Genomic DNA, 257,160 nt, shown 5'->3' on the forward strand with positions numbered 1-257,160 from the left:
GCAGTTCTCTAATATACGCGTTTATTCCTGTTACTAGAAATGTAGCCTAAACTGTTGGCTTTAGTATTTATTTTAGTAGGCCTAATGTGTAAGGCCGTAGCCTACATGTAGGCCTAATGATTTAATTTTAACCGTTCACACTTTGTTGATCGTTATATTACTTTGTTCATGCTTAAGTACCCTAAATTAGGCCTACTGGCTGAAAAATGGATGATAATTTTGTCATATAGTCTGTTTTTTTTTTTTTTTTTTTTTTACGTCGCACGGACATAGATAGGTCTTATGGCGACGATGGGACAGGCAAGGGCTAGGAGTGAGAAGGAAGCGGTCGTGGCCTTAATTAAGGTACAGCCCCAGCATTTGCCCGGTGTGAAAATGGGAAACCACGGAAAACCATTTTCAAGGCTGCCGACAGTGGGGTTCGAACCTACTATCTCCCGAATACTGGATACTGGCCGCACTTAAGCGACTGCAGCTATCGAATCATATAGTCTGTTCTTAATGCCATTGCAACTGCTCACAATACATGAAAACTGAGTGCTTTTAGATGGCAAAATATATAAATTAGTATTATTTCACTATTATTGAATGCATTCGATTTGCAGATGACATGGCGGTTCTAGCAGAAACTGAGAAAATGATGAATGCTATGTTGGAAAAATTGAACAGATCCTGTAAAAAGTTAGGCATGAAAATTAATAGGAAAAGACCAAGGCAATGATCATGGGGTCAAAGAAGGACTCTCAACAGCTAAAATAATACTTTCGGGGCAGGAGATCGAACAAGTGTCTAAATTCAAATATTTGGGAAGCATAATCAGAAATGATCTTTATTGCTTGAACGAAGTGAAGACTAGAATTGCAATGGCCAAGGAAGCATTTATGAAACAAAGGACACTGTTGAGTGGGCCTCTAAATAAGGTCCATAAGAAGAAATTAGTGAAGTGCTTTGTGTGGAGTGTGGCGCTTTATGGGGCTGAGACTTGGACGTTGAGGAAAGAGGAAGAAAGAAGCCTAGAAGCATTTGAAATGTCGATCTGGCGGAAGATGGAGAAAATCAGCTGGCAGGAAAAAGTAAGGAATGAGGAAGTATTAAAAAGAGTGGGTGAAGGAAGGAGAACGATATCGGGATGCATTCAAAGACGGAAGAAAAATTGGTTAGGCCACTGTTTGCGACGAAATTGTTTAATAACCGAAGCATTGGAAGGGAACATACAAGGAAAACTGAAGAGAGGAAGGAGGAGGTATCAGTTAGTAGACAGTGTAAAGGTAAATAAAAGCTATTGGAAGACAAAGAGATTGGCTGAAGACAGAACAGCGTGGAGAATTCATGCGAAGACCTGCCGATAGGCAGACCACCAATGATGATGATGATTTCACAATTCTCAGGTTATGGTAAAACTATTAGGCACATGTAATCAAAGGCAAAAAAACTAATTTTAACAGCTTTTTTGTCCTTAAATCCATTTTTAAATCCGAAACTCGCTTGTATCCAACACGGAAATACTGTGGAGAACGCCCAGACTTAGTCCCAATATTGCGGCTACTTGTGCGTGTCCTGACCTGTGTATATAGACCTTGGTTTCAGCAGAGACGAGACTAAGGCCCCATTCACAATGCCAACGTAACCGTAAACTTAACGACGTAACGTAACCGTAAAATGAACGTAAAATTTGTGGTGTTCACAATGGAGGAGCGTAACATGGACGTAAAGAGTACACAGCAGCCAATCAAAACCCTGCCATGTTATTTAGCACGGAAGTCGGGTTTGAGGCTATCTCGCAGTTTTATATTTTAATATCTCGATGGGTCCGCCTCTGTGGTGTAGTGGTTAGCGTGATTAGCTGCCACCCCCGGAGGTCCGGGTTCGATTCCCGGCTCTGCCACGAAAATTTGAAAAGTGGTACGAGGGCTGGAACGGGGTCCACTCAGCCTCGGGAGGTCAACTGAGTAGAGGTGGGTTCGATTCCCACCTCAGCCATCCTCGAAGTGGTTTTCCGTGGTTTCCCACTTCTCCTCCAGGCGAATGCCGGGATGGTACCTGACTTAAGGCCACGGCCGCTTCCTTCCCTCTTCCTTGTCTATCCCTTCCAATCTTCCCATCCCTACACAAGGCCCCTGTTCAGCATAGCAGGTGAGGCCGCCTGGGCGAGGTACTGGTCATTCTCCCCAGTTGTATCCCCCGACCAAGAGTCTGAAGCTCCAGGACACTGCCCTTGAGGCGGTAGAGGTGGGATCCCTCGCAAAGTCCGAGGGAAAAGCCGTACCTGGAGGGTAAACAGATGATGATGATGATGATGATGAATATCTCGATGGAATCAAACAACATGGTAGCGGAATTCAGGTTACTTCAGACATCCCTTGCTTTACTCCTGGGAGCTATGTACATGAAAAGGCGAACTAAACAACGGTGCAGAAAATGAGTTCATCCCTTGAATCAAAGAAGGTTATTTCAGGGCGATTTCGGTAATCTACTGTAAGAAATGACCGTCATCAGCTCGTTTTGTACATGCGGATGAAATCTGAACTGTTTGACACTATCTTACGATTTGATTCCCCTTTCCTAATAAAAAGAAGTATAAGGTCTCATTTACCGACATCTATGTGCCTCAGTTACCTTGTATGCGCCTAGCTATCACACTCCGATGAGCTGTCTGGATGATATCGTTTTCGTAAACTAGTAGTAGTCTGTCATAATGTTAAGAAATATATATACAGGGATAATATTTTATCTATGACCGGAATTGTCTCTCGTCCGGTCGCCAGCGCTGCGAGCTTGTCTCCCGCCATTTACTGTCAGATTTCATTACTACAGCCACGGCCGACTGGATCCCTCGATGCGCTCCTTATACCGGCCTTGACAGTCGCTTGAGAAGCCCAGCATAAAGCTGTAATTGGAAAGTTTCACCGTAATGCTGCTGGAGCGCTGGCCTCCTACCGACTGACAGGAAGCTGTATACCGCATCTCCAGTTTTATTTATATGGTTTTGCTGTCGAAAATGTTGGCAATGTGTTCGCAATTAGATGCTTGTTGGCTTGATATTGAGAGCTGATAATTATGCGCTAGTGAGTTAATTTTTTTATTGTGTAGTGTAGTAATTTTATTTCTTTAAATTGTGTTTACAAATCTTGGAATTTGTGACATTCTTGTGCACCTTTTCGTACTTCGAGCAGAAAGTTTATGCAAACAAGAACAAAGTGATTTCTCGCTGTAACTTCGTCCCAAACAAGAATTTATCCGCTAATTCGGTTTTTTTTAATGGCGTGGTGATTTGTTTTTTAACTGTGTTTGGAAGTATTCGAATATACACTGACTGACAGAGCAAATGCAACACCAAGAAGGAGTGGTCAGAACTTTATGCCAATTGCAGGGTAGACTGACGTCACTGAGGTATGCTCATGATGTGAAATGCGCCGCTGTGCTTCGCACGTAGCGAACGATAAATGGGACACGGCGTTGGCGAATGGCCCACTTCGTACCGTGATTTCTCAGCCGACAGTCATTGTAGAACGTGTTGTCGTGTGCCACAGGACACGCGTATAGCTAAGAATGCCAGGCCACCGTCAACGGAGGCATTTCCAGCAGACAGACGACTTTACGAGGGGTATGGTGATCGGGCTGAGAAGGGCAGGTTGGTCGCTTCGTCAAATCGCAGCCGATACCCATAGGGATGTGTCCACGGTGCAGCGCCTGTGGCGAAGATGGTTGGCGCAGGGACATGTGGCACGTGCGAGGGGTCCAGGCGCAGCCCGAGTGACGTCAGCACGCGAGGCTCGGCGCATCTGCCGCCAGGCGGTGGCAGCCCCGCACGCCACGTCAACCGCCATTCTTCAGCATGTGCAAGACACCCTGGCTGTTCCAATATCGACCAGAACAATTTCCCGTCGATTGGTTGAAGGAGGCCTGCACTCCCGGCGTCCTCTCAGAAGACTACCATTGACTCCACAGCATAGACGTGCACGCCTGGCATGGTGCCGGGCTAGAGCGACTTGGATGAGGGAATGGCGGAACGTCGTGTTCTCCGATGAGTCACGCTTCTGTTCTGTCAGTGATAGTCACCGCAGACGAGTGTGGCGTCGGCGTGGAGAAAGGTCAAATCCGGCAGTAACTGTGGAGCGCCCTACCGCTAGACAACGCGGCATCATGGTTTGGGGCGCTATTGCGTATGATTCCACGTCACCTCTAGTGCGTATTCAAGGCACGTTAAATGCCCACCGCTACGTGCAGCATGTGCTGCGGCCGGTGGCACTCCCGTACCTTCAGGGGCTGCCCAATGCTCTGTTTCAGCAGGATAATGCCCGCCCACACACTGCTCGCATCTCCCAACAGGCTCTACGAGGTGTACAGATGCTTCCGTGGCCAGCGTACTCTCCGGATCTCTCACCAATCGAACACGTGTGGGATCTCATTGGACGCCGTTTGCAAACTCTGCCCCAGCCTCGTACGGACGACCAACTGTGGCAAATGGTTGACAGAGAATGGAGAACAATCCCTCAGGACACCATCCGCACTCTTATTGACTTTGTACCGCGACGTGTTTCTGCGTGCATCGCCGCTCGCGGTGGTCCTACATCCTACTGAGTCGATGCCGTGCGCATTGTGTAACCTGCATATCGGTTTGAAATAAACATAAATTATTCGTCCGTGCCGTCTCTGTTTTTTCCCCAACTTTCATCCCTTTCGAACCACTCCTTCTTGGTGTTGCATTTGCTCTGTCAGTCAGTGTATATTGCTGTGTGCCTTTTTTGTATTCCGAACAGGAATAAGAGAGCAAAGGGACACTATAATTTCACGAATTCTCTGTAGACCAGGACAAAACTACGGAGTGGCTAAAAGCAGTTAGCATTCTCATCTTAGTTTTCTGTTTCTATTTCGGGTATTTACCTTCTTTCTTTCTTCCTTTCTTTCTTTCTTTCTTACTCCTCCAGAGTTGGCTTTTCTCTCGGACTCAGTGAGGGATCCCACCTCTACCACCTCAAGGGTAGTGTCCTGGAGCGTCAGACTACGGGTCGGAGGATACAACTGGGAAGGATGACCAGTAACTCGCCCAGGAGGCCGCAACTGCTATGCTGAACAGTGGTCTTGTGTTGGGGATGGGAAGATTGGAAGGCATAGACAAGGAAGAGGGAAGGAAGCGGCCGTGGCCTTAAGTCAGTTACCATCCCGGCATTTTCTTGGAGGTGAAGTGGGAAACTATGGAAAACCACTTCGAGGATGTCTGAGGTGGGAAATGACCCCCCCTCTACTCAGTTGACCTCACAAGGCTGAGTTGACCTCGTTCCAGCCCTCGTACCACTTTTGAAATTTCGTGGCAGGGCCAGGAATCGAACCCGGGCCTCCGGGAGTGGCAGCTAATCACGCTAATCAGGTATTTTTACCCATGAATTTTCTTTCATAGAATAAACCTTTAGGCGGTGTCGTATTTGTCATATGACAGCAACACAACACAATTTTATTCAAGATAATCTGAACTTTAACATTTAAACATTGGCAAGTAAGAATCACTACTGCTATGACCGTAAGGCCAACGTATGAAATGTTGTTACCTGAGCAATGAACAGTTTCCAATGTTTTTACTCAAAATACTTTTCTCTCGCTGAATTTTGATTTAAAATTCTTCTTCTTCTTCTTTCGCTATTTGTTTTACGTCGCACCGACACAGATCGGTCTTATGACGCCGGTGGAATAGGAAAGGAATAACAGTGGGAAGGAACCGGCCGTGGCCTTAATTAAGGTACAGCCTGATGTGAAAATGGGAAACTACGGAAAACCTCCTTCAGGGCTGCCGACAGTGGGTTTCGAACCCACTATCTCCCGGATGCAAGCTCACAGCTCACAGCTGCACGCCGCGCGGACAACTTGTTCCGCCCTACTGCATTTCAAGTAAACATTATTGTCCGAATTTAGCACGGCCAACTTGCCCGGTATTTAATATTCTAGTGAAAGGTATGAATGAAATGTAATCTGAAACTATATACTGTACATTAAAATTAAAATTTAAACGTGTTTGAGTCAAAATATTTATGTTATGCATACAACGAATATGGAAAAAGTAAGACTTTTATGTTTTGTACAGCCCCCTTCCTGAGAGCAGCGCTTGAAGAATTTTAAAACTCTAATTGAATAATCACCCTTAATCTAAAGATTAACATCACAAGACAAAAATATTGTGGTAAGTTCCGCTATGTATCTAAATGCCATGATAATAAAAACGATTACTATTATTCCTCACAGTTAAGGAAAGTCAGTTGGACAACTCCACCGCAGTTTCATTTCACGACGTTATTTTGGCACATGTCAATGAAAGTAGCCTTTAGGATTAATCATTTTAACAATATTAGTCAATGTAGCATACTCCTTTATTCCCTAAATTAAGATACATCGGCAATCAGAGTCAATATCAGAACGTCAGCTGAACTACTCCATCTACCCGCAGTTTAATTTCACGACATCATTTTGGCAAATATCAACGAAAGTAACCTTTAGGATCAATCATTTTAACAGTATTAACCTATGTAACATTCTCCATAACTCTAAATTACGATAAATCGGCAATCAAAGTCAATATATTTTCCATAAAGAAGTATGCTTTTCTACCGCAAATAGGTAGGCCGACCGCGCCACGTGTCGAGCTGTGTAACTACTCCGATTACAGTGCGTGGTAGGGTTGGGCACTATGTCCCTGTTTCGGCACAAGGTGCCGGTACATAGTTATGTTCCGCTGTTCCAGAACACCGAGTGTCAATTGTTCCGAAACATTCTCAAGCGAGCCGGAGACACTGACTCGCTGTCCCATCAGAAGCGCCAATATGCACTGCCCTTCGCCTACTAGCTGAACTTTGCAGCGGGCGCACGGGACGCGGGACTGTAACATCGCAGTGTAGAGAGAACTTCGAGAGGCAACATTACATGCTCCGCGCCAGTGGGAACTGGGAGTGTGCCTGTACGGAACGTGCTGTGTGGTTTGTGCCTGTGTGTCGTTATGGCCATAAAGCATAAAGCTGCAGAGAACGTGAACGAACAGTCGGAACACTGAAATTCGCGCCCAATAATCACGTTAAAGGCTGCTATTAGGTTAAGATTTTTCCGGTCAATATAAAATACACATAACACGGTTACAATGGCAGTGCAGGTGTTTAAAAGTAACCAATTCAAGAATATTTTCACCAGTTGAATGTATTGGCCTGTATTGTGAGTAATTAATGAGTAATTAATATCTCGAAAATTTCCCTCAACACTTTCTCGGGGATTGACGTTAAACATTAATTTGGACTTTAAGGAAACTTTTAAGCCCAAGAAGAATATGGGTCGTCGCTTTGGAATTAAAAATATAACTGGATGAATACATTGTTGTACTTTCCTGCTGTTAGGCCGGGCCGGGCGCACATTGAGAAGCAGTTGGCCGCAGAGCAGGGAAGAGCAGAGCAGAACAGCGTGAAGCTTACGAAATTGCGAAGTGGACGTGAGCGCACATTGCCACGCAGGGTCTCGTCGGCTTTCAGAAATAACATGTTTTCTTTAGACTCTGTGATACTGGGGCATCCAGTATAAAGAGGTTCTTTTTTCTTTTTCTTCAAGCATTCGCGATTTTTCTCATTTTGTTTGTCATCTTCACAATTTCCCTTGTGCTGATGGCAACGCGGTTATTCAGCTTAAGACAATCGCAATAAAAACAAACACCTTCGCCAGTTTACAAGACTGAACAATATTTCTATGTTACCGATGTTCGGCGTTCATATGGACTAAGCAAAGAATTTAATTCATGATTATTTTTTATATTTTTTACGTCGCACCGACACAGATAGGTCTTATGGCAACGATGGAATAGGAAAGGGCTAGGAATGGGAAGGAAGCGACCGATGCCTTAATTAAGGTAAAGCCCCCCTCCAGCATTAGCCTGGTGTGAAATGGGAAACCACGGAAAACTATCTTCACGGTTGCCGACAGTGGGGTTCGAACCCCCTATCTCCCGAATGCAAGCTCATAGCAAGGCGATCCTAACCGCACGACCAACTTGCATGGTAAATTCATTAATAGGATCACAGTGGGGGAGAGGGAAAAATATGTATTTACAAATGTACTGCCAGATTTTCATCTAGTTGTCACAAGACACAAGATACTAAAATCAATCAACATTGACAATCTGTTGTGAACGCGTTTGTATTTATACTTGACAAGACATGATAAATGATTTTCCGTATTTATCTCTTCACATAAATGTGATGATGGATGACGGCAACGGAGTCGGCGATGATGCTCTCCATAATCGGCATTAGATCTTTGTCTTAAATTCTATATGTTGCGAGAACTTGGGTCATGGATTGTTTCATAGATATATGAGGATTACATTCTTTTGTTTTCAGTTTGTTTAACGTCGCACTAACATATGGAAGGTTTTCGGCGACGGAAGAAGGGTGGAAGATTGGGAAGGTAGCGGGCGTGGCCTTAATTAAGGTACAGCCCCAGCATTTGCCTAGTGTGAAAATAGGAAACCACGGAAAACCATCTTCAGGGCTGCCGACAGTGGGGTTCGAACCCACTATCTCCCGAATGCAAGCTCACAGATGCGCGACCCTAACCGCACGGCCACTTGCTCGGTGGATTACATTTTGGCCTTTCTCTAAATTACCTTGTTACGCAGCGTGAATAAAATGATTTATAGCCTAGACTGTAGTGCCTTATTCTCCGAATTTACATACCCATTTTCATTAAATTCTGTTCAGCCATTTTCTCACGAACATACATACATACATACATACGTACATACTGCATTGCAGTCCACGTAGTTCACATAGTACCTAGAAAAGAGGGTGAGACTGAATGGCTGTGGTAATTTTCTCCATTTCTTAACTAACTGCGTGACACGTGCGCAGGAAACTGTGTTTCGAAGACATCGCGTGGTAGGCTGAAGTACGTGCAGAACCGGCCTGCTCTGCTCTGTCCTGCCCTGTCTGTCAACTTGCGATGGTGCAATGATTTGTGTGGATTACAAAAATCTGCTCTGCGCTGCACTGCTTTAGCTGCTTCGCCTGCGTCCCAGTGTGCGCCCCGCCTTATGCTCTCTGCACTTCGAATTCCTTCCCACTCAACTTCCATTTACTTTCTTCAATATCTCGAAAATTCCCCTCAACACTTTCTCGGGGATTGACGTTAAAAATTAATTTGGACTTTAAGGAAACTTTTAAGCCCAAGAAAAATATGGGCCGTCGCTTCGGAATTAAAAATATAACTGGATGAAAACATTCATGTACTTTGGTGCTGTTATGCTCTCTGCACTTCGAATTCCTTCCCTCTCAACTTCCATTTACTTTCTTCAATATCTCGAAAATTTCCCTCAACACTTTCACGGGGATTGATGTTAAAAATTAATTTGGACTTTAAGGAAACTTTTAAGCCCAAGAAAAATACGGGTCATACGGGTCATCGCTTTGGAATTAAAGATATAACTGGATGAAAAAATGTTGACACTCCAACACAGGGCGGCACACAGCCGGTATCGACAGGCAGACATAGCCAAGGCCAACTAATCTATCTAGTGCGGCCTTGGCACAGCACGTTCGGTTCAAGCACATCCAACTGAAGCGGAGCATGTCCTGTTGCCTCTCGAAGTTCTCTCTAGGACTCAGTTACAGTCCTGTGTCCTGTGTCCCGTGTCTCAGCACTCTGTACCGAAACACTCCGCCTCAAGTTCCTAATGTTGCGGAACAAGTGAATGTTCCGGTCTGCCCAACCCTATTGCGCGCTGCTTTGTGTTCGCCGGAATACCGACAACCAGATGGAGTACAGCGCGCCTCACTGCGAACGGTTGCAGCAACGAAGTTAAAGGCGTACTCATTAGAAAAATGTAGTTGCAGCAACCGTTGCGTTGCATGTTGCAGCCTCCTAGTGGGTACCCGCCTTAAGAACATATCTGTGTAGGTGCAACGTAAAGCAACTTCGCAAATACATATTCCGAACAAGCGCGGAAGTATCCGGGGATCTAACTCGCATGGGATAACGAGGTACCGGTACTCGTCCTGATACCCAGTGTTATTGTGGAATGAAATAGGCTGCTACCCACGATGCCGAAACTCCTTGCAGCTTAGTGTGTAGTTTTGTGTTTTGTTTGATTCAAGGGCAAACCTGCCCAAACTTGACCAAAAACCTTGGCACGTATAAACCCGAAAGTGAAGAAAACCATTTACTAAATTTTATTTCGTCGATTATCATTTCTCTTTCCTATATGCATGTTTATTAAGTTGTCGTGTAGGTGAGAGACGTCATTAAAGTTTCGATTTATTCCGGCCACCTTCTTAGTAATTCAAAATGTTGCTTTTGTGAATACAACAACAGTATTAAGTGCGGCTTCACACTAGGCGACTGGAATCGGCGACCGGAGTCGCCTTCCAGCCGCCCGTGCTTGTGAAACATTGTTTTAAATGGAGCTCCTTATACCGGGCTACACCGGGCGAGTTGGCCGTGCGCGTAGAGGCGCGCGGCTGTGAGCTTGCATCCGGGAGATAGTAGGTTCGAATCCCACTATCGGCAGCCCTGAAGATGGTTTTCCGTGGTTTCCCATTTTCACACCAGGCAAATGCTGGAGCTGTACCTTAATTAAGGCCACGGCCGCTTCCTTCCAACTCCTAGGCCTTTCCTATCCCATCGTCGCCATAAGACCTATCTGTGTCGGTGCGACGTAAAGCCCCTAGCAAAAAAAAAAAAAAAAAATACCGGGCTACTCTGTATCCGAGCTACAGAAATAAGCCCGGCGACCGACCTTGCAGTAGTCTCACTCCCGCTGCCGGTCGCCGAGGAAATTCCGCAACCCCGGCCGGCGACAGCTGGTGAACCATTGTTTTGGAGTCCTCACACTAGTCGACTGTGTAGCCCAGCTACTCGCCGTCATTTGCGTTCCATTCATTGTCATTGTGCATTTAAAGCTCCTTTCCGTTACGTATTCCATTTCAGAATATTATAAACTGTACTAAATAAATATATTACGTTCAGTATGAATGATTTAATTATACAAACTGAGCAGCGTTCATCTGGAACTTAAACTGTGACGAATATAGTAATAAAGTTGAGAAGAGAAGTGCTGAAGTAATGACAGTTTTTCAACGACTTTAAAGAAAGAACATCCCAGAAAAGAAACGAGCTTTGTAATTAACAGTGGCAGCTGGTGGTATCTGAAGCTGGGTGTTGCACCAAAATTTTAAATGTTGCATTTGTAAATAAGAAGCTTACAGAAATAACAAGAAACTGTAGTATCCTGAAGTAATGAGCTGCATGCCTATTATAACTGAAATTTATCCAGCAATTAAAACACAGGAAATAAGAGGCTAATTATCAATACAACTACAGTTATTCTTACCTCACTTAAATTGAAAATTTGCCCTCCTGTTTTTCACTGATGAAAACTTGTCAGTCACCCGTTGATTAAAGTCTGCGATTTCCATCACCAGATCTCTTTCTATAGAAAGCATTGCCAAGCCCAACAATATTTCCATAGAGTTCTTTAAGAAAGTTTTTATTTTATTCAAAGTAGAAACACATCTTTCTGCTTCGACAGACGTCATAGGGACTGTAAAAATTAACTTCAACAGTTTCAAGCACTCAGTGAACGTTCTCTATAGGTTGTTGGTTATTATAAACTCTGCTAGACTAACAGCGCCCGTCAATGATCTGAATTCTTGTGCTAAAAATTTCTTTTGGCTATTTCTAGCCGGGTGCAGCCCTTGTAAGGCAGACCCTCCGATGAGGGTGGGCGGCATCTGCCATGTGTAGGTAACTGCGTGTTATTGTGGTGGAGGATAGTGTTATGTGTGGTGTGGGAGTTTCAGGGATGTTGGGGACAGCACAAATACCCAGCCCCCGGGCTATTGGAATTAACCAATTAAGGTTAAAATCCCCGACCCGGCCGGGAATCGAACCCGGGACCCTCTGAACCGAAGGCCAGTACGCTGACTATTCAGCCAACGAGTCGGACATTCTTGTGCTAAATAGAACAGTACAAGGGACAAACACCCAGCCCCCGGGCTATTGGAATTAACCAATTAAGGTTAAAATCCCCGATCCGGCCGGGAATCGAACCCGGGACCCTCTGAACCGAATCCAGTACGCTGACCATTCAGCCAACGAGTCGGACATTCTTGTGCTAAATAGAACAGTACAAGGGGAACTTCTCAGGAAGAAACAATGATGAAGCTACAAGATGACCTGAGAAGCTAAAACGATCTTTAGCCCGGGAAATGATCAAATCGCACAATTCCTTTGCTTCTCTTTTCTACACAGTCTTGTCCAATAACTTTTCCTTCAATGAGCAATCGGTGGGTTCGTTACCACTCGTGAGGTCAATTTCTTCTCAGATCTTGGAGATATTTACTTCAAATGCTGAAACGGCCTTATGTGGATAACCCGCATCATTGTCTCCACGTTGCAGCTGTCCGAAGAGAACTGCGTCTAGTGGCATAACTTTACGGAAAAATTCCAGCCAATAATTGAAACTATAACTGGAAAGAACTTTTCTTTATGACCAAGAGCCTGACAAATTGTTTACGCATCGTGATTGAAAATTCCACCTAGTAGGACAAGCCCGTGGCAAACGATTCTTCATCATCTCATCGAGTATCGCGGCCCGCTATGGGCTGATGGAGAAGAATGAACAAATTCGTGCAAACTTGAAAAAAAAATATTTGCACACTGCGGTTGATTGATGCCGCCTTGCTCATTACAAGTTTTAAATTGATGGGCTTAGCAATGCACATATTCTGCGTTGGGGTAGGAATTTAGGAACCAGCCATAACGGATGCCCCGTCAAAAATCCGTGCAAATAATTTTTTGGAGAGTTTCATTTACTTTGTGCTTCTTTAATTCTTCCAATAAAGTAAACTCGTGTCCTCATCCCGATGTAGTGCAGCTCTTTTCAGGCACGCCCCCAATGGAGGTGAGTTGCATGTACCATTTCGACGACATACCAACCCTCCTGCCATTCTTATATTTCGGGCAATGCCGGGAATCGAACCCGAGCCCCCGAGGACGACAGCTAATAACGCTAACCGTTACGCTACGAAGGCGTTCAATTCTTCCAATAAACCCGCAGCTAACGTCTGTGCGTCATGTTTTGCAGGAGACAGGAAACTCCAGAACCTTTCTCTTGGTTTGCCTCTTACTACGTAACGGTACACAACAGGCATCTGGAATATATTCGGAATGTCACACGTTTCATCTGCTATAATAGCTAAACATTCTGATTCCCTTATCTGTTTTAATATTATTTTCCTTTTGGCATACCACCAACATTCTTTCTTTCTTTCTTAATCTGCTTACCCTCCAGGGTTGGTTTTTCCCTCGGACTCAGCAAGGAATCTCACCTCTACCGTCTCAAGGACAGTGTCCTGGAGCGTGAGACATTCCGTATACAACTGGGGACAAGGGTGCCCATGCCCGGGGGCAAGGGGGAGCCGCGGCCCCCCTCTAGCTCTCAGTGAAAGACAAAAATCTAATGTAGTCAGGCGTTTTTCTTTCAAGAAAATGATTTAAAAGTCGGTATTACGTAGAAGTTGTAGTACCGCCCCCCCCCCCCACCAACAGGCAGGGGATACGGAATACAAGTCGCCATTCATCTTCCAAAATTTTAAAAATACTACATACCCCCATGACTGGGGAGAATGACCAGTACCTCGCCCAGGCGGCATCACCTGCTATGCTGAACAGGGGCCTTGGTAGGGCATGGGAAGATTGGAAAGGATAAGCAAGGAAGAGGGAAGGAAGCGGCCCTGGCCTTAAGTTAGGTGCTATCCCGGCATTTGCCTGAAGAAGTAGGAAAACACGGAAAACCACTTCGAACTCACCTCTACTCAGTTGACCTCCCGAGGCTGAATGGACCCTGTTCCAGCCCTCGTACCACTTTTCAAATTTCGTGGCAGAGCTGGGAATCGAACTCGGGCCTCGGGGGGTGGCAGCTAATCACACTAACCACTACACCACAGAGACGGACTCCAACATTCTTAATCTGCTTACCTTCCAGGGTTGGCTTTTCCCTCGGATTCAGCGGGGGATCCCACCTCTACCACCTCAAGGGCAGTGTCCTGGAGCTTCAGACTCTGGGTCGGGGGGAATACAACTGGGGAGGATGACCAGTACATCTCCCAGGCGGTCTCACCTGCTGTGCTGAACAGGGGCCTTGCGGGGGGATGGGAAGATTGGAAGGGATAGACAAGGAAGAGGGAAGGAAGCGGCCGTGGCCTTAAGTTAGGTACCATCCCGGTATTTGCCTGGAGGAGAAGTGGGAAACCACGGAAAACCACTTCCAGGATGGCTGAGGTGGGAATCGAACCCACCTCTACTCAGCTGACCTCACTGGAGCCCGTTCGAGCCCTCGTACCACTTTTCAAATTTCGTGGCAGAGCCGGGAATCGAACCCGGACCTCCGGGGATGGGAGCTAATCACACTAACCCCTATACCCCAGAGGCGGACATACCTCCAACATAATTTGCAAAAGTTCCTTTTGAATTGTTTTGGTTGTTCCTTTGAAAACAGTTGCCTTTTTCAAATGACCTTTCAGCACGGCATTCAATTCAGCGCTAAAATTAATTAGTCCTCTGAAAATACCTACGTTTGATGATGATACAGTTTATTAAAATATTTAACACATACCTGTTATGCCTAACTTCTTCGTTATACGCCGCAATTCTCCTTCTATACGCACTATCGAGTTGTGCAGCTACGCTGACAGTTCCAAAAAGTGTCAGGTCATCTACACACGGAGCTACTCATTAGTAATTGATTGGTAACTGAAGTTTCCGGCCGATTACTTGAGTGTCACTTCCTGTGTATTTCAATGGAAAGCCACACACGGCGCTACCAGTTAGTAATCGGTTAGTAACTAGTTTGTAATCAGTTCCAGGTGACTCGCGGAGCCAGTCACCAGCGAGTTTAGTTTCTCAGTTCCCAGTGATCAAGTGCCTTTTTACGATGGCGAGCGAACAAGTTTTCAACATAAAGTTAGTGGGAGAAATTGAAAAACACCCCGTACTGTACAATTGTACACTGATTACGCAAGAAAGGACATTGCGGAGAAAGCATGGAATTATTTTCTAAGCTTTTAAATTTTTTGTAAAAATAAAGTTCACAGTCGCACAAGCACCTTCATTGTGTTCTGTCATCATTTTGTAACTATAAGGCTCCTTTTATAGTTACATGCCACATGCTACACGCCACACGCCAAGCATGTGAATTAACATTGTTTAAATGGGACCATTTTATACTTACCTGCTCGCGTCTCGCGGTCGCTTCCTCCCGCCAGGCATGTGACTGAGGCGGGTCGGGACGAGCAGGTGGCCGCCACGCCTGACATGTCACGCCACGCGGGTGGGACCAAAACCTTACGGGAATGTTTATAGTTGACGCTTCATGCCGGGCGGTTCAGTACAGTTTGTGGTCTAGTCGAGTGCTAACCAGGACAATGGATGCTGGATTAGATACGGAACTGCTCATTAGCGAATGCAGTGTAGATCGGTATTATGGGATCCAGGTAACGAAGACTACAAAAAATCGAGATCTTCGGAATAAGACGTGGGAGTAAATCTGCAGCGTTATCACCCCTACGTATGAAAAAAGATTCATATAATGCACACTCTCGAAACCAAACCGATTCGGGTCAGTCCCAATTGAGTTATGTCCTCCCAAATCAACCTTCTACATCTTTGTCTGATCCAGGTCAATTCCAAATTTACTATAATGATCCATATCAACGCCGGCCATCATATATTTGCCTAGATGAATCTACACATTCTTGGAGATCAGCAAGTTCTGAATAGTTTTAAATGTGAAATGACTAGTCAGCAATATACAAAGGACTTGAACTTTACTCAAAGCTAAAATTACAAACATAGTGTTAGCAATAATTTACATTTCGTTTTTTACACGGTATTTTATATAATGTTCTTTGTATTTAATACATCTGTAGATTGTAGTTTCACAGAACCGCTCTATTGGACGAATGGGCAGGAAGTGTTTTCTTGTAATATGGAACTGACATTATATTTTTCCAAATAATTCATCAAATGATTTTGGAGTCATCCTAAAATAATTAAAAACATTGTTTCGTCCTCTCGTGGGTTAGTGTAAAGGATTTTGAAAGCTCCTATCATATACTGTATATTTGAATGTTCAGAGGATGAAAACTGAAATGCCTTTTCCTCTTTTTTTTTTTTTTTTTCCTGCCCTTATCTTGCAGAGGTATGCAGCTGCGAATACTTTAGATGTAAACTCTGCCATTGTACCTGCTTGACAGATACGAAACTATAAAAGGGTCCTTTCCAAGTGCGAATGCCACATGCCTGGCTTCAAGCATGTGGCATGTAAGTAAAAAAGGAGCCTTAAGGTCGGAAATGAGGTGAGATGAATTTATACTGTATGTTTTACGGCCCGATGCCCTTCTTGACGCAAACCTCAGTTGAGAAGCTAATGAAGATGGAATGAATGATGGTAAGGAGGTGCAAGGAGTCAGCTGCGGCCTGTGAATAGGAACTGTCCCGGCATTTGCCTGGAAGTGAAAATGGGAAACCACGGAAAACCATTCTCTGGAGAGCCGACGGTGGGGCTCGATCCCACTCATCTCCCGAATGCAGAGCTTGGCTCCATAGCCGTAGCTCGTTAGCAAGTCCCGCCACTCCGCTCGGTTCGTAAATAATAATAATAATAATAATAATAATAATAATAATAATAATAATAATAAGGAGAAGAAGATCATGAAGAAGAATGTTACCGTACTATTTTTGCGTCCGACTAACTACTTTTACGGTTATCGGAGACGCGGAGGTGACAGAATGTTGTCCCTCAGGAGTTATTTTACATGTCGGTAAATCTAGTGTACCGGTAGCCTACCGACACGACTTATTGATCATCTTCAAATACCACCAGGATCAAACTTATCAAGTTGGAGTCACAAGGTCAGCGCTCAACCGTCTGAGCTAATCAGCCCAGCGGAGGTCTTAAAAATCTCTAGCAAACTGGTCAGTTATATTTAATGAAAAGAACCAGCCTTCAAACTAGAACGAACTTCAGTTGAGTTGTACCAGTCTACTGCCACGCACAATTTATTATGAGCATGGGACGGTGTAAATTCTCTGTGACAAGTAGGAATGCTGCAGGGCATGAAGTCTGCCAGTCACCTGTTAAGGTGTACGCGGGGTGGACGGAGTGATGCCGTTGCCGCTGTGCTGTACGGAATGTGGTGAGAAATACGGACACACGTAAGCCCATGTGTTGAAAGTAGGCCTACAGTAATAAGAGACAACAAGAAATGGGAGTAGTTCGTTATCAAAAGCAGCTTAAATTCAGATTAGAATGTCGTATACGGAGAAGTTTCCCCCCCTTTAAATGCCACATGATTTATGTCTGAGGTTATGTGACACGCGTTCAAGGTCGAGTTGATAAACTGTTACAGTATTCACGGAGCAGCGTCCCAAGTCCTTGGTCTGTACTGTATATTGAGTCGTTCTCGGTCCGGAGGCCGAAGTTGTGGACATAGGCAGTATTTTATGGTATTATAAATGGAGCAATCGAATGGGCCGTTTTTTATCGGAATTGACGTTGGTACCGGGAGTGTCAGAGCAGCGCTCGTTTCAAAAGAAGGAAAAGTCTTAAAAGTTTCATCAAAAGAAATTAAAACTTGGACCCCTAAGGTTGATTTCTACGAACAGTCAACGGAAGATATATGGAAGGCTTGTTGTACTTCAGTGAAGGTGTGTACGAATATCTCTATCTCTCTACTTGAACTAATATGTGAAATTAAATGAATGACAGTTTATTGGTCAAGCTTTTATTTCCTCAACATTTAGGGTGGTTTAAAAAAATAGTTACATGAACTATGAGAAATTAGTGATAAATTGTTTATAAGATCATATTTACAGTATAAAATTGAGTGGGGAAAATATCTGATCTTATCCAACTGTCAATGAAAAGGGAAAGTGGTTGTTGAACATAATTCTGATTAGATATTCATGACATTTTAAGATTTGGAAACAGCATATTTTTCTAGATATATTGGAGCCCACTTGGTGGTCATTGGGGCAGTATTGTATCCTACGTAACAGAAACACACCAATATATTTGAAGTTTGTTCTGTCACATAGGGTAGAATTTTTCAGTACTGATAACATTTCTTTCTTCACATCCCTTTTATTGGTAGTTAAAATTGAATTAACCTAATTTAGTATCTGGTGCATGGGGGGTAAGTTCTACTGCTGATAACACAGGCTATGATGTCATGATCATATCTGAAGAACTGCTAGAACATTGGGAAAATTATATTTCGAATATGTTTTAACATGTAAGAGAAGCAGGTGACTCAGTTTTTAAAGATTTCAATGTAAGAGGTGTGTGTAGTTAGAAGAGACCACAGAGACGTGTGTGTAGTCTCATCTCATATTATCAAGTCATTGCTGTTTCGGACATCAGAGAAATGATGTAATGCTTCTTGTTCCCACAAGACGGGCTGAGTGTTCTGCAAAAGAATTTGGTGAACACATTATTGTTGCCTTTACATTACATCTGATCAAGCAAGGTACTAATTACATTTTATACTGAGCTCGATAGCTGTAGTCGCTTAAGTACGGCCAGTATCCAGTATTCGGGAGATAGTAGGTTCGAACCCCATTGTCGGCAACCCTGAAAATGGTTTTTCTTACCTTCCTGTACCTTAATTAAGGCCACGGCCGCTTCCTTCCCACTCCTAGCCCTTCCCTGTCCCATAATCGCCATAAGATCTATCTTTGTCGGTGCGACGTAAAGCAACTAGCAAAAAATAAAAAAAAATTACATTTTGTTTTGGAATTAGTCATTGTTTGACACTCGCCCACTGGACAGTGTTGTAAATGCCCTCGACAAAAGTGGATGGAATCTCACCAGTGGCCATCCTCTCAAAATGTTATATGATAGTGTTTCATTTCAGCATCAAGTAGGCCTATGTAGCCTGAAAGGTGGTTGGACCCCCTGTGGCTCCCTGAACACTGTTGTAGATAGACAAAATGTCACTGAAGAGACATACCAGTGGTGCCGATTTTGAGGGGCAAGGCATTTTAAGCTTCACCAGAAATGATCTTAGTGGGGCAGAATGCAATTCCCCCCCGCAAAAAAAATTCTCCTCCTAGATGTTAAGCCCCCTTAAAACGTGAACTTTGCTAGTCTTCGGAGGCTGCTAAGGCATTAAATCTGGAGATGTTGGTAGAGAGTTTAATATCAAAATATGAAAGTGGGCATTCCTTCAGAGAACTATGCTACATTTTCTACGGGAGACTGTTCAGGTGGTACATCCGATGGTAAAGCTTTTCACATTTCGTATCATGAAATGCATAATATGGTACAGTAATAGGACATTTATTAAGAAAATGTATTTGTGAAGCGAGTTCTCATCATTTTATTTGTGATTAGTTTTGATAGCTTCGTACCTTCAAAATATTTATGAATCAAGTTCTATTTTTCTGTTTACTTCTGAATATTATTGAAAACTCCATACATTAGACTCGTTCAAAGATGTACTTGAGAAACAAGCTCTATTATTGTTTTTTTGTTGTTGTGAATATTGTTATTGTATAGGAATGTTTGCATTGATAGTTGTTCGTCATTTCGCATGCTTGTGTTCATGTTAATCATGCCACCCCAATAATTAAAATTGAAAATATTTGTTTAAATGTGACAGATGAGTCACCTTGACTCTTCAACATTTTAATATATATCATTGTTTTTTAATATTAAGATTACATCAGTGTTTTACCATAATAGCTCTTGCTGAAGATGTCTCACAATAGAAGAGATGAAACATGTCCTTTTTCTTAAAATAAAATAAAACAGAATGTTGTATTGTAAAGGTGGAGTCACTCAGTCAGTTAGACCTTATTTCTTAGTAGGGTGCATGGAGCATGACACACAAATATTGTAATATTTGTAACTGTTAGATTCTTCAGTCAGTCAAAACAAATTTATTAATAAATTTAGGAACTACCTGTATTGTGTTTGTGTGTGTGCACTGTAACCATAAAATTTCCATATCCTGGAACAAAGGCTCCATAGTATTCTTTTTCCATGTTAGTTTACATATTTATTAAAAGTACATTTATATATATATATATATATATATATATATATACTTACCTTGAATAGAACCTTGTGCCCTGTATTGATTTTGTGATTATGATTTCATTTTGTTTTCTCCTGCCAATTATATTTTCAATTTTTATTTTTGCAGGCAGTCACAGAACATGTTTCACCTCAATCTGTCAAAGGAATAGGAATGGATGCAACTTGCTCTCTAGTTGCTGTAGATAAAGAGGGGAATCCTCTTACAGTTAGTCCAACAGGTGACTTACATTACTGTAGCATGTTGTTAATAGTCATATAGCCTACTGTAAGGTAACACCGTAAAAGGGAATGTGGCAGTCCTAGGTAAGACTCATCATTATTGCCAAGTTGGATGGATGGATAGATAGCTATAAAAATCATCAGACATTATTAAAGCAAACAGTACAATATCCCAGATGAGGAAGCCACTCACCAATTTCATTCAGACTTTGGGAGATTGATCTACATCAAATATAAATTGATACATATTGAAGGGTTTGTGCCATTGATCCTTATTTAAGAAGAAATTGGACCTGTAAATTTAACACTCTGTATACTTAGTGGGAATTTGTAGCACTGCTGTCCCTGACATCCACGCGGGGTTTCAGATTGGACGAGTGTCAGCCCCTCATTCCACTTTTTATCTGTTTTTCTTTCTTTGTCTAGTGGATTAGGAAATTTGTGGAGAAAGAGCCCTCATCCGGCCGTAAAACAGGTCCAAATCCACATGGGGAGAACTTGACTGTGGTTAAAACATACGCCATATATCAAAGAACACATACATTGACAAAGTATAAGCTGTATCGTAAACTCATGCCTGGACAAATCTTCACTTTTTCTGTTATTTTTATAACTACTGCTGCTGTTATGATAAGAGATAGAGAGAGAGTGGAACTGTTTATGTTTTACAACAGAAGATCAAATGTTCTGTTATTATACAGAATTTTCATCTGTGTATTTCCCAACAGTAAGTCCACATGGACAAAGACAAAAAACAGTTGTTAAATAAAGAAAAAGGAGTGAGGAAAAGAAAAATGCAAAAATGAGGAGGTAGTGTGCCTTGAACCTGCACCGCCCAAGTGGAAGTCCAAGGGTCGCTGATCACTAGACCGGCTGTGCTACTCACACTCATATTCCCAATAGGTATACAGTCTGTTACACTCTCATTAAATAAGTGACACAAACTCTTTGATAAGTATCTATTTAATTTTGAGGTAGATCAGAATTTGAACGAAATCAGTGCCCCATAGCTGTGGCCTCCCTTTCAATCAATCAATCAATCAATCAATCAATCTGCATTTAGGGCTGTCGCCCAGGTGAAAGATTCTGTATGAGTTGTTTACCTAGTCTTTTCTTAAATGATTTCAAAAATGTTGGAAATTTATCAAACATTTCCCTTGATACTTTATTCCAGTCCCTAATTCCTCTTCCCATAAATGAATATTTGCCCCAAATTGTCCTGTTGAATTCCAACCTTATCTTCATATTACATTCCTACCTTTAACAGCTCTACTTAAGCTTATTCATCTACTAATGTCATTCTGCACCATCTCTCCACTGACAGATAGAGCAGCTTGTCTTCTCACTCCCAAGTCATTCCACCCCAAAGTTTCCAACATTTTCAACATTTTTGTAACACTACTCTTTTGTCAGAAATCTCCCAGAACAAATCGTGCTGCTTTTCTTTGCATATTCTCCAGTTCTCGTATCAAGTGATCCTGGAGTGGGTCCCTTACATTGGAAGTATACTGTAATTGGAGTCTTACCAGAGACTTATACACCCTCTCCTTTACATCATTACTTGATTCCTGGTACAAGTTCGGCGATGAGGTGAGATGAAATTATATGACATGATTATAAGACAGGATGCCCTTCCTCACACCAGACTCAGTTGGGGAGTTAATGGAGATGAAATGAATGAAGGTGAATGAAATTGTGTATGGTGGTGGAAGGAATTGTCTGCAGTCTGTCCCAGCATTTGCCTGGATGTGAAAATGGGAAACCACAAAAAACCATTCTTAGAACAGTTGATAATGAGGTTCAAACCCACTTCTCCCCCAAATGCAGGACTGGGTTTCATAGACGTAGCATCTTAAAACGCACGACCACACTGCTTGGTCCTTTACATCCTTACTATAACCCCTAAATAACCTCATAACTGTGTGAAGATATTTGTAAATTTTATTTACAGCCTTGTTAATGTGATTACCCCAATTAAATCTTTCCTTAGGTGTACTATCACCCCATCATCTCAAGTAATCTCCAACTGAGAGGACGTAAACAGCATCCATAGTGACACAGTTTATCTCAGTGACCCCAAAAAACATTTATTATACATTAATTGACTTTTGCTCGTGGTAAAATTTACAACCCGACTTTTCATCCCATTTACCATCATACCATTGTCGAGGTCTTTTTGTAGTCACCTCATAATCTTGTAACTTATTTATTACTCCATACAGTATAACTTCATCTGCAAACAACTTCCTGTGATTCTAAGTATCAATAATGAGGTTCTTTCCAACACAGTCCCTGTACCAGTACATGGTCTCCTTGCGCATGCGCAATACGAAAAATCCTTTCCAACACAGTCAAAATTGCGTTCATGTATTCGTCCGTGTACTGCAGTCAGGCATTCCAGCTAACTCTTTGCATCGATCTCTGGCGGTCGGAACTAGTCCGCAGTCTAAAGCATGTACTGAGCCGTACATTTCTGTGACATGTGCAGAAACACCCACTGTATCGTTGCCTCCTGCTGTACGCTGATTTCTTTGGAGTTCCTTAATCAGCTGTGTTTTATACACATTGCACGCTCTTCTCCCATTAATAAATTAATCAGCTGTTTGGTTACTGAGGTTAGGATAGATAGTGATGACGAATTTTTACAATCTTCATCCAGTGATGAAGAGGAGGTTCTATTTTTCGCAAAAAGGAAAAGAAATGAAAATTATTTAGGTAACGGTAATTAAATATCTTTCTTTAGTTATTTATGTATTGTGTTACGTTAGGCCTATAGTTTATACGGGCACAAAAGCTACCACTTGAAACGAAATATAATTGAAATACGATGTATTTTTCAGAAGAAACTGTTCCTCAGTATAATGAAAATGAGTTTTTCGATCATTTCCGCATTAGCAGAGGAGTTGCTCAAGATATTACAAATCGGTATGAAAGAAGTGAGCATCATAAAATACATTATGGGCAGTATGGGAAAATTTCGGCATTCCACCAGGTTAGTACAGTAATCAGGTTTAATTCGCAAAAATTTGTAGAGACTTGTTTTAAAAGTTTCGTGAATATGGTTTTTCAAATTTTTTCAGATCCTCATTTACTTACGGTATATAGGCCATCAAAAGCCTCCGTGGCTCAGACAGCCTCTCACCGGTGGATACCGTGGTTCAAATCCTGGTCCTTCCATGTGAGATTTGTGCTGGACAAAGTGGAGGCAGGACAGGTTTTTCTCCGGGTACTCCGGTTTTCCCTGTCATCTTTCATTCCAGCAACACTCTCCATTCTCATTTCATAGCATCTATCAGTCATTAATAAATCACTTTGGGAGTGGCGACCCCATCGTACTAATAGGCTATATCTGCTTCATTCATTCCATTCCTGACCCGGTCAATGACTGGAAAACAGGTTGTAGGTTTTCATTTTCATATAGGCCATCAAACATCAGGTTTCATTGATGTTTCTGACAGATTTAACATCGCTCTAAGTTCGCTACATAGAATTGTTAGGAGAGTGGCTATATTTCTGAGTAATTTGTCACCCCAAATTATTACATGGCCCACTGAAAATGAAAAGGCAGTTAGTGCCCAATACTTCAGAGCTAATGGATTTCCTGGTGTCATTGGAGCCATAGATGGATGAATGAGCGCCCATATGACAGTTTGTAGGGGGGGTCTAGACCTGGGGGTACGTAGTATTTTTAATATTTTGGAAGATAAATGGCGACTTGTATTCTGCGATAGAATAACCCACGGTATACCCTGCCTGTTGGTGGGAGACGCAATACTGACTTTTAAATCATTTTCTTGAAAGGAAAACACCTGACTACATTAGACTGTTGCCTTTCTATGAGAGCTAGGGTAGGGCCGCAGCCCCACCTTGCCCCCGTGTATGGGCGCCCTTGGATGGATGTCATATTAAAATTGAAAAACCAGAAAACGATCCGGACTCCTATATAAACAGGAAAGGATATTATTCAATTCAGGTGCATTACTAATTTTTAAATTTGTAATTTATTATACTTGTGCAACCATTAAAATTGTAATATGGGAGTGGGTATGAACAATATTTCTCTTTTCAGATGCAACCTGTTGTGGATCACACAAAAAATTTATAGACGTAGGTATTGGCTATCCAGGCTCAGTCCACGATAGCAGGATTTTTAGAACTTCGCCTCTGGGGAATAATCTTGTGGAAAAGTGTGGCCGTTTATCATATAATTGGCGACAGCGATTATCCACTTCAACGGAACTTGCTGATTCCTTACAAAGATAGAGGCAACCTGACTCCACAACAAAACAACTACAGTGTGAAACTATCAAAAAATCGCTATGTTTTCGGACTTTTGAAACAGAAATTTAGACAGATGTACCATATCAAATTAAGAAGCATTTTCCTCATTACTAATGTCATAAGGGCAGTTTGTGTTTTTGCACAACATTGCGATAAATGATGAATTCCTTGTACACTTAGAAGAAAATGTTTTAGAAAATCCATTTCTTCCCTTATTGGAAGGTGAAGAGGAAGATGAGGATGATGCCAGACAGAACAGAGACAATGTAGCAAATAATCTGTATTAAGCACAACTCTTTCCTTTTTCAAAATTGGTTTCAAATATTACATTAAGCAAACATTTAAACTAATACATGTAATATTAAAAGTAATGTAAAAATGGTACTAAAAACAAAAATTTTCAATGATTTAAAATTAAATGAACATACATACATACATTATCATTATAGACTGTTATGCCTTTCAGTGATCAGTCTGCAAGCCTCTGAGAATAAACTAAACGTCGGCACAATCTTCGATTTGCAACTAGTGTTGTGGCCTCATTTAGTTCTATACCTCTTATCTTTAAATCGTTAGAAACCGAGTTTAACCATCGTCGTCTTGGTCTACCTCTACTTCTCTTACCCTCCATAAAAGAGTCCATTATTCTCCTAGGTAACCTATCCTCCTCCATTCGCCTCACATGACCCCACCACCGAAGCCGGTTTATGCGTACAGCTTCATTCATCTAGTTCATTCCTATATTAGCCTTTATCTCCTCATTCTGAGTACCATCCTGCCATTAAATGAAATTGAAATTAAATGTAATGCAAAAAATAATTAAAACAGCAACACAACTTCATGCCAGTCACTGGTTATGTTCATATTGTTTTTCTAAAATGAGAACTTTCCTCTCAAGCAAAGCAATCTTTCTTCTTGTTCTAAACGCTTCTTCTGAAATTCCAATCTATCCTGCCTTATCTGTTCCAAAACACTAATTTTTCTTTTCTTTTGCCTTATTGATTTTCGAGCACTGTCTTCTTTGGTGTTCACACTGGTCTCTGCTTCACTTGCGGTTGCCTGTACTTCCAAGCTTTCATGCATCGGAATGATTGTGTCTGACGCCAATAAAACTTCTGGATTCATATTTTTTTTTGGTACGATAAAGTTCCTCCAACTCATTCGCGTACTCGAAGTACCTTCTGCCACTCCCTGTTGAAGTTTTTGCATCTCTGTACTTCTTATAATTTCTGTCGAGAACACGCCATCTGTTCTCACAATTGCTTTCCGTGACTTTCCTTTTTAGCATCACAGTAAGATCTTCTGCTATTACCTTCCACATTTGTCTGATTGACCTTATATTAAAGGTCCCTACTTGTTGTCGATATTGTTTGTACAAGTCAATAAAGGCCTCGGTACCATTTATATCCCACACCATAACTTCGGGATTTGAATTGGATGTCCCTGCGCCTTCTTCATGGAATATGATGAATTAGGAGAAGTCTGAAATATACAAGTGTTCCCGTTCTCTTACTTTATTTCATATTTTGTGTTTACAGAAATAAAATGTAGGTTACCCGGTATGTCAACAGAAATCAACACTTGTTTATAGGTCTACCATCAAAATTTCTCGTAATACGGTCGAAATGACAAAACTGTAAATTGCATAATTATGGAAATATTACATCAGGTAATATTTAAATCAAATACCTTCCATGTTTCTGATACCTTTTTAACAGTTTTAAAACTTGTGCTAAGCTATTTGTTATTTGTTATTGCTGAGAGGTAATACCAAGGAAACTTTATATGTGACGTATATTTCAGCATTCATTGGATTGCGTAACTCGTATTCCTTGGAGTTCATGAATGAGAATCCATTCCAACACAACCCAATCGTGTATCAATCCCAGAACCAATACAAAGTCAGCGCGCATACGTATAGAGTGATATATGGATGCGTCCATGTACTGACAGCAAACTACGTGTTGGAAAGAACCTATGGAGATTCACTCACCTGACTAAGGTTCTAGTAGTCTCTTCATGCTCCCATGTGAAATAATGGTATTTGTTCTGGTGAACTTTCATGTTCACCCAAGTAATCTCTGGAGAGGGTCTTGAAGTTGTTAGGCCATTTACTAATGTTTACTGATGCAACTTACATCTCTCAGGCTTAGAAATCCAGTTACACTCAATGAATAACAGGTGGCAGTGCCATTGAATTTTGTGTACTTTGGGAGAAAGTTCTACGCTTCTATTAAACTTACTTTGTGATCCTAACATTTAGCAGTGACAGCCCAAATGCATGTGGAAGCAAAACTTTGCTAAGGCAGCCAGAACTGTCCTTGAAAGGAGACAGCTTCTTGCTACACCTTGCCCTCCATTGCCCTTCTGTCGTAAATTTCAGCCGGCTCCACTACACACGTGCCTACACGCATCTATGTAAATCACGTAGTTAGTTCAATTCTCCTGTAGAAGAGATGAGAGTTGTGATGTTTTCTAAAATTTGCTAGTGTACAATTTAGTTTGACATTCACTCAGATTGATCATTTTCAACAGAAAGAGAAAAGAACTCTTTCTCAGTAACATTTGAAACTTGGTTCTTGATAACATTTAGGAGTGTAAGCACAACTGCTACACTCCAGACTATTCCCACTTTGCCCTCACAGAGAGCCCAAGACAGCGTGACATCAGTAAACATCAAAGGTTTGACATGGCCTAACAACGTGTAAGCCCAGTTCAGAGATTAACATATGTAATCAAGACCACTTTCAAGCTAATTGTAACATGAATTAAGAATATACAGTATGCTGTGATTCATGCGGTAATGTATTTTATTGTTTTTGTTTCACATTTATGCTATCACAACTTTATTCTCGAAATGAGGATTTTGGAAAGGTCAGATATTTATTTAGAATTCAGGATGGGAACAGTAAATCAATTTTTATGCATATGTTCTGTCCATCCATAATGATACTTTTTACCAGAGAGAAGGAAAGGGCAGGGGGTGGTTTAAAGGATTCTCAAATGTTCTACAATAGCTAAACCCAGTAAATCCTACAGTACACAATAATGATAAATTCTAGAAAAGGAAGGAAACGCGCACTTTAGCCAGGATTTGAACCAAATTACATTAACGGTGCTACTCGGCTAACATGGCCTGGAGACATATGAAGTATGTTTTCTGAGTAAGGGCCTTTTTTTTTTTTAATAATCCCATAGTTAACGCGCATGCCGCAACAAGTGTATGCGCTACCTCCTAGCATCCTATGCGATCAAGCAGGCGTCAGTTGCATCTTTTAAATGTTCAAGATTATTGAATCGCTCGCTGTGTGTGAGATATCGTCTGTAATACATTTTTTTGAGTGCAAGAAACACGTCGGCTACAGACATTCATTGTCGGCTTTGTGAGGTGTATGGTGATAATGTAATGAGCGAAGGTAAAGTGCGAAAATGGGTAAGAGAGTTCAAACGTGGCTGTGAAATTGTTCATGAGGAGGAACGCTCAGTTCGACCATCTGTGATCACAGAAGATTTGATGACTGCAATTGACACAAAAATTCATTAGGCCAGAAGATTCACGGTAACCTCTTCTTCTTTCTTCTTTTCCTACCACTTTTTCCCACACCTGTGGGGTCGTGGGTGCGAACTGTGTCGCATATGTGGATTTGGCCATGTTTAACGGCCAGATGCCCTTCCTGACGTCAACCCTATATGGAGGGATATAAGCTGTATTGTGTGTTTCTGTGGTGGTTGGTAGTGTGGTATGTTGTCTGAATATGAGGAGGAGAGTGTTGGGGAGGACACATACACCCAGTCCCCGAGCCAGAAGAATTAATCAGAAGCGATTAAAATCACCGACCCGGCCGGGAATCGAACCCGGGACCCTCTGAACCGAAGGCCAATACGCTGACCATTCAGCCAATGAGTCATGATAACCTCTCTCTCAATGGACTTTCCTCAAGTATGTTGGTTTGTACTGTATAAAATTGTGTCTGGAACCTAAACTTTAGAAAATTGTGCTCTCGATGGGTACCCAAACTCCTCACAGAAGACCACAAACGAAAGAGATTGGCCAGTTCCATCACCTTTTTGACTTATGCCCAAGAAGAGGATGACGTGTTGAGTCATATTATCACAGGAGAGGAAACATGCGTATCCCATTTCACCCCCTGAATCCATGCACTGTCACTGGAATTGCAGCACTCAACCTCTCCTGTCAAGGTCAAGGCCAAACGCAAAGGAATGCTGTCAGAGCGCAAGATAATGACAACTGTGTTCTGGAACAGGTGTGGTGTTTTGCTGGCAGTCTTTATGCCAGGAGGAACGACGATCAACGCAGAAGCCTACTGTGCAACCTTGACCCAACTCCGACGTGCGGTTCAGAACAAAAGATGCAGCATGCTGACAAAGGGAATTTTGCTCCTTCACGATAACATAAGGCCTCACACTGCTGTCCAGACTCAGGAACTGATTGACTCTTTGAAAAACAGCCCTCATACTAGGTTAGAAGATAAATGATGTAGGGTGGTGGCCTTAATTAAGGTACAGCCCAAGCATTTGCCTGGTGTGAAAATGGTAAACCACGGAAAACCATCTTCAGGGCTGCCAACAGTGGAATTCGAACCCACAATCTCCTGGATGCAAGCTCATCCAGGAGATCCTGGGTTCGAATCCCACTGTCGGCAGCCTTGAAGATCATTACTTATATTAACACCTAGGTACTTACATTGTTCCCCATGAGATGCTATCATGCCATTAAGACAGTAATTAAAATTGAGAGGACTTTTCCTCATGGTGAAACTTACAATTTGTGCAATAATTTACTTAATTCTTGTCATTTCCAGCATTAATTTTCAAAATGCTAGACTTTTTAGCAAAAATATACTAAAATCTTATACTTCTTAGCAGTAATTTAATATACCAATCATCAGTCAGTCATCATTCTTATATTATGATCTTATGATATCTTTGGCACTAGCAGATTTACTCCTGCTTAGCTCTTTGGGAGGAGTGGATATGGTCAATACTTGTGTGTTTGGGTGAGTTTGCTAATAGGCCTTGTCTCTTCTTGTTGCCTGATCAGATTGATTTTGTGACTTTGACGGTTAATTTTGATGACCGATTTCTGCAATGGTTGTTACCTTATGGGTATATGTGGTGTATTAGATAGATAGATAGATAGATAGATAGATAGATAGATAACGCCTTTATTGGTGGCGAAGTTAGGGCTCAAGGCCCTCTCTTACACTTAACCACTAGACGAGTATACATGTACATAACTTATACAGTACTTACAAATACAAATAAAACAAATAATATTAATAGCAAAAACAATAGTAATAATATTAAAAATGACAACAAAAGAATCCTTAATTTTAAAATACACAAAGTAAAATCCACTGCAATAATCCGTTCATTCATCCCATTCATTCTTTCATTCACTCAACAATTATCCAGCAAGTCAGCAGGATCTACTCAACAAATACTCGCGGCACGCCACTTTAAACTTTCGATGAGAGGGATTGTCCCTAATGTTCGCAGGTAGCAAATTCCATGCCCTGGACGCAGAGATTATAAAGGAGCGGTTGTAAGCAGCAGTACGGTTTACAGGTATGGTAAGAGAGGAGCCAGATCTCGTATTGTGGTCATGATATGAAGAGAGGTAAGAAAAAGGCGAAGAAAGATAGTTGGGAGTATTAGTGGAAAGTATTTTGTGCAGAAGTGATAACATGTGAAATTCACGGCGCTGGTGCACTCAAAGCCACGACAATTCCTTATAATATGGTGATATGTGAGCATCATATCGCAGATTAAATATATATCTTACGCAGCTGTTGAGGCTCCGGTCGAGTTTCTTGTTACTGTCGCAGGTAATTTCAGTCAACACAGTGTCACAATAGTCAAGTATAGGTAGTATAAGAGAGTGAATTAGTTGTACTTTAAGACGAACCGAGAATGCATTGCAGAATCGCTTCAGAGGATATAAGCATTTGTGTACTTTATTACATGTGCTTATTACCTGTTGAGTCCAATTTAGGGTCTCAGTCATAATAATTCCTAAGTTAGTCACTGAAGTAGAGTAGGGTATGATTTCATTGTTTAAAATTATTGGAGAGATGTCCCGTTGCTTAAGGGAATATAGGTTTTTACTGGTACCAATAATAATAACTTGAGTTTTATTCGGGTTTATTAGTAAACTGTTTTCATTTGCATAGTCACTAAGATGTTTTAGGTCGGAATTTATTTTAGTAATTGCAGTATCTATATCGCTCGGTTTTGAATGACAGTAAATTTGTACATCATCTGCGTACACTTGCATTTTGCAGAATTTAAGAGCTTTCGATATATCATTAATTTGGATGATAAATAACAGTGGTCCCAGGACCGACCCCTGAGGGACACCGAGGGTCTTACTTTGCCACCCTGAAGTCATATTTCTCACTGTCACACGTTGCCGGCGATTTTCAAGGTAAGAGGAAAAGAACCGAAGCGACACACTATTAAAATTTAGTTCTCGAAGTTTGTGCAGTAGTAACTGAGGGTTGACAGTGTCAAAGGCACTACTGAGGTCTAATAATGTCAGTACAGTCACTTCCCGTTGGTCCATTGCACGTCTAATATCATCTGTCACTCGTAGTAAAGCTGTCGCAGTGCTATATCCTTTCCATTCCTTGTGGGAATGTTTGGTGTGATTTCTGCCAGTTTGTTAGTAGTGTTTATAAAAGTTTCTTGTGTCGTAGGCTCTACTTCCTTTGGTTCATCTAAATTAATACTTTTCCCTTCTGTCAATTTCATTAATTTAGTTATGCTTTTTTTTTTTAATGATGATGGAAGCCATTGGTTTTAGTGATACAGGGGCACTTGCTGGGTTGGAGGAAATCGTCACTTTTTCATAAAATATGATCTCTTTCCTAGCAAGGAACCTAAAAATTGTGCTCTTCACAAGGCAGCTCGGGCAGTAGTTGAGTAAAGAGAAGCAGCTCAGGTGTCGGTTACATTCTAGAATGCCGATTCTAGCCTTGCTAAGGACCACAGGACTCCCAAATCCAATAAGTATCACCGCTTGTTTGGCAGCCCTCACAGTGCACGGTGCCTGAGCGGAGGAGTGAGAACAGTCTGTGACGTCATTGTAGTTACGGCAATTACCAACTTTATATTCCTGCTTCATAATGTCCATAAAATATCGAGTAGAATTTCCATTGGTGGTTTGTGAACCTTAATTATACACATAAATTATTATTTGACTGGAGCAAGCAGACAGAAACAACTTCATTTTGGGAGGAATGTCTTAATATTTATAATTTTAAACTAGAGATATAATAAAATGCAATAAAATTTACAATATTAAGGGTCACATTACAAAATAACTCTGTTCAGCCAGGAATAGCAGCATATCATATATTTACAGTATGCATTTAAACTCTGTAGTCGGATGGTACACCGTAAAGTTAAAATATCCTTATCCTTGTGAAATGATCCTGATAGACTGCCAGTTAATTCTTCAGTCTCCAACTGCTTCAAGTTCTTAGTCACTGTATTCATGGTAAATGACAAATTCCCCCATATCAGGAACAATGAAATACACTAGCGACACGAGTGATACGATCTTGCCACATAAAACACAAGGAGACATTCTGACAACTTTATTTCCTCAATGGATATCATTCTTCCATCTTAAAGGCTGTTTTCGAGAGTCTCCCATTGAACCAACATCAGGACTGTGGTAGATAATATGTTTTGAGCACTTTGGAATTATCGTTGATCTAACTATCCTTAATATCTCATATTCTCCAAACCATTACAACGTGTAGATTAGGTTGCCAGACAACTATAGATCATTTTTAAATAAGCATGAACCAAGTGCTTGTCTACAGTATAATGCTTGTCTACAGTATAACTCTCAGTTGTTTCGATTTCACAATGTGTTAATGTGCCTTTTATAAAGAAGACTTGAACTTAGAAAAAATAGGACTACAATTTTAGAAACACAAGAGGTTTTTTCCTAATATCCTTTGAACACGATCAATAGATGTTATCAGACAACAAACATTGTAATTAACATCCAGATAACTTTTATCGTAATTCTCTTATCTTGTGACTGTACATAGTGTCCTAATGTAGTGTTTACTTTGTATAAAGTGTTAATGTATTTTTATTTGTTAAACATTGATTTATAAGACGGAGCGTACCTAACCACATGATAATATTTTACTTTAATAGGTGCCAACACTAGATATTCTAATGAATTAATTTTAAAGACTGCTTCAAGAACTCCATTCAATAATTTGTTCACCTGTTAGTAATAAGACAGACATATTGTATTTTAATTCATACTCTTAGCTATTAAGATGTTTCAACATGAGAATATCGGGGTCCCAATAACATTTGATTTTGAATATGAAAGTTAGGCTGAAGATGCCACAACTAGGGCGAAACATGTCCCAGTTTGAGTGTTAATTAATTTCGTGTGGCTATTTCTAGCCGAGTGCAGCCCTTGTAAGGCAGACCCTCCGATGAGGGTGGGCGGCATCTGCCATTTGTAGGTAACTGCGTGTTATTGTAGTGGAGGATAGTGTTATGTGTGAAGTGTGAGTTGCAGGGATGTTGGGGACAGCACAAACACCCAGTCCCCGGACCACTGGAATTAACCAATTAAGGTTAAAATCCCCGACCCGGCCGGGAATCGAACCCGGGACCCTCTGAACCGAAGCTTAGTACGCTGACCATTCGGCCAACGAGTCGGACAGTTTGAGTTTCATGTATTAGTTATAAACATTCTTTTGAATGTATTGTATTGAATAGGTTGATCATTTTAATAAACTTAATTGTTTTAAGATAATATATACAATTTTCAATACGGACCACCATGAAGCTCATTACATGTAACATACCACTTATTCGAGCAGCTCATCTTCTTTTTCCCAAGTCTTCCCAGCCCAAACTTTGCAACATTTGTGTAACGCTACTCTTTTGTCAGAAATCACCCAGAACAAATCAAGCTGCTTTTCTTTGGATTTTTTCCAGTTATTTAATCAAAAAGGTAATCTTGGTGAGGGTCCCATACACTGGAACCATACTCTGTTTGGGGTCTTACCAGAGACTTGTATGCCCTCTCTTTTACATCCTTACTACAGCCGCTAAACACCCTCTTAACCATGTGCAGAGATCTGTACCCTTTATTTTTAGTCCCATTTATGTAATTACCCCAATGAAGATCTTTCCTCATATTAACACCTAGGTACTTATAGTGATCCCCATAAAAGCTGATTTTCTTGTTTTGGTTGAACGTGTATGAACTTTATATCACCATTTCATCTTCTAACTACAATAGGCCTGCTTCATGAAATCACAGCAGTTACCCTTGAAAACTACCTTACTCCCATAGCTTTTTCTTATAAATATGTTTAGGACATGTATTCATGACAAGCTACCAGTTCCATATAAATTCTATGGCACAGAAAAATAAGTAGTCAAGAAGTAATCATAGGGTATTATGTCCCTCGCTCCATAGCATCTCATCAACTTCGTAGTTGATTTTTAAGAAAAGGAGGGCATGATTTTGTACATCATGTTAAGCAAATGAGCAATATCCACTAATAATTTAATTAATATATAGAAAGATACAAACATATAACAGGATAAACACAGTGATAAATCAACATGAAGTCCTGTGTTCCTATTCTTTTATGTATTGCTCATCAGAAATAATTATTTCACTGGAAATGTATTTAAGTATTTGATATCTTCCTCATTCCAACAAGAAATGGTTTTGAAATGTATCGTTGATATAGTCAGGCAAAAAAACCTAATGGTCTTGATTATATAACCATTCAGTTATTCCAAAGAACACTAATAGCATGTAAGTACCATTTTATTTACAAACATTCTCACTTGTGATACTCTTGTTACAATAATTATCTTCGAATGGTGACGTAACTTAAAATATGACATTCATGACAGTGAAGGAAAGTGCATTTAACAATTATGCTTCTCATAATGCACTTTTTTTTTTTTGTATATGTAATTCTCAGATAGACATGTTTGACTGCACTTACGGATGATCACAAATATTCTGAAAACAAACCAAAAAAATAATCATTTCCATCGAAGGAAAAAACAGAGTTCACCGACAATGATAAAAGTACCAGACCTAAGTAAATGAAGCACAAAAAGCATTACAAACTACAAAAATTCAAAAACTGAAAGGCAACTAACAAAACTAAAACTATGTAGGTAAAAATGGATAAAGAATCCTTCAAAACCATAAGAGACAGATGTTGTAGATCCTTGAGTGTGAATCCCAGCATCTTGAGGAAGGAGCTTGTGATCTTAAAGGAGGTTACTCTGGCTCCAAAGAGCTACTTCCCATATGTATGCTGGCATGTGGGTGGGTGGTAAGTAACTTTCTTCTCCTCATCCACCAGTGATGCCTGTTGTATATGCTTCTCAAAATGTAATCTGGAATCCAACAGAAAACACTTCTTTACTTTGTTGTTGATGGCAACAGTATCTACACACTTATTTAAACCATCTTCTACGATGCAGTGAACTTCCTTGTACACTTCCAATTGGGCTTTCCTTAGAGCAGTTTTAATGTATGAATGTACTTTGTGATGATAGTTATTTCTTTGTAACTCACCCTTTGGACAGCGACCCAACACATGTCCGAGAGTCTGCTTCTTCACAACTGGGATAGCGACATTTGGTGACCGTACCGGAACTGCTCTTACTTCTGATGTATTACAGGACACTTCAATTGCATTAGTCCGCTTGGAAGAAGGAAGGCCTCCCATGTCATCCATGAAGTAGCCTTGGGGCTGGGCTGAGTTGCTCAGATGGTTAAGCACTGGCTTTCTGAGCCCATTTGGCGGGTTCGATCTTGGCTCAGTCCGGTGGTATTTGGAGGTGCTCAAATATGTCAGCCCCATGTCGGTAGATTTACCAGAACGTAAAAGAAGTCTTAAGGGACAAAATTTCAGCATCTCGGCATCCCTTAATACTGTAGAAGTGGTTAGTAGTACATAAATCAATAACATTATTATTAATAACCTTCAGATCATCTTTGTACATTTCTTCTTGTCCTTTACCTTAATGTGGAAAATGACACCATCTCTCAAAACATCTCTGTTGATGCTCATTCCTCAAACATCAGTTTATAGGGGAAAACCTAGCTGTTGGAGAGCATCTTGAATGGTGAATTGAATGAAAATGGAACAGTGAATATATTGGCTTATATTTATCTACTGCATGTGTGCCAACAATCCTGTGTTGAGGTAGAGCGAAAGGTAAGGACAGTGGACTCACCCATTTGTGAACACAATATGTGTTGGCGGTCAGGTAGCAGTATCGTCCGAGAAGGTCCTCGGCAAATCTTTTGTGGCGTGAGAAACTCTGTTCTGCATTGCACAATGTGACAGGGGTATTCACAAATGCTGCTAACTGTTCTGTAGAAAAGGACTGTTCTGTTGGTGTTGTGGGTGCTTTACCTTCTAGAAAATCTACAATTTCAAACAGTACATTATACCCAGGACTTTTGGAGAGAATGTTTGTTACTTTCTGTTTCACTGTTTCTCCTAAAACCCCTGGAACTGTTTTTAGAGTGGACACAGTTTTGTTAAATTTTGCAAATGACTAGTGTAAAGGAATCCCAACTGCTTCCAATGATGTAACAGCTTTAAGAATACAAAGAAAATTAGCTGCTACAAATGAAAGGTTACTTTCTAATTCTTTGCTTGACAATGTTTGATAGGCATCTCAATAGATGGTGCTCCATTAGGACATTTGATGCCATACAATCCATGAGTTGGCCTGAGACACCGGATTAGCACATATGACTATGCTTCACATTCTGAGAAATACCTGGGCATCAGAAAAATTGTATCACGATAGGTTCCGCATGATTTGTCGGAAATGCAGAAATGATTACGATACGATGCTGTTCGTAACCACTTGGAGTGCTATGAGCGCGAAGGAGAGGCTTTCTTATGCCGTATCATTACGCTGGATTGTCCGACTCGTTGGCTGAATGGTCAGCGTACTGGCCTTTGGTTCAGAGGGTACTGGGTTTGATTCCTGGCCAGGTCGGGGATTTTAACCTTCATTGGTTAATTCCAATGGCCCGGGGGCTGGGTGTTTGTGCTGTCCCCAACATCCCTGCAACTCGCACACCACACATAACACTATCCTCCACCACAATAATACGCAGTTACCTACACATGGCAGATGCCGCCCACCCTCATCGGAGGGTCTGCCTTACAAGGGCTGCACTCGGCTAGAAATAGCCACACAAAATTATTATTATTATTATTATTATATTACACTGGATGAGACATGGCCCAAAATCATACGAGCTGCAACTGAAATGCCAATCAAACGAATGGTATCATTACAGGTCACCATGAAGGTCGAAAGTTCGTCAGAAACCCAGCAGTGTGAAAGTTATGGTTATTCTTCTGTACGACTGTGATGGTGTTATTCTAACGCATTACATTCCTCCACAGCAGACAATCAGTGTGCAGTATTACTGTTCACTTTTGGAACACAATCTGCGACCAGCTTTGAGAAAGAAGTGGTGACACTTTCTGCTGAACCCACCCATTTGGCATGAGAGCATTCGGCCGCATATAGCGCAGGCTGTGGCTGATTTGTTTGGTCAATGGGGCTGCGGATTGCTGTACCATCCACCATACTCCCTGGACTTCAGTCCCTTAAGACTGACATTGTGTGAAGCAATTGTAATTTTATTGATTACTTGTTGAAAAAGTAATTTGTAATTATAACTGAGTGCAGTATTTCTCAGGTACTGTAATTCAGCCCAATTCCTGTACTTTTCCTGTCACTGCTTATAACTCCTACATTGAATATGATTGAAATGGGCATATAGTGAATGATTAAAAGATACTTCAGCCAGTAGACGCAGAGTGGGTCTCGGCTGGTCCGTGGTCCGACGGCTCTGCACTCCGACCGGCCAACCAAGCAGAGGAGAGTGGCCACAGCTCTACCATGGCTCAGGAGAGAGAGTGGGGCTGGTCCCTACCGTCAGCTGTCCTTAGAATGGTTTTCTGTGGTTTTCTGTTTTCCTGCCCTAAGGCGAATGCCGGGACACTTCCTAATATAGGCCACGGTCGACAACTCTCTCATCTTCCCCGCACATCTTCTTCTCCGATACAAATCTCCTGGTCTGAGATATGGTATCACTGTTTAAGAGGCCCACTTCGTCCTTCAGGGGAGGAATGAAAACATTTAGTAGTAATAGATATTTGATATGAAACAGAAGCAACCTAGATCCAGCAAAGCTACACCGAGTTGCAGTGATTGTATTATTAAACTACATTATCATATGTAAATGTACAATTTGAATGACTGTATTTTTATTAAAATTTCATAAACACTTGTAAATAATTTTTAGCCAATTAATTTTATTTCTACTGATATGTATGTCGATTCCTATAAATAACCTTGCTGTGGCTAGTGAGTTGGCTGTGCGATTCAGATTGCATAGCTGTGAGTTTTGCATTCAAGAGATGGTGGTGTCATCCATTCAGTCAAATCCGACCATCGGCGATTCTATAAATTAGCGTTCTCCAAGTTGTCCTGTTCCACACTGCCTCCTTTGGTTGTTCCAGGGTGAGGGTTGTGTCTGTTTTAATGGTGTCTAACCAGAGTCCTCTGGCGACCTTGTCATCTTGCACCGCTGATCATTCCTAGCATAATTGTTTTTTTCCAATGCATCTGATCACATAAGGTGGCCAAAGTAAGCTAGTCTCAGATTCATAATCTTACCAACCAATGACATACGGGGCTTGATGCGCTCTAAAACTGCCTTATTGGTGATTTTTGCAGTCCATAGTATTCGTAAGATTCTCTGCCAACACCAGAGCTCAAAAGCATCAATCTTCCTTTTGTCTGCCTGTTTCAGCGTCCAGCTCTCACATCCATACATGAAAGGTGGAAATATAATCCGATTGACTAATCTGTACTTGGTAGCCAAACTGATATCTCTGTTCTTCCAGATCGGGGGCATAGTCATCATAGCGATACGTCCAAGCGAAATCCGTCTTTTGATATCAGGATGGCAATCGCCACTTTGACTGATTTTGGCTCCTAAGAAGATGAAATCCCGCACACTCTCTATCTCTTCCCCATTTAGCTTTAGACAAACTGTACCACGCTCATCCGTAGTCATAACTTTGGTCTTTTAAATATTGAGATAGAGGCCAATTTTTCACTTTCATCATTGAGGCGGGAAATTAAAAGCTTTAGATCTTCTTGTGTTTCTGCCAGCAAGGTTGTATCATCAGCATATCTCAAATTGTTTATAGTTCTTGCTCCAGTCTTCACACCGATGTCGAGTTCCTCTAAATTTAACTTCCGCATAATTATTTCTGCATACAGATTGAAAAGGAATGGTAAAAGAATGCAGCCTTGACAGACACCTTCTTCAATTTTAAACCATTCAGTGTCACCATATGGTGAGCAAACTGCTGCCTCTTGTTCTGTATAAAGCAAACGTATCAACTGAGTCAGTTGTAAGGGTACCCCCAACTCCAGCATGGCTTCCCATAGACTGTCATGTTCGACACAGTAAAGGGCTTTTCTGTAGTCAATAAAACACATGTAGATTGTTTTCTGGTATTCGCATGCTTTCTCCATGATCCACCGCAAATTAGCAATATGATTGCAGGTGCCACGACCTCGACGGAAACCAGCTTGAACATCAGGTAACTGAGCTTCAACAATAAGTGCAAGACGTTTCTGTATGATTTTTAGAAGAACTTTGCTAGCATGTGGAATCAAAGCTACAGTACGATAATTAAAGCAGTCACTGACATCTCCTTTCTTAGGCAATGGGTTAAAGATTGATCTTTTCCATCCCCTTGGCCAGGCGGTACTTTGCCATATCTTCTGGCACAAAGCAGTGGTAGCTACCAAAGGGACAGGCTTTAGCAGTTCAGCTGGGATACAGTCGAAACCAGGAGCTTTATTATCTGGTAACTGTTTCAGTGGCAGATTTAGAGGCATGTAAAAGATCCTGTGGGACTAAATTCCGGCACCTCGGCGTCTCTGAAAACCAAAAGTAGTTAGTGGGACGTAAAGCCAATAACATTATAATTACCACTTTTAAAAGTACATACCAGTTTTCACACTCCTCAACACTTGCTTTAAACCCATCCCCTAGGCTGTTTACATTTTTATTTGCCATTTTTTATTGATCATAATTGCTTTTTAAAAATTTCCCTATGGCTCTCTTATCAACCATATCAACTGTCATGTTCGACACAGTAAAGGGCTTTTCTGTAGTCAATAAAACACATGTAGACTGTTTTCTGGTATTCGCATGCTTTCTCCGTGATCCACTGCAGATCATAGTCCTACTTTTACAACATTCCTTTCTATCACATTTATTTTAACTACAACAAAGGCAGCTTCATGATCACTTATACCATCTGTCACTTCAGTTTCTCTATAGAGCTCTTCTGGTTTTATCAGCACCACATCTAGAATATTCTTCTCTCAAGTTGGTTCCATCACTTTCTGATTCAGCTGTCCTTCCCATATTAACTTACCATTTATTGATCATGCTATTTTGTCGTTCACATTTCCTTCCCAGTTTACATTTGATAAGTTCAGATTACCCACTACAATAACATTTCTTTCTGTGTTGTTCCCCACATAGATAATTATCATATCAAATAATTCCACGTCAGCGCCAGCCTTACCAGGTCTGTACCCCCCAAAAACATCAAGTTGCCTCTTATCTTTACGGATAACTCTTACACCTAAAATTTCATGTTCCTCATCCTTAACTTTTTCTTAGCTTACAAATTCTTCTTTCACCAGTATGAATACTCCCCCTCTTATCGCTTCTAACCTCTCTGTATGATAAACACTCCAGTTCCATGAGAAAATGTCTGCATCCATAATGTCATTTCTCAGCCATGATTCAAATTCCTATTACAATATTTAATAAATATCTATCAAATCACTTAATTCTATTCTTGACTGTTTCTGGTCATGAACAAAATGATCCTGGTACCACATCCTCCCTATTTGCCCCACATGGGATCCAGTGACTTCTTCCTTTTTCCAGGACTGAAAATGCCGCTGAAGATGTTATGATTTCAGTTGTTGAAGAAAATTCAAACAATCACAGTGCATTTTGAACAACACTCTGTGAGATACCAGTAATGACTTTCTAGAGTGCTTCTGATCATGGGAGTGCTGCTAGAATCAATGACTAGCCTCAAAATGGGACCACTTTGAATCTGAGAATGGCCAATAATGTCTAAGGTACACAATGAACTGTTTATGAGATCTGTCTTTGAATTTATCCACTTGATCTCTTATCAGAGCCAACAGAAATTGGAAATGTGTGAACCTCCTGCAGAGGGTATGAGATCTTCTATTTTTCCTCTTTACATGGCTGTACACTACACTCTAGTCTTAAATGAAAAGTGAACTATCAGTCTACCTATCTATTTTTCTATTTGCGTGATTATGAAAAATAATAAATATTTTTTGTGTTAGTTTCTATGCTAATTTATCACTAGTAATTATTTATAATTGTAATAGAATATTTAATTTATTGTTTGTATGAAATTAATTGCTTTCTTTTTGTATTCCAGGTGATAACAAACAAAATGTGATACTGTGGATGGATCATCGAGCAGTTGCAGAGGCTGAATTAATCAATGATTTGAAACATCCTGTGCTGGATTTTGTTGGAGGAAAGATCTCTTTGGAAATGGAGACGCCAAAGTTATTATGGCTAAAGAAGAATTTAAAGGAACAGTGTTGGGATAAAGCCGGTTTATTTTTTGATTTACCAGACTTTTTAACTTGGAAAGCCACTGGTGCAGAAAGCAGGTATAATAAGTTCTTATCATTTAGATAGGTCAGTGACAGAAATAATTAATTTGCAAAAGTAAAATAATTTTTAAAAAAGGTATATTCACTATCTGCTGTAAGGCATAATAGCAAAAACAAGAAAAGTATAATGAACCTAGGATAATCTCGTCCACCCACTTCTACATTTCCCTTCTATCTTGCCTTCTGGGATCAGTTTTCAAAATAGGCTGCTTTTCTCTGTTTTGTGAAGGCTAGCATTTTGCATGATTTTTTGGCACACTGAGGTGCCTCTTAATTGGTGACATGCTGTGATTCATCCACACTTCAGAAGCCTACAGTTGGTTCATTACATTCACCTCTGTGTTATTATGGCTATTTGTGTACCATTATTACCTGAAAAAACTTCACTACACTCTTGGTTTCCTCCATTCCCATCAAATTAGTCTCTTTGGATTTGTATACACCAGTTCTATACACCTCTGGAAATTTTCAAGTGCAAATGTGTGAGCACCTCCTGTGATTCTACCTGAATCTTCTCAGGTGGACATGGCAGACCAGTGGACAAGGTCAGGTCAGTACATGGTGTGTTCTTGGGAGCCAGGTACTGTTGAGCAGTGAGCAAGGTGTCATGGTACAGAATCCAGTCGTGATGAATGTTTGCCCTAGCTGCCTTATCATCACACAGTAAAAAGTAGCTCTAAATACTGGTGGAGGCTTCCAGGGCCAATGTTAACTGACAAGCGTTGGTGTTTTTCTCGATTATATTAGGCCATATAATGGTGTGTGGCCTCCGAAGAGAACTTGGTGCACATCTTTTGAGTTGATATCCTGGGTCGACCTGTGCATCCTTAAGGATGGTGCTCTGTGTAAGATGAAATCTAATGTTGAAGATGGCACAAACACCCAGTCCTGGAGCCAGAGGAAATACAGTGGAACCTTGATTCTCCATTTTTGGAGAGACCACGGAAAAAAAACGTACAACACGGGAAAACGGAAAATCCGGAAACGAATGAACCATCAACAATTTGGCTAAACATCACAAAAAGGAAATATGTATACGGTACTTATAATCTTACAAACACCCCTAAACCAAACCAAACTACAGCCCCAATGAGCCTTCCGCCTACGAGGCGACTGTTGCTCAGTTTGAAGGCCTGCAAATTACGAGGTGACACATGGTCAGTGTGACGAATCCACTCGGCCATTATTCCTGGCTCTCAAGACTGGAGTCGCCATCTCACCATTAAATAGCTCCTCAATTAAAGGTAATCATAGAATGAGTGAAGTTGGAACCAGCCCTCACATCCAGGTAAAAATGTCTGACCTGGCCGGGAATCGAACCCAGGCCCTTCGGGTGAGAGGCAGGCAAGTTAGACCGCGGGGCCGGCTTCAAAGATTAATTTCCGGTACGCGACTTAAAAATCTCGAAATTTTACATTCAGTTTTACTGGGGAAACTTGTTAGTTTCGTCTGAAAACTTCTTTCAGTTCAGCAACTTTGATCAGCCAAATTCTTCGAAAAATCTAATACCCGTAACGCCAAGCCATACAACAGTCGACCACAGGTAGTTTTTATTTAGTTTAATTTCCGGGTTGAACCGTGTTGTTGTCTGTACATCACGGTTCAACCCGGAAATTAAACTAAATAATTCATCACACCATGGAAGCTTCACCTCTAAGATACAGGTAGTTTTTAATTCTCTAATATAATAAAATAAAGCACATTAGATACAAATGCGTCCAACATGATGGCAAAATTCCTTTTTTTTTTTTTCCCTTATCTTCCATTGTAATTTGGTTATCGGTATACTGTTCGTAGTCAGTTTATGGAAATGTTGTACTGCATAAATTAGCCCTACGTCGACTTTTAAAGGTCATGTTGAACTCGAGAATATGGTTTTGAATGTAGGTATCGATTCTCAAGTTTTCAAATGCATTATATTCAATTCTGCCCGTCACTAATCACAATCAAATTGGAAAGAGAAAAAATATAATGTTGCATTCTGACAAGGTTGGTACTACTAGTTTCCCCCTCCACGTACCTTCCAATGATATTATATTGCATTATTTAATTGAAACAGAACCAGTTGTGGTAGCTGTTTGTCACTCAGGATGCGTTGAAAGTGGCTGGTGTAAATATTTACCCTGCACAACAATCATATAAACCGTTTGGTGAAAAATTTTATAAAGCTTTCCTTTTATTCTATACTACATATGAAGATACGGTATAAGATTTTATTAGGAAGGTGTTATGTATTCATAAACAAGTATATGGTTGGTGCTTTGGATTATTGAATCGTTTAGCAGTAAAGGCTTGCATTGTGGTAGTGGAACTGACAGTGAAAATGGACGGGAAAGTGACTTTGAGGAAGATTCTGATCATAATGGTGAGCCCGAGCAAGATATGGAAGACATGGGGGTAGAACCAGAACTGCCGGGTTACAACCAGAAGTGCCTGATTAAGGAAGGTCATTCATGTATTGCAAGGACAAGATAAGAAACTGGAATAAGTTATATCTCCATGGTACAAGTAGAATTGAAGCAATGTGTGCAAAAATGGCCTAACCCTCTTTTTTCTTGTAACTGAGAAAATTAAGGTTTTGTATTTGTCGCACAAAAAATAAAAATATTAGTACTGCACTACTTATGCAGTATCCGTTTTCTATTGGGATAAAAGTACACACCTCAAATATTTTACCCGCAAGATTCAAGAGCGCAGGAATAAAAATAATAATACTGTATTATCATCAATTAATCAGTTTTGCGATTGACAGTTCGTACAAGACACTGACAACAGCATATTACAGAGTCAATAAATAATGTACAAACGTTAATACAGGGATATTATTTGTAAGGTTCATCATCTTATGTAATCATAGGTATAATAAATGTAATGACAATTAGGAATTTCTGAGTTCAGTTCCCAGCTCTGCTACCAAATTTTGTCGACTGAAGGGGTCTGAAATATGGTTGCACCTACCTAATGATGTCAAATATTGAACAAAAGTAAGAGAGACACATACATCAGTGGCGTATACTGAGGGCTACCAAGGCTATCAGTGAAGCCCAAGCCTCAAATGAGAATGATGGAAATCTAAATCTTATTATAATGTAAGCATCTGACACATTCTTCCATTTACAAAACTCGAAAGCATTGAGAAAGAACGTCGCTCGTATTTCTGAAAGCAAGGCATCGGAGACTAACATCGCAGCCCAGGCCTTCGGCCCACTTCCCTCGACCCGCCGCTCAAGGCTTGCTGGCGAATGTCGGAATGGTGCCGGAAACGAAGGGATACTAACCTTGAGCTGTGCTAGGTTTCGGTCCATCAAATCGCCGCCGCTAATGAGAGAGACAGTGGTGGAAAGAGAAGGCCCAAAGACTCGTCCGGAAGTGTCCGAATTGATGGGATTCACCCATGTGGTGCAGTATCACGAGTTTGTTTTTGCATGTGCAGGAGATCTTATAGGTTGCTTATAGTTGGAAATTATTGGTATATTTCAGTTGATCTCAGAACAATTTTAGTTTATCTGAAGTTATAGTGTTTGACGTGACTGTGACCTTGTGATGTTACTTTTGTGAAATGGCTGAACCATGTGTAAGTTGCTGGATAAACCATTCTCGCAACTGAAATATGAAGATAAGTTGCTGATAATTAAAAATGGTAAGCCTACCCCACCTCTTACTAAGTTACAGTGTGAACAGGAAGAGAAAAACAAGAACAAAGGGTATTTCAACTTAAGTAAGTATGAAAAGTATTTGTGGTTATGTGGCTCATGCGAACCTCACAAACTTTATTGTTGGCCACGCTTATTGTTTGCAACTGAGATAATAATAATAATACCGGGCGAGTTGGCCGTGCGGTTAGGAGCGCGCAGCTGTGACCTCACATCCGGGAGATAGTGGGTTCGAACCCCACTGTCGGCAGCCCTGAAGACGGTTTTCCGTGGTTTCCCATTTTCACACCAGGCAAATGCTGGGCCTGTACCTTAATTAAGGCCACGGCCGCTTCCTTCCCATTCCTAGCCCTTTCCTGTCCCATCGTCGCCATAAGACCTATCTGTGTCGATGCGACGTTAAGCAACCAGCAAAATAATAATAATAATAATAATAATAATAATAATAATGTCCGCCTGTGTGGTGTAGTGGTTAGTGTGTTTAGCTGCCACCCCCGGAGACCCGGGTTCGAATCCCGACTCTGCAACGAAATTTGGAAAGTGGTACGAGGGCTGGAACGGGGTCCACTCAGCCTCGGGAGGTCAACTAAGTAGAGGAGGGTTCGATTCCTACCTCAGCCATCCTCAAAGTGGTTTTCCGTGGTTCCCATTTCTCCTCCAGGTAAACGCCGGGTTGGTAACTAACTTAAGGCCACAGCTGCTTCCTTCCCTCTTTCTTGTCTATCCCTTCCGATCTTCCCATCCCGCACAAGGTCCCTGTTCAGCATAGCAGGTAAGGCCGCGTAGACGAGGTACTGGTCCTCCTTCCCAGTTGTATCCCCGACCCAAAGTCTCACATTCCAGGACACTGGCCTTGAGTGTAGAGGTGGGATCTCTCGCTGAGTCTGAGGGAAAAACCAACCCTGGAGGACAAATGGATTAAGAAATAATAATAACAATAATAGTGCATAGCCACTGGAAAGGGAGGCTGATTCGTTGGCTACCATCTACATTGATCAGATGTTGAGTATTGCAGTAGCAGAGGCTAGGGCTTGTGAACCATCCTTAACACAACAGGCTACTCCGATGGCTATTAGCTGCAGCTCAAAACCCTTAAGGCTTGACGTTCACTAAACCAGCTATCGAAAATGGGTAGCCTAAGTCTAGTGATAGCCCATGTCTTGATTGTAGCATACGCCACTGACATACATACATACATACATACATACATACATACACACACACACACATACATACACACACACACACACACACACACACACAATGGTTTGCCAAGAAATTATTTTTCAGAAGGGGTATTCATCCTTCATTGGTTTTTGATCGAACATGATTTACTCTAAAAGAAAACTCGTTAACAAATATGGAGTTCAAATTAAAAGGAAATAATGAAACTCCTGAGCTTTATTGACATGTTTGCCACAATCAATCAAAATTACAAAATTTCTGAAGGGACATGGGGTTATGTTTTTCTGGCTGATGATGCTTACTATGTTTAAGTGAAACATCCCAATTTTTAATATCTGTATAATGTTTGTATCCTAAATATAAGGACTATGAAGTATTGGAAAGGTGGTATAATTTTCGTAAATTTTTATATTCTGATCTCTAGTACAATGGTGAGTTGGCCGTACAGGCAGGGGTGTGCGGCTGTGAGCTTGCATCTGGGAGATAGTGAATTCCAATCCCACTGTCGGCAGCCCTGAAGATGGTTTTCCGTGGTTTCCCATTTTCACACCAGGAAAATGCTGGGGCTGTACCTTAATTAATGCCACGGCTGCTTCCTTCCAACTCCTAGGCCTTTCCTATCCCATCATCACCGTAAGACCTATCTGTGTCAGTGCGACGTAAAAGAACTAGCAAGAAAAAACAAAGATCTCCAGTACGGTTTACAATGAGGTTTATAATTTGTAATGTAACAGCCAACCAGGCAAACGCAAAGAACAGATTTCTTAATCTCAAAGTTAAGGATAACAAAATATCTAGGGATATTACATTTTTAAAAGATTGTTTAAAGTATGGCCTGTTGCTCACGGTAAAAGTTTCTGTAAAATAAGTGACAAAACTTTTGTATAAAACGTTTTATAAAACATTTTACACAAACATATGTTGCACACGATAAAACTTTTGGAAAAATCTTTCTTAAAACTGCTTGTGCTCCCATCTGTAGGAGGAATATTTTTGTTTTTGTTTTTGATTTTAGCCTGTCTCCTGTATAATCCTGCCCCCTGTATAAGCCTACCCCTTGTGTAAGCCTGCCACCTGTGTTTTGTGAAAAGTACTTTATAAAATGTCATCTAATGAAGAAATTGCTGCTGCATTAGTGTCCATTATAGCATGTACAGTCGTAAAAAGGAAAGGGAGGAGAACTGCTAGAAATTATAAGGTTTGACCTTGGATCCAAAGGAGAAATGATGGGAAAGAATTGTTGTCATTACTCCAAAATGAATTGAGATTTGAGGATCTGGAATGTTATAAATATTCTTCGTATGAATGAAGAAACGTTTGAAAAACTACTACAGCTTGTTCGACCGAACATCAGAAAACAGGACACAAACATGAGACAAGCTATATCTCCAAGAACAAGGCTACAAATAACACTTAGGTTTCTTGTTACTGGGGAATCTTACACAAACCTGATGTATGCCACAAGAGTACCATTTGGAACGCTCTCAAGTATAATTTCTGAAACATGTAGGGAAATATACAATGCACTCATGAATGATTGCAGGTTAAAGTTCACTTTTTACTGTACATTATTTACATTCGTTCACAGTTATCTTTTATCTCAGCTTCCATTATAATTTTTAAAATTTCATATTTGGTTTGTAGTCGTAAAGTTTTATTTCTTATTTTCCACACTGAGCTGGAAATAAACCTGGCAAAATCATCATCATCATCATCCTTTTTGCACCTAAATGATTGCAACGCTGTAGCTGCAGAAGCTAAAACTGCATCCTCAGGGGATGTCTTCTTCCTCCTCTTTTTAGATGATTCCCCTGTAAAATAAAGATTTTTCCCTTTCAGTGTTTTATTGAGAATTTCAGAATTTGAACATTAAAATTAAATTAAGTATTGGTAGCTACTGCAGAAACAATACCTGATTCATTTGTAGTATCAAAATGTAGGCGTACATTCGATGATGTACTTGGTCCTGGTTTATTTGCCTCTTCTTCGCCCTCATAGACACATAACACATCATCTTTAAAAAGATCTGGTGTGCCTGCAGTCTCCTCTTTTGTTTCCTTTAAAAGAAAATAACATTAAATAAAATATCAATTGCAGGTTCCAAGAACTTCAGATGGATGGCTACAAATTGCAAGAGATTTCCATGAGAAGTGGAATTTTCCAAACTGTCTGGGTGCCTTGGATGGCAAACACATAACTTTTGCAGCTCCAAGGTCAAGTGGCTCACACTTCTATAATTATAAGGGCAGTACAGGCATTGTTTTGCTTGCACTAGTAGATGCACACTACAATTTCATATATGTTGACATTGGGACCAATGGACGAGTGAGTGATGGGTGTGTGTATCAGTCCAGTTCATTGTGTGCTGCAATGCAGAATACTACATACTACATTGAATGTTCCAAGCAATTTACCTCACCCAGAAAATGAAGTGCCTTATGTTATGGTGGCTGATGATGCTATCCCACTGTCCTGTAATATAATGAAGCCTTTTGGATACAGAGGACTGACTACGGAGCAGAAGGTTTTCAATTACAGGTTAAGCTGGACAAGATGTGTAGTTGAAAATGTGTTCGGAATAATGGCAAATGTTTTCAGGGTACTTTTAACCAAAATAGAGTTATCAGTGAACAAAGTAGAATCTATTACTCAGGCAACTTGTGCATTACACAACTTCTTAATTGAAGAAAACAGAGGGATATATTTACCACCTCATAGTTTAGATGAAGAAAACACAGAAGAGGGGACTATGAATTGTGGAATATGGAGAAGGGACCTGTCCCTAAGAAAAATTGACAGACAAGGTGGAAATAGAGTTGAACAGACACCTATAAACATTAGAAACCATTTTAAGGATTATTTCAGTGGTGTAGGAGCAGTTTCCTGGCAAGATCGGTGCGTACATAATTTTAGATATTAATCACAGTGCAAAATAAATAGGCCATGTGTGCTTGTAAGTATGTGTGTCTGAGTGTGTATACATGTAGGTCCTTTAAGGCCTATTGTAGTCTGCTGAAAACCCTGTGTGGTAGCAAATTTATGGCCTGTGTAGCCTGCTGAAACCCAATCTAATAGCAAATTTATCATTGTAAAATCTACCTGTAATTATTATGCTGGATAAATTATTAATTTGTTAAACGACTGTCATACTGTATTCTAAAAGAGTAGTAATAATATAATAAACTATGGGATAAAGCTTGATGGCAGAAATGTCAACTCACTCATCTCATTAATATAATGATCCCCTTGCATGTCTTCATTTAGATTGGAGTCAAGATTAGATTTGCTATTTCTTGCAGAAACATGATCTACAAGAAATAGCATCCTCTCATACCAGGCAAATGAAGGTTTGTAGGTGTCATCAAACCCCATTCCACTGTGGCGCATATATTTGTTCCTGCTATTAATATAGATATTTAGTCAGAGAAACATATTTAGTAATAAGTTTATAGTATAGTACAGTATCAAGTAATTAATCTGTGAAGTAGGCCATATGTATATAATAGCTTCGCAGTTCATATACACAATTGACGTATCGTAAAAAAAAAAATAATAATAATAAACATGGCCTATTTTAATAATACACCTGTAGAGATAGAACAGCAGTAGGAGTTTGGAGTGGATGAGAAATCTCTGGCCATAATTCGACAATCTCTTACAAACACCTTTCCTCAAGTCAAATTTATGGGCAAATTCTCAAATCCATTTGAGATAAAAATGGGTTTGAGACAAGGAGACAGCCTTTCTCCACTACTCTTTAATTGCATTTTAGAAAAAGTTATTAGGGAATGGAGGTTGAGAATGACTGAAAATGGAATGAAGAATGGGGTTAAGATAGGTTGTGGAAAAAATGCGATGATGTTGGACTGCCTTGCCTTGGCAGACGACGTCGTTCTTATTACAGACAACCGTCAAACAGCCAAGAAACAAGTTGAAGAACTACAAAATGTTGCAGTCAAAACAGGGTTAAGAATCTCTTTCGAAAAAACAGCCTTCATGGACTCTATAAAAAAAAAAGGTGACACGGACAGACTTGTTACACTGTATGGGGATATCCAGCGTGTGCAAAAATTTTAATACCTGGGAGAAATACTCACCCCCAATGGAGATGAAAAGGAGGGATTAAAGGAGAGGGTGAGAAGGATGGAGTTGGCATTCAGACTATGTCATGACACCTATAAGTCCAAGTCCCTCTCAATTCAGGCCAAGTTAAAACATTCCTGCACAGTGGTTAGAACAGATTGCCTTTATGGAGCAGAAACCTTGACGAGGATGGCTGACCCAGTCCTTGAAAAAGGAGAAAGAAGATTCGTACGAAAAATCTTAGGCCCAAGAAAGTTGACGAGTGACCCAAACACATTTGATTAAGATTGAATTTGGAGCTCTACAAGACAGTAGAAAGAATCATGACTGTGATGAGGAAAAGGAGATTTGACGTTTTATGGGCATATCAAAAGAATGAACCCTGAGAGATTGGCCAACAGGATACTTCTTCTGCAGGAAAAGTGGAAGCAGAAATAGGTATCAAGGAGGAGGATAAAAAGAAAGGACATCATTTAGGAAGGAGTTTGCGGGAATGAGGGATGCGTCTGAAGAGCAACGTACGAAGCCACGGAACATCTCGGTAGAAGAACGAGCAAGAAGAAGTCAAAGACTCAAGAATCTTTAGCGAGAGTGTAAAAAGAAGGGTGTCAGTCTGCGTGATAGAAGGAAGATTGTGTAAACGTGGCCCACAGGTGGCCGTATCGATAAATATATATACTAACCTCTCATTCGTGAATTGTGTTCGAAGCCCATTGATTGTAGCCTTCACTTCATTGGAATTTGTGTTTGGCCGTATCTCGCTAACAACGTCCGAAATTTTATTCTCAGCATCCCTTCTGGCATTCCTGTTATGATAAAGTGGTGATTTCACCGCGTACAAGCATGGATGCGTCTGGTATTCATCTGTAAGGACACTCACAGCTTCTTTCGACCACATAGAGCCAGCCATTTTTTATGTTTACATTGTGCTTCATGAATTGTGCACTAGATTGCAGAAAGCGTTAACATCGGCTTTCCTGATTGGTTCTTGCGTAAAAAAATTATTTTACGAAAATAGGACATACCCTATTTTATAAAACATTTTATAAAACTGGAAGTTTTATCAAAATTTACCAAATTTGACCATGAGCAATAGGCAGACAGTTTTATAAAACAAGTTGTTCAATAAATGTGACCAAAAATTTTACCGTGAGCAACAGGCATTAGTTTTTAAGACTTTTACAAAGGAAGAACATTTCATCTCCTTGTTTATACAACACCCAAAAGAAAATTAATGATATTTGGTTGAAAAATGAAATTAAAACACATTATAAGAATAAAATCACTTCTGAACTTGCAACTTTATAAAATTAATCTAGAAATTTCATTAAACATGTCCCCTTTAGAATGGGATTCTTTCTCTAAATTCGTTAATGACAAAGTGTTAGTTGTGATGAATAAGAAACAGGAAACTTTAGACAAAAAATTTGCGCTTCTTAAGGATACTCACACTAAAACAATCTAGTTTTTATGGAACTACTAGACCACACCTTTCTCAAATTAACATATTCCCAGTACTGTAAATTTGTCCAACATTAGTTTTTCAAACAGTGAAATGGATATTTTGAACAAGGCCATGAAGTTCAACTGGCCCAATTTCAACAAAACTGATGATCTTGTCAGCAGTATTGTTGAAATTGAATCCAATATCATGAAACTGCCTACTGAAAATCGAAACAATGTCAATTACGAAATAAAAAAAGAAGTTCCCCTTTTTGGCTAATGAACTGAAATCCAAGTCAATACCAGGTCTCAAAAAACAAATAATCGAGATAAGGAAGAAAATTAAAAACAATAATATAATCGTTACGAAAGCGGACAAAGGTTTGTGTTAACCTTGTGTTAATAAACAAAGATGAATATATCAAGAAAACTGAAGATTTCTTTTCTACCAGTACTTATAATATAGTTGACAAAGATCCTACACTTAAAATCCAACGAACTCTAAAGAACCTGTTGAAAAATTTGTCCATCCTCTTTCAGGAGCACGAATACCAAAAACTCACAATAATGAATCCCAGATTATCAATGGCAAAAATCCTACCTAAAATACATAAAAAAGAAGTACCAGTGCGCCCCATTATAAACAATAGAAATAGTCCCACGTATACAGTCCCAAAATTTTTACACCATTTTTTTAAGTAAACACTTTAAATTTAATAATGAAGCTTACATGCATGCATCTAAAATTAGGTTGCAAGATAATCATGTTATGGTTTCATATGATATTACCAACATGTATTTGAGTATACCCATGAATGTAACTATCAATATCATAAAATTCAATCTTTTGAAACAAAATATTTTAAGCAAATGTGAAATAGATGACTTAATCAATTTATTGAGATTTGTCCTAAATAATAATTATTTTACCTTTAATAACAAAATCTACCATCAGGAGGGACTAGCAATGGGAGACCCGATTTCTGGAATTCTCGCTAACATTTTCGTGGATAATCTAGAAATTAACAGGATAATCAACAAAATCAATGGTCTAAAATTTTGGATGAGATTTGTTGACAATACATTCGCCATTATTGACAAACATCAGAACAATAGCAATAACGTATTAAGGTTCCTCATTGACCTAGATAGTAATATCAAGTTCACCAAGGAGGACAAAATCAACAATTCATTGAACTTCTTGGATTTAAATTTAACCAGAGATAATGATAAATTTATTTTTCAAATTTACAGGAAACCTTCTGCCACTCCCTTGACAATAAAAAAATGATTCTTTACACCCTCAGTCACACAAACAGGCCACCTTTTACAGTCTAATTTATCCAGCATTAAATGTTCCACTCTCTTCTGTTAACCGAAAGAAAGAATTCAAATACTGTATATTAAAGAATCAGCTAAACTTAACGGGTTCAAACCTGATATGATTAATAAGATTATTGGTAGAATTTAATTAAAAACTGCTACAAAATTAGTTCCGGACAAGTCTAGAGAAACAAATTTTGCCAACTTTACCAATCCGGCTATTTATCGCATTACCAATCCGTTAAAGAAGCATGACATCAAAATCGCATACCGAACTCGTAACAATAATCAAAACTTATTTTTCAATTCCAACACCGTAAACACAACTCAGGATAAGATTTCGAATTCTGGAATCTATAGACTGAAGTGCGCCCAATGTAAATTTTCTTACATGGGTCAAACTGGTCGAAGTTTCAGAACTAGATACTTTGAGCATTACAATGCATCAAAACATAGAAAATACTCTGCCATGAGTGTTCACATGGAGGATACTGGGCACAACTTCACTACGATTGATCAAGACTTTCAAACTGTTAAATATGTAAACAGAAGTAATTTAATGACTGAGTTTGAAAACACTTATAATTTTTTTAGATCATCCTTTCAATAATGATAATTTAAACTATGCCTCGGAAGTCACTAGTCCAATAATCGAACAAGTTCCCAATCTGCTCACTTATTTTGATGTAAATGTCAATAATTTTATGAAAATTTTCAACTATAAACTTGCAGACAACCCTCTTACTGCAACAGTAGCTACTTCCGTGTCACCTCGTTACACTCTATCCCCGCCGCCAGCTACTAACGCTCTCAAGGTTATCCCTACCCCTCCCCTCCTGACTCGCTCTCCGCCTTTGCAAGCACACCCCTACAATGCACATAGCAGTAAGCTCACGACTGCCAAACCTTCATGAGCAGCCAAGGTGAACAGTCACTTCACTGTCAACATAAGGGGTAAGCATTCATAAGCTTTTGCTTTTAATTGAGTATTTTTCACTCTTCAGCTACTGACACACATCTTTTCTCCCTACATTTTTCAGACTTCAACACGCGACATTTGTGTTGGTTTTTTTTTTTTTTTTTTTTTTTTTTTTTTTTTTTTTTTTTTTTTTTTTTGCTAGTTGCTTTACGTCGCACCAACACAGATAGGTTTTATGGTGATGATGGGACAGGGAAGGGCCAGGAGTGGGAAGGAAGCGGCCATGGCCTTAATTAAGGTACAGCCCCAGCATTTGCCTGGTGTGAAAATGGGAAACCACGGAAAACCATTTTCAGGGCTGCCGACAGTGGGGTTCGAACCTACTATCTCCCGAATACTGGACACTGGCCGCACTTAAGTGACTGCAGCTATCGAGCTCGGTTATTTCTGATTTATTCTACATTTAAGGCTAAGGTGAACTCCCTATATGGAACTCAAGTACGACAGTTTATGGTTTTAGCTCACCACCCGGAAGTAAGTTGGACAAATTTCCACCTATTCTCAGCCTTTAACGGAATTCAACTCAATTTTACCAACTTTCGTTTTTCAACCAACTATTCTGTGAATTCCTTTTACCTGACTCTTGTTTTTCGACAATTTGAAATGGGATTTTAACCAGCGGTTTTATTTGTCTATATTTCATTTAATCTGAAGTTTTTAGAAGGATCGAAGAACACATATGAACTAATTATATTATTAGGATTGTAATAACTTTTATTACTTTACACATGGTCAGAGTATAATTCTGATGTCATATTTCATATTATTCTCCTTTTATATGACATAAGCAATTCTAATCATTCACTTATAATAATTTAACTTAGTGCATTTTGACTAGTTTTTAAGGTTAATTCAGATTTTACCATTGTGAACTATTAGACCTTAGTGAACAATTCTACTTTATGAAATCAGGTTAAGGGCCCTGACCTAACTTTGGGGTTATGTTTTTGTGGCTGATGATGCTTACTATGTTTAAGCAAAATTTGTCCCAATTTTTAACATCTGTATAATATTTGTATCCGAAATATAAGGATTGTGAAGTATTGGAAAGGTGGTATAATTCATTTGTTTGTAAACTTTGATAAACCGGTAACTTTCTTCGGAATAACGTCACCTTTATGCATGGTGTATTCCTTGCCACTATTTCTCTTCTTTTGCATTATTTCTCTGTGCCACTTTACCTCATTCCTTTTCCTTTTACAGTAATTTCCACAAGTATCTTCACTTTCTTCTCCATGACTTATGTGCTCCTCACTGTTTACAAAGCTCGTCATGTGCAGCAACATTGAGTGTGATGGAATGGTGCATTTTCAAGCAACATTTACTTACTTACTTGACTTACTGTATTTCCTGTTGTTCCCTGTGGAGCATAGGGCCTTGGCGAAATTTCTCCACACAGTACGGCTCCTGGCTATTTTCTTAACTTCACTCCAGGTCTTGTCAACCTTTGCGATTTCCTTTTCAATCTTGTCCTCTTCCAGGTCTTCTTGGGCCGACCTCGCTTTCTGGTGCCTTGAGGGTTCCAGTCCAGTGCCGCCCTCTCAACAGCTCTGTCCAGCTTCCTTAATGTGTGCCCAGTCCAGCGCCATTTCCTCTTCTTGATCTGGATGTCAATCTGCTGCTGATGGTCATGATCCAAAGATCTTCATTTGAGATTATGTCCAGCCACCTCACATTTGTTATGCGATGCAGACATCTATTGATGAACACCTGCAGCTGGTTATTGATCTGTTTTGTAACTTTTCATGTTTCACAACTGTATAGAAGAATTGACTTTACATTGCTGTTGAAGAGGCAAAGCTTAGTTTTTCTGGAGATGTTTCTATTCTTCCACATGGTGTAGAGCTAGACAAATGCACCATTTGCCTTTTGGATACAGCTCCGAACATCTTCCTCTGCTCCCACATCCATTGTAACTATACTTCCAAGGTAGAGGAAGGACTCAACTCGCTCAATACGAGGATTGGGGCAAAAGTCATGTAGATATGTGAACGGATCACAAACATATGTGTGTCATGTGGAAGTTCTGCTCTGTGATAGCTGCTAGTAGAGCAGTGAGGGCTGTGAAATCAGTCAGTTGGTGAGTGTTGTGTGAGATGGAAGTAACCCGTATTGAGCAGCACGCTTACATCAAAATAGCCATTCTCCGAGGGAGAAATTCGATGGAATGTCACAGTGAATTAATGGAAGACCTTGGGAATAATGCCCTACCATACCGTACAGTAGCACGGTGGGTAGGAAGGTTTCAGCAAGAACATGTGTCAACCAATGATGAGCAACGTTCGAGGCGATCTGTCAGTGTGCGGACCAATGCGGCACGTGCCGTCATCGAGCAGCTCCTGGATGAAGACAGACAGAGTTAGAGAGGGCAAATGGCATCGAGAAACGCACCATCCACAGGATATTGCGTTATGAGCTGCAAGTGTGTAAAATCGCATCATGGTGGGTACTTCATGCACTAACGGAAGTTCAAAGGTGGGTGCACTATGCAATATGCTCCGACCACCTTGCACGCTGGCAACAGGACGGCGATCAAGTCTTGTCACGTATAATCGCCATTGATGAATTTTGGGCCAGGGCGTACGAACCAGAACTGAAACGTCAGTCGGTGGAGTGGCGACATGCTGGATCACCAAGGAGGCAGAAGGTCCGTCAGAATCCTTTCCCAGTCAGATTGATGGTGATCGTCGCGTATGACGTCAGGGGTGTCATTGTTTGCTGCCTTGTTCCACATGGCAGAACAGTGACTGCACAGTACTACAGGGACTTCCTGGTGTGACAGGTACGACGTGGCGTTCGGGAGAAATGTCCGGATCTTGTGGACAGCGCAATAATCCTGCGCGACAATACGAAATCACATAAAGCAGAGTGTGTAGGACAGCTACTGCGACGTTGGGGATGGGAAGAATTGGAGCACACACCGTACTCTCCTGACATTTCGCCCTGCGACTATAATCTCATTCGAAAGATGAAAGAACCACTACGTGGTAGGCGGTTTGCAACACAAGAGGACATTGCTAATGCTGTTCGCCAACAGGTGACCCGATTCACACATGGTGCGGCAAATGCTGAGGCAGATGGTATTCAGCGTCTCCCACATCGTTGGCAGCGTGTGGTGTCAGTAGCAGGGGACTACTTTGAGGGTCTTTAGGCCCAGGTTTGTCATGTCAACTTTATGTTTACTGTGTTGTCATTCTTTTGCACCGGGAAGGCCATATTGCCCTGTAAACTACCGTAATAAGTTAGTGTGTTATGATATTTCAGTGCTATTCATTGTCCACACATGTAGCTAACACCTTGTCCTTTCGTCTGTATATATCACATTTTCCAACTGGACTGGTATCTTCAAGGAAAAAAAAAATAGTTGCCATGACTTTTGCCCCAACCCTCATATCCTTTCCATTTATTCTCAAGCTGGTCATGACATCCAAATTAATCCTCATCTCTTTAGTCTTGTTTTTGTTGATCATGAGACCTGCACATTCAGCTTCCTTCTGCAACCTACTCAGTTTGTCTTCTATGTCCCAGTACCGCTGTGCTATAAGGCAAATGTCATCTGCGAAATCAAGATCTTCAAGCCTGTCTCTCATTCCCCATTGAACAGCCCTCTTCCGTCCTCCCATTACCTTCTTGCTCACACTATCTAGGACCAGCAGGAACAGAGCAGGAGAAAGAACACACCCCTGTCTCACTCCAGACTTGACGTTTATCTTTTCTTTTAGTTTCCCTTCATGAAGAACCTGACACTCATAACCTTCGTACATCTTTTTCATGATCTTCATAATCTTTGATGGAATTCTGTATTCCTCGAGGGTCTTCCACATGTTTTTGAAGGCTTTCTCGAAGTCCACGAATGTGAGGTAGCTGGTATTCCGTCATTCCACACTTTGTTCTTTGATGATTCGGAGTGTATTGATGAGATCCACACAGCTGCTATGTTGCCAAAATCCTGCCTGTTCCGGTCAAAGCCTTCTTTCTACTGAATCCTTTATGTGATTCAGGATGACTCGCGACAGCACTTTGCTTAGAATGGAGAGCAAGGTGATACCCCTCCAGTTGTTAGAGTTTGTTGTATCCCCTTTTATCGGTAACTTGATTATCAGCCCCTTCTTCCAGTAGGTCGATATTTTCTCCTCTTTCCATATCTTCTCTAGCAGTGGGTGCGGCAATCTGATTGTAGTATCAAGGTCCGCTTTCATTACTTCCGCTGGAATGTTGTCCAGACCTGGTGCCTTCCCATTTTTCATCTGCTTCAACGCTGTCTACATCTCACCCTGTGTTGCAGAGTCATTTCCTGTGTCACTTGTTTCAGTTTGCTTTTCTCCCTCAAGGTCCTTACATTCCAGAAACCAATTTTCGTTATCCTCTTCATGCCAAAAGTCGTCATGAGGTTATCCATCCGGTTTTGTAATTTTGCTTCAGTTTCTATAATCAGATTATTTAAGAAGAGTGAGCGATTAACCCACTGCTTCCAAGTGCCTTGACGGGGCTGCCATCTTAAGCCTGAGTCACCAGGGTTTCTTCCCTTTGCCTTTGAAGTTCCCACTTCTACTGCAAGGCAGCAGCTCCTGTTCTATTTACCCAGAATAGGAGGGTTGCCCCTTCCACCATTTCCACCGTTCTGAAGTCCCTCTTCTCCGCCTTCACTGCCGTTGAGGTCTTCACCATAACCCTGGCAAGGGACCCTTACATGGGATTACCAGCTGGGTCAGCTGGACCAAGGTTTTTTAAAGAGGTGTTATTCCTCTATCACTTGCTTATTGTCCTGACTTGTGACAGGCAGAGCCTGGCTTCCCAAACATTGGGCCCAGGTTGGTGAGGTTAAGCAATATTTAGGTTTACCAATAATCTTATTCTTCTAAAATACTAGGTATGATTTTTAAGTAAGTACTGTTTATAAATATGGCCGCTGCAGTGCTTAGGTTGTCATTCAGAGCATCCACACTCGGTACATACTTCTACAGCCTAGTCACAAATGCCATTACGGAAGCATTCGCCTGTGTTTATGTTTGTTTGTGCATATTGAAAATGCCTCTGACAATTAACGGTCCCACTGAGTGTGAAGTATGCGCTGTGATTCGTTTTCTAAATGCAAAAGATGTGAAAGCTGTTGAAATTCATTGGCAGATTGGTGGAGTATATGGAGAACACACTATGACTGAAGGGATGTTAAGAAAATGGGTTAGAGCATTTAAGGAAGGCTGTACTAATGTCCACAATGAGAAGTGTAGTGGGCGACCGTCCCTGCAGAAACTTGATGCAAAAGTTCAAGAAAACAGACGCTTTACGATTTCATTGTTAAGTTACTAGTTGTCCGAAATTTCAAGGAGTGTTCTTTATGAAATTTTGTCAGGACGCTTAGATTATCGGAAGTTGTGCTCACACTGGGTACTTACAGTGGTCGCCATGAGGAACATTCACCCCTTCAACACAGTAATTAAAACTGTGAGGACTTTTCCTCTTGGTGAAACGTACAACCTAACTATTCACCCCATTGACCATCATATCCTTGTCTGCTGTCCATCTCACTACATTGTCTTTTTGCAGTCACTCACAATCTTGTAACTCCTTTATTAGTCCATGCTGTATCATCAGTATAACCATACAGACATCAAGAATCAAAAGAGTGATAACACCAGAGTATTCCAAACAATGAGAAAGGAAGAGCTCATCACTACGATGCTTCATTTGCCCCTGCAACAAAGACAGAAAAGCCTCAAAATGTTGCAAGACGATGGAAAAGTGGGTTTATGTTAATCATTCAAGCATTGTGTGCAAAGAGTGTTTTGGAAATGATTCAGAATAAGCCTGTTATGAACATAGGTTTGAGGTATCCTTTCCAAGATGAACAATTATCTTATCCCCTGCAGCTACTTATTGCTTTTATGCTTTTCTGTCAGTTTCTGGGATAAAACATATCTTCCAAATTTCAAAAGATTTTTCCTCAATGATAACATCATTATCAAAAAGTGTAGGTAAAGAAAACAAGTCTTACATTTTTCTATGGTTAATTAATAATAAATATCAATTTTGGTTTCAATTTTCATTTTATCTACATGGTTCACAGTGAAATAAAAATTATGTAAGAAATAACTGAATTTATTAATTTTTACAAAGAAAATGTTTTGAGGTGATATCTACTCCGCGTGACTGTTGGTGTATCAGGAAAAGTGTGACTAATGCAGGATTAAAATCCCTGACCTGGCCAGGAATCAAACCCAGGACCTCTCACACCAAAGGTCAGCATACAAACCAATTAGCCTCAAGAGCCGGACATATTAGACTGCATTGGACATCTCATCTGAACCATACATATTAGGGCGTGTTGATATTTTAACGTTTCAGTTAAGCTGGACGTATTATGCTCTTCTGACATTTTTGACAGTGTTTCAACTACTCTTTGGTAATCCTTGTCAAAATGAAATGATATGGGCTTGTGTGTGCCTGTACTTTTACAGCAGTGAGAAGGCTAGGTAGAGGCACCAGCATTGACTTCTCAGATTGGATCAGGGCCTGCGCAGTGTGACCTAAAGTGGTCATTTTTCTGTTTGGGAGTGATCAGTCACCAAACCCTGATAATCTGTAGGCACTCTTCTTTCCTGTTGGAACAGTAGTAATGTAGATGATATGTGCAGGAGGTAGCCAGAACTGTTTCCTCAAATTTCACTTCATGATCAAGGAAAGAGACAGTGTGCTCTGCAACTGCAGATTTTATTTACAGAAAAATAGAAGGCAATCTGAAATTTATGATGTTTTAAAACCTTGCCCATCCTGTCTGTAATTGCTGGATGTATGGAAGGAATATCTTACTCTCGCATGCCTCTTCTTGTTTCTCCTGAGATCATGGAGGGGACTTAACAGCCCTCTACATTTTATTTTTGCAGTAACCTTGAAAGATATTGTAATGACTTTTACTTTGTTAAAGTATAGCAGTGTAAGTACTATTTGCACTGCCAAATGAAGATTGCAACATCATCAAGTACAACTGCTTTTGGCCTTTGCATGCTAATGATAGAAGTAATCCTGATTTCCTTCTCATCATCACTGCTAGTTATGTCTCACTGTGCCTGAGACTCCATGCTTCCTAGGACTCATGCAAGCAGGTACTATGCCATGTACTACTTCTGTTGTGAATTTTGACTCTTGTGCCATTACTATGGCAATATTTAAGACTTACAAAATATTGGGAAATTCTGTCTAAAGTTAGATGAAAGCTTATTCTCTAGCTCTATTCTCAAAGCTATTGAACCATGTACCTTATTCATTTTTCCTGTTTTCTGATGAATATTTCTGTTACTCTTGAAATGAATACATAATTTTTTGTTTATATTTGTAGGTCTTTATGTTCCCTGGTTTGTAAATGGACCTATGAAGTTCAGAATAGAAGTCCAAAAGGATGGAATGAGGAATATTTCAGACAAATAGGTTTAGAAGATCTGATGCATGACAATTGGAAGAAGATAGGATCTAAGGTTCATTTCCCTGGTTATCCATGTGGCAATGGATTGACAGCAGAAGCAGCTGCAGATCTTCGTTTGCTGCCAGGAACTCCTGTGGGTACTTCTCTCATTGATGCCCATGCTGGAGGTCTTGGGATGATAGGCTGTGATGCCCCCGGGATATCTTCTGATTTTGATACTAGGCTTTGTGAGTTTTTTCCCACTGTTGCATGAGTTTTCATTACTTTCTTTAGCATTTTAATTTGGTTTATTTTAACAATCATGTGATAGAGGAATTTATGACTATTTAAATAATTATTAAACAATATTAAAGGGATCGTTTGCTGGCTTAGATATGTTGATGACATTTTTGTCATAATAGATCTGAAAATTAATAATAGTTCTACAATATTAGATCAATTGTATGACAGACTCGCATATAAAATTTACACTAATAGTTGTAAACAATCACAATCTTAATTTCCTGGACCTTACAGTGATAAGAAAAAAATAAATATTTACCATAAAAATTGACAGAAAACCGACCCAAACCAATAATACTATCAGTGTTCTCCCAAGGACCATTTTAGTGGGCCCTGCCGTTTTTACAGACCGCCCGGCTAACATAACCCAGATACGTGCTAGTTACATAATATTAATACATATTTGAGTCATTGCGTGCTTCAAATTAAAATGTAAATACTGTAAAACTGTTCATTTAAATGATAAATCATTATTGTTAGCATATCGCATCAATTACATCGAAGTTTAAATATTTAGCTTGACTATAAAGTAGTGTCATGCATGAGCAGTGTCTGGATTAGCATGGAATCGCACGAGAGCACTCGATTCCTCATGACGTCACAAACCTGTATGGCACTCTACAGCAACTAAGTGGTAAGCCCCAGTGTTTGATTATGAACAAGCAGTAGAACACTTGAACATCTTTTTTGTGATAATAACACTAAATTAGTTAATGTTTACCCATCTGATATTACTGTTAATGCCCTTCGTGGATCAGTGGCAGAGATAATGGGTTCAAACCTGGCAGAGGTAGTTGGATTTTTGAACGGCAACATTCCATGTTGTACGATGTCAGCAGAGATTCAGTTTACTCTGTCTGTCATCTAGTAGGCCTAGAGTAAAACAGAATGTCAAAATCGACGAGCAAGTAGCCAGATGGTGTCGAATTAAAATGTTTGCGCATGGTAGCTGAGGTATTATTATTATTATTATTATTATTATTATTATTATTATTATTATTATTATTATTATTATTATTATCTATATATATAAAACGCTAAACTCAAGCTCTTAAACAAGAGAGAGTTAAAAAGTGCAGTTCATACCAAAATCTTTCAAATCGTCTCAGTAGTAAAGGAAATATCTTGCATTTCTTTAAAAGTCAATGAAAATATATTTATTATAACAATAATTGATAATAATCCATCATGCAGTCACCAGGATTAAATGCATAGATTCACTGTCGCTAGGCAATGTACATAAGATAGGCAATAAAGGTCAAGGAACCATTTTAAGTCCATGGTGTAGGAATCCTTTCTTGATCCCCAATACAAGGAGCCATATTCAGTAGGTAATATCCAGAACTGTTTGTCTGTGTGTATATGTGTACGTGTGCAATGCCCAACCAAATCTATGGCAAGCAGAGATTTGAAATTTTTAACAGAGTCGTATTCTTAGATGAATTTTTTTACAGGTCAAGACATGCCTTCATTAATTACTTTATTACGGTACTTTTTATCATTTCAGTTATTTATTTTATGGGTAAAGCACAATATTTACCTGATATTTATCACATTAACTTAAAATTTTCACGCATGGCTGTGTCAAAGAGCAATTCTTGCGGCGGGGAATGAAGGTGTGAACGTCATCAACAAGCAACTTTTACAAGAATTACTCTGTGTTCTGCAAATGTACAAGTGTATCGATACGAACCATTTTAAGTCTGTGGCATAGGAAGCCATTTTCGGTCCCCAAAACGAGGAGCCATAGTCTGTAGGTAATATCCGGAACTGTTTGTCTGTGTGTACATGTGCGATGCCCAGCCAAATCTATGGCAAGCAGAGATTTGAAATTGTTAATAGAGGAGTATTCTTAGATGAATCTCTTTACAAGTCAAGACATGCCTGTCAACTAAATGACAGAGCTTTTGAACAACTTGGAGTAGTCACCTGGAGTACCCTCGAACATCTTGGAGCTGAAGATTGTGGCACAGATTATCATTCTCAGGAATGTGAATCCTTCTTCCCTTTGCAAAAGAACACGACTCTCAGTCAAGAAAGTGCTGCCGAATATTATTGAAGACACCATCATGACCGGACATGCCGCAGGCGATGTAGTATTCGTTCCTGAGATGAAATTATCACTTCGGATATACCGTTTCAATTTAGACGTCTGCAGTTCCTCGTTTCTTTGAGTTTCGCTATATGCATCAACAAGGCACAAGGACAATTCCTTTAAGTTGTGGGACTCAGTTTTCGGAAACTGGGCTTCTCCCATGGTCAGCTGTAAATGTGTTGTTCAAGAGTTGGAAAGGCAAACACACTATACATATCAGCTCCATATGGAAGGACACTTAATATAGTTTATCTGGAAATTCTATAAGGAAAAATTAGTTTTTTAAAAATACAATATAGTCTTTTATATTGTTTTCTTGTATTTGTACCTTACACCAACCTGGTACCTTAAGCTCTAAAAGTAACAATAAAATTAAAAATAATGTCATTCAATTTATGTAAAAATTATGTGTGTTAATATATATAGGCCTAATGCTTTTTGCTTTCAAATGAATGGTTTAAAAACATCTAATGGTTGAATTAATGAATGCGTGCGAAGCTGCGGGTACATGCTAGTTGTTGTTGTTATTATTATTATTATTATTATTATTATTATTATTAATGCCCTTGGGGGAATAAATTGAAATGTTGTCATATTCAATTTTTACGCAGTATTCCCTTCGGGCTACTCATTCCTGCCAACCAGCTGATGAAAATTTCTGGGGTGAAACTTTTTTTTTTAATTTGCTTTACGTCGCACCGACACAGATAGGTCTTACGGCGACGATGGGAAAGGAAAGGCCTAGGAATGTGAAGGAAGCGGCCGTGGCCTTAATTAAGGTACAGCCCCAGCATTTGCCTGGTGTGAAAATGGGAAACCACGGAAAACCATCTTCAGGGCTGCCGACAGTGGGGTTCGAACCCACTATCTCCCGGATGCGAGCTCACAGCTGCGCGCTCCTAACCGCACGGCCAGCTCGCCCGGTGGGGAGAAACTGACTATAAAGATATACTCATATCACCCAGAAATTAAAAAAAAAAGAAGCCAGATTTCACAGTATGATCAATAGAGCTTATAATATCTTTCTGTCACAAGATGATCTCTGTAAAGAAATCAACATTATTTATGAAATAGCAATTAACAATGGCCAGGCTAAAATCTATATTGATAAAGTAATCAATAAAATAAAAAGTAAACCCCAAATACAACTGGGAAAAAAAAAAAAACAGAAGAGAAGAGAATAAGAAGAAGAATTTTCTCCCCATCAACTTCAATAACAACAACATTTACCAAATCACTAATATTTTTAAGAAACACAATTTTAAGATAGCATTCTGTACAAACAACACTAATAGACAATTAATATACAATCGCCACAGTATTACTCATAAAAATAATGGATATTTAAATTCAGGGATCTATAAACTCAAATGTTCTCAGTGCAAAACAACATACTGACCCATACGGGAAATAGCCTTGAAAACGGCACAATACATTGGATAAACTGGGAGAAATTTCCTAACATGTTACCAAGAACACATCAATTCAGAAAAATATAATAGATATTCAGCCATGAGCGCACACATGAGCAACTTCCACCATACCTTTACAACAGTAGACCAAGATCTAACAATTTTATGTACAGTAAATAAAGGTGTTCTAACGAACATTCTTGAAACAATTTATATAGAAATAGATCAAAAGTTAAACTCTAATTTCACCATAAATATATTAGAAGAAATTTTAGAAATAGTTTCACAAGAAGACAAATTTTTAAAAGACACCAAAGACGATACAAACCTCCTACCAATGGCATGTTATCCCCACAATAGTAATACCTCTTCTACTCCCTCTGCACCTCCTCCCATGCCACTTCCCGATCAGCTGCTTGACACAATCAGTCAGTCGCCAGCAATACAAGCTGGGAAACATTTTAAAGGGACCAGCAGGGAAGTGAGTGTTTAACATTCTTTCGAATTCCTGCTAAATAACAACACATTTTCTCACTCTAAACTAATTATATCTTATCTCTTTCTTTTTTGGACTCCTAAAAATAAATTAACAGCAAGCCACACTGGTGGACTCAAGATTCTACATGCATATTATATTAAAATTATAATCAAGAGGAGTTTTCCCAGCTGGGTTTACAACTCCATTACTGTTAAAATCAAGTACATTTAGGCAGTTTAATGAAGAGTTTTACATAACTTTAATCATAAATCATTAAGTTAAGGAAACAAAATACTATATAAGATAGAAAAACATTATCAGGAGGATAAAGTATTCAACTGCACGAAGAAAGAAGACAATAATAACACACACTGTTTTTAGAACATTTTAAATTGTTATCAATTTTATTTTGAATATGTCTAATGTCATTTTATATATAATTTATCTTCTCAAGCTGAATGTTCCAAAAATGAAGGACGAAACATGTACTCGTGACCAAACAAGTGTTTTCTTGACAAAACAAAATAATTTGTTTTGAAAGATGGAATTCTCTCAATTTTAATTTGTTAAATTTTGTTTTGATTTATTGTGGACCCCAACAAACAATGTTGACAGTGAGCGTGTTTTATCAAATTATAGCGCAGTGGTTACAAAGAGAAGGTGCAATTTGAAGGAAAGCATTGATCAGTTAATTATTTTGAATTTTTTAAAAATAAATGTTACATACATACGTACATTATCATTATAGACTGTTATGCCTTTCAGCGTTCAGTCTGCAAGCCTCTGAGAATTTACTAAACGTCGCCACAATCCTCGATTTGCAACTAGTGTTGTGGCCTCATTTAGTTCTATACCTCTTAAATCGTTAGAAACCGAGTCTAACCATCGTCGTCTTGGTCTCCCTCTACTTCTCTTACCCTCCATAACAGAGTCCATTATTCTCCTAGGTAACCTATCCTCCTCCATTCGCCTCACATGACCCACCACCTAAGCTGGTTTATGCGTACAGCTTCATCCATCGAGTTCATTCCTAAATTAGCCTTTATATCCTCATTCCGAGTACCCTCCTGCCATTGTTCCCACCTGTTTGTACCAACAATCATTCTTGCTCCTTTCATGTCTGTTACTTCTAACTTATGAATAAGATATCCTGAGTCCACCCAGCTTTTGCTCCCGTAAAGCAAAGTTGGTCTGAAAACAGACCGATGTAAAGATAGTTTCATCTGGGAGTTGACTTCCTTCTTACAGAATACTGCTGATTGCAACTGCGAACTCACTGCATTAGCTTTACTACACCTTGATTCAATCTCACTTACTATATTACCATCCTGGGAGAACACACAACCAAAATACTTGAACTTATCAACCTGTTCTAGCTTTGTATCACCAATCTGACATTCAATTCTGTTGAATTTCTTACCTACTGACATCAGTTTAGTCTTCAAGAGGCTAATTTTCATACCATACTCATTGCACCTATTTTCAAGTTCCAAGATATTAGACTGCAGGCTTTCGGCACAGTCTGCCATTAAGACCAAGTCGTCAGCATAGGCCAAACTGCTTACTACATTTCCACCTAACTGAATCCCTCCCTGCCACTTTATACCTTTCAGCATATGATCCATGTAAACTACAAACAGCAAAGGTGAAAGATTACAGCCTTGTCTAACTCCTGTAAGTACCCTGAACCAAGAAGTCATTCTACCATCAATTCTCACTGAAGCCCAATTGTCAACATAAATGCCTTTGATTGATTTTAATAATCTACCTTTAATTCCATAGTCCCCCAGTATGGCGAACATCTTTTCCCTCGGTACCCTATCATATGCTTTCTCTAGATCTACGAAACATAAACACAACTGCCTATTCCTCTCGTAGCATTTTTCAATTACCTGGCACATACTGTACATCTGATCGTGACAGCCTCTCTGTGGTCTGAAACCACACTGGTTTTCATCCAACTTCCTCTCAACGACTGATCGCACCCTCCCTTCCAAGATGCCAGTGAATACTTTGCCTGGTATACTAATCAATAAGATACCTCGATAGTTGTTGCAATCTTTCCTGTTCCCTTGCTTATAGATAGGTGCAATTACTGCTTTTGTCCAATCTGAAGGTACCTTACCAACACTCCATGCTAATTTTACTACTCTATGAAGCCATTTCATCCCTGCCTTCCCACTATACTTCACCATTTCAGGTCTGATTTCATCTATTCCTGCTGCCTTATGACAATGGAGTTTATTTGCTATCCTTTCCACTTCCTCAAGCATAATTTCACCAACATCATTTTCCTCCTCCCCATGAGCTTGGCTGTTTGCAACACCACCATGATGATTTCCTTTTACATTCAGAAGATGTTCAAAATATTTCCTCCACCTCTCCAGTGATTCCCTGGGATCTATTATGAGTTCACCTGAATTACTCAAAACACTGTTCATTTCCTTTTTCCCTCCCTTCCTAAGATTCTTTATTACTGTCCAGAAAGGTTTCCCTGCTGCTTGACCTAGCCTTTCCAGGTTATTACCAAAATCTTCCCATGACTTCTTTTTGGATTCAACACCTATTTGTTTCGCTCTGTTTCTTTCATGTACGTACCAATCCCTGTCTGCCTCGGCCCTTGTTTGGAGCCATTTCTGATAAGCCTTCTTTTTACATTTACAGGCTGCTCTCACTTCATCATTCCACCAAGATGTTCGCCTTTTCCCATCTTTACCCACAATTGTTCCTAGGCATTCCCTTGCTGTTTCTACTACAGCATCCCTGTATGCCACCCATTCACTTTTTATATCCTGAACCTGCTTACTGTCTACTGTTCGAAACTTCTCACTAATCATATCCATGTACTTCTGTCTAATTTCCTCGTCTGGAGATTTTCTACCCTTATTCGTTTGCAGACAGATTTCACTTTCTCTACCCTAGGCCTAGAGATACTTAGTTCACTACAGATCAGATAGTGGTCTGTATCATCGAAAAATCCACGAAAAACTCGTACATTCCTAACAGATTTCCTGAATTCAAAGTCTGTTAAGATATAGTCTATTATGGATCTGGTACCCCTAGCCTCCCATGTGTAGCGGTGAATAGCCTTATGCTTGAAGAATGTATTCGTAACAGCTAAACCCATACTAGCACAGAAGTCCAGCAATCGCTTCCCATTCCCATTAGCTTCCATATCTTCCCCACATTTACCAATCACCCTTTCGTATCCTTCAGTTCTATTCCCAACTCTCGCATTGAAATCGCCCATTAGCACTATTCTATCCTTGCTGTTGACCCTGACCACGATGTCACTCAATGCTTCATAAAACTTGTCAACTTCATCCTCATCTGCACCCTCACATGGTGAATACACGGACACAATTCTAGTCCTAATTTCTCCCACTGACAAATCTACCCACATCATTCGCTCATTTACGTGCCTAACAGAAACTATGTTGCGTGCAATGGTATTCCTGATAAAGAGCCCTACCCCAGACTCTGCCCTTCCCTTTCTAACACCCATCACGTACACTTTATAATCTCCTATCTCTTCCTCATTATCTCCCCTTACCCGAATATCACTTACTCCTAGCACATCCAGATGCATCCTCTTTGCTGACTCAGCCAGTTCTACCTTCTTTCATCCATAAGCCCCATTAATATTGATAGCTCCCCATCGAATTCCATTTCGTTCGCCAAGTTGTTTCCAAGGAGTCCCTCGCCTGTCAAATGGGAGTGGGACTCCATTACTCCCATAGGTCCAAGGCTTGCTTAAAGTGTTCTGAGCTGGGTAAATTCATGAAGCAGGATGCTGCCCTACTTGCACATAGTCCAAGTGAGGATCTCTCCTCTAACGGGTTATGGACCACCGGTGAGTTGTATAGTCCTAGCCGCCTGAGCACAAGGAGGGCCACGACTCAGAATATGTCCGAGATGCCCACTCCCATTCCATAGCAACTGGTATCCCGACTCTCAGGACCACTTACTAGGCCACTCAGCCGTTGCCCATGGTTCACGAACCAGGACGTGACTACAGTAACCCACAAACATTTTCTGAAAAAAGATGCTAATTTTGATAAAAGTAGATGCTAACTTTTCAGCTTCCTAGCACTAACACATAAGACATATTGCTTTATTTAAATCATTTAGAACATGGGTGGATCCTCCTGCTTATAACACATGAGGAATAGCAAATTTCTGTGTACTTCCTTCCTTCCTTCCTTCCTTCCTTCCTTCCTTCCTTCCTTCTTCCCTACCTCGCATCAACTGTCAAATATTCTACATGTTAGTTACAAACTCTTTGGGCTTAATTTCATGGAAAAACTGAGTGCAGTTTTCCAACCATCTGTTCGAGTGCCATTGCAGTAGTGTTTGTAAACAAACCTTCACTGGCTCTGCTATTCTGTTTGTCCAACCCTTGTCCCATTTGTCTACGGGGTCGGGTATGAGGTGTGATGAAACTGTCGTGGCGGGTTTTTTATGACTGGATGCCCTTCCTGACGTCAACCTCGTCAGAGGAGTTAATGAGATGAAATGAATGATGTAGTATATTGTAATGGTTATAGCGTCCGCCATGCCAAGTCGCTGCGCGCCGAGCTCGTCACCCATCGCCCCCACCCCTTAGGCTCGAGCGCGCCAATCGCGAGCAACATTTAATTGTTGGGCGGGCCCTTCTCTCTTCTGTCCGTGGTTGCACCGCATGGGACGACGGAAATTACTCGACGATTAATCTGGAGTCTTCCATCTCGTGAGGTTCCTGGAGACATCTAGCATCCGGACTGTTCTGGAAGGCCCAGAGCAGGTATATAAGGAGAGGAGTAACTTGGAGTCAGTCAGTGATGAATTATCTGCCTGTTGGAGCTGAGGACTCGTTCCTGTTCCCCTGACGTCGTGTGTGTGTGAGCGTCCTTTGTGGCTGGCTGCTGGAGAAGAACCTTGGGTGTTCTGGAGCGGTGAAGAAGGGAACACTGTGTGACGATGTGTGTAGACTGCGAACGGGGTTCGACGGATTGAGTGAACAGTGGATACTATCCCAACTTGCGAGACTGACGTGTAGGCTGTGGACCGTGACAGCGCTAACGAGTGTGACTGAGTGGCTGAGTGAGTGTAGTATAAATAATCGGGGACTCTGTGTGTATGTGTCATTGTAGATGGGACATGAGAAACTAAGAGAGAGAGCGCGAATCGTGTGTGTAACCGTGTACTTGTGTAACTTGTAATCTCGGCTATCGTCTGTGTGTGTAAATCTGTAATTGTAGTGCTAAGTTAATAAATCTTAGAAATAGGACGCTACCAGGTCCTGTACTCAATTATTCATTTATTTACCCCGCCAACACGTCACAATATGATAGAAGGAAAAGAGAGGGTGAAACCCAGTGCCGGCACATAGCCTTTTCCTGTGGAATAGCACCAAGGGCGTCTGCTCAAGGCTTAACATCACCATCCAATGGATGAATCACCATCAACAGCGTCATATACCCTCACTCCATATGAGCACTGTGGAGAGGTTTGTAATTTAATCCAGGTTTTGGCACGCAATCTAGTGATCAGAAATTGTTCACCACCCCCTCCCTCCCGGCCAACATTCTGATGGTGAACATTTTTTCAACCAACGGGACTTGAACCAGCTAAGCACTGTGTCAGACCATTCAGACTTCAACACCTTAACGATCTTGGCCACCAGTCAGGCTTATTTAATTTTATTTCTTAGTTTTCCATTTGGTGCAAGTTATTTACTTCTATATATATATATTGTTATTTGATTGATTATGTAGATTTTTAATACAGTGTGTGTCTAAATATGGCATCTTTATTACGGGAACTTAATGATGAAGTACGGCAAAATTTGTTGGAAGATGAAAATGACGGATCTGACGTTGAGGATACTGACAGTGAACCAACAGATTCTGAGTTGAATTCAGAATGTTTATCCGCTATTTCTTTGCATCAAATATTGGAAAGTGAAAGTGATCACAAGCCTGCCATACAGTAACCTATCGTAACAATGTGCTTGAGTAAGGCATTCCAACACATTTGCCTTAATATTTTCAAGAATATACCTCACAGAGTGATGAAACCTTTGCTAGTGCATTACAGACACATTATTGACAATCCGTATATCTCAGTTTATTTGTGACATGTTTCAATTTTGTGCACATATGATCAAAATTGTTATTATTATATTGAATTTAGGAATTACACTTTTTGAACAGCCTGTACATTTTTCTGTTCAAAATATTTATGCAATTTCGAGTCAACATGTCAATCCTCAGTGTATTAGCTTTACATAGATATATAAAATTTTGTAGATTTATTTCATACCTCGTGGATATTTTGTATTTTATTTAGACAAGTAAAAGCTGCCAAATATGGCTGTCACCACAAGATTTGACATTGCCAGTTCTAGGGTTAAGCACCAGTACCAAATAAGGACAAAATTGTAATTTTACCCCAGAAGGAAATAAAGATATAAAATGGTGAAAATGATCCAGGAATCAAAGAATTGGTCTCTTAAGGACACTTCATAGGGTTGGGAATAGACCTAAGCATAACAATACATGTCTTATGACGCCACTTCATTCCCATCTTATTACACATAGAACACTCAAAGTTTACACATGCACTATACAGTATTTCCTTAACTCAAAACAAATAATATGGCACGATTTTCTACCAGGTGGCTCTTGTCTAACAAACCTGGCCACTCTGCATAGCTTTGCATCACACGCCATTGCAGCTAAATCACAGCTGGATATCTGCTACGTAGACATTTCAAAAGCTTTCGATTCTGTAGACCATACTCTGTTGCTCCATAAACTCTCCGAACGATTTAATATACATGGCAGTCTTCTGACCCTTCTTGCTGGCTTCCTACATAACCGTTGGCAGAGAGTGGTAATATCAGGCACTTCATCCTCATGGTTACCAGTCACCTCCGGTGTCCCACAAGGCAGTATTCTTGGCCCCTTCCTGTTTTCTTTGTTTATGGACGATCTGCCGTCCGAACTCAACGAAACAGCGAATACCCTACTCTTTGCTGACGACTGCAAGATATTTAGGGAGATCAGGAATCCAGCAGTTGCAGCTCTGCTACAGTCCTCACTTAATGCCCTCTCGAACTGGTGCCCTACTTGGAAACTTATCACCAATCCACAAAAATGCAGCCACATGACCATAACACTACATAAATCTCCTCTACCGACATCATATTACCTACTCGACAAGCCCATCACCGTGATTACGTAACAGCGTGACCTAGGTGTAATATTCGATACAAAATTACAATTTAAGACCCATGTAGAAACATATACAACCAAGGCTATGAAATTACTAGGCATTCTCTATCGCTTCACAGAAATTTCTGACTCCATTGCTCTTCGTCACTTCTTCCTCACGATCATTCAACCTCTCTTAAACTACTGCTCTCCGATTTGGACAACAGCCGCCCCCTCCAATACGGAGCAGTTAGACAGAGCAGTGTCCTTCTTTGCTGCAATCGTAAGGAACAGAAACCCCAAGCTCAGAAATCTGTCTACGCAGCAGGTATTAATGGCAATTAATGTGTCACCGTTGCACATCAGGCGACAGGTAGCTGACCCGAGTTTCCTCCACGGGATCTTAAATGGACACTACTGCTCGGAACATCTTGTCTCACTCTTCTCTCTCCACGTTCCTTCCCGCTCCACCAGAACCAAAGACCTTCTCCACATTCCCCACACTCAGCACTCAATACTTCAACGATCTTTCCTAATCCGCCTCCCAACACTCTTTCCTAATCCGCCTCCTAACACTCTTTAACAATATTAATAGGAGACAAGAGCTTGATATAGCATCAAATAAAAGTGTATTCGAGAGGTGTGTAAATAGTATCTTAAAGATAAGTTGATGTGAAGGGATTATATCGCCATCTTGACCCACGACGACTTGGCTATGAACATGGACATTCTCATGGTTTTCGATTTGGACAGTTATTAGTAGGATGTGTACCTGATCTTGTTATATTTTGTTATGTTTGTTATATTTTATTATGAAAGTTTACGTTTGTTAAATAGTCTGTTGACAGTGCAAGTGAAATTTGCTCAGTGTAGCTGTATCTTGTGCTTCGTGAATAAATAAATAAATAAATAAATAAATAAATAAATAAATAAAACATTTCAATTTCATAAAATATTATTTTTGAATGTAACTTATTTTGAATGTAGTTGTCTCTAAAGGTTGCAACCGTTGAACCAGTTAAAGTAATATTTGTTGAGGATATTCACAGGGATAGAAGGAATATAAGAGGTGAAATATATCTTGAAAATAAGTAGAATGTTGATCACAGAAAAATATTAAATACTATTGATTTATTCATGTCAGAGGTTCCAATATATACAAGAAAGAGATACTGAATATATGTACTGAATATGAAAAATGTACACGAACAAATTAATCGTATATAGTTATAAATGAAGCACTTGAAAAATTTGCGTATGAAATATAACAAATGGAAGAACATGTAAAAATGTATCAAAATATGGTGGTTCAAGTTTAATATTTTTATGACCAAATTGTTAATAAAATGAATATAATAAGTATGTAAATCTACATCTATAAACGATATGTATGAAGTTTAGTTTGGCCACATTCTGAGAAAAGTGCACCTTTGGAGACAAATACATTAAAAAATATTTTACACATGCAATTTTTAATAAAATTCTGGAAATGAATGCATAAACCATGCCATTTTTTGTTTTGGGTTTAAGAAGAACTATGTAGTGCATGTGTAAAATATGAGTGTTCTATGTGTAATAGGGCAGGAATAAGGTGGCATCATAGAAACATGTATTGTTGTGCTTAGTTCTAGTCACAACTCTACACTGTGTCCTTAAAACGAAATAGCTCAAATAATCTGTAAGAGAAAAAACATTATTTCTGTCCATGTTAGTTACACGCCATTAAACTGCTGCGTTTGGTTGCATTCTGTTAGCAACCTGGTGTTGTTTCTTGAGGAATGGTATACTATGAAACGTTTGGCCAAGTAAAACCATCCCTTTATGTTCACTGACATTGAAATTGAATGGAGTTTAAACCAGTTTATGCAGGATTGTGGTTCTAACCCTCTGTCCAGGATTAAAATCTTTGTCAGAAATTGAATGCAGGGCAGTGTATGAGTTTTTGTAATTGCTCCATTTCCTCCTTCATGCTATTCATCAGTTTTTATCATAAGTTACAAGTTCAGATCGACAACAGACCAATGTCCCTTTTAGAGAGAGCAAATGCAAAATTCTGAGATAGCATAGAATTTCCTGTATTAATTAATGTTTATTTTGAGACAGGCTTTTACATTCCAAGTTTGGCTCAGTCAATTCCAGCCACATTGTGTATCCGATAGGCAGCAGAAATTTTTAAAATGTTGTCTGATAACACCATACAGTTCTTTATTTTTACCAAGAATGAAACACTTGCTCTATTTTTGTATAACTTTATGATGCAATAATGAGCAGTGGTGAAACAGTTCAAATTCCTAGATCAAAATGCTGCAGTAGTCAGAAAGGAACATCACTTCCTTTGTGTAATGAATTTACCAGTTTGTGAGCAGTAAAAAATATTACAGGATGACCAGTAAAAATAGGAAAACTTGCTGGGAGGAAAAAATAGAAATTTGGAAAACCAGAATTTTCTAATAAATACATTTTTGTCAGTGAACACACATTTTTTTCTTTTTTGTTCCTCCTCTGTGAACCGCTTGACCTTGCTGCACTTGTGTGTCCCAATGAAGCAGGTAACTAAGCCCTATGTGCATCCATAGCGGATAGGTATCTGTCGAGAGCCCAGACTAACAAATGGTTCGTTGAAAGCTGTATAAGTGAAAATGACCTGGAGACACTGTAGACTTCATTATACCGAGCTCGATAGCTGCAGTCGCTTAACTGCGGCCAGTATCCAGTATTCGGGAGATAGTAGGTTCGAACCCCACTGTCGGCAGCCCTGAAAATGGTTTTCCGTGGTTTCCCTAGACCTTTCCTGTGCCATCGTTGCCATAAGACCTATCTGTCTCGGTGCAACGTAAAGCAACTAGCAAAAAAAAAAAAAAAAAAAAAAAACTTCATTATGATTAGGCAGAGATTCAAAAACCAGGTGTTGGATTGCAAACCTTCCCAGGAACAGACATGCATGCTGACCACAACTTGGTGGTCATGAAGTGCTGTTTGAAGTTAAAGAAATTCAAGAAAGGAATGCAAGGAGATGAGACCTAGACAAGTTGAAGAGAAAGAGAGAGAGAGTAGCTTGGACAGTAGAGTACTGACCTTCTGAGCGCAACTTGGCAGATTCGATATTAGTTTAGTCGTGTGGTATTTGAAGGTGCCCAAATATTTCAACCCTGTGTCAGTACAGGACACATCTTAACCTTACCAGGGCAAAAACCCATATGTGGGTTACCTATTTGTATCCTCACAGGCAGAAATCCGTATATGTGCTTGTATAGCATTTCGAAATGTTACCGGCTCTCTGAGTTCAAATACTTACACGAATAGCCAACATATGACATAAGCTGCACTTCCAAACATTTTAAAGCTGGATGGTGGCGTTACGATTATATTAGGTACATTTCTTTGCGAGGTATCAGCTGAGTTCATTGACTGTACATGATTGCAGGTACACATTTTCTGTTTTTCGCCACATTTTTGGCAAAATAGTTAAAATAAAACTAATCACCAAGTGATGACATAGTTAATGAATGTGGCAGCAGAGTGTTAGAATTTTCATTTAGCAACAGTGAAGGTCAATCTCCTGAGATTGCTTCCAGCAACGGTAATGAATGCAAGAGCAGCACAAGTGATTGTACAGCTGATAGTGCATATGCATCTGACTCTGCCTGGATAAATGTGAGTAATTTTGTTCCTAGCCCATCAACTACAATTCCAATATATAATATTCAGCAGGGGCCTATTTTACCATCACATTTTGATCAATATATGGATCCACTAGAGTATTTTTATTTCTTTGATGATGGGATTTTTGAGATAATTATGAATGAAACTTGTATTCTGGGAAACACATATAAGAAGAAAGCAACATCCTGGACTAAAAGGGCAAGAATTGCATCATGGTCTCCCCCCAAGTGTTTTAGGCATGAAAGCATTTATTGGCATGGTGATTATGATTTATTATTATTATTATTATTATTATTATTATTATTATTATTATTATTATTATTATTATTATTATTATTATTATTATTATTATTGTGCTGTCCCTTTCATGTGGTATTTATTCATTGAACAATTATTACGCTGATAACAAAATTCAGAACTGTGCATAGCTTCTTCTTCTTCTTCTTATTATTATTATTATTATTATTATTATTATTATTATTATTTACATCAGTACAGCCAGCTATGGACTATGGTCACACAAATTACCTGCCTCTCTTTCTTAGGCTTACACTTTTTTCTTTTACATTATCACCAAAGGTTTTTCAATCTCACGCTTGTTTTCAGCCATTCTTCCGCCGAGATGTTCTACGGTTTAGCAGGTTCTTTCTCTGGATCATCCATCAACCTTGCAACTTTCTTCCTAAATATGGTAATCTCCATTATGTTCTCTGGTCTTATAATTTACCCACGTCTTTGTGCACCTCCTTCAGTTAGCAGGGATGAGATTTCCATTTTGCCTGTAAAGTGAGCAATTTGTGCACCAGTCTCTCTGGGTTCAGTCTCTTCAGGTGACCATAAAAGGTTAACCTTTGTTTCTTCATAACGGTGGTGATCTTTTCAACTCTCGTGTACAGTTCTTTGTTTGACCTCAGGTAGAAGATAAAACTGTCAGACACTTTCTTAGGACCCAAAATCTTCCTGAGGAACTTGCTTTCCTTTCTCTCAATTGACATATCTTCCGTTTTTGCTAGTGTTTCTGCAGCGTAGAGGCACGTCGATCTGACTCGCCAAGGTATTTACATTTTTTATTTATTTTTTATTTATTTAAAGTCAAGAATTTCATGTTTGGTCTGTATTGAATAGAGATTACAAAACAATAAGTTAAATTGTACAAGATCCACCTTTTCAATACAAGAAATGTGGTTGATTAAAATTACATCATTTATTAAATGGTACTGGTTTCAACATCCATGGACATCATCATCAGCCAAATAGGGTCATACACAAAGATACACATTAAAGTTAAAACACATAAAATTGACTCTCATAATTAAAATTATCTATAACAAGTTACAATATAAAGCATATTTATGCTAAATGTCCAGGTTTGAATATATAATTAGTACAAGATTGACAACTTGTTAGTCACTAATGAAATAAAAAACTAAAGTTCGTAAGCCTTGTAGAAATAAGTTCGAAGTCATCAACAGTTTTAAAATTTGTTAGATTTGGGTGCTTTGTGCAGCATTAGCATCAACGTATGTAGAGAAATAAATGCTAGGTGTGATGCAGTAATGTTAAATACGTTGAAAAAAGTGGATGATGTTCCTCTGGGAGCATAAAAACAATATTAAGTCAGTAAATGATACATATAAAAGCCATCTTCGTAAGTACAATGTTATGTCGTATTTTTTGGAGCGAGTGGCTCTTGTGACCGGAACTGTATGTTGAAGAAGTTAAAATATTCTCGATCCAATGCAGGCCTGTAGTATGAAAGATAAAACAGAGTTAAATTGGATAGTGGAAATGGGGCAAGAGAGTAAAGTTTTATGAAGAGACTCTCCTTTTGGTTGACTAGTTGTATGTACTGTGGAATTGAGTTTAAGAGGAACTGACAAGCGCAAGGGAGACATGTGGACCGGCTGGGGAAGATAGGGGAGAGGAAGGAGTGTTAGGTAGGAGGAGGGGGAGGGGCGATAAACTGTCCCATTTTATACAACAATTCCTTAAAAAACATTACACATTTCTTTCGAACAAATCCATCAAGAATACACTTGAGTTGATTAAGAAACTAGACAGCTTCAAACTCCAACCTTACCACATTTTATACTCATTTGACATTGTTAACATGTATCCTAGTATAAAAACTGAGAAGCTTTTTTCTATTGGCAAGAAGAATTTAAATTCCAATACTCTTTTAAGTAAACTAGAAATACCTGATTTTATGTCTATTTTAAAATTGTTGATCGACAATAACTATTTCATCTTTGATAATGTAATTTATAAACGGTAACGGTTTGGCTATGGGGTCACCGGCCTTTGGCATTTTGGCCAAAATATACCTGGATTTCTTGGAACACACAGCAATTGATAATGATGTGAGATTCAACAATATTCAGATGTGGGCCAGATATGTGGATGATACATTTATCATCTTAGATGAACGCTCCACCGATGCACCAACGACGCTAATAAATCTCAATAACATTGATCCTAAACATTAACTTTACATTAGAATCAGAAATTAATGGCTCCATCAATTTTTTAGATTTAACAACCACCAGACTTTCCTCTTCTTTCTTATAAAGAATTTTCAGGAAACCCACCCAAGACTCAATGCATCCTCAGACTCAAAAACGCGCCACTTACAATAGCTTAGTGGACCGCGTATTTAAAGTCCCCGTGTCTGAAACGGATCTGAGTAGGGAATTGAATACTATTCGTGCTATAGCTAAGTTCAATGGTTATAACAACACTTTTATTGAACACATAATCAATAAATTTAAGCATCGCTCAAAATCAAATTTAATAAAGGATAAATCAAAACCAAAATTGTTTTCGACTTTCACTTTTGATAAAACCATATATAACATCACCAACATATTTAAGAAGCATAATGTTAACATCTCTTTCAGAACTAACAATAGAAATTCAGACGTTCTACACAATTCCAGCATGATTAATAGCTCTAACCCTTTCTCAAAATCAGGTGTATACAGATTTCATTGCAATGACTGTAGCAGCTCATATATTTGGCAAACTGGCCGTAGCATAAAATTTAGGTACACGGAACATACAAACGCAATTAGGTATAATAGATTTTCCACGGTAGGCCAGCATATTCACGACGCTAAGCACAAATTTTACGGAATAGACCAGATCCTTGGCACGCTTAGCAAGGGCCCTCTTTTAGATAGATACTACCGAAAGCTGCTACATTCACGTAGACCACTTTTTAAATTCAAACTTTAATTTAAATGACATCTCTGAGAAACCGAAAATCTTCTTTGATGTTCTCATTGCAGTGTTCAAGTTGTTCAAAATTCCGGAAAATAGCTCAGTCTTTCAGATAGGACGAAACTCTTTGACACGATATTCCCTCCTACCTCCAAAACCCGCTGATCCCGCCCCGTTTATCGCCCCTCCCCCTCCTCCTACCTAACACTCCTTCCTCTCCCCTACCTTCCCCAACCGGTCCACATGTCTCCCTTGCGCTTGTCAGTTCCTCTTAAACTCAATTCCACAGTACATACAACTGGTCAACCAAAAGGTGAGTCTCTTCATAAAACTTTACTTTTCTTGCCCCATTTCCACTATCCGATTTAACTAGTTTTTATCTTTCATACTACAGGCCCGCATTGGATCGAGAATATTTTAACTTCTTCAACATACAGTTCTGGTCACAAGAGCCACTCGCTCCAAAAAATACGACATAACATTGTACTTACGAAGATGGCTTTTATATGTATCATCTACTGATTTAATATTGTTTTTACGCTCCCAGAGGAACATCATCCACTTCTTTCAACGTATTTAACATTACTGCATCACACCTAGCATTTATTTCTCTACATACGTTGATGCCAATGCTGCGCAAAGCACCCAAATCTAACAAATTTTAAAACTGTTAATGACTTCGAACTTATTTCTATGAGGCTTATGAACTTTAGTTTTTTATTTCATTAGTGACTAACAAGTTGTCAATCTTGTACTAATTATATATTCAAACCTGGACATTTAGCATAAATATGCTTTATATTGTAACTTGTTATAGATAATTTTAATTATGAGGGTCAATTTTATGTGTTTCAACTTTAATGTGTATCTTTGTGTATGACCTTATTTGGCTGATGATGACCTCCATGGATGTTGAAACCGGTACCATTTAATAAATGATGTTGTAATTTTAATCAACAACATCTCTTGTATTGAAAAGGTGGATCTTGTACAATTTAACTTATTGTTTTGTAAGGTATTTAAATTGCTTGGTCCTCCAGAGAATCCCATAAACCCTCTCAATGTTGTGAGTGGAGTCTGTCTTTTCCAAATCCATATACTTGGTCTTTTTAACGGAGATCCATAAGCCTGGTTTAACAGCTATTTCATGAAGAATTTCCACCTGTTTCACTGCTGTTTGAAGATTGTCTGCTAGGAGCACAAGATCATCCGCAAAAGCCAAACAGTCAAAAGTGATGCCTATGTTTTTCCATCCCACTCTCACCCCATTTTGAAGATCACTTTCGGTCAACCTTTTCCTCCACTCTCTGATTACCTTCTCCAAAACACAATTGAACATGAGTGGGGAAAGACCACCCCCGTGCCTCAGGCCTGTTTATATCTCAAATGGTTCTGACAGCTCACCAAGGAACTTGACTTGGGAGTGTGTCAGTGAGAGTCTGTTTTATTAGTGCTAGTGACTTATCATTGACTCCAAATTATCTGAGAATGTTTAGAAGTGTCTTGCGATTCACTGAATCATATGCTTTCTTGAAATCCATGAAAGTTATAATCACTCGTTTCTGTCTTGGTGCCCTAATTCTGATCAGCAATTTAATGATGTGAACTTGTTCTTCACAAGACTGCCCTTTCTTAAACCCTGCTTGGTATTCTCCCAGCTGCTTGTATAGGTGAAGCTCCACTTTACGTTGAAGGGCTTTTGACAATATCTTGTACGCAATGGGGAGGAGATAGATGCCTGTGTAATTACTGACATCCTTTTTACCACCTTTCTTGTGCAGGGGATGAATGAATGCACATTTCCAATCCTTTGGGCTCATTTCTGTTGCCCATATTTGAGGGAAGAGTCTTTCCAGCTGTTTAACTAAGTTGTCGCCTGAATATTTGAAGAGTTCCGCCGTTCCTAGGAGCCTTGTCGTTTTTCAACTCTTTGATTATGGTTCTGATTTCTTCACTGTCAGGAGGGTGTGAATTTTGAATTTTGCCTTTAGGTGCTTCAAAAGATAGCCCTTCTTCAGGTTGATAGCAATTTAAAAGTTTTTGGAAGTACTGAGCCAAGTGCATACAGTGTTTCGTTTTCAGCATGATGAGTTTGCCTTGTTCATTCTTGAAGCACATGTTCTTTGGAGTGAACCCCTTTGTCTTGTTCTTGAAAAGCTGATGAAAATCCGTCATGTTCTTCTTAAAATGATCCTCTATTTAATCCAGTTTGACTTTCTTGTATTCGCGTTTCTCATTCTTTAGGATTTTGGCTGTGTGCTTTCTCTGCTCTCTAAATGCCTCAACATCTTTATGGGTAGAGCACCACTTGTTCCATACTTTTGATCTTTCCTGCAGTGCCCCCTCACACTCCTTGTTCCACCAGGGATGCTTTTTTCTTCTTTGCCAGGGATATGGTCTGTTCGGCTGCCTGTTGTATTTTCTTAGCCATTTTGTCCCACTCATATGAGTCCAGAGATTCAAGCTCTTTCCTGTAGTTCTCTATGATCTTTTCAATTCTAAATTATTTCAGTTTGAGAGGTGTTTTCTTAGTGGGTTTTGGAATGAACTAGATCTTTCTTCTAGTGAGGTACTGATCAGAATCCACGTTGGCTACTCTCTGAACCTTAACATTCATTATTTCCTTGGGGCTGGAAGTTGCCACGTGGTCAATTTGAAATTCTCCTAAATTAGGATTTGGGGATCACATTAACTTTAGGTTGACGGAATCACAGACTTCGATCAATCTCCATTCTTGTTTGTCCTGTGTCCCTGATATCTCCCAACTATTTCCTTATATATCTTTTCCTTTCCAATCTGTGCGTTGAAGTCTCCTAGAATGATTTTCACTTGATAATCAGGTTCTTGCATCATCTCTCTTTCCAGCAGGGACCAAACTTCCTCTACTTTATCATGTGGGCATTGAAGATCACATGAGGTTTGTTTCCACTTTTTAGCATTAGAATTGCTTCTTTTTTTTCTTTTTTCTTTTTTTTATGACGCACCGACACAAATAGGTCTTATGGTGGTGAAGGGATAGGAAAGGCCTAGGAGTTGGAAGAAAGCGGCCTTGGCCTATCTCCCGGATGCAAGCTCACAGCTGCGCGCCTCTAACCGTATGGCCAACTCACCTGGTGCATTAGAATTGAAAGCCTTGGTGATGGTGACCTGAATTCTGAGATTGTATCCACTACTGACTTGTGAACAAAGAAGGCTGTTCCCAGGATGGTCGGGGACTTCCTCCTGTTTGTTGACTTGAAGTCCCTAATGGCTCGTAGGCCTTTCAATATCCTATAGATGCCCATAGTGGATATTTCACCTGATGGAAACCTTGTGTCTTGCACTGCCATGATCTTAATTTGGTATTCTTCCAGTACTTTAACCTGATCCATTTGTTTACTAATTCTAAGGAGTGTGTTCACATTAAAGATACCAAAGAATTACTTCTTTCTCATTCTCAGTGTGCAGGGTGATGGATCCATCAACTGATCCAAACATGATGGGTTAGTGCCCCCAGAATCCTGTGCCCTAGACCAAGATGATGTTAGACCAACACCTTGGTCCCAGATTTTTCTGGCTGTGGTAGTCATTTCCAAACATTTTGCATCCAGCATGGTAGTTGTGCGCACCTGGGGGACAGAGCAGTGCCCTGTCCGAGAATAAAACCATTTTGGTGAGACCTGGAGTTGGTTCTTCCGCCCTCCAAGCCGTTGGGAATATTCCTCTGCTGCCTTAGAGGTCATTGACCGGTTTCCTTTATACCTCTGTTGATCCGCGGGTGCTTATTTGGCCACGCCTTATTCACACCTGACCTGCATATCTACAGGACGTCCCCTATCAGCCACTGGGACACGCCGTGTCAAGGTTGAGGTCCTCCATCCCAGTGCTTTATGCAGACTTATGCCCAGCCCTTACTCACTTCAGAGCCCGACCCCTGCATAAACTAACAGCGCATGGTGGTTGTTGTTGTTATTATTATTATTATTATTATTATTATTATTGTTACCGTGTTTTTGGTGGTAGTTATGCATGAAAGAAGGTGCTGGGTGGTGAATAGGTCTCAAGCAACTAAAGTGAAATTAAGTTTAAAATTTAACAAGGTTATATTTTCTTTGCAAAATTAGGTAACAACAAATAAAACAGGTACTTAGTAGCCGAAACACGATTGAAAAATACGTTTACATAGGTACCCCATTTGGGGCTTCAAAAGTCAGAAACATAATTCTTGAGCAAAGAGCCCAACCTTACAATGAACACCATACAACAAAGGGGCCGAAAACCCCCAAACATGCCAGAAACATTTGCTTCCAATTACACCCAAAAGCCTCCTTGAGGCAGAGACACAATTTTCAATAAAGGGCAACTTCCCTTTAAAATACAAGCCTATCATAGGCCACTCCGAACTCCACTTTTAAGCTGTCCTCCAAGGACGTATACACAGGGGTAAAATACCCAACCTACTGAGGTCTGTTAAATGACAAGAAGGTTAATACATGACCTCTAAAATACAATTTGAGAGGAGGCGAATTTGCACTCCTAATACACTTTGATTAAGACCTACTTGGCACTAGGCCGTTAATACAAGGGCTAATCCCATACTACAGAGGTGACTTAATAGCAATTTACATTACATTACGGAAGAATTGGTTGAGAAAAATAAGTTCACCTCAAGACGATGTGAGTGGGAGCTCGAGAGGGTTAAGCACTCTCTATCCCGATATGTCGTTTTAAAAGAGAATATATGAAAAGAGTAGTTACATTTTAGGAAAAGGTTACATGGTTGAACGCTTAGAACCCGCCCCGAAAGTTAAACTGCTGAGCTAGCAAAGAAAGAAGTTATTAATCGGCCATTACCTTGTGTTGAACGGCTGGAGAAGAAAGAGGCGCTTCCCGCCCCCTGCTGTGTACCTTACGCACTGAAAGATGGAACAGAAGTGGCCCGGAGACCCGAAAATCAGCAGGTTATATCCTCTCGCGGAAGGTTCTAGGCGTTAGGGGAAAGAAAACACTCTCCCACAAACTCTTTATTGGGTAGGACCCCGCAACAGATTCAAGTTGGGGGAAGATACACCAGATTGGTCAGAAATTAATAGAAGAAATTCGGGATTGGATACATTCATAACAAGGGGAAGAAAGGGGTAAATATTGCCAACTTAAACAATGACAGAAAGAAATTTAACAAAGAACAAACTCTTGAAATTAAATTTTCTCCAAAAAAATAGTTCTTTGACTCCGCACTAGGTTGCACTATTATAGATCATCAGTAGTGTCCTCTAGAAGAGAAAGTTCACACTTCTTACTTCAAGCGAAACAAAAACACATCAAAAGTGACAAGTTCTAAAACTCCAAAATTTACAGGTAGTGACATCTTCTGAGAAGGTAGAAAATTAATACCGTCAATAAAGTTCAGACTTCCTCCAGCAGAGGAGTTTTAACTGGCGCGCATTTAAATTAGCGGCGTGGAGGTGTACCACCCGGTACAATTATTATTATTATTATTATTATTATTATTATTATTATTATTATTATTATTATTATTATTATTATTTCTTGTTGTACAGTATTTAGTCAGTGAACTGTGCTTATTAGTAATAAACTTGCAATAACAATTTCACAAACTACATTATACTGTAATGGTAAAATAGTCCAGTGATACTTGTGTAATTTTGCAGTAACAAATTTTTGCAAAGTAATCATTCCTGGAGCAGATCAGTGTTGAAATTCAGTGGTACCCAAAATATATGTTGTTTTTATATATGAATGCATAATTTAGGATAGTCTTAACAGTATTTATGTCAAAATACTTTTTTTCCAAAATTCACCCTTTACCCTCAGCCTTAAAACATTGCTGTCCATGAAGGGTTAACACATTCACTGCCACTGACGCAGTATGGCCCTATGTGGTATGCCGGCACTGCAGGTAGGTTACCTTTTGCCGTGTGCGGTTCCAGTATTGAGCAATTAGGTGACAATCAGTATTGCTTCGAAATTGAGACCAGGGGCCTATTCCACAAAAGTATGGTCTTGTACATTACAAGTTACTAGTGTAGGTTCTTGTAATGTATGGAGTTGTACATTTCTGTTCCACAAAAGATTGAAAGTCTCTCGTACATTACCAGTGAATTGTTACAAGTTTTACAAGTGACGACATATCAATAAACATACTACGTCATAGCATGAATCAGCTGTTTATCTTCATATTCCATTCGTTGAATTAGGTTATGCTTGCCTCTTATATCATAATATCGTATTTTAAGGTAACTTATGCAGCAAAGATTCAAAGAACTAATATTCCCATGAATTTCTTAATGCTACGATGTTATTTTTCAGTTTATATCTTTGATGATAGGAAATTACTCCGTTATTATCACCCGTTCTGTTCTTCCGTGATCCTCGCATATGTTCCACGATAGTCTAACATACCTTGGTCTGTCATTAGGAATCAGTTGCTGCTAATAAGGATATTCGGCTGCCAAACTTATGTTAAAATGATGTCAAGAGAAACAAAGTTATTCATTTTGAAGGAAATAGAAAGAAGGAAATATATTCGTTTCGGTGCACTCAGCGAGAGTCTGAAAAAACAAGACAAAATAAATGGTTGTATGGAAATATTTGACTTGGGAAAAGCTCATGGAGTTTTTGAGGGGAAAAGTTGGACGTATGTAAGAGATATTCTGCTCATTAATGATTCCAGGAATGTCCTTCCTGGAACATGTTTGTTCAGTATTTTCAAGCCAACGAACAATTTGAGGAAAATGTATATAATTTATTGCAGCTACCACAGAATGTATTGACCTACAGACCGAAGATTTTGCTATCCCATGCATATCTGCAATACCATGGTACTGACCACCATTTCCTAGCCAATGTAGTGTTGTTAATAACTGTTGTTTAGCAGAGAGAGATTTATTTCAGTTCGTAGGATGTTTTAACCTATGCCCGATATCTGTCAAAAGTTCTCCCACTTGTATTGTGCTTAACCTAAAACGTTCATTGTATTGAAATACAGTGTTAAACTGGAAGTTTATTCTTTCCCTGTACAGATGGTAGTTTTCATTTTCATCACCATCACTATCACTACTGCCAGACCACATATTTATCAAAATGTATCTGAAATAAGCATATTTAAATAGCACTAGTACATTTATGTATTAATGTCCTTTCAGTGGTAGAGAATACTTCCCAATTCACTAGTAAGTTACAAGTACTAGAACTTTTGTGGAACACACCCATAAACATTCACTGGTAAGTATGGAGTAGTAAAGTACAACTGTAGAAAATTCTTTTGTGGGACAGAAACAATGGTATTTGTACTAGTTACTAGAGAATTTACTTGTAATGTACAAGACCATACTTTTGTGGAATAGGCCCCAGGTGAGAGCCCGGTCCAGCTCATCCTAAGAAGGAGAAGAAGAAGTAGTATGAGAGACAATTTTATACTAATGAAGATTTAAATACAGTAAAATGTTAAGAGGTTTCTGACAGCGAATCTGATATATTGTCAGGCAGTGAGGACGATGAGTGGAGGAATTCTAATAACAAAAGTGACAACGGTGCGCTGAATGAAGACGACTGTGTTTGTGAAAATGTGCAGTCAGCATCTGCAAATGAAGATGAATATAATTGGGTAGGTGATTCAATAGGAATGATCCATCATGTTGTGCATTGTTATACAAATAATTAGTACAAAAGAAAAGTATTGCTTGATGCTTTAAAGCATCAGAGGGCACTCTCATCCGAAACATGCCTGAAGTGCCACTTACACTTTAAAGCATCAAAAAAAGTTGTTTTAAATGCATAATATTTACTTTTTTAACTCGATTGACACATTTTTGATCAAATTTAGTGCCATTTATTAGAATTGACTGGTACTGCCAAAACAGCTCTTGAGAAAGATATTTTAGAAAATGCTGGCAGGGAATGTGTTAAGGCACCCAGGACTTGTTTATTTGGTATTTAAGGGAAATGTAGGCAGTAGGAACGGTAGGGGAAAAACATCGTCACGTTTTGGGTCTTAACGGTGCTACAGACTATCCATATAGGGTGACGTTACATAGCAGTTCCTCCCTGCAAACACTGTCTCTACATCTAATGCAGGTCCATCATGCCAGTAAAATTTCTCCAAAGTATTTTTCAAAGTAAATAAAATAAAAAGAGGTGTGGTACAAAGCTCTCCATTATCACCAGCTCTCTATAATTTATCAGTCGACCATATATTGGACGAACTACATGAAGACAGTCTTTCACGCCAGTATGGAAAGCCTCGTAACTGCAGAGCTACAACCATTTACCACTACAGGCTTCACAGATGATACAGTCATCATTGGATATAACAGTCAAGCAGCATTCAAACTCACGAGGCTAGCTTCCAGGAAGTTTTGAGAAATTGGTCTCAATATTAATCCTTGGAAATGCATGCTAGGATGTGTGTGGTTAGAGGTGAGCTAACACAGGCGTCTCTCAATACAGTATAGAAGAAGACTGTAAAATAGTCACTGTTGGGAATGGCAATCAGATTTGTTACCTCAGTACTACTTTCCGAGACACAATAGTCATCAAAGAGAGTGAAGTGATGAAGAATCTCCACAATAAATTACAGCTTCTAGCTTCATTGCCACTAGTTAATGAAGACCAGAAGTTTATAATATTGAATTACTCCATCTGCTCAAGTCTTATATCTTATATACTTATTCCTAACATGTGCTTCAGGAAAATTCCAAACAAATTTTTGTCTGATGCTGATAAAAATTATCAAAAGTGCAACAAGGAAAATCATGCAACCTCCTACTGACACACCAGACATGATCTATTCAGAAAAGAAGTGTAAGGGTCTCGCCCTTTTCCAAACATCATGGGAAACTTAGCTTCAGTTCATTAATTCATATAACATACTTCGTAAGGACGATCATTTGTTGGCTCACACCTTGAGAGATTCTCGTACAGAAACTAAGGAATGTTTGAAACTTCCGAACATTTCCAGACTTGATGCCCAAAAAGCCGTAAATGCTCAGAATGGTCTGTGTGATACTAAAAAAATCCTGCAAGAATTAAGATATCGTGTATTCACCTCCTGGTGTTCAATAACTCAAAGAGGACTTGGAATAGAACTATGCAAAGAGTATACACCAGCAAATTCTTGGGTAAGAAATCACATCGTGAATTCACCTCCTGGTGTTCAATAACTCAAAGAGGACTCAGAATAGAACTATGCAAAGAGTATACACTTGAAAATTCTTGGGTAAGAAGTCACATTGGCATGTCTAATAACGAGTGATGAGAGGCAATAAAAATTATGACAAACGTTTCTGCAGTGCACCTCTATGCCCAGCAAATCCTTGAACAACCACCTCTGTCGGCACTGCTGGGCTCCTACTCATGTCCTGGGATCTTGCAAACATGGAGAGCTTCTGAAAAACATTCAAAACCATCAAGTTAAATCCTTCATAGCCAATGAACTGAAGAAGGAGGTCTTTAACGTCCACAAAGAAGTTCACGGATCGCCCATGAATGGCAGTGTTTGTTTGTTTTATCAACATGATAGACTTCAAAGAAAACAGCCCTAAAGGCTTCATCATAGACCTAACTGTGCAGTTCGAACACCACAGAGGCCAACCAGAAGAGGTAAATTCAATGAAAGAAAGAAATTTACGAACCCACAATCCCCTATTACAAATCCAAATACCATCTTTAAGAGATTGAAATAATAGAATTATTGGTCAGAGCATGTGGCACCATACCTCGACACTTTTGCGACACATGGAAGGGTTAAAGGTCATTATCCTCATGGTTACTCTGTATTGAATGATGTTATTAATGGCAATTATAACAAGAAGTTATTTCTTGCCCACCTATTCAATACAATCCACCTTTTGGTTGTTACAATTTCATCCAATTACATACAATTAATTTCTCTAAGGGACATGTTTCGTTCACCTAATAAGCAACTTCAGCCTTAATTAATCTTAAAATGATGTATCTTAAACAGTCGTGGACATATTTAAAAAGTCAATAGTCAATATTAAAATTACAGTAGTCGAAAAACCAACTTACATTACATCTAAAAAAAACAACATTAAAGCACTTCTTAAAAATGTGATAGACGTAAAGCCCCTAGAAAAAAAAAAAAAACATGATAACATAAATAATTAAAATTATCACATTGCCAATTCAAAACCTTGTGTCTGAAACTAATGTTCAATTGTCGTCTTAAGAACAGTAGTAAATGTTTTTTCTATAAAACAGCACAAAATTGTATGTAATTGGATGAAATTGTAAACACCAAAAGGTGGATTGTATTGAATAGGTGGGCAAGAAATAACTTCTTATTGTAATTGCTGTGAACTTGGAAGGGTTTCCAACTACCCACGGAGGAAATTTGGGAAATAGTTATGATAGCTCTCTGAGGTCATTAGGGTTCCTGAGGCACCACATATTCAGTACATAATGTTGGTATGGACAAAATATTACATTATTTAAATTTATGTTATACTTTTGAAATTACATAATTACTGTGTTTATTCCTTTTTAACGTCCCCATTAATCACATGTGATTTGTAGTACCTTGTCATTCATGGCAGCTTGTTAATACATGAAGGATTTTTTTGTAGTGAAAGCCTGTTTATATACTTTGGTCTGGGGGTAGTGAGCGTGCCTGTTACCCAGAGACCCCGAGTTTATTCCTGTCGAGCTCAGAAATTTTTACCTGGTCTGAAGGCTGGTATGGTTCACTCAGTCTATGTGAGAACTATTGGTGAGGCAGCACTCCTGTCTTTGAGTGCCAAGAATAACAGCCGATAGTATTTGTTGCCTCATAATCTCCTGAGCAACGGCTGTTTGGTAGGCCAAGGCTCGTTACAGTTGCATCACCATATATATATTTGAATATGCTTAATGAATAAATATACTATAAAATTAGTCTTCCGTGCCTGACCTGTAGACTTAGCACCCAAAGTATTCATATGTTTCCTTGCTTGGACCAAGACCAACTGCAGTACCCAGACTACAATAGAGAAAAAACATGGTGTCTGTACCGGGCCAAAGCTGATATACCAGTATTTGTGAGAATTATGCACAGTTTGTGCTAACTTAATGTAGTAGAACAAAAATGTTTATTTATTTTTTTCAAAAGTGTAATAAAAATGCATAAGAGAGCAATGGTAATTTTACATGCACTTATGTAGAAGGAACTATTTTGTAGAAAACTCAATTCTAAGTAGAATTTGTGGGATTCATATTCAATTTTAAGGGCCCCGAACTTGCTCTACCTTTTATAAAACTACCTGCTCCCCTGATAATCTAGTGTAATTGTGCATGGTGAAAGAATTAAGGGAATCGGTTGAGTGTTTCCTGACTCAGCATACAAACAAACCCCCAGACTTTCTTTCTTTATAAGATTAGTAAAGATTACATAAATTTCCAGAGAGTTCAAGTGAATAGTAGAGTACCCCCTTTGCATATTGCTGTTTGTTTCATCAATGGCAGCATATTCGCACTTATATTCTTTTGCACCAATAGAGTTGGATTTGGGGTTTGGACCACGTAGCTGTGATTTTGAATTCCGGTGATAGTGGGCTCGAACCCCACTATTGTCAAACCTGAAGATGGTTTTCTGTGGTTTCCCTTTTTCACGCTGGACAGATGCTGGAATTATGGCCATGGTCATCCCTTATCCATTCCCAGCTCTGTCCTGTCTCATCGTCACCATAAACGTGCCTGTGTCGATGCAGCATAAAACAGTTAGCAAAAGGAAAAGAAAAAAAATCTTCTGTAATGAGTACTACTGTGAATTCACACATTTCAGACATTTTTAATACAGGTTTATTTTATGTGTAGTAGCCATGTGGGCTAAGGTTTTTAAAATGCCTTTTTTTCCTGTGAAACAAGAGATGCGGAGACTGTTCAAATGATCAAAACTACAAGTTTTTCTTTCAGGGGAAAAGTGTCTGTGATTTAATAAATGTTTTTGGAATTGCAGGTCTCATATGTGGTACATCTACTTGCCATATGGCAATTAGTAAAGACCCTGTATTTGTGCCAGGAGTGTGGGGCCCTTACTTTAGTGCAATGGTGCCTTCACTCTTCCTAAATGAGGGTGGACAGAGTGCCACTGGAAAACTAATCGATCATATTATTGAAACTCACCCTGCAACCAGAGATATTAAGGGAAGACTTGGAAATACCAGGTAATATTTAAGTTACAGTTTACATAGTTAATATAACCTGTAAGTCTTCCAGTCTGTCAAACACAAGATAAAACTTTATGAAACATAGAACAGTTTATTAATTATGTTTTGTTCTGTAACAACATCCTCACATTCATTCGTCACTTAATTGTATGTGTATTGCACACTTAATTGTCGATCTTCGGTCTAGACCTCAGCATCGCGAGTAGGTACTCACTAGTTCTTCTTCTCAGGGGTGGTGCGTTCGTTGTAGTTACTTCATCGAATGATCAAAAGGGTAAAAAGGAAATCATAATTACTTGAATAAAAAATAGGACTTTAACAAGTCATATTTATTTTTAAAGTACAGAAAGAATGGATTTAGCAAAAATGAAAAAAAAAAGTTACAATGAAGTCAAATTGAATTTACCATGAATTTACAGTGAATTTATACATAAAATGAAAGCATGAAAGGTAATAACAGATTTGTCAATTATTTATTTGTTAAATTATTTTGCTGAAAACAAATAGTCTTGTAAAATTTTGTATTGCACTTATTACTTTTAGACTGAAAATTGAGCACACAAAGGCTATAAAATAATTTTCAGTAATTTAGATAGACATATAATAGTTGGTTTCTTAGACTGAGTTTATGTCTATATATATAAAATAACTTTTACTGACTGACTGATTGACTGACTGACTGATTCATCATCGTCAAGCCAAAACTACTGGACAAAAAGAAATGAAATTTTAGGGATACATTCATATTAACATATAGGTGCTTGCCAAGGGAGGATTTTTGGAAAGTCCGTCGCTAAGCGGGTGAAAAGGGGGGTGAATTTTTAAAATGAGGATATCTATAGGCCTATCTCAAAAACTTAATTACAGATGTAAAAATTTGTATTTGGAATCTCCTTTAAAAATAAAGAAACACAAATTTTTTTTCTTTTCAGAATATCCCATTAACGGGGGTGAAAAAGGGGAGAATTGGGGTTGAACACCTTTTATGAGGAGACATATCTCAAAAACTGAAGATGTTACACACATGAAAAGTGAAATTTGGAATCTCCTTTGAAAATAAAGAAAAACGTATTTTTGTAGTTTTGGATAATCCAATGAATAGGGGGTGAACAGGAGTGACAAATGGGGTGAATTTAAAAAAAGACTATATCTGCAAATTATCTGAGACACATAACATATTACAGATTTGAAAACTGGTATTTGGAATATCCTGTAAAAGTAAAAAAAATATATATATATATTTTTTCTGGAAAATCCACTTAAGGTGAACTGAAAAAGGGGGTGAATTTTTAAATTTAGCGTATCTACAGTATATCTCAAAAACTTAACGTGTTGCAGACGTGAAAATTGGTATTTGGAATCTCCTTTAAAAATAAGGAAATACATATTCTTTGTTTTTTGGGAAAAGCCCTTAATGGGCCGGGGGGGGGGAAGAAGTGAGAAATTAGTTTAATTATTTGTATGAGAATATATATATATATATATACCAAAAAAACTAAAGATGTCACAAACGTGAAAACTGGTATTTTTATAGTGAAGAAACACGCATTTGGTGGTGGAATAAACTTGTAGGGGGGGGGTATGGAAACGGAGATGAATTCCTTTTACGATGATACATATATCTCAAAACCACAAGATGTTACAGTCGTGATAATGCGTATTTGGAAGCTCTTTTAAAGAAATGGTTACTGTTTGTTTTGGAAAATTTACTTGAGTAGGGAGTGTGAAAGGAAAAAATTGAATTATATTTCTGAAGAAAATTATATCTCAGAACTGAAGGTTACAGATGCGGAAATTGGTATTTGGAATCTCCTTTAAAAAGAAAGAAACACGCATTTCTTTGGGTGGGAGGAAACCAACTCAACGGGCGGCAGTGGAGTGAAAAAGGAGTTGAATTCTTTTCACGAGGATAATTATATCTCAAAAACTGAAGATGTTACAGACATGAAAATTTGTATATGGATTTTTCTTTCAAAGTAAAGAAACACGTAATCTTTTGTCTTCAGAAAATCACTTAAGGGGGGTGATTTAACTGAAAAATTAGTTGAATACTTTGTATGAAGATACTTATATCTCAAACACTAAAGATGTTACAGATGTGAAAATTAGAATTTGGAATCTCTTGTAAAAATAAAGAAACACCAATTTTTTGGGGGGGAATCAACTTGGGGGTGGGGGCGGTGAAAAAGGAGTTTAAATCCTTTTTATGCGGATACATATATCTCAAAACTGATGATGTTACAGTCGTGATAATAGGCATTTGGAGGTTCCTGTATAAATAAAGAAACAAGTTTTTTTTGTTTTCGGAAAATTCACATAAACGGTGAGGGTGAAAGGATGTGGAAAATTTTCATTCTTTTTATGGAGAAATATCTCAAAAACTTATGGTCACACACGTGAAAATTTTTATTTGGAATCACCTTAAAAAATAAAGAAACACAATTTTTGGAGGGGGGACTCAACTTAACGGGCTGGGGTGAAAAAGCAGTTGAATTCTTTTTATGAGGATACTTACATCTCAAAAAGTGAAGATGTTAGAGGCATGAACATTTGTATTTGGAATCTTCCTTCAAATTAAAGAAACATGTGTTCTTTTGTCTTCGGAAAATACACTTGAGGGGGAGGGGGGGTGAATGGATTTAAAAATTAGTTGAATTCTTTGTGTGAGGATACTTATATCTCAGAAACTAAAAATGTTAAAGACGTGAAAATTGGTATTTAGAATCTCCTTTAAATATAAAGAAACATGCACTTTTAGGGTGGGAGGAACTAACTTAACAGGTAGGAAGGGGGTGAAAAATCAGTTGAACTACTTTTATGAGTATACTTATACCTCAAGAACTGAAGATGTTACAGACGTGAAAATTAGTATTAGGAGTCTCCTTTAAAATTGAAGAAACATGCATTTGTTTTTGTTTTTTGGAAAATCGACATTAGGGGTGTGGGGTTCATAATAAGTTAATAAGGAGTTGAAATATGTTTATGAGTATACTTATATCTTAAAAACTGAAGGTGTTACAGACGTACAGGCATGAAAACTGGTATTTGGAATCTCCTTTAAAAATAATGAAACACTTATTTTTTTGTTTTCGGAAAATCCAGTTAAGGGGCTGAAAAGAATTTGAAAAGCGGGTGAATTTTTAAAATGAGTACCGGTATATCTACATTATATGTCAAAAACTTAACATGTTAGAGACAAGAAACTTGGTATTTGGCAAGTCCTTTAAAAATACAGGAACCTGTACCTTTTCAATTTCGGAGAAGGCACTTAACAGGGGGTGAAAAGAAGTGAAAAGTAGTTCAATTATTTTTTTATGATGATACTTATACCTTCAAAACTGAAGATGTTACAGACTTGAAAATTGGTATTTGGAATCTCCTTTAAAAATAAAGGAATGCATATTTTTGTTTTTGGGAAATACACTTTAATAGGGGTGGGGGTGGGGGAAGGACTGATCAGGGGATTGAATTCTTTTCATGAGGATACTTACATCTCAGAAACTGAAGATGTTACAGGCATGATCATTTGTATTTGGAATTTTCCTTCAAAGTAAAGAAACACATAATATTTTGTCTTTGGAAAATCCACTTAAGGGGGTGAATTAATTGAAAGTTAGTTGAAAACTTTTTATGGGGACATATATATCTCAAAACCTAAAGATGTTACAGACTTGAAAATTAATATTTGGTATCTCCTTTAAAAATAAAGAAACACGCATTTTGGGGGAAATCACCTTAGGGGCCGGGGCGGTGAAAAAGGAGTTTAATTTGTTTTTATGAGGATGCATATACCTCAAAACTGAAGATGTTACAGTCGTGATAATTGGCATTTGAAAGCTCCTTTATAAATAAAGAAACAAGGAGTTGAAATATGTTCATGGGGATACTTTATCTTAAGAACTGAAGCTGTTACAGACGTGAAAATGTGTATATGGAATCACCTTAAATAAATAAAGAAAGACGCATTTCTTGGAGGGGGGAATGAACTTAATGGGCTGGGGTGAAAAAGGAGTTGAATTCCTTTTATGATGATACTTATATCTCAAAAATTGAAGATGTTAGAGGTATGAATATTTATATATGTAATCTTCCTTCAAAGTAAAGAAACATGTGTTCTTTTGTCCTCGGATAATCCACTTAAGGGGGTGAATGAATTTAAAAATTAGTTGAATTCCTTGTATGAGGATACTTACATCTCAAAAGCTAAAGATGTTACAGACGTGAAAATTAGTATTTGGAATCTCCATTAAAAATAAAGAAACACGCATTTGTTTTTTAGGAAAATCTACGTAAGGGGTGTGGGGTTTGATAATAAGTAAATAAGTAGTTGAAATATGTTCTGGAGGATTCTTTATCTTAAAAACTAAAGCTGTTACAGACGTGAAAGTTGGTATTTTGAATTTCCTTTCATAATAAAGAAACACGTATCATTTTGTTTTCGGAAAGTCCACCCAAAGCGGGAGAGGGTTGGAAAGAAGAAGAAGAAGAAGAAGGATAAGAAGAAGTTGAATTATTCTTATGAGTACACATTTGTCTCAAAAACTGAAGGTGTTACAGATGTACAGACATGAAAACTGGCATTTGGAATCTCCTTTAAAAATAATGAAACACACTTTTTTCAGAAAATCCAGTTCATAGGCTGAAAAGAATTGGAAAAGCGAGTGAATTTTTAAAATGAGTACCGGTATATGTACTCGTACGGTATATGTCAAAAACTTAATATGTTCCACACAAGAAACTTGGTATTTGGAAAGGCCTTTAAAAATACAGGAACATGTACCTTTTTGTTTTCGGAGAAGGCACTTAACTGGGGTGAAAAGAAGTGAAAAATAGTTGAATTACTTTTTATGAGGATACTTATATCTTAAAAACTGAAGATGTAACATACGTGAAAACTGGTCTTTGGAATCTCCTTTAAAAAAATGGAACACGTATTTTTTGTTTTCGGAAAGTCCAGCTAAGGGGCTGAAAGGAATTAAAATGAGTACTGGTATATCTACATTATATGTCAAAAACTTAACATGTTGGAGACAAGAAACTTGGTATTTGGATAGTCCTTTAAAAATACAGGAACCTGTACCTTTCTGTTTTCGGAGAAGTCAGTTAACAGGGGGTGAAAAGAAGTAAAAAATAGTTGAATTATTTTTTATGAGGATACTTATATCATAGAAACTGAAGATGATACAGACGTGAAAATTGGTATTTGGAATCTCCTTTAATAATAAAGAAGCATGTATTCTTGTTCTCGGAAAATACACTTACATGGGGGTGAGTGTGGGGGAAGGACTGATCAAGAGGTTGAATACTTTTTAGGGGGATACTTATCTATACCTCAAAAACTGAAGATGTTACAGTTGTGGGAATAAGTATTTGGAATCTCCTTTAAAAATAAAGAAACATGTATTTATTTCTTCGACTTGAGAGAAGACTGTTTCTCATATGTACAGTTCTATGTCGCACAGTCGTCTCAGCCCCAAAAGGTAATACCACAAACATGGTTTACAAGAATTTCTGGGGTAAATGAAACTCAATTTTTGGGTGAGTTTTTATACTTTAGGAATTTTCAGATAATGTCTTAGTACAATGGCCAGGAACGATTACTTTGATCAATTACGAAATCCACGCGAGCAAAGCCGTGGGTAATTGCTAGTAGGCTATATGTATAGAAACATTTATATTAGGGTGTAGGTGCTCACTAAGGAAGGATTTTCAGGTATTCCATCGCTAAGGTGTGAAAAGGGGGGTGAATTTTTTAAATGAGGATATCTATATCTCAAAAACTTAAAAGTTTACAGACGTAAAACTTGGTATTTGGAATCTCGTTTAAAAATAAATAAACACGTGTTTTTTTTGTTTTTGCAAAATCCCATTAAGGGCAGTGAAAAAAGGGGGAAAATTGGTTGAATAACTTTTATGAGGATACTTATATCTCAAAAACTGAAGATGTTACAGACATGAAAATTGGTATTTGGAATCTCCTTTAAAAATAAAGAAACACATATTTTGTTGTTTTTGAAAATCCTATGAATAGGGGGTGAATGGGAGTGACAAACGAGGTGGAATTAAAAACAATATATCCAGGCCTACAATATATCTCACACATTTAACATGTTATACAGACTTGAAAACTGGTACTTGGAATCGCCTGTAAGAGTAAAGAAACACTGATAATTTATTTTCGGAAAATCCACTTAAAGGAAACTGAAAAAGGGGGTGAATTTTTTAATAGGCATATCTACAGAACATCTCAAAAGCTTAACATGTTACAGATGTGAAAATTGGTATTTTTTAATCTTTTAAAAATAAAGCAACATGTATTTTTTGTTTTTGGAATAAACCACATAAGAAGGGGGGGGGGGGGGTGAAAAGGACTGAAAAGGGGGTTGAATTTTTTTATTAGGATAGTGATATCTCAAAACTGAAAATGCTACAGATGTGAAAATTGGTATTTGGAGTTTTCTTTAAAAATAAAGAAATATGTCTTTATTTTTCTCAGAAAATCCACTTAAAGCGGGCGAAGGAATTGAAAAATGAGTGGAATTCTTTGTGTAAGGATGCTTATAGAGTCGACTCTCGATAATTTGAAATTCAAGGGACCAGAGAAAAAGTTCAATTTACCGAGAGTTCAAAGTAATAGGAGTTCAAGTAACCAAGTGGGAGGAAGGGAATAATTCAAATAAACAAAGAGTTTCACTTATACATACTCATTTCTTTCACAACATTTGTACAATTATGAAATGTTCATAGAGAATTGTTCATTTTGAAAAAATGTCTGTAATTTTTGTTTGATTGAGCGACTTCTATCTATCATTGTCCATTGAATTTTCAATAGTGGTGAGAGCTGAGAAGAAATCGTCACTTGTGTCCGTTCTGAGGGCGTAGGAGCATAGGGTAGTAAGAGATGTCCTTGCCTCACTCAATGTGACTGGAATTGGTGGTTGTTCTTCGTTTTCTTCCTCGTCCACATCCAGAGAGGCTAAATGCAACAGTTCAGCATTGGTTAGGGCACCGTGGACACCGATGTCATAGTTAACTTGAACGTAATCCTCAAACGTTAACTCTCCACAGTTAGGTAGAAGTCCCCATCCTAAGTCAAAATTCATAAATTTTGGCGGCTCTGATGACTGTTCCATGTTTTCGGTTTGTTTAAATCCACACTTTTTGAAGCAGTTATAAATGGTGGCATGGTTGACATTTTTCCAGACCTTATCAATCGTGATTATAGCGGTCAAAACTGTTATGTTCACCTTCTCACCTTTTTCGATGCTATCCAGCACAAAAGAAACAATTTCTCTGTGGTAGAGAGCTTTTAAATTTTGAATAATGCCTTGGTTTAATGGTTGCAATCTTGATGTCATGTTGGGTGGGGGAAAAAAAATCTATTTTACATGATCTAATGGTGGTGGGTTATTATGCACGGTGCGGTGGTCCAAAAACAGTAAGATTTTATATTTTCCTTTTTCATGTAACTGTTAACCGAGGTCAGCCATTCATTAAACAACTCTGTCATCATCCATGCTTTTTTTGTTTGACCGATAAGCTGTGGGCAGCGATTTTATTCCTTTGAAGCAGCATGGTTTAGCAGATTTCCCTATAATGAGTGGTTTCAACTTTTGAGATTCGTCCATGTTACGTGCTAGAAGGACAGTTATTCTTTCCTTGCTCACTTTCCCTCCATGACACTTCTCGTCTTTGAACGTCAGAATGTGATCAGGAAAACATTTATAAAAAAGCCCGGTTTTGTCTGTGTTGAATATGTTCCTTGGGTCATAGCCATTCAAAAGTTCATTTAGTTCGTCAATTAATTCGGAACAAATGGAATTATCCACGCTGGCGCTCTCTCCTCAGATCTTTTTAAATGTGATGGCGTGTCGGTTTTTGACATTTGAAAGCCACCCCTCACTTGCTGCAAATCCTTTAATCCCGAGAGACTGCACAAAAGACTTCGCTTTTTCCTTCAACATGAAACTCCCCAGGGGAACGTTTTGTTCTCTACACTGACGAATCCACTTAAGCAAGCACTCTTCAAGGCGGGGAAATTCACCCTGATGTGACCTTTTTCTACTCGCACTTAAGACACTTTCTATGACGCGATCTTTATTTTTCAAAATCATGGACAGTATCGATGGTAAAATATCGAACTGTTTGGTGACTAGTTTTTTTAATTGTCCATCCTCCATAGCTTGAATCACATGCTTTTTTTACTTATGGAAAGACACTTGTTCTTTCTTGAACTCATTTTGTACTTCAAAATTACACAAATCAAACGTTAACATACTGTAACACACCTCACTCGTACATCTCATTATTGATGTAAACAAATGACCGTGAAAATTGGTATTTGGAATCTCCTTTAAAAATAAAGAAACCCATATTGGGGGTGGGGGTGAAGTTAACGGTGAAAAATTAATTGTATTCTTTTAATGAGGATACTTATATCTCAAAAACTAAAGATGTTACAGACATGAAAATTGGTACTTGGAATCTCCTTTAAAAATAAAGAAACACTCATTTTGAGAGGGGGCGGAAATCAACTTGGTGGCGGGGGGAGGGGGTAAAAAAGGAGTTCAGTTCTTTTTATGAGGATACATATATCTCAAAACCTGAAGATATTACAATTGTGATAACTGGTATTTGGAAACTCCTTTATAAATAAAGAAACACATACTTTTTGTTTTCGGAAAATTCACTTATGTGGGAGAGTGAAAGGTAGTGAAAAAATTTAATTATTTTTATGGAGAAACTTATGTCTCAAAAACTGAAGGTTACAGACATGAAAAGTGGTATTTGGAATCTCCTTTTGGAAATAAAGAAAACACGCACTTTTGACTGAGAGGGGAGGAAGGGGTTCAAATTAACGTGCAAGGGTGGGGGCGGCTGAAAAAGGAGTTGAATTCTTTTTATGAGGATACTTACATCTTAAAAACTGAAGATGTTACAGACATGAAAATTTGTATTTGGAATCTTCCTTCAACGTAAAGAAATACCTATTCTTTTGTCTTTGGAAAATCTTCTTATGGGTGGGGAGGGCGTGAATGAATTGAAAAATTAGTTGATTTCTTTGTATGAGGATACTTATATCTCAAAAACTAATGATGTTACAGATGTGAAAATTGGTATTTGGAATCTCCTTTAAAAATAAAGAAACATCTTTTCTTTTTTTAAATTGACTTAAGGGGGTTTGAAAGTAAGTAAGGAAGGAGTTGAATTCCATGCATGGGGATACTTATATCTTAAAAACTGAAGCTGTCACAGATGTGATAGTTGGTATTTTGAATTTCCTTTAAAAATAAAGAAACACATACTTTTTTTTTGCTATGGGCCTTACGTCGCACTGACACAGATAGGTCTTATGGCGACGATGGGATAGGAAAGGCCTAGGAGTTGGAAGGAAGCGGCCGTGGCCTTAATTAAGGTACAGCCCCAGCATTTGCCTGGTGTGAAAATGGGAAACCACGGAAAACCATTTTCAGGGCTGCTGATAGTGGGATTCGAACCTACTATCTCCTGGATGCAAGTTCACAGCCGCGCGCCTCTACGCGCACGGCCAACTCGCCCGGTACACAAGTTCACTTAAGGGGGGAAAGGGGTGGAAAGAAGAATTTGAATTCTTTTCATGAGAATACTTATATCTCAAAATCTGAAGGTGTTACAGATGTACAGTTGTGTAAAATGGTATTTGGAATCTCCTTTAAAAATAATGAAGCACATATTTTTACTTTCGGAAAATCCGTTTAAGAGGCTGAATTGAATTGGAAAAGCGGGTGAATTTTTAAAATAAGTACCAGTATATGTCAAGAACTTAACATGTGAGAGACAAGAAACTTGGTTTTTGGAAAGTCCTTTAAAAATACAGGAACGGGTACGTTTTTCTTTTTGGAAAAGGCACTTAACGGGGGTGAAAGGAAGTTGAAAATTGAGTTGAATTATATTTTATGAGGATGCTTATATTTAAAAAAATGAAAATGTTCCAGACATGGAAATTGGTTTTGGAATCTCCTTTAAAAATAAAGAAATGTGTATTTTTTCGACTTGAGACAAGACTGTTTCTCACGTGTACAGTTCTGTGTCGCATGGTCATCTTAGCCCCAAAAAGCAATACCTCAAACGTAATTTACAAAGAGGGGCTAAATGAAACTCTATTTTTTGGTGAGTTTTTATACTTTAGGGATTTTCTGAGTATGTCTTACTACAGTGCCAAAGAACGATTACTTTTATCAAATTACGTAATGGACACGAACGAAGCCATGGGTAACTGCTAGGCTACAATATATCTCAAAAATGTAACATGTCACAGAATTGAAAATTGGTATTTGGAATCTCCTGTAAAGGTAAAAGAACACGCATACTTCATTTTCTGAAAATCCACTTAAGGGGAAGTGTTAAAGAGTGTGAATTTTTAAAATGAGCATATCTACGGTATATCTAAAAAACTTAACATATTACAGACGTGAAGATTGGGTAGTGTGTTTGCACACGCAGCATTGCCTGAGAAGTTTACGCTTCTTTCATAGGTGTTAAATAACAGAAGATTGGAAACAAATTCAACCGCTCGGAAACGGTTTAACATAAGAAGACAAAATTCCAAATAGCAGTATATATTTTAAATCCTAGGTGTGAAATAGGAAACCTTTTATAACATTCCATACCCCTGAAGTGTTAAATGAGGTTAGCTCTGTAAACAGAATTATTCATCCCTCCAAAACCGTTTGACGTACAAAGTTGTAGTTTTATTAGAAGGGTCTTCTTTTATATCCTAGGCGTAAAATATTAGCTACTTTAAAAAGATCGTGGTTGACACTGAAAAACACAATATCCATTCTTCTGAAACCATTTTAGGCACAATCTTAATTTTCTTTTTATGAAGAGTGGTCTTCTATACCCTAGATGTTAATAAATATTTAAAAACATTCACCCCTTAATAAAGTATTCATTCCTCCATTACTGTTTGACTTACAAAATCAAAATTAATTGAAATAGCGGGTGAATTTTTAAAATAAGTACCAGTATATGTAAAGAACTTAACATGTGAGAGACAAGAAATTTGGTATTTGGAAAGTCCTTTAAAAATACAGGAACGGGTATGTTTTTCTTTTTGGAAAAGGCACTTAACGGGGGTGAAAGGAAGTTGAAAATTGAGTTCAATTATATTTTATATCCTAGATGTTAAATAAGATACTGTTTAAAACATTCAAATTCTTCCGTACGGTGTTCAAGTGAGTGGTAGATTATAAAATAAATAATCATTCCCCCAAAACCGTTTGAAGTACGAACTGAGGACGTATTTTACAGGCTCAGCCGACGGTGGACTCTCCAAACTGTAAAAATTTGAATAATAACTTTCATTTTAAAGCCGTAGCGAAGCACAGGTGTCTTGCTAGTCTGTTCTATAAAATAACATGACCGAGCTCGATAGCTGCAGTCGCTTAAGTGCGGCCAGTATCCAGTATTCGGGAGATAGTAGGTTCGAACCCCACTGTCGGCAGCCCTGAAAATGGTTTTCCGTGTGGTTTACCATTTTCACACCAGGCAAATGCTGGGGCTGTACCTTAATTAAGGCCACGGCCGCTTCCTTCCCACTCCTAGCCCTTCCCTGTCCCATCGTCGCCATAAGACCTATCTGTGTCGGTGCAACGTAAAGCAACTAGCAAAAAAAAAAAAAAAAAAAACAAAAAAAAAACATGTCCTGATTGACTGACTGACTGATTCATCACCGCCGAGCCAAAACTAATGAACTAATGGACATAAAGAAATGAAATTTTGGAGACACATTTATATTACAGTGTAGGTGCTCACTAAGTAAGGATTTTTGTATTTTCCTTCACTAAGGTGGTGAAAAATGGTGGGGGGGTAAATTTTTAAAACGAGTATATCTATATCTCAGCCGGCCCCATGGTATAGGTGTAGCATGCCTGTCTCTCACCGGGAGGCCCCAAGTTCGATTCCTGGCCAGGTCAGGGTTTTTTCTCTCAACCTGAGAGCTGGTTCGAGGTCCACTCAGCCTACGTGATTAGAATTGAGCAGCTATGTGATGGTGAGATGGCGGTCCCGGTCTCGAAATCCCAGAACAACGGCCGAGAGGATGCATTGTGCTGACCACACGACCCCTTGTAATCTGCAGGCCTTCGGGCTGAGCAGCGGTCGCTGGGCAGGCCAGGGCCCTTTCGAGGGCATTAAGTGCCATGGGGTTTGGTTTGGTTTATATCTATATCTCAAAAACTGAACAGTAATGATGTGAAAATTGTTTCTCCTTTAAAAGTAACCAAACACATATTTTGTTTGTTTTTTTTTGTTTTTTGAAAATTCAATTGAGGGGGTAAAAATAATTGAAAAGGTGGTTGAATCCTTTTTATGAGGATGCTTATATCTCAAAAACTGAAGATGTTACAGACGTGAAAATTGGTACATGAAATCTCCTTTAAAAATAAAGGAAGACTTACTTTTTGGTTTTCGGAAAATTTACTTAATGGTGGGGAGGACTGAAAATGGGGTTGAATCTTTTAATTTGGATACTTATATCTCAAAAACTGAATATGTTACAGACATGAATGTTCATGTTTGGAATCTTTTTTTTAAAATAAAGGAACACGTACTTTTTGTTTCCGGAAAATCGACTTAAGGGGGTGAAAAGAATTGAAAAAGTGGGTATATCTTAAATTGAGTATATCTACAATATATCACAAAAATCTAACATGTTACATCGTAAGTCTATATTAACATGTTACAGTCGTGAAAATTGGTATTTGGAAACTCAACTTAAGGGCAGGGTGTAGGGTGAAAAGAACTGAGGAAGGAGTTGAATTTGTTCATAAGGATACCTACAGTATATCTCAAAAACTGAAGATGTTACAGACGTGAAAACTGGTATCTGGAATCTCCTTTCAAAATAAAAACGTATTTTTGTTTTCGGGGAAAGCGGGTGAAAAGGAAGGAGCTGAATTCTTCTTATGAGGATACATATATCTCTTAAACTGAAGATGTTACAGTGTGAAAATTGGTATTTGGGAACTCCTTTAAATATAAAGTAACACGTATTTATTTGTTTTCGGAGAAGCCAGTTAAGGGGGTGAAAATAAGTGAAGGATGACTTGAATTCTTTTTAGGTAATGTCTTAGTGCAGTACCGGGCAACGATTAATTTTATCAAATTACAAAATCCTCGCAAAGGAAGCTGCAGGTAACAGCTAGTTTTATATAGAACGATAACAGTTTGTAAGTTAATTGTAGGGAAAGATAAAGTAATGAGATCAACAAGTCCTTGATATGCTTGATAGATTGCAAAACCACTGAAGAAGAGAACAAAAAAGTTCTAAAAACATGTACGATATTTAGTCAACAATGGAAAGATTGTAATAAGTAGGTATTGACTAGGTGGAATATAAATTGTAAGTTATCAGTGATAGACTGACTGCCCTATCACTTTAACTCTTTCCCACCACCAAATACATTCAATTAGAATGACCTGTAAAAACTGTGGATGCTTTTACATTAGACAAACTGGAAGAGGATTTGTCATCAGATTTCAAAAACACCTGGCAGCACTTTGGCTACATAAGCGTGAAAAATCAGCAGTTGCTGCTCTTCTACATGGCCCAGTACATGTAGTATCAAATATACAATTCTGTCACCATTTTACATACATAAGAAGGGGATAAAACTGAAAATGTTAGAAGCTCTAGAAACTTATAAATATCAGTTAATAGCTCCTCAATACATGTTTGATGATAAAATTGAAAATGTTTCTTTAAAAACAATATTAACCTTTAGCAGTAACTGTATATTTCTGAGAAAACACACACCTATAGTTGACCCAAAATTCACAATGCACATGGTTATACTTTTAAATGCAATATTCTTTCAAAACATAGAGCAAGAATTCAGTTATATGTCACTATTTTCACCACCAAACGATGGAGCAAAGTCTCTGAAATGTTTAATGTTTAATGGAATCGTTTAATAAAACTTGTGACTAGTAACAGTTTTTATTATTTCATAAAGGATTTAATTTTTACCTGATGATGATTGGTAAAGCTTGTTCATATCTGATGTATTAAAAATCAATACAGTTTTATTATTAAATTGTTAGTCATCTTTATGTGCAATCGGGAGTACGGTAGTATGAATTGAGAAGAAAATAATCTTATCGAGCTGAGGGCGTGAAAGTCACGCAGTTCAGAGAGAGAGAGAGTGAGATATATATATCAAGCTGAGGGCGTGAAAGTTACACAATTCAGTGAGTGGGGGAGAGAGAGAGAGAGAGAGAGAGTGTGTTGGTTTATTTTCTCTCTTCTCCTTTCTCAGTTTAACAATGTTGCTCATTTTGCTCTCTTCTTTGACTGACTTTACGAACTCAGTGGTCTCATTACCATTTGCAGTTCATTATCTCGACACATATCCACATTTGTCAATATTCTTAAATTTTAAAATATTTTTTCGTAGGCATATTCAAGATTATTTGAATGGTCTACTGGAGAAGATGGCTCAAAAGAGAGGTACTTCTCTTACTATGCTCACCGAGAACATCCACGTGTGGCCAGACTTTCATGGAAATCGTTCTCCACTTGCTGACCCTACTCTTCTTGGAATGGTGAGTTACATTGCAGTAATAAAAGCTTTTGACTCATTCAGAGAGATTATTCTTTCTAAGATCATGTGATACAAAATTGTCAGTCACTGATTTTGGAACAGTTACTGAGTGTTAGAATATGTAACATTAGCATTGTTGTAACAGAATTATACTAATTTAGGAAATTCAAATTAACGTTGTAATATAGAACAACATCAGATTTCTTAATAACGTGACCAGCAAATTATTTAATTTACCAGAAACCAAAGAGAAGTTAAAATTCTTGGTTGACCTATCTGTCTATCATCATCATCATCATCATTTTCCCCTTGTCCAGCTCCTGCCAGGTCATTGTTGAGGGCACTTCTCCACTGTTGCGTTTACTGTTCTTGACAGAGTTCACCCATCTTGCTTTGAGCCTCCTTCTTGCCCTCTTTCCTTCTATCTTAGCCTCCAACACTTGTTTTGGTATCCTTCCCTCCTCCATCCTCATAATATGTCTGAATCATCTCAATTTATTCTTCTCCAACCTATCACTCAGTTTTTCTACCTCTATCTCTTTCCTAACCTCAACATTTCTTACTCTGCCTCTCCTTGTCTTCCCTACCATACTCCTCAGGAACTTCATCTCACTAGCCTGAATTTTACTCTCATTTTTTGCTGTCAAAGTCTAAGTCTCTGATGCATACATCAATACAGGGGTATAGTACATTGACTTAGCAAATGTCATGGGATAGTCACCTAATAGCATGTGGGGCCTCTTCTGACCCTGCGAACTGCAGTGAGACGCCATGGAAGTGAGTCGACAAGTCCCTGGTAGTCCTCTGGACACAGCTGACACCAAATCGTTTGCAGAGCGGCTGCCAATGCTGGTCTGTTCGTGGGTGCAGGATCCATGGCAGGGAGCCTGCATTCCAGGACATCCCAGATATGCTCGAAAGGGTTCATATCGGGGCTCCTGGGTGGCCATGGCAGTCGTTGGACCTCTGCTGCATGTTCCTGGAGCCATTCCCGGGTGATGTGGGAACGATATGGCGGCGCGTTATCATCTTGAAACACCACAGAACCGTCTGGGCGATGGAAGGCCAAAAATGGGTGAAGATGGTCTCCGAACAGTTCAACATACCGCATACCATTCAAAGTCTCTTCCAGAACAACTAGAGGGCCCATTCCATACCAGGAAAATACACCCCAGACCATAACAGAGACACCAGCGCCCTGGACCACACCTTCGAGGCAGGTGGGATCCATCGCTTCATATGGTCTGCGTCATACACGGTGCCTCCCATCGGCATGGTGCAGTTGAAATCATGATTCGTCCGACCATATCACTTTACGCCATTGTTCCAGTGTCCATCCCTGGTGACTGGCGACAAATGCGCGTCGTTGTGCCTGATGACGTTGGGTTAACAGTGGCACCCGTGTACAGCGCTGGCTCCCATACCCCATAGAACCCATGTTCCTGTGGATTGTCCACTGGGAGACGTGTCTAGCATGGCCTGTGTTGAATTGAGCCGTGATTTGTTGCACAGTTGCCCGTCTGTCACTATTGACAATCCATCTCAGATGTCGCCGGTCACAGTCATCGAGGGTGGCTGGACGGCCGGTCGTTCATCTGTTGTGGACGGTGACACCCGCATTCAACCATTCACGATACACCCTAGACACGGTTGATCATGTAAAGCCGAATTCCCGCACCACTTCCGAAATCGCACTTCCCATCCGTCGGGCACCGACCACCATACCCCGTTCGAACAGTGTCAGCTCACGACGACGTTCCATGTTACACCTGTCACATGCACAGCCACTCCTCACAAGGTTTCCTATACAACTGCCACTGGCACAGGGGGCGTGTGGTGCGCAGACAACACACCTGCGCATCAGTGCTCCGCTATCCTATGACATTTGCTCAGTTAGTGTACATCTTCTATATTATCTTTTTACATTCCAGAGGAACTTCTGGGTTCTGCACCAGGTTCCTTTCATTCTGGTAGAACATATTTCCTGCTTGTACCTTTCTGCTGATTTTGTTATCCAGCCTTGCATCTTGCATTATTTCACTTCCCAAATATTTGAAGTATTCAACAGCCTCAAAGTTTTATCCCCTGGTACTAAAGATTCGTTTTCCTTCTCTTCCTTCTCTTGTCATCACCACTGTATTTCTGTTCTCCATATTGATTTTCATACCATATTTCTCAATATTGTTATTTAAAGCCTCCAGTTGAATTTGCACTTCTGTATCATTGACTCCCCAGATCACTATGTCATCTGCAGACAACAATATTTTCATATCTTGCCTTTGTTTCCTGTAGAATTTCATCCATAACCATTATAAAGATATGTGGAGACAATACACTTCCCTGTCTTAATCCAGTTTTGTTTCTAAACCAATCTGTTCTCTCCACTGGAGTCTGGACACATCTGAAACAATTCTTATACATTGCTTTCACTAGTTCCCTTGATTGCCTTCCACATCCTTTTCTTTCCAGAGTTTTCCCACATCTTTTCTTTATTAACACTATTGTATGTCTTCTCTAGATCAAGGAATACCATCGCCAGATCTTTTCCGTATTCCCACTGTTTTTCCATCAGTAATCTCATGTTAAATATAGGGTCTATGTTGACCTTCCCTGTCGAAATTCATACTGCTCTTCTTCTAAATTTCTTTCCAACCTTCCTCTCATCTTCCATTCTGTTATTCTCTCCAATATTTTGGCTACCTGTGGCAACAGTGTAATTCCTCAATAAATGTCACATACCTTCCTGTCACCTTTCTTAAACACTGGTACTATTACATCTTTACACTAATCATCAGGTACTTGCTTTTTTCCTCCACATACACCTTAGCAGCCTATATAATCAATGTAGTCCAATAGGTCCTGATGCCTTTATCATTTCCACACATATTTCATCCATCCCTGCTGCTTTTCCTGTTTTCATTTTTTTAATAGCCATTTCCACTTCTGCCATTGCAGTATCACTCTCCATTTCTGGATCAGCCTCATTTACCATTACATTCTCCTCTGCATCATTTCCCACATTCAGGAGTTTATCGAAATAGTAATGACTTGGAGGGTGGGAATAGGCAGTTCAAAATATTTCATCAGAACATTCAATGTCTTAAAAATAAAATTTTAGAATTACAAGTAATTTTAAATTAAATACAGGATGTTATGTTTATCTGTTTGGATAAACGTTGGTGTAATAATGATGAACTTGAACTCATTAATGTTAATCTGGCAAGTAATTACAGTCGGTTTAAGAAAGAGCATGGGGGAGTTTGTATTTTTGTTATGTCAGAAATAGAATATAAAAAAAGGAATGATCTTGAAGTGCATAATTCTGAATTAGAATTTGAACTAACTTCAGTGGAATTTAAGCTTCCCTATGGTAAAAGGGTAATTCTGTTAACCTTGTACCATTCACCGGATGCTGATGTGGAGATTTTCTTAGGAAAATTAGATCAAGTCCTTCATAACATTTTCGGTAGGAATAGCAGCGCAGAAGTAATACTTTGTGGTTATTTTAACATAGATTTTGCTGAAGAAAACCTTCCGTCAACATCACAACTACTGCATGTTCTTCAAAGCTGTAATCTAAAACACTTAATTTTTACACCCACCCGGGTAACTGCCACCTCAGCTACAACGATAGACAACATTTATATTAATTTCCATTGTTCTAAAATGCAAGCGTCCAATATAAATTTTGGATTATCAGATCATCATTCTCAAATTTTGCAACTAGAAATTGAGAATGCTAACAAGCATTCAACCAAAAAGAAGCAAGCACAGTTAACTTGTTTTTTCTCTGCAGCTGCATGTGGCAGTTTCATTGAAAGTCTTAAACTTGAGACCTGGGCTCCAATAACATTTGGTCATACAGTAGCATTGCCCAAAAGTATAGAACCTTTTTAAGCATTTTTAATTGCAATTTGAATGACATTTTCCAAAAAACTTGCAGTAATTAATAAAACTTAAAAAAAGCCATGGATCACGAAGGGTATACAGATTTCAAGTCAAAAATGTAAATTACTAAGTAGATTAGTGCAGCAGAGTTGTGACCGGGTTTTTTGTAAGTATGTTAAGAACTACAAATCAGTCTATTGAAGAGTTCTTAGGGTGGCTAAGATAATGCACAATAACAAGAAAGTTAGAGAGTCATACAATAAATCACGAACTATGTGCAATATAATCAAGGGAGAAACCAACAGACACGCAGTTGGAAATAAAGTTGCTGCCATAAAAAATGATAAGGGAATACAAATGAATGCCCCTCATCATTTGGCTAATTATATAAATGATTTCTTTCTATCCCTACCATACAAACTTGAAAATGCAAATAAATCAGATGTATTACCAGAACTCCTAACCTTTGTGCAAAACTCTATGCAATTAACTCCAGTAACAGAATTGGAAGTTCTTAAAATCACACAGTCTTTAAAGAATAAAAGTTCTACAGGTGTAGACGAAATTCCCACAAAACTCTTTAAAAAATGTGCTCCTTATCTGGTACAGCCTTTAACTTATCTCATCAATGAATCTTTTTCTACCGGGCGAGTTGGCCGTGCGTGTAGAGGCGCGCGGCTGTGAGCTTGCATCCGGGAGATAGTAGGTTCGAATCCCACTATCGGCAGCCCTGAAAATGGTTTTCCGTGGTTTCCCATTTTCACACCAGGCAAATGCTGGGGCTGTACCTTAATTAAGGCCATGGCCGCTTCCTTCCAACTCCTAGGCCTTTTCTATCCCATCATCGCCATAAGACCTATCTGTGTCGGTGCGACGTAAAGCCCCTAGCAAAAACAAAAAAATCTTTTTCTAGTGGTCAGTTTCCTAATCTCCTAAAAATAGCTAAAGTTATCCCAGTCTTTAAAAGTGGAAACTTACACAATTTACATAATTACAGACCAATATCAATACTTACTGTTATTTCAAAAATATTTGAATGTGCTATGAAAAATCTGCTTAATAAATTTTTAATCAAATATATCTTGTTAAATAATGCACAACCCCAATTCAGAGCTGGCAGAAGTACTTTGTCTGCTTTATCACATTTTACACAGTTGGTCATAAATGCTCTTGATAATGATGAAACTGTGATAGGACTATTTCTTGACCTTTCAAAGGCATTTGATACTGTTGATCATGAAATATCAGACTGGAGTTAGAGGAAATGTTAACGACTGGTTTAGATCATACCTGGATAAACAATCCCAGTTTGTTGAAATTACACATTGTAACAGTAAAAGTCATAATGAGACATATCACTCTCAGGTAAAAAATGTAGACTTAGGTATTCCACAGGGTAGTATTTTGGACCCCACAGCAAGATGCAAGACCGCTACTTGGCAGTAAATTACATCTGCTGCCATTGTCATTGCTGACAATGTGACCAGCACCATTGTCGCGTGTAGGCAATTGCGCGGGATTTCTGGCAATGCGAATTATATACTTTGTGCATTATTGACCTTATATACATGTGAACAGTTGCATGGTCAATATCATTCCTATCATTTATTTCAAATGTGTTTAAATTTTTATTTGTATGCTAGGAGAATCTACTAAAATCTAGTTTTAAGTTCTCCAAAGGAAGAGATGGCTCTTGAAAACGAACCCAGGAAAGATTAAAACAATTAGTTTATGATCAGAATCAGTACATTATGAACAGTAAAATCAAATGGTTTCAACCCCTTGTTCAATTTTCTGCCATTGAGTTGATTTACTCCCCCCCCCCCCCAGAGAATAAAAAAAGGCGTTTCTTTATGTTTAAAGGAGATTCCAAATACCAGTGTTCACGCCTGTTACCTTCAGTTTTAAGATATGGGTATCCACATAAAAATAATTCACTTTTTTTCACTTCCTTTCACACACACACCCCCCCCCCCCTCCGAAGTGAATTTTCCGGTAAAAATACTTGTTTCTTTAATAGTAAAGTATCTTCTAAATACCATTTATCACGACTCTAACATCTTCCGTTTTTGAGATATGTGTCCTCATAAAAGGAATTCAACTGCTTTTCACCCCCGCCTCCCAGGATGATTTCTCCCCTAAAATGCGTTTTCTTTGTTTTTAAAGGAGATACAAATACCAATTTTCACGTCTGTAACAACTTTAGTTTTTATTAGATGTACGAATCCACATACAATTAATTCAATTAATTTTTCAATTCTTTCACCTCCCCCCCCCCCCCATCCTTGGATTTTCCGAGAATACGTGATTCTTTACTTTTAAAGCAGATTCTAAATACCAATGTTCACATCTGAAAAATTTTTAGTTTTTGAGACAATTGTGTCTTCATACAAATATTTCAACTAATTTTTCAATTTCCCTCGCCCCTTTAAGTGGATTTCCGAAAATAAATTACGTATTTCTTTATTTTTAAAGGAGATTTCAAATACCAAATTTCACGTCTGTAACATCCTCAGTTTTTGAGATATCAGTATCCTAAATAAAAGAATTCAACCCCTTTTTCATTCACCTCCACCCTCCCAAAGTGGTTTTTCCAAAAACAAAAAATACATGTTTCTTTATTTGTAATAGAGATAAAAATACCATTTTTCACTTCTGTAACATGTTACTTTTTGAGATATACTGTAGAAATGCTCATTTTAAAATTTCACCCACTTTTTAGTTCCCCTTAAGTGGGGTTTCCAAAAACAAATCACCTCTGTTTCTTCACTTTTACAGGAGAATCCAAATACCAATTTTTACGTGTGTAACATTGTACGTTTCTGAGATACATTGTTCTAAAAATTCACCCCAATTTGTCACTCCCGTTTAACCCCTATTCATTGGAATTTCCAAAAACAAAAAATACATGTTTCTTTGTTTTTAAATGAGAACCCAAATACCAATTTTCAGGTGTGTAATATCTTCAGTTTCTGAGATACAAGTATCCTAATCAAAGGCATTCAACTGCTTCTTCACCCTTTTTTCACCCCTGGTATTGGGATTTTCTGAAAACAAATAATACTTGTTTCTTTATTTTTAAAGGAGATTCTAAATACCAAATTTTACATCTGTAAATTTTTGAAGTTTTGAGATATAGATACACTCGTTTTAGAAAGTCACCCCCTTTTCATCCCCCATTAATTGGATTTTCCCAAAACAAAAAATACATGTTTCTTTGTTTTTAAATGAGATCCCAACTACCAATTTTTAGCTGTGTAATATCTTCAGTATCTGAGATATAAGTATCCTCATCAAAGGCATTCAACCGCTTCTTCACCCTTTTTCACCCCTGCTATTGGGATTTTCCAAAAACAAATAATACATCTTTCTTTCCTTTTAAAGGAGATTCTAAATACCAATTTTTACATCTGTAAACTTTTAAAGTTTTGAGAAATAGATACACTCATTTTAGAAAGTCACCCCCCTTTTCATCCCCCATTAATTGTATTTTCCAAACACAAAAAATACGCGTTTCTTTATTTTTATACAAGATCCCAAATACAAATTTTCAGGTCTGTAATATCTTCAGTTTCTGAGATGTAAGTATCCTGATTAAAGACATTCAACCCCTTTTTCACCCTTTTCACCCATCCTATTGGCTTTTTCCGAAAACAAAAAAATACTTGTTTCTTAATTTTTAAAGGACTTTCTAAATACTAATTTTTACCTCTGTAAACATTTAAAGTTTTGAGATATAGATACACTCATTTTAAAAATTCACTCCCCTTTTCACCCCCATTAATTGGATTCTCCAAAAACAAAAAAAATATGTGTTTCTTTATTTTTAAAATAGATCACAAATACAAATTTTCAGGTCTGTGATGTCTTCAGTTTCTGAAATATAAGTATCCTCATTAAAGGCATTCAACCTGCTTTTCACCCTTTTTCACCCCTCATATTGGGATTTTCTGAAAAAAAAAAAAAATTTCTTAATTTTTAGAGAAGATTCAAAATACCAAATTTTAGATCTGTAAACTTTTAAAGTTTTGAGATATAGATACACTCATTTCATAACTTCACCCCCTTAGTGGTGGAATATCCCAAAATCCTCCCTTAGTGAGCACCTACATTGTAATATAAATGTATCTTCAAAATTTCATTTCTTTATGTCTAGTAGTTTTGGCTCGGCGATGATGAATCAGTCAGTCAGTCAGTCAGTCAGGACAAGTTATTTTATATATATAGATTTCCATACTTTTTTTTTCTTCTGTCGTATTTCTTTTACTGTCACAGTTGGTTGAGCGACTGACTGACTGACTGACTGACTGACTGACTGACTGACTGACTGACTGACTGACTGACTGACTGACTGACTGATTCATAATCGCCGAGCCAAAACTGCTGGACATAAAGAAATTAAATTTTGGGGATACATTCATATTAACATGTAGGTGCTCGCTAAGGGAGGATTTTTGGATATTCCGTCACTAAGGGGGTAAGAAGGGGGGTGAATTTTTAAAATGAGCATATCTATATCTCAAAAACCTAAAAGTGTACAGACGTAAAAATTGGTATTCGGAATCTCCTTTAAAACTAAAGAAACACGTATTTTTTTTGTTTTCGGAAAATCTCATTAAGGGGAGTGAAAAAAGGGGGAAATGTGGTAGAACACCTTTTATGAGGAGACTTATATCTCAAAAACTGAAGATGTTACAGACATGAAAATTGAAATTTGGAATCTCCTTCGAAAATAAAGAAACGCGTATTTTTACGTTTTTGGATAATCCGATGAATAGTGGGTGAACAGGAGTGACAAACGGGGTGAATTTAAAAAAAAAAGACGACATCTGCAAATTATCTTAGACACGTAACATATTACAGATTTGAAAACTGGTATTTGGAAATTCCTGTAAAAGTAAAGAAACATAAATATATTTTGCGGAAAATCCAGTTAAGGGGAACTGGAAAGGGGGGGGCGTGAATTTTTTAAAAATTAGAGTATCTACAGTATATCTCAAAAACTAAACATGTTGCAGACGTGAACATTGGTATTTGGAATCACCTTTAAAAATAAGGAAATATGTATTCTTATGTTTTCAGGAAAAACACTTAACGAGGGGGGGGGGGTGAAAGAATTGAAACATTAGTCGAATTATTTGTATGAGGACGTATATATACACCAAAAATATAAGGATGTTACAAACATGAAAACTGGTACTCGGAATCTCCTTTAAAAATAAAGAAGCACACAGTTTTGGGTGGGGGGAAACCAATTTAACGGGCGGTGGTGGAGTGAAAAAGGAGTTGAATACTTTCATGAGGATACTTATATCTCAAATACTGAAGATGTTACAGACATGAAAATTTGTACTTGGAATTTTCTTTCAAAGTAAAGAAGCACGTAATCTTTCGTCTTTGGAAAATCCACTTAAGAGGGGGTGAATTAACTGAAAAATTAGTTGAGTTCTTTGTATGTGGATACATATATATCAAAAACTAAAGATGTTACCGACGTAAAAATTAGTATTTGGAATCTCCTTTAAAAATAAAGAAACACGTATTTTTTTGTTTTCAGAAAATCCCATAAAGGGTAGTGAAAAAGGGAGAAAAGTGGTTGAACACCTTTTATGAGGAGACTTATATCTCAAAAATTGAAGATGTTGCAGACATGAAAATTAAAATTTGAAATCTCCTTTGAAAATAAAGTAACACGTATTTTTGCATTTTTGGATAATACGATGAATAGGGGGTGAACGGGAGTGAAAAACGGAGTGAAGTTTTAAAAAGACTATATCTGCAAATTATCTCAGACACGTAACATATTACAGATTTGAAAACTGATATTTGGAATTTCCTGTAAAAGTAAAGAAACATTTTTTTTTTTTTTTGGAAAATCCAGTTGAGGGGAAGTGAAAAAGGGGCGAATTTTTAAAATTAGCATATCTACAGTACATTTCAAAAACTTAACATGTTGCAGACGTGAACATTGATATTTGGAATCACTTTTAAAAATAAAGAAACACGCATTTGGTGGGGGAATCAACTTGGTAGGGGGAGGGGGATGAAAACGGAGATGAATTCATTTTACGAGGATACATATATCTCAAATTCTGAAGATGTTACAGTCGTGATAATTGGTATTTGTAAGCGCTTTTAAAGAAACGGGTACTGTTTGTTTCTGGAAAATTCACTTGAGTGGGGAGTGTGAAAGGAAGTTAAAAAAAAAAATTGAATTATTTTTCTGGAGAAATTTATATTTTAAAACTGAAGGTTACAGACATGGAAATTTGTATTTGGAATCTCCCTTAAAAATAAGTAAACACGCATTTTTGGGTGTGGGGAAACCAACTTAACGGGCGGGGCTGGAATGAAAAAGAGTTGAATTCTTTTCATGAGGATACTTATATCTCAAAAACTGGAGATGTTACAGACGTGAAAATTAGTATTTGGAATCTCCTTAAAAAGTGAAGAAACATGCATTTGTTTTTTGTTTTTTTCGGAAAATCGACGTAAGGGGTGTGGGGTTGAAAATAAGTAAATAAGGAGTTGAAATATGTTTATGAGAATACTTTATCTTAAAAACTGAAGCTGTTACAGACGTGAAAGTTGGTATTTTGAGTTTCCTTTCAAAATAAAGAAACACGAATTTATGTTTTTGGAAAGTCCACTTAAGGCGGAAGAGGGGTGGAAAGAAGTGAAGAAGAAAAGTTGAATTATTTTTATGAGCATACATTTAACTAAAAAAAACTGAAGGCATTACAGATGTACAGACATGAAAACTGGTATTTGGAATCTCCTTTAAAAGTAATGAAACACTTACTTTTTGGTTTTTGGAAAATCCAGTTAAGGGACTGAAAAGAATTGGAAAAGCGGGTGAAATTTTAAAATGAATACCGGTATATCTACATTACATGTCAAAAGCTTAACATGTTAGAGACTAAAAGCTTGGTATTTGGAAAGTCCTTTAAATATACAGGAACCTGTACATTTTTAATTTCGGAGAAAGCACTTAACAGGGTGTGAAAAGAAGTGAAAAATTGTTAAATTATTTTTTAAGAGGATACTTGTATCTTAAAAACTGATGATGTCACAGATGTGAAAATTGATATTTGGAATCCCCTTTAAAAATAAATAAACATGTGTTTTTGTTTTCGGAAAATACACTTAGATTTAAGTGGGGGAAGGACCGATCAAGGGGATGAATTCTTTTTATGGGGATACTTATGTGTAATTCAAAAACTGAAAATGTTACAGATGTGGGAATAGGTATTTGGAATCTCCTTTAAAAATAAATAAACATGTATTAATTTTTTCGACTTGAGAGAAGACTGTTTCTCACATGTACAGTTCTGTGTCGCATCGTCCGTCTTAACCCCAAAAGTTAATACCACAAACATGGTTTACAAAGAATTTCTGGGGTAAATGGATCTCAATTTTGTGGTGAGTTTTTATACTTTAGTAATTTTCAGATATTGTCTTAGTACAGTGCCGAGGAACGATTACTTTGATCAAATTACGAAATCCACGTGAGCGAAGCCGCGGGTAATTGCTAGTATATAGATATATACCATATAAAATCTTTTAAGTTTTTTCTCCAGTTGTGGGTTTGTCCAAGGATTTTTACTGGGTTTTTGACAAGTTGGGAAGTTGATACTTTGGATACTTATTCCCTCCATATTGTAGTTTTCTCAAAATATTCAAACATCCAAATGTTCAATGGAAATTCTTTAAATAATAAGAAAATGATCTGAGTAGTTCACTGTAGTATAATGTTCTTATTTTATTACTGTTTGCTAGGGGCCGATGACATTCGATGTTAGGCCCCTTAAAACAACAAGCATCATCATCATCATTACTGTTTGCATACAGAAGACAAATGAACAGAGAGTTGTCATAGTACACTGCCTGACAGAAAAATTGAAGCACCCAGAAGAAATGGTCATATGTCAATGTAGCATCATAATAACAATGTTATTTGCTTTACGTCGCACTAACTACTTTTACGGTCTTCAGGGAGAATGTAGCATCATACATGTACACACCATTGGGCAGGTATGATTAGAACTTCAATTTTCTGTGACATGTAGAACAGCCACCAGGGTGCATTAGTGTTGTTCGTGTTTAGTGTTGTTACCAGGCCTAGTAAGTTATATAAGGGGCGTGAACAGCATCAGATGTTGAGTGATCTGTGTGAAGGACACGGAGATGCTGCGTGATCTTGTGAGACAGCCTTAACAGCACCTGACAGAGTTTGAAAGGAGCCTCGTTGTGGGTCTCCATTTGGCCGGCTGGTCAAATCGTGCGATGTCCAGATTAGTGGGGCATTTAGATTTGACAGTGGCCCGATGCTGGACTGAATGGGAATGTGGGGGCAGGCATACTCGTCAAGGTTCCGGTCGACCACGTCTGATCACCGCAAGAGAGGATCGCCATATTGTGCACCAAGCACATAATAACCCCTTCACATCTGCACCTGCCATCTGAGAACAAGTAATGGACTACCTGCAACGTTCTGTGTCATCCTTCACCATTAATTAGAGACCAGGAGCAGCTGGTCTGTGGAATTACCATCCCATGCATAGGCTGACATTAACACCTAAACACAAATGGCTTAGTTTGGAGTGGTGCCGTGACCAGGAAGCATGGACTGTTGATGACTGGCATCGCATTGTGTTCAGCGATGAATCACGGTTCTACACCACCCCGGATGACCATCGTCTGCGAGTATGGCGGTGACCTCAGGAGAGATCCCATCCTTCCAATGTTCTGGAAAGCACAGTGGTGTTACTCTTGGCGTCATGGTGTGGGGTTGGTAGTGATTGAGGGAACTCTGATGGTAAAGCGGTACATCACGGACATCCTGTGTCCTCATGTGTTACATCTCATGCGACAGTATTGTGGTACCATTTTTTAACAGAACAATGCTCATCCACAGATGGCACATGACTTTATGAACTGTCTGCTTGATATTGAGGTACTCCTGTGGCCAGCAAGATCCCCAGATCTGTTCCTGATAGAGCATGTGTGGTACCAGCTCAGGCGTCAACTCTGTCCCAGTGCCAGTATTCAGGATATCAAGCGCCATTTAGAACAGTTGTAGGCCAGCTTGCCTGAGGGGAGGATACAAAGGCTTTATGACACTCTTCCCAACCGAATCAGGGCATTCATCCAGGCCAGATTGGGTGCAACGTCATACTGATAAGTGGGCTTGTACTGCCAAGTGCTTTGTAAATTTGACTCGATTTTGTAATTGCTGAAATAACATTACATACCCTCTCAACACATGAAGTTTCATTTTGTTTCTTCCTCCCCTTCCAGGTGTTTCAATGTTTTTGTATAAAAAGGAAAGAGTGATAAACATAAAGCAAATAATTACAGGCCAGTCAGCTTGATGTGTGTTGCACGTAAGCTATAAGATGTTTTAAATTAGACATATTTGCAAAATTACTTATCGGTTTCATAGAAGGCAGTTCAGGTTTAGGAAAAGTTATTGCAGTGAGGCTAAACTTGTAGGTTTCGAGCAAGATATGGTAGATATTTTAGATTGAGAAGGTCGAATGGATTGTATTGATATTGTTCTATTCAAGGCTTTTGATAGGGTAGTTCATGGGAGACTACTGAGAGAAATGAGGGCAGTTGGACACAAAGGAGTGACTGAATGGGTGGCTAAATTTCTAGAAAATAGAACTTAAAAAATTAGAGTTGGTGAAGCATTATCTGATCCTGTAATGATTAAGTGGGGAGTTCATCATGGTTGTCAGTCATTTATATATAAATGATATGAGTAAAGAAATGGAATCAGAGGGAAGGCTATTTGCAGATAATGTTAGGCTGTATAGAGAAATAAATAAGTTACATGATAGTGAGCAACTGCAAAAGGACCTTGACAACATGGTGAGGTGAACAGTAGACAATGGTATGATGGTAAACAGGGTGAAAAGTAAGGTTGTGTGTTTCCTCGCAGTTTTAATTACTGTGGTGAGTTTTACAATTAGCTTTATGTTGCACCGACACAGATAGGTCAAACGGTGACGATTGGACAGGAGAGGGCTAGGAGTGGGAAGGAAGCGGCTGTGACCTTAATTAAGGTACAGCCCCAGCGTTTGCCTGGTGGGAAAATGGGAAACCATCTTCAGGCCTGCTGACAGTGGAGTTTGAAACCCCTGCCAGTGGTGTTAGGCAAACAGGGAACTGGAAATCAAGTAGGGATGACATAAAAATGTTAGTGCTCAACTGTAGAAGCATTGTAAACAAAGGAATCAAATTAAGTAATTTAATAGATATATACTTACCAGATATTGTAATAGGAGTTGAATCAAGGCTGAGAAATGATATAATGGATGCAGAGATATTCTCACGGAACTGGAGTGTGTATCGTAGAGATAGGATAGAAATGGTAGGAGGGGGAGTATTCATTCTGGTGAAAGAAGAATTTGTAAGCTACGAAAAAGTTACGGATGAAAAACATGAAATTCTGGGTGTAAGGCTCTTCTCTAAAGATAATAGGCAACTTGATATCTTTGGAGCGTACAGACTGGGAAAGGGTAGCACAGGCGCTGATTCAGAATTATTTGATAAGATAAACAGCTATGTTGGAAATAATATGGAAAGGAATGTGATAGTAGCAGGTGATTTCAATTTACCAAATGTCAATTGGGAAGGTAATGCGAACGACAGGAAGCATGACCAACAAATAGCAAATAAGTTAATATGGGAAGGGCACCTGATTCAGAAAGTGATGGAACCAACTAGAGGGAAGAATACTTTGGATGTGGTGCTGATAAAACCAGATTAGCTCTATAGAGAAACCGAAGTAATAGATGGTATTAGTGATCAGGAAGCTGTTTTTGTCGTAGTTAAAAATAAATGTGAAAGAAAGGAAGGTATTAAAATTAGGACTATTAGGCAGTACAATATGGCTGATAAAACAGGCATGAGGGAGTTTTTAAAAAGTAACTATGACCGCTGGAAAATGGTAAATAAAAATGTAAACAGACTCTGGGATGGGTTTAAAGCAATTGTTGAGGAATGTGAAAATAGGTTTGTTCCTTTAAAGGTGGTAAGGAATTGTAAGGATCCACTATATTATAACAGAGAAGTAAAGAGACTAAGAAGGAGGTGCAGACTGGAAAGAAATAGAGTTAGAAATGGTTATGGAAGTAAGGAGAAATTGAAGGAACTTACTAGGAAATTGAATCTAGCAAAGAAGTCAGCTAAGGATAACATGATGGCAAGTATAATTGGTGGTCATACAAATTTAGTAAAAAATGGAAGAGTATGTATAGGTACTTTAAGGCAGAAACAGGTTCAAAGAAGGACATTCCAGGAATCATTAATGAACAAGGGGAGTGTGTATGCGAGGATCTTCAAAAGGCAGAAGTAATCAGTCAGCAGTATGTAAAGATTGTTGGTTACAAGGATAATGTCCAGAGAGGGTATGTGAGTAACACTAAAGAAGTATTAAAATTTACCTATGATAACAATGACATTTACAGTAAGATACAAAAGTTGAAAACTAGAAAAGCAACTGGAATTGATAAGATTTCTGGGGATATAATAAAGGCAATGGGTTGGGATATAGTACCATATCTGAAATACTTACTTGATTATTGTTTGGTTGAAGGAGCTATACCAAATGAATGGGGAGTTGCTATAGTAACCCCAGTGTATAAAGGAAAGGGTGATAGACATAAAGCTGAAAATTACAGGCCAGTCAGTTTGACATGCATTGTATGTAACCTTTGGGAAAGCATTCTTTCTGATTATATTAGACATGTTTGCAAAATTAATAACTGGTTTGACAGAAAGCAGTTTGGATCTAGGAAAGGTTGTTCGACTGAAGCTCAGCTTGTAGGATTTCAGCAAGATATAGCAGATATCCTGGATTCAGGAGGCCGAATGGACTGTATTGCGATTGACCTATCTAAGGCATTTGATAGGGTAGATCATGGAAGACTACTGGCAAAAATGAGTGCAATTGGACTAGAAAAAAGAGTGACTGAATGAGTGGCTATATTTCTAGAAAATAGAACTCGGAGAATTAGAGTAGGCGAAGCTTTATCTGACCCTGTAATAATTAAGAGGGGAATTCCTCAAGGCAGTATTATTGGACCTTTATGTTTTCTTATATTTATCAATTATATGTGTAAAGAAGTGGAATCAGAGACAAGGCTGTTTGCAGATGATGTTATTCTGTACAGAGTAATAAATAAGTTACAAGATTGTGAGCGGCTGCAGGGTGACCTCAATAGTGTTGTGAGATGGACAGTGGACAATGGTATGATGATAAACGGGGTTAAAAGTCAGGTTGTGAGTTTCACAAATAGGAAAAGTCCTCTCAGTTTTAATTACTGCGTTGATGGGGTGAAAGTTCCTTTTGGGGATCATTGTAAGTACCTAGGTGTTAATATAAGAAAAGACCTTCATTGGGGTAATCACATAAATATGATTGTTAATAAAGGTTATAGATCTCTGCACATGGTTATGAGGGTATTTAGGGGTTGTAGTAAGGATGTAAAGGAGAGGGCATGTAAGTCTCTGGTAAGACCCCAACTAGAGTATGGTTCCAGTATATGGGACCCTCACCAGGATTACTTGATTCAAGAACTGGAAAAAATTCAAAGAAAAGCAGCTCGATTTGTTCTGGGTGATTTCCGACAAAAGAGTAGCGTTACAAAAATGTTGCAAAGTGTGGGCTGGGAAGATTTGGGAGAAAGGAGAAAAGCTGCTTGATTAAATGGTATGTTCCGAGCTGTCAGAGGAGAGATGGTGTGGGAGGACACCAGTAGACAAATAAGTTTGAGTGGTGTCTTTAAAAGTAGGAAAGATCACAATATGAAGATAAAGTTGGAATTCTAGAGGACATATTGGGGCAAATATTCGTTTATAGGAAGGGGAGTTAGGGATTGGAATAACTTACCAAGGGAAATGTTCAATAATTTTCCAATTTCTTTGTGATCATTTAAGAAAAGGCTAGGAAAACAACAGATAGGGAATCTGCCACCTGGGCAACTGCCCTAAATGCAGATCAGTAGTGATTTGATTTGATTGGTTGGTTGGTTGGTTGGTTGGTTGGTTGGTTGGTTGGTTGGTTGGTTGGTTGGTTGGTTGGTTGGTTGGTTGGTTGGTTGGTTGGTTGGTTGGTTGGTTGGTTGGTTGGTTGGTTGGTTGGTTGGTTGGTTGGTTGGTTGGTTGGTTGGTTGGTTGGTTGGTTGGTTGGTTGGTTGGTTGGTTGGTTGGTTGGTTGGTTGGTTGGTTGGTTGGTTGGTTGGTTGGTTGGTTGGTTGGTTGGTTGGTTGGTTGGTTGGTTGGTTGGTTGGTTGGTTGGTTGGTTGGTTGGTTGGTTGGTTGGTTGGTTGGTTGGTTGGTTGGTTGGTTGGTTGGTTGGTTGGTTGGTTGGTTGGTTGGTTGGTTGGTTGGTTGGTTGGTTGGTTGGTTGGTTGGTTGGTTGGTTGGTTGGTTGGTTGGTTGGTTGGTTGGTTGGTTGGTTGGTTGGTTGGTTGGTTGGTTGGTTGGTTGGTTGGTTGGTTGGTTGGTTGGTTGGTTGGTTGGTTGGTTGGTTGGTTGGTTGGTTGGTTGGTTGGTTGGTTGGTTGGTTGGTTGGTTGGTTGGTTGGTTGGTTGGTTGGTTGGTTGGTTGGTTGGTTGGTTGGTTGGTTGGTTGGTTGGTTGGTTGGTTGGTTGGTTGGTTGGTTGGTTGGTTGGTTGGTTGGTTGGTTGGTTGGTTGGTTGGTTGGTTGGTTGGTTGGTTGGTTGGTTGGTTGGTTGGTTGGTTGGTTGGTTGGTTGGTTGGTTGGTTGGTTGGTTGGTTGGTTGGTTGGTTGGTTGGTTGGTTGGTTGGTTGGTTGGTTGGTTGGTTGGTTGGTTGGTTGGTTGGTTGGTTGGTTGGTTGGTTGGTTGGTTGGTTGGTTGGTTGGTTGGTTGGTTGGTTGGTTGGTTGGTTGGTTGGTTGGTTGGTTGGTTGGTTGGTTGGTTGGTTGGTTGGTTGGTTGGTTGGTTGGTTGGTTGGTTGGTTGGTTGGTTGGTTGGTTGGTTGGTTGGTTGGTTGGTTGGTTGGTTGGTTGGTTGGTTGGTTGGTTGGTTGGTTGGTTGGTTGGTTGGTTGGTTGGTTGGTTGGTTGGTTGGTTGGTTGGTTGGTTGGTTGGTTGGTTGGTTGGTTGGTTGGTTGGTTGGTTGGTTGGTTGGTTGGTTGGTTGGTTGGTTGGTTGGTTGGTTGGTTGGTTGGTTGGTTGGTTGGTTGGTTGGTTGGTTGGTTGGTTGGTTGGTTGGTTGGTTGGTTGGTTGGTTGGTTGGTTGGTTGGTTGGTTGGTTGGTTGGTTGGTTGGTTGGTTGGTTGGTTGGTTGGTTGGTTGGTTGGTTGGTTGGTTGGTTGGTTGGTTGGTTGGTTGGTTGGTTGGTTGGTTGGTTGGTTGGTTGGTTGGTTGGTTGGTTGGTTGGTTGGTTGGTTGGTTGGTTGGTTGGTTGGTTGGTTGGTTGGTTGGTTGGTTGGTTGGTTGGTTGGTTGGTTGGTTGGTTGGTTGGTTGGTTGGTTGGTTGGTTGGTTGGTTGGTTGGTTGGTTGGTTGGTTGGTTGGTTGGTTGGTTGGTTGGTTGGTTGGTTGGTTGGTTGGTTGGTTGGTTGGTTGGTTGGTTGGTTGGTTGGTTGGTTGGTTGGTTGGTTGGTTGGTTGGTTGGTTGGTTGGTTGGTTGGTTGGTTGGTTGGTTGGTTGGTTGGTTGGTTGGTTGGTTGGTTGGTTGGTTGGTTGGTTGGTTGGTTGGTTGGTTGGTTGGTTGGTTGGTTGGTTGGTTGGTATTAGCTCTTCACCTGACTTCACAGCCACGAGTTGTCACTGTCCCAGATGTGCTCAATAGGATTGAGGGATCAGGCAAGCATGCTCATGACCATCCAATGTTGGCCACTGTTCAGGGACGAAGGGTCGATGCATTGTCTTGCTGTAGGTACAGGTCTCCTACAGGGTGCTGGAGGTAAACAAACGGGCAGACACGATCTGACAGCAGGTTCCTGTACCATTCACCAGTGAGGGACTTTGGTAGATGTATCAGGGTTCCCATTGCATCCTATCTGAACAGTCCCCATACGGAGATACCACCGCCACCAGGCTGGACTCTGCTCTGCTGGAAAGAGGAATCCACTGCCTCCTGTGCTTGGTGATGCCCTCGTACTTTGCCGTCAATGGATCTCGACTGATCCATACCCTAGTGGTATAGTGGCTTTTGTACTTCACAGCAAGGAGTTAGTTCTTGATGTTACAGCTGCCTATACTTCGTTGCTGTCCAGCATTGAATCTGCAAGTGATCTGCTGTACAGTCACATTTCTATCCGCTCTTACCTCCCAAGCTAGCCAGCGGTGATCCCTGATCCACGTTGAACACCACGGCAGTTGACCTTGGTGGCGGTGATTTTTCTTGAATCCATGTACTCACGATACACTCTTGGCTGGTGCAGAGCCCATTTGCCTGTATGACTTTGGAGATTAAATAGTCCATACGTTTGGTACCGAAAATCCGGCCACTATCAAATACTCTGAGACCTCGTGTCTCATCCATCCTTTGCTCAGTTATTACTTCCATGGCCAATATGAGTTCTGATGGCAATACAGCTACTGTTCCATTGGCTGGGATGACCACAGAGCCATTTCACCAAAACTGTAACTTTCTCTAATTCAGTTGCTCATCAGTGTAGTAACTGGCTACTTGAAGTTGGTAATGGACAACATGAACCTTATGATGTACTCAGTGAAGAATTTATCATGTTATCACACATCAGCGAGGAAACATTTTGGTCACAGCTTTAGGGGACCGATGCCTGAAACTTTCATCTTCTACAATTTTGCAGATATCAGCATGAAATTTTGTGAGCGCATTCATGAAGTAAATATTACCCATTACACCAAGTTTTTAGCAGTGGGTTGATTCAATCTTCTACAAATATTACTTTTGATATTTAGTTATCAGTTATTGAAAAACATTCCCTGAGACACAGTTCTGGTTTCTATGACTTCAAAATTTGATAATATTTACACACATATATAAACATAACCTACTTAGAAATGTATGTCTCCTTAAATATGCATCAGACTAGAAATGTTTTGCTAATTTCTATAGAAAAATAATATACTGCCAGAATCAAATGCATGTAACATTACTTCCAATCTACAAATAGCATTCCTTATAAGTATGTTTTGTTAGTTGAAGATATACTGTAACTCCAGAAAGTTTCATATCAATCAGACAAAAACTGCAACACATGGAGCTTATTGAAGGAAGCAAAGAACTGAGAAAATGAAAGGTGAGAAAAAAGGCATCTAAAGTTACAATGCACCTGTTATTTTTTAAAGATTATGAGGTCAACAGTGGAACATCATAAAGCCTGACAACATACCACCGTCATTTGTCAAACCTTGGAGCCAAATTCAAAAGGAAATGGCAAATCACCGCCAAAACATGCAATAAACTGCCATCAGTGTGAGGTGGGCGTGGCAGAGACACTCACACGGCAGCCCACAAAATGTCTGTACATCCTTTAAATTTGGTGGAACTTGAAATATTCTGCCATTTTCTGATCATAGAAGGATTGGTGTTACTTTTTAATAATTATTCCCAAAATCACTTTTTCGTAAGGAAATCACTAAATTTCAGTCATCGGTCCTCTTAAAAAACAGGTGATATTCAGAAATTTGCTATTATTTTCTTCTTATGCTCTCAGAATGAAGATGTCCCACACCTTGACTGAATGGTAGCATTGAGTCCTTCGGTTCAAAGGGTCCTGGGTTTGATTTCCGGCTGAGTCGGTGATTTTAAATCGCATCTGATTAATTTTTCTAGCTCGGGGACTGGCTTTTGTGTTTCTCCCAACACTGTCCTCTTTATATTCAGACAACACACCACACAACCAACAACCATTGAAACATACAATAGTGACTACATCCCTCCATATAGGGTTGGCATCAGGAAGGGGATCGGGCAATAAAACAGAGCCGAGTCCACATTTGCGACAAAGGTCGCATCTGTGACCTCACACGTGTGGGGAAAGTGGTAGAAGAAGAAGAAGATGATGTGCTCGGAATGAATACGTATCTGTCATAAACAAAAAAAAGTGTTAGGCATTCTAGGAGGTGAGGTAGAGATGTAAATAAGTGTGGATTCCCGTAGGGCTAGGATTTTAATGCCCTAAAAAATACTAAAAAAATGCACTTTAAAAAATGCAATTATGACCTAAAAATCTCAAAACATTCCCTGTAAAATTTATGAAATGCCCTTTAAACTGCAAACATTTTTTTAATATCAGTTTTTTTTTTTCAAGATAAATTAAAAATGACATAATATAGAATAATACAGTTTATCAAAGACAAGTTTATTTAATGAAGTGACACCACCAACTTAGCCGCATGAAACTTTTATTAAAAAAATATACCTGAATGGACTTCATTTTGCAGCAGAAAATGAGGTAAAAGCAACATTGCAGAAGGCATTAAGGGAGGTAGTAAATAACACTTCAAGCAGTGCTTCCAGAAGCTTTACAAATGCTGGCAAAAGTGTATAGTTGCCCAAGGGTTATTGTGTATCAGAGATTCAAAATATTCAGGTAAGGAACTAAATACCATAAAGTAACATTCCGTTTCTCAGTAAATTTGTGTAAGCATATGTCATTTGTAGTTGTTACTTGTACATGTACTTGGTGTGCCTAGGTGAATGTAGTTAGGAAGGAAGCAGGATGTTTACATTTTCCTATAGATGATGCCTATAAGCAACCCACAGTTACAGACACCACTGATTTTACATGCACTAAGTACTATGAGCAAGAAAAGCAAGAAAATGAAACATAGTTGATTCAATAATTTACTCTCGTCCATTCATTTACAAGTGTGTCTTAAATTGTCAGATTGCATTCGGGAGATAATGAGTTTGAACCCCACTGCCGGCAACCCGGAAGATGGTTTTCCTAGATTTCCGATCTTCACACTGTACCTTAATTAAGTCCATGGTCACTTCCTCCTATCCTAGCCCTTTCCTATCCCATCATTGCTATAAGACCTATCTGTATCAGTGACGTAAAGCAAAATGTAAAGAAAAAATTATCTTAAATTTTATTGTTTTGTTCATGTTGCAGATTTCGGGTCTAAACCTTTCATCAGATGAAGAAAGTTTGGCACTTCTGTATTTAGCAACCCTTCAGGCTTTATCCGTAAGTTATAAAACTCATCATCATATTGTCACCATCAAACATTTTAAGTAACAATAGGACTGGCAGATACAGAGTGTAACTTTCAGTCTCCAGGATTCAACAGTGTATGTGATTTCCTCTAATGGAATACAGAATGATGTAGATAAAATGTACAGTTTCGAGGTCAGATTGAATTATAAACCAACTCTCCTGTCATGATGCCTCTATTCGATTTCAAAATCTGTATTTTAATCTGCTGAAATTAAACTGTTATTGATAACAAGCTGCTGAACCCATCATTGATTATTTAGTTTTTATACGATTGCAGCAGTTATGCCATCTAGTGGAGATGAGTGATAGACGAAATGACAGAGCACACTTCAGTGTAATGTTATTGTTAATCAGTTTTATCACCTTAGGACCTTGTTGCCATTCACGTTTAGTTTTCTTATTAGGGTATCCAAGGTCAAGGGGATCTTTCAGTTCTCTTTCCTTTCGTGACTTTTTCTGTTTCTATTCTTCTACTTCTGATTCTTTTTCTTCTTCTTGCTTTCTTTCTCATTTTGATGGTCATCTTCATCATAATCTGGATCAATATGGGCTGATGACCATGCGGTTTTGCATTTAATGAAAGCAATCACAACAATGACCATCATAGCCATTTCACTTATTACAACAATTGAACAATATTTCCATATCAGCAGTGTTCAATGTTGTTGGATTTTGCACTAAAAATGTAGCCCATATGGTAAAAATGTATGAGACCTAAATGATTGGAAATTGTAGTTTCTATATCTTTTGTTATATAGAGATTAGGGATGTTACAAATATATCCAGAGATGTTTGAAAGTTTGTGAAAAATGGAATAATCACAAATATTCCAATTATTATAATGGTAAGGCAAAAATGCATAAAATATAAAAGTCAGAAATTATATTTTACATAACTTCTATAATGTACAATGCTTTGATATAGGTAATATTAACAGAGAAATTTGATGTTTAATGTTTTGATTTCCCTTAATATTGCTACGTATCTGTATACAAATGAAATAATATATAGTCTAGTACTTCCTCCAAACTTAAATTACGAGTTTCAAGAAATTCTGTTTAGCCATTTTTACTGACTTGTTCACAAAAGTGTACAGACTGAACTAACTTTTGATTTTTGTATAGACTTATCTAATCCAAGATAAAAAACAAGCATGAGGCCAAAATTTGAAGTGTGCAGACAAAATTGTCATTTTATTTATATAGATGTGGGTGGGGCTGCTCTCACCCACATAGTAACAGCAAAAAAATTGATTTCATTTTCAAGTTATATTGCAGGGAATCTCATGTTATTTTACATCAAATATTCATCACTGGGAAACAACACTGATATACAGTAGTGTGCAAGATTGGACAAAGAAATTAATTAATCCTTGTAGTAAGTATGTAAAGGAGAGGGCATATAAGTCTCTGGTAAGACCCCAATGAGAGTGTGGTTCCAGTGTATGGGACCCTCACCAGGATTACCTGATTCAAGAACTGGAAAAAATCCAAAGAAAAGCAGCTCGATTTGTTCTGGGTGATTTCTGACAAAAGAATAGCGTTACAAAAATGTTGCGAAGTTTGGGTTGGGAAGAATTGAGAGAAAAAAGAAGAAGAACTGCTCGACTAAGTGGTATGTTCCGAGCTGTCAGCGGAGAGATGGCGTGGAATGACATTAGTAGATGAATAAGTTTGAGTGGCGTTTATAAAAGTAGGAAAGATCACAATATGAAGATAAAGTTGGAATTCAAGAGGACAAACTGGGGCAAATATTCATTTATAGGAAGGGGAGTTAGGGATTGGAATAACCTACCAAGGGAGACGTTCAATAAATTTCCAATTTCTTTGAAATCATTTAGGAAAAGGCTCGAAAAACAACACATAGGGAATCTGCCACCTGGGCGACTGCCCTAAATGCAGATCAGGATTGATTGATTTATTTATTTATTTATTTATTTATTTATTTATTTATTTATTTATTTATTTATTTATTTAAATCTCAGGGTTTTGATTACCTTTCTTTAAACTGTGGTTCCTGTTTGAACTTAATCCCAAGTTCTGCATAAACATTAAGAAAGGGGACAAAGACAAAGTCACCTCCGTACATGCCATGAAGGCCCCTGAAGGAGTGGAAGGTAAAGGCTTCCACCATTGTTAACTGTGGCACGTGATGGGGTAGAGTGGTTAGCTCAACGCCTGGCCGCCTTTGTCCCCAGGAATTAACCTGGTACTCATTTTTGGTGTAGGCTGAGTGAACCTCAGGGCCATATGCACCTCCGGAAGTGGAAATCTCGTTTCTTAAATTTTTACGACTTCCTGATGGGGATTCGAACCCACGTCCTTCCGGGCAAACCGAGCACGCCTTTACCGCTTCGGCCAGGCAGCCCCTATTAAGAAAGGGGAAGGGGACAAAAACCACACTTCCTCACTCCTTTCTAGATAGCTGCTTCTCTTATAGATCCCTTGATTATTACCACTGCAGTTTAAATTTGGTATACACTGACTGACAGAGCAAATGCAACACCAAGAAGGAGTGGTCAGAACTTTATGCCAATTGCAGGGTAGATTGACGTCACTGAGGTATGCTCATGATGTGAAATGCGCCGCTGTGCTGCGCACGTAGCGAACGATAAATGGGACACGGCGTTGGCGAATGGCCCACTTCGTACCGTGATTTCTCAGCCGACAGTCATTGTAGAACGTGTTGTCGTGTGCCACAGTGTATAGCTAAGAATGCCAGGCCGCCGTCAACGGAGGCATTTCCAGCAGACAGACGACTACGAGGGGTATGGTGATCGGGCTGAGAAGGGCAGGTTGGTCGCTTCGTCAAATCGCAGCCGATACCCATAGGGATGTGTCCACGGTTGCAGCGCCTGTGGCGAAGATGGTTGGCGCAGGGACATGTGGCACGTGCGAGGGGTCCAGGCGCAGCCCGAGTGACGTCAGCAAGCGAGGATCGGCGCATCCGCCGCCAAGCGGTGGCAGCCCCGCACGCCACGTCAACCGCCATTCTTCAGCATGTGCAAGACACCCTGGCTGTTCCAATATCGACCAGAACAATTTCCCGTTGATTGGTTGAAGGAGGCCTGCACTCCCGGCGTCCGCTCAGAAGACTACCATTGACTCCACAGCATAGACGTGCACGCCTGGCATAGTGCCGGGCTAGAGGGACTTGGATGAGGGAATGGCGGAACGTCGTGTTCTGCGATGAGTCACGCTTCTGTTCTGTCAGTGATAGTCACCGCAGACGAGTGTGGCGTCGGCGTGGAGAAAGGTCAAATCCGGCAGTAACTGTGGAGCGCCTTACCGCTAGACAACGTGGCATCATGGTTTGGGGCGCTATTGCGTATGATTCCACGTCACCTCTAGTGCGTATTCAAGGCACGTTAAATGCCCACCGCTACGTGCAGCATGTGCTGCCGCCGGTGGCACTCCCGTACCTTCAGGGGCTGCCCAATGCTCTGTTTCAGCAGGATAATGCCCGCCCACACACTGCTCGCATCTCCCAACAGGCTCTACGAGGTGTACAGATGCTTCCGTGGCCAGCGTACTCTCCGGATCTCTCACCAATCAAACACGTGTGGGATCTCATTGGACGCCATTTGCAAACTCTGCCCCAGCCTCGTACGGACGACCAACTGTGGCAAATGGTTGACAGAGAATGGAGAACCATCCCTCAGGACACCATCCACACTCTTATTGACTCTGTACCTCGACGTGTTTCTGCGTGCATCGCCGCTCGCGGTGGTCCTACATCCTACTGAGTCGATGCCGTGCACATTGTGTAACCTGCATATCGGTTTGAAATAAACATCAATTATTCGTCCGTGCCGTCTCTGTTTTTTCCCCAACTTTCATCCCTTTCGAACCACTCCTTCTTGGTGTTGCATTTGCTCTGTCAGTCAGTGTATTTTATAGATCTCTCTTCTTTTTCTGTGCTTGATTCCAGTCTAGGTTAAAAGACAAATTTGACATGCATTGCATGTAAGCTTTGGGAAAGCATTCTTTCTGATTATATTAGACATGTTTGCAAAATTAATAACTGGTTCAATAGAAGGCAGTTTGGATTTAGGAAAGGTTATTCCACTGAAGCTCAACTTGTAGGATTCCAGCAAGATATAGCAGATATCTTGGATTCAGAAGGTCAGATGGACTGTATCACGATTGACCTGTCTAAGGCATTTGATAGGGTGGATCATGAGAGACTACTGGCAAAAGAGTAACTGAATGGGTTGCTACATTTCTAGAAAATAGACCTAGGAGAATTAAAAGTAGGTGAAGCTTTATCTGACAAGAGGGGAATTCTTCAAAGCAGTATTATTGGAGCCTTGTGCTTTCTTACATATATAAACTAGCAATTACCCGTGGCTTCGCTCGTGTGGATTTTGTAATTTGATCAAAGTAATCGTTCCCGGACATTGTACTAAGACACTATCTGAAAATTCCTAAAATATAAAAACTCACCCAAAAATTGAGTTTCATTTACTGCAGAAATACCTTGTAAACCATGTTTGTGGTATTACCTTTTGGGGCTAAGATGACCATGCGACATAGGACTGTACATGTGAGAAACAGTCTTCTCTCAAGTCGAAAAAATAAATACATGTTTCTTTATTTTAAAAGGAGATTCTAAATACCTATTCCCACATATGTAACATCTTCAGATTTTGAGATGTACATAAGTATATCTCCATAAAAAGAATTCACCCCCTTGATCGGTCCTTCCCACCCCCACCCCCACCCCGATCTAATGTATTTTCCGAAAACAAAAGTACATGTTTCTTTATTTTTAAAGGGCATTCCAAATACCAGTCTTCATGTCTGTAACATCTTCAGTTTTTAAGATATAAGTATCCTCATAAAAAATAATTCAACTATTTTTCACTTCCTTTCACCCCCCTGTTAAGTGCCTTCTCCAAAAACAAAAAGGTACATGTTCCTGTATTTATGAAGAACTTTCCAAATACCAAGTTTCTTGCCTGTAACATGTTACATTTTTGACATATAATATATATATACCGGTACTCATTTTAAAAACTCTCCCACTTTTCCAATTCTTTTCAACCCCTTAGCTGGATTTTCCAAAAACAAAAAAATATGTGTTTCATTTTTTTTTAAGGAGATTCCAAATACCAGTTTTCATGTCTGTACATCTGTAACACCTTCAGTGTTTGAGATAAATGTATAACTTACCGGTACTCATAAGAATATTTATTTATTTATTTATTTATTTATTTATTTATTTATTTATTTATTTATTTATTTATTTATTTATTTATTTATTTATTTATTTATTTATTTATTTATTTATTTATTTATTTATTTATTTATTTATTTATTTATTTATTTATTTATTTATTTATTTATTTATTTATTTATTTATTTATTTATTTATTTATTTATTTATTTATTTATTTATTTATTTATTTATTTATTTATTTATTTATTTATTTATTTATTTATTTATTTATTTATTTATTTATTTATTTATTTATTTATTTATTTATTTATTTATTTATTTATTTATTTATTTATTTATTTATTTATTTATTTATTTATTTATTTATTTATTTATTTATTTATTTATTTATTTATTTATTTATTTATTTATTTATTTATTTATTTATTTATTTATTTATTTATTTATTTATTTATTTATTTATTTATTTATTTATTTATTTATTTATTTATTTATTTATTTATTTATTTATTTATTTATTTATTTATTTATTTATTTATTTATTTATTTATTTATTTATTTATTTATTTATTTATTTATTTATTTATTTATTTATTTATTTATTTATTTATTTATTTATTTATTTATTTATTTATTTATTTATTTATTTATTTATTTATTTATTTATTTATTTATTTATTTATTTATTTATTTATTTATTTATTTATTTATTTATTTATTTATTTATTTATTTATTTATTTATTTATTTATTTATTTATTTATTTATTTATTTATTTATTTATTTATTTATTTATTTATTTATTTATTTATTTATTTATTTATTTATTTCATGCCTTTGTATGTGGCGAAGTTAGGGCTCACGGCCCTCTCTTACACTTAACCACTACATACCATAGATAATCACATAATTTGGAAAAATAGAATTAACAGTCCCTAGGAACTACCTAAATTTATGGAGTAATATTATGACAGATTATAATTGTTATTTTTAATGATTAATAATATCTAGCCTATCTACATCTACATCACCTAACAATGGTTCTAAATCACACTTGCACTCATACACACTAACATTCATACAAGCTGATCATGTATTTAAGAGGAAATCTCGACAAGACCGTTTGAATGAGACTGTTGAAGTGCTATTACGTATACTGACAGGGAGTGTGTTCCATAGCCTTGCTCCAGACACTTGGAAAGAAAAAGTCGAAAAATTAGTGTCGCAGTATGTAAATTTCTTAGTTGATCGATTTTCAGCCATGATAGCTTCTCATAATAGGGGAAATATGTGTCCTAAAGTTCAAAGAAAATATAAATCATATGCAAGAGTTCATTTCCCTTTGAAGTTTCATAGTTTGTTCTGCAGTTGCATCGGTTAATACGACATCACAGTAATAAATTATTGGAAAAATGAGTTTGAATAAGTTTTATTTTTATTTTCATGCTGTGTGGAAGAATGGATTGTTTCATTTTTAGGGGGTGAAGTGATGCATATACTTTTCTGCAGACACTTGTTATATGGTCATTCCAGTTTAATGTGTCATTCATGACAACACCTAGGTTTTTTACAGACTTCTGAAAAGGTATAGTTTCACCACAGAGCATGAGGTTAGGCTGTTGTATGATGTTTAGCGTATTTAAAAGTCTAGATTGTCCTATTACGATTGCTTGCGTTTTCTTCGGGTTAATTAATAGGCAGTTCTCTTTAGCATACAAGCTAATTGAATTTAAAGTCGAGTTCATATTGTGGATTGCTTTGTCAATGTCAGGGACTTTAAAGTGTGAGTATATCTGAAGATCGTCAGCATAAACATGATAGTTGCAGTCGTTCAGATGAGGAGAAATGTCATTAATATAGATTAAGAATAAAAGAGGTCCAAGAATAGACCCTTGGGGACGCCAGATAGCTTAGTCCTCCATTCTGTAGTCTTCATGTTTGATACAACTCGTTGTCATCTATTTTTGAGGTATGAGCCCAAGAGCTTGAATAGCAGAATGAGCCATGTGAAGTTTTTGTAACTTAGCTAACAATATGTCTATATTTACGGTGTCAAACGCACTGCTAAAGTCTAGAAGGATAAGTATAGTCAGTTTTCGTTCATCCATAGCCCGTCTAATGTCATCCGTGATTTTGATTATTGTTGTTGCAGTACTGTGTCCTTTCTTAAAACCAGACTGTAAGGGATCAAGAACAGAATGTTTTTCTATGTATTTAACAATTTGTTTATGCATTATCTTCTCCAGAACCTTAGAAAGTGCTGTGAGGATGCAGACAGGTCGGTAGTCAGATGTATTGCTTGCAGGAGAGTTTTTTGGGACAGGCACAATGAGTGCATCTTTCCATTTAATTGGGATTTTGCCTGAAGTAAGACAGGTATTAAGTAAATGCGTAAAAATGGGCAATATTATGTCAATTATGTAAGTCACGAATGAAATGGGAATTTCATCAGCTCCAGTTGCGTGAGATTTAATTGAAATAACTTCCCTTCTTACTTCATGCTCTGTAATGGTATCAAATTCAAATACAGGACGGACTGGGGATTGTTGCCTTAATATATTGTCAATGGTGTTTTGTGCTGTCGTTGTGTTAGGAGTGAGACGTTCCATGGAGAAATATGTATGTAATTCATCAAGGGACACCTCGGGATCAGTATACTTCGCAAGTGGTTTGCCAATTACCCAGTGACCAAAGTTGTCGCCATGTGGAACCAGTGTTAATGTTTTTGTTTAAATGCTGGAAATAATTAAATTTCTTTTACAAGCTTAATTTGGTTTTGAAGAACACGGTACTGCTCATGTATGTCAGCTAGTTGAGTCTGCTTCTTCAACTTCTTCCTCTTCACTTCTTTCCACCCCTCTCCCGCCTTAAGTAGACTTTCCGAACAAAACATACGTGTCTCTTTATTTTGAAAGGAAATTCAAAATACCAACTCTCATGTCTGTAAGAACTTCATTTTTAGATAAATTATCCTCGTAAACATATTTCAACTCCTTATTTACTTATTTGCAACCCCACGCCCCTTCCGTCAATTTTCCGAAAAGCAATTGCGTGTTTCTTTATTTTTAAAGGATATTCCAAATACTAATTTTCACGTCTGTAACATCTTCAGTTTTTGAGATATAAGTATCCTCATAAAAGTAATTCAACTCATTATTCACCCCCACCCCCTTTCCTAATCGTTAAGTTGATTCTCCCTCCCCTAAGGTGTGTGTTTCTTTATTTTTAAAGGAGATTCCAAATACAAATTTTCACGTGTGTAACTTTTAAGTTTTTGAGAAATAAGTTTCTCCATAACAATAATTTAATTTCTTCACTTCCTTTCACCATCCTCCCTCAAGTGAATTTTCCCAAAAAACAAAATACTTGTTACTTTATTTATAAAGGAGCTTTCAAATGCCAATTATCATGACTGTAACACCTTCAGTTTTGAGGTATATGCATCCCCATAAAAAGGAATTAAACTCCTTTTTCACCGCCCTAGCCGCTAAGGTGATTTCCCCCCAAAATGCGTGTTTCTTTATTTTTAAGGGAGATTCCAAATACCAGTTTCCACGTCTGTAACGTTCAGTTTTGAGATATAAGTTTCTCCAGAAAAAAGAATTCAATTTTTGTTTTTTTACTTCCTTTCACACTCCCCACTCAAGTGAATTTTCCAAAAACAAACAGTACCCGTTTCTTTAAAAGAGCTTCCAAATACCAATTATCACGACTGTAACATCTTCAGATTTTGAGATGTATGTATCCTCGTAAAAGGAATTCATCTCTGTTTTCATTCCCCCCAGGCAAATGCTGGGGCTGTACCTTAATTAAGGCCACGGCCGCTTCCTTCCAACTCCTAGGCCTTTCCTATCCCATCGTCGCCATAAGACCTATCTGTGTCGGTGCGACGTAAAGCCCCTAGTAAAAAAAATTCATCCCCCCTACCAATTTGATCCCCCCCCCCCCCCAAATGCGTGATTCTTTATTTTTAAAGGAGATTCCAAATACCAGTTTTCACGTTTGTAACATCTTTAGATCTTTTTTGGTACCAAAAAATATGTGATCAAAAGTATCCGGACATCTGGCTGAACATGACGTACAAGTTCGTGGCACCCTCCATCGGTAATGCTGGAATTCAATATGGTGTTGGCCCACCCTTAGCCTTGATGACAGCTTCCACTCTCGCAGGCATACGTTCAGTCAGGTGCTGGAAGGTTGCTTGGGGAATGGCAGCCCATTCTTCACGGAATGCTGCACTGAGGAGAGGTTGAGATGTCAGTCGGTGAGGCCTGGCACGAAGTCGGCGTTCCAAAGCATCCCAAAGGTGTTCTATAGGATTCAGGTCGGGACTCTGTGCAGGCCAGTCCGTGACAGGGATGTTATTGTCACAGAACCACTCCGCCACAGGCCGTGCATTATGAACAGGTGCTCGATCATGTTGAAAGATGCAATTGCCATCCCCGAAGTGCTGTTCAACAGTGGGAAGCAAGAAGATGCTTAAAATATCAATGTAGGCCTATGCTGTGATAGTGCCACGCAAAACAACAAGGGGTGCAAGCCCCCTCCATGAAAAGCACGACCACACCATAACACCACCGCCTCCGAATTTTACTATTGGCACTACACACGCTGGCAGATGACGTACACCGGGCATTCGCCATACCGACACCCTCCATCGGATCGCCACATTGTGTACCGTGATTCATCACTCGACACGTTTTGCCACTGTTCAATCGTCCAATATTTCCGCTCACGCCAAGCGAGGCGTCGTTTGGCATTGACCTGCGTGATGTGTGGCTTATGGGCAGCCACTCGACCATGAAATCAAAGTTTTCTCACCTCCCGCCGAACTGTCATAGTACTTGGAGTGGATCCTGATGTAGTTTGGAATTCCTGTGTGATGGTCTGGATAGATGCCTGCCTATTACACTTTATGACCCTCTTCAACTGTCGGCGGTCTCTGTCAGTCAACAGACGAGGTTAGCCTGTATGCTTTCATGCTGTACCTGTCCCTTCACGTTTCCACTTCACTATCACATCAGAAACAGTGGACCGAGGGATATTTAGGAGTGTGGAAATCTCGCATACAGACTTCTGACACAAGTGATAAGTGAAACTCAATCACCTGACCACATTCGAAATCCGTGAGATCCACGTAGCCCCCCATTCTGCTCTCTCACGATGTCTAATGACTTCTGAGGTCGCTGCTATGGAGTACCTGGCAGTAGGTGGCAGCACATTTTTGCATCTAAGATGAAAAACATATGTTTTTGGGGGTGTCCAGATACTTTTGATCACATAGTGTATATACATTCTCATACAGATAATTCAACTAATTTTTCACACACACACACCCCCCCACTGGTTCCGAAAACCAAAGAATACGTGTTTCCTTATTTTCAAGGAGATTCCAAATACCATATTTGATGTCTGCAACATGTTAAGTTTTTGAGATATACTGTAGATATTGTAATTTTAAAAATTCAGTGCCTTTTTCAGTTCCTGTTACGTGGATTTTCCAAAAAAATATATTTATGTTTCTGTACTTTTACAGGAAATTCCAAATACCAGTTTTCAAATCTGTAATATGTTACGTGTCTCAGATATTTTGCAGATATAGTCTTTTTAAAAATTCACCCGTTTGTCACTCCTGTTCACCCCCTATTTATCGGATTATCCAAAAACACAAAAATACGTGTTTCTTTATTTTCAAAGGAGATTCCAAGTACCATTTTAATTATTATTATTAATTATTATTATTATTATTACATGTCTGCAACATCTTCAATTTTTGAGATATAAGTCTCCTCATAAAAGGTGTTCAACCCCTTTTTCCCCTTTTTTCACCGCTCCTTAATGGGATTTTCCAAAGCAAAAAAATACGTGTTTCTTTATTTTTAAAGGAGGTTCCAAATACCAATTTTTACGTCTGTAAACTTTTAAGTTTTTGAGATATAGATATCCTCATTTTAAAAATTCACCCCACTTTTCACCCACTTAGCGACAGTATATCCAAAAATCCTCCCTTAGTGAGCACCTACACCCTAATATAAATGTATCTCCAAAATTTCATTTTCTTATGTCCAGTAGATTTGGCTCAGCAATGATGAATCAGTCAATCAGTCAGGACATGTTATTATACATATATATAGATGACATGAGTAAAGAAGTGGAAGAGATAAGGCTTTTTGCAGATAATGTTATCTATATACATTGACTGACAGAGCAAATGCAACACCAAGAAGGAGTGGTCAGAACTTTATGCCAATTGCAGGGTAGACTGACGTCACTGAGGTATGCTCATGATGTGAAATGCGCCGCTGTGCTGCGCACGTAGCGAACGATAAATGGGACACGGCGTTGGCGAATGGCCCACTTCGTACCGCGATTTCTCAGCCGACAGTCATTGTAGAACGTGTTGTCGTGTGCCACAGGACACATGTATAGCTAAGAATGCCAGGCCGCCGTCAACGGAGGCATTTCCAGCAGACAGACGACTTTACGAGGGGTATGGTGATCGGGCTGAGAAGGGCAGGTTGGTCGCTTCGTCAAATCGCAGCCGATACCCATAGGGATGTGTCCACGGTGCAGCACCTGTGGCGAAGATGGTTGGCGCAGGGACATGTGGCACGTGCGAGGGGTCCAGGCGCAGCCCGAGTGACGTCAGCACGCGAGGATCGGCGCATCCGCCGCCAAGCGGTGGCAGCCCCGCACGCCACGTCAACCGCCATTCTTCAGCATGTGCAAGACACCCTGGCTGTTCCAATATCGACCAGAACAATTTCCCGTTGATTGGTTGAAGGAGGCCTGCACTCCCGGCGTCCGCTCAGAAGACTATCATTGACTCCACAGCATAGACGTGCACGCCTGGCATGGTGCCGGGCTAGAGCGACTTGGATGAGGGAATGGCGGAACGTCGTGTTCTGCGATGAGTCACGCTTCTGTTCTGTCAGTGATAGTCACCGCAGACGGGTGTGGTGTCGGCGTGGAGAAAGGTCAAATCCGGCAGTAACTGTGGAGCGCCCTACCGCTAGACAACGCAGCATCATGGTTTGGGTCGCTATTGCGTATGATTCCACTTCACCTCTAGTGCGTATTCAAAGCACGTTAAATGCCCACCGCTACGTGCAGCGTGTGCTGCGGCCGGTGGTACTCCCGTACCTTCAGGGGCTACCCAGTGCTCTGTTTCAACAGGATAATGCCCGCCCACACACTGCTCGCATCTCCCAACAGGCTCTACGAGGTGTACAGATGCTTCCGTGGCCAGCGTACTCTCCGGATCTCTCACCAATCGAACACGTGTGGGATCTCATTGGACGCCGTTTGCAAACTCTGCCCCAGCCTCGTACGGACAACCAACTGTGGCAAATGGTTGACAGAGAATGGAGAACCATCCCTCAGGACACCATCCGCACTCTTATTGACTCTGTACCTCGACGTGTTTCTGCGTGCATCGCCGCTCGCGGTGGTCCTACATCCTACTGAGTCGATGCCATGCGCATTGTGTAACCTGCATATCGGTTTGAAATAAACATCAATTATTCATCCGTGCCGTCTCTGTTTTTTCCCCAACTTTCATCCCTTTCGAACCACTCCTCCTTGGTGTTGCATTGTCACTGTCAGTCAGTGTATATAAAATAACTTGTCCTGACTAACTGACTGACTGACTGACTGACTGACTGACTGACTGACTGACTGACTGACTGACTGATTCATCATCGCCGAGCCAAAACTACTGGACATAAAGAAATGAAATTTTGGGGATGTATTCACATTAACATGTAGGTGCTTGCTAAGAGAGGATTTTTAAATATCCCGTCGCTGAGGGGGTGAATAGAGGGTGAAATTTAAAATGAGTGTATCTATATCTCGAAACTTTAAAAGTTTACAGATTTAAAAATTTCTATTTAGAATCTGCTCTAAAAATAAGGAAACACGTATTTTTTTTGTTTTTGGATAATCCCATTAGGAGGGGTGGAAAAGGGTGAAAAAGGGATTGAATGCCTTTAATGAGGATACTTATATCTCAGAAACTGAAGATATTACAGACCTGACAATTGGTATTTGGAATCTCCTTTAAAAATAAAGAAACTTGTATTTTTTTTTTGTTTTTGGATATTCTAATTAATGGGAGGTTGTAAAGGGGGGTGAATTTTTAAAATGAGTGTGTCTATATCTCAAAACATTGAAAGTTTACAGATGCAAAAATTGGTATTTGGAATCTTCTTTAAAAATAAAGAAACATGTATTATATTGTTTCCTGAAAATGCCAATAGGAGGGATGAAAAGGGGTGAAAAATGGGTTGAACGTTCTTAATGAGGATACTTATATCTCAGAAACTGAAGGTATGACAGACCTGAAAATTGGTATTTGGGATCTCCTACAAAAATAATGAAACATGTATTTTTTGTTTTTGGAAAATCCAATTAATGGGGAGGTGAAAAGGGGGTGAATTTTTAAAATGAGTATATCTATATCTCAAAACTTTTAAAGTTTACAGATGTAAAAATTGGTATTTAGAATCTCTTGTAAAAATAAAGATACACATATTTTTTGTTTTTGGAAAATCCCAATAGGAAGGGTGGAAAAGGGTGAAAAAGTGGTTGAATGCCTTTAATGAAGTTACTTATATCTCAGAAACTAAAGATATTACAGACCTGAAAATTGGTATTTGGGATCTCCTTTAAAACTAAAGAAACACGTATTTTTTGTTTTTGGAAAATCCAATTAATGGGGGTGACAAGGAAGGGGGGGGGGGTTGAATTGTTAAAATGAGTGTATTTATATCTCAAAACTTTTAAAGTGTACAGATGCAAAAATTGGTAAATAGAATCCCCATTTAAAATAAAGAAACACATATTTTTTGTTTTTGGAAAATACCAATAGGAGGGGTGAAAAAGGCTGAGATGGGGGTTGAATGCCTTAAATGTAGATACTTATATCTCAGAAACAGAAGATATTACAAACCTGAAAATTGGTATTTGGGATCTCCTTTGAAAATAAAGAAACACGTATTTTTTGTTTTTGGAAAATTCATTGAATGGGTGTTAAACAGGAGTGACAAGTTGGGGTGTATTTTTAGAAAGACTATATCTACAGTATATCTCAGAAACGTAAAATGTTACAGACGTAAAAATTGGTATTTGGAATCTCCTGTAAAAGTAAAGAAACATAGGTGATTTGTTTTTGGAAAGTCCACTTAAGGGGAACTAAAAAGGGGGTGAAATTTTAAAATGAGCATTTCTACAGTATATCTAAAAAAGCTTAACATGTTTCCGAAGTGAAAAATAGTATTTTTTATGTCTGTTAAAAATAAAGAAACATGTTCGGTTTTCTGAAAAACCACTTGTGTGCAGAGGTAAAAGTGACTGAAAATGCTGATGATGATGCTTGCTGTTTAAAGGGGCCTAACATTGAGGTCATCGGCCCGACTGAAAATGGGGTTGAATACTTTTAATTAGGATACTAAAATCTAAAAAGCTGAAGACATTACAGACGTGAAATTTGGTATTTGGAATCCACTTTAAAAATATTGGAATAAGTAATTTTTTTTGCTTTAGGAAATTCACCTAATGGGGGGGGGGGGGAATTGAAAAAGTTGAATTATTTGTGTGAGGATACTATTATCTCAAAAATGAAAGATTTCGTAGACGTGAAAATTGGTATGTGCAATCTGGTTTAAAATTAAAGAAACACGTATTCTCGGAAAATCAAATGAAGTGGGAGGGGGTGAAAAATTTGAAAAATTAATTAAATTAGTTGTATGAGGATACTTTCATCTAATAAAAACTAAAGATGTTACAGACGTGTAAATTGGTATTTGGATCTCCTTTAAAAACAAAGGAAAAAGCATTTTGGAGAAAAATCATCTTGGGGGGCGGGGTGAAAATGAGTTGAATTCCTTTTATGAGGACACATGTCTCAAAAACTGAAGATGTTAGAGTCGTAATAATTGGTATTTAGAAGTTTCTTTACTATTAAGGAAACAAGTATTTTTAATGGGAATTCATTTAAAGGGTGGGGGGGAGTGTGAAAGGATGTGAACAAAGTGATTATTTTTATGGGGGATACTTATATCTCAGAACTGAAGGTAACAGACATGAACATTGGTATTTGGAATCTCCTTTAAACATAAGGAAAGCTGGGCTGAGTGGCTCAGACTGTTGAGGCGTTGGTTTTCTGATCCCAACTTGGCAGGTTCAATCCTGGCTCAGTCTGCTGGTATTTGAAGGTGCTCAAATACATCAGCTTCTTGTCGGTAGATTTACTGGCACATAAAAGAACTCCTACGGGACTAAATTCTGGCAGCTCGGCATCTCCGAAAACCGTAAAAGAGCAGTTAGTGGGACGTAAAGCCAATTACATTATTATTATTATTAAACATAAGGAAAACCGGGCGAGTTGGCCGTGCGCGTAGAGGCGCGCGGCTGTGAGCTTGCATCCAGGAGATAGTAGGTTCGAATCCCACTATTGGCAGCCCTGAAGATGGTTTTCCGTGGTTTCCCATTTTCACACCAGGCAAATGCTGGGGCTGTACCTTAATTAAGGCCACGGCCGCTTCCTTCCAACCCCTAGGCCTTTCCGATCCCATCATCGCCATAAGACCTATCTGTGTCTGTGCGACGTAAAGCCCCTAGCAAAAAAAAAAAAATAAGGAAACACGCCTCCTTTTAGGGAGGATGGGGGGGGGGTAAATCAACTAAATGGCGGTGGGGTGAAAAGGGAGTTGAAACCAATTGATTTTACTGTTCATAAAGTAGGGCCTACTTATTCTGATCATAAACTGATCATTTTTAATCTTTCCTGGGTTTGTTTTCAAGAACCATCTTTTCCTTTGGAGAACATAAAGTTAGATTACAGTAGATTCTCCTGGCATATAAATAAAAATTTAAACTCATTTGAAATAAGTGATAGAAATGATAATGACTGTGCAATTGTTCACCTCTATAATAAAGCCAATAATGCACGGAAGTATATCACTTGTGTCGCCGGAAATCTCGTGCACTTGCCTACGTGCGACTATGGTGCTAGTCACATGGTCAACGATGACAGTGGCTGCAGATGCAATTTACCGCCATGTAGCGGTCATGCATTTTGTTGTGGGTACCAGACCATCAATAATAATAATAATAATAATAATAATAATAATAATAATAATAATAATTGTACTGGGAGGTACACCTCTAAGCCGCACATTTAAATCTTGTGCCTAAAAGAACTCCTCTTCTGGAGAAATAGTGAACTTGAAACTACATCTACTTCAACCATTACTCAGAAGATGTTACTACAGTAATTGGACGTAATTTTCTTATTTTGAAGTTTCATGTACTGTATGAAATTCTACGTGTTTTGTTTACCAGTCATCAAGAAGTTTGGACCTTTTTCAACAGATGTCTCTGCTAATTGAGTATGATCATGCACCCTGGTGTGAAGTAGAAGAACCTTTTTTGAAGAAGTTTTGTATTCATAAGTTATGTTTTTACTAAATTACGTTCGTTCATTTTTGGGTTGGCAATATTGATCTTGTCTTTCCACCAGTTTTGACTTTAACCAGTCATGAATTTCTGTAATTAATTTTCAGCCTATCATAGGCTTCTTCCTTGATTCTGAGTGTCACTTTTAAATTTGACCAATAAAACCCTGTGGGTGTGTCTTGATTTTTCATTAAAGGTCTCAAACTTTCCCCGAAGGTTTATAAACTGCGGATTTTCACGTCTCTTGGCCAATTGATTGTCATCTAACTTAGTGTGTGTGTCAAGCAGGAGGCAGGAGGCGCCTCTTTCATCAGGCAGCAGTTCTTCAGCAAGGTAACGGCCATCTAACATCTTACTATTTTGCTAGCTCTGCAGTTTAACCTGAGGGAAAGGTCCGAAACATTAACTATGTAACTAACTTCTCTAAAATGTAAGTTCTGCCGGCTAATGTAAAAACTTCATAATATCTTTAACTGTAAATCGGGGATAGAGAGTGATGCACCCTCTCAAGCTCCCCTTCATATTGGTTTGAGGTGACTACGTTTTGTAACTGGTTTTCTTCCTTTCCGTAATGTCTTAAATTATTGTTATACGAGTCGCCTCCATAGTTTGGGAATAGCCCCTGTTTCATCGGCCTAGTGCCCCTTAGGTTTTCAGACTTCATATCTTGGAGTGCAGATACACGCCTCCATTCTATTTGTGTTTCGGGCCATTTACTTAACCTGTTCTTTTCTACTACGGCCCAATAGGTTGGGCACTAGATACCCCTGTTTCAAATTTTGTTGTGCCTTGATGGCAAGTAATTTGTAATTTTCTGATATCGCCTTGCATAGGCTTGGAAAAACTGAGAGCACATCTGCTCTTTTCTATTGTTGTAAAAGTGCCTCTGGGAGGCTTGATATTGTGTGTTGGGAGCAAGCGCTCCAGGTATTTTGGGGATTTCTGCCCTTTTGTAAATTTATGCCCTTCTGTAAAATTTGAGCTGGAAGCTCAAAAATTGTAAAACTAGGGGCTTGTAGCCCAAGTGTGTTAAAGTTTTGACATCTTGGATTTTTCTAAATCTTGTTTCTAAATTGCTATGTCATTGTTATCTCACTAAGTGAAAACTTGTTAACTTGTTTTTTTTTTTTTTTTTTTTAAATATAACCTTCCATTTCAGTTTAAATTCTTTCTTGACATAGTAGTTAGACCCATTCACCCCGGCACCTTCTTTCACCTCTGCTGGTCCATGGGTAACCCCGTAACAAGTGGTAGCAGAGCGTGGTTGAATGGGTCTCAATTAAGCCCCTTTTGAGGGCCAAACATTATATTCAATTGGTACTCTAACAATTTTCTCAGACACTGGATTTTTTTTTCCTATTTTCTAAATTAGTAAACTTTTGTCATCATATCCCACCCTCGCGAAGTCCTCCATCCCGGCTACTTGCGCAAGGAGAAATTACTTCACGAATTATCTATTAGAAATGTTCAATCTGGAGGCACGGTTGCGGCAGATACAACCAAACTGAAAGAGTCATACGAGTTACCAATTTGTATCCCAACCTTGGGAGAGAAGGACATTGATGAGGCTCTCTCCACTATCACTGACAACACTACCGAGTTAGCATCTGCAGTTAGCTTTTTTGAAGTAAGTGATCCATCTCCAAATCAACTTAAAAGAGTGCAGGCTAGATTGTTCCATTTTTACCATAGAGTAAGCGATCAATTGTCTCTTAAGTTAAATGAAGTTCAGGGTAAGGAGGCAAGTAATCTTGTTGAACACCTTTCCAATATGTCCAGTAGAGTTAGTCAATTGTTAACTGGGACTGCTACTCCCAAAACTGACCAACCCACTGTTGTAAACATCGTAAGGGAAGAAGACCCATCCAAGAATGTAGAAAGCGGAAAATCTGTAGCTACTCAACAAAATTCTGCCCCATTAGGAAATGAACCTGAGCGTCGTACATCCATTCCACCTTTCTTTTTAAATAATGCTGTGCCTGAGACTTCTTCGCCCCCTAGGCCGTTACCTGTACTGTCACCTGGCTTCAGTAATTTGCCTCATCTTTTGGCTATGTTACTTAGGGGAATTTCTAAATTTTCGATCAATTCTACTAATGATGTAATTTCATTTTTAAGATTTTTAGTTGAGTTTCAAGATCACGCTCTAGTGTTTTCTCTTTCTCCTCCTCAAATTCTTCAAATCATTTACACTTACTCCATAGGTGTCCTCTCAGACAAAATAGTCAGAGCCATATCTGAACAATCCTCTATAGAAGACTTCCATGGTTTTCCGTGGTTTCCCATTTTCACACCAGGCAAATGCTGGGGCTGTACCATAATTAAAGCCACGGCCGCTTCTTCCAACTCCTAAGCCTTTCCTATCCCATCGTCGCCATAAGACCTATCTGTGTCGGTGCGACGTAAAGCCCCTAGCAAAAAAAAAAAAGAAGACTTCCATGCACACCTTCTGGCGAATTTCATTCCAGCTCGAGCTATGTCATCATTAATTCAAAGGTACTATTACAGAGTACAGCGACTGGATGAAAATCTTGCCGACTTCATCCAGGACATTAAGTTCTACACTAGGGTATTTGCTTTTCATTTCCCTGAAAATCAAATTGTGCAGGCCATTGTTGAAGGTATTTCCCCGCCTTATCGGTCATATCTGTGTTTCGCGTCGCGTCCTCAAACGTTTGCTGAATTAGAGGCTATGGCGGTCTCAGCCGAAGGAGTTATGTATGCCGACACCTTAAGAGTCACTAAGGAGCCCCCTCCGTCTTTGAGTAACTTTCAGCCTCCACCCCACCGAACCTTCACAACCCGTAAATGTTGTGCTTGTGGGTCAGCAGATCATCTCCGGAATAAGTGCCCTTTGATTAAATCCAGTGGGACAAAGAATGGAGCAGGGTCATCCCAAGGCTGTTGTAAATGTGGCTCGTTTTCTCATATTGCCAAGAATTGCCCTAATGCTAATAGCACCCCCTTCTGTTCAACTTCTGGTGAAACTTCCACCAACTCGAATAATCGAAAGTGACTAGTGGCAGCGGCTGAGTCGACAAATTCACCTTCCCAAGGCTCAGCCCCGGTTACAACCACCGAAAGCTCGGAACAGGGTAGGAATTCTTCCAACCCCGCATTTGAATGCCCTAAAGAATGTCTTAGGATTGCAGCGGAGACCCCCGGACTTGTACCTTTTCTCAAAATTGAGTTGAACAATGAACCAATAACGGCTCTATTAGACTCTGGGAGTGTTTGTTCTATTATTTCGGCTGACTGGTATTCTAAATTCAAGTCTGTTTGTAAATTTTCTGATTATTGTTCGTCTTCAGTTCAGTGCGTTTCGGTGAACTCGCCACCATTGGAAATTTTAGGTTTTATCTTTGTCAAAATTTGGATTTCTAAATTTACCTGGAAAGTAAAATTGTTTGTGGCTAAGAACTTGTCTTGCCCGGTAATATTGGGAGCGGATTTCATGTCATCTACTGGCGTAGTGCTCGACATTCAGAGCAAGTCGTGCACCTTCAAATTTTTCTAATAATTGTAAAATTCCCTTGCTAAGATGTAATTCTGTGTCATGTTCATCTGTTTCGCCTACCCAGGATGAGATATTGTTAGACCTTAGACATCTACCTGAGGAGCAGGCTGAGTGTATTCATAAGTTGTGTCAGTCGTCTCCAGATGTTTTCTCCGATACTCTTGGTGTTACTGACCTTATTGAATACAAGATTCAGGTTACTGATTCGATCCCAGTTAGGTTTTCACTTTACAGGCTATCTCCTCCTAAAATGAAGGCCCTCAAGGAGATCATCGATCAAATGCTAAAGGATGGTATCATTTTAAGTCAGCGTATTCATCGCCCATTTTTCTGGTTCCGAAACCCCAAGGTGGCTTCAGGCCTATGATTGATTATAGGGCTTTAAATCAGAAGGTGGTGTTACAATCTGTGCCTCTCCCCGACCTACACTCTTGTTTTTCATGGTTTCGGAAAGCTAGGATCTTCACCATCTTAGACCTCAATCAGGCATGTAATCAGATCCCTCTAGCCGAGGAATCAAAACATCTAACAGCTTTTGCCACGGATTGGAACTTGTATGAGTAAAACCGCGTGCCTTTCAGGCTCCCCACGGGAGCAGCTGTGCTTACCAGACTACTAGATAGGGTTTTCTCTGACATCAAGTTAGAATACTTATACCATTATCTGGATGATGTCGTCGTATTTTCGGAGACCTTTGAAGAACATCTAGATCATCTAAAAGAGGTCCTTAATTGCCTTCGTAAGGCAGAGTTAACTGTGAAGTTATCTAAGGTTGCTTTCGCTAAGTCTTCCATGTTATTTCTAGGTCATATTGTGTTGCCCGATGGTGTTTCCATTGATCATTCTAGAGCACAGGCCATCCTTGATTTCAAACCTCCTAAGGGCATCAAAGGTATTGCCAGATTCATAGGCATGGTGAATTTCTTCAGGAAATGTATTCCTAACTTCGCTAACCGAGCGGCGCCCTTGAATTTACTTCATAGGAACGGCGTCAAATTTGAGTGGTGTCCTTCTCAACAAGCCGCTTTCGAAGACCTGAAATTAGCTCTTTGTAACGCCCCCATTCTTGCTATGCCTGATTTCTCGAAGAAATTTATCGTTCAGTCCGACGCCTCGTCGTCGGCGGTGGCTGCTGTGCTTCTTCAAGAAACTGAACTCGGAAGGCGACCCATCGCCTATGCATCTAGGACACTATCGGCTCAAGAACCCAAGTGTTCCATCTATGAACTTGAGGGTTTGGCAGTCTTATTTGCACTAGAGAAGTTCTGCCTCTATCTGGAACATGTCAAGTTCGACTTGGAAAATGATAACCAAGCCTTAACTTAGGTCTTAGCTAGGCCGCGCCGTACGGGTCGTATAGCCCGATGGGCCATCAGGATTTCTGCCTTCCAATTTGATGTTAGGCACATTAGAGGATCTGAAAATGTTGTAGCGGATGGATTAAGCCGCATGTTCGCTCAGAATGTAGAGACCTCCGAATTGGAAGATAGTTCTTCCCTTCCCACGCCCATACCTTCGGGCATTAATGCCATTCTAACTGATGCCCCCATGTTGTTCAGGGATATTGACCTGGCCCCTATTATGGAAACCCTTTCTTCTGAGGAACATGTCGTCCCTTATGTGTTGAGATAAGGGGTTTTATGTTGCCCATCGAGGCATGATCAAAAGATGAAAGTTGTGGTTCCAGCTGTTCTTGTACCTATGATCTTCAAGTACTACCACGAGACCCCATTGGGGGGGCATTTAGGAATCTTCAAAACTCGAGAAAAGATCCGAGAGATGTTTATTTGGAAAGGTATGGACGGTGAAGTTCGTGAATTAGTAAAAGCTTGTAAATCTTGTTGGCTTAATAAGCCCATCTTGCCCGCTAAGCTAGGTCTACTATCTTCTCATCAAGTTTCGCGCCCCATGGAACGCCTCTATATCGACTACGTAGGACCCTTACCCCAATCAAAGGGGAATGCCAACAAATTCATTCTTGTGTGTGTAGATGGTTTCACAAGATTTTCCTGGTTATTTCTGACCAAGCTGGCAACCGCTCAGTCCACCATTTCTTGTTTATATTTCATCTTTGCTTCTTTTGGTCCTTGTCAATATTTGGTTTCTGATAATGCTAAAGCCTTTACCTCTAATCTCTTCCGTAAATTCTGTTTTGATCTGTCCATCTCTCATGTAACTTCTTCGGCGTATTATCCTCAACCATCTCTGGCTGAGCGGGTCAATCGTAATCTGAGATCGGCGCTTATCGCATTTCATCATGAAGATCATTCCAGGTGGGATACGTCCCTGCATTGGTTGGCCTTTGCTTTGAATTCAGCAGTTCATGAGGCCCATAAGTTTACTCCTGCTTCTCTGATGTTTAAATTTGTACCTAACACGCCGCTCTCTAACCGTTGGTCACTTAATGATATTCTACCAGAGACAATAGATCCCGATAATATTAGAGATCTATGGAAGAAGGCTAAGGCCAATCTTAAAGTTTCTCATGAAAAGGTTAGGGAAAGATATGATCGTGGACGGAGGCCCACCAATTTAAAAGTAGGAGATCAAGTCATGGTAAAAATCTTTGTTCCCGCGGGCAAGCTTGCCCCCAGATTTCATGGGCCGTGCATCATTTTAGATTTCCTGACTCCTGTTACATTATTGGTGAGCAATCCAGCCACCGAGAGAATCTTTAGGGTCCGCATCTCCCAGGTGAAACCTGTGTAATGTCATTGTTAACCTTGCCAGCAACGCGTAGTAGCAGTTCGAAGGTTATATTTTTGGGTGGCCTTCAGCCCCAAATTATTTGATTTTGTGACATATATTTTTGTATGTACGATCTTCCCCTCGGGTTATACTGCTATCTGTTCCCGAATGGCCATTACCAAGCCCCCATCTCCTGCAAATCCACACAATTGGCAAATGCCTTCCACGCCGCAGGCCCCTCAGCATCACCAATAAAGATCGTACCCTCTATTCTCAAGTCACCAACAACTCTTTTCTGTCGCCGAGATCTTACTGTTTCAGTGCCCCCGCAGCCGTTCATCGCCGTACCACCACTGAGGTGGGGTACGGGCCCACTTCACTCCCGTGAAGTCTACTTGTGTATGACGCGCCGGAGTCCATCTCCCAGCAAAGGCTGAAATGCGGCGCCCCTACCGCCAACTCATCTGGGGACTGTAGATACACTTCTGATCTGCGGCGTCCTTCACCATGACTACACCTCTCATAGTAGCGGGAGAGGTGTATCTGAGGGTACTTGAGGGGTCCGGGCTACCTCAGCTGGATATCGGCAGCGGTGGCAGTACTTGCCATCAAAATTATCAACATGGATACCACATACTATGGCAACAAAGACACTCATAAGCTGGGGTTAATCTACCTTCCACCTGTGTACTTCAAAAAAACGTAGAATTTTTTTTCTTCAAAGTTAAATAATAATTTTTTTTCAAAATTCTTCTGTGTCACCCCTTGGAAGGACATTTGAGGGGGGGGGGAGGTCTGTACCGGGAGGTACACCTCTAAGCCGCACATTTAAATCTTGCGCCTAAAAGAACTCCTCTTCTGAAGAAATAGTGAACTTGAAACTACACCTACTTCAACCATTACTCAGAAGATGTTACTACAGTAATTGGACGTAATTTTCTTATTTTGAAGTTTCATGTACTGTATGAAATTGTACGTGTTTTGTTTACCAGTCATCAGGAAGTTTGGACCTTTTTCAACAGATGTCTCTGCTAATAAAGTATGATCATGCACCCTGGTGCGAAGTAGAAGAACCTTTTTTGAAGAAGTTTTGTATTAATAAGTTATGTTTTTATGTTGGTCGGTCGGTCGCACCAAAACAGATAGGTCGTACGGAAGACAATATGAAAGGAAAGGGCTGGGAGTGGGAAGGAAGCAGCTGTGGCTTTAATTAAGGTACAGCCTCAGCATTTGCCTGGTGTGAACTTTGAAAACCAGCTTCAGAGCTGCTGACAGTGGGGTTTGAACCCACTATCTCATGAATGCAAGCTGCATGCCCCTAACTGCACGGCTGGCAAATCATTACTGGGGTTACTCTTTATATATATCTGAAAATTATATACGTATAAATTGATTACTGTTAAGATAGACAGCTCAATGAATAGTGGTTAACAGTGAGAGTAAGGGGGAACACCGGTAATGGTGCGAATAGCTCTCTTTTGCAACCTTAAAATATCACTTATGTGTGAACTGTAGCCAAAAACTATTAAACCATACCAAAAAATACTCTGCAAAAATGCAAAATATGCAGAACGCACATATGCTTTAGTTACTACATGCTTCAGATGACAGAGTAGGGATAGCCTGACACAAATACGGCTAATGTTGTATTTCCATGTCAGCTTTGTGTCAAGTTTATTATACTTTAATTCATTCTCTTGATTTTTTGGGTTGAAAATTAGGTTTTGCGTTTTCCCTTAATTAAGGAGTAAACCATTTATCTTAAACTATGATTTAGCTTCCTCAAATGTGTGTTCAGACAACAAAAGTAGTTCATCAGTATTTTGGCATGAGCTCAGGAAAGTAGAGTCATCTGCATATAGGACATTATTTGTTTGTACATTCTCATCTAAGTTAAGCAAGTGATCTGTAAGAGGATACAGTGCCCTACATGGAGGATTAGCATCATATATTCAAAAAATGTTGGGAGAATCGGAGCAATAGAGACTGAACAATAGCTGCTACATTCTGACCTATCACCTTTTTATGTATTTAGGATCTACCCTAGTAATTGTTAGTTGCACTGGGAAGTAACCAGTTTGAAGACATTCATTTATGATCTGTGTCAGAGAAATAGAGATAGAACTATTGATCAATTTTTAAATGTTGTAGGTAATGCCGCAGTGTTCCTTGCTCTCTGAAAGTTTCATATTATTAACAACTTTTTCCACTTCTTCGCTGTTAACCATTCTCCAATTAAAATGCAAGCTACATGTGGTCAATTTGAAATTAAAGCTTGTCAGCTTTTCCGTAGCCATACTACTTGATAGTTGAAATTTAGAACAGATGTCTTCGACGGAATGGATGAAGTAATTATTAAACAAATTAGGGTCATTTATAGCCACAGGTTTTGCATTAGAAGATGTGACACCTTTAATTACTGTCCAAGCTGCTGTACACCAATTCTTAGAATTTTCTATAAAAGTAATATTTGCAGAATGTTTAACTTATCTAAGTGCCACTTTTATATTTTGTTGGATATTTAACGTGTTCTCTATTTTATGTAGTGAATAGTTTAGTGTAACCATTTTTTTTTTTTACTTTGTGCTTAACAAATACCCTTAAGTACAAAAAGAACCCTTTATCAGGCATATTTCGTGCCATTAACTACATATGCCCTTGAAACCTGAACGATCAACAGTAGAGATAGTAGCAGACTTCAAGCTGCAGAAATGAAGTTTCTGAGGTCAATGCTACAGAAAATAAGGAGAGATAAGATCCAGAATGAAGAAATCCATCATAATTCACCAGTAAAGCAGTTGCTAAGCGAAAATGTAAGAACATCAAGACTGAAATGGTATGGCCATGTAAAAAGAATGGATCAGATGAGAACAGCAGTACAATGGCTAGAAAAGGAACTAGAAGGCAAAAGACCTAGAGACAGACCAAGGAAACGGTGGATCAGTCAAGTAAAGCAGGACCTGGAAGGAAGAGGAATGGAATGGTACCGAGTTGAGAACGAAGAAATGTACCTGGACAGACAAAAATGGAGAGTGCTCTTGTACAACACCCGCATGACTGGAGACGGTTAAAAGAGAATGATGATGCTCAGCAGTATACCATTTTACCTGATAATTAGTTTTCTGATGATTAGTAGATTTCTTAGTCCATATAAGGGGGTAATAACAGTCAAATGCTTCAGTAATGACACTGAAAAACATAATACAAGATTCTAGAAAATATTTTTACAGTCCAGTTTTCTGGAAACACATGCACTTAAATAACTCTTAAGTAACTTTTTCTGTAATGTCTTAAAATATTCTTATACGAGTTACCTCCATAGTTTGGGAATAGCCCCTCTTTCATCGGCCTAGGGCCTTTTAGGTTTTAGAATGAGTATTTAAGAGTGCAAGTACATGCCTCCATTCATTTTGGTATTTCAGGCCATTTACTTAAACTGTTCTTTTTCTGCTAAGGCCCAGTAGGTTGGGTACAAGATACCCCTGTGTCATTTTTGTAAGCTTGTGCCTTGATGGCAATTAATTGTAAAGTCTGGTATTGTCTTTAAGAGGCTTGAAAAACTGAGAGCGTGTCAGCTCTTTTCAAGTGTTGTAAAGGTGCCTCTGGGAGGCTTGACATTGACATTTTGGGAGCATGTGTTCCAGGCATTAGGGGATTTCTGCCCTTGCATTAAAATTTGTGCTTTGGTAAAATTGAGCTATGAGCTCAAAATTGTAAAACTAGGGGCGCGTACCCAAGAGTGTAAAAATCACTAAAATAGGGATCTTTCTTGTCTTGTTTCTAGTTTGGCATTGTACCTGATATATTATTGTGTTCACTTAGTGAAAGATTGTTAAGTTTGAAATTCTAAAAAAGGAAAGAAAATATAACCTTGTTACAGTTTTAAAATTAACTTTGATTTGGTAGTTAGACCCATTCACCCCGGCACCTTTCACCTCTGCTGATCCACCAACCACGGTAACAAGTGGTAGCAGAGCATGGTTGAATGGGTCTCTATTAAGCCCCTTTGACAGCTAAACATAGGATTTGATCTGTACTCTAACTATTTTTTCAGTCGCTGGAATTTTTCCAAATTTCTAAAATTGTAAATCTCTCTCATCATGTCCGGCCCTCGCGAAGTCCTCCATCCCGGCTACTTGCACAAGGAGGAATTGATCTATGAATTAGGTATTAGAAATGTTCAATCTGGAGGCATGGTTGCGGCAGATACTACTGAGCTCAAAGAATCATTAGGGTTACCTATTAGTCTCCCAACATTGGGAGAGAAGGACATTGATGAGGCTCTGTCTACTATCACAGACAACACTACCGAGCTAGCTTCTGTAGTAAGTTTTTTTGAAGTAAGTGATCCATCTCCAAATCAACTCAAAAGACTACAAGCTAGACTGTTCCATTTTTACCATAGACTTAGTGATCTATTGTCTCTTAAGTTAAATGAAGTTCAGGGTAAGGAGGCAAGTAATCTTGTTGAACACCTTTCTAATATGTCCAGTAAGGTTAGTCAATTGTTATCTGGGTCTGCTACTCCCAAAACCGACCAGCCCACGGTGGTAAACATAGCTAATGAGGAGGATTCTTCCAAGGGTGAAGAAAATAGAAAATCTGTGGCTACTCAACAGAGTCTTCCCCATTAGGAAATGAGTCTGATCGTCGTACCTCAATTCCACCTTTCTTTTTGAATAACGCTGTCTCTGAAGCCTCTTCACCCACTAGGCCGTTACCTACTATGTTACCTGGGTTTAGTAGTTTGCCTCATCCTTTGGCGATGTTGCTTAGAGGAATTTCTAAATTTTCGATCAATTCTACTAGCGATGTTATTTCATTTTTAAGATTTTTAGTTGAGTTTCAGTATCACGCCCTTGTGTTTTCTCTTTCCCCTTCTCAAATTCTTCTGATTGTTTACCCTTACTCCATAGGTCGTTAGAGCCATCGCTGAGCAATCTTCCATTGAAGGCTTCCATGCACACCTTCTGGCAAACTTCATTCCCGCTCGAGCAGTGTCTTCATTAATTCAAAGGTATTATTACCGAGTACAGCGACTGGATGAAAATCTTGCCGACTTCATCCAGGATATTAAATTTTACACAAGGGTATTTGCTCTTCATTTCCCAGAAGATCAAATTGTGCAGGCCATTGTGGAAGAGATTTCTCCACCCTACAGGTCATATCTGTGTTTTGCGTCGCGTCCTCAAACTTTTGCCGAATTAGAGGCTATGGCTGTCTCAGCCGAAGGAGTTAGGTATGCTGACACATTACGTGTTGCTAAGGAGCCCCCTCCGTCCTCGAGTAATTTTTGGCCTCAACCTCGCCGAACCATCACCACCCGTAAGTGCTATGCGTGTGGGTCTACGGAACATCTCCGCAACAAGTGTCCTTTGAGTAAATCCAGTGGAGCAAAGAATGGAGCAGGGTTATCACAAGGATGTTTCAAGTGTGGCTCATTCAATCACATTGCCAAGAATTGCCCTAATGCCAATAGCACCCCCTCCAGTTCAACTTCTGGTGCAACTTCCACCAACGCAAATAGTCAAAAGTGACTAGTGGCTTCGGCTGAGTCGGCGCGCTCACCTTCTTCAGGCTCGGCCCCTGTTAAACCCAGCGAAAGCTCAGGGAAAAGTCAGGGCTTTTCTAATTTATCATTCGAAGGTCCCAAAGAATGTCTTAGGATTGCAGCGGAGACCCCCGCACTTGTACCTTTTCTGAAAATTGAGTTGAATAATGAACCGCTAACTGCTCTATTAGACTCTGGGAGCGTTTGTTCTATTATTTTGGCTGAATGGTACTTTAAATTAAAGTCTGTCTGTAAATTTCCCAATTATTGTTCGTCTTTGGTTCAATGTGTTTCGGCTAACTCCTCTCCCTTGGAAATTTTAGGTTTCATCCTTGCCAAAATTTGCATTTCTAATTTCACTTGGAAAGTAAAACTATTTGTGGCTAAGCACTTGTCTTGCCCCATTATTTTAGGAGCGGATTTCATGTCTCATACCGGTCTAGTGCTCGACATTCAGAGCAAGACGTGCACCTTCAAGTTTGCCAATAATTGTAAAATTCCCTTGATAAAATGTAATTCTGTGTCATGTTCATCTGTTTTGCCTACACAGGATGAGATGTTGTTAGACCTTAGACATCTACCTGAGGAGCAAGCTGAGAGTATTCGTAAGTTGTGTCAGTTGTTACCAGATGTTTTTTCTGCTACTCTTGGTGTTACTGACCTTATTGAATACAAGATTGAGGTTACTGATTCGATCCCAGTTAGGTTTCCACCTTATAGGTTATCTCCTCCAAAAATGAAGGCTCTGAAGGAGATCATACATCAGATGCTGAAAGATGGTATAATTCAGCCCTCTAAGTCCCATATTCCTCACCTATTTTCTTGGTTCCGAAACCCCAAGGTGGCTTCAGGCCTGTGATTGACTATAGGGCTTTAAATTGGAAGGTGGTGTTACAAACTGTGCCTCTTCCCGACCTTCACTCTTGTTTTTTGTGGTTTCGGAAAGCTAAGTTCTTCACCATATTAGACCTTAATCAGGCATATAATCAAATCCCTCTAGCAGAAGAATCCAAACATCTCACTGCTTTTGCCACGGATTGGAACTTGTATGAGTACAACCGCATGCCTTTCGGAGGGTCTTCTCCGACATCAAGTTTGAATACTTATACCATTATCTTGACGATGTTGTCATATTTTCTGAGACCTTTGAAGAACATCTAGATCATCTGAAAGATGTCCTTAATCGCCTTCATAAGGCAGGGTTAACTGTTAAGCTATCTAAGGTTGCTTTTGCTAAGCCTTCCATTTCATGTCTGGGGCATATTGTGTTGCCCGACGGTGTTGCTCTTGACCATTCTAGAACACAGGCCATCCATGATTTCAAACCTCCTAAGGACATCAAAGGTATTGCAGGATTCATTGCCATGGTGAATTTCTTCAGGAAATTTATCCCTAACTTTGCTAACAGAGCGGAGCCCTTGAACTTACTTCGTAGGAAAGGCGTCAAGTTCGAGTGGGGGCCTTCTCAACAAGCCACGTTCGAAGACCTGAAACTAGCTCCTTGTAATGCCCCTGTCCTTGCTATGCCTGATTTCTCGAAGAAATTCATCGTCCAAACCGATACAACATCGTTGGCAGTGGCTGGAGTCCTTCTTCAAGAGACTGAACTCGGAAGGCGACCCATCGCCTATGCATCGAGGACATTATCGGCTCAAGAAGCCAAGTATTTCATCTATGAACTTGAAGGTTTGGCAGTCTTATTTGCACTAGAGAAGTTCTGCCTCTATCTGGAACATGTCAAGTTCGACTTGGAAACAGATAGCCAAGCCTTAAGTGGGGTCTTAGCTAGGCCGCGTCGTACTGGTCGTATAGCCCGATGGGCCATCAGGATTTCGGCCTTCCAGTTTGATGTTAGGCATATCAGAGGATCTGAAAATGTTGTAGCGGATGGATTAAGCCGCATGTTCACTTATGATGTGGAGACCTCTGAATTGGAAGATAGTTCTTCTCTTCCCGAGGCCATACCTCCTTGTGTAAATGCCATTCTAACTGATGCCCCCATGTTGTTTAGGGATATTGAAAAGTATCAACGTGAAGATCCAGTGCTGGCTCCTATTATGGAAACCCTTTCTTCCGGGGAACATGTCCTCCCTTATGTGTTGAGGAATAGGGTTTTGTGTTGCCCGTCGAGGAATGATCAGAAGATGAAATTTGTGGTTCCAGCGGTTCTTGTACCTATGATCTTCAAGTACTACCATGAGACCCCATTAGGGGGGCATTTAGGCATCTTCAAAACCCGAGAAAATATCCAAGAAATGTTAATTTGGAAGGGTATGGACGGCAAAATTCAGGAATTGGTAAAAGCTTGTAAATCTTGTTGGCTTAGTAAGCCCACCTTGTCCACTAAGCTAGGTCTACTGTCTTCTCATCAAGCGTCGCCCCCATGGAACGTCTCTATATCGACTATGTAGGACCCTTCCCCCAGTCAAAGGGTAATGCCAACAAATTCATTCTTGTGTGTGTAGATGGTTTCACAAGATTTTCCTGGCTATTTCCGACTAAGCTGGCTACCGCTCAGTCCACCATCGCTTGTTTAAATACCATCTTTGCTTCTTTTGGTCCATGTCAGTATATAGGTTCTGATAATGCTAAAGTCTTTACCTCCAATCTCTTCCGTAAATTCTGTTTTGATCCTCAGCATCACCAATAAAGATCGTACCCTCTATTCTCAAGTCTCCAACAACACTTTTCTGTCACCGAGATCTTACTGTTTCAGCGTCCCCGCAGCCGTTCGTCGCCGTACCGCCACTGAGGTGGGGTACGGGCCCACTCCACTCCCATGATGTCTAGCTGTGTACGGCACGCCGGTGTCAATCTCCCGGCAAAGGCTGAAGTACGGCGCCCCTACCGCCAACTCATCTGGGGACTGTAAATACACTTCTGATCTGCGGCGTCCTTCACGACGACTACCCCTCTCATAGTTGCAGGAGAGGTGTATCTGTGGGTACTTGAGGGGTCCGGGCGACGTCAAACTGGATATCGGCAGTGGCGGCAGGACTTGCCTTCAAAAATATTCATATGTATTTCACATTCTGCAACAAGAGAGACACTCTAAAGCTGAAGTTTAATGAGTTGCTACCTGACTACTTAAAAAAAAAAGTTTCTTCCCTTCAAAGTTAAAGAATAATTTTTTCAAAATTCTTCTGTGTCACCCCTTGGAAAGACATTTGGGGGGGGGGGGGTAGGTCTGTACCAGGAGGTACACCTCTATGCCACACATTTAAATCTTGCGCCAATTAGAACTCCTCTACAGGAGAAACACTGAACTTGGAACTAGACCTACTTAAACTTTTCCTCAGAAGATGTCTCTACCATAATTTTGTGATTATGAAGTTGCCAGGACTGTGTGAATTTCAACTTGTTTTGTTTTCCATTGATCAAGAAGTGTGGACAATCTCTCATAGGTGTCACTACACAAGCTATGATCATGCACCCTGGTGTGAAGTGAAAGAACCTTTTTTGAAGAAATTTTGTATTCATAAGTTTTTTCTTTACTAAATTTTGTTCATTCATCTTTGGGTTGGCAATATTTATATTTTCTTGCCGCCAGTTTTGAATTCAGCCAATCCCTAATTTCTGTAATTAATTTTCAGCCTATCACGTATTTCTTCTTCGATTTTGAGTGTAACTTGTGATGTTAACCAATAAAATGCCATGGGTGTGTCTTGATTATTCAGGAAAGGTCTCGAACCTTCCCCAAGGGTTTATAAACTGTGGATTTTCACTTCTCTTGGCCACTTGATCAACATCTAACTAAGTGCGTGTATGTGAAGCGGGAGGCGGGAGGTGCCCCTTTCATCAGGCAGCCGTACTTCGACAAGGTATGGCCACTTAACATCTTCACCTTTTGCTAGCTCCGCATTTTAACCCGAGGGATAGGTCCGAAACTTTTCCATGTAACCTACTTTTCTAAATATGTAATTTTTGCCGGCTTATGTGAAACTTCATAAAATCTTTAATTGTAAATCGGGGATAGAGAGTGCTGTACCCTGTCGAGCTCCCCTTCATATTGGTTTGAGGTGACTACATTTCGTAACTGGTTTTCTTCCTTTCTGTAATGTCTTAAAATATTCTTATACGAGTTACCTCCATAGTTTGGGAATAGCCCCTGTTTCATCGGCCTAGTGCCTTTTAGGTTTCAGAATGAGTATTTAGGAGTGCCAGTACACGCCTCCATTCATTTTGGTATTTCAGGCCATTTACTTAAACTGTTCTTTTTCTGCTAAGGCCCAGTAGGTTGGGTACAAGATACCCCCGTGTCATTTTTGTAAGCTTGTGCCTTGATGGCAATTAATTGTAAAGTCTGGTATTGTCTTTAAGAGGCTTGAAAAACTGAGAGCGTGTCAGCTTTTTTCAAGTGTTGTAAAGGTGCCTCTGGGAGGCTTGACATTGACATTTTGGGAGCATGTGCTCCAGGCATTAGGGGATTTCTGCCCTTGCATTAAAATTTGTCCTTAGGTAAAATTGAGCTAAGAGCTCAAAATTGTAAAACTAGGGGCGCGTAGCCCAAGAGTGTAAAAATCACTAAAATTGGGATCTTTCTTGTCTTGTTTCTAGTTTGGCATTTTACCTGATAAATTATTGTGTTCACTTAGTGAAAGATTGTTAAGTTTGAAATTCTAAAAAAAAGGAAAGAAAATATAACCTTGTTGCAGTTTTACTTTGAATTGATATATAGACCCATTCACCCTGGCACCTTCTTTCACCTCTACTGTTCCACCAACCACGGTAACAGTTATCATGACTAACATTATTAGACTGATGATAGTGAGGATGCCGGGCTGAGTGGCTCAGACAGTTAAGGCACTGGCCTTCTAACCCCAACTTGGCAGGTTCGATCCTGGCTCAGTCCGGTGGTATTTGAAGGTGCTCAAATACGACAGCCTCGTGTCGGTAGATTTACTGGCACGTAAAAGAACTCCTGTGGGACTAAATTCCGGCACCTCGGCGTCTCCGAAGACCGTAAAAGTAGTTAGTGGGACGTAAAGCAAATAATATTATTATTATTATTATTATTATTATTATTATTATTATTATTATTATTATTATTATTGATAGTGAGGATTGTGATGGTAGTACCAAAGTAGAAGGAAGATATTTTGAAAATTTTCTGTGATTAAGCAAGTGATCCGTAAGAGGATAGAGTGCCCTACATGGAGGATATGCAGATCCTGGGAAAAGGGACATATAACTGTGCAGCCTTTTCTGTGTCTTTCCATTAGGCCTCTACTATTGTCTGAATTATTTTGGGCAGTCATTTTGAGAACATCCTGTAGATACATAAGTCTTCCTTCAGTCATTAATTTGGATTTAACAAATGACCTTCATCTAGAAGAGCTCTGCAAATGTTTTTCATAGTAATTACTTAAATTGAAGGCTTTTTTTACATTTCGTAATGAACAAATTACTATTAGTAGTATGGACAGATATTGTCATATTAATAGTATTTCAAAGTGTGATATTTCTTATTTGCAGTACGGGACTTTACAGATCATCGATACCCTACGAACAGCTGGTCACAGAAAAATAGAGAGTATTGTGATGTGTGGAGGTTTGAGTCGGAATCGTCTTTTTGTCAAGACGCATGCAGATGCCCTAGGACTGCCCGTGTTATGTCCTAATGAAACAGAGTCTGTATTATTGGGTGCAGCCATCTTGGGAGCTTCTGCATCAGCTGTATTTTCTGATGTTCAATCAGCTGCTGTTGCTATGAGTGGATCTGCAGACATCGTCAGGCCTAAAACTGATGAGCATAGGTATGTACCACTGAAGTTTGATTTTCAAAAGATGAGAAAACATAAAATAACTCCACTCAGCATGGAAGGCTTCTTGCTGTGGCAGTAACTAGCTTGTATCTTCTTAGTTGAATGTCATCAGTTATGTATATTGTGTTACCGGTAAGGAAAGCATCTTATGAACCAACTATCCCCTTCTACCAACACGAATACCGAGTCGATAACATCGAGGTGATGAGCCTCATGACCGGTGCAAGAAGAACAATTCCTAAATTCTTCAAACAATTCCACTCTAAAACTATCATAGTCGTTGACGAAGAATGTGGTCTTCAAAGCCTTGAAAGTTTCATTATCAATATTGAGAAATCATTTATATGGTCATGAATGTTCTTAGTATACTTTGTCGTCATTGGCAACCCCCTTATGGGGGAGTCACATTTTTTCTGCATCATGATTTCTTTTTCACAGTGTTATCATATTTAAATACTCTTTGTCACCAATCATGAGACTTTTAGGAAAGGATCATATTGATTGCATCCCAACAAAGAATCGCAGAGAAACACTCCCTGAACCAAATTCTGTTCACTCAGTTCATGTGTTACACAAATATCACAGTGAAGAACATAACCAAGCCTCTTCAGATGGTTCCTCACATTATGGGATGATATATTCAGGTCTTGTGCTTATTCCTTTGTCGTAATCCATGGGTTGTTTTCGAGTAATGCCTTCTATGTCAGCACTCATAGGTCTGTGGTGCAAGACTTGACTTTAAAAAAAAAAAAATTCCTGACTGAAATCTGGAAACCACTTGTGGCATGTCCGATCAGTTAGAGCATCTTTGTCGTAACCAACAGAAATTTTCCTTTGGGTACTACAGTAGTTTTGGCCTTATGATAGTAAAAGAGTATAAGGTGCCCAAAATGCTCCTTTAAACTTTCCAAGCCAATGGCCTGGATGTTAGGCGCCTTAAAACAACAAGCATCATCATTTTTCAAGTCGTCTAACACAAAACTACTGTTATTAATTACGTCAAGGTTAGCTTTGTCAATTTAATTCAAAATCTGGTATACAGTATATACTAAACCATCAAATACATAAATATATATAACTACATGTTTTGAGAATTAAAATTCTTTTCTTCAGCTTTTAGATTAAAATCACATGCATGTAAAAGACCTTATTTAAAACTATTTAATGTACTAACAAAATACTGGATAAAAGAATCAATAAAAACAACAATACAATAAGAACATTAAAAGTTCAAAGATGAATGTCATCCATATTATGTCCAAAGTCGTTTAAAATGTTTGTATATGGTACTAAAATTGAGCTAACAATACAATAAGAACATTAAAAGTTCAAACATGAATGTCATATATGTTATGTCCAAAGTCGTGTAAAATGTTTGTATATGTTACTAAAGTTGAGCTGGTTGACAGTTATCTAATGTTATTGTGGTGTGGCATCATTTATGACCTTCATAGTCCCACCGCTCTTCATGGGTCTCAAGTTGTTATACTTCATTTATACTTCACTATACAAAAAATGTATGCTCACTAGCCTTCAACCTTAACCATGATATGCATCTGATGCACTTATCTTTTCCCGAATCTCTTGTATTTCTCTTTCACAGTATTGTTTCTAATCATCCCTGGTTTGTAAAGAAGGAAGCCATATATTCCACTGTCGACTCAGTAAAGTGTAACTTAACAGCTTTTCAGTCAGTCGAACACACAAAAATAAAAATACACACTATTAAAGGATTCCTTGTTCACTAGTGTGTTTTTATACAGGTATGTTAGGTGTAATATTTATGTTCAATTTGTGTGTTTGACAGACTGAAGAGCTTTTAAGTTACTTTCAATCATCCCTGGTTTTATTGTTGCATTATTAGAGATTTTCTTTTAACTTCAGTCTTTGTTTGACCTTGACATTTTTGAACACTCAAACACTTCCTAATTGTTCTTTTTATTTATTTTTTTCAGTAATATCTGATATAAACATGTAATTATTTCACTTTCAGGTATCATTCCAGAAAATACCAAGTCTTCTTAAAGATGGTAGAAAATCAGAAGTCTTACAAGAAAATTATGAGTGATAAATGAATAACATATTGCATCTAGTTAATAGGGAGCACTGGATTTTTTTTCCCTTCAGTTATTAGTGGTTCATTCTTTTGGCAATGTCCAAATGTTATGTATTTTTCTCAGTTGATATTGTGATGAAAGGGAGATATTTCCTGACTGGATTCAGTGGATACGTGTATCAGTTCTGAGAAATAGACGATTTGTCTAAGATTGTTCCATCTACTGTTTTGTATAAACAAGTGTGCATAGGAGGAACAGTTGTCAGTTATAGGGACAATAGAATTTATTTTTTCAGTTGGCTTTACATCGCACTGACACAGATAGACCGAGCTCGATAGCTGCAGTCGCTTAAGTGCGGCCAGTATCCAGTATTCGGGAGACAGTAGATTCAAACCCCACTGTCGGCAGCCCTGAAGATGGTTTTCCGTGGTTTCCCATTTTCACACCAGGCAAATGCTGGGGCTGTACCTTAATTAAGGCCACGGAACACTTCCTTCCCACTCCTAGCCTTTCCCTGTCCCATCGTCGCCATAAGGCCTATCTGTGTCGGTGCGACGTAAAGCAACTAGCAAAAAAAAAAAGACACAGATAGATCTTACAATAAAAGTCTTGAAGACATGTCAGGCAGACAAGAAAGGTTCATCAATCAATCAGTCAGTCAGTCAATCAATCAATCAATCAATCAATCAAAGAATCAGAATAATAATGTTTTCAGAAAATATAAATAGTGCATAGTTTTGTTCAGTGTGACCAGTTCTTCCATACTCCCTGGAAATCTGTATTTTGGCATATTTCTCCTGTAATCACAGTTGGTGAATTACACAAACAGTAATAAAAGAATGAAATTTGGAAAGATGTAAATTAATCTTTAGGTCGTCAAAACACATTGCAACATAAAATTCTATAAACCAGGAACCCTGAGAGGTGGTGGAATGTATACTTTTGTGATAAAAGAAACTGGAGAGGGTAATTGCCCTTGGATTACATCATTTACAGGGTATTTAGAAAAAGACAATATCAGAAACTCAAAAATTGAAAATATTCTTCACACATAATTACAAAAGGGAAATAAGTGTTCTTTGAGATACCTGCACCTTTACATCGCACACAAACGATGACTTTAACTTATACATGTGCCTTGCACCAAAATCAAAACTGTAAAAACCTAATCCGATGATACATGTCAATTAAAGTAAGGATTAGTCCCATTCTACACAAACAAAAATGTAAATAAAATTCCTACACTAACAAAGAGGTGATTACAATTTGTGACACTGCTGAAACACTTCACATCGGTAGAGCAGGAATGCAGTCATATTAGTTAGGTTACACAGATTTAATAGGAGGCAAATCCGAGGATGATTATACTTGGGGACAGAACATGACGACCTCACCTCACACCACTACTTTCTGGTGACAGCCCATTGTCTATTAGAGGCTTATAGGATTTAATATGTCTACTGTGGCCAGAGTTGCCAAATCGTCTAGTGCGCTCCACACTAAGAAAGAGTAAAGACTGAAGAAAGTGGTTTGGCAACATCTCCACACCAAACAAGGATAACTTTGAACTCATTCACTCAGCAGGATGCAGGGTGTGATTGACTGCTGTCTTCCAGGAACTGAGGCAGTCATGTTTTGTCGCCAAGTATACAAGTTAATACAAAGGTTCAGAAAACTGGTATTGCCTCCAAACAAAGATGTTCTTGACCTTAGCTGATAGCTAAGTCATATGATGCAAAATTAACAGAGGTAGCTAGATTCAAAAGGGAACTCCTGCATAAAGAAAGAAGGTAAATTTTTTGACATTTAAATAAAAAAAATTAAAAAACGAAATAACTGAAGAAACAATGCTTGCACTGAGACCAGGCATCCGAGCGGGAAGCTCGGGACGAGCACAACTTCTAGCTAAGACGGTCAGGCGATCAAAGACGTGGATGTTACTTCACTCCCACAGAAGAATGTGGGACAAGTCAAGAAAACGAAAATGGTGCAACCACCAACGTAAACCAATTAGAATGCAGAAGTCACCTTTTGGATTTTATCTTCACCAATTAAAATCTTCATTATTCCAACAAATTAGGTCGGTCTTCTTTCTTGTTGATACAGTGATAATATGTTCAAGAAAAGTCTTCATTTATGCAACAGGAAATGCACTTCCAGAACTGCTCGTGTAGGTATAGGATATTTCACAATATTGTGATGACAGATGAAATTTTTAAAATACACACTAAACGATAATTTTATACAAACATAATAATAGGTTGGTTTTTTAAAGCCAAATAAAATGTTCCTGAGTCCAAGTGTCCAATTCAACAGAATAAAATTTTGTACAATATCAAAATGAATTTCTTTATACATAATAAAATGAGATATTTCCAAATAAAATCCCGCTGCTGTCTTTCCTTGGTTTTACTCCTATGATTTTATTCTCAATCACTGTTGTTGTCAGACTGTTACTTGAAGAAATATTTTCCTTCGGGTACAAGTTTTGTTAAAATCAATAGTTATATCAAAAGTCCAGTTGGTAATAACTAGGACTGGGAAATGGCAATACATTTCTTGAGAAGCCTGAAAACTTCTTGATGGTTTGCTGACAAGACCCATGCTGCAAGACTCTCTAGAAGGGTAGCACGCCTCTTACATCACGCAGTATTCCGAGAGTGATAACGTGCTGTGATATCTTGGTCAGCCGGACGAGTCAGGAGGTGGTTTGTTCTTCTCTCCAGAGCCAACAACATAGACGTATTTGCAAAGAGAGGGCAAGGTGGTAGCAGGTCAATCCACGAGACAGCAGAATCTGTAATTTCATTTGAGACTGAGCCTTTGATTTATTGTGGACAGAAGAGATTGCATCCTTCTGCTTTTAATTTATTGAATGCATTATTGTTAGCACTCTTGAAGGCTGCCAAAAGAAAACCATGATGCTGAGAATATTTTGCATAAGTCTCAGGCAATAAAGTGCAATGTAATAGTCGTTCCCGATCTATTAGTTTTGGAAAATTTAAAAAATCTTCAGATGCTGTTCACCATTTGAAGAGCCATGGATATATCAAGGAAACCAAGGCTCTGCTAGTAGTTCTTCCCCTTTACAGGTTGTGTTTGCAGCTTAAACTACATTCTGTTCTTCTTCATTCTTTTTGTTAAATAAGTTATCATTTTACAGTTTAATACAATGTTTTTAAAGTAAAAAAAATATTTGAAAGGAATAACAATCAATCAATCTTGATTTAATAGCAAGTACATTTGATAAGTTCTTGAAAAGTTCCTAATCTGGGCTTTGTTCTATTTCATTTCTTCTTGTAAACAAGTAGTTTAGTTAATGTTAACAAAGAAGATCCAAGAGGGCAAGAAATTCTCATAAGATGTTGCATATATGTTATGATAGATCAACAAGAAAAGTATTTCTTTAAAACGGCTCCTTGAGAGAGAAATGTTTACAGCCCGTTGTGACAGAGATTCAACAGGGTTTATGAAATTCTCGAGAGATTGATTGCCGGCCTGGGGACACTTAAGCATCAAGTATGCCTATGGTAGTAAATACTCTGGGGAGAAGAGGATGAATCATGACAGTCTGCAGACGGTGAGTTTCCTCTCAATGTTGGGTATTTTAATTCTGCACTAAATATAAGCTCCACATGAAATACAAGGTACTATTCAAAAAGGAGATGGAAAATTTTATTGAATTTAGTGCTGGTATCATAAATTTTTATTCATAGAATGTCAGTGCGGTTTCCAAAATGATGTTCTGTGAAACACGTTCATAATTGCCAGTGGGCACCAATTTTTTTTTTTTTTTTTGTTTTTTTGCTAGGGGCTTTACGTCGCACCGACACAGATAGGTCTTATGGCGACGATGGGATAGGAAAGGCCTAGGAGTTGGAAGGAAGCGGCCGTGGCCTTAATTAAGGTACAGCCCCAGCATTTGCCTGGTGTGAAAATGGGAAACCACGGAAAACCATTTTCAGGGCTGCCGATAGTGGGATTCGAACCTACTATCTCCCGGATGCAAGCTCACAGCCGCGTGCCTCTACACGCACGGCCAACTCGCCCGGTGGGCACCAAATTTAATAAATGACCTGCAGGGATGGAATTGCCAAATAAGGACAATGACCAAATTTTAATAACCATATAAGTTAACTGGAAAACAATATATGAACTGACTGAAACAGATATAAATTGTTTACTCTTAATTAAATTTATTTTAATTTAAGTGTGATGTACCTTTCCAATCCCATGTTAGGAAAACAACTTCTACTTTCCTTTAAAAGTTACTGTTCTTCCTGACAGATGAAGGTTTTAGAAATGTTGATTTTTTTTTTTTTTTTAACCATCCAGAACAGTGGTGGTTGAAGGTAAGTGAGCATAAAATGTCAAATTAGGCTGAGTTTGTTTCTCCTTCCGATGCCGTCATGGGAATAGTAAAACACTATATTTAAAAGTTTAATGCTTTTGCCAAAGACACTCTGCAACTTATTTTCTAAAAGAAACTGCAACAAAGTCGTAGCCCCAGAAACAGTCCAAAAATCATTTATCATATATAATATTTCAAGTTTGATTCTCCAGTTAGGTTTGTCGAGAAATGGGTCGGCTTCACACACTTTGACCAAAGTGAGCGGGGAAGCTGCTTCTCGAAAATTCTCAGCTTGAAACCGGTTAGCTGCAAGAATATGCTTCGTGAATTGAAACCATTCCTTTGCTTGAAGAATGACGGTTTCACAAATCTCTCTTGCCACAAGTCGTTTTGAGGTACACAGCGACCCTCGTGATACTTTCACTGGTGGGAGCAATGTGTAATATACATCAGCAATGTGGTCAATTTTATTTTCCAGAACCATTTTCAGACATGAAACCTTTTACTTCCAATGGATCTGAATTTTGCTATTGCATTTGATGGAAAACAGCCAACTAGAACCAAAATAACGGGTGCTCCAGTTTTAAACGCAAACCTCTTGCTTGCGATACGGTGTTACACTGTCGAGAGGTAGTTTCCAGTTGATCCAGGCATTCGATGAGGGCATCTCTGTTCTCAGTACTTCAACGGTCCTTGGTGTTTGAAGCATGAGGTACTCTTTTACTAACAACTTTGTTCAGTACACCTGATCACTGTAGGGAGTTATGAAAGAAGCTGGGTTTCACTTAAATCTGCAAAAAATACGTGGATATCTGTATTCTGGCTTGTTGTTTGTGCCATGACCATTTTCAAAAAATGGCCATAACAGTGAACACAATGTGCATGCTTAAAATCCTCCCTGGTGCCGGAGGGGAGGAATATTCGAGCCAGGAGGTGGTGGTGGTGGTGGTGGTGGTGGTGGTGGTGGTGGTAGTGGTGGTGTTGGTAGATGGGGGAATGTGCCGGGTGGTGGTGTCCATTGTAAGAGATGTTGCGTCTGCTGTGGGCATCTGCGGTGCTCATGCCGAGTCCACTGCCAGGCGACATGGAGCTCGTGCCCCCTTGGGAGCCGATTGATGTGTCAACCTCTGGTATTGTATTCGTGGGTTGTCCGAATGCTTAGCTGGATTTGCTGGTAAAAAGTGTGCTTCATAATTCAGAGCTGCATAAATGGACATGAGTACCGTGTGGAAGGATACGGCGGCGGTGTCTACGGCCAGTTGTCCCGAAACTGGTGGTGGTGGTGGTGGTGGTGGTGGTGGTGGTGCAGGTGGTGGTGGTAGTAGTAGTAGTAGTAGTAGTAGTAGTAGCAGCAGGAGGAGAGTATGGTGTTTAGGGGTGCATGATTGTTAGTAACTTAAGACCCCGGAGAGATGTATGGAAGACTCGGAAAAAACTGATCAAGGCTGAGTTGCTGACTGATCCACCTGTAATGTGATGCTGCCAATGTGTATGTCCCGAGGTGAGACCTCACTGATTTGCATTTGTCCACCTAGCTAGTTAAGAATTTTCAAGGTTCAATAAACCTCCATGGGTGCTTCCAGTGTTGCAAACAGTCGGACAACGAAGGACCGCATAGCTGAGAGTTAATCTATATATATAAAATAGCTTGTCCTGACTGACTGACTGACTGACTGACTGACTGACTGACTGACTGACTGACTGATTCATCATCGCCGAGCCAAAACTACTGGACATAATGAAATGAAATTTTGGGGATACATTCATATTAAGATGTAGGTGCTCACTAAGAGAGGATTTTTGGATATTCCGTCGTTAAGGGCGTGAAAAGGGGGGTGAATTTTTAAAATGAGTGTATCTATATCTCAAAACTTTAAAAGTTTACGTATGTGAAAATTGGTATTTAGAATCTTCTTTAAAAATAAGGAAACACGTATTTTTTGTTTTCAGAAAATACCAATAGGAGGGGTGAAAAGGGGCGAAAAGAGGTTGAATGCCTTTAATCAGGATACCGGTAATTATATCACAGAAACTGAAGATATTACAGACCTGAAAATTGGTACTTTTAATCTCTTTTAAAAATAAAGAAACACGTCTTTTTTGTTTTTGGAAAATCCAATTAGTGGGAGGGTGAAAAGGGGGGTGAATTTTTAAAATGAGTGTATCTATATCTCAAAACTTTGAAAGTTTACAGATGTAAAAATTGGTATTTAGAATCTTCATTAAAAATAAAGAAACACGTATTTTTTTGTTTTTGGAAAATCCGAATAGGAGGGGTGGAAAGGGGTGAAAAAGGGGTTGAATGCATTTAATGAGGATATTTATATCTCAGAAACTGAAGATATTACAGACCTGAAAATTGGTGTTCGGGATCTCCTTTAAAAATGAAGAAACACGTATTTCTTTGTTTTTGGAAACTCCAATTAATGGGGGGTGAAAAGGGGGTGAATTTTCAAATGAGTGTATCTATATCACAAAACTTTTAAAGTTTATAGATGTAAAAATTGATACTTAGAATCTTCTTGAAAAACAAAGAAACACGTATTTTTTATTTTCGGATAATCCCTACAGGAGGGGTGAAAAATGGGTTGAATGCCTTTCATGAGGATACTTAAATCTCAGAAACTGAAGATATTACAGACCTGAAAATTGGTATTTGGGATCTCCTTTAAACATAAAGAAACATTTTTTTTTTTGGATTTGGAAAGTCCAAATAGTGGGGGGGGGGGGTGAAAAAGGGGGGATTTTTAAAATGAGTGTATCTATACCTCAAAACTTTAAAAGTTTGCACATGTAAAAATTGATATTAGGATCTCCTTTAAAAATAAAGGAACACACGTATTTTTTTTGTTTTTGGAAAATCCAATTAATGGCGGTTAAACGGGAGTGACATGTTGGGGTGAATTTTTTGAAAGACTTTATCTACAGAATATCTGAGAAACGTAGAATGTTACAGACGTAAAAAGTGGTATTTGGAATCTCCTGTAAATGTAAAGAAACATAGGTGATTTCTTTTGGAAACTCCTCTTAAGTGGAACTAAAAAGGGGGTGACATTTTAAAAGGAAAATTTCTACAGTATATCTCAAAAAACTGAACATGTTACAGAAGTGAAAAATGGTATTTTTAAAACGTGTATTTTTAGTTTTCGGAAATATCACTTGGGTGGATGGGGGGGGGGGTAAAAGTGACTGAAAATGGTGGTGAATTGTTTTAATTAGGCTACTGTTATCTCAAAAATGAAGATGTTACAGGCGTGAAATTTGATATTTGGAATATGCTTTAAAAGTATAGAAACAAGTATTCTCGGATAATCCAATGGTTGGGGGGGGGGGGGTGAAAGAATTGAAAAATTAATTGACTTAATTGTATAAGAATACTTACATCTAATAAAAACTAAAGTTGTTAGGGCCTACAGACGTGAAAATTGGTATTTGGATCTCCTTTAAAAACAAAGAAAAGCCCGTTTGGGGGGGAATCATCTTGGGGGGCGGGATTGAAAAGGAGTTGAATTCCTTTCATGAGGACTCATAAATCAAAAACTGAAGAAGTTACAGTCGTGATAATTGGTATTTAGAAGATCCTTTACTATTAAAGAAACAAGTATTTTTTTTTCCGGAAAATTCACTTGGGGGGGGGAGAGTGTGAAAGTGAAAAAAGTGAATTATTTTAATCTCAAAACTGAAGGTAATAGACGTGAACGTCGTTGTTTGGAATCTCCTTTAAACATAAAGAAAATCTCCTTTTTAGGTTTTTTTTGGGGGGGGCGGTAAATAAAATTTACGGCGGTGGGGTGTAAAAGGAGGTGAGACCAATTGATTTTAGTGTTCATTATCTATTTATAAGGCGCCTCCGTTGCTCAGGCGGCAGCGCGCCGGCCTCTCTCAGCTGGGTCACGTGGTTCAAATCCCGGTCTCTCCATGTGACATTCGTGCTGGACAAAACGGAGGCGGGACAGGATTTTCTCCGGATACTCCGGTTTTCCCTGTCATCATTCATTCCAGCAACACTGTCCAAAATAACTTCATTTCGTTTGTCATCCATTAATCATTGCCCCAGAGGAGTGCGACAGGTTTTGGCTGCCGGCACAATTCCTATTGTCGCCGCTAGATGGGGGCTTTATTCATTCCATTCCTGACCCTGTCGAATGACTGGAAACAGGTTGTAGATTTTCGATGTACTTATTCTGATCAAAAACCGATCATTTTTAATCTTTCCTGGGTTCGTTTTCAAGAGCCATCTTTTCCTTCGAAGAACGTTCTTAGATTACAGTAGATTCCCCTGGCATATAAATAACAATTTAAACACATTTGAAATAAACGATAGGAATGAGATTGAACGTTCAATTTTTCACCTCTATAATAAGTTCAATAATGCACGGAAGTATGTCATTCGTATGGCCAGAAATCCCGCACACTTGCCTATGCGTGACAATGGTGCTGGTAACATTCTCAACAATGACCATGGCAGCAGATGTAATTTACCGCCACGTAGCGGTCTTGCATCTTTCTGTGGGGTCCAGAACATCTATAATTATAATAATAATAATAATAATAATAATAATAATAATAATAATAATAATAATAATGTTCTGGACCGTCGTCAAATGTGCGGACCACGCTGAAAACCGTTCCTGGACGGGTAATTACTAAGAATGCCGTCCGGCCGCGGGTTCAGTATCGCCAAGGCACCCAAGACGACACCACGCTGGATCTCCTGAAGGATTTGATCCATATTAAAAATGCTTATAGGAAAAGATGGCAAAGATTATGGACCCAACTGACCGGGTGGAATACCTGGACTTAGCACGGGAAGTACGAAATCGATTGCTGGAAAGAAAGATTGAAAAATGGGAGGAAACTTGCCATAATGTATTAGAAAACGAGTCAGATCACAAACTTTGGCGGATTCTCTCAGAAAACGAGTCAGATCGCGAATTTCGGCGGATTATATATAAAACAATAAGCATTCAATTCTAAATTTCAGTATAATACCGTAGCGAAGCACGGGTATCTTGCTAGTATATAGATAAGAAAACATTCCACCTTATCAATACAATTTTATTATTAACTACAGGACCCGTTTCGACCCTAAACAGTGTATTTTAATATGTGATTTTAACAACCACTATGTATTTTAAAGTGTTTAATGTACTTGTAATTTTGAATTAAGTTTAAGTTAAGTTACACAAACGAATTTTAGGCCTAAAAGATAACTCCACACCTAAGTACCTGAATTGTAATATATTAACCATTTTACTCTGAAACATGCCCAATTTGGACGCTTGGACATAATGCTTCCCCATGGCACATTAACTATTATTTGACATATGTAAAGGTATCAATGTACAGATGATGATGACTGTTTAGGGTCGAAACCGGTCCTGTAGTTAATAATAAAATTGTATTAATAAGGTGGAACCTTTTCTTATCTATATATTAGTGAACTATCAATACGGAAATGAAACTTGTAAATCAAGATAGCTGAGAGTTGACAGGAGCATGTAGCCTGGCGAGCGATTTCCAGTAGGCAGATAGAATGGTGCCACTATTCCAGATATATTCATGCCAAGTGGTGTCGGGTCACTGACAGACGGAAGCCTCATTACTTGAAAAATGGGGTGTAAGTGATCTCCGTAGATGGATCCCCCCCTGAGGGTGAGAGCTATAGAACACCCACGGTATCCCCTGCCTGTCAAATAAGGCAATTAACAAAGCCCCAGAGGCTCTCCAATTGGGAACGTGGATTGGTGACCACGGGGTCTTTAGCTGAGTCCTGGCATTGCTTCCACTTGTGCCATGCTCCTCACTTTCATCTATCCTATCTGACCTCCTCTGGTCAACTCTTGTGTTCCTACCCCGACGGTATTAGAGCATTTGAGGCCAAAAGAGACTTTAATTTTCACGCCATTTGTGGCCTTTGCCTTTCTTTGGCCGATATCTTCATTTTTCGAAGTGTCAGACCCCATCCACTTTTTCCTCTCTGATTAGTTTTATATAGAGAATGGTTGCCTAGTTCTACTACCTCTTAAAACAGTAATCATAATCATCATCACCACCTCCCATCCAGGAAGCAGGTGATGGCGAGCAATCTACCATCAATGGATCAAACCTCATCGTGGTACTCATAGCGGCTCTGTTGGGTGATTTTCGAACCTCGTTCTGTTTCCGCGGCGATATTTACTGACTGGTTATACTCTTTCTGAGCACGGTAGAAACCAAAGAGGATATAATAGAATAGAGATGAAACTCAACAATAAATTTCAGTTTCAAGCCAGATGGCCATCGTAGTTTCAGTCCCCAATCAGAAATTGTGCCACAGTGCGCACTGTATACAATACCGTACTAGTATTATCAACAGATAGCACAGAGAAGTGACTTCCGTCGTAGTGACGACAATCCGGTTATGCACTTCTATACTACCCACTGATCTCTATACATGGATCGCTGATGGCAGGTCTCCGCTGCAGGAGAAAGTACGCCAAGTTGAACGCGCGGTTCGCCATGTTGGCGTACCCAACCTCGAGCTCTCCTTATGGGGAAGCAATGATAATATAGTCAATTTTAAGTCGCAATTAATGGCGCATTGGAATAATTAAAAATATAGAGACATGTTCACTCAAAGCATAAGGACATTGGGATCACTGACACGTCATTCCGAGGTCAGTAAATCTCCGGGATAGCAATAAACATGAGTGTATAATAACGGCCGGAAAATATTAACTTAGGTGCTGAATACATGCAATTAGCGATCGGTAACACAATACCAGTGAAAACCAGTTTCTGGAAACATTGCTGTGAATTGTATACATGTATGCCACGAAATTATGCATTCTTAAAATGATGTACCTATAAACGTAGCTCAATATACAGGTCTAGATTCGACATATCGTAATCGGTGCTTGATAATGAATTTCTGTTTCCTGTTTCCAAGAAATAACGCGCATATTATCAAATTAAAATATCATTGAAGCAAATGTACACATTTATAAAACCAGCAAATATTCAAAACTAGTCAATATATCACATTACCTGTAGCTTAATGTACTATTACAGACCTCTTTAATTAAATTCAGCTAGCAAAGCGATATTGATAGTCATCATCAAAAATATGTAACACCAGTTAAAAGAGTCCCAAATACCACGAATAGTATAATGGAATAGCCCCAAACACCCACCACACTTTTCCTTCTCCCACCACTCCAGTGTCTGAAACCCATAATTATTACTGATGTAAATAAGGTCTAGAATTCCTCCAGACTTCATTTTCTAAGATTGTTATAAGGTCACGTCAATTATTTCATCGAAACCGTCAGTTTAATTATGAGAAATAAAAAATAAGTAAATCTTTACTTGCAGTTAATGTTCAGTAAAATTGAAAACAGTTGGCTGTACATCACTTCTAAGGCGTACAGTTTGTCCATTTCTATCAAAACAGTCTTCCTCTATGTGATCCGAGCAGAGAACAGCTGTTTTAGAAGGCTCCCAATTCTCGCGCCTGATACTCCTAATCGATAATCTTAGATGTTCGGGTCTCGAGAAAGGAAACCTACAAAAATCAATTGCCATTTTGCTCCCGGAATATGCGAAATAAGATACAATAAACCTAAAACTCAAAACACTACCCTAGGAAGATTCTTATGTACAGTATAAAACTCCCCGAGCCGGGCTGAGTGGCTCAGACGGTTAAGGCGCTGGCCTTCTAACCCCAACTTGGCAGGTTCGATCCTGGCTCAGTCCGGTGGTATTTGAAGGTGCTCAAATACCGTGTCGGTAGATTTACTGGCACGTAAAAGAACTCCTGCGGGACTAAATTCCGGCACCTCGGCGTCTCCGAAGACCTTAAAAAAGTAGTTAGTGGGACGTAAAGCAAATAACATTATTATTAAAACTCCCCGATTAAATGATTTCTCCTTCTGCTGATCGGTTCTGTTTGTACATCCATAAGCTGAATACTGCGGTATGTTAATACCCCGTAGAATGTTTCTTCATTCATATTTCAGATAAACACATACATATTTAAATTTAATCTTGTAATTCACAAGCATACTACAAGGCAACGAACCTAAATTCGTAAAATACACTACTATTTACTTTGCAATAACACAGCACAGAACACTCGTGAAACTACAATCAAGAGGCCTGGCGTCACTGAACTAAGCATAAACAAAGCAAGCGCGCTCCACGTGGTCTATTGCACCATGCACTCGCTGCCATCTTACGACGCCAGTCATCTTCTATTCGGCTTACTGCTATCCAAGCTACCAGCCATCCAGGTATAGAGATCTGTGATACTACCGTATCATCCATCCTACCACCACCACCCTCCCCAACGATAATGATGACAATAATGCAGTTCTACTATTTCCTTTCTGAATACATTAAAATTCATATGTTTATAATTTCAAGTACTACCTATGTTGTAGCTGGCCCCGTGGTGTAGGGGTAGCGTTCCTGCCTCTTACCCGGAGGCCCTGGGTTTGATTCCTGGTCAGGTCAGGGATTTTTACCTGGACCTGAAGGCTGATTCGAGGTCCACTCAGCCTACGTGATTAGAATTGAGGAGGTATCTGACGGTGAGATAGCGGCCCCGGTCTAGAGAGCCAATAATAACGGCCAAGAGGATTCGTCGTGCTGACCACACAACACCTCGTAATCTGCAGGCCTTTGGGCTGAGCAGCGGTCACTTGGTAGGCTGAGGTCCTTCAAGAGCTGTAGTGCCATGGGGTTTGGTTCGCTTTTACCTATTGTACCCGCTCAAAGCCCAAGTCCCAATCAGCATTTATCTCAGGGGGTGTTACGGTCCAAATCTATCGCAACTAATAAACAATAAAATTTAATATAGAGATATAAGATCTCATACTCAATGTATGGGCGCCATCCAATCAGTACTACAGGGTTGAACGGGACACTCTAATCATTAACTTTAAGGCTCATTATAAAACACACAAATATATTAAAAATCAGATCAAAGGGAAATTATGAAGGCTCCGTCCTAGGAATGGGGACGGATATTTAAACGGACACCAAGGGTTTACTATTCTACAAGAACAAGAACCTGGAACTGTTTCCTTGCAAATGCTAAAGGAGCTTTTCATTTAAGTAAAACAAAATAATATTTTACACACAACCAAAATCTGTTGATCCTTAATTTGTCAGTATTAGCAAATTATTCCTGAAATTTTTTACACAATATTTGACACTTTTGACCACCCATCCATTTGGGTGGTGGAACTGTTGATATCTGAAGGTAACAGATTTACCCTCGTTAACACAATGACAATTGATGGTCATGGACCAATTACCTGCTGGCCAAGTGGGCGCGATCACATGGCCCATGTCACCGCCTCCACTTTTATTGAGATGAGACCAACCCGGGACACTACAAACTCTCTCCAGGTTCCTAACCAAGATATGCTAATCGTTAACTGAAGGAAACGACAAAGAGACTCTCACATAATGGTCCAGATGTAGGGATTTGCCTTCATATTACAAATATTAACTTATTATTTACAACAACTTGACATTATTACGTTATTTTGCCAGCTGACTTCCCTAGTATCATTCATCATCATCATCCGAAATAATAACAAAAAATAAAAAAAATATTTTTCTATTATTATTATAATTATTATTAACATTATCATTAATAGTGGAGATCATGATTATCGTAACCCGTAATCATCACTGATTCAGTGTTTCAACTTCTCACTCTTATTATTATCATCTGAAATAAAAAAGTAGGTTTTTCTTCTGATACTTCAAATATTATTATTATTTTTATAGTAGTTTGAAATTTTCAATATTTTCATGTCAACTCCCACCATCATTATTATGTTCAGAAATATAAAAAAAAAAATCTTCTCCTTCTGCCTCTTCAAATCAAATTATTATTATTATTATTATTATTATTATTATTATTATTATTATTATTATTATTATTATTATTATTATTATTATTATTAATTTCGCTTGTTACACGGCAGTCCACTATTATTAGGTTTAAAGCATAACCCCTTTTACAATTCCGGTCTCACCGAGCTTGATAGCTGCAGTCGCTTAAGTGCGGCCAGTATCCAGTATTCGGGAGATAGTAGGTTCGAACCCCACTATCGGCAGCCCTGAAAATTGTTTTCCGTGGTTTCCCATTTTCACACCAGGCAAATGCTGGGGCTGTACCTTAATTAAGGCCACGGCCGCTTCCTTCCCACTCCTAGCCCTTCCTTGTCCCATCGTCGCCGTAAGACCTCTCTGTGTCGGTGCGACGTAAAACAACTAGCAAAAAAGCAATTCCGGTCTAGTTTGGCACTTAATCAATTAAGACATGATTTACTTGGATTATTATTATTATTTCGAAAATTTATATTTTAATTTCAATCTTTAGAACTTAAAGGCCGGTCTCCACTGATTAACATTTAACACCAACATGTATATTGTGATTGTGTCTTCCAATTGACTTTGCATGTTAACTCAGAATGTTGAGGTTAACACTTTTAACATGTTGGCGTGTTTTCCGCTCCAAGTGGAAAACATGTCAAGCAATTCGTTGTTCGTGAGATGTTGGCACAGCTTCGGCAACTTCCTTACCGTTTCCATGTCAACATATAGCCAGACGACGCAAACGATGTGCTTCTCGTGTAGCAGGATTATAGTTACAACACTCCGGAACACTCATTCTCTTTGTTATAAGCTACAAATACAGTACCGGTACCGGTACCGCGCACGTGTGTCGTTCTCTCAGCACTATACTAAAATTTATAGTCAGAAGTGGAGTGGAGCAAGATTATTTTGGACTTAATTAATGACATAATAGAAAGGCCTTGTTTGTGGGATGTCTCATCAAAGGAATACAGAGATAAAGCGAACAAAGCCGACAGTTTCCAGGAACTCTAAATTACCTATCATTATTCCTGCGAGTGCATAAAAAAAACTAGCGTCCCTCCGCTCCCAGTACAGTGGAGTATTGCAAAAAAAAAAATCAGAAAAAGTCGGAAGTCGGGGGGCGGGAGCGGACGAAGTTTATACTTCAAAGAGGTTTGCTTTAGAAGCAATGAGCAGGATGAGGGGAGAAAATGTATCTAATAACTGCATTTCTAAACCATAACAAGAAGCAACAGTGGTAATAACAAAGGGCAAATCCTCTTCATCTGAGTCCATTTTCCTTGTTTGAAAATACTAGACACCACCTAAATGTATTACCGCAAATTGATATTATGAACTCCCTGTATATAAACAAAGAAAGTCAAGTTTAACATGTTTATTAAGCGTGGACACAATGTTAAATGAAACAGTATTCATCATTTAACATTTAACATGTTGATGGTGTCACCAGTTAACATTCAACACTTTTAACATTTAACATGTTGTTGTTAAATGTTAATCAGTGGAGACCGGCCTTAAGTCACATATGTTAACTCCCAAATATGAACCACCAAGATCCGATTTCATATCGGTTGAGACAAAATAACGGTATTCGAACCCGCAACCTTATTTTCGTACTGTCGTTAATTTATGGGAACACCATATCCTCCCAAGATAAATCTCAAATCCCATGGCACCTCGCAGTTGGGCAAATACATCCAATCTCTGCAAGTGCTAAATTATTCCTTCCAATTTCGTTTTGAAGTCCATTCTTTTCCACTGGAACTCTTCAAATTATTTAATTAATTAACCCTCGGTGCGTGGACTCTATTCTGCCTCTCATAACACCGGTCTCGGCATACGACCTCAATGTCGGCCTTAAGATCCATCTATTTCTTCATCAACATCAGTACAATTCACTTTCATCTCGTGCTGGATTTCTGCCCCACACGACTTCCAACCTCAACTTTTGGCTCAAATCACTCTGGGCTTCCAACATAGCGTGACCATCTTATACAAGTGCCTCTATCGTTTCTACAAAATTACTTATGATTATTATGGAGTCCAAAAAAAAACGTTAAATCAACCATTAGTGTTAAAATCGGATTTACTGCCCGAATTAAAGTATTCACGCCACATGTTATCTCCACATTTTAATTACTTTAATTTGCAATCGTTCTATCAAATTAGACCCGTGCCTTTATTCGCAAAGCATTATTATTAAACACGCATTTACACATTACCCATATTAATTGATTACTCCGACACTTCTACTGATTATTATTATTTCTGTCCACTGGCGAAACTTCGCGGCAAAATAATCATCGATATTTACAGACAATTCAATGGACTTCATTCCGTCCCACAACCATTAAAGTCACTTGGCAACCCTCTACTTCCTGAAAATCTTACAACATGCCTTAATATCTATAAAGTTTCCGATAACTTACAACCACAGTTGAGCATTTCTAGAATGAATATTAATCTTATCTTTACGTGAAACGTGCTCCATATAATTTCAAACAATTCAAGCACTTGAATAAACAAATCCACCCTACTCTACTGTATTAAATAATCAAAATTATGATAAGTGCTTGATCTAATTATGTACATATTAATTTGTCCCTTTGTCTATCTATCTCTGAATTTATACGAGCCGGAAACGGTTCGTTTCACAATCAAGTTACCATAATGAAAGAATACGATTTCCTCCCGCTAACGATAGCAATCTACAAATATTATTAAGGGGTACTCATCTCAGCCTGTAATTTGCTAAACCGGACGAGGAGCACAGGCCCCGTCCAGTTTAGCACTGCATCCTACTAGTTTTCATGCCAGCTTGAAGAGGTAATCCAATGCACTTTTCAGATTTACACATATTACATTTAAAGTTTTAAAATGTTAACATTTTAACAATTTACACACACTAATATTGAACTGAAACTTTACATTTCTGGCCTTTTATCTAGCCCACTTAATGTAAATATACATTCTGCGTTAATTTCCCGGACACTAGGAACATGGGATACCTCGGGTCCCCTTTACAACGGCCCGGGCGCACACTCGATTTCCCGTCACGCGTATTCGCGCAGCTGACCAGGTATCAGTTGATGATTGACTGTTTACTGGGTGAAATACGTCGAACACCCGTGATCGTTCTCACGCCACGTACTTCCTAATTTCTTTTTGTAGAATCTCACACTCCTATCCGTAGGTTTTAATTTAATTAGTTATGTAAATATTGGAACTCTTCCTGCTAGTAGACTGTTCAAGACTGTAATATGAACTACTACACGTCACGAATCACTGTGCTACGTAACATTCTAACACTTCGAACCCTACTCCACGAATCTCCCTGCTCCCTGGCGTAGTAACAGGACGGAATATATTCACAAGTTAGTTACACACCCCTGGCGTGATAACAGCTCGAACACATTATCAGAAGTAAGTAAGCCCGTCTCCACGACCCTATATTTATATTCGTCTCCTCTCCCCTCCGAGTTCACAGGAGGTCATTTTAAGGCACGCAGTTCCAATATCCTCATACCACTATTTGCCGCCCAGCCAGTGGCTTAAACTTGGGATCCACTGATGTAATTATGTTCTCAAAGGCTTTATGCCAATTCTCAACTAATATCGTTCGCTGGTAATTGATATAATCGTGAATTTAGCTCCTGTATTCCAGGCTGGGATTTCGCGCTCTTTTGTAGCGTCTCTTCCCTGCATCCAATCAACGGATAGCATTCACGAATTCTCAGAATTACGCCAATCAATCTCCCTCAGTTAATAACTTTTATTATATGGTTAGGCTTCTAAATTTTACCTTATCCCGAATTTATGAATCGCTTACTTCTATAAATTTAATCCGTGGAGTTAACTTTGATAGTGCTTCTTACAATACGAAGTTGTCGTACCTGCCACCCGGCCTGCGAATTTTACGATTGGTCCAAGCTAGCGCGGGACAGAGAAGTTTCATATTTTTTCTTCAAGTGCCAACCTTGCGTTCAGCTCATGCTAGTAACTTGGAGCTCCCTTGACGTTTTTTCTAGGAATTTTGCACACGGCTCTTGCGGGGTTGCCACTGCAAATTTCGCTCGCGGCGATGAATCTTTCCACTAACTTGTCAACTACTCTTGCCTCTCTCTTTCCCCTTCGTCACCATTTCTGAGAATTCTAATTCTGCTGGCCATTGTATTTCTTAATTTTAGTGGAGACAACAGTCTGTGGCAGGTTGCACAATACCATCTCGGCCTGGTCTGTACTTACAATATGTAAAGTAAGATATTCTTGCTCGAGAAACTGAAATATATATTCCTCAATAATTAATTACAATTGAATGACGCCTATCACTCCCCCACCAGGGCGCACTATGTTGTAAATAATGACCTGATACCCTTAGTTCGTATGGCATACTATGTTTTTGAGAGGTTAACCTCACATCTGGATGGGAACCAAGGAACGCTGTGGGAAGCAGACTCCTAGATTTCTGTCTGAGAAATAACATAGTTATTGGTAATACCTGGTATTACAAACAGAAAAGTCACAAAATCACCAGATATGGATGGAATGGGCAACAGGAGTCCATCATTGAGTATATTATGGTAGATAAACATATACAAGAAATACTGCTGGATGTGAAAGTGACCCCAAGTGTGTCTCTTGACAGTGATCATAGGCTCCTTGTTAGTTGTTTCGGGTTTTAAAAGTTGAAGGAAATAAGAATCATTCAGCAAAAGAAATTAAAGGTATGGAAATTGAAGGATAAAGAGAAAGCCACACAATATCAAGAAAAAATCCAGCAGCAAATACCAAAAACAGACACTGGAACAATTGAAGAAGAATGGAAAATTTCAAGAAATGCTTGGTCAAAACAACAGAGGAGACATGTGGAAGAACAAATGGCAAAAGGAAATGGAAAGGGACACCATGCTGGAATGATAAAACAAGAGAGACAGTCATTAAAAAGAACAATGCCTACAGAAAATATTTCAAAAGTCGAACAGATAAGGACAAAGAACTCTGCAAGTTGGCAAAAAAAATCTAAGCAGGTTGTCAAAGCAGAAAGAGGAAAATGGTTGATTGAATGGAGTTATAAAGTAAATGAAGATGCAGATGGCAACGGAATAATGCTGTATGGAATGATGAAGAATAGGAGGAGGGACAACGAACAGACTAATTATCTGACTAGTGATAGTGGGTATCTCATTACAGATGACAGAGAGATCAAAGAAGAATGGAAGAATTATTTTGGTAAGCTGTTAAATGTGAATATCACAAACATTCCATTAGATAGATTAGTTAACGATGGAAGTATGGAGGACACTATAACAAATCTGACATGGGATGATATAGAATACGCATGGAATTACATCAAAACAGGAAAATCCCCAGGCATTGATGAAGTGTGTGGAGAAATGGTCAGGTCTATGGGAGATACAGGAAAGCAGTGGATGTATAGACTTTTTCACAAGATGGGGAAGGATGGGCAGATACCAGCAGATTGGAAAAAAGGTATCATCATTCCACTCTTTAAGAAAGGTAAGGTAAGGGTGTATTCTGCCCGAAGGCAGGTGCGAACCTCCGCAGAAGTGTGCCTGAACCGGAGTTTACGTGCGGTAGGGTGGCTAGTTCATTTCCGCTCCTCCATTCCCTTACCCCCACCAACAGCGCGTGGCAACCCATCCAAATCTTGACCACGCCCAATGTTGCTTAACTTCGGAGATCTCACGGGATCCGGTGTTTCAACACGGCTACGACCGTTGGCTTTAATAAAGGTGACAGGAAGAAATGTTCCAATTACAGAGGAATGATATTAACTTCCCAAGTGGGAAAGCTGTATGAAAGGATTTTAGAATGAAAAATAAGACCATTGATAGAATTAAAGTTATCAGAGGAACAATAAGGATTCCAGAAAGGCAGATCAACAGTTGATCTAATATTTGGACTGCGTGAGCTAATGGGAAAGTATTAGGAACATAATAAGGTCCTTTGGCTGGCCTTCCTGGATGTAAAGAACGCCTTTGATGCTGTAAGCAGGGACAAAGTCTGGGAAGTGTTGAGAAACAGTGAAATCAATAATGACATAATAAAACGAATTGAGAATTTATATGAAGACATCAGTAGTTGTGTCAAAACACCATCAGGAATGATGGAACCCTTTAGAATAACTACGGGCCTAAGACAAGGTAGGGTTCCGTCACCTCTTCTCTTCATTACTGTGATGAAATGGAAATGGCATATGGCTTTTAGTGCCGGGAAATCCCAGGACGGGTTCGGCTCGCCAGGTGTAGGTCTTTTGATTTGACTCCCGTAGGCGACCTGCGCGTCATAATGAGGATGAAATGATGATGAAGACAACACATACACCCAGCCCCCACGTCAGGGAAATTAACCAATGATGGTTAAAATTCCCGACCCTGCCAGGAATCTAACCCGTGACCCCTGTAACCAAAGGCCAGCACGCTAACCATTTAGCCATGAAGCCGGACATTAATGTGATGAATGAGATTCAACAACAAGTATGCCTAAACGTGGTGACAACAAAATGAAAGTCATGGTATTTGCTGATGACATCTGTATATGGGCAGATTCCAAGGAGAAACTTCAGGACTCGATCAATGCATGGACAGTAACAGCTAAAGGGTATGGCCTAAGATTCAGTCAGGAAAAAAGTGAAGTGTTTGTTATGCAGAGAAATGGTCAACCTGAAGGTTACATTGAAATAGAGGGAAAACAACTTACCGAGCTCGATAGCTGCAGTCGCTTAAGTGCGGCCAGTATCCAGTATTCGGGAGATAGTAGGTTCGAACCCCACTATCGGCAGCCCTGAAGATGGTTTTCCGTGGTTTCCTATTTTCACACCAGGCTGTACCTTACTTAAGGCCATGGCCGATTCCTTCCCACTCCTAGCCCTGTCCTTCCTACCGTCGCCGTAAGACCTAATTGTGTAAACAAATAGCAAAACAAGAAGAAGAATTTTTTAAAATCAGTGAGAGAAAAGTATTTTGAGTAAATACATTGTAAGCTGTTCATTGCTCAGGTAGCAACACTTCATACGTTGGTCTTACTGTCATAACAGTAATGGTTCTTAAATGTCATTGTTTAAATGTTAAAGTTCAGATTATCTTGGATAAAAATGTGTTGTCTTGCTGTCATATGGCAAATACGACTCCGCCTAAAGGATTATTCAATGAAAGAAAATTTAGGGGTAAAAAATACCCGATTAGCGTGATTAGCTGCCACCCCTGGAGGCCTGGGTTTGATTCCTGGCCTTGCCACGAAATTTCAAAAGTTATACGAGGGCTGGAACCGGGTCCACTCAGCCTTGGGAGGTCAACTGAGTCAACCTCAGCCATCCCCATCCTCGAAGCATCCACAACGTTACGTCGCACGCCTCAGGATTTTTTCGGCTGGGCGGCCCTCAACTTATCTGCAACTCAGTCGGCCCAAGAACAATAAGTAGGCAGACGCCTAGTTGGCTGTCGCCTCCCTAATCAAACATGTATACCTGCCTCATCACAGGCGTGGACACCGCTCTCGCGGAACACTTCATTCTCACAGAACTTCGCAAGTCCCGCTCCCCAGTCCACGATGTTCTCAGGATCCGGGATCGATCAACTTCTCTACCTTCAACGCAGGTCCTGGCCTACCTACAAGATCCCGATGAAACGGCAGCCCTCGAAACCTACGGCGCGACCATCAACAGCAGACTCCATGAAGTAGTACCTACTCCAGAGTCCATCTTACAGCAAATGGTCCATCATCCTTCCACCCTTCCCACTGTTAACGCACATCAACATCGCACACCCCAGCAGCCCCTCCCGCCCCCACCTCCATTTCGCCCATATCCACCACTACTACTACTACTATTACTACTACTACTACTACCTTCACTACTTCGGCCCACACTTCCCCCTATACTCTCACCCTTACTACCACGACTAGCCACCCTTCTCCTATAATGTCAACACCCATCGCCTCCCTAACTGCCACACTACCTAGTCCCCAGCAACCCCCTGCCAACCTCACAGATGCCACCACCACAGCACAGCCAGCCTCACAAGAAAACTCAGTCGCCGCAACACCAGCCCCTCAGCAGCTTCCATCTCCGAGCTGTGTAATTCGAGGCATAGACCCTGCCATCTCCGAACTGGACATACTGAGCGAACTCCAAACGGCAGGCGTCCCAGCCCGTCGAGCGTACCGTATCTACAACACCAACGGCCCAACGTTCATGGTCCGCCTACAACTCCCCTCTGACGACGAAGTGCATCATCCGATTACCACCGGCGTCCGACTCCACAGTAGGCACTACCGAGTGGAGCATTCTAGCTCCCCATCCCATACCATGCGCTCCCCTTCTAACCACTCTCCTCGCCGCCCCCGACCAGACTCGCCACCCACCCCACCACCGCAAGCCGTTTACCTACCTGCTCCCCAACCCAACCTCTTCCTATCGCCCCTCCCGATACTAGACCTTCTTCGCCTTCTCGCTACCTCCATCGCCAATATTACAACAACCCTCTACTTCCTAACATCGCAACCCTACCCTAGTACTCCTTACTAAACCTTCACATCGAACCTGCAAATTGTACCAGCACTACCTATGTAACAACCTTTGTATGTAACTCTCTGTAACACTTATCTTTTTCGGTGTTGCGCGCCCGAGATACACAAATCAATTTCTTGTAATTATTATGGTGTTTGTGGGGTTCTGCCTGAGCGGGGTGTTTTGTGTGTCTTCCCTGGGGCCCGCATTGTTGTCGCGATGCCTTTGCGCCACTCCATTATCTTCCCTCCTCTTCTTGTATGTACAAGACATACACCCACTTTTTATTTTTCCTTTTCATTCTTTTCCACTTCATCCACGTCCAAAGAGCTACTAGTATAGCTGATGGTCCGCCCACTCCTCGTATGACGAGTGGGAATGAAATAACCGACTTGATTGATTGATCCTCGAAGTGGTTTTCCGTAGTTTCCCACTTCTCCTCCAGGCAAATGCGGGGATGGTACCTAACTTAAGGCCACGGCCGCTTCCTTCCCTCTTCCTTGTCTATCCCTTCCTATCTCCCCATCCCCAACACAAGGTCTCTGTTCAGCACAGCAGTTGTGGCCGCCTGGGCGAGGTACTGATCATAGTTCCCAGTTGTATCCCCCGACCCGAAGTCTCACGCTCCAGGACACTACCTTTGAGGTGGTAGAGGTGGGATCCCTCGCTGAGTCCGAGGGAAAAGCCAACCCCGGAGGGGTAAGCAGATTAAGAAAGAAAGAAAGAAAGAAAGAAAGAAAGAAAGAAAGAAAGAAAGAAAGAAGATAAATACCCGAAATAGAAAACTAAGATGAAAGTACTAACTGCTTTGAGCCACTCCATAGTTTTGTCCTGATCTACAGAGAATTCGTGAAATGATAGTGACCCTTTGCTCTTTTTTTTCCTGTTCGAAATAAAAAAGGCACACACAAATATATATTCGAAAATTTCCAAACACAGTTAAAGAAAAGCAAATCACTACACCATTAAAAAATGAATTACCGCATAAATTAACATTCTTGTTTACGACGACGTTACAGCGAGAAATCACTTTGAACCACTCATTATATTTGTTCTTGTTTGCAGAAAATTTCTGTTCGAAGTAAAGGCGCACAATAATGTCACAAATTCCAAGATTTGTAAACACAATTTAAAGAATATAATCACCACACTACACAATAAAAAATTAAACTCACTAGCGCATAACTATCAGCTTTCAATACCAAGCGAACAAGCACCAAATACAGTAGAGACAATACACGACACTTACGGATTTCGCCTTGCTAAAATGGGAGACAATTCGACGGTGGCGCTCCTAGTGACCTGACCTGAACAAATCGCGCTAAATTCAAATATCAATGGAAATGTATATACGGAAATGGATAAATAAATTACGTCTAGAAAGAAAGTGGTATTGAGATATTAATTTTGAAGTTGCTAAAGCAATTCTGGATAAATGAATGAAGAATTATTTAAAAGGTTATTATTTAAAGACTGAAATTAGACATATAAACAAGGTGTGAAGTGAACTTCTGTGAAATGGCTTGATCTTTCATTTATGCATCACTTTTTTTAGCTTTAGCATACCTGCCTGAAATCTTACGGTTGGATTTGTCTTTTTCCTCATTTAAAAATATTGTATCATCACATTAAGACATTTGTCAATAAAAATATCGGCACATTCCTTACACATATGATGCAATGAATTAACATTTAATAGCTGGACAATTTTCCTCTTAACATGAAGCCTACTAACAGAAAGAAAATCTATAAAATCCCTGCTTTAATCTGAGAAGAGGGATAAAAGAAAGAAAAGTTTGAAAATATTGTCGATAGTGATGCTTTGGGGAATATTTACGTACAATTAGAGTAAAAATGTAACATACCCTTGGCTGTATAGTCGAGGATTTTTAAAGTCGCTGGCCTGGAAATGATCTGAGCAGATGTTATAATTCTTATATAAGCGTAACGTCCCTTCTTTCTTGTACACTTTATCCAAATCGCTTCTGTGACATTTCAAAACCTACAGATCACACCTACAACAACACATCGGTATTGAAGGTTAACTGCTGCACTATACAATAAAATATGCGTATTATATTTTAAGCCCGTTAAAACATGGGTCGAGCAGGTCAGAAGATTATGAAGTACTCTAAAAATCTCTGTCACTAGAAGAATATATACGCAAACACAATATTACTTACATGTTCTTGTCGCGAGGGAACCTGAAGAACGACCGCGCATTTTTCTCTACTTCGTAATTACTGCAGCCAAACACAGCACATACCTTTCCCCTAATGTTGAGAGGAGATATCAAGGAATGACACACGCTACTATTTAATTATGTCAACTCACTGAGAACGCATAAATAACACCAAAAACTTCACACAAAAATGCACGTGCTCTTATGACAGAATCAGTACCGTTCAGGTCTATCCGCTAGAGTGAGCTCCAATAGCTGTCCCTCGATATCTCGCTCAGTGTCGTGTATTGTCTCTACTGTATTTGCAAGCACCTCATTGCGTACACATTGCCAACATTTACGACAGCAAAACAATAAAAATAAAACTGGAAATGCGGCAATTTGCGGTATACAGCTTCCTGTCAGTGACTAGAGGCCAGCGCTCCAGCGGCATTATGGTGAAACTTTCCAATTACAGCTTTACTCGTATGCTGGGCTTCACAAGCGATTGTCAAGGCCGGTATAAGCATAGTTAGTAAATAATACACTAGAAATACCATTGGCGCTGCAGTCGCATGCGAAGTTGAACGTACGCGCTGTTTGGCAAAAGCTGAGTTGTTTGGCACTGTCACTACTGAAGTTTCTCGATAAATTGAAGTCAGCTTATGGCTGCACATGGAGGTTCATAAAGGGCAATGGCGTAACATTTCACAGATATGTTTATTTGAAATTCATTTTCGTGCGAATAAAATAATAATTTGTGTGACACTTATCATCATATGGATTGGCCTACTTGCGCTGACTTCGCGATTTCTTTCGCTGTTGGCGTGAATGAGATTCTTTGGACTTTACCAATGTCTTCGAAAGCGATTATCCAGAAAATCCAGTGAAAGTGTATACGGATATAGGCCTATGTACACATCGTGTTGGCAGATCATATATGCATGATCCCACTGTTAGAAGTAGGTTTACCGGGCTAGTTGGCCTGATATTGTAATGAGGAGCAAGGGCTCCGCGTATTAGGGTATTTCTGCTCTTGAAACAAAATTTGGGTTTTGAGCTACCACTCAAAAATGGTAAAACTAAGGGCTTGAAGCCGAAAGGAGTTAAAGATTTAAAATCTGACATATTTTTTTTTCTGAATCTTGTTTTTAATTTGCTATGTAATTGTTATCTCACGAAGTGAGGATTTGTTAACTTGTTGCTGTTCAAAGAATATAACCTTCCATTTCTGTTTAAATTCATTCTTGACAAAGTAGTTAGACCCAATCACCCCAGCACCTTCTTTCACCTCTGCTGATCCACCAACCACGTTAACAATTATTATTATTATTATTATTATTATTATTATTATTATTATTATTATTATTATTATTATTATTATTATTATTATTATTATTATTATTATTATTGCAACAATGTATACAAATGTGAAACAGCTACACTGGCAGATAAGTGCTTTGCAGGTGTAAATAATTGCAAAGACAGTGCATAATATCCTACTGCATATTTGCAAATGTATTTTAGATAAGTTATAAATAAATAAAATAAATAAGAGTTTTGTGTGTACATTGCTCAGAATTTGAAAATAATGGTATTTCTGTATCGGTCATGTCCACAGTAACAAGGAAATGCACTTTGTACTTTTCCGTAATTTCTGTCTGTCTGTCTGTCTGTCTGTATGTATGTACATGCATCACTAGAAAACGGCTAAAGAGAATTTCATGAAAATCAGTATGCAAAGTCGGGGAATAAGTCGCTACAATCTAGGCCATAAATAATTTTATTCACGCTGATTAAAATGGTAGTTTAGGGGAATGCCTAAAATTTAAATTTCAAATATTTATGTTATTAGTGGTCCTGTCTCATTAAAAACTGGTAGGCCTACTCCAAGTCGAAGAATGAGCCACTACAATCTAGGCTATAAAGCATTTTATTCACGCTGATTGAAATGGTAGTTTAGGGAAGGCCTAAAATTTAAATCGCTAATATTTATATTACTAGTGGTCATATCGATAAATACTACATAACCAAACGTATATACAATTAAATTTCCGACCATTTATGTCTTTTACATTTTTTACCGTACCGGCTATGATAACACAGATATTCATGAATTTGTATTTTTGTTGCCAAGTCCATATCAGCGCCGAGGCAGGAGAAAATGGTTTAACAGAATTTTCAGAAAATCAGTATATAGAATCGGGAAATACGAAACTACAGTCTAAGCTATAAACAATTTTATATACCCTGGATAAAATTGTAGTTTAGGGGAAGGCGCCTAAAATGTTAAATACCTATGTTATTGGTCCTATCGAAAAGTCTACTACATAACAAAAGTTATAGAGAATACAATTTCCGGCCATTTATATTTTATTCAGTTGTGATGTTCTTTGTCTCTTATGCTGCCTCTCAACTCCGATGAATGGGATTTTTGCTGCGTACCGAGTATAATAGCCTGACTAAATATTGGCTGGAAATATCCAGGGAGTCAGAAAACTTTCTTCTTTAGCATGTCATTCCTCTGGTTCATACATTTTCTGATACAGCTGGTACGTGACACACTGGTTCATCATAGTATTCCAGCTATTCGACCCCTAACCTGATGCGCTGTTTTGAATGAGCAGTGGGCATACTTAAGGCAGAGGCGGCTGTAGTAGTAGTAGTAGTAGTAGTAGTAGTAGTAGTAGTAGTAGTAGTAGTATGGCCTGGTCTAGGATAACAATTAGGGCAATTCCAAATTATAGCACCACAATTCACTAAATAACTCAAAATTCAACCCTGAAAAGAGCCGTTTCTTAATAAAAGCGTCTTCCTCTTCATTTTTATTAAATTCTACATTCTTTTTATTCCAAATTAGCAGTGAAGAGGAGGTTTCTCCTCTGGCTTGGAGGAAAAAATTGCCTCCAAGTCAGATCGTTCTTTCCGCCGCCACTGTAGTGAATTGATACTTTCCGACTCATCGGGTACTTCTAGGAAACAGATTAGTAAAAGGGCATAGTTTTTGCCCTGGGAGTCGCCACTATTCGACCGCCTCCCCGCCGAAAAGGGACGAAGAGTGTTCACGGCTCACGGCAGTCTGCGGCTTGGTCATTCCAGCTCTGGAACTTTGGACTGTTAGATCGGCAGCTTAGTCCTGTTCATTAAAAGCGAGAGAATGTGTGGTTTTTCATTTGATCGAGTATTTCATATGAAAGCATTGTTTTTTTGTACCATTCCTACAGACGTCATTGTAATGCATGTTCATTTCAGTTGGGAAAACCACTAAGACAGTCTTTCTGAGGATGTAACCGCCCGGTCGGCGGGGTCGCGGTATTTTTTAGCCATCTTCTTCTTCTTCTCCTGATTATTATTCTGGACGTACTAGTGTGATGTAACACCTCGATTTAGCAGGATTTTACCTCTGCCATTATTGCCAATGTTGTCGCGCGTAAGAAAAGGGACTCTACTACTACTAAAATGCTTTCATTCCTTCCCTGAAAGGGGGGGGGGGGGGGTGCTCTTAGGCGGTAACGCCGTCTCTCAGGCTGAGAGATTTGTTAGGCTGGTCGTCCACTGGAAGCGACCGCGCGCGATTACGAGATGAGGCGACTACAGGCGACTTCGATTCATGCGACTATACGTGACTAGGGTCGTCCACTGCAGGCGACTTTGCACGACTGTCAGTTGGGTTCTGTAGTAGGCGTTTTCAAGTTATTAAGATCCGATTATATTAGATATGCTTGCTAAATTAATAACTGGTTCGATAGAAGGCAGTTCGGGTTTAGGAAAGGTTATTCCACTGAAACTCAACTTGTAGGATTCCAGCAAGATATAGCAGATGTATTGGATTCAGGAGGTCAAATGGACTGTATCGCGATTGACCTGTCTAAAGCATTTGATAGGGTGGATCATGAGAGGTAAGGTAAGGGTTATTCTGCCCGAAGGCAGGTCCGAACCTCTACAGAGGTGTTCCTGAGCCGGAGTTTACGTGCGGTAGGGTGGCCAGTTCCTTTCCGCTCCTCCAATCCCTTACCCCCCACCAACAGCGCGTGGCAACCCATCCAACTCCTGACCAAGCCCAATGTTGCTTAACTTCGGAGATCTCACGGGATCCGGTGTTTCAACACGGCTACGGCCGTTGGCGATCATGAGAGACTATTGGCAAGAATGAGTGCAATTGGACTAGACAAAAGTTTGACTGAATGGGTTGCTATATTTCTAGAAAACAGATCCCAGAGAATTAGAGAGCATTATTGGACCTTTATGTTTTCTTATATACCGGTATATCAATGATATGAGTAAAGAAGTGGAATTAGAGGTAAGGCTTTTTGCAAATGATGTTATTGTTGAGAAAAGTGCTTATAACATAACATTAAGACAATTTAACACAAATGCTTCAGTTTATTTACATAAAATAAGTTTACAATTGACTGCACTAACCAAGTAATACATTAGATGCCATGATCTTCACTACAACCAAAGATTACAGAAACAAGATAACAGTAGTGTGTTTCTTGTAACGTTCATAGATATACAAGTATGATATGACACGGCAGTCCATGGAATAAATGTGGTTCCATAACATCCTCCCACCTTGCAATTGTTATTTTCAATTGCAGACAGTGGCGTATACTGAGGGCTACCAAGGCTATCAGTGAAGCCCAAACCTCAATTGAGAATGATGGAAGTCTAAAACACATTATAATGTAAGCATATGACACAATGTTCCATTTACAAAACTTGAAAGCAGTGAGACAAAACGTCGCAGGTATTTCTGAGAGCAAGGCATCGGAGACTGATATTGTAGCCCAGACTCTCATCCCTCTCCCCTCGACTCATCCCGCGTGGCTTACTGCTGTATATTAATATAAGAGAATTTATTGGACTCCAACCTATTCAATACCTTACATTATATTATTATATTATTATTGAGATTCTTTCAATACGGAAAATAAAATGATTTTCATTACTGCTGTATATCGGAAAGGAGCGGGACTGGGAGGGAATAGGTGGCCTAGGCTTCGGTCCGTCAGATCGCCACTGCTAACTATCAACTATGCGTTACTCATCGTATATATTTTCTCACCTCATATTTTTGACTAATTATATAGATAACAGAGTGCTGGTATTTCACTCCCGGTTACTTCTACATCCTTGTAGGAAGACACTGCAGGGCTGCTGTTATAACAACAATATAGTTTTCTTTTTATTGGTAGATCTGCGAAAATGAAATGCAATTTTTCAGGTTTAGTGTTCTCTTTTGTTGGTTGGAATTGAACCCGTGATCATGGGTCGGACACCACCACTGATCTCCCGAGAAAGCTAATAAACCAGTTAATGATGGGTACGACCGCTGTAAAATTCAACATTTTTATTTAATAATAATAATAATAATAATAATAATAATAATAATAATGCATGGCATCTATATAGGCTTGGTGGTGACCTGTTGAGGATAAAATGAATGGCAAAGATGTCATAAACACCCATTCCCCAAGCCAGAGGAATTAACAGTATGAGGGGATTGATTCTGGAAATTGAACCAGGGCCATCGGACCAAAGGCAAGCATTCTATCCACTTAGCGACAAAGCTGGACTTTAATTTGCTAAACCTTAGGCTACCATCTCTACTGATCAGGTGTTGAGTATTGACAGTAGCAGAGGCCAGGGCGGTAGCTTGTGAAGCAGCCTTGACAACACAGCAGGCTGCAGCTCAAAACGCTTAAGGCTTGTAGTTCACTAAGCCAACCATCGAAAAGGGGTAACCTAAGTCCAGTGGTAGCCCACATCTTGATCCCAGCATACGCCACTGATTGCAAAATACTCAATACCACAACTGAAACATAAACACATAACACATTAAATAAGTGAACACAAAAACAAGGTCACATCAAGAGTATTCACACATCAAGTCTCGATGGCACTTTAATTCTCTGCCCCCCTCCCTCCCCTTGAAAACTTGAACTTTTCATGTGGAGGCTTCGTCTCAGGCAAAGTGATAGTCTCAGTTTCTGGCTGCTTCCAATCCTCTGGAGTTGTGTGCACCTCTGATGGATAGAGATGCTGGAATGGTCTGATCAGCTCTCCTTCAGATGTCTTCATTTTGGCTACTCTTGCTACTTCATCCTTCCCTGGATACACTTCCACGATGACTGCGAGGGGCCAGTTGATGCGTTTTGTGGAATCTGCTCCTATCAATACTACATCTCCCACCTTGATACTGTTGGTCTACCTCTGGCAGTGGTGAACTAAGAGTGCCAAATATTCACTCCTGTATCTTTGCTGTAGGTCCTCACATAGTTTCTGGAGGTACCTACAACATTTGCCATAGTCAACCTTGTCAACTGCATCCAAATCTGGAGTATCATAACTTATGAAACAAATCTGGAGTTTCATTTGTAGGAATACACTGCAGAAATGTTGCTGGTGTCAAAGGCTTTAGTTCAGCTTAATTGTCCGCAATGTATGTAAGTGGTCTAGAGTTGATCGTCACCTTGCAATCACACAACACAGTATATAACTCTTAATATAACTCTTAATAGTATACAGAGGCTCGTCCCAAGATTCGCCGAAGCAGTTTTTTTTACTGTTCTGACTAGTCTCTCCCACCATCCTCCCCACTAAAAGTGCCAAATATTCACTCCTGTATCTTTGCTGTAGGTCCTCACATAGTTTCTGGAGGTACCTACAACATTTGCCATAGTCAACCTTGTCAACTGCATCCAAATCTGGAGTATCATAACTTATGAAACAAATCTGGAGTTTCATGTGGAATGAATTTCCAAGTAATCTTTCTCACAGCTGAGTGGGTGACAATCTCATCCCAATCAAATGTTTTCAGGGCATTATTAAGTCCTATGAAATTGCTCCCGTTGTCTGAGTACAGCACAGAAATTCTTCCACGCCGGGCAATAAATCTTCTTAACGCCAGAATGAAAGCATCAGTTGTCAAAGACTGCATCAGCTCCAGATGTATCGCATGATACAGCGCACAAGTAAAAAATTTCAAGTTTAAAAACTTCACTCATTTGTTCCTATTTTACAAGTAAATAATACAACCCAGACCTTTTCTCCAGACTTTAGATACTGCAGTCAGGCATAATCTATCCCAAAGACCTTGAAAGCTGCTGTTGAACCCACTCTATCCTTGGGCAATGGAGCAAAAGCTGGTGCTGTAGGACTAGCCTTGTACCTTTTACATTTGAGACATCTTGCAATAACTCATTTTGCCACTTTCCTAACCCCAAGAATCCAGAATCTTTCCCTGAGTCTAGCTAACAGTGTCAGTAGCATGCTGTGACCAATGACGTTCATTCCAAATCAATCTGGTCATGACGGCAAGATGGGTTTTGTGAATGCTTCACTTTCTTCCCCTAAGGTAAGTTTTGTTTCAACCCTCAGAACTCCCTTTTCGTTCTCAAATACCCTGACTTTCTTTTCAAGTTCCTGCTTGTGATCTCAAAAGCATTCCTGCTGTACAACTCTCAACAAGGTGTTCTCAGCCTGTTGCATTTCTTAACCAATGAGTTCACCTCTTCTTGCTTGTTTTGCTTTAGTAAGGTTGCAGAAAAATCTGATGATCCAACCAATCATTCTGACTATCTTGAAATAACTTGAGAAATACAAGAGGCGCAAACAAAAGTCAGGAGAACTACACGCCACACTTGATATAACTGTCTTCCATTTCTCAATGTTGACTTCTTCTTCAGGTGCGGCAACTTCAAAAAATGGCCACTGCTCTGGATTATCCCTTAGCCACCGTGGTCCCTCCCACCATTTGCTTTCAAAGAGTGCTTTTGGACTGCAGCCCCTTCATGGAAGATCTGCTGCGTTCAGAGTCCCCGGTAGGTGGTGCCAATCATCAGTATTTGTGTACTGTCATATTTCTTGACAATGGATACCCACGAATGTACTCCAGTTGTTTGCCCGCTTTATCCACGTCAAGGCTACTGACGAATCGCTCCAAAAGAATGTTCCGCACTGTTGTAGTCCCAATGCCTCTTTCACTTGCATAGAAATTCCGTTACCAATGACTGCTACCAACAGTTCCAAACGTGGTATAATGACATGTTTGACAGGAGGAATCCTCGCCTTAGCCTGGACCAACTTTACCGATACCTCTGCGCCTCTCCTTGCCCTCAAGAATATACAAGCTGCATAAGCAAGTTTACTTGCATTACAAAATACATGAAGACTGATATCTTACGCTCCCCAGTCCACTTGTACCATTCTCCTTGGAAGGCGACATCTAGTTAACCATTGCATCTGCTCCACCCAGGTCTTGAATTTACTTGTAATGTTATCCGGAAGCTCTTCATCCCATCAAAATTTGTGTTTCCATGTTTCTTGCAGCATTATCTTTGGTAGTAAGGTAGATGGACATGTGAAGCCAATTGGGTTGAAAACATGCTGAGCCACAGACAACAGATTCCTCTTGGTAACTGGAAATGTGGTCATCACAATGGTTTTGACATCACAGAGAAGCTCGTCCGTAGTGAAATCCCATAAGAGACCCAGGACCGGAACAACTCCATCTTGCATTACAGCTCTGTCTTCTTGATGAATGGGGCTACTGATCCAGCTGTGAAGTTCAAATTGTGCTGTCTCTTCCCCTATCTTCTTCAGCCCAAGCTTATGAACACTGTCCTTTGTGATGTATGATCCTTGTGATCCCGAGGCTAGTAATACTCTTGCCAACTTAACAACCTTGTTTACTGACACTTTAACTACCAAAGTTCGCAACAATGTCTGACCCTTTTGATGAGACAGTAAGTTTTCTGTTCCACCTGGTTCATTTCCTCTCTCATCTGAACTTTTCTTGCTGCTATCGACTGGAATTATATCCGTTAAACCCTTGCACACAATAGTGTGATGCTCCTTACAACAAATGAAGCATTTGAATACAGCTTTGCACTTTTTTGCACCATGGCCCACCTTGAGACAATGAAAACAGGCTCTTTTCTTTTTCAAAACTTGTTGTTTTTTCTCTGCAGTAAGACCCCTAGTTTTAAAACAGTCTTGAGACATGTGGTTCCCTTTATCACACCCAATACATGCCCTATCACTCCTTTTCTCTTCACTCGAGAAAATGACTGCTGCTCTGGGTAGCTTTTCTCTGTTGTTTTGCGATGCACCCCCACAGCCACCTAGGAAATTGGTACGAGCCAGAAGGAGACGTTCTTTACTTTCTACCTCTTGTCTAAAAAATCTCAAAAGTGTCTCGAGATAATTAGATTGGTCACCCTTCTTACATGCCTGCAACATATGAGACTGCTCCCATGCTTTCAAAATGTCATCTGGTAGTGCTGATTCTACAAGCGGGTAAAGCATTGCCTCATATTTATCGCTAGTAACCCTTAGTGACTCTAGTGCAGAGGTGTACAAACTCCGCATTTAACTTGCCCATGCTTGCCTGGAGAGCAGGCAAGCAAGCTAGCCGCACGTAAACAACAGAACAGGTAGGCTGCTGCACTCCTGGCCAGGTCAAGCTCAGCCCAACTTGGGCAGGCTACAGGTTAGCTTGCTTGCTTGCTTTCTTCTTCCTGCTGCGTTAATTGATGTTTGCTCTTTCATTGTGCTGATATGAGACTCACGTGAATGCAGACAGGAAAGGGGTTGTTACATGCCAGAATGTATACAGGATTCGTCAACATAAATATTATTTTATATGGTTTAGTATTGTATTAATCGTTACAAAGTTATGTTTGAATTTATTTTGTAATTCAGACGTCTTATGTAACTAATTAACAAATAATATTTATCTCTGTCAAAAATAGTTACTTAGTAAAAAGTAGGTTCTCTGAACAAAATATTTGAATATTTAAATAAACATAATGACAGTTGATGGAAATATGACCATAAATATAATGTATTATTTATTATTCGAGAAAATTAGAAGCAAAGATATACATAACATAGGTACAGGTCATACATATCTTTAAAAAGATTAATTTTTTAGGTAACTTTTTTCAAATACATTTAATAATTTAGGAACACCTTCCCCACAAAACCAAAAGAAATAATTATAAACCTAATCAGTTTAGAAGTGTAATTTTGCCACTTGCTCTCTTAGTTTGTGGTCGCCTCATACTGTGCATTCTGCATACCAACATTTAATGCATGTACACATTATCATTTGTGTGTATTACTATGAGGTCATTAAGTCTTTGCGTATCAAGACGGGAACATTTTTCGCTGATTAAATTTCCCGAGCAGCTGAAGACCCTCTCGCTGGAGGCACTAGTAGCGGGTATGTTAAGCACATTTTTTGCTACACAGGCAAGTCAGGGCAGCCTGTGTGAATTATTTTTCCACCGCTACAGTATATTTTCATCACTAATAAACCCTTCTTGCAAGTACCTATTGACATCACCGAGCTCGATAGCTGCAGTCACTTAAGTGCGGCCAGTATCCAGTAGATAGTAGGTTCGAACCCCACTGTCGGCAGCTGTGAAAATGGTTTTCCGTGGTTTCCCATTTTCACACCAGGCAAATGCTGGGGCTGTACTTTAATTAAGGCCACGGCCGCTTCCTGCCCACTCCTAGCCCTTCCCTGTTCCATCGTCGCCATAAGACCTATCTGTGTCTTGCAACTAGCAAAAAAAAAAAAAAACCTACTGACCTCATCATATATCACTGGCGAATTTTCTGCCCAATCGTCAAATTTCGCTTTGTTACATTGCACTAAATTTTCTTTATTTGAAGAAAATGGGACTTCTTGTCTAATTTGATTGGGTAGCTCCTCTGAAAATGTATATGCCCCAGTTATTGATATTTTATGCTAATATTAGAATATTGAAAATATCTAATTTGCCTAGGTATAATACATAATAATAACAATAATAATAATGATGAAGAAATAACCACAGAATCTTGCCTTCAGTACACATTTGTCGAGCTGCCTCAAAAACAGACATTTGTTCTCCTGCATTTAGTTTCTTTAATGTGCGATATTTAGGCACCAAAAATGTTGTAATTTTGTGTAATATAGTGACTTCCATTTTCTGCTCCACCGGTTTGTTTCAAAAGCTTCAAGTACTGGAAATTAATTTTTACATTTAAATATCATGAGACTCGCATTAAAATTGAAAAGAAAAGAAATATTACCTGTTCATCATCATCCTGTAGAGTACAATGGGCTTTTAAGGCATAAAACCACGGAAGGACCAGATGTAAAGTCAGCTCCTCATCACCCTCAAGATCAATTGTGGTTTACCTAAATGATCATAACCCAGCATTTTATCAGAGGCACCCTCCTTCTCTAAAATAGTTCTCACAGCATCTACCTGGGAGTGAACTGATTGCAGCATGTCAAAATGACTGTTCAACCAAGTGGAAACATATGGTTTCAAAGATGATTGTAACCTCACACATAGGCCTTGTTCCCTTAATGTACGAAACCAGAGATTTCACTGAATGGATAACAGCTAACACATTAGGAACACTTTCTTTCAAAAAGGGTTCGCTCAGAACATGCAAGACCGTATTAATAATATGAGTCATGCATGGAAGACGCTTGTATATGCTGAGGGCCTTAACAATATTGTTTCCCTGGTCTGTTACAAATGTAATTTTGAAAATATCTTCATGAGAAACGCTGTGTCCTTTCAAAAGATCTTCCAATTCACTGCGAATATTTTGACCAGTTTTTGGACAGTCGGGGAAGGCCAAACACATTAATACATACTTATTGAGGGACCAATCTGCATTTATATAGTGCATTGAGACAGACATATAGTGCACACCCTTGTAATTATCTGTCCACAGGTCAGTGGTACTCACACAGATACCAGATTTAGTAGCATATAATATATCGGGAAGCGTTTTACTGCGCACTTTGTCTGCGAAAGTTTGTACCTTCCTAGCAACTGTGACTCGAGAGGGTATAACATTTTAAATATCCACCGAGCCATAGTTTTTGCCTGTTTCTATCAGCATTTGCCCTAAATTTAAAAATCCTTCACCCTAAATAGTTGTAAATGGTCTCAAGTCCTTGGCGCACATTTCCACGCACTTGTCAGTCACCAAGTCCTTGTCCTCTTTCAAAATACTTTTAGAGTGTATAAAATTTGGGTCAAATTTGCAGACATGTCGCAACATACTTGAAGTCCCTGAATGGGTGCTGAGTAACTTTTTGCAAAAATTGCATTGCGAGTTACCTACTGGCTTATTTCATACCTGTTCATAAACACATGAAAATTTTTCCCATGCTAGACTTGAGCCCTGTTTAATTGCTAGAATAAATTCACCACTTTTTAATTTTTCTTCGATTTCCTTTACTGTTGATTTATTCATTTTCCTGCTGGTTGCACCTCTAACTACAACAGAGCTGCAATCGACGCAATACGTAGCTACACTAACATATAACGGCACATTCACGTCGCATCGATAGCAAACTTCACGTTCACTCTTGTCAACAATAGAGTTAAACTAATGTATTATTAAAGTCCACCTTTTCAATACAAAGTATACAGAGTTTAAATTACATAAATGATTAGGGAATAGTTTTGACCTAATATTAGGTCATCATCAGCCTAAAGCAAAATTAAAATATAAATACCGAAGAAATCAAACAATGTAAAGACACATAAGATCTCGTAAATGTACGTACCATGTGAAATATTGAGAAAAGAATTATAGAGACGTGCAGCACTATGTTAAAAAATAACTCCATGACAGAGATTCATAAAAAGTCCAGTTCGCATTAAAAAGATGTTAAAGATAGGAATCCTTGAGTTGCTGGATAAGGAGATTAGTATATGCTGGCTCCTTTAAGATCCACAAAAGGCCTTATCTCTGATTCCACTTCTTTACTCATATGTAAGAAAACATATTTATTTAGCGTATGATCAATACAATATTATATACAATATATACAACTACCATCTCAAGTTCATAACTAAAGTTCCATGTCAAAATTTAATAGCCAGAGAAGAGCTTCGTTTGAGACACAGTTTAAGTCCTCTATAGAGCCTCTGTAACCATGCAAAGGGCACTCAATTGCAATGTGATCCACTGTCTGCTCCCCTTGTCCGCAGTCACATTGCGGTGATGTCTTCCATTCCCATTTGAAGAGAGTGGCTCCACATCTACCTTGGCCGGTCCTAATTCGATTTAGCATCCTCCACTGCCATCTGGGAAGAGAAAAACCATCTGGGCACTTGCATGGGTTCTCAATGATGTGATGATTTGGTAATGAGGATTGCTGTTGCCACTGTTCTTTCCAGGCGTCCGATACATTAAAGGAGGAGTCCTGTAAATTCATTGCAGTACACCAAGAAGGGTGTCTGGATTTCAGTCATTTAGCTGGGGAAGCTGCTATGTCAGAATGAATAGGGAGGAGAGGATTGTTTTCAATTTTCTTCCACAAGTTAAGCAGTGACTGTGATCTTCTTAGGGATGGAGGTGGTATGTGGCTTAGGGTAGGAAGCCAGTGTGTGTTAGTTGGTCGGATGCATCCTGTAATGATACGCATTGCTTGGTTCAGCTGGGTGTCTACTAATCCAGTGTGAGCACTGTTAAGCCAGGTAGAGCAGCAATATTCAGCGACGGAATAAGAGAGTGCAAGAGCAGTGGATCTCAGGACTCGAGCATTAGCACCCCAGGATGTACCTGCCAGCTTTCGGAGGATGTTATTTCTGGTTTTGATCTTGGCCGACACATTATAGAGGTGATTCTTGTAGGTCAAGGACCTGTCCAGGGTGACTCCCAGGTATTTTGGGTTACTACAATACTGAAGATTCTCTCCTCTGAATGGTATGGTTGGTTTGTACCCAGCACTTCTATTCCGCAAGTGGAAGGTAGACACAACAGTTTTCTTGGGGTTTGGTCTAAGGTTGTTCTGATAAAAGTAACTGTCTAGAATCTTTAAGTCCGATGTAAGCGTCGACTCAGACTCATCGAAGCGTTGGTGTTGGGCAACCAATGCGATGTCATCTGCGTAGATGAATTTTCTGGATTTAGTTACAGGAAGGTCATGTGTGTACAGGTTGAATAGAAGAGGGGCCAATACAGAGCCCTGAGGGAGTCCGCCATTTATCTTATGTACTTCTGCAGTCTTCGGAAAAAATCTGGAAGTACCTATTACTCAGCATGTTACTGAGTAATGTGGAGAGTTTCAGACAAGAGATGATGCTGATAAATTTGAGAAGGAGCTTATCTTGCCACACGGTGTGATATGCAGCTGTCAGATCTAAGAAGACGCCCGTGCTTACCATTTTGTTCTCAAATCCATTTTCTATATGGCTAACTAGTGCTAAAACCTGTTCTTCACATCCTCGTCCAGGTCTAAATCCAGCTTGCTCGACTGGAATATGCTGGTTTATTGTCGCAAAAATCCTGTTATGTATCAGCCTTTCCATAAGCTTCATTGTAACACTGAGTAGTGCTATTGGCCGCTAACTCTTAACTTTTGTTGGGTCTTTAGATGTTTTTAATAGAGCTATTATTTTTGTTTTCTTAAAGACAGAAGGTAGGTTACCAGTCTCTAGTATGTTTGTGAAGAAGTTAGTAAGCCATTTAGCAGCAGCTGGTCCAAGATGAAGAAGGAACTCTGGATATATACCATCAGCACCTGCCGCTTTGCCAGGTTTTAGACTTTTTAAGGCCTGCTTAGTTTCTTGTAGTTGAAATGCGGCAGAGAATTCAGAGGATCGTTGAGCCAAACGTTTCTTTTCCTTCAGGAGGTGCTTTACGTGCCTTCTATGATGCTTTTCAACTGAGACCTTTGAGGTACAGATCATATGCTTGGCCATGTTGTCTAGGCTGATGCTTGTTTTCGGTCTAATTTTGCTATTTGGTGTGTCCAATTTCCTGATCAGGCTCCAAGCTTCCCTGCTGGAGTGAGTGAAGTCTAGGGACTCTACTGTTTCTTGCCAAATTCTCTTCCTATTTTCATCTAGGGATTGTAACAGTTCCGAAGCTGTATCTGGGTCACCATTGGCCTCAAATTCTTTGAAGAGCCTTTCACTCTCCTCGTTCCAGCCGGGGATGTATTGTTTAAGATATCCTCTTGGGATACATCGTTTTGCTGCACTTTTAACTACACCGATGAATCTGCTGTAGTTACTATGGATAGGTCTTATCCATCGCAGGTTGGAGTCAATCTGTTTAGAAAATTCTTCGCAATTGGCTTTTTTAAAATTCCATCTCTGTTTCGGGCAGGAGTGAACGATGGGCACAAGCAATCCAGACTGGAGAATTATTGGTCTGTGCTGACTGTGAGGAAATTTGTTGAGCACTGTGCGTTGTATGTTGCTGAGTGGGTGTTGTGACTGCGTTACAAAACAGAGATCCGGGGTGTATTCTGTGTTCCATCGTGCAGAAGAGAAGGAAGCCTTATCCTTGGCATCCAGGATAAGCTTAAGGTTTTCAGTTTCCATCCAGTCAGTGAGCTTTTCCCCATTACTGTCATTCCCTTTGTATCCCCATAGTGTGTGATGACTGTTGAAGTCGCCTGCAATTATACTTGGATTTTGCAGACATGGAATTGGCGGAGACGGCCAGGGAGTTCCAGGAGGTTTATATACTTTAACTACTGTCAAATCACAGACTTTGATTGAGGTAGTAAATATTTCATTATCTGAGAAGGATGGCAAGACTTGATAGTGGGTAATATCACTCCTCACATAGGTGGCAATCCCGTACTTTGCGTGATTAACTGTGGACACTTATTTAAATCCTGGAATTCTCCCTCTGGATTGCAGCTGGAGATCATTTTCTGTGTGGGTTTCTTGAAGCAGGATGATATGAGTCTGGTGTTCTTTGAGAATCTTTGCTAGGTGTTCACACTTTGCTCTGCTTATGCCCTTGATGTTAAGCTGGCATATTTTCATTGAAGGGCCAATGTTACGAACTTGAAGGCCCTGAGAAGGGCCTCTAGGTGTGATTCTTCTCCGTTTTCCTTGACCGGGAGGTCGTATACGACAGTTCGGTCTCATCTTATTCTGATGTTGCTCACTTAGCACCACCCGGGGGACATGTGTAGGGTAATTTAAGGTTAAACCTACGGACATGAGCAACAGTGGTCCCCCAAGAAAACATAAAGGTACAGTAATGGCTTGAGGAATTCCCCTCTTAATTATTACAGGGTCAGATAAAGCTTCGCCTACTCGAATTCTCCGAGATCTATTTTCTGGAAATATAGCAACCCGTTCACTCACTCTTTTGTCTAGACCAATTGCACTCATTTTTGCCAGTAGTCTCCCATGATCCACCCTATCAAATGCTTTAGACAGATCAATCGCAATACACAGTCCATTTGACCTCCTGAATCCAAGAGATCTGCTATATCTTGCTGGTATCCTACAAAGTTGAGCTTCAGTGGAATAACCTTTCCTAAACCCGAACTGCCTTACATCGACACAGTTATTAATTTCGCGAACTTGTCTAATATAATTAGAAAGAATGCTTTCCCAAAGCTTACATAAAATGCATGTCAAACTGACTGGCCTGTAATTTTCAGCTTTATGTCTATCACCCTTTACTTTATACACAGGGGCTACTATAGCAACTCTCCATTCATTTGATACAGCTCCTTCATACAAACAATAATCAATATACGTACTTCAGATATGGTACTATATCCCAACCCGTTGTCTTTAGTATATCCCCAGACATCTTAACAATTCCAGCCACTTTTCTGGTTATCAACTTTTAAACTTATTGCAAATATAATTGTTATCATTGTTAAATTCTAATATTTCTTTAGTATTAGTCACCTCCTCTATCTGGACATTATCCTTGTAACCAACAATCTTTACATACTGCTGACTGAATACTTCTGCCTTTTGAAGACCCTCGCATACACATTTCCCTTGTCCTCCTTTGACTCTGTTTCTGCCTTAAAATACCTATACATACCCTTCCATTTTTCACTAATATTTGTATGACTGCCAGTTATGCTTGCCACCATGTTATCCTTAGCTGACTTCTATGCTAGATTCAATTTCCTAGTAAGTTCCTTCAATTTCCCCTTACTTCCCCAGTCATTTCTAACTCTATTTCTTTCAAATCTGCACCTCCTTTTAAGTCTCTTCATTTCTCTGTTATAATAATTTATATTACCATTCCTTACCACCTTTAAAGGTACAAACTTGTTTTCACGTTCCTCACACTTGCTTTGAATCCATTTCAGAGTCTCTTTACATTTTTATTTACTGTTTTCCACAGATCATCGTTACTTTTTAAAAACTCCCTCAAGCCTGCTTTATCAGCCACATGGTACTGCCTAATAGTCCTATTTTCAAGACCTTCCTTTCTATCACATTTATTTTTAACTACGACAAAAACAGCTTCGTTAACACTAATACCATCTATTACTTCAGATTCTCTATAGAGCTCATCTGGTTTTACCAACACCATGTCCAGGATATTTTCCCCTCTAGTTGGTTCCATCACTTTCTGAATCGGCTGCCTTTCAAATACTAACTTATTTGCCATTTGTTTGTCATGCTTCCTCTCGTTCGTATTATCTTCCCAATTGACATTTGGTAAATTGAGGTCCCCTGCTACAATAACATTCCTTTCCATATTGTTACACACATAGCTGATTATCTTGTCAAATAATTCTGGATCAGTGTCAGCGCTACCCTTTCCTAGTAGGTACACTCCAAAGACATCAAGTTGCCTATTACGAAGATTGATCAAATATAAACAGGATTTTTGTTCCTGAACATCAACAGTTGGTAGGACTGGCCCCGCACTTCTGTTATACTTAGGCAGGATCGTTAGGAGTGGGGAGAGCGTGCTGTTAGATATTTCCTGCTGTTTCACAAGTAACGCTCATGATGTCAGAGCAACAGGTGCACCCATCCACTGCGCAATGCACAATTATAAAATTTCTTGCTCGTGAAAGAGTTACAGCAGTGGAAATTTGCCAGAGATTGACTGCACAGTTCGGTGATCAAACACTGTCAAGGACGTGTGTGTGTAAGGAGTGGCAGAAGAAAGGGGAGGCAGCACCAGTGAAAGCCAAGACTCGACTGTCAGCTGACAAGGTTCGGGCAACTGTTTTTTTTTCAATCGGCGAGGCATTTTGCCGATTGATTTTTTGCATGAGCAATGCACAATCAATGCTGCTTACTACTGCAAGCTGTTGAACAAGGCGAGAGTTGCATATTGCCGCAAAAGACAAGACCAACTGATCTGACAATGCATGGCTCCATACTGCAGCTCTAACTGTCTCAAAGCTACAGGAAATGCACTGGACAACACTTGATCATCCTTGTTACAGCCCGGACTTATCGCCCTGTAATTTCCATTTGTTCGGACCGCTTAAAGAAGCTCTAGGAGGGCAACGATTTGAAGATGATGAGAGTGTGGAAGACTTTGTGCTCAACTGGCTGGTGACACGACCCTGTTCTTTTTACGACGAGGGCACCAAAAAGCTGCCCATATGCTGGGACAAATACATTTCCAAAGCAGAAAACTATGTGGAAAAATAAATTGTAATTCGCTTGTGTTTTTCAGTAAATGAATTTGGATAAAAAATAAAATCCCGTTTATATTTGATCCCCCCTCATGTCTTTAGATTGAGCCTTACACCTAGAATTCCTTGTTTGCCATCTTTAACATTTCCGTAGCATACAAATTCTTCTTTCACCAGAATGAATACCCCCCCCCCTCCCCTCCTACCATTCATATCTTATCTCTACGGTACACACTCCAGTTCCGTGAGAAAATTTCTGCATCCATATATCATTTCTCAGCCATGATTCTACTCTTACTACAATATCTGGTAAGTATATATCTATTAAATTACTTAAGTCTACTCCTTTCATTACAAGACTTCTACAGTTCAACACTAACATTTTTATGTCATAACTACTTGACTTCTAGATTCCTGTACCCTTATCACCGCTCTCTAGACTAACCTGTTTCCCTGAATGTACCTCCCTATAACCCTTCTAAACAAGTTTCCTAATTTATACGTACCACTGCAGTTTAAGTAAAGGCCATCTGAGCGCATATCCTCATCTCCTACCCACCTATTAGGATCTAGAAATCTCATTCCCAGTTTCCCACATACCCACTCCATAGTCTCATTTAAATCCCTACATCGCCTTCCAGTCAGTATCCCTCCTACACAGTATTGCACTGATAACAATCTCCACTTCTTTGAACTTCAACCGTGCTGCATTAACCAGATCCCAAACATCCCCAACTACGTTGGTACTTAAATCTACTTGCCTTACTTTGTTGGTACCAATGTGAAACACTACCACTTTCTCCTTTCCCTCCTCCTCATCTACTTTCCTCAACATCTGCCTCAACCTAATTCCTGGCCCTGGTTCCTTTTCCTCCACACACTTTCCCCACATGTCTAAGAACAGATTTCCCCATGACCAGAGCCTCAACCCTACTCACCTCATTTGATCCCCTCCCCTCCTGGTCAGCCCTATATTTCCTGACAGCTGAAGAAGCTACTTCCTCCTCCCTTTTTTTCTCCTCCCATGACCCTGTTCTACCTGTCTTTTCCTATCTTCTACTCTACATTTCCCTTTCTAACCTTTTCCCTTCCTCCTACTTCCACACTTCTCAGCAACAGTTCCCTGTTCCTCATCTTCCCTCTGTTGTTCTACTTGCAGTGACTTGTACCAATTTCTCACAGATACCTGTCCTGAATTCTGATCCTGAATAGAACCCTTAGCCTGCAATCTCCTTCCCATTATGATTTCAAACCATTCTGTCTTTCCACATGGAGTCTGTATGTTGCTGACAGTTTTTATACATTGCTTGCATCATTTTTTATGACCCAGTCTCTTTTTGATCATGGTTTCCCACACCTTCTTCATGGGAACACTATGTATGCCTTTGTTAGATCTAAGAATGTCATGACCAGATCGTTTCCATATTCCAAACTCTTTCCCATTAATTTCCTCATGCTAGATCTTCCACTTCTAAAGACATACTGTTCCTCTTTAAACTCTCTTTCTACCTTCTCCTCTCCAATATTCTTTCCAGTATTTTTGTCACTTGTGATACGAGTGGTTTCTCTATACTTATCTCACACTTTTATGTCCACCTTCTTAAATACTGGTATTATCATTCCCTTTCCCCAGTTTTCTGGCACATGTTTCTGTTTCCACATATAAACAATCTGTACACCCATTGTAGTCCAACATGTCCAGCAGCTTTTATAATTTCCACACCTAATTTCATACATCCCTTGTGCCTTCGCCATTTTCATTTTACAGACTGCTAATTCCACTTCTAACATGGTTATATCATCTTCTACTGTTGAGTCATCACACCATATTACTGCAGTCTCCTCTGCCCAATTTCTCAAATTCAGCAGTTTTTCAACACACTCCTTCCATCATCTTATTTTTTCTGGATGTATCAACTCTCCACCTTCCTCATTCATCACCCTTGTATAAACTCTTCTTTCCTATTACTTCGTATAATTCCATACAGCATTCTCTTACTGCCAGCTCCATCTGTTTCCATCTTTTGTGTAAATTCTTCCAAACTTTTCTTTTTTCTTTTACCAATTTCTTGCATTTCCCTTTCTAATCAAGATACTTCCATTTGCCTTCTTTTTATCTCTATTCCATTCTTGCCATGCTTTTTTTTCCTTCTTTCACTGCTTCTCTCATCTTTCACTCTCATCGGTTTTACCACAGGCACTCTCTGCTCCACTTACAAATGCCCATTTTGAAGTTGGACCAAATCATTTTCCACATTTCCTACTTCAGTAACTGGAATTTCTTGTTTTGACTTCTTCAGAAGTTCTTCCTGTATATCCTTATCTTCTAATTTCCACACTTTTATTTTACTATCTCTTCTCCTTTAATTTTTCCCACTCTCATTTTTGCCATCACTACTCTATGATCTCCATCAAATGCTTCTCCTGGTCAAGCTGTTACATCAATCAACTGCAATTTGTCCTTTCCACCAGAAAGTAATCAATTTCTAATTTTATTCTTCTGTCACCCCATACATATCTTGTAATTTTGCTGCTGTTTTTCTTCCGAAACCATGTGTTGCCTGCGATCATTATATTCCTCTCACAAAACTCAACTAGTTTCTCTCCTTCATTCGTTTGATTTCCTATATCCATATGGTCCCATTACTTCCTCCTTTCCCTCTTGTGCATTTAAGTCTCCCATGATAATCAATTCCACATCAGTTCTCTCCTTTCCTATTTACTCGAAGACTTCCCCAATATCCCCCTCTTTGTTCTCTGTCTGTGGTTCATACACTTGTATGAAGTCCTTCACTTCATTCCTCATTCTTAGGCTAATTTTCCTTTATGCTGTTGCTGATTTACTCTACCATATCAGCATACTCTTCCAGCTGTTTCGAAATTATCTGGCCCACTCCATTTTTTGGCTCTCAGTCACCGTTCCAGTATAGTGTATATCCTTTCCTCATTCTATTCTTTCATTTCCCTTCCATTTAACTTCACACAACCCCATTATTTCTATACCCTCGTCAATATAATTCACTGCTTCTGCCTTTCCTGTCAGGGCCATAAGGTTGATTATGCCCACCTTCATGATGCTGGCTACTGGTTGCCCATTTTTCACATTTCCCCCAGTGCCCAAGGAACTGAGAGTTCCTTTTGTAAGGCAAGTGCAAGTTCAAGGCTATTATTATGATGCCGTCACCACTCGCAGAAGCACTTTATACCTACTGCCAGGTGTAACTTTAGGCTGCTCCTCTTGCAACCACTTCACTAAAGTACCATCTTCCCTTTTATCTGCTGTTCGGACTGGGGTCCTCTTCCACCATCTAAACTGCTGACCATGTTCTCCCTTCCGTTAATGTATCATTCCCTATACAAAGCCTTCACCTGTCCTCCTCTGCGCGTAGCCATTGGTCCCGCCTTTTGGTGTCAAGTCTGGTAATGGCCGCTTGACCCTCAGCCAGACAGTCGCAGGTATTACCGCTGTTATCATATTTTAAATTGATTTTGAAAACTATTTAGGGGTTGTCTAATGAGCTTTTAATGGGCTGGCTATTTTTCTTTTAATATTCTGTTATGTCATTTCCGTTTACTTGAACACCTTCGTGGAAGGATATTCAGAGTTTTATTATTGTTGCTGTTTATTTGAGATTAAATTATGTTAAGTATGAATTGTATTAAAGTGTATCTAATAAGACTTTTTTATTGATATATAACCTAGTAAAAAATCCCACAGACGGTTACTCTGACTTAAATGTTGGAACGTCGATTAGGATATTCTTATCTGTAGTAAATTCTCTGATTTTATGCAGCGTCTTGGTCACTCCAGAAGTTTTAAGTAGGTTATCAGTTATCAATAAAAATAATGTCTTACTAGGTACACTTCAATTCAATTCATATTTTGCTTTTTTTTTTTGTTTCTTTTTTGCTATTTTGCTTTACATCGCACAGGCACAGATAGGTCTTATGGCGACAATGGGACAGGAAAGGCCTAGGAATGGGAAGGAAGTGGCCGTGGCCTTAATTAAGGTACAGCCTGGTGTGAAAATGGGAAACCACAGAAAACCATCTTCTGATATTTTGCTCAATCAAATCATTAACATAAATTTAATCCTAAATAAACAACAACACTACAAATATACTTCCATGAAAGGTGTAAATGAAAATGACATAACAAAAAATGAAAAGAAAACTAGCTAGCTGATTAACAGCACATTAGACAAGCCCTAAATAGTTTTCAAAAACAATTCAAATTACAATATTATTATTATTATTATTATTATTATTAACAACAAATAATATGAATGAACTCAAATTTCAATTAACAATCTGCAATGCCATATATGCCAAGAAAAACTAAATTTCCACACCAGATTTAAAAAATTAAATTTACTATACAAAACCACTTAATTTACAACAACAACAACAACAATAATAATAATAACAATAACAATAATAATAATAATAATAATAATAATAATAATAATAATAATAATAATAATAATAATAATAATAATAATGGAGCACTAAAAACAAAACAACTAAAAGTAAACTAGAGCACATCATTAACCTAGCCAGGACAGGGTGCATGGCATGGCTAGCCAGCTGGAATCATACCAAGTACAGAGTAACAGAACTACAACAGCTTGCATTCTATGCTCAAGTGGAGAGCAATGAAAATTTCATCAAGATAAGTTCCAAAAATCAACGCTGGTAATTTCACGATTGAAAAAGCCTAAAGAGCTTCATGTTTATAATATTTGCAATATTTAAATTAGGGTTTCCTTCTAGGAACCTTAGTTTTGATAGAAGAAAATCGTCATTCAGATTTCGGTCCAACATCAAAGAAAATTTTTTTTTTTGCTAGTTGTTTTACGTCGCACCGACACAGATAGGTCTTACAGCAACGATGGGACAGGAAAGGGCTAGGAGTGGGAAGGAAGCGGCTGTGGCCTTAATTAAGGTGTGAAAATGGGAAACCACGGAAAACCATTTTCAGGGCTGCCAACAGTGGGGTTCGAACCTACTATCTCCCGAATACTGGATACTGGCCGCACTTAAGCAACTGCAGCTATCGAGCTCGGTAGGAAATTTAAAAAAAAAAAAAAAAAAAAAAAAAAAAAAAAAAAAAAAAAAAAAAAAAAAAAAAAAAATTCTGATTACTTCAGTGTTCCCTGAATCTTTCCAAATCCTCAGTTGAAGACTTTTAAAACTAACAGGTCAGCTTTATGCGATTTTCATTTCAGGATTACATTTTAAATTGTCAATTTTGTGATATTATTTAAAGATGATTGCTGAGAAAATATACAGGCTGACAAATAGATTATTTCTAAAGAAAATCAGTTACACAGAATTAGTTTTGTTCCGGCCTAGCTATGGCTAGACCACCTAGTTACTCGCTACATCTTTAGGACAGATAGCAGCACCCTTCAGTGTGTTTTTATTCTATTTTATTTGAAGGCCCCCAGCCGGAAGTGGTGTGGATGGAAGGGCGATGAGAGACTGTTATGCTTGGGTGCCTCGAGCGTGAGGAGACGGGAACATGTGACTGATTGTTATCGAGGGCATCTGCCCATCAATACCCAGTATTATGTATTTATAATGTGTTATATATGTGTCGTAAGTGTAACAAATGTTGTTATTTAATCAAGTGAGTGATTTACGTTCAAAACATGGTCCAAATACCGGGCTGGATTATCTACACCACGAGGACCTCATGAAACCAGCGTGGCGTGTAGTATGGACGATTAGTTTCAACAGTCACATGGAAATACTTGGAAGTTCACTTTAATATCATCTGGCAGTCCTGAGTTCGATGTTCCAGCACCAGAGATAAACTGAACTGAAAAGGCAGGTCAGTAATATTCATTTAAGGCTCTCCTTTTCTCCTTGTTCTTGTCTTACCCCTCCATCATGGAATCCTCAACAAGGCAACAGCTTCTTAAGCAGAGGTTGCGATTTAAAGCGGAACTTACCAGCTCGGAAACTTTTGTTGAGAATTTCATCGCTCAACAACATTTGAATTCGCATGAAATTAAACTACGATACGAAGACATGAGTGCATTAATGTTGAAGTTTGATGATGTGCAGTCAGAATTAGAATTAGGAGACGTTGAAAACAAACAAGCTCATGATCAGGCGCGTGCCGAATTCAAAACCAAATACTACAAGGTAAAGGGCGAAATGAGTAAAACAATAGCGAACCTTGAAGAGGCATCACGCGACACGGTAGATTCAGGAAGAAGTCAGGGCAGCAGCTTCGCTAGTTTAAAGTTGCCAGCTATTAACATTCCACATTTCGATGGAAAATACAAAAACTGGTTCTCATTCACGGACAGTTTTCAAGTTATGATCCATAACAACAATTATCTGCCAGGTGTCCAGAAATTTCACTACTTAGCATCTGTACTCAAGGGCCCAGCCAGCCAATTAATTCAAAATTTACCCATCACAGAGGCGAATTATGAGGTAGCGTGGAAAATGTTGAAGGACAGATTTGAGAACAAGAAACTAATAGCAGCTACTCGTGTTAAGGCACTCTTAACTTTAAAATCAGTCTCCAGTGAAACAGTTACAGAACTGTTAAGGTACTCTTAACACTTACCGGTATTTGAATGCACTCAAGGCCCTAGAACTTAACATTCCACTGCATGAAGTTATTTTGACTCAACTGTACGCTCAAGGACTTGATGCTTGTACTTGACGAGACTGGGAATGATCACAGGCAGACACTGGGGTTCCATCGCTTGATGACTTGCTGTCATTTGTTGAGCACAAACGGCAAGCTCTGGAGAACTTCCCTAGCTCACAGCACACTGTACCATCGCACAGACAACAATCTGACAGAAATAAGCCTAAACCTCAAGGGGATACTCAGCCACGCTACACTTACACCACTACCAGTCTCATAAAGTGTCCCTGCTGTCATGGTAATCACCCGATATTTAAATGTGAAGGGTTTGCAGCTCTCAGTGTGGAAGATAGACAAAGAAGGGTTAAGGAAATGGACTTATGTTTTAACTGTTTGCGTACAGAGCATTCTGCCAAACAGTGCAAATCACGTGGCTGTAAATTATGTAGTAGGAAGCATCACACATCATTACATAATCCATCAGTCAGGTAGAGAGGGAGGTACAGCCCATCAAACTGCATCCAACTCCTCTCACACATACTGCAGTACAAGAGACCCTGTAGGGGTTCTGCTGTCCACTTCCATGGTCAAGGTACTAGATTCTAGGGGGCAAATGCAGGTCTGCCGGGCACTTCTTGACAGTGGCAGCCAGGTTAATCTTTGCACAGAAAGTCTAGCACAGCGATTAGGCCTTAAGAAAACTAAGAATCCCATACCAATCAGCGGCATACATGATTCCATTTCTCAATCAAGGTACAGTGTTCAGTTAGAATTGCAATCTACTGTAAGTAACTTCACTGTGAGTATGACTTGCTCTGTCTTTCCACGTATCACAGGTAACATGCCCAGTAGTTACATTCAGCATAAGCACTGGAACTTGCCCACTGACCCCAAGTTCTTCCAGCCAGGTGACATTGAATTGTTAACAGGCGCAGAACATTTCTTTTCATTACCGAAACCTGGGCACAGAACTCAATCACCAGATTATCCTATTCTTTAAGACACTGAACTAGGATGGTTTATTGCTGGACACTACCATCATAGGGAAGAGAAACATCTTACTCTAACTACATGTTTTTTGAAGTCAGAGGACAGGTTAGACACCCAACTACAACGGTTCTGGGAAATAGAAGAGCTTAGGTCACAAGTCATGACAAGAGAAGAGAGAGCCACAGAAAAACACTTTACAGAGAATACTACTAGGGATGCAACAGGTAGATTTATAGTTTGCTTACCCCTCAAGCAGAAATCTGAGGTTCTGGGAAACTCCTTCAATCATGCCATGTCAAGACTAATCTTGATTTATGAATTTCATTTTCCGTATTGACATTTACCAATCTTCATAAAAGGAAAGAAAATTCCACCTAATCAATACATTTATTTTCTTGTAAACTATTACAATCTAGGACCGGTTTCGACCCTCAGCTATATCAGAATCACATTTGCATTTCTATCTTATACCTCTACAAGACCTTCATGATGTATTGTTTCATAATTTTTCAGTGAAAACTTATCTAAAAACTTACAAATTTCTAAGCGTTGTGTTAAAATTAAAAATTAAAATTACAAAACTTTGTCTATTATATACATGCCCTTGGGCTGACAGAATGCATCCTTGGGTTGATTAAGCACATATCTTAAGTATTGCTTATTCTGTTGAATCGAAACCCTTTTATACTTATGTACAATCGTGAATAGACTATCAGTAAAATTTGATAAATAAAGCTTGCGTGATAATTATAATAAAATATCATGTTACATCTTTATACCTTATTGCTGGAGTGATATTATTTTAGGCAAAATATAAATGCGTGTTGACCTCTATAAAATATTTTTACATAAACACACTAATGTACTTTAAAGTCTAAAATACTTATTGCTTGGATCTTGCGTTGTTATGTGGTAAAATATTATAACAATTTGTCTTGTATAACATCAGATATTGATAATGTTTGAATATGCCGTGTATGGTTGGCTTTTAAACCTAATGATTAAATGTCAGTTCCTTCTTGCATAAAATTACAAGTTTCATATTATGTTGATTATGTATTGTATAAAACATAAATGTCTATTAAATTGAATGCTTATCATTTACTACAGAAGTTTTAAAAAACACTTGAATGTCTAGTAATATAGTCAGTGTGTTTAGTGACACTGAAACGTGTTGGCCTTGATTCTTGCGTTATATTTCCATAATTTGCCTTTTCTTATATATGTCGAATGTTGAACTTTATAGGTTCCATTTGTATAACTGTGAAATGGATCAATATAAGCTTGATACGTGTTAAATTATGGAATATATGTATGATTCAGTTCTGGCCTAACTTCTGGAGTTTTCTCCCATCAAATGCCGTAAGACTGTGGTGGTTCCTTTCCCTTTTTTTAAGGCTGGTAAAGTCTGTAAGCCAAAATGAATGAAGTGAGTTAGATTTCAATAGAAGTGTAATATTGTGTGGATTTGTAAAGCCTGAATTAATTTACTTACTGCTGGATGTTTGAAATGCAAGTTTCTTGGCCGTTTGACGAGCAATGTACCTCGTACTGATGGTTCTAGTGTTGTCTGTTGTGAGAGGGGCGGAGGGATAAGTAGGGGAGGTTGTTACGTGTGTATGGGCGGAGTCACTGAGGTTTGCTGTCTCCGCTCCTCTCACAACAGACAACACTAGAACCATCAGTACGAGGTACATTACTCGTCAAACGGCCAAGAAACTTGCATTTCAAACATCCAGCAGTAAGTAAATTAATTCAGGCTTTACAAATCCACACAATATTACACTTCTATTGAAATCTAACTCACTTCATTCATTTTGGCTTACAGACTTTACCAGCCTTAAAAAAGGGAAAGGAACCACCACAGTCTTACGGCATTTGATGGGAGAAAACTCCAGAAGTTAGGCCAGAACTGAATCATACATATATTCCATAATTTAACACGTATCAAGCTTATATTGATCCATTTCACAGTTATACAAATGGAACCTATAAAGTTCAACATTCGACATATATAAGAAAAGGCAAATTATGGAAATATAACGCAAGAATCAAGGCCAACACGTTTCAGTGTCACTAAACACACTGACTATATTACTAGACATTCAAGTGTTTTTTAAAACTTCTGTAGTAAATGATAAGCATTCAATTTAATAGACATTTATGTTTTATACAATACATAATCAACATAATATGGAACTTGTAATTTTATGCAAGAAGGAACTGACATTTAATCATTAGGTTTAAAAGCCAACCATACACGGCATATTCAAACATTATCAATATCTGATGTTATACAAGACAAATTGTTATAATATTTTACCACATAACAACGCAAGATCCAAGCAATAAGTATTTTAGACTTTAAAGTACATTAGTGTGTTTATGTAAAAATATTTTATAGAGGTCAACACGCATTTATATTTTGCCTAAAATAATATCACTCCAGCAATAAGGTATAAAGATGTAACATGATATTTTATTATAATTATCACGCAAGCTTTATTTGTCAAATTTTACTGATAGTCTATTCACGATTGTACATAAGTATAAAAGGGTTTCGATTCAACAGAATAAGCAATACTTAAGATATGTGCTTAATCAACCCAAGGATGCATTCTGTCAGCCCAAGGGCATGTATATAATAGACAAAGTTTTGTAATTTTAATTTTTAATTTTAACACAACGCTTAGAAATTTGTAAGTTTTTAGATAAGTTTTCACTGAAAAATTATGAAACAATACATCATGAAGGTCTTTTAGAGGTATAAGATAGAAATGCAAATGTGATTCTGATATAGCTGAGGATGACCTATGAAGGGTCGAAACCGGTCCTAGATTGTAATAGTTTACAAGAAAATAAATGTATTGATTAGGTGGAATTTTCTTTCCTTTTATGAAGATTGGTAAATGTCAATACGGAAAATGAAATTCATAAATCAAGATGTTAACGCCAACCAGGCAAAGAGTCAAGCATATAAATATAGGAATATCAGAATTAAATTAATGAATACAATTAAGAACATGGCATTTTTGAAAGAATGCCTCGCTCGTGACCTAATTCCAAAGTTTTTAACTAAATATAACAACAAACATAGAAACACAAGACAGACACGTGACACTTTAAAGAAAACCAATAAAATCTGGATAAAAACTGAAATAAAATTTTTTTATCGTAAAAAACAACACTTGAATAATATACTATACCCTTTACATTTGAAAGTATCCCAAGAGCTACCACTTAGCTATTGGGATCACTTCCAACATGTAACGAATGAGAAAATTGAACATCTAGCCATAAAAAAACAGAACACCCTAGACAAGAAATTAGAAACCTTGAAACGAACTCAGAAAGAAAAACAGGTGACTCACCTTGGAGAAAATAATAACTTAGCTCAGTCCACAGGAGATAGAATGCACCAATTTTACCCACCATTAAAAAATCTCACGGATACAATATTCAGTAAAGCAGAGTATGAAATTTTAAGCAAAGGTCCAAAACATAACTGGAATAACGCCTCAATACTACAGAACGTTACTACCGCAATAGCAGAAACAGAATTAGCCATACAGAGAATTCCGCATGAAATACGTGAAGAAGTTAGACACGATATTGTAAAAAAACTCCCGCAGTACATCAACAGAATACAAGAAAACATATCTAATAGCAATAAAATGGACAAAACACACATTAATAGCTTAAAAGAAAAGGTCAAACGTGATAATCTCCTGATAACAAAAGCCGACAAAGGGAACACAACGGTAATTATGAACAAAGATATATACATTCAAAAAACAAAAGAATGTTTCAATAATAACACATTCCGTACAATACGTAAAGACCCCACAATTACAGTACAAAGAAACCTAAAAAACTTGCTTAAGAACACACGTTTTTTACTCACCGAAGCAGAAGCAAATAGCTTAATAATAATGAACCCCCAGTTACCGAATGCTAAAGCTCTTCCCAAAATTCACAAAGAAAATACCCCTATGAGAACCATAGTAAATTATAGATCTAGTCCCACATATAATCCCTCTAAATTTATTCAGAAATTTCTAAAAAATCACTATTCCTTTCAGGCTAATAAGAGCATACGAAATTCCATAGATTTTTGCAACAAAACAAAGAACTTTAAGTTAGATAAATATCATTCCATAGCCTCCTATGATGTAACAAATATGTATCCAAATATCCCCACTGACAAAACCTTAAACATAATCAGAACTAATCTCAAAACATATAGTAAATTAAGCACATTGGAAATTGAGGAATTTATGATATTACTCAAATTTGCAGTCAATAACAATTTCTTTAAATTTCACGATACAGTTTATCAACAAACAGGTCTACCTATGGGATCACCCGCCTCCGGAATAATAGCAGATATATACTTAGACTACTTAGAACATACTGCATTTAGTAAAATTGAAGGAATATCTTTCTGGTGTAGATTTGTGGATGATGTATTCGTCATCATCGACAACAGAACAACCAACGAAAATGCAATATTGGATAAAATAAATGCCATAGATACATGTATACAATTCACCAAGGAATCTGAGAGTAACGGTCAACTAAATTACCTAGATCTAACGGTTACTAGACACGAAAAACATCTCACCTTCAAAATTTACCGGAAACCTACACATACAATAAACACCATAAAAATAGATTCTAATCACCCTAATCCACATAAAAAAGCAGCATATCAAAGTATGATTTATAGAGCGTTTAATATACCGATGTCAAAAGCAGATCTCAAAGATGAACTACAACTAATTCACGAAATAGCTCAAAAAAATGGTTATAGAAAAGAAATGGTTAATTCCATCATTCGTAAGTTCAAATCACGACCCAACACCACTCTGACGAAAACAGATCAACCCAGAAAAAATTACGCAACTTTCACTTTCAATAATACGGGCGTATATTCACTAACCAATGTTCTGAGGAAGCATAACATTAAAATAGCATTTAAGACTACACAAAATAATAGGCATGTCATATATAATAGCAAATCAGTAAATAGTAGTAACAAATATCTTCAATCAGGAGTCTACCGAATGGAATGTAACAACTGTTTAACAAGTTATGTGGGGCGTACAGGCAGGAATTTCACGACTAGATATAATGAGCACGTAAACGCAATTAGGCATAATCATTTCTCGGCAATAGGGCAACATATGCATGAATATAAGCACAATTTTACGGACATAAATAACGATTTAAAAATAGTAAATGTAGAACCTAAAGGTCCTTTGCTTAATATAAGTGAAGAATTATATATAACACTAGATCAGTATGCAAATCCTAATTATAACATAAATGAGTTATCTGAAAAAACTAATATTTTGTTCAATAAAATCGTTCCTATCTTAAAAAACGACTACGTCAAAATAGTCAACAGACGACGTCATACACAAGCTACGGTGCAGACAGCGAACCTCAGTGACTCCGCCCATACACACGTAACAACCTCCCCTACTTATCCCTCCGCCCCTCTCACAACAGACAACACTAGAACCATCAGTACGAGGTACATTACTCGTCAAACGGCCAAGAAACTTGCATTTCAAACATCCAGCAGTAAGTAAATTAATTCAGGCTTTACAAATCCACACAATATTACACTTCTATTGAAATCTAACTCACTTCATTCATTTTGGCTTACAGACTTTACCAGCCTTAAAAAAGGGAAAGGAACCACCACAGTCTTACGGCATTTGATGGGAGAAAACTCCAGAAGTTAGGCCAGAACTGAATCATACATATATTCCATAATTTAACACGTATCAAGCTTATATTGATCCATTTCACAGTTATACAAATGGAACCTATAAAGTTCAACATTCGACATATATAAGAAAAGGCAAATTATGGAAATATAACGCAAGAATCAAGGCCAACACGTTTCAGTGTCACTAAACACACTGACTATATTACTAGACATTCAAGTGTTTTTTAAAACTTCTGTAGTAAATGATAAGCATTCAATTTAATAGACATTTATGTTTTATACAATACATAATCAACATAATATGGAACTTGTAATTTTATGCAAGAAGGAACTGACATTTAATCATTAGGTTTAAAAGCCAACCATACACGGCATATTCAAACATTATCAATATCTGATGTTATACAAGACAAATTGTTATAATATTTTACCACATAACAACGCAAGATCCAAGCAATAAGTATTTTACACTTTAAAGTACATTAGTGTGTTTATGTAAAAATATTTTATAGAGGTCAACACGCATTTATATTTTGCCTAAAATAATATCACTCCAGCAATAAGGTATAAAGATGTAACATGATATTTTATTATAATTATCACGCAAGCTTTATTTGTCAAATTTTACTGATAGTCTATTCACGATTGTACATAAGTATAAAAGGGTTTCGATTCAACAGAATAAGCAATACTTAAGATATGTGCTTAATCAACCCAAGGATGCATTCTGTCAGCCCAAGGGCATGTATATAATAGACAAAGTTTTGTAATTTTAATTTTTAATTTTAACACAACGCTTAGAAATTTGTAAGTTTTTAGATAAGTTTTCACTGAAAAATTATGAAACAATACATCATGAAGGTCTTTTAGAGGTATAAGATAGAAATGCAAATGTGATTCTGATATAGCTGAGGATGACCTATGAAGGGTCGAAACCGGTCCTAGATTGTAATAGTTTACAAGAAAATAAATGTATTGATTAGGTGGAATTTTCTTTCCTTTTATGAAGATTGGTAAATGTCAATACGGAAAATGAAATTCATAAATCAAGATGTTAACGCCAACCAGGCAAAGAGTCAAGCATATAAATATAGGAATATCAGAATTAAATTAATGAATACAATTAAGAACATGGCATTTTTGAAAGAATGCCTCGCTCGTGACCTAATTCCAAAGTTTTTAACTAAATATAACAACAAACATAGAAACACAAGACAGACACGTGACACTTTAAAGAAAACCAATAAAATCTGGATAAAAACTGAAATAAAATTTTTTTATCGTAAAAAACAACACTTGAATAATATACTATACCCTTTACATTTGAAAGTATCCCAAGAGCTACCACTTAGCTATTGGGATCACTTCCAACATGTAACGAATGAGAAAATTGAACATCTAGCCATAAAAAAACAGAACACCCTAGACAAGAAATTAGAAACCTTGAAACGAACTCAGAAAGAAAAACAGGTGACTCACCTTGGAGAAAATAATAACTTAGCTCAGTCCACAGGAGATAGAATGCACCAATTTTACCCACCATTAAAAAATCTCACGGATACAATATTCAGTAAAGCAGAGTATGAAATTTTAAGCAAAGGTCCAAAACATAACTGGAATAACGCCTCAATACTACAGAACGTTACTACCGCAATAGCAGAAACAGAATTAGCCATACAGAGAATTCCGCATGAAATACGTGAAGAAGTTAGACACGATATTGTAAAAAAACTCCCGCAGTACATCAACAGAATACAAGAAAACATATCTAATAGCAATAAAATGGACAAAACACACATTAATAGCTTAAAAGAAAAGGTCAAACGTGATAATCTCCTGATAACAAAAGCCGACAAAGGGAACACAACGGTAATTATGAACAAAGATATATACATTCAAAAAACAAAAGAATGTTTCAATAATAACACATTCCGTACAATACGTAAAGACCCCACAATTACAGTACAAAGAAACCTAAAAAACTTGCTTAAGAACACACGTTTTTTACTCACCGAAGCAGAAGCAAATAGCTTAATAATAATGAACCCCCAGTTACCGAATGCTAAAGCTCTTCCCAAAATTCACAAAGAAAATACCCCTATGAGAACCATAGTAAATTATAGATCTAGTCCCACATATAATCCCTCTAAATTTATTCAGAAATTTCTAAAAAATCACTATTCCTTTCAGGCTAATAAGAGCATACGAAATTCCATAGATTTTTGCAACAAAACAAAGAACTTTAAGTTAGATAAATATCATTCCATAGCCTCCTATGATGTAACAAATATGTATCCAAATATCCCCACTGACAAAACCTTAAACATAATCAGAACTAATCTCAAAACATATAGTAAATTAAGCACATTGGAAATTGAGGAATTTATGATATTACTCAAATTTGCAGTCAATAACAATTTCTTTAAATTTCACGATACAGTTTATTAACAAACAGGTCTACCTATGGGATCACCCGCCTCCGGAATAATAGCAGATATATACTTAGACTACTTAGAACATACTGCATTTAGTAAAATTGAAGGAATATCTTTCTGGTGTAGATTTGTGGATGATGTATTCGTCATCATCGACAACAGAACAACCAACGAAAATGCAATATTGGATAAAATAAATGCCATAGATACATGTATACAATTCACCAAGGAATCTGAGAGTAACGGTCAACTAAATTACCTAGATCTAACGGTTACTAGACACGAAAAACATCTCACCTTCAAAATTTACCGGAAACCTACACATACAATAAACACCATAAAAATAGATTCTAATCACCCTAATCCACATAAAAAAGCAGCATATCAAAGTATGATTTATAGAGCGTTTAATATACCGATGTCAAAAGCAGATCTCAAAGATGAACTACAACTAATTCACGAAATAGCTCAAAAAAATGGTTATAGAAAAGAAATGGTTAATTCCATCATTCGTAAGTTCAAATCACGACCCAACACCACTCTGACGAAAACAGATCAACCCAGAAAAAATTACGCAACTTTCACTTTCAATAATACGGGCGTATATTCACTAACCAATGTTCTGAGGAAGCATAACATTAAAATAGCATTTAAGACTACACAAAATAATAGGCATGTCATATATAATAGCAAATCAGTAAATAGTAGTAACAAATATCTTCAATCAGGAGTCTACCGAATGGAATGTAACAACTGTTTAACAAGTTATGTGGGGCGTACAGGCAGGAATTTCACGACTAGATATAATGAGCACGTAAACGCAATTAGGCATAATCATTTCTCGGCAATAGGGCAACATATGCATGAATATAAGCACAATTTTACGGACATAAATAACGATTTAAAAATAGTAAATGTAGAACCTAAAGGTCCTTTGCTTAATATAAGTGAAGAATTATATATAACACTAGATCAGTATGCAAATCCTAATTATAACATAAATGAGTTATCTGAAAAAACTAATATTTTGTTCAATAAAATCGTTCCTATCTTAAAAAACGACTACGTCAAAATAGTCAACAGACGACGTCATACACAAGCTACGGTGCAGACAGCGAACCTCAGTGACTCCGCCCATACACACGTAACAACCTCCCCTACTTATCCCTCCGCCCCTCTCACAACAGACAACACTAGAACCATCAGTACGAGGTACATTACTCGTCAAACGGCCAAGAAACTTGCATTTCAAACATCCAGCAGTAAGTAAATTAATTCAGGCTTTACAAATCCACACAATATTACACTTCTATTGAAATCTAACTCACTTCATTCATTTTGGCTTACAGACTTTACCAGCCTTAAAAAAAGGGAAAGGAACCACCACAGTCTTACGGCATTTGATGGGAGAAAACTCCAGAAGTTAGGCCAGAACTGAATCATACATATATTCCATAATTTAACACGTATCAAGCTTATATTGATCCATTTCACAGTTATACAAATGGAACCTATAAAGTTCAACATTCGACATATATAAGAAAAGGCAAATTATGGAAATATAACGCAAGAATCAAGGCCAACACGTTTCAGTGTCACTAAACACACTGACTATATTACTAGACATTCAAGTGTTTTTTAAAACTTCTGTAGTAAATGATAAGCATTCAATTTAATAGACATTTATGTTTTATACAATACATAATCAACATAATATGAAACTTGTAATTTTATGCAAGAAGGAACTGACATTTAATCATTAGGTTTAAAAGCCAACCATACACGGCATATTCAAACATTATCAATATCTGATGTTATACAAGACAAATTGTTATAATATTTTACCACATAACAACGCAAGATCCAAGCAATAAGTATTTTAGACTTTTAAAGTACATTAGTGTGTTTATGTAAAAATATTTTATAGAGGTCAACACGCATTTATATTTTGCCTAAAATAATATCACTCCAGCAATAAGGTATAAAGATGTAACATGATATTTTATTATAATTATCACGCAAGCTTTATTTATCAAATTTTACTGATAGTCTATTCACGATTGTACACAAGTATAAAAGGGTTTCGATTCAACAGAATAAGCAATACTTAAGATATGTGCTTAATCAACCCAAGGATGCATTCTGTCAGCCCAAGGGCATGTATATAATAGACAAAGTTTTGTAATTTTAATTTTTAATTTTAACACAACGCTTAGAAATTTGTAAGTTTTTAGATAAGTTTTCACTGAAAAATTATGAAACAATACATCATGAAGGTCTTTTAGAGGTATAAGATAGAAATGCAAATGTGATTCTGATATAGCTGAGGATGACCTATGAAGGGTCGAAACCGGTCCTAGATTGTAATAGTTTACAAGAAAATAAATGTATTGATTAGGTGGAATTTTCTTTCCTTTTATGAAGATGTCAAGACTAACTCGATTAGAACGGCGTTTCAGCAGGCAGCCCTCACTTAAGCACGAGTACTCCAACTTTCTTCACGAGTATGAGGCGATGGGGCATATGGTTAAGGTGGATACATCTACTCAGTCAGGGAATGAAGGTGGAAGCTATTATCTACCCCATCATCCAGTTTTTAAGTTTAGTAGCTCGACTACCAAACTTAGGGTTGTATTTGATGCATCTTCTAAAACTTCTAACAATATTTCATTGAATGATATATTAATGGTTGGAACGACAATACAACAGGATCTTTACTCTATCATTCTAAGGTTTAGAATGCATACCTTTGTCTTCACCGCAGATATTGCTAAAATGTATCGGCAAGTCATGGTTCATGCAGATGATAGGAAACTTCAGCGGATTATCTGGAGGGAATCACCTAGAGACCCACCCTCTCACTATGAACTGACAACTGTAACGTATGGTACAGCATCAGCACCTTTCCTAGCTACCAGATGCCTGCAGCAACTTGCTGAAGATGAAGAATCGAGGTTCCCCAGAGCAGCACAAGTTGTTCGCAGAGATTTTAATGTTGACGATCTATTAAGTGGCTGTGACGATATCCAGGATGCTCTTCACTTGCAGTCTGAAATTAATTTACTAGAGAGTGGAGGATTTCACTTCAGGAAATGGTGTTCAAACCACCCAGCATTACTAGAAGCAGTTTCAGAAGAGGACAGGGAAACCCAGCTGCCTTTAAGTCTTGATGAAGGCATTAGCGTGAGATCTTTAGGCCTATTATGGCATCCAGTAACTGATCATTTTCTCATTTGTGGCAATCTGTATTCAGACAGTCCCTATCATACTGATACTCATGTAACTAAACGAAAGGTCTTATCTGTCATTGCATCAATATTTGTTCCACTTGGGTTGGTCAGTCCTTTGGTAATTTCTTACAAAATTTTTATGCAGAAACTTTGGCTAGTCAATCTGAACTGGGATGACAGACTACCATCTCAACTAGTCAGAAAAATGGGAAGAACTTCACTTTAAGCCACAGGCAGTAAGAGAATTTTATATTGAGCAGTTAGTCACATGTAAGGGACCCCTGTTGATATACAAATTCATGGTTTTTCTGATGCTTCAGAACAAGCTTATGGAGCTTGTCTCTATGTACGGTCTGTCAACAAAGGGGGACAGACCTGTGTCAGATTATTATGTTCTAAATCCAGAGTAGCACCGGTGAAGAAACTGACACTACCAAGACTTAAACTGTGTGGAGCGCTACTACTTGCCCGACTACTCCTCATGACCCTTCCAGCTTTGTCTCTGCCAGTCAGCGAGTTGTACCTGTGGACGGACTCCACCATTGTCTTAGCCTGGATTGCATTTCCTGCTACTTGCTGGAAAACATTTGTGGCTAACCGAGTCTCTTCAATTCAAGAATACTCTCACAAGGCAGAATGGAGGCATGTTCCGACCAGTTGCAATCCAGAAGATTTAATATCTAGAGGTGTTGCTCCAGGACAACTACGAGGTATGAACCTATGGTGGCACAGACCATCCTGGTTAACTGAGCCCACTGAATCATGGCCAGACACAATCTCGGCCCATGCAGAAGAGGAACTACCTGAGTCATGAAGCACACTTCCTGTAGTCATGTTGATAAGTACCAATTGGGATGAACTTATGCTGAAGTACTCGTCACTGTCCCGACTGACCGAGTTACTGCGTATTGTTGGCGATTTATTCACAATAGTGCCAATCCTCAGGACAAGAGGTTAGAAATATTAAGTGCACAAGAGCTGCAGATGGCCTTGCACTCCTGTATCAAAATTGCACAACAAGTGCGTTATGCTCAAGAGATAGCCAGTCTCAACTCTAAATGCTGCATTTCAAGGAAGGGTAAAATTGCAGATTTACATCTTTTCTTAGATGATAAGGGAATGCTAAGGGTAGGAGGAAGACTAGTAAATTCAAAACTACCTTATGACACTACGCACCAGCTTATCCTTCCTCCCCAGCATGCTCTCACAAACCTTGTTGTGATGGCAGAACACATTAGGCTTTTACATGCAAGTGCTCAATTAGTAATTGCATCATTAAGAGAAAGATTCTGGATTCCATGGCTAGGGCAGTTGTTCGAAGAGTCATCCACAAGTGCCTGACCTGTTTTAGATTCAAGGCGTCAATAGTTGAACAGCTGATGGGACAGCTCCCTGTGACCAGAGTGTAACAGAGTCGCCTGTTTCTTAATGTAGGAGCTGATTATGCTGGTCCTTTCTTCGTCAAGAGGGGAAATATAAGAAGCAAACAGACAACGAAGAGCTACATTACATTGTTCATCTGTCTGGCTACCAAGGCTCTTCACCTGGAGGTGGTGAGTGACCTTTCTACTGATCCCTTTATGGCAGCTCTGAGGAGATTCATAGCTTGATGTGGGAAATGCTCCATCATCTATAGTGATAATGGGACTAACTTCATTGGTGCCAACAGAAGGATGCAGGATCTCCGAAAACTATTCCTTTCAACCAGCTTTTGTGAAGAGATAAGGAATTCATTAGCGATGGAAGGCATCACATGGCACTTTATACCTCCCAGCTCTCCACACTTTGGCGGACTGTGGGAAGCAGCTGTCAAGTCCATGAAGTACCACTTAAGAAGAGTTGCGGGTAATACTCTACTGACATTTGAGGAGCTATGTACCCTTACTGCACAGATAGAAGCCTGTCTTAATTCTTGCCCCCTCTCTGCCTTATCCAATGACCCCAGTGACCTTAATGATTTATCACCTGCTCATTTCCTAATTGGTGCCCCCTTACAACCATTCCTGAGCCTAACATTACTGACCTGCCCATCAACAGATTGTCTCGATGGCGGCGTATCCAGGCAATGCAGCAGGAGTTGTGGAAGAGGTGTTCTGCCGATTACCTGAACTCACTGCAGCAGAGGAAGAAATGGACCTGTCCCAAGGAGAACCTAGCTACTGGAACAGATGTTCTTCTGAAGGAGGACAATCTTCCTCCTCTCTGTTGGAAATTGGCTGTGGTGGAGACTGTTCACCCTGGGAAGGATGGACTTGCACGAGTGGCTACCATCAGAACAACCAGTGGTCTTTTTAAACGACCTGTTAAGTTAATTCCATTACCTATAGAACACTAAACAGGATCGTGTGGCTAATCATAATGTGTTTCATGTGAATATTGTTTCTTTTGTGCATTTCAGAGTGTAATTATGGTGGTGTGTGTGTGATTTGAACTGAGAACTCTATAGTGTGAATAGCTTCTTAATTAATAATGAGAACACAGTCAAACTACTTAGTACCTTCTGTTAACAGTGTAAATATTTTGTTGCTTGTGTTTATCTGTATATTTGTTGAATGATCAAATCATTTTGGTTACTGAACATGAACTCTATATGTCAGTGCCTGTGTGATGCTTGAATTGAACTTAACTCTCATGAGGGCATATCAGGCAATTTAATTCGGTTGAATCATGGTGATTCAACGGTGGGGAGCATGTTACGGCCTAGCTATGGCTAGACCACCTAGTTGCTCGCTACCTCTTTAGGACAGATAGCAGCACCCTTCAGTGTGTGTTTATTTGAAGGCCCCCAGCCGGAAGTGGTGTGGATGGAAGGGGGATGAGAGACTGTTATGCTTGGGTGCCTCGAGCGTGAGGAGACAGGAACATGTGACCGACTGTTATCGAGGGCATCTGCCCATCAATACCCAGTATTATGTATTTATAATGTGTTATATATATATGTCGTAAGTGTAATAAATGTTGATATTTAATCAAGTGAGTGATTTACATTCTAAACAAGTTTCAAGGCAATAGTTGTATTTACAGTAATTACTGTTTCAGGCTAGGAGCACTTGGCTCCTGACCTGACTGTCACTGGTTCAAATGCCAGTGTGACCGTGTGTGACCTTCAATGAAAATCCACAGCCTGTTTCCAGTCATTCGACCGGGTCAGGAATGGTATGAATGAAGCCCCTGTCTAGTGGAGAGGATAGGAAATGTGCCGGCTGCTGAAGCCTGTCGCACTCCTCTGGGGCAATGATAAATGACTGACAGATGAAATGTTAATGGAGTGTGTTGCTGGAATGAAAGATGACAGGGAAAACCGGAGTACCCGGAGAAAAACCTGTCCTGCCTCCGCTTTGTCCAGCACAAATCTCACATGGAGTGACTGGGATTTGAACCATGGTATCCAGTGGTGAGAGGCCGGCGCACTGCCGCCTGAGCCACGGAGGCTACTGGCTTTCAATCCCCAGCTAAATTTAATACTGGGCCTGGGTGGTGATTACTTTCATCAAACTCTGAATCACAAATACCAAGAAAAGTATGTTTGAATCCTTTATTACAACAAGGTACTTGACTTACACAATACACAAAATACAACTTTGGTACTTTACAAAGGACGGTCAACACATTTTACTACACTTACATTATAATCCCATTATTCATACATGAAATAACATTATATAAAATGAATAGTCACTCAAAAAAGAATGAGCACATGGTATTGTTTGTTCCTCACATATATCTTTTCAGACTTATTTTTCATTGTTATCAAAATATATTTCACTTCCCATATAGATACAAACCCACAACAAACATATCTATGGATTCAACTGTCTCTAAGGGAAGTGTATCTGCAAGGAACATACACAACACCATACATAAAAAACCAATACTCCGTCAATCAGAGTGTTGAAGTGACCATGATATTGTGCACCTGTCTTCTAGGGGCCACTTTCTTCCTTTCCCAAGAAGTCTACTAACAGTCCACTAGAGTATGACATTATAGCAGAATTGCACAATATTAGGTACTAGAACCCTTAATTGAATTTTCATCACATTTTGATGCTGATACTGCAGGAAACTGTAATTCTCAAATTATATTTACATGAACAGAACATATCGACAGAAAGTGTTCCCTTGACAATGTTTTACTGTACAAGGTAAACCTTCAAGAAAAATTACAGAAGCAAAACAATAAGAGTGAGGGTTGGGGATTCTCACAGAAGCCAAATTTAGGTATCAGGATATTATGAACACAATATTCACAGAATGGAAAGTTTATTGGAACCAAAATGCATTTGAGAGTGAAAGGACTCTATGTAAGGAAGATATTATCCAACTATTTCAAAACACAATTATTGAGTAGCTCTTTGATTTCAGAGGGCATCAACACATCAGAGATAAATAACAACTGTATGGCCTCACTACCATGTGCCGGCATTTTAAGATTGCCTGCTCGTCAAATTTGATGGTCTGTTTTACACTAGGCCTACTAGATAGCAGAGTAAACTGAATCTCTCTTCAGCGCTTATGGCTCACTCTTAATGAATTTCTTCGGGTGAACACTAAATGTATCCCCCAGAAATCTTTTAGATGCTGACATATGACACGGAGTGTCGAATAAAGTTTTTTTCACCCTTCAAAAATCCAACTACTTCTGACTGGTTTGGATCCAGAGACTGGCACACAATACCTGATCCACAGAGCGATGTCCACATCCAACACACATATTATGTAATGTATCTGATTACAGACAATAATCGTCATGTCACCAATAACTGTAGGTAAAAATGACCCAGTTATGAAAAAAAAATGAACTGTTTTTCCAAAATCAAACTTTGCTTTCTGTGATGAGTGTGATACTGATGTGTTGTGTTTGGATCATCAGTCCATAGACATATTGATTGTGTCTTTGCTTACCTCTACAATTCCTTCCAAACCCAACTGAACTCTTGGGTGACCCAAGATGTGTCCTACCAATTAGTCAGTTCCCAAAATCATTTGCCTCTCACTAACCTGTTTTAACTCATTTGTGATCCAGCTGACCCATCTTACTTTCAACATTCTTCTCTAAAACAACTTCTATTATCTAGTTATTGTCCACATAAATCTATAGAACATAATAATAATAATAATAATAATAATAATAATAATAATAATAATAATAATAATAATAATGCTATGTGCTTTATGTCCCACTAACTACTTTTTCAGTTTTCAGAGATGCCAGCAGGAGTTCTTCTACATGCCAGTAAATCTACCGACATAAGGCTGACGTATTTGAGCACCTTCAAATATCATCGGACAGAGCCAGGATTGAACCTGCCAAGTTGGGGTCAGAAGGCCAGCGCCTCAACCGCCTGAGCCACTCAACCCAGCTAATCTATAGAACATCTACGTATCTATGTCTGAGGTGAGCATATTTATCATCTTTAGAACGGCCTCATTTGCTTTTATGTCCTTATTTCTAACATCATTGGATATTCTACTACCCAAATAACAATAATAACTGATCTAAACTGATGTTTCCTGCATCAGGGGTAAGTAACAAGGATTTGTTATTTTAATATAAATTTATCTCCAGATTCTATGCTATTCCTCCCTTTCCATCAGCAAAATAATCCTGTTGTTACCTTAGTTATCTTCTTTCTCCTGGCCTTACCATTCTCTTGGGGTCAGCACTATATGTTTATTTTTTTGGCTAGATGCCTTTTCCAACACCAACCCCATGTGGAGGAATGTACTATTATGGGTTTCTGTAGTGGTGTTGTGTTGTTTATAAATGAAGATTAACAACAACACTCACTCCCCAGCCGGACACCTCTAAAATTCCAGCCGTCTGAACCAACATTCAGCCAAGGAGTTGTTAAACTGAACAAACAAGAAAAATTTAGTAAGGCATCTGCTCACGACTGTCTTCAGGAAAAAAAAAAAAAAAAAAAATTGTTTCCAGAATATAAGTGATGTTAGATCAACAATAGGACTGGGTAAGTTGGCTGTGCATGTAGTGATAGTGTTGGAGCTAAACGATTTCTTTAATTCTGGGTTTTTATTTTGGTATTTTTATTACTGAACATGAATTGTGTTCTTTTAACAACTTTTTATAAGAATGAGAATTCACTGTAACTGTTCATAGCAAAATCAACAATCTCCATGATGTCCTAGCTAAGTCAGCCATCTCCACTTATAATTTTTTTTTTTTTTTTTTTTGCAAGTTGCTTTACGTCGCACCGACACAGATAGGTCTTACGGCGACGACCACTTATAATTTAAAAGCCACTGTATAACTAAGATTGTGCATGTGTGCTCAGTCTGGCATTAAACACTTAATTTGATTAAATTACAAACTATAACAGTCATACATTCCTGTTCCAGTCAAAATGCCTTTCTAGAGGAGAGAGACAGTTTACTTTGCAATGAGGCATGTTTATTTGAATGCACAAGCTGATTTACATGATTAATGCAAGTTTCACAATTAAATGTTACACTGAAATCTGTGCCCTGATGACAACACTATGTATTTATTCATTTGATCAAGATATAAGATATTGCAACTGAGGTCACTCTCTAGGCTCATGTCCTGTTGTATACCTGATCAGCCAATCACGCTGGTGAATAGGAAAACTGAGAATTCATTTACCTCACATATAAGGCCTATTTACCTGCATTTTATAGGTTTTTAAAAAGCCAGGACATACAAAATAAACTATACAAAATATGTTATCCTTAAGGCCGGTCTCCACAGATTAACATTTAACACCAACATGTTAATTTTAACATGTTACAATTGACATGTATATTGTGATTGTGTCTTCCAGTTGACTTTGCATGTTAACTCAGAATGTTGAGGTTAACACTTTTAATATGTTGGCATGTTTTCTGCTCCAAGTGGAAAACATGTCAAGTCAATTAGTTGTTTGTGAGATGTCGGCACAGCTCCGGGAACTTCCGTGCTGTTTCCATGCCAACAAGATCGCCTAAACGATCCAAACGAGGTGCTTCTCATGAGTAGGATTATAGTTACTACACTCATTCTCTTTGTTATAAACTACAAATACAGTACACGGGCGTGTCGTTCTCTCTGCACTATACTAAAATGTATAATCAAAAATGGAAGTGAAGGAAGGAGATTACTCTGGACTTAATTAATGATATAATAGACAGGCCTTGTTTGTGGGATGTCTCATCAAGGAAATACAGAGATAAAGCGAAGAAAGCCGACAGATTCCAGGAACTTGAAATTTTCTATAATTGTTCCTGAGAGTGCATCGAAAAAACTAGCATCCTTCTGCTCCCAGTATACTGTAGTAGAGGATTGCAAAGAAGTTCAGAAAATTCGGAAGTTGGGGGGCGGGAGCGGATGAAGTTTATAATTCAATTGCTTTTGAAGCAATGAGCAGGATGAGGGGAGGAAATATGCCTAATAAAACTGCATTTCTAAATCATAACAAGAAGCAACAGTGGCAATAACAAAGGCCAAAAAGTCCATTGTCCTTGTGTGAAAATACTAGACACCACCTAAATGTATTCCAACAGATTGATATGATGAACTACCTGTACCAGTATAAAAACAAAGGAAGTCCAGTTTAACATGTTTATTAAGTGTGGACACAATGTTAAATGAAACAGTATTTAACATTTTAAACATTTAACATGTTGTTGTTAAATGGTAATCAGTGGAGACCGGCCTTTAAACGTTAAATGGCCATTTTATAGGTTTTTAAAGCTAGGACATAAAAAATGTACTGAGATAAAATATGCTATCCTTGAAATTTAAAAGATAAGGTCCTTTTGCCTTTCTATGATCCTAACATGTTGAAAGCACGCAGGTTAAACCTGAGACAGTAATGGTGAAACCACCTCCTTGCACAGTTCTGTGGAGTTGAAATTAGTCTTTTTTGCAGTACTTTCACATTTTTTTCTAAGAACCTCTATGTCTCTCCTCATATTGGACTCATCATTAATTCCCAAAACAATGCCAATTTGAGAGGAACAAACGATGATTCTCAGAATCTTGCAGTGAACTTCTGTATGTATGTGGAGTAATTTTTTACTATGCTTGTCTTAAATTCAAATAAATCACAATTCACTGAATATGAGCCCAAATCAACTGATGGAAGAGGATGCTCCAAGGGCCGCACCACTGGGTTTAAAGAAACATTCCCTCCTCATTTGCTTCTTAAAAATCACTTACCAGATAAAAAGAAATTATGCTCAGTATAACTTACAATATCAATTTTATTGAAAGTGAAATTATATAAATATATAAATAAATAAATAAATAAATTATATATATACATACATGATATTCTGGCTACAATAAACAAGAACATATTAAAAAGCAGCAGTAATTACTTATCATAGATTTAAATTTCTTAATAGAATTCAGTCAAAAAAAGATTATGAAACATTTTGAACATTTTAATACTACCTTTGTAGATGCAAGCTACAATTTTTTTTTTTTTAGCTTTATCATTTCATAATCTTAAGAAAATGAAATATCTTTCAATCTGTACAATATTTACAAGTTACTTTACGTTGCATCGACAGAGATAGGTCCTATGGCGACGATGGGATAGTAAAGGGCTAGGGGTGTGAAGGAAGCAGCCGTGGCCTTAAACTTTAAATTTCATTACTTCTTCCTAGGGTAGAAAAAGCGTTTGCAAAATATGTTCACTGTCAAAACAGCATCCATTTGAATTCACGTCACTTCACTTCATAAAAAGGGATGTGATCTGTACATCTGTTAACTGGGCTTACTCCTTTTTCCCGTATGCGAGTTAGGTTTAAAAAAAAAATCATCCAAAAATCTACAAAGAAATTGTAGTGCCAGATTTGAAATTAATTAAAAAGATAAAGTTATGTGTTCACTGAGGATCAGACAACATGGACTGCATTGCCTATTTGCAGAAAGATTCATATTGCGATGCACTTTGTGGTTCTAAATATGGTTCTCAATATCAGACAGTGTGGGAGATTCATTCAAAAGCTAGATGACGTTAAACAATCAAATTTTCCCTGTGTTATTTTCCTTCGATTTTCAGAGATACATTACCTTCATTCCATGATCAGCAAGTGTGAGAATTTTAAGGAACACAATCTTCCAAAAGTTCCGAACAGTTCTAACGTCGTCGTAATAATGTGCATTGTTAGATGTGTCTGTGAAAGTCTAGAAAATGTATTTACACTTGCAAAGAAAATGATAGACGTAATTGGAACTCCTGTTGTGAAAACCATAAGTTCAAATCCCATTCTCTTTTTTTTTCTCTGCATGCCTGTGAATAAGTTAAGAGTCTAAACTCATAACAAGGATGTTACGGTATTCACCTTATGAATATGCTACAATAAAATGATTTTCATATGACAACTCTTTATTAAAATAATTAGGAATTCAAATAATATTATTGGTTTTACGTCTAACTACATTTTAATGGTTTTCGGAGACTCTGAGGTGCCAGAATTCTGTCCTGCAAGAGTGCCCTTACGTGACAGTAAATCTACCCACACAAGGCAGATGTATACAGAGTGGTCTGAAACAATATGAACTGGGTATATCGGTGTCAGAGGGTTGGTCATGCTGGTATATAATTTGAAGAAATAATTTGATATCCTGTGCAATTGTCATTTTATCAGCTGCTGAAGTAAGCCAATCAGATCACTTTGCGGGCCAATTCACATGGGCTTTACGAGGCGGTGTTGCAAAAACTGAACGTGGCTTAAGACTGGCATGACATCACATATGGAAGAACACAACTTTGCCAGGGGAGGGGCTTGAATACAGAGCTTCGAGCTGACAGGATCTCGCTACAGTGACACTGGCTGAAACCAACGGTGTGTTTGACGCTGATTTCTCAACATAGCTCTTCTTAAGTCACTAGCAGATTTAGCAACACTGCCATACAAAGCCCAGATGAATTTGCCTTTGAAGTGATCTGATTGGCAAACTTCAGCAGCCAATAAAATGACAACGGTACAATATATCTCATTATTTATCAGCATGACCAACCCTCTAACGCTCACATACTCGGTTCACGTTGTTTCCGACCATCCTCTATGAGCACCTACAAATGCCACTAGAATGAGTGAGGATCAAACCCGCCCAAGTTGGACCTGAACTGTTAAACCTGGCTAACTATGAATTTAATCACATGATAACACTTATTTGCCTGCATTTTAAAGGCCTTTTCAACACAGGATATGGAAGGAAAAAAATTAAATAATAAATTCGGACAACTGAAATAACAAGAACAATAAGACTGCAAAAGCAAAACCATTAAGACCCTTAGAGGAGTGGAAGGGTACTAATTATGATAGAGTGTATAGGTCCTATAACCCCCAGAAATTATCCTGGTGAAGGCCGAGTGAATCTCATTCTACACATGTAGACTTTCCGACGAGGAATAGAATCCACGTCTTTCCAAATGAGTTGCCTTAGCTAGGCAGCCCCAGCATACCTAAGTATAAAAATTACTTTCTAATCTTAATGGTGGTAATGGACACACAATATAGAGAGTTCCTGGCCTCGAAATAAGTCACCGAGGACAGCTGTTCAAAAATTGTAAAAAGCATTCCAATGCGGTAATTATTTACCATTGGTATCATTGTTTGGCTATTGGAAAATTTCCGTTTCCATTGAGTTCTGGTTGTCTGCAGTAACAACATTGTTTGGCATTGATCAGTACTTGATGTCTGTCATATTTAAATCCTCCAGGGGCTATCATTTATTGAGGACATGCTTTGAGTTATTAGTTAATAATATTATTGGGTTTATGTACCACCTACTACTTTTCATTTCTAACAGTTTTCAGTATTGTATCGTATTTTGTACTTTCAATTTTTAAGAAAATTGTCTGTATGATGTCCTGTTTTTGAATTTATACAGGCCTAATCTATAAAGTAGTTTGTATATGGAACATTATTTTCAGATTTCCTTTCCAATCATAATTTCTATGAATCAAAACCATCCTACATAATTTAATTTCAATCACATCCCCGATTATAAAGGCAACTATAACGAGTAACATTTTGAGATAAAGAACAGTTCACAAGCCATTCAACAAACAGATACAGTTTGAAAGTTATATACATATATTACATTCCCAACAATAAACATGAACATTTAAAAATAAAACATTTTAAAGCTAATATACAGTAATTAACACTTAGTACTTTGGTATAATGAACTTAATATCTATAAACTGATTTTCTGTACATATAATTTTCATAATAAAATTAATGATTAATATTTAATCAATTAATCAAGAAAATTATAAATAAATCAACTGTAAGTTCAAAATTTATCCTTCACATTACATAAACTTCAAATTTAATGGACACTTAATTAACTGTCAACAATTATTTAAAACAGCTGATATCAAGTGCTTTTCATTATTTAAATGAGTGACAGATAGTAAAATCTGCATTATTCAGAGAGTTCCTCCAACACTAAACCCCAAGTAAAAATTCTCAACAAGCAAGCACAAATAATTTTTATATAAAATAAACAGATATCCTGCAAATGAAATAATAATACCAAATATGAGGGAATTCTATGAGTGCAATCAACATATGCCTGTGGTTATACGGCAGCCAAAACTGAAACATTACTGTAGTGTATATTTTGAATAAAATTCACTGGCAAATAATGCACTAATGAAAGCCTTAAGTAAGATATACTGTTCTTTATAGCAATATGGCAAATCAATTATAAACTGTACAAACCAAATATTTTAAGAAGTTTCTCACTTTTTAATGGGCATGTATCAAGGAGGTTTCATTATACAACTCTTAACTTCAGAAATATTTGCTTTCTGTTCTAAATTACTTACTCATGAACATTGATATTGCTGTAATACACTACACAACTTATGACACATGAACACTTCTGAAAGAAAAGTAGATGAAAATTTTAAGTTTCAAGTATGTAACATTAAATAGATAAGAATGGAATTCTTTTGTAAAATTTGTGGGAAGAAGTTCAGTTGAAATAGGCCTGCAGCAGAAGTTTGTAACTACTTATCAGTCAAATTTTATTACATTGTTCCCAAAACAAGCTTCTAAAGACCTAGTGAGTAATGCCAGGTTAACAAATCATTGCTAAGCAGGAAAGCTTCCTAGTTGCTTTACGTCGCACCGACATAGATAGTTCTTATGGCGACGATGGGACAGGAAAGGGCTAGGATTGGGAAGGAAGCAGCCGTGGCTTTAATTAAGTTACAGCCCCAGCATTCATGAAAGCTTCATACACAAATCTGCATGCCTCATGTCAGCAGATTTATCATAACATCAAAGGACATCTATGGGAACAAATTCTAGCACCCAAGTGCCTCCAAAACCCATAAACCAATAAAAAAAAAAGAGCTTTTTACCCTACCACTCATCTTTTGAGGACTATGATTCTCCATCACCCAATTCACCACAACTTATGAATTTCACAGTTGGTTCTGTATTGACATGCAACAATATTCAAGAACTAATTCTTAAGAAGAATTTATTATGAAGGCTCCACCTATTCAGTACTTTGAATGTATTGTATATCCTCTGTCACTGATGGCAAATCATTTTCTCAAATTATGAAGTTTTCACCAGCTAAGTTCACAATTAGGTACTTTCCTTCTACACTCAAGGCTGAGCTTAAATGAATCAAGAATTACCAGTACATTAAAGAATTCCCTTTCCAGGGCAAATTTTTAGAACTGCAGTGTCTCTTGAAACCTAAAGTAGTTGAAAGAATATTAAACATTCATCATCATGACGTTGTAATCACCCTTTTCTTTCCCACACGTAACCGATATTAATTGATCGGAACTTCAAACTATGGGATTATGAATTTTTTTTTTTTTTTTTTAAATATTGTAAAGTTCACATATTCATTACGGAACACAAAAGTTTTAGTCAGATGACTAAGCAGATTTGATGTACTTTATATATTCAAATTCAGTGAACTATTTACATTCTTCTGACATGGTAAGACATTTTCCTTAAAAAAGAAAAAAAAAAAAGCTTGAATCAATATTTTTTTTGGTAGTACTTAATCTGCTTCCAGGCGAGTGGAAGAACAAAACTGATCGGTATACAAGCAGACCTCAATGATGGAATTTGGAGCCGATACTGGCATTGTTTTGTAGCTTAAAACTCCTAAACTTTTTATAAAAGGAATGCTGCCAGACATATTTTAAGCAAACAAATGTATCAATTTATGAAAAAGTTCTAAAACAAAATCAAAATCCCAGAACATGCTGGGGCATCACAGGAAAATCGGAAGAAACTTTTTAGTATAACAACCTCAATCAATACCTACTTTCAAAATCTAAAGTTTTCTTCTCATCCTTTTTGGATAAAGCAAGTCTGTATACAGTCACAGTGTTGCTACAGAAGTGTGGCATCAGTAGCAGTAGCCAGCAAATTTTGCTGCCTCTACATCATTTAAGTGAGAGTATTGCAAGATGTACTGTATATCTGTGAATTTACTAGGACTACATTTTGGCAAACTTTTCTAAATTTTACATATTTCATATGAAGGGATCTAGCCACTCTCCTACAAACCTGAGTTCTCTGGGTTTGAAATGTTTGTTCAGGAGGGATTTTCACTAGGACCACCATGTGACAATAAGAAGGGAGTCAGACTTAATACACTTCGTCCAAGTTTATATCTTGAGGGCTCTGTTGACCTTGCATAAATGTGCTAAGTGGTGCTGATAAAGAAACTGTGTGGGAAGTTACAGGAATATTAAACTAATTAATGTTATTGGCTTTACGTCCAGCAGGAGTTCTTTTATGTGCCAGTAAATTTACCAACACGAGGCTGACATATTTGAGCACCTTCAAATACCAGCAGACTGAGCCAGGATCGAACTTGCCAAGTTGGGGTCAGAAGGCCAACGCCTCAACTGTCTGAGCGACTCAGCCTGGCAAATACCAAACTGTTGCATCCCTTATTGTGATAGGTTTTAAGAGTGAAGCAGTGACAATACACATTGCTGGTTAGACATAACAACACTGATGATGGTTTGAAGACTAGAATGTTTTTGCATTGAATGCTTTAAAGAGATCACAAGAGATTTTGGGAAAATCAATGTGAATAGTTTCAATTATTGTGTGTAGCCTCTTTCTGCATTCAGTCAGCAAAGCTCTCAGAATGAATTAAATGTTTGGATTAAACCATATTATAATCTACAATCAGGGTTAATTATAATAGCTATCAGTCATAGAAGATTTACAAGATTACAAAATTTTGCCAATACATCTTCTAATGCAATTTTGCTTCTTATCTTCTACACCTGAGATCACATGGCCACAAATTCATTATGGACTGTTAATGCCTTTCAGTATTCAGTCTGCAAGCCACCTTCTGTTAGCAACTAGGTAGTGGCTTTACATCGCACCGACACAGGTAGGTCTTATGGCGACGATGGAATAGGAAAGGCCTAGGAGTTGGAAGGAAGCGGCCGTGGCCTTAATTAAAGTACAGACCCAGCATTTGCCTGGTGTGAAAATGGGAAACCACAGAAAACCATCTTCAGGGCTGCCGACAGTGGGATTCGAACCCACTATCCCCCGGATACAAGCTCACAGCCGCGTGCCTCTAACCACATGGCCAACTCGCCCGGTTTAGTAACTAGCACTGTGGCTTCTGCTTCAATGGCTCTTGCCTTAAACTCATCAAACGCTGAGTGTAAGCACTGCCTTTCTCACTTTGCTTATCTTACCCTCTTCTAGAAACTAGCACTCAAAATTATTCATGTCCTGTGCTTGCAGGCAGAATTGTCTAGATATTACACAAACACCAAAACTGGCAATAATTGATTTAAAATCTGTGGAATTTACCTTCCTTTTTATCAAATATTATTAATACATTTGCATAGTCTTGGACCAAGCAACTGGTAAAGTGTAATATGGAAGAATTATCCAGAATTGTTTAAGATTTGAAATTCATCTTTGGAAAACATTTTCAAATAAAATGTGCCCCCATCTCTGCTGTATGATTCTATAAGATCAATGTTATAAACACCTTCCAACTACTGTTCTAAAACAGTGTATTCTAAGGATCCAGCCATATGCAAATTTATTAATAAATTTATAAAAGGGAAGGTAAATTCCACAGATTTTAAATCAATTATTGCCAGTTTCATCATTTGTGTAATATCTAAGTCTACTCACCATTTTTTTAAAGTATGTTTTATTGCACAGTGAAATTATTTTACTATATTATGAAATATATGTGTTAATACTAGTACCACTTACCTAAACAAACCTTTCTCACATCATGTATCTTGATGAAAGGCAAATTATTTTATTACGTGGGGCAGGGAGGTATAATTTGTGTGCATCTGTGTGTAGTAACATAGTTTAAAATATTCATCATCTTAATTTCTTAAGAAAGATTCGTATAAAATTTTATATTCTTTGTCTGTTAGTAAAATGAATTATACAATATTTTTTATATTATTAATGTTAAAGGAATCAGCTTCTATGGACGTCTGCTTGAGCAGAGACCTCCCAAATCTAAATTTAAAGAAACAATGGAGAATAAATGCCTGAACTGTTCTTGTATCAGAGCATATTATTTTCAACTAGATTGTAAAATTTACTTGCGTCAATATGGAAGAAATCGCAGAGAATTGAATATCAGGTTAGATATACAAAACTGGAACAGGTAGATCATTTCAAGTATTCACGATGTATATTCCCTCAGGATGGTAGTATAGTGAGATTGAATCAAGGCACAGCAAAGGTAATGCAGTGAGCTCACAGCTGCGATCAACAGTATTCTGTAAGAAAGATATCAGTTCCCGGATGAACTATTTTTAAACTGGTCTGTTTTCAGACTGACTTTACTGTATGGGAGTGATAGCTGGTTGGACTCCACATATCTTATTCATAAATGAAAAGTAACAGACATGAAAGTAGCAAAAATGATTGCTAGTATAAAGAGGTGGGAATAATGGCAGGAAGCTACTGAGAATGAGGTTGTTAGAAATGAACTCAATGGATGAACCATAAACCAGCTGTGGCAGTGGGGTCATGTGATGTTAATGGAGGTTTAATGCCCTTGGTCATGGAGAATAAAAGTAGTAGAGGAAGACCAAGACAACTATGGTTAAACTCAGTTTCTAATGGTTTAAAAACTAAACGGGCCACAAAGCTAGTTACAAACAGAGGATTGTGGTGTAATTGATGAAAATCAGAGAGGCTTTCAGACAGAACACTGAAAGGCATAACAGTCTATAATGAAGTATGTATGTATATATGTAGATTTATGAAATTTTCACTACATAGCAATGACATCGAAAACTAATGACATTACTGAAAAGTTATTTGCCTAATCTATAAAAGCAACCCTTTAAATAGGGTGGCAAACTTCTCAAAAAAGGCTGCAAACCCCAAGAAATTCAACAAAGCACACTGGTTGAAGCATTTCTAATAATGAAATTATAATTCTTATTAGAGCAGCCAAGTGAGTGAAATACCATAGGAACATTCCTTTATTTTATACAATGTAAATCAAATTCATACAAGGATCTCAGAACAAGGAATAAAAGGGAGTTTTTGAAAGTATACTTCACTTAGCTAAGCTATAATACATATTACACTGAAATATTCACATAGTATGAGCATTTTAGCATAAAATCACCACCAGGGTTAATCTTCAAAGAACAGCCAGCTGATGACAGTCACTCATAACATTTAGCTTGCATGTTTTCATGTTACTTTAGAAAATGAGGTGTAACTAAATCATTTGTAGTTTCATGCTGTCCAGGCTTCAGAATAAACTACTTATGACAAAAATATCTGAACAAGAATATAACTACACAAGTTCTATTTTTATCAACAGAATCTGCACAAAATAATTGGGAGAAAAACATTGAAATATATACTGAAGCCAGTAATACAAGCAATTTAGTAGCTACTTATTTTTTTCCACGACTGGAAAATTCACAGTTCATGAAATTATATCCCACCTTCTGGTTAATGCATTTTTCATGTTTGTATGTACTGTATACCGTGTAAGAATGTATGAATTGAGTACACACAAAAGAAAGACATATGTGCAAAATATTTGGTTGCTGTCTTTATCAATGGAGGACAGAATCACTGTGTATACTCTATTGACATAGTCATACATGGTTGTCTGTTATCCATCTGTTTCCTATGCGCCTTGTGTCATTCTTGTTAGCTATCTTACCTGAGCATTTCAAGTTCCTATACTGGATCTCTGATGATTTAATTAAAACCATACTTCCAACTACAAGTACCTTCTCTTCCTTACATTTCAATGGAAACATTGTCTAGCAGCAAGAAGGAAAGTATCAAAGGGATGAGCAACCTACCGAAACAAGGACATGAAATTCATACAGGAAAACTGCATGTAGAATTATTAAGCTTTCTTGTAATACTGATTGGAAAGGGATACTTTTTTTTTTTTTTTTTTTTTTTTCCAGTGCTGGGTTACATAATACAAAACAATGCAAACTAGAATGTAAAGACTAAAAAATTAGAAAATAATTATTTTGATGCATACAAGAAATACGTATGAAAACTATTTGAATTCAAATTTTTATTTTTAAAATCTAGAAACTGATAATGTCCATCTTTGTACATTCCCAGCAAATTGTTCCACCTAATCAATATATTCAAATTTATTCACAATTCAAAATTGTAAAAAAATCTTATTAAAACAACAGTACATGTTTTGGTTTCATTACGCCTGTGGGGGCGTTAAATAACATTTGTAAGACATCCTCCCTACCCTAGTCTATCTCCAGAGGGATGACCAGCAGAATAGGCCGGTTGATTTTGGTTCCATCAGGTCGGCGGAGAAAGACACCTCTGATCTTGTTGTCTCTTCCTCTCCGTACTTCTACCCGTGCTCTCTTCCACATGTGTCTGGGTCTAATATCTCCTTGTAGAAGCAAGTTGTCTCCGACTCTGGGCTTGGGTAGTCTTTGTTGTCCCTCGACCTCGTGGTAATTTCTCAACAGCAGAAGATATTCCTTCTTCCAGCATTGCCAAAGCCTTCTGTGATGTTCTGTTTATGGCATAATTCTTTAGTGAGGTCTCCTTTCTTTCATGGTTCTGGTCCATTTGGGATTGCTGTAAGTTTTCCACCGTTGACGAAATGAGCTGGTGTCAGGACTTCATCACTGTCCGTCTCTTGAGTGATAGGTCTAGATTTCAGGGCAGCTTCCATACAAATCAAAATTGTGTTCAAACCTTCTTCATCTATTTTTGACTGCCCTAATACTTTTCTTGGGCAGCGCTTGATGGAGCCTATCATCCTCTCCCACCAAGTTTCCCATGGCGCGATAAACTTCCAGACAATTCCGCGCTGTGTGCAGTAATGCTGTACCTCAGAGTCTTGTAGGAGCTTGAATAGTTCTGCCAGTTCTTTGTTAGCTATAACAAAAGTTTGAGTATTGTCTGAATAGACTGAGTGAGGTAATCCGCGACGTCCAACAAATCGCTACGTGGCCATCAGGAATCTGTCCATCACGAGGTCTGTGGCTAATTCAAGATGAATAGTGCGTGTAGTGGAGCAAGTGAATAAGACTAAATACAACTTCTTGAGCTGTTTGGCAAATTTTACGTACAGTGGACCAGCAAAGTCGATACCTGTAAAACCGGGCGAGTTGGCCGTGCGCGTAGAGGCGCGCGGCTGTGAGCTTGCATCCGGGAGATAGTAGGTTCGAATCCCACTATCGGCAGCCCTGAAAATGGTTTTCCGTGGTTTCCCATTTTCACACCAGGCAAATGCTGGGGCTGTACCTTAATTAAGGCCACGGCCGCTTCCTTCCAACTCCTAGGCCTTTCCTGTCCCATCGTCGCCATATGACCTATCTGTGTCGGTGCGACGTAAAGTCCATAGCAAGCGATACCTGTAAAGCTGTAAACGGTCATGTAGGTCGTCCCCGATCAAGTGGTAGAGGCAGACTCGTGTGGAGACATTTCTTGATTGTCTACCTAGATCGTAAAATCCAAATTCACTCCGAAGCTCCGCCAGTATAATGTGGACTCCAAGGTGATGAAGTCTAATGTGTGTCTGCATAATTACCAATTGTGTGAAGTGATGAGCTCCAACCATGGTTACTGGATGTTGCTCGGTCGTTGTCAAGCCTGCAAATTGTAATATTACTCCTATCCGAATGACACCGTCATGTAGAAAGGGATGGAAACGGGCGATCAAAGATGATGTGGGTAGGAGGGCCTTCCTGCGTAGTGCAGCCAGTTCATCTATGAAACATTGTTCTTGAACTCTGTTAATCCAGTAATTACGAGCTGCTTGCAGTGCATGGAAAAATCATATTCTGCATTTCATTGCCTCTATTAAGTGGAAGATCCAAGCAGTGACGTGTAGTAATTTCCAGTACGAACTGAATCGTTCTCTCAGGAGAGTTGTAGACGTAGTAATTACAAGAACTTAAGGTTGGGGTCTCTTGGCTTCTGGTAGTGTCGTGTAAGCTGTTATCATCGGGTGGCCAAGACGTGCGTTCTTCAGAAAGCCATTGTGGTCCGCTCCACCAGCTGTCAAGTGAACATAACTTATGTGCTTCAATACTGTGTGTAAGGTGACCTGCTGAGCTCTGGGTTCCTGGGCAGTGTCTTCATTGGCTGGGTGTAGTATACTCCAGTATTTTGGTTACCTGTTACATACAAAGATTTCCATTTGTTTGGCTCATTTCTTATCCATCCAAGGGTAACTGTCGAGTCACTCCACATGGTGGCCTTCGTTATGTCCAAATCAGTTGTACAAAAGTAGCGGTGAGCCAAATAATGCGGCAAGCAGTTCCAACCAAGGAAGTGTGACCTCCTTTATAGGTGCAAGTCTAGTCTTGCTGCAAACCAATCGTACCGAAGAGGTTGTGTTAGAGGCCAATTGTATTTACAAAACAGCACCATAAGCTCTTTCCAAAGCGTCAAAAAAGACGTGTATCTCAAAGTAACTTTGCTTGTTGCATATGCCAATCCATCTGGGAATGTGTATATGCGATAAACTCTGTAGTTTCGACATCCAGGATTGCAAGATCTGTTAGTAGTATCTCTTCCCAATCAATTCCCCTTAACCAAAGATCATGGAAGAGTATCTTTGCAATGATAACCACTGGGGTGAACAATCCTAGTAGATGGTAGAATTTGGCTATGGCATGGAGAACGTTCTGCTTTGTTCCTGCTTTTTGTGAGGGAGATTCTGTAATGTTCTGCTGATAAGTGAATATATAGTCTCCTGTGTCTAACTTGAGTTCTTGACATACACTTTTCCATATCTCTTTCAGAGGTTCCGAGCTTATAGACTATTCTGTGAGTGGGAGTTTGATGTGCTTCAATAATGCCGTGAGTTCATAGTAGAGGGTTATTATATTGTTGTCATCGTCTCCACTTGCGGGGAAGTCATCCATGAAGGTGGATTTATCCAAGACTGCTGATGCGACTGGATATCTTTCAGAGTACTGTGCTGCAACTTCTCATAATGTGACCGATAATAGGAATGGACTGTTAGTGAGGCCAAATGGTATTCGTGTAAGCCGCTAAGGTACGACCTAACTTGTGGTCTTGTAGTTTCTCTCCGTGTCTGGTTCCACACGATATCAGAGGAATCGTGTTAAGTTCCTGTAATCTTCATCAAGAACTAAGTGCAGAAATGCTTGGCTGCCGTTGCAAACAACTGCCTTTGGATATGTCCAAAATTGTAATAAAGTGGCAAAAATCTCAGGTTGTAAGTTTGGTGGAACCCATTTCCAAGGCATCATTTAATGATGGGGAATCTCTATCGTGAGAGGATGCGTCAAAAACGATTCTGTATTTCGTGCTGTTCTTCTTTTGTTTCTTCACTGCGTGGTGGGGTAAATAAAATATGTCTTTGTTAGTGTCATCATTAGGAACCAGTTCAACTTGCTCCTTTAAGATGTAATTCAGCGTCTGTTGATGGTACACGACTGAATTCTTCAGATGTTTGCAGTCTCTTCTCTATGTGAAGAAATGTCTTTCTACTGTGGATAGATTATCCGTGAAGAGTATATCTTTCTTTCTTGGGAATGACACTACTCTTCTTCCGTTTTCAACCCAACAGGAATTGTGAAACTGTTGGAGAATGGCACTATCTTTAGCTGTCATGGTTCGATCTTGGGACTGCTTTATGCCAAGAATCTCTAAATCCCAGAATTCTGGTAGCTTTACATCAGAAGCAAGTCGAGTTTCATCAGTTATCTCAATGAGAAGTGAAATGTGCTGAACTGTGGTTTGATTCATGTTAATGCCAGAACGATTTCCGCTGAGGTTCCATCCAAAGATTGTTGGAAGTAAGATTGAGGATGGCGAGATTGTTATTGGTTGTTCCATCTTCACAGTCTTCCAATAATGGCCAGTTAGAATTTCAATGGGTATTTCAAGCGAGTCGTCCTTTGGTAGCTTAATTTTACCAGTTGACGTGAGCATACCAATGTCTTGCGGCACAGCTGGATAAGGCAAATATGTGTTGTTGCTTTGAGAGCTCCATTTGTTGAGAATCCCCTCGTCACAAAGCTGATTTGCCATCTGGAACTTGAGATTATGGGAGATGATTCAAACGTAGTCACCACTAGATTTTTGTTATCAGTGACTGTCAGCAGCAGCGAATCAACCAGGGAAGAATTCATAAAGCTGGACTGGCTACTGGCATCTAGGATACATCGTGTAAGTTTGCTGCTTCCAATAGGCCCTATTATCCAAATTCGTGTTGTCTGAAGATACGTAAAGTTCGGAGTTTTGACATCAATTTTTCCTACAGAGGTGTGTAGAGAATCTTCCCTATTACAGATCGACACACGATGTAGCTTCTTAAGCCTTTTGCATGCCACCTTGTCTTGTTTGCTGCATTGTTGAACATTATGCCCTCGATTAAGACAAAGGAAACATCTATTAGTATTCTTCAGTTTTTCAATTCTTTCCTGCAATAATAATGTTAATGTTATTTGTTTTACGGCCCACCAACTACTTTTTAAGGTCTTCGGAGACGCCGAGGTGCCGGAATTTAGTCCCGCAGGAGTTCTTTTACGTGCCAGTAAATCTACCGACATGGGGCTGTCATATTTGAGCACCTTCAAATACCACCGGACTGAGCCAGGATCGAACCTGCCAAGTTGGGGTTAGAAGGCCAGCGCCTTAACCGTCTGAGCCACTCAGCCCGGCATTCTTTCCTGCAAGTCTGTTATTCGTTGACATTCTTGAGCCCAAGTGCCCTCGATTGTCACAGAATACACAGAACGGGTCTGGAACTTGTTTGCCCCTTTTCTGTTTTAATTGGTTGGGTTTAGTGTTGACATGAAGCAGGGCTGCTGTCGGTGTTTTCGCACTTGGTAGCGAAGAGTCACCTCGTATTTTCTGAGAGTTTAAAGCACTCTCAACATCTTCATTCAGGAACTCCATCAGACGTGTCATGTTGCTTTCTTGTATGTTTGATTTCTTGGCATAGGTAAGCCAACGGTGACAAAGGTCATCAGGAAAGGCTTGAAGGACTTTAGTTGCTAGCATCCTTCTGTATACGGCTACATATTCCCCTAGGGCTGCGAGTGCTTGATGTGCCAGTGGCATTCAATGTACGTGGCGTTCAGGGCTTCTGGGCTGTCATGAAGTGCAGGTTGCAGGTGTTCCAGGTAGTCTAGACGGGATTGAATTATCCCGTTTTTATCACCATAACGGCCTAAAAGTACTTTTTGTTTCGTTCATATGTATCTGTACTGACTGTAAGCTTTTTACTTTCAAATTTTATATGACCCTGGCCTAATTTTATATGGAATGGCCATGTTTAAACTTAAGATTGTAAATGAATGTATGTACAACAAATACCATTGTTTTATTTCAGCACGAATGCTGACGTAATTAGTTACCAGGGTTGGGAAGTAAATTCAGTGTCACAATATTTCAGTTCATATTGTCATCAAATTAACATATGAGTCTCCCACCTAATTACACATACAAACATCATTATAGACCGTTATGCCTTACAGCGTTCAGTCTGCAAGCCTCTGTGAATTTACTAAACATCGCCACAATCCTATATTTGCAACTAGTCCTGTGGCCTCATTTAGCTCTAGACCTCTTATCTTTAAATCGTTAAAAACTGAGTCTAACCATCGTCATCTTGGTCTCCCTCTACTCCTCTTGCCATCCATAACAGACATGACCCCACTACCAGAGCCAGTTTATGCATAGAGCTTCATCCATTGACTTCATTCCTAACTTAGCCTTTATCTCCTCATTCCATCTACTGTCCTGCCATTGTTCCCATCTATCTGTACCAGCCACTTTCATGTCTGTTATTTCTAACTTAGGAATAAGATATCCTGAGTCCACCCAGCTTTCACTCCTGTAAAGCAAAGTTGGTCTGGAAACAGACCGATGGAAACATAGTTTCGCCTGGGAGCTGACTTCCTTCTTACAGAATACTGCTGTTCGCAACTGTGAACTCACTACATTAGTTTTACTGCACCTTGATTCAATCTCATTTACTATATTACCATCCTGGGAGAACACACATCCTTAATACTTAAAATTATCTACCTGTTTCAGCTTTGTATCCCCAATCTGATGTTCAAATTCTCTTGGATTTCTTACCGACTGACATCAATTTAGTCTTCGAAAGGCTAATTTTCATACCATATTCATTGTACCTATATTTGAGTTGCACGATACTAGACTGCAGGTTTTGGCACAATCTTCTATTAAGACCAAGTCGTCAGCATAGGCCAGACTGCTTACTACATTTCCACTAACTGAATCCCTCCCTGCCACTTTATACCTTTCAGCAGATGATCCATGTAACAAAGGTGAAAGATTACAGCCTTGTCTAACGCCAATGAGTACCCTGAACCAAGAACTCGTTCAACCATCAATTCTCACTGCAGCCCAATTGTCAACATAAATGCCTTTGATTGATTTTAATAATCCACACATAATCCCACAGTCCCCCAATATGGCAAACATCATTTCCCTCTGTACCCTGCCATATGCTTTCTCTAGATCTATGAAACAAACACAACTGTCTATTCCTCCCATACCATTTTTCAATTACCTGACGCATACTGAAAATGTCATCCTGACAGCCCCTTTGTGGTCTGAAACCACATGTGTTTTCATCCAACTTACCCTCAACCACTGATCGCACCCTCCCTTCCAAGATGCCAGTGAATACTTTGCATGGTACACTATAATCAATGATACATTGATAGTTGTTGCAATCCTTCCTGTTCCCTTGCTTATAGATAGGTGCAATTACTGCTTTTGTCCAATCAGAAGGTACCTTACCAACACTCCAGGCTAATCTTATTACTCTATGAAGCCGTTTCATCCTTGCCTTCCCACTACACTTAACCTTTTCAGGTCTAATTTCATCTATTCCTGCTGCTTTGTTTACCGTCCTTTCCACTTCCTCAAGCGTAATTTCACCATTTTCCTCCTCCCCATGACCCCGGTTGTTCGTGACACCACTAGGAAGATTTCCTTTTACGTTGAGATTTTCAAAATATTCCCTCCACCTGTTCAGTTATTCCCTGGCATCTATTATGAGTTCACATGAATTACCCAAAACACTGTTCATTTCCTTTTTCCCTCCCTCCCTAACATTCTTTAATACTGTCCAGAAAGGTTTCCCTGCTGCTTGACCTAGCCTATCCAGGTGTTTACCAAAATCTTCCCAAGAGTTCTTTTTGGATCCAACAACTATTTGTTTCGTTCTGTTTCTCTCATCTGCATACAATTCCCTGTCTGCATCAGCCCTTGTTTGGAGGCATTTCTAATCAGCCTTCTTTTTTTACGTTTACAAGCTGCTCTCACTTTTTCATTCCACCAAGATGTTCGCTTTTTCCCATCTTCATACACAGTTGTTCCAAGGCATTCCCTTGCTGTTTCTACTACAGCATCCCCGTATGCCACCCATTCTCTTTCTATACCCTGAACTTGCCTACTGTCTACTGTTCGGAACTTCTCAATAATCATATCCATGTACTTCTGTCTTAATTTCCTCAGCCCTACCCCATACTCTGTCCTTCCCTCCTTAACACCAGTCAAGTACACTTTATAATCTCTTCGTTATCTCCCCTCACCCGAATATCATTTACCCCTAGAACATCCAGATGCATCCTCTTCGCTGACTCAGCCAGTCCTACTTTCTTCCATAAGCCCCATTAATATTGATAGCACCCCATAGAATACCATTTCGTTTGCCAAGTTGTTTCCAAGGAGTCCCTCGCCTGTAAATGGGAGTGGAGCTCCATCACTCCCATAGGAGTTCTCAGCTCGGTAAAATCGTGAAGCAGGATGCTACCCTACTTACGCATAGTCCAAGTGAGGATCTCTCCTCTAACAGGTTAGGGACCACTGTGGATTGTACAGTCCTACCTGCCTGAGCACAAGGAGGCCCAAGACTTAGAATATGTCCGAAATGCCCACTCCCATTCCGCAGCAACTGGTATCCCGACTCTCAGGACCACTTACTAGGCCACTCAGCTGCTGCCCATGGTGTAGGACGTGACTACCGTAACCCACACCATGAATATTTAAACTTTTCGAGTATGATTTTGCTTCTCAACTCTGCTTTGTTTCCTTTATTCTGGTGCACATTTCTGCTGCTTTTCAGAAATGATTGTTGGCAGTAATTATTTTACCATTTCCAAAAAAAATCCAAACCTCTCACTCCTCTCTCAGGGACATCAACTGTACTACACTCAACTTAAATGACTTTACTCATGGAAACATAAATGAACAAATACAGCAAAAGAATGTTACTTCACGATGTAAGCATTCCTTCAGTAGGACCGACGAGAGAAGTAGGACAATGGAAAACCAGGGTAAGTTATTTTTTTTGTTTTCTCATGCAGTAACAAATGTGAAGGAAGTGTACTGTATGAAATGAAATTAATTAATCAGTATATGTCAAATTACTAAAAAATGTAACATTTCCAATCACGAAGAATAGTACTGATTATTTGATTAAAATAAAAATTTCTACAGATATCTTTCATCCTCAAATTAAGCTGATTATTTCCCCTGCATTTTTCACGACAATTCCTTTTTTTCCAGTCGCTCATGATTTGTAATGTAGTTGGCCATGTAAGATGCAGAGATTACTCTTACAGTGTAAGAATGCTTGTAAAATAAAGAAAGCTAAGTTATTCATGTGAGCAAATTCAAGGATCATTCATATAAGCGCAGTTGTTTGGCAAAGAGTGGACAGGTCACGTGACTTTGCTGGTTCGTGCCAGGACCTGTCTTTATTGTTGGCCTTGGTTTTATGTTTGTTTTTTCATATATTAGTCTATGGTGGTTCTTTCCCTACAACTTGCTTCCCTCATTTTAATATTCATCTTAGTTTTGTTTCCTTCTAGATTTCATATCTATTCTACTGTCTAGCTTTACATTTAATTTAATCTATAATATAAACTCAAACATTCTAGAAGATTATATAGATTAATTATTATTGTTATTTGCTTTACGTCCCACTAACTACTTTTACGGTTTTCGAAGATGCCGAGGTGCCAGAATTTTGTCCCCCAGGAGTTCTTTTATGTGCCAGTACATCTACCGACACGAGGCTGACATATTTGAGCAGCTTTAAACACCACCGGACTGAGCCAGGATCGAACCTGCCAAGTTGGTGGTCAGAAGGCCAGTGCCTCAACCGTCAAAGCCACTCAGCCCGGCTAAGATTATATAGAGCGGAACAACAATTTTAATCAACTTGCTGTCAATATTTTACCTGAAACAAATTTTAAGGATCAAGAGAAACTTTTATTACAATATCACTGTTATTTATCATATAAAACTATTCATTGTCCGACTTATTCTGACTTCATCATACCACATCGAGCAACTCTCATTTAATGATGTTCTAGCACGCACCTATTTTATCTCGAAGTACATCATACGAATGTAAATTTTACTCATGTTTTGCAACTTTCAGTACATTAATTTTATGCCAATATTATTTTTAGACAGCTGAAGATGGCCTAATGAGGCCGAAACATGTACCGTTGTTTTAACCTGATGTTTTTACAATTTTGAATTGTGAATTAATTTGAATGTATTGACTAGATGGAACTATTATACCAGTTTTTTTAACTTAAATAACATAATCCAAACTGAAATTATATCATTATCTTCCTTTCCATCCTGGTGTTTTGTAAACTTTTATCCATTTCCATCACATAAACAGATATTCTTGCCAGATCCAATACAGGCATTTCCAAGATTTGCTTCAAAATGAATTGATGCAATGAAGTCTTGAATGTTTCATTCATAAAACTTGTGTGGAGTGGAATCATGATAGCATAACAATTGCAAATATGGTTAATGTTCATGACGACTGGACTGGAACATCTAACCATACAATATTTCGCTTATATACACGGTACTGCTTCTGCATGCGATTTTCTCTCACGTAACACATAAAATGGCGTTAAACGTGGGAAAGCATTACCTCATTATCAGAGGTCTGTTGGATCTTGAGATGTCTTATTGATTGGCACACTGAGCAAGCTATATCAACGGTTGCATGGTCAGATGGTGCACCATATGAAACTGGCGCACTACATGAAACAAGACCCAGTTTCTTGTTCACAATTACACTCTTTATTACACTCAACTCTCGATTAACCGGGATAATATAGGGATAAGGCTTCCCGGATAAGTAAAATCGAGGTTAACCCGCAAAAAGTTAAAAATAGAACAGGCATACTGAAAGTACAGTTAAAATGATAATAAATGATACTACTGTATTGTTTTTAATTAACTTACCCAATATGTTGCAGTTCATTTTTTAAATTTGGTGTGGCTATTTCTAGCCAAGTGCAACCCTTGTAAGGCAGGCCCTCCGATGAGGGTGGGCGTCATCTGCCATGAGGGGGTAACTACGTGTTATTGTGGTGGAGGATAGTGTTATGTGTGGTATGTGAGTTGCAGGGATGTTGGGGACAGCACAAACACCCAGCCCCCGAGCCACTGGAATTACCGGTAACCAATAAAGGTTAAAATCCCGACCCAGCCAGGAATCAAACCCAGTACCCTCTGGATCGAAGGCCAGTACGCTGATCATTCAACCAACGAGTCAGACATACGTTGCAGTAAAAGTAGTACTTAGCACAATTAAGAAATGGAAAAATAAACAGCACTTTTCGTTGAAACTAATAAGGCAAAGAAAAATATTCAGACTACCTAACTTTACTCTTTCTGGAAATAATCAGTCATAGTTTTCTGCTTTTGTACCGAGAAACAATTCTTCTTTATTTTGCTTCTAAAGTTTCTCAAAAACAATTTTTTCGGTGATGAGAGCATCATCCTGGCAATATAATCCCGACCTTTTGTAATTCTGTATTACTGTAAATCCTAACACTCGTGCATTTTTAGTGTTTTTGATATCGTGGTTAAGCCGTAATGCGGTTCATTCAATTACGGTTAATCGAGAGTTGAGTGTATGGGGATAGCTTGACTATTTTAAAAAAAGTACATCATACAATATTATTATTGTCTGCTGTGAAACAACAGCATGCTGCAGCAAGAATACGTCACTAATATTGTTTCAGCCTTATGAAAAATGTAACAAATTTTCATAAACTATTCATTATCAACATGTTATGTAATTCTGAAGGAAAACAAACCAAATAAGTGAAATATTATCAAGGAAGGAACATAGTTTCCCAACAGCTCATAAGAATTTGAGAATTCAAATTTTTTTACAAACCCAAGAGGTAACTTGCTTTGTATCAATAAATAATTACTTCAATTTTAACCCTGCAGTGGTCGCACATAATTCTATGTCATAGAAGGTCGCGTGGTGTCAGAGATGTAATTTCGTTTCTGAGGCAATTATACTATCCCAAGTTTCGAATAACGACTTAAGTTTAGGACATTTTGAAAGTATGAATATAAATTCCCGAGTCTAATTCATTGATATAAAATCAACTAACAATGGATATTAGGCAATATATAGGAACCTAAAACATCACTCTGACATTACCAAGTGGCATAGCTCTAAACCTGTCTAATCACTAGCCCAAATCTCCTTGGTATTTGTGTGGTTATTTTTTTCTTGCAACACGTAAGTACAGTATGCCAATTGGAGCCTTTATTTGACATATGTCGGTAGATCCAGCTCCCCTTTCCTGCTGTAGTTCCTTTGAACCTGTTCAATTTCCCCGTTTGTGCATTCAACTATAGTACATAGCATTGAGTCATCAAAGAATAGTTCTCAGCATTCTAGGTTTTAGAGCAAGCTTCGCAACATCTTTCATGCAAGGTAAATGCGTGACGATATTTTGTCACCAAGTTTGAACATTTCTGGGAGAATTAGCTTTACGCCCACACAGAAACTCCATTTCGCCCTAGGAAATAAGTGCTGTCATTTATCCAGCTTCATCACTACTCTCTGTGTCCAGCTCCATGGCTAAATGGTTAGCGTGCTGGCCTTTGGTCACAGGGGTCCCGGGTTCGATTCCCGGCAGGGTTGGGAATTTTAACCATAATTGGTTAATTCCCCTGGCGCAGGAACTGGGTGTGTATATCGTCTTCATCACAATGCGCAGATCGCCTATGAGAGTCAAATTTAAAAAAAAGATGTGCACCTGGCGAGCCGAAGTCCTCGGACACATCCCGGCGCTAACAGCCATACACCATTTCATTTTACTACTCCCTGCGTCTTGTTCAGTGTCTATACTTCCCCTGCTGGTTTTCAGTAAATCTTCCCCCTCATCAACATACAATTCATGTTCATCATTGTCAAGCAAACTCTGCAAATTCCTTCTATCTTCAAGGCGATCAATGTTATATATTCTCTTCTATCCACTTATTTTCAGCCCTAAAAATTTGAAACATTTATATTTTAACAAGAAACCATGAAATCTGTGACATTCTGAAGAATAATAATTACTGCTGC

General features: G+C 38.9%; 1 protein-coding gene across 3 annotated transcripts; it reads left to right on the forward strand.

The window, feature by feature from the left end:
- The first annotated feature begins 17,168 nt into the window (after positions 1-17,168).
- LOC136864728 (FGGY carbohydrate kinase domain-containing protein) lies at positions 17,169-167,332 on the forward strand. 3 transcript variants are annotated; one of them, XR_010859364.2, is made up of 9 exons: positions 17,169-17,727; positions 20,229-20,340; positions 41,227-41,467; positions 61,473-61,783; positions 91,855-92,062; positions 106,504-106,651; positions 128,628-128,702; positions 145,566-145,702; positions 162,601-162,735. XR_010859364.2 is itself a non-coding variant. In XM_067142072.2 (9 exons), exons 1-9 carry the CDS (start codon positions 17,536-17,538, stop codon positions 164,963-164,965), a joined length of 1,650 nt encoding a protein of 549 aa, XP_066998173.1. In that variant the 5' UTR covers positions 17,169-17,535; the 3' UTR covers positions 164,966-167,332. The 3 variants fall into 3 exon arrangements, 2 of the variants coding, with proteins under 2 accessions (XP_066998173.1, XP_068082500.1); XM_067142072.2 differs by lacking the exon at positions 145,566-145,702 and adding an exon at positions 164,884-167,332 and having other exon boundaries at positions 162,601-162,881; XM_068226399.1 differs by lacking the exon at positions 145,566-145,702 and adding an exon at positions 164,884-167,332 and having other exon boundaries at positions 17,189-17,235; positions 162,601-162,881.
- Positions 167,333-257,160: the final 89,828 nt, after the last annotated feature.

Source organism: Anabrus simplex, chromosome 2 (genome assembly GCF_040414725.1).
Source record: "Anabrus simplex isolate iqAnaSimp1 chromosome 2, ASM4041472v1, whole genome shotgun sequence".
In the NCBI taxonomy this organism is placed as follows: Eukaryota; Metazoa; Arthropoda; class Insecta; order Orthoptera; family Tettigoniidae; genus Anabrus; species Anabrus simplex.

Excerpts from the sequence above, each read along its gene's own strand:
- LOC136864728 (XM_067142072.2), top strand. The coding sequence starts at position 17,536 with ATGGAGCAATCGAATGGGCCGTTTTTTATCGGAATTGACGTTGGTACC. Across the intron at positions 20,341-41,226 it reads TCTTACAGTTAGTCCAACAG|GTGATAACAAACAAAATGTG; the intron begins GTGACTTACATT and ends TTTGTATTCCAG. Across the intron at positions 106,652-128,627 it reads ACCCTACTCTTCTTGGAATG|ATTTCGGGTCTAAACCTTTC; the intron begins GTGAGTTACATT and ends TTCATGTTGCAG.